The sequence below is a fragment of the Callorhinus ursinus genome, unplaced genomic scaffold (assembly GCF_003265705.2).
Source record: "Callorhinus ursinus isolate GAN/ISIS: 27379988/994484 unplaced genomic scaffold, GSC_fseal_2.0 scaffold31, whole genome shotgun sequence".
Classification (NCBI taxonomy): domain Eukaryota; kingdom Metazoa; phylum Chordata; class Mammalia; order Carnivora; family Otariidae; genus Callorhinus; species Callorhinus ursinus.
Genome location: NW_027397093.1, coordinates 2,603,299 through 2,856,815, shown reverse-complemented (window position 1 = coordinate 2,856,815; position 253,517 = coordinate 2,603,299). Strand labels below are relative to the sequence as shown.

Here is a 253,517-nt window from a genome sequence, read left to right as displayed (position 1 = left end):
TGGAGATGAGATATGTACATGACTCAAGACAGGGGAGGTAACTTAACAGGGTCACAGCAGATAAGATGGAAAAAATCCTGGTCTCCCCGTCAGAACATCAACCTTGGAGCTTTGCTGCTTCCTTCCTGTCTGATCTTGGGTGACTCATTGAATTTTTCTGATCTTCATTTTCATCTATCGAATAAGGGGCTTGGGGTAGGTTAGTTATTTTCAGAGTTTAAAAAAAGAAACCTTTTTTTCCCCCCAAGAAAAGCCATACTAGGAAGTGTAAATAAATTAGAGAGATCCTAGCACAACTTGTCTCCCACCCTCTTCTCCCAAGACCATCATCCTGGAAGGTCTGAGGACCCCTCTGTTTTCCTTTTCAGGAGTCTGTAGGGTTGCTTCCCTTTCTACGTAAGTCCTGGGGTTGCCTACCTTCCCCAGCTTTAAAGCCTCCAGTCCTCCAGGAAAGCTGCCTCACAGTCCCTGTCTTCATATCTGGCCAGTGCCACAGGGCAGCAAGTGTTTTCTGTTCATAGCTTTGTTAGTGCATGAGCCTCGTGGATGGAGCACCTTGGTTGTTTTCCCTGCATGGGTTTCAAGGAAGGCCTTTGTGGAAGCTCAGGTATGAGGGAGTTAAAGACAGCATTGTTCATCAGTTGCTGTTAGCAAGTGCATTTGCTAAACCCTTGCTCAAATTAAACAGGAAATGATTAAAGTTTCCTGGAGTTAGGAAAGGCAAGAATAATAAACACTCATAATTATGAGCAGCATTGTCGTACACTGTGTTATGGGCTTTATGTGTGTCATCTCATCTAATCCTCTGAACCATACTAGGATCACATTATTATGATCTTAAATATTATTATCCACATTGCATATATGGAAAACTGAGGTTCTAAATGATTATGAAAACTGCCTTAGGACACTCTATTAAAAAGTGATACAATTGGGATAGAAATTCTCAGAACTGTCTAGATACAAATGCAAGAACAGTTTTTCCAGAATTCTCTAGGATTAAGAAATAAGGCCATAGCATCCCAAGTCAACATAAATTTTTTCTCAATGGTTACCTTCTTTAGGGGTTCAATCACTCATTGCTTCAACAACAGCCTGCTATTTGCCAAGCATCTGGTTTTGCTCTGGAAGGGAAAAATAAGGACATGAGTAAGACACAATCCTTTCCCTCTAGGAGCTCACAGCCTAGCTGGGGAATAAAGTAGGTCATACATACCATTTGTTATGAGTGCTATAATAGAGGTTAATTCAAAATGCTACTGGATGTCAGCAGAAATGATAGAATTAAGGGCCTCTGAAAATCTCCACAAAAGCAATGAAAACACTGGTGAAAAATTAGAAAATCAGTGTTATCATAACCCGGGACATTAACAAAATCTTCCAACAATCTAAGAAGTGTTTATTAAGGAAATTTTCCTAAATATTTTCAACAGAAAATTATAACGCATGCAAAGAAACAAGAAAGTATGTCCTATATCTAGGAAAGTAAGTGATCAATAGAAACCAAGAAAGCAAACATATTGGATTTACTAGACAAAGACTTTAAATCGGATATTTTAAACATGTTCAAAGAACTAACAGAAACTATGAGATCAATGTCTTACCATGTATGGAATATCAGTAAAGAAAAATTATAAAAAGAGTTAAATAAAAATTCTAGAGTTGTGGGGTACCTGGGTGGCTCAGTCGGTTAAGTGTCCAACTCTTGATTTCGGCTCAGGTCATGATCTCAGGGTTGTGAAATAGAGCTCCATGTCAGGCTCGGCACTGGGCATGGAGCCAGCTTAAGATTCTCTCTCTCCCTCTCCCTCTATCCTTCCCCCCACCTCTAAAACAATAAATAAAAATCCTAGAGTTGAAAAATACAGTAACTCATATGAAAAATTTGCTAGAGGGGCTCAACAATAAATTTGAGCAGGCAGAAAAAAAGGATTAGTGAACTTGAAGATAGACCACTGGAGATGTTCTAGTGGAAACAAACAGAGAAAAAAGAGTTAAGAAAAATGAACAGAGCCTCAGAGACCTGTGGCATACAATGAAGAATATCAACATGCATATAATGGGAGTCCCAGAAAGAGAGACAAAAGAGAAGGGGGCAAAAACAATACTTGAAGAAATAATGGCCAAAATTTTTACAACTTCAATGAAAAACATTAATCTATTATCTAATAGACATAGGACAAGAATTTAACAACAACAAAAAATCACAACACTTTCTTATGATAGAAACACTCAACAAACTAGGAATAGAAGGGAACTTCCTCAAACTGACAGAGTGTATCAATGAAAAACCCACAGTTAACATTATACTTAGTAGTGAAAGGATGAAATCTTTCTGCCTAGGATCAGGCAAGGGTGTTCACTCTCACAACTTCTCTTCAACATTGTACTGGAGGGCAAATAGGCAAGAAATAGAATGCATCCAGATCAGAAAGGAAAAAGTAAAACTTTTCTATTCACAGATGACCTGATCTCATATATAAAAAATTCTAAGGATCACACACACACACACACACACACACACACACTATCAGAGATAATAAACAAATACAGAAAGTTTGCAGAATACAAAATCAGAAAAAAATTAACAATTGATTTCCTATACACTAGTAGAGAATAATCTGGAAAATTCAGTTAGGAAAACAACTCTGTTTATAATAGCATCAGAAATTTCTAAAAAATACGAATAAATTCATCAAAAGAAGTGCAAAATTTGCACACTGAAAACCATAAAAAATGTTGAGAGACATTAAAGAAGACCCAAATAGATGGAAAGACAGGCAGTAATCGTGGATTAGAAAACTTAATATTGGTAAAGTGGCAATAATTTCCAAATTAGTCAACAGATTTACTGCAATCCCTATCAAAACCCTGGCTGACTTTTTTTGCAGAAACTGACAATCTGATCCTAAAATTCACATGGAAATGCAAAGGACCCAGAACAACCAAAATGATCTTTAAAAAGAACAACATTGGAGGACTCACACTACCTGACTTCAAAACTTACTCTGGGGTGCCTGGGTGGTTCAGTTATTAAGCATCTGCCTTCTGCTCAGGTCATGATCCCAGGGTCCTAGGATCAAGCCCAGCATCAGGCTCCCTGCTCAGTGGAAAGCCTGCTCCTCCCTCTCCCTCTCCCTGCCTCTCTGCCTACTTATGCTCTCTCTCTATCTCCCTGTCAAATAAATAAATGAAATCTTAAAAAAAAAAAAACTTACTCTATAGGTGCCTGGGTAGCTCAGTTGGTTAAGCAACTGCCTTTGGCTCAGGTCATGATCCTGGTGTCCCAGGATAGAGTCCCGCATCAGGATCCTTGCTCAGCAGGGAATCTGTTTCTCCCTCTGACCCTCCCCACTCTCATGCTTGCTCTCTCGCTCTCTCTCTCTCAAAAATAAATAAATAAACTCTTTAAAAAAAAAACTTACTCTAAAATGACAGCAATCTAAACAGTGTGCTACTGTCACAAGGAAAGACATAGAGGTCAATAAATAGAATGAACTCCAGAAATAAATCCTTACATTTATGATCAACTAGTTTTCAACAATGATGTCAAGATAAATCAAAAGGGAAAGAACAGTCAACAAATGTGCTGGGACAACAGGGTTTCTAGATGCAAAAGAATGAAGTTGGACTCCTACCATACTCCATATACAAAAATTAACTCAAAATGGACCATTGACCCAGATGTGAGAGCTAAAACTATTAAACTATTAGAAGAAAACATAGACATAAATCTTTGCGACCTTGGATTAGGGACTGGTTTCTTAGATAGGATACCAAAAACACAAGCAACAGCAGCAAAACAATGGACAAATTGGACTTCATAGTTAAGAACTTTTGTGCTTCGAAAGATACTCAAGAAAGCAAAGGCAACCTGCAGACTGGGATAAACATCTGCAAACCATATATCTTATTAGAGAGTGGTATCCAGAATATATAAAGAGTTCTTACAATTCAACAATAGAAGGGCATATAACCCAATCTTTTAAAACAGGCAAGATATTTTTATAGACATTTTCCCAAAGAAGATATGCAAATGGAAAATTATTCCATGAAAAAATGCTCAACACTATCAGTTATTAGTTAATAATACCAAACCATAATGAAATATCATTTCTCACCTACTAGGATGCCTATAGTAAAAAAGATTGACTATAACAAGTGTTGACAGAGGTGTGCAGACATTGAAACCCTCATACATTGTTGGTGAGGATGCTAAATGGTGCAGCATTTTGGAAAACAATTGATAAGTTCCTTAAAAAAAAGTTAAATGTATAGTTATCATATGACCCAGCAATTCTACTCCTAAGTATATACCCAAGAGAGTTGAAAACATACTTCTACACAAAATCTTGTATGCTGAGGTTTGTGGCAACATTATTCGTAATAGCCAAAATGTGCAAATAATCCAAATGTCAGCTGATGAATGGATAATATAGTATAGTCATATAATGAAATAGGATTCAACCATAAAAAGGAATGAAGTACTGATGTATGCTACAACATGGATGAATCTTAAAAATATTATGCTAAGTGGAAAAAGCGAGACACAAAAGACCACATTATATATTATTTCATTTATAGGAACTATCCAGAATTGGCAAACACGTTGAGACAGAAAATAGATCACTGGTTGCCTGACGGGGGGAAACGTGGAATGGTGAGTGACTGTTAATGGATACAGGGCTCTTCTGGGGATATTGAAACTGTTCTGGAATTAGATAGCAGTATTGATTGCACAACTGTGCGAATATGCTAAAAACCACTGAATCGTACACTTCAGATGGGTGAATTTTATGGTGCGTGAATTATATCTCAATTTATATCTTACCCTATGTCTTAGTTTTATGGTCTGTGAATTGAAAGTGCTACAGGAGCTCAGAGGAAAGTTAAAAGTTAACAGGAGGATCCAGGAAGGTGTCCCCAAGGAAGTGATGCAAGTTGTCCTTTTCCTAGCTCTCAAGTCTCTGAATATCGCTGGCTTACAATCATGTCCCGAAGCAGTGTCTCTTCAGAGCAGTAAGGTCCTCTGATACTCCTTCCTAGCGCCTTCCTTTCCTCTATGCGGGCTTTACATAACATTCTCACAATCCAAGCCCCATTTGTCCACCCACGTTTCAGTGGATGTTTCTTCTACAACTGAATACATTATTTTTCATAGTCATTTTTATTTCTTTGACATTTCATTGTCTTTTTTTAAAAAAAAAGAAGTATAGTTGACATACTATATTTTATTGGTTTCAGGTATACGACATAGTGATTTGACATTTACATGCCTCGTGAAATGATCACTGTTATAAGTCTAATCACCAGAGTTATTACAATATTCTCTAGACAAATTAATAACAAAGACACAGCCTAGCAAAACAGAGAACTCTTAGACAATGACTGTCCCCCTTCAATCAAACACCATGGAAGAAATTATGGTCTCCTTCCCCACCCACACCAGGAAAAACTGAGTGAGGAGGCTAGGTGTCCACTTTTGTGAGGGTGTAACCATACTACCCCTGCCAAGATGGCATCAGGGAAGGTCAGGAAGGGAGCAGGACTTTCCTCGTCAACTAAATCAATCCCCCAGTTATCAGTGGAGAACATGGTGGGAGCCTGAACATTCACCTCTCCCCAGCAGCAATGGAGAGCCTTCTCCTCACTTGGAACATCAATAGAGGCCAGATAGAAAACCTGAATTCCTTCCTCCACCTATAAATAACAAGGAGGTGTCACCGTCCTCTGCCAGAAAAAGCCAGATAAAACAGACTCAAGTAAGATCCAGAGACTCACAACATAAGAAGAAAATGTCCAGCTTTCAGTTGAAAATCACTCATCATACAAAAAACCAGGAAGATCTCAAACTGAATTTAAAAAGATAATCAACAGATACCAGCACCAAGATGAGACAGAAGTTAGGATTATTAGATGAAGATGTCAAAGCAGCCAGGATAAAAATGTTTCAACAAGCAATTACACACCTGCTTGAAACAGTAAAAATAATTAGAAAACCTCATCAAACAAACAGAAGATATAAAGGGAAAACAAATGGAAATTTTATTTTATTTTATTTTAAAATTTTTATTTATTTATTTGACAGAGAGAGACACAGTGAGAGAGGGAACACAAGAAGGGCGAGTGGGAGAGGGAGAAGCAGGCTTCCTGCAGAGTGGAGAGCCCAATGTGGGACTCGATCCCAGGACCCTGGGACCATGACCGGAGCTGAAGGCAGACGCATAACGACTGGGCCACCCAGGCGCCCACAAATGGAAATTTTAGAACTGAAAAATATAGTGACTGAAATGAAAAGTTCTGTGGATGGGCACCACAGCAGAATGGAGGGGATGGAGGAAAATTTTATCAAAGGAATTCAGGAGTGGCTACATTCATCTCAGATAAAGGAGATTTCGGAGCAAAGAAAATTACCAGAGTCAAAAGAATTTTATATCAGAAGAAAAGTATAAATTCCTCCAAGAAGACACAGCGATCCTAAATGTGTGCACCAAACAACAGAGTTATAAAATATGTGAAGAGACACTGATAGAACTGACAAGAGAACTAGAAAAATACACAATTACAGTGGGAAACTTCAATGCCTCCCTGTCAATAATTGAGAGAACAACTAAATAGAACATCAGCTGGGATGTAGAGGAACTCAACACTCAGGTATGTTCTTTAACATACCTGATCAACACATACAGAACACCCCTCCTACCAACAGCAGAATACACATTCTTTTCAAGGGGTCACCGAACATTCACCAAAGTAGACCATATCTTGGGCCATAAAATAAGCCTTAACAAATTTAAAGTAATGAAAAGCATATACAGTATGTTCTCTGATCACAATGGAATCAAATTAGCAATCAGTAACAGAAAGCTAACAGGAAAACCTCCAAACACTGGGAAACTAAACAAAACACTTCTAAATGATCCATGAATCAGAGAGGAAGTCTCGAGGGACAATTTTAAAGGGCATTTAGCCCAGTACAACATAGGAAAATGTGTGAGACACAATAAAACAGTGCTGAGAAGGAAACTGATAACATTAAATGCATTTATTAGAAAAGAAGAAAGGTGGAAATCAGTATGGATCTCAAAAAATTAAAAATGGAACTAGCATATGACCCAGCAATTCTTCTGAGTATTTACCCAAAGTAAACAAAAACACTAACTCAAAAACATACCTGCACCCCTATGTTCATTGCAACATTATTTATGATAGCCAAGCCCTGGAAACAACCTAAGTGTCCACTGATGGTTGAATGGATGAAGAAAATGTGGTATAGATATATAATGGAATATTATTCAACCACAAAAAAAAGGAAATCTTGCTGTTTGCTACAACATGGATGGGATTTGAAGGCATTATGCTAAGTAAAACAAGTCATAGAGAAAGACAAATACCATATGATCTCACTTATATGTGGAATCTTAAAAAACAAGTTCTAAGAAATTAAACCAAGCACACAGATGCAGAGAACAGATTGGTGTGTGCCAGAAGCAGAGGATAGGGGGTGGGCAAGATGAGTGAAGGTGGTCAAAAGTTACAAACTCTCAGTTATAAAATAAGTCATAAGGAGGTAATGTACACCATGGTGACTATAGTTAACAATAGTGTATTGTATATTTGAAAGTTGCTAAGAGAATAGATTTTAAAAAGCTCTAAACACAAGAAAAAATCTGTAACTGTGTGTTAATGGATATTAACTAAGCTTATCATGATGATCATTTCACAATATATACATATGTCAGATCATTATGTTGTATATCTGAAATGAGTGTAATGTTACATGTCAATTACATCTCAATTAAAAAAGAGAAAAGGTCTTAACTCACTTATCTAAGCTCTCACCTCAAGAATATGAATAGAAGAGCAAAATAATGAGCAGAAGGAAGGAAGGAATAAAGAGAAGAACATCATTGAAATTTAAAACAAAAAAATAATATAGAAAATCAATAAAACAGATTTTTTAAGTCAATAAAATTGACAAAACTCTAATAAGAGTGATAAGAGTAAAAGAAAGAAGACACAAATTATCAATATCAGGAATGAAACAAGGATATTGCTACAGACTCGGCAGATAGCTGAAGGATTAATATGGGAATACCACACACAACTCTATACACATAAATTTCACAACATAGATGAAATGCACCATTTCCTTAAAAAGCACAAAAGACCACAACTCACCCAATATGAAACAGATAATTTAATAGCCCTACAACTATTAAGGGAATTGAATTTATAATTTAAAATCTTCCAGAAACAACATCTTCAGACCCAGAGAATTCTATCAAATGTTTAAAGAAAAATTAATACCAATTCTATGCAATCTCCTCTAGGCAGTAGAAGAGTAAGGAAGTCTTCTCAGTTCATTTTAAGAAGCTATCGTTACCCTAATACCAAAACCAAAGACAAAACAAGAATGCTATAAACCAGTATATCTCACTAATATAGATGCAAAAGCCCTTAGACTATCAGTAAATAGAACTCAGCAATACATAAAAACAGTTTTATATCATGATCCAAGAGGGTTTAATACCCAGAGATACAAGACTGGTTCAATATGGGAGAATCCATCAATGTAATCCACCATATTAGATTATTAAAGGATAAAAAGCACACAATCATATCAACAGATGTAGAAAAAAAATTGATAACAGCACCCATTCGTAATAAAAAGTCTCAGAAAAATAGGAATAAAGCAGAACTTCCTTACCTTGATAAAGAGCATCTAAAAATCTTAGAGCTAACATCATACTTAAAGAAGAAAAAATAAATGCTTTATCCCAAGACCATGAGCTAAGTAAGGATGCCCACTTTGATAACTCTTATTCAATATAGTGCTATAAGTTCTAGCCAGTGTAATAAGGGCAAGAGAAGGAAGTAAATACCATACAGATTGGAAAGGAAGACATAAACTGCCTCTATTTTGCAGATGACAAATGACCTACATAGAAAATTCCAGCAAATGTACAAATATACTCTTAGAACTAACAAATATCCTACAAGCAAGATTGTAGGATAAAAGAAAAATGTACAGGGGTGCCTGGGAAGCTCAGTTGGGTAAGTGTCCAACTCTTGATCTCAGCTCAGGTCTTGATCTCAGGGTCATGAGTTCAGGCTCCGTGTTGGGCTCCCTGCTGAGCATGGAGCCTACTTTTTAAAAAAATGAAAAAGAAAAAGAAAAACATACAAAAATCAATTGTATTTCTATATATTAGCAACTAGCATGTGAAATTAAGATACAATGCCATTTACAATTGCTGAAAGACAATGGAATACTTAGGTGTAAATCTAACAAAATATATATAGGACTTACATGCTGAAAATCATGCAATGGTGATGAAAGAAATAAAAAAAGACCTAAGTAAATGGAGAAACACATCTTGTTCATGAATTGGAAGACTCAACACAGTAAAGGTGTTCATTCTCCCTAAATTGATATACAGGTATAATGCAATTCCTACCAAAATCCTAGCAAAATTTTTTATAGATATAGGTTTTAAAAATTGTATATGGAAAGGCAAAGGAACTTAAATACCTTAAAATTTTTGAAAAGGAAGAATAAACTGGAAGGAATCCATTTACCCAATTTCAAGGCTTATTATAGAACTACAGGAATCAAGACTGTGTAGTATTGGCAGAAGTTCAGTCACGTAGATCAGTGGAACAGAACAGGGAACTCAGAAAAAGACCCACACCGATACGCCTACCTGATTTTTTTTTAGAGATTTTATTTATTTATTTGAGAGGGCGAGCACAAGCAAGGGGAAGGGGTAGAGGGAGAGGGAGAAACAGACTCCCCACTGAGCAGGGAGCCCAATGCAGCACTTGATCCCAGGACCCCGGGATCATGACCTGAGCTGAAGGCAGTTCACTTAACCGACTGAGCCATCCAGGTGCCCTGCCCACCTGATTTTTGATGAGGGTGCAGAAGCATACATAAATGGTGCAATTGGACATCTGTAGACATAAACAAACAAATAAACAAATTAAAATGAAACTTGACCTAAGTGTCACATTTCATATAAAAATCAACTTAAAATGGGTCATGAACATAAATATAAAGTATAAAACTATAAAACTTTTAGGAAAAAATCTACAGGCTGTAGAACCAGCCAAAGCGTTCTTAGACTAGACACCAAAAGGATGATTCACAGGAGGAAAATCTGATAAATCTGACTTTATCAAAATTAAAAACATTTTCACTGCAAAAGACCCTGTTACGAGGGATTTTTGATAACAACACATTTAATAGTGTCTAGGAAGGGACAGGGAACCTCACTTCAGGTCAATAGAGATTATCATTTGGGACCCTTTGCAAACAACCAATTACTACTATCCCTATGATACTGTCATCCAGCCCCCATTCCTCACTTCTGTCTTTGTGGTAATTAGGAGGTACTCACCTCATGCCTTGCTGAAGTCCAGACACCACTGTGTAAAGCAGTTCTTTAATCTGCCTGTCTAGTGATCCCATCACAAATGGCTCAGTGGAGTCTGGCACATTTTGGGCATGGTGTGATTTTCTACACAGTACACTCATTATAGGTGGATGGGACAAATGATCTAATTAATAAAAAAGCTACTTTCAAAGCCTTCTGTCCCAGACCCAGCTATATGTCTGTTAGGAGGAAAACACATTGCATTTTCTATTTGAGAACCTGTGGAGTTAAGTCTTCAATTTGGGCATTGGAGGGAATATGGAGAAGATGTGACATCTGTTTTATCCAGATATTTTTACAAGGTGAAGATTTATTAACCACTTATTGTTTTGAACTCTTCATATTAAAGTTTTGAGTGAAAAACAGTCTGTGATGTGAAAGGTCCAGTATCTTCTTACCTTGGAACTCATTTGTGCCATTTATGCTATCAAGGAATCAAATGTTTATAATCATAAAAACTTTGTTATAAAAACTGCTTTCAACTCTCCTGCCTTCACTATACACTGCTCTGAAAATGTTTCAAATACTTCCAAAGACAACTGCCTAGGGAGCAGTCCTAGAGCATTTTCCTTCCACCTGGATATTAACCTGGCAAGCAGCAGCTTCAGAATTATGCACTTGTGAATCAAGCCAAATGTGGTAGAAGCATTTACCCTTGTCTCTTCAGAGGCAAAGACACTCTATTTTGCACGTCAGCCTTATTTTTTTTTCTTTGCTCTCTGCTCAGAGATCCAGCCCCACCCCATGAAAAGGCTGTCTATTCAATCAGAGAGACACAAAGTTGGCTTGTGCAAACCAAGCATAAAAGACACAAGAGCAATTTATTCTGGTTAATAAGCTGGGGGGAAACATGTAGAGGCCAATTGTACAGTGAGCACAAGAAGGGTTTCTTGTCTGGAGAGTGTATAATGTGGCAGACACTGTCATTTGTTTGCCCGTCCAATGACCATCCCCCTTTTTTATTGCTTAGGAAAAAAAAAAACTATTTGCTACAGAATCAGGCAGGTGGCAATGGGATTTAGGAGAAAATGATTTGCTGCCAGTCCTTGTGGATGAGCAAATTACAATCTCTCTATACAAATTTTGGTAGGCAGCCTTCAAGATCTTCAAATAATTCTTGCCTCCTGGTATTTACACCCTCCTGTAGTCCTCTTCTATATAAAATAGGGCTGATGTGTGACCAACGGGATATTGTAGAAATGCAGAATTTAAATCCGACTTTCAAAGCTAAATCATCAAACACATTGCAGGCTTTACCTTGCTTTCTTGGATTATTCATTCAGGAGGAACACAAGTCTCACAGGGTGAAAACCTTCAAGCAATCTGATGATAAAGTTCATGGGACCAGGAACTGACACCTCCTGCCAACAGCCAGTATGAAGTTGCTGGTCATAGGGGTGAATAAACTTTGCTCAGATCCTCCAGGTCTGGCTTCAGACAACTGGAAATCCAGATGACATCTTGCCTGCACTTTTACAAGTGACCCCAAGCCAGAACCACACAGCCAAGTCTCTCCCAAATTCCTGGTACTCTACAAGTGATAAGACATACTATTGCTTTAAGCCAATAAATTTCAGGGCAATTTGTTACACAGCAATATATAACAAATATTCCAATCATGTTAATTCCCACTTCCCCTGTGTGGTATAGAGGTAGTCAGAAAACCACCAACTAAAAACCAGAGGCATAAATGAGAGACCTTGACATTGCCTATATCTTGTTCTGACAGCCTGCGCAAGTGGTGTGCTCATAAGCCTTACTTCAAGAACAATTTAGAAAGCCCTGAGTCTTAGTATTTACCTAGTTCTGTGGTATAAATATTCCCACCATGGTTAAGCTCCTGCTATCACCACAGTTGGGAAAAGTTGCACACAGTTAGCTCTCTTGAGCCCCTATGAGTCAGCTCTAGCATTGGAGAAAAAATTTAATTCCAGGTCTCTTTCAAGTCAAAGCTCCAGCTCTTTATACTCTGGATGCTGCTATTTCCAAAAAGTTGATAGCACTGAAGACCCTTGACCTAGCTAAGAAGAACTAAAGAGCATTTGGATTAAGTAATAAATGCTTTTGATTACTTATTATTGTAGTGGTCTGATTGAAGCCAGGGGATACTGCTTCTTCCATACCCACTTCTTCAGCCTTAAGGGGAGCTCCGCTTGGTGCTAGAGAGAGCCAGCAAGTAGCTACATTCCTACTCAGTCGGAGAAAGTAAGGTCATCCCTGAAGACGTGGACTGGCAATGTCCTAAGACAGTGACTTAAGAGTGCCAGTGCTTGACAGCAACCTAGGGATTTCCTGATGTGTGGTTAGGTACCCAGTGATTAGAATGGGCTTCACAAACTAAGACCAGGAGCCTCCTTTGAAGCCTAAGATATAGTTGGTTCAGGATTAAACAGACTTAGGGAAGGAACTTTTTATGGTAAGATAATAGCACGGTGGTTAAGTGTCAGCTCAGATTGTCTGCATTCACACTGTTTCCACTAGCTGTGTGACTTAGGGGCATTTACTTAATTTTATAAGCCAGAGCTTTCCCATCTTTAAAATGGGGATAATAGAGTTGATTGTATACAATTGTGTATGTTATATGCTTGGCCTATGGAAAGTATTCAACACAATTTAGCTATTAGTAGTGTTATTATTATTATCATTACCGTGCCGTGATGCAGGTCACTGAAGGAAAAAAATGCAAATTTTTGACAATAAAAGGGAGATACTCCTTAGCATGTCTCCATATTCGCAGCGATGGAACTGGAAAGACAAGATGGATAGGGCCTCAGTGCCCCAGGCCCTCCCCGTGGACGTGTGAGTGATATTCCGCCGCAGAGGCAGCCCCACCCATGTCCTGAAGTATTTCCAACCAGGACAGGAGGACATCACAGCCTCACCCACCAGCTGTGCCACAGCTGGCCCTCCTGTCGGGTGCCCACCGAATCCCTGGTTACCCCTCCTCTTGTCCTTGTCTATCTGACCTGGTTTCCAACTCATTCGCTCTGCTGGACACTTGTCTGGGGCTGGAGCCCTACCGGGATCTTGTGGGCTTTGTCAAGAGGTTGGGGAAAGAGGCTCTCATGCCCTGAGATGACAGCTGAGGTCCCTCCTGTGTGGGTACCAATGGCCGGAAGAAGGGGGGCATCATCTGTTCAATGTGCACCTGTCCCTATGAATCCCTCACCCAGATCGGGGCTTGCCACCCCACTGTGGATCCGCAGCTGCTTTCTAGAGAGGTTCTCCAGTCCCATGAGACCTAACCTGGCATCCTAATCTTCGCCACAATTTGATATTCCTGAAGTTTCTGTGGGTCTTGTAGATGTCCTCACAAAGGACATCTCTACACAAAAGAAGTTTGTTGTAATTAAACAGTCCTGTTCTTCAGTTCCTGGGCCCTACCTCACACCAGCCTGCAGCCAGCTGTCTGAGTTACCCACATGAACCGAGGGGATTCAGAAGTGTCCCCGTCCACACTGAAGTGCGGTACAGGATGGAAGGTGGTAACTCTAATGGGTGGGAAAACTTCTGGGAGGAAATGCACCCCTGTGTTGGCAGTTGTTATCTCTGGGTATGGACATAGAAGTGATTGATTTTCTTTTCTATACTTTTCTGCATTTTCTTATTTTAAAAAAGACATCTACCATGAGATGCTATTTAACAAATGTTTTTAAATATTAAAAAAAATCTATCTACCTACCTATCTGTCTATAAAGTAGCAGGAGTAAAAGGAACCATCTTGAGTTTGAATCACAGTCTATTCTGTTTAGGTCTGTTTAGACACATCTGACCACTGTGGTGTTAGGAGCAGAGGTCACTTTGCAAGAGGGGGCACCCCAGGATGGCAGAGACTGGTCACTGTTGAATGCCCAGCGCCTAGAGCAGGGCCTGGTACATAATGGGCACCCAAAGTATGTTTTTAAAATGCACTGGTGAGTGAACGGGAAGGGAGGAATTCCTGCAGGTGGAGCCTGATCCAGTCAGGAACTTGGTCATCAGGGAGGAGGCCAGACCTGGCACCTCTCAGCTTTGTCTCTCAGCCCCATGTTTAATATCAAGTACCAGGAGAACAGGATGTTGTAAGTAAAACTTCTGGAGACAAACACCCTGCTTTATAGCTACACCAAGAAAAGGCATTACAGGAGGTGGGGAAAATGTATTCATTCCCCTGCTTTGTCAAAGACCACACAGAATCTCTGGCAAGAGGGACTTCCCTGTGAAACCCAGGCAAAGCCCATCCCCGTGGAGCTGAGGCGCCTGGGGAGCAGCCAGCAGGGTGAATGGTTCTGAGGGGCTTCTCTTTCCCGGCATGGGTAGTGGCAGTTTCTATCTCCTGATTCCATTTTTAGAGAAGACAATTCAGAGGAGTCCTTCTCACTACAACACTTTTCTTTATAACGTAGAGATAAAAGTGAGGTAGAAAGCATTTGCTCCTTGACCTCAAGCGGACATCTTATATCCGGGGACCCATTGGTCCAGGGACACCTGCCTCCGTCACACTCACTATTGAGCAATAATGTTTGGCAAAAAAATGATAAGAATACCTATACAGTCATCACAAAGCTATTTGGAAGTAAGAACAAGGACAAATTAGGCCACAGACGTAACAATCAGGGATGATAGAAGTGGAAAGTTCCACTTTGCATTATGGTTTTGTCTCCTGGCCCTCAAGAATGAGCTATTAGACTTGGCCAGTTGGGAGAAAAACAATGCTAGAAACTGCCACTATCCTCCCACAAATAGCAAATTTTAAGAGAGCATCTTGCTGTCCTGCTGAATTCTAATGACAGTACCCCATGCCGGGAAAGAGAAGCCCCTCAGAACCATTCACCCTGCTGGCTGCTCCCCAGGCGCCTCAGCTCCACGGGGATGGGCTTTGCCTGGGTTTCACAGGGAAGTCCCTCTTGCCAGAGATTCTGTGTGGTCTTTGACAAAGCAGGGGAATGAATACATTTTCCCCACCTCCTGTAATGCCTTTTCTTGGTGTAGCTATAAAGCAGGGTGTTTGTCTCTAGAAGTTTTACTTACAACATCCTGTTCTCCTGGTACTTGATATTAAACATGGGGCTGAGAGACAAAGCTGAGAGGTGCCAGGTCTGGCCTCCTCCCTGATGACCAAGTTCCTGACTGGATCAGGCTCCACCTGCAGGAATTCCTCCCTTCCCGTTCACTCACCAGTGCATTTTAAAAACATACTTTGGGTGCCCATTATGTACCAGGCCCTGCTCTAGGCGCTGGGCATTCAACAGTGACCAGTCTCTGCCATCCTGGGGTGCCCCCTCTTGCAAAGTGACCTCTGCTCCTAACACCACAGTGGTCAGATGTGTCTAAACAGACCTAAACAGAATAGACTGTGATTCAAACTCAAGATGGTTCCTTTTACTCCTGCTACTTTATAGACAGATAGGTAGGTAGGTAGATAGATAGAAAGATAGATAGATAGATTTTTTTAATATTTGAAAATATTTGTTAGATAGCATCTCATGGTAGATATCTTTTTGAAAATTAGAAAATACAGAAAAGTATAGAAAAGAAAATCAATCACTTCTATGTCCATACCCAGAGATAACAACTGTTAACACACAGGTGCATTTCCTTCCAGTTTTTTTTTCCCCCCAATATATGTAAAATTGGGAACATACCACACATCCTTGTATGGGAAGAATTGGCCATTATCTCCCTTTCCTTCAGAAGGACATGGGGGCCAAAGGCTCTTGGCTGAGAATGAAATGAAGACACTGTTGGAAGGGTCATTTCACAGCCCCTCTTGGGGTAACCCAGGGGGCTCCCTCCAAAGCATAATATGGCTTCTTTATTTTTCAGGCCAGCCCCAAGGAAATCAACCAAACAGGACATCCCATAACAATGCAGCGTACTGACTCCCAGGAAAAAGAGAGGTGTGTTACTAATTACAAGACCGGTCAGGGAAGAGCTCTTTCCTCATTGTAGGTTTGGGCACTGTCCCTGACAATTAGCATTGGTATTCGTCCATGGGACATGTGGGTGTTGGCACTGGATTTAATGGGTTCATCATTTGAGGAAGCAGAAGGGCCCAAGGTCATGCCAGTAGAAATGCGACAAAGGAAAGCTGACCAATGGCAGGCAGCACGCACCTCCATCACTGGCCTCTGAAGACCAAAGCCCCTCTTGGCCCCAGGATTCACAGGGCACTAGGTTATGGGGTAGGAGTTCCCCAGAGGGCTGCTTGGGATGGAAAAACCCAGATCTGGGGAAAGGTGCTGGAGCCATATAAAAGGATAGGTGTGGGGAATGAGGTCTTATTCCTCAGATGGGGGAGGGGGTGTTGCTCAAATGGTGAGTTTAAAGAGAGAGACATCACCACAGTGAGGCAGGTGCAAGCAGACGGCCCACAGCAGGATTAGGATGTGGGTCGTGCCCTGGGGGGTCTCCTCCCCTCAGGGAGGGTTGTACCCTGAGGGGCTCACCTCATCAGTGTTCTTTGGATTCTAGGGAGAAGTGCTAATTGCCACCTTCTGTGAGACAAAACTTCTTCCTCCACTGCCCTAATCAAAGCCTCTGAATGACATCCCGGGCAGCAGGCAGAGTAGACAGACATATGCACTGGGAGGGGTCTCTATCTCCTGAAAAAAAAAGGAGGTAACTCCATACCTCATACCACGAGGCCTTGTCTTTGTGGTTATCATTTAATGAAAGAAAGGAAAGCATGTTAGGACTCCAGGAGAGGAAGACACAAAGCTATACAAGAAAGGATCTGTAGTCATAACACACTCCCTAGCTCTACCAAGAACACTGTCAACGTAGACATAATAAGGTAGCCTCTGTTTATTGATTTAACCAACAATAGTAAATAGAGCTCTACTGGGAGAATGGAGGGAAGAGAAGGTGACGTAAGAGAGCTAAAATCTATAGCAGGCAGAGAGAATGTCTAAGACTAATGTTGGGATTAAAAGTGGTTGTCCAGGGAGAGCTGGGTGTGGTCAGAGGTGCAGCAAGGTTTTGCTTTATCACTACCATCATCATCCTCTTACACTGGTCCCATGCTTGTGAGGGACTTTTATAGCAACTGTTACCTCTATGAAGTTATTTAGAAAACGGGAGTGTGCCTGCTCTGTATGGCAAGGGTCTCTGGAGAGGAGGCCCTGGGGACTCTACGGGTGTGGGAGAGGAGAGGGGCCTCCGACACGACCCCACCATCTCAGTGCTGTCCCGGATGACAAGGAGCAGCCAGGGCCCAGGTGAGCTGGCAGTAAGTTAGACCTGACATTTCAACGTTTAGCTCTCTCTTCTGTGTTTCTTATTAGAGATAAATCATCCATCGATATTCAGTCTTCTACTTCTGAATGAGGGATCTGGATGGATGGGAGCATAGCTTGCACTGGGGACATGGAGGGGCACATCCTCGGGCAGGTCTCCCAGCTGTGTACTTTGCCACATCTGGCTATGGGGTCCAGCAGGCACCCGAAGTCTTTGCAAGCCCCTCTCTGCCACTGAGACTCCCACTCCCAACTCCTCTGAGTCTCGACACTTTCTCCATCCACCTGCTGGCCAGGCTATCTTCACCAGTGTTTTTCCAATTGCAGCATGCAGAAGAATCCCCTGGAGAGCTTGTCAGAACAAAATCCTGGGCACCACACCCAGAGATTCTGATTCTGGGTTCTAGGGTGAAGCTGAAGAGTTTGCAATTCTAACAGACTAACCGGTGAGGTGGATCCAAACCCATACTTTGTGGAGCCCTAGACCACTTCTCCACCATGGCTTCTACTTGGGGGTCACTTTGCTCTCACGGTGGTATTCCTACGGCTGGCTCATGTGGTTCTCAACTCAGCTGCCTACCCCACATGTTCCTGGGAGCTCAAGAGAATTTCTGGAGTCCTTGTATCCCACAGGAGAAATAGTTCTTGTATCCCACAAGGGGATGAGGGAACACTTCCTCTAGCTGTCCCTCTGATGAGCATTCCATGCCACCTCCTGTCCCCTAAAAGGATGTGGGAGCTCCCTGTGAAAGGCATCCTTCTAGAGTACCAAAGGGGAAGAGAAATACAAGCTCCCTTTGTTTTAGGCTTTCTACCGGAATGGGTAATTTTTCCCTGCCATCTTCCCCCTTTTTAACATTAGAATCCAAATGTGGAGACGGGTAAACACAAGGACACTGGCGCCTGACATTAAATTTATCTGTCTCTCGTCTCTTTCCCCCCAGAAAACCAGAAAGGCTTTCTTTGATTTCCCCTCTGGTCTGGAAATTGCTTCTCCATTGTTAGTTCCTCCTTCTTCCTGTGGTGGACATTTGGCCACGTTCCATGGAACCGTAATGGCAGGGCGGCTGCTGGGGAACATGAGTTAGAGAATATTCAGAAATACTTTGTCCAATATTTTCAAAATATTGTCCTCGATACATGTAGAAAGTATGTTATCCTTTTTCTTTATTACATTTGCTGGGCATTCTTTTATTTGTTTATGCTTCTTGATTTGGGTTTATTCATTAATCCTACTTTTTTCCTATTTTCAGATTGAATAATTTTATTACCTTTATGATGTTTTTCATTTTTAGCTTTCTTTGTTATTTTTTCTAACATCTCAAATGGAAAGCTTTGTTGGTGTTCATCGACAACGTTAAAGGTATATTTCACAATCACATAGAAATCTGTAATTTTACATAAATGGGATCGTGTCATATGTGATGTTTTTATTGCAGACACCTTTGCAAGCCCTCGGCAGTATCCCCTTCCATTAGTACCACACCTTGCATAATCTTTCCTCTTATATAATAAAACATTTGAGGCCAGAAGTTTATCTTTTTATATGATTTGGCCGGATTCCACTGGTTCAACATGTAACATTGTCACTGTCTTTAATTTCTACAGATATTAAAATGCTGCCATAGATAATGTGAATTTGGACATAATCCCAATTTAGATCTATGGAGATTGGTGCTTCCTTTCTTCCCTCTCTCAGCCCTCCTCTTCCTTTACAAAGGAGGCAAGCTAAAATTCTTTTCTTCCTCAGGGGATGGGGGAAATATCAGATTGGGCTGTGAAGTGAAGAGAATATCGCCTCCAACTTCCTGGGATTCCCCTGGCCCTTTCACTCCAGGTCAGTTGGATACCAACCAGCTAAGAGATCCTGGGCTTGTCCCTCCTTTCTTGGATGTCTGAATCAGCCACAGAACCTAGAATCACCCCTGTGAGTATTTAGGTTGAGACAGCCATCTGCTAGCAGGTGGCACTGAATGCAGCCAGGACCTGGATAGATACGTGGTAAAGCTCCAGCTAAAGAGACTCATCCTGTCCTCTCATTAAACTTGCAGTAACATAACCCTGCGTATTTTACAAAACTGAGTATTTGGGGGTCTTCTAAGTGAATTGTGGTGGGGTTTTCCTGGGGGAGGAAATACACCAGAGTCTGCTCCTACCCTCCCCCCTTTCATTGTGAACGCGCAGTCCAGAAAATGGCTCCCTGTCTGTGGTATTCTGCTGCTCTTGCTCTCCTTTGGGCTTGCTTCCATCACGCTGTCCTGGCTCCTGGCTTTTCTGCACTTCATAGCCTTGGCTCCTAATCCTATCTGCCATTTCCTCCCTCAATCTTTCTTGCTTCAAACAATGATTCTGGTCATTTCTTTTTTGGTTGTGTATTACTATTATATAATTTTTATTTATTTCCTATTTTGAGTGGTATTTTTTTAAGATTTGTTTATTTATTTTCGAGAGAGAGAGAGCACCCAAGCTGGGGGAGGAGCAGAGGGAGAGGGAGAGAGATAGACTCTCAAGCAGACTCCCTGCTGAGTGGGGAAACAGATGTGGGGCTCAATCCCCCAACCCTGAGATCATGACCTGAGCCAAATCAAGAATCAGACACCTAACCGACTGAGCCACCCAGTGGTATTTTTTTTTTGAGTGCCCCTTGAGTGGTATTTTTTTTTTTTTTGAACATGATATAACATTGAAAAACTACACAAGGTTTGGGGCGGGGGGTCCCTGGGTGGCTCAGTCAGTTAAGTGTCTGACTCCTGATCTCAACTTGGGTCTTGACCTCAGGGTTGTGAGTGGAGCCTACAAAAAAAAAAAAAAAAAGAGAAAGGAAAGAAAGAAAGAAAGAAAGAAAGAAAGAAAGAAAGAAAGAAAGAAAGAAAGAAAGAAAGAAAGAGAAAGAAAGAAAGACTACACAAAGGTATAGAATGAAATAAAGTCTTTCATTCCACATCTCTTAGTAACAGAATCCCCTTTAGGGATGTTAACCACAGTTAACATTTTCTTGAGTATCTTCTGAGAAATGGCCTTTGAATTTAAAAATATTTATGGATATGCATATATTTATTTTTCCCTATGCAAATTGTAGCATACTATACATACTACTCTGTACCTGGTTTTTCCCTCTTTCCATCATGAATTGGAGAGAGCTCCATTTCAGTACATAGAGCACTGCTCATTTCTGTTAATGCCATTACATTTCTTTGACTTTTGGAAAAGTGTCTTAGGTCATTCTGAGGACCACCCCCCGCAACCTGCCCTCTGTTCCCCATATTGTATCTTCCAGTAAGAGGTACCCCCTGAGTCCTCCCATCCCCCAAATATCCCCCACCCCCCTACATCCCCCACTCAGCCACTGGCACCTTCCCTGAAATTCTCCCTGCTTTCCTGCCAGTGGTGGACGGGAATGAAGCAATTCTAACCACAGCACTTTAATTTCTCCCAGAACAGCTGAGCTGAAAAGGGAAATGGCTGTTTCTGGAAGGGAGTCTGTGGACCTTCAACAATGACATGCTGACATCTGGCAAGGAGCCCAGAGTCACAAAACCTCCCCAGCCATAGCAGACAAATAGCATTTATACAGCGAGGGCAAGGCTCAGCAATATCAAATCAGCAATCCTTTCTGCTTTATCAGAGTGTTTATCGTGTAAGATAAACAAGGGGTCACTCTCCACAAGGAACAGTCAGCATCTTTCTCGGGGCCCAGGGCTGTAAGATATCTCAATTTCATTACCCCCTTGATCATGCAGGTTATTGCATTATCACTCCCTAAAAAGTTAGCCTTTTCCTCCCCAATTCAGGTAATAGTTTTGAGTGCTTACTACATTACAGGTTGTATTTTAGGCACCAAGAATATAATTGTAGGAAGGCATGGTCCTTGTTCTCAACCTAGTTTATGGTTTTTTCTTCTCTAATCTTTCCTCTTATATGCTCTAAAACCTGCCTGGTGTCTGCTTCTTGCATAATGTTTCCATTGGAGAGCAACTTGATGGGAAGGATGGAAAAGTACTCAATCTTTCTGCTTGCTTTCCCTTCCTGTTCCTTCCCCCAGTGATTTCCATGGCTCAGGGGGAAAGAGAGTCTCCTGCCTCCCCTGGCTTCATGCCCTGGTGCTCAAGATAATGCAAAGGAGTGAAAGGAAGGGAGAAGGGACCAAACACTGCACTGAAGTCATCTGTGGTCAGAGACTGTCCCTAATACACACTCTTCTTTTCTTCAGTAGTTGTAGATTTTGTATCTGAGCGCAGAACTGCAGAGAAGAAAGAACACATTTGCCAGCCTCCCCATAACTAGTTGCGATCATGAACTAAAGTTTGGCTGAGGAAATGTAAGAGGAAGTGTCCTATGCCCACCTTCAGGAACCCACCTTAAGAGACTGCTGGACTATGCCTTTTGCCCTGTCTTCCTTCCTTTCTCTGCCCTGCTGTCTAGAACACAATTGCTGACTTAGATCTTGAAGATGAGGGCCACACCCTAGGGATGGAAGAGGGACTTTCAGAGACTTGATGGAGCCACACCCACCTACCAAATTGGAACTACGTACACCCTGACTTTTCCATGAGGGAGGAATATGTTTTGGTCTAGTTGTAACCTCTATCAGGATGAATTTTGCTGACATTTTTCTTTTTTTCATCTCGACTTTATCCTAATAAACTATCATCCTCTCAGAATTCTCAAGAAATAGATTTTAATGTTCATTTTTAATTTTTTGCTGCTAGTAATGGCAATGGTTAATCTGTAGATGTTGGTTTTAAAAGCTATCAACTGTTCTCAGCCCTTGCCTTTCCCACCTACATAGTAAATCCAGCTTGAAACCTCAGCCCTAGTCAATGGGTGAGCCGAACAGCAGGAGTATAGTGTGCATCTGGGGCAGGGCAGAGGGTTGCAGAGCAGTTTGAAATTCTTCTTTTGGGAGGTTGGATTCCAATATGCCCGTTTTTACTGAGGTGACACCCTGGACACCTATGTATTCATAGACCCTCAGCCTAACTCCTGCCTGACCCACAGAGTCGGAAACAGACTTCTTGCCTCTCTGTCATGAGCAGATCACTTGCTTCTCAAGGGCACACATCTTCTTCTTATGTCTGTTAGAAGAACCGGCTACTGGTCAGTGGTCTGGGATGGATATCCTCTCCATAACTGATCCCAAGAACCAAGGAAACTGGAAGCAGATTTGACATAGGAGCCAGTTGGGATGAAGTGAGAAAGGCAGCCCATGGGTCACTAAGCAGATGGTTTCTTTCTATCACTGGCACCACTGTTGGCTGGTGATGCGTGGGCATATTCACCCAGCTTAAAGATCCAGGGCAATTTGCATAGTTTCTGAGAGAAGCCTTTCTGGGTTGCTGATGCTTGGCCACCTGCACTCTGCTCAGCTCTAAATCGGAGGGATCATTTGGAAGTGCTCAGCTGCTGTCAACTGACTTAGAGTGTCCCTATTGCTTAGAAAAGCTGCTTAGAGAAGTGGCTCCATCAACTGTACCAGACTGAGGTGCATGCCGGCTCATCATGTAACTCATATTTGCTAAGTACCCTGCATGTTAATTTAGAATCCTTGCCCCTTCTATTAGAAGTCCTCTTTACAATGTCTTCAGTGACATGAACCTTGGAACTACCTATCATCCTTTTTCTCCCTGGCCCATTGTTTAACCACCTACCCAGGATCACAGACACACTTCAGAGGGTCTTTTGTGTTTGCAGGAGCTAAAGTGAGGCTATGTCATCCAGGGAGAACCAGGGAGGCCTGTGTAAGTCAAGAGAACTATATCACCTGTTACTTCCCCTGCAATCATCTGTCTGGAAGAATAGACAAGGGGCAGAGGAGGCAGGAGACATCATGTTTGAGGACCAAAACTCTTCCCTACCACCGTGCAGTCTTGAAAGCTATAGCCCTCCTCCTACCCCCATACCTTCGAAGATACCTTCTTAGAAAGAGAGGCAGGGAACGGAGAAAGCCATGGAGGTATTAGATAGACCCTTTTACACAGACATGATCAGACTTCTTCAAGGGTATTGTTTAAAAGATCAACTATGTCCAAGTTTTAAACAGGTAGATATTTAATAATTTTTCTCCCCCCAAAAATCAGGTAAGGACTCAGGAAATAAAGGCAGCTTAGTTACAGTCAAACAAAAGAATTTAAATTTCTCTGCTGTTACTGGCTGAACTGGGTCCCCTTAAAATTCATATGTTGAAGTTCTAACCCGCAGTACCTCAGAATGTGACTGTATTTGGAGAGAGCGTATTTCAAGTGGTGATGAAGTTAACATGAAATCATTGAGGTGAGCCCTAATTAAATATAATGTGTGTGCTTATAAAAAAGAGGAAATTAGGACACAGACCCAGAAGAAGACCATGTAAAGGGCACAGAGAGAAGATGACCACATACAGGCCAAGGAGAGAGGCCTCAGAAGAAACCAACCCTGCTGACACCTCGATCTTGGATTTCCAGCCCCCAGAACTGTGAGAAAACACATTTCTGTTGTATAAGCCCCCCAGTCTGTGGTACTTTGTTACGGTAGTCATAGCAAACTAATACATCTGTGGGGGTGGAGCAAGATGGCAGAGGAGTAAGAGACCTGGATTTCCTCTGGTCTCAGGAATTCAGCTGGATAGGGATCAAACCATTCTGAACACCTACGAACTCAACAGGAGATCGAAGAAAAGAATAGCAACAGCTCTCTGAACAGAAAAGTGACCACTTACTGGAAGGTAGGACGTGCGGAGAAGTGAATCCGAGGCGATATTCGGGAGGGTAGACGGCGGGGGTGGGGGCCTCCGTCGGCCGCTTCTGGCAAGTGATAGAGCTGCGGAGAATAAAATCGGAACTTTTAGACGTCGGGTCCACTGAGGGACGCCGCTCCAGTGGCTAAGCAGGGGGTGGAACCCTCGCGGGACAGTGGGGTCTCAGGACCCTCGGGGTCACAGAAAGACCGGGGGTGCCTGAGTGCAGCAGAGCTCCCAGGGATTGGAGTGGGGAAGCCGGCTGCAGAGACGGAGCCGAGGCGCAGGTTCTCAGCTCAGGGTTGCCATAAACTGTGATCAGTGACAGTCGGGCCCCTGCTCCTCCAGCAGGAACCCAACAAGCAGCAGAGCCGGGGAGACTCCCCTTCCTCTCCCGGGAGGAGTGGCGCGGGAACGCACCGCAGGGATCTACTGGGTTTGAAGACTCCACACAGGGTCGGGTGCCAGAGATAGAAACGCTAGGTCACAGGCCGGGTGAGCACGGAGTGCGTGCGGCCGGAGACCAGGGACACGGGAGTGACTGCTTTTCTCTGGGGGCGCACTGAGGAGCGGGGTCCCGAGTTCTCAGCTCCACCGGGTGGAGATTGGGAGGCCACCATTTTCACTGTCGTCCTACAAAGCTGTACGAAGAGCTTGCAGGGAACAAAAGCTCCCGAGAGCAAACCCGAGCAGATTACTTAGCCCGGACTGACAAGGGCGGGGCAATTCCGCCTCCGGCAAAGACATTTGGGAACCACGGCAACAGGCCCCTCCCCCAGATCAGCACGAACAGCCAGCAAGCCAAGACCAAGTTTACTGATCAATGAGAACGGGAGAACTCCAGCGCTAGGGGAATACTGCACATAGAATTCATGGCTTTTTTACTATGATTCATTAGTCTTTCAAAGTTAATTTTTTAACTGTTTTTTTTAATTTTTCCTTTTCCCTTTTGCAACCAACATCTTATCAAACCCTTTCTTAAAAAACATTTTTATTTTTCATTTATAGAGTCATATTCTATCCCTTCATAGTAGTTACCCTTACTTTTGGTATATATATATATATATATATATATATATATATATATATATATATGTTGTTCTCTCTTTAAAATTTTGAGATACAGTTTCTTCTAACAGATCAAAATATACCCTAAATCACTAGAGTATGGCTTTGTTCTAGTCTCCTGCCTGATCACATTCTCTCCCTTTATTTCTTTTTTTTTAATCTTCTTCCTTCTTTTTTCAAACAACTTCTTATCAATTCCTTTTACAAAATCTTTTATAATTTTCATCTTTACAGTCATATTCCATCCCTTCATTGTATCAACCCTCATTTTGTACATATATAAGTCTTTCTTTCTTTAAAATTTCAGGAGGTACTTTCTTCTAACAGACCAAATACACCCAAATTCTAGTGTATGGCACCGATCAATGCACTAGCCTGATCATACTTGATCATATTCTGTTTTTTTATTTTGTTCTGTTTTTGTTTGTTTTTATCTTTATCTTTTTCTTTTTTCTTCTCTTTCATTTTTCTTTCTTTCCCTTTCTTTTCCCCTAATTTCAGGTCTTTTCTGATTTGTTTAGAGTATATTTTCTAGGGACGTTGTTAACCTGTTAGCATTTTGTTTTCTCATTCATCTATCCTCCTCTGGACAAAATGACAAGACGAAAAAAATCACCTCAGCAAAATGAACAGAGGTAGTACCGTCTGCCAAGGAACTACTCAATATGGACATTAGTACGATGTCAGACCTAGAGTTCAGAATCATGATTTTAAAGATACTAGCTGGTCTTGAAAAAAGCATGGAAGTTATTAGAGAAACCCTTCCTGGAGAAACAAAAGAACTAAAATCTAACCAAGTCGAAATCAAAAAGGCTATTAATGAGGTGCAATCAAAAATGGGGGCACTAACTTCTAGGATAAATGAGGCAGAAGAGAGAATTAGCGATATAGAAGACCAAATGATGGAAAATAAAGAAGCTGAGAAAAAGAGAGAAAAACAACTACTGGATCATGAGGGCAGAATTCGAGAGATAAGTGATACAAGACGAAACAACATTGGAATAATTAGGATCCCAGAAGAAGAAGAAAGAGAGAGAGGGGCAGAAGGTATATTGGAGCAAATTATAGCAGAGAACTTCCCTAATGTGGGAAAGGAAACAGGCATCAAAATCCAGGAGGCACACAGAACCCACTCCCAAAATCAATAAAAATAGGTCAACACCCCGACATCTAATAGTAAAACTTATGAGTCTCAGAGACAAAGAGAAAATCTTGAAAGCACCTCGGGAGAAGAGCTATGTAACCTATAATGGTAGAAAAATTGGCAACAGACCTATCCACAGAGACCTGGCAGGCCAGAAAGGACTGCAATGATATCTTCAGAGCACTAAACGAGAAAAATATGCAGCCAAGAATACTATATCCAGCTAGGTTGTCACTGAAAATAGGAGAGATAAAAAGCTTCCAGGACAAGCAAAAACGAAAGGAATTTGCGAAAACACGAAACCAGCCCTCCAAGAAATATTGAAAGGGGTCCTCTAAGCAAAGAGAGAGCCTAAAAGCAACATAGACCAGAAAGGAACACAGAGAATATACAGTAACAGTCACCTTACAGGCAATACAATGGCATTAAATTCATATCTTTCAATAGTCACCCTGAATGTAAATGGGCTAAATGCCCCAATCAAAGACACAGGCTATCAGAATGGATTTAAAAACAAGACCCATCAATATGGTGTCTGCAAGAGACTCATTTTAGACCCAAAGACACCACCACATTGAAAGTGAGGGGGTGGAAAACCATTTACCATGCTAATGGACACCAAAAGAAAGCTGGGGTGGCAATCCTTATATCAGACAAATTAGATTTTAAACCAAAGACTGTAATACGAGATGAGGAAGGACACTATATCCTACTTAAAAGGTCTATCCAACAAGAAGATCTAACAGTTGTAAATATCTGTGCCCCGAACATGGGAGCAGCCAATTATATAAGGCAATTAATAACAAAAGCAAAGAAACACATTGACAACAATACAATAATAGTGGGGGACTTTACCACCCCCCTGACTGAAATGGACAGATCATCTAAGCAAAAGATCAACAAGGAAATCAAGACTTTAAATGACACACTGGACCAAATGGACTTCACAGACATATTCAGAACATTCTATCCCAAAGCAAAGGAATACACATTCTTCTCTAGTGCCCATAGAACATTCTCCAGGATTGATCACATCCTAGGTCACAAATCAGGTCTCAACCAGTACCAAAAGATTGGGATTATTCCCTGCATATTTTCAGACCACAATGCTCTGAAACTAGAACTCAATCACAAGAGGAAAGTCAGAAAGAACACAAATACATGGAGGCTAAAGAGCATCCTACTAAAGAATGAATGGGTCAACCAGGAAATTAAAGAAGAATTAAAAAATTCATGGAAACCAATGAAAATGAAAACACAACTGTTCAAAATCTTTGGGATACAGCAAAGGCAGTCCTACGAGGAAAGTATATAGCAATACAAGCCTTTCTCAAGAAACAAGAAAGGTCTCAAATACACAACCTAACCCTACACCTAAAGGAGCTGGAGAAGGAACAGCAAATAAAGCCTAAACCCAGCAGGAGAAGAGAAATAATAAAGATCAGAGCAGAAATCAATAAAATAGAAACCAAAAAAGAACAGTAGAACAGATCAATGAAACTAGGAGCTGGTTTAATTGATAAACCCCTGGCCAGACTTATCAAGAAGAAAAGACAAATGACCCAAATCAACAAAATCATGAATGAAAGAGGAGAGATCACAACCAACACCAAAGAAATACAAACAATTATAAGAACATATTATGAGCAACTCTATGCCAGCAAATTAGATAATCTGGAAGAAATGGATGCATTCCTAAAGATGTATCACCTACCAAAACTGAACCAGGAAGAAATAGAAAACCTGAACAGACCTAGGAAATTGAAGCAGTCATCAAAAATCTCCCAACAAACAAAAGCCCAGGGCCAGATGGCTTCCCAGGGGAATTCCACCAAACATTTCAAGAAGAATTAATACCTATTCTCCTGAAACTGTTCCAAAAAATAGAAATGGAAGGAAAACTTCTAAACTCATTTTATGAGGCCACCATTACCTTGATCCCAAACCCAGACAAAGACCCCATCAAAAAGGAGAATTACAGACCAATATCCTTGATGAACATGGATGCAAAAATTCTCACCAAAATACTAGCCAATAGGACCGAACAGTACATTGAAAGGATTATTCACCATGAACAAGTGGGATTTATCCCTGGGATGCAAGTTTGGTTCAACATCTCCAAATCAATCAACGTGATACAATACATTAACAAAAGAACAAGAATCATATGAACCTCTCAATAGATGCAGAAAAAGCATTTGACAAAGTACAGCATCCTTTCTTGATCAAAACTCTACAGAGTATAGGGATAGAGGGTACATACCTCAATATCATAAAAGCCATCTATGAAAAACCTACAGCGAATACCATTCTCAATGGGGAAAAGCTGAGAGCTTTCCCCTAAGGTCAGGAACACAGCAGGGATGTCCACTCTCACCACTGCTATTCAACATAGTATTAGAAGTCCTAGCCACAGCAATCAGACAACAAAAAGAAATCAAAGGCATCCAAATCGGCAAAGAGGAAGTCAAACTCTCACTCTTTGCAGATGATATGATACTTTATGTGGAAAACGCAAAAGACCCCACCCCAAATCTGCTAGAACTCATACAGGAATTCAGTAAAGTGGCAGGATATAAAATCAATGCACAGAAATCAGTGGCATTCCTATACACCAACAACAAGACAGAAGAGTGAGAAATTAAGAAGTCGATCCCATTTACAATTGCACCCAAAACCATAAGATACTTAGGAATAAATCTAACCAAAGAGGCAAAGGATCTGTACTCAGAAAACTATAAAATACTCATGAAAAAAATTAAGGATGACACAAAGAAATGGAAAAACATTCCATGCTCATGGATTGGGAGAACAAACATTGCGAAGATGTCAATGCTACCTAGAGCAATCTACACATTCAATGCAATCCCCATCAAAATACCATCCACTTTTTTCAAAGAAATGGAACAAATAAATCTAAAATTTATATGGAACCAGAAGAGACCCCGAATAGCCAGAGGAATCTTGAAAAAGAAAGGCAAAGCTGGCGGCATCACAATTCCGGACTTCCAGCTCTATTACAGAGCAGTCATCATCAAGACAGCATGGTACTGGCACAAAAACAGACACATAGATCAATGGAACAGAATCGAGAGCCCAGAAATGGACCCTCAACTCTACGGTCAACTAATATTCGACAAAGCAGGAAAGAACGTCCAATGGAGCATAGACAGTCTCTTCAACAAATGGTGTTGGGAAAATTGGACAGCCACATGCAGAAGAATGAAACTGGACCATTTCCTTTCACCACACACAAAAATAGACTCTAAATGGTTGAAAGACCTAAATGTGAGACAGGAGTCCATCAACATCCTAAAGGAGAACACAGGCAGCAACCTCTTCGACCTCAGCCGCAGCAACTTCTTCCTAGAAACATCTCCAAAGGCAAGGGAAGCAAGGGCAAAAGTGAAGTATTGGGATTTCATCAAGATAAAACCTTTTGCACAGCAAAAGAAACAGTCCATAAAACCAAAAGATGACCGACAGAATGGGAGAAAATATTTGCAAATGACATATCAGATAAAGGGTAGTATCCAAAATCTATAAAGAACTTATCAAACTCAACACCCAAAGAACAAATAATCCAATCAAGAAATGGACAGAAGACATGAACAGACATTTTTCCAAAGAAGACATCCAAATGGGCAACAGACACATGAAAAAGTGCTCCACATCGCTTGGCATCAGGGAAATCCAAATCAAAACCTCAATGAGGTACCACCTCACACCCGTCAGAATGGCTAAAATTAACAAGTCAGGAAACGACAGATGTTGGCAGGGATGAGGAGAAAGGGGAACCCTCCTACACTGTTGGTGGGAATGCAAGCTGGTGCAACCACTCTGGAAAACAGTATGGAGGTTCCTCAAACAGTTGAAAATAGAGCTACCCTATGATCCAGCAATTGCACTACAGGGTATTTACTGTAAAGATACAAATATAGGGACCAAAGGGATACATGCACCCCGATGTTTATAGCAGCAATGTCCACAATAGCCAAATTGTGGAAAGAGTCAAGATGTCCATCGACAGATGAATGGATAAAGAAGAAGTGGTATATATACACAATGGAATATTATGCAGCCATCAAAAGGAATGAGATCTTGCCATTTGCAATGACGTGGATGGAACTGGAGGGTGTTATGCTGAGTGAAATAAGTCAATCAGAGAAAGACATGTATCATATGACTTCACTTATATGAGGAATTCTTAATCTCAGGAAACAAACTGAGGGTTGCTGGAGTGGTGGGGGAGTGGGATGCATGGGGTGGCTGGGTGATAGACATTGGGGAGGGTATGTGCTATGGTGAGCGCTGTGAATTGTGCAAGACTGTTGAATCACAGATCTGTACCTCTGAAACAAATAATGCAATATATGTTAAGAAAAAAAAAAGAAGATAGCAAGAGGGGAAGAATGAAGGGGAGTAAATCGGAGGGGGAGATGAACCATGAGAGACGATGGACTCTGAGAAAGAAACTGAGGGTTCTAGAGGGGAGGTGTTGGGGGGATGGGTTAGCCTGGTGATGGGTACTAAAGAGGGCAAGTTCTGCGTGGAGCACTGGGTGTTATGCACAAAACAGTGAATCATGGAACGCTACATCAAAAACTAATGATGTAATGTATGGTGATTAACATAACAATAAAAAAATTTAAAGAAAAAAACTAATACATCTGCATGTCTGAATAATAATTTAAATAAATTTACAACCCTATTACATCTTCATTATATTGTTTTTTTTTTTTTTACAAATATTGGTGCATTTTATAATAATATCTAGTTATTTTGCCATTCCTATGGGCCAGGCATCGTTCTATGGGCTTACCTATATCAACTCATTATGTTTTTATTACCACCTCATTTAATCCCCATTTACAGGTATAAACACTGAAGGACAGAGGAAAGCCTCACAGAGCAAAGTGTCAAGTGGCAGACAGGATTCAGGGCCAGGCATTTCCATTAACACAGGGAAACTTGGTTTTTCACTTAAACTTACTTCCTGGTGGTTTTCCATATCAGTCCACATATAGTGACTGCTTTTGTTTGAAGAGCCATATGGAATTCTTTGTTTTATTCCAGGGTATAAAACTTAAACCTGCATTAGTGTCTTTGCTGCTTTAGCAAGTGGCCTTGTGCCCATAGTCAGAAACAGTGATTCATCTAGAAAGAATTAAGGCTTTTCTTCTCACCCCTGCAGGAGCAGAGTGGTCATTGTGTTTCTAAGGATTGGTAGGCTCTCCTTAACTTAGCAGACACTTTTGCATTGCTAACAGAACTCCTTTTTGAGAAGCTTTGGCTGAAAGGATTTTAAGCCACATTACCACCGAAAAGAAGCAAAATGAGGGTTTTTTTTTTTTTTTTTTTTTTTTTTAGGAGTGCTACTAGATGGATTTGGAGCCAGCATCCCAAGAAATGGCTGAGGGTAGAAGACAGGAAGGCCTTTCAGTCCTGAGGTCCAGTGCCTGGGCCATCTGTGAGTGGTCCCATCTGTGGTGTGTAGACTGGAAAGGGTCAGATTTAGTATGAACAGGGCCAGAGGGGTTTTTTTTGAAGTGCCCAGGAAGGATATCAGACGAGAGAAGAAATAGCCAGGTCAGGCTGCCCAGAGGAGAAAGGAATGTACAGGTCCGCACTTGCCCTGCCTGCCCAGCCTCATGGAAGAGCCTACTAAGCCCTTATCCCACAGTGATTCATCTGCAGTGAGGGGCTTCTTCTTAGTATCTGAGTACTTTGGCCAACTTTCAGGAGACCTAACTAGATCATTTCATCCTGTATTCTCAATCTCTTTTTCTGTTTGTTATTAGTGTCTGTGAGATATTTTTCAACATTATTTTTGATTCCCTCTGTTGAGTTTTCATTGTTGCTGTATCTTTTTCATTTTCAAGGGCTCTTTTGTGTTTTCAGAACATTTCTTTTTAATAACACCTATTCTTGTTTCATGGATGCAATATTCTTTCTTCTCTGCACATATTACTGATAGTTTTTTGGGGAGGGGAGTGTATGGAGGGGAGTTTTCTTCTTCCTGCAGAGTTTCTGGTTCCTTTCAGGTCTAATAGAACTAAAAGATCCTATAAAACTATACTGAATTCTGTACCTATAAAAAGAGACTATACCTTTCTTTGCAAGTGAATATGGAACATTCATAAAAATTGAGCAAATATTAGGCCACCAAGAAAATCTCAAGAAATTCCAAAGAATAGAAATATACAAATAACATTCTCTGGTCATAATGTAATAAAACTTTTAGAAATTAATGACAGACTTCCTTAAAATGTTTTAATTTTCTTTTTCCTGGTAAGTTAAAAACACTGTTAAACAGCTAATGGGATAAAGAGAAAACAAAAAAAAATAGTAGAATTTCTTGAAGATAATAATGAAAACAACGCAGAATCTCTGTCATACTGCTAAAGCACATATCACAGGGAAACTTAAAGCTGGAAATACCTGGTACAATTAAAATGAAAACATAAATATAAATTAATTTAACATCCAAATGGAAACCTAGAAAAAAATTAAGTCAAAAGAAAGAAGAAAGGAATTAATAAAGATACACTTATAAATAATAATTTGGAAAACAGAAAAGAGTAGAACTAATAAATCCAAAAGTTGGTTATTTGAAAAACACAAATACAGAAACCATTAGCTAATTTTAGCTTTGAAAGGGAGAGAGCACAGAGGTTCCTGGGTGACTCAGGGTTAAGCGGCTAGCTTCCACTCACATCATGTTATCAGGTTCCTGGGATTGAGCTCCACAACAGGCTCCATGCTCAGCCAAGAGTCTGCTTCTCCCTCTCTCTGTGCTCCTCCCCCTCACTCATTCTCTCTCTCTCAAATAAATAAATAAATAAAATCTTTAAAAAGGGAGAGAGAACGAGTATACAAAAATAGAAATGATAAGGAAGAAATAGCATAAAAACAGAGAAAACAGTTTTTAAGAAGAAAATACTTTTTATAACTCTATGCAAATAAATGTAAAAACATAGAAGATTCAATAGGTATATTTTTAGGCAAACACACCTCACCAAAACGGATCCTAATAGAGAGTCTAAAAAACTAGTTAATGTAAAAGAAATGAAAAGGCTCTAGGTTATTCCACAAAAAGAAATACACAAAGAATCACAAAGAATATACAAAGAAGACAAATGGTTTCACAAGGAAATTCTACATAATCTTTAAGGATCAGATAATTCCATTGTTACTTAAATTATCTTAGAGCATTTTATTTTAGGAAGCACATATAATATTAATCCCAAACCTGATAAGGATTGCCAGGTTTTTATTCCAATAAACTTCAAATTTACTTGGAATAAGTTCCAAAGATTTTTATTCCAGTAAAAGGAAACCACAAACCATTTTCACTTAACAATGTCAATGCAAAAAACTTAATATAGAATCTAACAGCAAATTTAAAAGATACATTGTGATCCAGTGGAGTTTATTTCAAGAATGAAAAAGAAGGCAATATTAGAAAATCCATTAATATGTAAGCATTTCCACAGATGTAGGAAAGGCACTTGATAGGATTCAACATCTATTTGTGTGTTTTTTTAAGTCAAAGCGCTTGGTAAACTAGAAATTGATATATATCCTTAACATGATAAATAAATAAATACATACATATATATATATATATATAGAGAGAGAGAGAGAGAGAGAGAGAGCGCTATGGTAGATATATATATATGTACCATAGCTCAAAAGTTAGCTCCTTACTAGCTTTTCTACTAAAGTAATGAACAAAATAATGTCATTATGTCTTCTATTATATAATATAGAGTTGGAGGCATTAACCAGGAATATTTACAGAGAACAAATTGCATATGTGGAAAACCCCAAAGAGTTAATGAGAAAAGTAGTACAAACAAGATAATTTAGTAAGGTACCCAAAAAAGGCATCAAATTAACATATAAAACCCAATGACCTTCATCCATGCAAACAAGAAACAGAAGACATAATGGAAAATAAGTCCCCATATATTACAGTATATAAAATACTAAGGCGTAAGTATAATACATGCTATCCAAAGAAGGAAAGCTGAAATAACCAAGAAATCACAAATTTGAATGTGAAAAAATGGAAAGACATCAAGTTGCTGGATAGGAAGATACAACCTCATAGATATGTCAATTCTCCCTAATTTATAAATGCAGACCCGTTCCAATAAAAATATGTCTTTTTATTTTTCCAAAACCATGTAAGTTGATTGTAAAACTTGAGGAACAGAGGAGCAAAATTAACCAGCAAACCACTGGGGGGAAAAAAAGAGCAATGGAGAGGCTTGGAGTTAACCTTATACAGCTTTTATATTTAAAACATTTTGATAATGGTCCATTAATGTGCAGAAAGATCAATAAAATAGAATTTAAAAATCCAGAAATAGACTCAATTCCATTCATAAAGTTAATATATGACAAAGGCAGCATCTCAAATTGATGAGATAACAAAAGGCAAGCTGAGGGCAAAAGGCAAACTGACACTTCACATACCCTCTGCCCGCAAGACAACAGTGCGATATATGTGACATTCCCCAGGCAGTCATGACTGCCCAAGAACAAAAAAAGGAAAAACAAATGCTGAACTGATAAAGATCACAGTCATGTGGAACACGAAACTGTCAGTTTGTCACTGTCTTAATGATTTACAAGAAAAACACAATCTTAATCATAGCCAGACCTCCAGAAACCAATAGATTCAATTTCCTGGAGCCCTAACATCATCTTCCCCCCTCCATAGGATAAGAAACCCTATGTAATTAGTCATTTCTCAGACTTATAATACAGATTTTTCTGCCCAGGGGTCTTGTCCCATGCTTTAATAAAACCACCTTTTTGCGCCAAAAACGTCTCAAGAATTCTTTCCTGCCATTTGCTCTTGGACCCAAACATCAAACCTTCATTATTTTGGTGCTCATTCTGGGGCTCAAGTCTTCTCATCTGGACTCTGAGCCTAGGGGCAAACTTGGTGAGTACTTCCTCTTCTCTTCCCTTACTTTGATTTCAGGGGCTTTTCAGGGAGTACAGTCTTACTGGAACACTTTCATGTTGATTGCTCAGGCCGCAATCCTCTAGCCCATGGCTACTCTATAGGGAGGAAAAAAGCCTGCCTTTTGGCTGGAAGTTACTACCAAGGCTGGAATGGTAATAAGACCCAGAAACTTGATGCCCTCTCATATTTCTGTCCTTATACAAAGTTGTCTTTTCTTGGGCAGAAGACAACCACTTAAGTCACTAGGACAGGTGCCAATCTTAAGACTCCCATGTGAGATTTCCTCCTCATTGGTCTAATGTGGTCCCCTTCACATCTCTGGTCTAACCACCTTTTGCCTCTGGCTGGAGCCAGCTGAAACCACCCAAGTGAATTAAAGCCCAACCAGGGTCCATTTCCTAGGGAAGTCGGCTGTAAGGACTACATGTGTTGAAATGTTGCTTATATCATGGTGGATTTCTGTCTTTACTGTTTTTCATCAATGTCCCCTACTAACTACTTAAATTACAAAATTAGGTAACTTGTAAAACTTTTTTTGTGTGTTTTCCCTGAGTTAAAAATGGCAGGTTCTTCCTGGCACAGCATGGCATTTTGGTCCACTCACTGGCACCATTTGTAGCCTAAGATGCAATGGGGGACACCCACATCCCTCCCACAAAGCAGGGGCGGTGATCACAGCAATTTTGTTCGAGGGTCGTCTCCAGGCTTTTTGACACCAGGAATCTCTGACATAAACTGCATGGGATGCCACCTGGGAGTCAGGGGTGGATTTTTTTTTTTTTTTTTTTTTTTTTTTTTGGTAATGGACTTTCTCTACTTTTCTAGGAAGGTGGGATCTTCTTTAGTTCCCAAGAATTCTCCCTTGGGATGCCTTTAAACCCCCTGGAATCAATTCAGATTGCAAGATTTAAGAAAGAAAAAGCTGATCTTCCATAACACTGCATGGCCTCAGTACTCCTTAAGAGACAAGGAAAAATGGCCCATTAATGGCTATCAGTTAGATCTCTTCTGTAAAAAAACAGGGCAAATGGACTAAGGTACCCTATGTCCAGGTCCTCATGTCCCTGAATCAGGACCCTGACCTAAGGGCCTCTTGCAGAATGTGTTTAACTACGAACCAGGTTAATAAACCCCCCTCAACATATTAGATGATGATTGTCTAAATAGGCCCATTCCTCCTAATATACCTGGGCTACTGGAGGAAACACCAGCCAGTCCAAACAAAGAGGACACCAGCTCTGTTGCTATCCTTTTTCCTTATAAACCCCAAGACCCCTCTGCTCCCAGCCCAGCTGGACATACCAAGAGTAGAACCCCCTATCATCTGGCAGCTCCATCTAAATCTCGACTGCATCCTCTTAGGGAGGTTGCTAATGGAAAAATGGGCACAATTATGTCCATGTCCCATTCTCCAAGGCAGACCTGACTCAGGTAAAACAAGAATTAGAATGATATTCCTAAAACCCTTCTCAATTTATGGAAGGCTTTCAACAATTATCTATTATGTTTGATTTGACCTGGCAAGATCTATACATCATATTAACTCATTGTTGCACCCCTGAGGAAAAGAACTGTATCTGGGCAGGGCCTCAAGAATTTGCTGATGATCTGGCAGCCAGAGATAGAAATCGTTATCGGGTAGGGGGCACTGCTGTTCCCAATATTGAAACCTCTCAGGAATTATCAAAAAAAAAGACAGGAAAAGGAAAGATGAGACCATAATCACCTGTTTAATAGAAGGAATGAAAAAAGATTCTCTAAACCTGTAAACTTTGATAAAATTCAGGAAGTTACTCAAGGAGCTTGCAAGAATCCAGCTCTATTTCAGGGTCATTTGATAGAAGCCATCCATAAACATACAAATCTGGATCCAATCCCATCTGAGGGAACAACTATACTAAACATGCATTTCATGAGCTGGCACCTGACATTTGCCAAAAAATGACTAACATGACTTTAGGTCCTCGAACACCCCCCCACCCCCAGCGCCTACTAGAGGTAGCTACTGGAATCTTTAATAATAGAGTTATGGCCTTACAGCAGGAAAAGGACTGGAGAGCTAAATTGCAGGATAAAATACAGGCTCAAATATGGGCTGCTGCTATTGCAGATTCCCCACAACACCAGACCAACCAGGGGCCAAAGAAAATGCCAGTATCAGACAAAAGACCAGGTCAGACCCAATGCCATGAGTGTGGCCAAATCAGACACTGGAGTAAAGAATGTCCGAACAAATGCTTTCCACCAGGGCCATGTCCTGTGTATAAGGAAAAAGGACATTGGAAGAGAGACTGTCCTCAACTCCAGAGAAAGAGGAAGACAGGAACTCACTTCCCCACCTGAGAGCAGGCACCGGAGGATGGGGCCCTCAGGCTGGTCTGGCTCCCTTTGACATCAAGATGACTGAGCCCTGGGTTATCCTGGATGTGGGAGGTAAGTTTATAAATTTTCTTATTGATACAGGAGCCACTTAATCCATTCTTATTCAGCACTCTGGCCCTACTTGTCTTTCTAACCATACAATTGTTGGCATAGAACGATAAACTAAAATGTGCCACCAGACAATGCCTTTACCTTGTAAATATAGAAGTCAGTTGGCCACTCATGTTTTTCTAGTCTTTCCATCTTGTTCCACTCCATTACTTGGACGAGACTTGATGTATAAACTAAGGAGCAGGTTTGCTATTACTAAAGAAGAGGATGGATGGCGTGTTCTCTTTAACACCCAGAGAATTAAAAACTTACCCCAGTATCCTTTCTAATATCTGGAAGGAAGTAAATCCACAGGTCTGGGATTTCGATGTCCCAGGATGGGCTCTTAAAGCCCAACCAGTTAAAATGACCTCAAAGGACTCAACCACTATACCTCATAAAAACAATACCCCTTAAAACCTGAGGCAAAAGCTGGGTTACAATCACTTATTGATAAGTTTCTCAAACGTGGTATTTTAAAACCTTGTCAATCTCCTTATAACACTCCAATCTTACCAGCAAAAAAGTCAAATGGGGACTATCAAATGGTACAAGATATAAGAGCTATAAATGAAGCTGTTGTGCCTACTCATCCAATAGTGCCAAATCTATATACAACCTCACGCAGGGCCCCGGTGATGGCAACTGGTTTATAGTACTAATCCAATAGCGCCAAATCTATATACAACCTCATGCAGGGCCCCGGTGATGCCAACTGGTTTATAGTACTTGATTTAAAAGACACCTTCTTGAAAAAATGAAGGGGGGGGAGTTGGAGGGGGAGACGAACCATGAGTGATGATGGACTCTGAGAAACAAACTGAGGGTTCTAGAGGGGAGGGGGGTGGGGGGATGGGTTAGCCTGGTGATGGGTATTAAAGAGGGCACGTTCTGCATGGAGCACTGGGTGTTATATGCAAACAATGAATCATGGAACACTACATCAAAAACTAATGATGTAATGTAGGGTGATTAACATAACAAAATAAAAATTAAAAAATTTAAAAAAATGGGGCGCCTGGGTGGCTCAGTCGGTTAAGCATCTTGCCTTCAGCTCAGGTCATGATCCCAGGGTCCTGGGATCGAGCCCCACATCAGGCTCTCTGCTCTGTGGGAAGTCTGCTTTTCTCTCTCCCACTCCCCCTGCTTGTGCTCTCTCTCTCTCTGCCAAATAAATAAATAAAATCTTAAAAAAGAAAATAAAAGGCACCTTCTTTTGCATTCCTCTAAGTGAAGAAACACAGCTACTTGCTTTTGAATGGACCTCACTTTTAAGCTCACAGTCTCCTCAATTAACTTGGACAGTCTTGCTGCAGAGATTTAGAGATAGTCCTCACCTATTCAGGGATGCCCTTAGTAAAGACCCCCATGCTATCTCCCTTTCTCAAGGGACTATCGGTTAATATGTGGATGATATTTTAATCTGTAGTCCCACAAAAGAAACATCTGATAGTAATTCTGTAACTCTACTTAATTTCTTGGCAGACAGAGGGTGTCACTTCTCCCCTAAGAAGGCGCAAATGTCTAAATAGAAAGTACAATATTTGGAATATGAACTAACACCAGGTCATTGGACCTTGTCTACTGACAGAAAAAAGGCTCTATTAGATCTTGGACCCCCAGTTATGAAAAAACAACTCCGTACTTTCCTAAGCATGCAGGTTTTTGCTGCCTTGGATTTGGGCTCTTAGCCAGACTATTGTATGATTCAATTAAAGACCCTGATGAAGAAACTTTACTCTGGACTAAAGCCCAGCAGACAGCCTTTCAAACATTCAGAGCTAAGCTTTCATCAGCCCCAGCTTTGGCTTTACCAAATTTAGAAAAACCTTTCATTTTACGTGTAACAGAAAAACAGACAAGCTCTGGGAGCTCTTACCCAGAAATTAGGAAGTGAAACAAGACTGGTGGGCTATTTTTCATAGTCGCTTGACAATGTAGCAGAAGAGTGGCAAGCTTGTCTTTGAGCAGTGGCTGCAACAGCTCTCCTGGTAGAAGCAGCTTCAAAACTTACTATGGGGCAATCCTTAACATTGATGACTCCACATCAGGTCTAAAGTGTCTTAGAGACCAAAGGCCACCAATGGATAATGGGAGGCTGACTTACTAAATACCAGGTGACGCTTTTAGACACACCTAAAATAATATTTAAAACCTGTCAAACTTTAACCCAGCTATCCTTATGCCTGTACCTGACCATCATACTTTTATGACTAGAACATGACTGCTTAGAGATTATTGATCTTGTTTCTTCCAGCAGACCAGATTTGAAAGATTTCCTACTGAAAATGTATATGACAACTGGTTTACAACCCACAGGTGCAGATGCCAGTAGCTTCATGAATAGGGAGAAAGAAAAGCTGAATATGCTATAGTTAGTTTAACTAAGACCATTGAGGCACAACGCCTCCAATAAACACTTCTTCTGAAAAGGCTGAATTAATAGCACTTACCTGTGCTCTTCAGTTGGCAAAAGTTCTAAAAATTAATATTTATACTGACTCCAAATATACTTCCTGGTGCTACATCCCCATGGGGCAATTTGGAAGGAAGGGGAATTATTATCAAGCCATAACTCTCCAAATATGTGCCTGAAATAATTACGCTTCTTAAATCTGTACACCTACCTAAGGAGGTAGCCATGATTCACCTCTGAGGATATCAAAAGGATATGACCTTAGAATCTAAAGGCAACAATTTGGCAGATGATGCAGCCAAGCAGGCAGCTCAAAATAAATATTAAGTCATACCAGTCTTGATTCCAATAAAGTCCCTAACTTCAGTCTATTCAGACCAAGAAATTCACATAGCCCAGGAACAAGGATATTAAAAAAATGCATAGGACTGGGTTATTAATCATGAGGGAAAAATCTTTATACCCCAAAATAACACCCGACATTCAGGATGACTATCATTGGAAACATGTTCTCTGATCATTGCGCTCCAGACTACTGACTGGTTTGCTACTGATTGGATAAGGCGACCTGGAATTGGATGGCTAGCTCCAAATGGAACCCAATGGTTATGTGGAACTAACCTATGGCCCTGGCTTCCTCCAGGGTGGATAGGCCATTGCACCTTAGGTTTTACCTGGATTCATGTGCACATTATCAAAACCATCACTACCCCAGCTAATCTTCCCAATTTATTTATTTATTTTTAAGATTTTATTTATTTATTTATTTGACAGAGAGAGAGAGAGAGTGCAAGCAGGGGGAGTGGCAGACAGAAGGAGAGGGAAAAGCAGGCTCCCCGCTGAGCAAGGAGCCCGATGGGGTCTTGATCCAGAACCCTGGGATCATAACCAGAGCCAAAGGCACTTAATTGACTGAGTCACCCAGGCACCCCTAATCTTCCTAATTTTCTTTTTTTTAAAGATTTTATTTATTTGACACGGAGAGAGAGACATAGCGAGAGAGGGAACACAAGCAGGGGGAGTGGGAGAGGGAGAAGCAGGCTTCCCGCGGAGCAGGGAGCCCGGTGCGGGGCTCGATCCCAGGACCCTGGGATCCTGACCTGAGCTGAAGTCAGATGCTTAATGACTGTGCCACCCAGGTGCCCCATAATCTTCCCAATTTAAAACACAGATGAACATGATCTGTTTTTCAATGGTATGACCATTTAGTATCCATTGTTGTTCCATCTGTAGGATTAGAAAGCACAATTTGGCATATCTAAGCCCTCAATAAGTACACCATGAAGGCACTCAGTGATTCATAAGACAGCATCTCCTTACTTGTTACTAAAGTCACACAAATGCACAAAGTGGTTCTACAAAATAGAATGGCTTTAGATGTCCTAACCGTGGCATAAGGAGGTACATGTGTCATTATTAAAACAGAGTGCTTTGTATACATCCCAGATCATCACAAAAATGTCACAGGACTACTAAAAGATATGAATACCCAACTTAAGGCTCTACAAAATCCTTCCCTCTCTTTCAATAATTGGTTAAGTTCCTGGTTTGGGGAAGGACTGTGGTTGACTATTAAGGGTCTCTTTGTTGGACTTCTCATCCTTATAGCCATTTTAATTTTAATATATTGCCTTTTTCAAAGTTTCTCTGTTTGGTGCTGAGACTCCGTCGCTATAATAACTTCACATAGAGAGATGGCCTTACCACCCACAGAGATACTTCTTTGCTGTCCACATTGGACTCAGCCGCCTCCACCTTTCATAACTCCCCTATACATGCCCTGACTGATGTTGACCCATAGGTAGGGACATCTCTTTGCCCCTGTTCAGCAGAAAGAAGCTACAGAAGATGAGACCTTCCACCTTCAACAGTCTTAAAGATTTAAGGGTCAAAATTGTTCAGGGGGGAAAATAAGATAACAAAAGGCAAGATAATGGCAATAGGCAAACTGACACTCTACATACATCCCCCCACCCCCAAGGTGGCAGTGGGATATGTGTGACATTCCTCAGGCACTTATGACTGCCCAAGAACAAAGAAAGGAAAAACAAATGGTGAAATGATAAAGATCACAGTCATGTAGGACATGAAATTCTATCAGTTCATCACTGTCTTAATGATTTACAAGAAAAACACAATCTTAATCATAGCCAGACCTCCAGGAACCTATAGATTCAATTTCCTGGAGCCCTAACATCATCTTCCCCCTCCATAGAATAAGAAATCCTATATAATCAGTCATTCCTCAGACTTATAATGCAGCTTTTTCTGCCCAGGGGTCTTGTCCTGTGCTTTAATAAAAACCACCTTTTTGCACCAAAAACATCTCAAGAATTCTTTCTTCACCATTTGCTCTTGGACCCAAACATTAAATTACAACAGAATCTGTGAGGAAAGGATGGACTTTAAAAAAATACTCTCTTGGGGCACCTGGGTGGCTCAGTCAGTTAAGCGTCTACCTTCAGCTCCAGTCATGAACTCAGGGTCCTGGGATCTAGCCCTGCGTCAGGCTACTTGTTCAGTGGGGAGTCTGCCTCTCCCTCTGCCCCTCCCCCTGCTCATGCTAGTGCTCATGCCCTCTCTCAAATAAATAAAATCTTTAAAAATGAATAAATAAATAAGTAAATCTCTCTTTTTACCCAGAAATGATGATAGACTTCAATTTATAGTTTCAGGAAGCACAATAAACACTGCACAATATAAATAAGATGAAATCCATTGAAAACCACATAATAATAAAACTACAGAATGTTAAAATCAAAGCTATCTTAAAACATCCAGAGTGTATAGACAGTTTACCCCCAGATAATAAGAAATCAATAAAATATTATCAACAGTGAAAGTTAGAATACAGTAGAATAATATCACCAAAGGTTTAAGAGAGAAGATTCTCACACTAAACTTTACCCCCAGCTTAATGTTAAATTCAAGAATGAAATAAACTAAAATATTTCATACTAAAAAAATAACAGAATTTACTATTAATGACCTTCACCTAAAATAACTTTTAAAGGATATACCTCAAGAAAATGGAGTATGATCCCTGAACAAATATGAAATGCGATAAATAGTAAGGAAAAGTGGTAAACATATAATTATAAGAAAACTTATACTGTATAAGACCAATTATAATGTCAAAGTCTGGAGGAAAAAATCCAAAGCTATTTAAAATATTGGACAGTCCTAACCTGAGAAAAAGCAGAGAGGAAAGGAGTTACAGAGCTTTAAGATACTTAAGAGATATATATTTATGGTTTTCCCCTAAATATGTATACTATACTTTTAAGAACAATCAATAAACAATAGAATTCTCCTTAAATGTTATTTATTGCAGTTGAGCTGTTGATAAGTGTGGCCCACAAGGATTTCAGTGAGCAGCTAGTCTATTTGCCACATGCAGCTTGCAGGCTTTAACACTCAGCCAGACCTCGGAGACCTCCAGGGTAAGAGCACTAGAAAGGAATGGAAGAAGGCTTGTGGGTGATGGAAGTTCCAACGGGAAGTAGGAACAGATTCCTGGCAATGGGAACTCAGATTGATGGTGCCATGGAAGATGCTGCAAATCTCAGCACTTGGGGGTGCCTCTTCCTTCCCCTCAGCCTCAGCAAGACCCCGTGTTTTGGTGTGGTGGGTTGGGTGTATGGTTCAGGCATGGCCCAGAGCAAGGGAGGGCAGGGAACAGGGATGGACACAAATACTGGAGATGCTCACAACACTGAAAAGGTGGGAGAGGAGCCCACGTCAGTCCTGAAGCTCAGACTATCAACTTCTCGGGGTCAGGAGGTGGAGTTGACAAGTTTGACCGCGGTCAAGCAGCAAATGTTATTAGTTCAAGGTGCCGGCTAAAGCTGAGGTCCGACGCGGTGCGGGCGTCACGGGTCCAGCCTAGCAGACACCTGAGTCAGGGGGCAGAGAGGCAAGGTCGGGGAGGGGAGGGGGGGCGGGTCCCTAGGTAGGGGCGGAGCCTGGGAAAGGCCGGCGCGGGTGGGGGCGGGGCCAGAGGTGGGCTGAGGCTAGAGTCAGGCGGTGGGGGCGGGTCTGAAGGCGGAGCCTGGCCCCGTGGGGTTTGCGCCTGCGCACGGGGGTCCCGGGGGCGGGGTTGCGCGCGCGCGGTGCGCGGGCCCTGGAGGGCGGAGTCCAGGGCGGGCGCAGGCCCAGGGAGGGGGCGCGGTGTCTCTGGAGTCAGGCGCTCCCTCAGGCCGCGGGCGCGATGCTGGCTGCTGCGGATTCCGCGGCGATGCCGGCGGGGATGTGACGGGCAGTCCCTCGCCTCACCTGCAGTCCTTGGACCCGTGGGTCACTGGGCGGCCCGCAGTCGGGCCGCAGCGGAGGAGGCAGCGTGACCTCCTCACGGTGAGAGTCGGGGTCGGGAGAGGGCCGGGGCCGGAGTCGGGGCGGGGCGGGCGTTCGCGACTGTCCAGGGCTGGGGGCGCGGCAGGTCCCGGGCCCAGGCACCTGGGGTGAGGCAGTGACGCTCTCCGGCCTCCCGCCCTCCCGGCACCTTCTTGAGCTCCCCGCGAGCCGCCTAAGGAGGGGCGAGCGTGGAGCCTGGAGGCCGGACGCCCCCCGCCCCCGGGCTGTGACAGGCGCGCCGGGGGCCTCGGGCGCTGGGGCTGTGCCTTTCTCTCAGGAGGAATCAGGGCGAGGCCAAGTTACCAGGGATTTCAGGGCCAGGATGCTTGTGAGGGTTGACAGGGGAAAGTACCCTGGTGCCCCAGTGACGGTTTTTGTTTTTTTTTTTTTTTAATTACTGGGCCAAAACAAAGACACACCCTAAAACACATCCTGAGATCAAACTTTGGTGGACCACACCGTTGTCACAGGTTCAGATGGTGCTTCTCTCTCCTTTTGACATCTGCTGTTTTTATACATGTATTTGTTTTTTATGCTCCTAGGTTTTTTTTTTTTATCATAGTAAAAGGAAGAATGATTCCTTTGAGGTAGTCGTCGGTGGCTAAGCTTGAATTTGAATTTCAATAATTGCAAATTCATCTTTGTAGGCTACCCAGCCAGTTAGGCTTGCAGTTCCAAGACTAGGCCTTAGCAGTGTGGAAATTACTGATTCAGGGACTCTTCGTGGTCCCAGATTGAAATGTGGATGTTTTGCTCCCATTGGTGAGATAAAAATTGAATTTTAGTCTTTTCAGAGTAGTCATTTGAGAAGGCATTCCTTTTCTCCTTTTTTTCTGAGCATTAATTTTGCCAGTTAAAAAAAAACCATCATCTTTTAGGCTAAAGATTTTAGTGGTGGCAGCTCTTCTTTAACCAAAAGGAATTTAAGATACCCTTCTGCACAAAACATGTCTTATCTGCAATCAATATATGACAAGTATTTAAACATTCCTGAATGTTTACCTGAAGTCAGTCTTCTCAGACATTATTACTGTTTGCCTCTTGTGATTTTTTAAGCTAAGTATTATTTCATTGTTTTCTTTAGTGTTCTCAACAACATTGACTTCAAAGAATCTTTAGGTAAAAATACACACTTTCTTGAATCCTTTAGCCATAATTCATACTCTTTCACTTCAGTGTGGTATTAATATGCTGTAGTAAGAAACTGCTAGAAGCCATCCTAAGGGCAGGAACTCTCCATTTGAAAAACAGCAACAACCAACCATTTATTCTCTATTTCCATATTGAGACCTGCATTTTTTTTTGTTTGTTGCTTTGACTCAACTCCTTTGACTGTATGCTAGAAGAAGGGGACTTTGCTTCCATCCATGACTCAGTATAGTTATTGAGTCCGTTAGTGACTCCATAATCTGTGTTTGATAAAAGTCGAAGTCCTTCACAATTTCTGATAACTTGTGTTTCTGATTTCATTTCTACCATTTTGCCTGCCTTTCCATACAAAGACTACATAAGAGTTCTCTGAAGATGACATCTTCCTTTGTGGTTTTACATTGTTCCCTCTGTTGAGAATTCTTCTCTACCTAATAAACAATTTGCTCTTCAAGACCTACTGAAAATATCAACTGTGAAAATGGTCCAGACATCTTATCCCCCTTGTCTTGACTGATCCAATATAGCACATCATATATTCTGCATTTAGCATTTGTCAGTTAGTAATGATTTGTTTATATGTCTGTCTCCATTAGACTTTTGGGTTTCTTCAGGGAAGGACCTTTGCAACTCTAGCATATACTGTTATGTAGTCAGGTACTCAACTGTTTATTGAATACGTTTTTGAGAAATGCTCTTAATCCTGAATATAGATTGAAGATAGGCAAACTTTGTTAACTATCTCTTTCAATATCAGAAAACATGGAAAATATGGATGTGCAAGGTACTTTTAAATTTCCAAGAACACAGTCAAAATTGTTGTTGGTTGGGAATGAAATCCCAGTTATGACAGTGAAAAACCAATACATTTTATGATGCAAGATTAAAAAAAGCATGGCCAGTAAGGATTGCAGCTTCGTTGATTTTAGGACTTCATTTTGAGGCAAAGTAAATTGCCCAAGGTCATGCAGGTAGAAAGGGACAGACCTGGGATACAATTTTGACTATCTGTATTTTATGTTTGCTCCCATTTTCCTAATTCTAAGTCTTAATAATCGTTCTGAAATCTGAGTGGAAGGTTTTGAAAGTCATAGACATGTATTAGTAAAGGGGGTCTATAAATAGAATGTTGCATTTGAAGGAATTAGTACATTATTTGGTTCAGCTGTAAAAATTTTACCCATTAAACAACTAAAGCTCGAAAGGTAAGTGCCTTGTTTGAGGTTGCTTAGAGTCAGTCGTACCCCACATCTCCTGACCTCATGCTTGTGTATTTTTCACTACTTCATGGTGCTTGTGGGGAAAATGAGGAAGCTGCCAATTTTCAGAGGGAGAACAAATCAGCTTGTATTTTCTCCCTCTATGAATGCTTAGCTGCCATTCTTAGGAACTTAGAGCCCTTGAGTGATGAGAAACATGATTATTCATTTGGGGATAGAGGAGAAACCTGACCTTCACTACTCCATTGGCTGGATAGTTTTTAACCTCAGTGCTTGGGGCCGTCTTTCCAGATGCCCCATAACAAGTGGCTTCTGCTCACCATATGGAGATTCCATATACAGTTACGTTTTGATGGTAAAATGAGATTTTAATATAATAAGGTTACAGATGGTTAGTAGCATGGCTAAAATTACATGTATGGCTAGTCTGTATGTGAGAAGAGCCTATCTGATTACTCCTCTGTGATAGGTTTTTTTGGGGAAAAAAATGGACAGTTGTGGCTTTATGCCTCCGAAAAGCCAGTTTTGAAATGTGTACTTACTGTAGTGGGCCTGATCAATAGCACATAAGAAAAAAAAATAAACGTTTAGTTTTTCTTCTCATTTAATTCTTACCGTATATATGTGATTTTATACTATACTATTTTATACTATAATCAAAGCATAAATATAATGTTTAATATTTGTTTTCATATTTAATGTTTTTGCTATAATTTTTGTACACTTAAATTATACATGTTACAGTGAACTGAGTTACTTATTTTTAATAGTTGGACATCTGAGTTGTTTCTTGTTTTGCAAGTAATGCAGTTATCATATAGCTGTGATGTTTTGCTTCTTTACTTTAGGCTAAAGACCCAGGAGGGGGAATTTCAAGGTCAAAGGGTATGAAGGTTTTTGTCACTTTTGAAAAATATTGCCGAATTTATTTCTGAAATTTTTTTTTTATTGATTTACGCTGCCTCCTGCAGTTTGGTTGACCAGTTTCATCATAATTTTTTTTTTAAGATTTTATTTATTTATTTGACAGAGAGAGACATAGTGAGAGAGGGAACACAAGCAGGGAGAGTGGGAGAGGGAGAAGCAGGCTTCCCGCTGAGCAGGGACCCAGATGCAGCTTGATCCCAGGGCCCTGGGATCATGACCTGAGCCGAAGGCAGATGCTTACTTTCATAGGTTTTTGTTTTTAAAATTTGTTTTTTAGGGGTGGCTGGGTGGCTCAGTCAGTTAAGCATTTGCCTTTGGCTCAGGTCATGATCCCAGGGTTTGGGGATTGAGCCCCACATTGGGCTCGTTGCTCAGTGGTGAGCCTGCTTCTCCCTCTCCCTCCTGCTCATGCTCTCTCTATCTCTTTCTCTCTCAAATATAAATAAAAATTTTTAAAAAAAGTTTGTTTTTTAAAAATAGGTGTAAGGGCATCTACTGTCTAACATCACTATCCACAATAGAAAAGCAAATGCAGTATTTTTCTAGTTTTACCTTCTCCTTTGTATGAATTGTCTTTTGCCCATAAATTTATTGGAACCTTTTTACCAATTTTCATTAACACTTAACATTATAAATATATGAACCTCTTAAAATATGTATCTGATCTGTTGTTATTATTGTGGACTTGGCAGTTCTTAAAATTATTTAAATCACTGACTTACAAAAAATTTTTGTGATTTCATCTTTTTGATTGTGAGGTCTAAGAATGAATGTCACTCCACCATCTGTCTGATATACACTTTTATTTTCTTAAGCTTCTAGAGTTTGTTTTGTTATATGTATATATCTTTAGAAAATTATATATGCAATTGAGATTGAATTTAGTTTATGTGGATTTTATACTATAGAGAATCACATTCTTAGAGATATCTGAGTTTCTATTGGTAAGCAGCTGTTTTTTTCCTTCCTGAACTTGAATAGAAAACAAAACATAAGTAATCTAGTTATTTTTTTTAATAAATGGATACTTGTTTTTAAATAAATTATAGTAAATTTTGACAAACGAAAATTTCAGGAAAGCATATTTTGGTTAATTGAAGTTTTTGTTGGTTCGTTGTTAACGAGAAGGTCATTTCTGATTTAACTCTTATTGTTAATCATTCTAAAGTATATGAGAGTAAAACTTTGGTTATCTGCTTCCTTTGATGAGTGAGACATTCTAGACAGATGAGATATCCCAGGGTAGTAGTTAACATTAGCTGAATGCTGGATACTGTGCGGGTACTTGGCATGGAGTTGCTTACTTAATTCTCCTAACAACCATGAGTAGGTTGTTTTTATACCCTCACTTTGTAAATGAGGAAACTTAGAGAGGTAAAGTGACCTGGCAAAGGTAACACAGCTAATGAACAGTGGAACTGGAACTCCATCTGCCTACTTTTAAAAGGCTCTGTTTGAGAACTGTATTATCTTATTTTCTGTGCTAAGGATTTGAACTTTATCTTGTAGGCATTGGAAAGATATTAGATGTTTCAAAGCAAGGGGATGATAGGGTATGTCATTTAGGGAGTTGGCTGATGTGGCAGTGTGGAAGTATATTGAATTGTGTTTCTGATAGGAAGTAGTTGAATAGGTCATATGAGAAATGAAGCCTGAAATGCAAAGTGAATTTGGAGATCAGGGGATATTATGGAAAGATACAGGACTGAGTAACTGATTTACAAGAGAGTGGGAAGCTGGAGTGTTGATTTGAAAGATATGGAGTAGGGTAATGACAGATAAATATCTGCTTCTAGCACTTGGTTATATTTCTTTCATGGCACTGACTGTGATGTATTGTACCTAATCTAGTGACGCATCTACCTGCCCCACTGGATTATGTGCTTTTCAAAGACAGGGACTGAGTAGAAGGCATGATCTAATACAGGATGAGCTAATACAGGAAGAGGGCAGAAGACTGAATTGGGGGTGGGAAACACCAAATCACCTAAATCAAGTAGTGCCTGGAGGGGAGGAGATCTAAAAAGTGGCAGCTGTGAGGGGGAGCGGGGAGAGCCATCAGTGCCAGACTGGGGAGGAGTGTTAAGGAGAGGGAAGTATTAGCACAAACGCAAATACAGAATGCCACTTTAGGCTACAAACAATTCTAGTTGTTGTGTCCTAGCAGTGATATGCTGCTGACCAGCAGTTATGTACGGCTAAGTTGTCTTTACTTTGTTACTGACTTTTTCCTCCCATACCTTTCTCAGAGCATCCTGTGGTTTCCTGCTTCTTTTAGCTTCTGACACACTTGCTACTGTGCTGATGCTGGGATGTGACTCAGCCTATGGAGAGCAACCACTCAGAACTCTCCTTCCTTTTTAAGTGAGTTGACAAATCAGAGTATGTTAGGTGTAATCTGTGAGTTTTCAGCTCTTCTCTGCTGAGTTGATTGCTTTTGAATGTTCCCCCAGTTACTTCTCTGACTTTCAAGACTTCTGATTGGTTGTTTTGAGATTTAGAACCTTGAGGAGCCAGAGGATTCTTAAAGACTGGATCCATGAAAGCTGAAGTTTTTTCACCTGTTTACTTTTCCATGTTGATCAGTTTGAATATAATTGGGTCATCTTTGAGGATTGTTGATCTTAAAAATGCCCCAGGACCATCATTCCAAATAGTTAAGAATCTCTGTTCTCTTTGTACAGTTCTGTAGTTATCTAAGGTGTGGGGGCTTGTTTTAAATTTCCTTGGTCAGTTCCTAACTTACTTCATATGACTGGTTTTCAAAGAGCCACTTAGAAAAGGAATTTGTGCTTGATTTCTTCTGCTGTTATTTGCTTCAGAGCATCCTCATTCTTCACTCTATGCCTTCTTCCCGGTTTTCATCTATCTGGTTTCTGTACTTGGTAAGTACAATAGGAAGGGGAAAAAGAGAAAAAAAAATGGGTATTACTTTTCTCTTTCCTTCTTTTCTGTAGTTGTTACCACACTCTTCACCCCAGTCACTGCTCCCAACTGTCCAATTTGTCATGGCCCCCTACCCCATATCTTCAGTTCTGTGTGTGGGAATGGGAGATGCAAGACAGCTTTTTAGCTGAGGAATGTGAATGTCTCAGGGTTTTGGTCCTTCTGTAATGTGATGTCTTATAGCTTAGTAGATGCTTTTCATTCCCTGGCAATCTACTTAAATAAATTTAGGCCCTATTTCTTTGAATTAATTCCCATTTATTCTCTCTCTCTCTCTCTCTCTCTCCCCCCTCCACTTCTCTCTCCTTCCCCTCCCTCCCTCCCCCTCTCCCTCTTCTCTGCCTTTCTCACTGTCCTCCCCCTAGCTTCCTCAAATGCACCCCTCCCCCCATACCAAGATACCATAATCTTGATGACAGAGCCCCTAGAGAATACACTAGGCACAGCTAACTTAGGCAGACACCAGAAGGTACTTTGAATTTTGTTGTCATCATATTAATGATATTTGGTTGCAGCCTGAGTGCTTTGGGGAAATTTGAGAGCTTTCTCTGACCATTATGTCTTGGCAGGCAGTGTTGGGGTTGGCAATTACAGTTTTCTCTGACAATCATACTTTAGAAAGGCAGGAACTATTTGTAACAGCTATTTAAGTGTAGAATGGGTCTGGTGATGTTTTGGTCTGAGTTTGTAGGCCAGGTTATAGGAAACATATCCAGGGAGTGGGGAGGCAGAGATGGCCATTTTTTTCTTCTTCTTTTTCCTTTTATTTTTATTTTTAAAAATTTTCTCAGGTTTATTTTCTTCATTTCATGGTTGCTTTTGGCAGTCAGCATTTTCCCAGGCCTTGAGAAGTTCTGCTGTATAAATTCCCTCAACCCAGGCTTTGAGACCAGATCCTGAGTCTAGATTTTCCTGATTCATGCCATCCATCCATTCAAGAAATACCCACTAAGCCCTTGCTAAGAATAGAGCAGTGAAGAAAACATATTTTTTGCCCTGTGGAACTTTAATTCCAATGACAAGATACAGAAAATAGAGAAGTATATATGTAATATGTCAATTAATACAGTGCTGTGGAGAAAAAGCAATAAGGCAGAGAGGATGCAAGGAGGATGCTGCTGTGTTATATAAGACGGTAGAGAAGGCTGCAATGATGAATGATATTTGAGCAGTTATATGGAAGAAGTGAGATTGTGATTTAATCTGTGCAGGTATTAAGGGAGAGTGTTTGAGGAAGATGAAAGGCGTGCAAATATCTTGTAGCTGAAGCATGCTTGTTTTGTTTGAGGAGTCTCAAGTAGGTCAGTGGAGGCATTGAGGGGAATGATTAGTGGAAGATGAGGTGGGGGCGCATAGGCAGTACTGGAAGAGGGGTATATGATAGATCATATATGGCCTTGTAGGCCAGTGGGACATTAGCTTTTACTCTGAAGGTGGGAAGCACTGAAAGGTTTTGACTTGTTTTAAATAGACCTCTCAACAGTTTTGTAGAGAATATCTGAGGCTAGGTATAATGAGATCATTCAGGAGGCTCCAGCAGCAATTCATGGTGGGAGATGAAAGTGATTTTAGGCAGGGATTGGGAGAAGTGCTCATAATCTATATACATTTTGAAAGCAAAGCCAACAGAATCTGATGGTGGATTGGATGTGGCCATTTGTCAGTTTTGTCCTGAACAAGTGGAAGAATGGAATGGCCATTTATCAAGATGAGGAAGACTTCAGGAGAAGCAGGTGGGAAATAATGAGTTTAATTTTGGACATGATAAATTAGCAGTTCAAGTGGAGATACTTTCCAGACAACAGGTATACATGAGTCTGCAGTTCAGGCCAGAGGTCTGGGCTGGAGATACTTATTTCCAGTCATTGACATAGAGATAGTGTTTAATACCCTGGGAACTGATTAGGATAATCTAGAAAGGAAGTGTGGCTGAATAAGCCCAAAGATTTTGCCTTAGGGTCCTGTAATGTTGACAGGGAAAGAGAGAGGGAAAGGAAGAGCTAGAGCTGAGAGAGTAAGAGTAAGAAGCACTCCATGAAGGAGGAGAATTAAGAGTGAATGGTACAAATAATGCAATATATGTTAAGAAAAAAAAAAGAAGAAGAAGATAGCAGGAGGGGAAGAATGAAGGGGAGTAAGTCGGAGGGGGAGACGAACCATGAGATACGATGGACTCTGAAAAACAAACTGAGGGTTCTAGAGGGGAGGAGGGTGGTGGGATGGGTTAGCCTGGTGATGGGTATTAAAGAGGGCACGTTCTGCGTGGAGCAGTGGGTGTTATGCACAAACTGAATCATGGAACACTACATCAAAAACTAATGATGTAATGTATGGTGACTAACATAACAATAAAAAATTATTAAAAAAAAAAAAAAAGAGTGAATGGTATCCCTGAAGCCAAGTAAATGTTTTAAGAAGGAGGGAGTGAGTGAATAGCTGTGTCAGATGTTATTAGATCCAAGACTAGGATATGACCAGATTGCTAGATTTAGCAATATGAAAATCATTAGTGACTGTAACAAGTTCCTGGTGGATTAGTGGTGATGAAAACTTTATTGGAGGGGGTTTAAGAGAGAACTGTAGGAGAGGATGGAGACAACTAATTCTTTCAAGGAGTTTGCTATAAACTGAAGATGAGAAAAACGGCGATAGCTAGAGGGGATGTGGAGTCAAGGAATTGTTATTTTTTTAAAGATGGGTGCTTTTCTAGTATATTTGAATAAATAGAAAAATATTTATAGCTGATGTAATGATCCAGTAGAGAGAGAAGAAAATTGAAGGAGCTGTTTCTTTGAAAAATAAATGAAATTAATTTAATCCTAGTCTGAGAACCCAGGGTCCATCATTGTCATATATATGTCCTTATGTATTGACTTATTTCTTTCAAATTAAGACAGTGGCTAGTGGGGAGAGGTGTTAAAGAATACCTTCTACCCCCAATTTGGCAAATTTTTATCAGTTCAAAACTAGTTTTTATATGTGAGTAACAAAGATTGTGTTTTTTTGTTTGTTTTGTTTTGCTAACCTATTTTTGTCTGGTAACTTCTCCCTGTTTATCGTTCTCAGCAGTTTTGCAGAGTGCTTGGCCTGTGGTTCTAAATTCTGTTTTGGTAATCTCTGTCTGATATGGTAGTTTCACTGTGAAGTATCTTTTTAAAAAAGGAAAAAAAATATTTAATTAAAAAAAACTTCATAAAGTGTAAGTGAAGTATTTTTAAGAGAAAGATTTGATGGCCATTCTTTTTCCTTTTTTTTTTTCTAATGTACCTGACCACACTTTTTCTGTAATTGCTTCTGATTCCTGAATTGATGTTTGAGATGAGTTCAGAAACTTATGTTGAAAGCCCATATTACAGTTACGTTACTTTATATGCCTCCTTCTGTGGTTCATTTATGTTTGAGTAAGTAGTTGTCAATATTTAGTGCTGAAGCATTACTGCAATTGCTTTTTAATCTTCTTCATTGGTTTGATTTTCATCCCTTAGCCACTTATCCATACTACTGACTTTTGAATTTCTGAAACACAGATCTGATAAGGTCTTATTGTTGCTTAAAAATCTTTTGTGGCTTTCTGTTGTCTTCGGAAGTCAGACACCTTTTTTTTTGCTTCTTGCCCACCTCTTGCCTACACCTGCAATCTGCTTTAGGGGATTTGCAGTGCTCCTTACTGGGTTCTAATGCATATCTGATGTTTCTTATCACAGGATAATGGTCAGATTTGCTGTCTGTGTACAGAAAAGTCCTCCATTTGATGTGGCCCTTATCTTCTGTCATGGTTCCATGAAGATGAGAAACTCTTTGACATCTCTATGCTTTTGCACATAATATTCCTTTTTCCAGAATGCTATCCAACTTTTTAGCTACTTTGCTAATAAATCAGTTCATCTTTTTAAAAACCCAAATAAAAGTCTCCTCTTCTAGGAAAGCTTCTAGGCATATTTTTACCACGCCTCCTCTACCCATCCTCCATGGTACTCTTTGTTACCTGTATTTCTGTAACATTTTGCAGTTATTTTGTTATAGTATTTGCTGTATTTTACTCTGTTTGCTGTCATGGCTGGTCTCCCTTGCCTCAACACCAAATTTACAGTCACTCAGTAAATTTTTGTTGAATGAATGATTGAGTAAAGCAGATGGTTATTCAACACTGACCCAGTTTTGATTGACCCATTTGGTTGTGCTTTTTACATCAATTTAATTTGTAAAGATTATACAAATGAGCAATTCTTTTTTTTTAAGATTTTATTTATTTATTTATTTATTTGAGAGAGAGAGCGCACAAGCTGGGGGAGAGGCAGAGGAAGAGAGCGAAGCGGGCTCCCTGGAGGGAGCCCAATGTGAGGCTCAATCCCAGGACCCTGGGATCATGACCTGAGCTGAAGGCAGACGCTTAACCAACTGAGCCACCCAGATAGCATTCTTAAAGAGAGCCCCATACAAAATGTATTAGGAAGTTAATATTTTATTAAATATTTGTTCTTCTGAGCAAATAATGAGATTTGTTGATTCCATTGTGTATCACAAATCTTTTTTTTTTTTGTCTGAATATCTGAATAGTTTTCCTTTGTGGTTTCAGTTTTTTCTCTTTGATTATCTTTACTCACCCTCTCTACCCTAAACATAAACTGTTTCTAAACTTGATCTTGACTTTTACATTAGTATTTTCTGTAGCACCATCTTGTAAGTTACTTAAGTTTCTGTCTAGCATTTTTAAGTCTCACTTCTGTATCTTACCGTTATTGAGTTCTATTCTAATTCAACACACATTTTTTGGCCACTTCTCTTGTTCCTGATTTGTTAGCACTTGTGATGAAAGGCTGAATAAGAGAAGGTCTCAGTCCACAAATTGTCATACATGATGAGTATAGTAATATAGTAAGAGTGGAATATTTAGGGCACCTCGAGAGTAGAGAATAGCTCTCTTTTATGTACTCCTTAATTCTTACTTTGGCTGCTACCAACCTCTGTCAGGCCCTAGATAATTTTAAGACTGCTTAATAGTTTGTCTTGCCTTAACTCTCCTGTCATTCCAGTTCATCATGAATGCTGTCATCAGATCAATTCATTGTCTTTGAAAGGAAAAAGAGAAGCTACCAGTCTTTCTTCTTCCTGCTCGTGGAATAAAATCCAAAATAGAATACAATCTGGAATGCAAAGGCTTTGGCCCAGACTTCCTTTCTTTTCTTCTGCTGCATGAACTCTCCATTCCAGCAAAACTCTTCTACATTCTGTTCCAAACACACTTCATACTTTTCCTTTTTTGCCTTGTTTGAGCCATTCTGCCATCCCAACAGTGTTGTTACTCATGATTCTTGTATTTACTGAAATTATGTCTGTACTTGGATTTAGTTCCTGTTGTTAAATCTAGTGTGAGCCTTTTAGATGATCATGCCAATGTTCGTAACACCCTCTCTGCCTTCATGACATCATTCCTGTTTCTCCTTCTTACTTATTCTTTCTCAGCTGTCTTTACCGACCCCATCCCTAAATGCTCGTGTTTCCCAGGGTTTTCAGTCTGACCTATTTATCTTCATTCTGTCATGCTTTCTTGGAACACGTGTCGTTTTTCATTATCTCCTTTGTATTCATTTCTTCAGCCCTGTTTTCCTCTTGAGCACTCCAGTCCTTAGGTGAGCTACTTAGAATACCCACCTGATTGTCTAGCAGAAAACCTGAAACTTAAAAACATCAAAAATGAAGTACGTGTTTTCCTACAGACTCGTGTATTCACCTCATTTTCCTATCTTGGTTAATGTTGCTGCCAATCACTCAGTTACTCAAATTATAAACCTGGGAATCATCCTGATTTCTGGTCTCCTATCCCTCATTTTCCATTAGCTGCAATGTCCTATTGTTGGAGTTGTTCCCTCTCCATTCCCTTTACTGTTTCCTTGGGCCAAGCTCTATTATCCTGAGTAGACCATTGTAAAAAGTCCCTTTAAAGTAAGTTTTCTGCCTGATCCTGGATATTGTGTAAGAAATGCATGTTGATTGTATTCTGGAGGAATGCCAAAGGCAAAATAATTTTGGATCTGCTACCCTAGAATAGCACCTGAACCATGGATTAATCTTTGTGTATCCATTAAAGGTCAATTTCGTAATATCTCTATAAAATGGTATTGTTAAGAAATAATTTATGCTTTGTACAAGAAATTTGCTTAAGGATTAAGAATATTTTTTCTAAGGATTAAAGGGAAAAAGCAAGGAAAGATATAGGGAGACAGAGGTATGGCTGGGACAAGTGCCAGAAATGATCTTATAGGGCATTTTCTTAATGAACTAGAAAAGAAATTGTAAGTTTGAAAATAACACTTGGTGCCTCGTGTCCAAATGCCAGTTAAAGAGCAGTTAACTACAGAAGGATCTTGAGACTGTGAATAGACAAAACTGAGAGCTTTAGGGTGGGGAATTATAAGCTAATATATTTGAGTAGTACTTTGAAGAGATGTTGTTTAACCATCAGTTAATACCCAGGAGAGACTCCTGATACCATTCTTGCATGTTCCTGGAAGATACTGGCCTAATGTGCTGATGCTACAGATATGGTACCATACTAACTACCTATATGTCATCTAATATATTTCATAAGCACAAGCCCTTTAGTATTGAATCATTATTTTCTGAATTCAGATATAGTCAAAGAAGAGCTCTTTAGTTTTTTGAATTTTTTCTTGGTTTGCTAATAGATTTTAGATAGAATTTGTCTTGCTTGTAACATTTTAAAAAGTCAGATTTGCAGAAGAAAGTACTTTAAAACCTGAGTCCTTTATGTTCTTTTTTTAATTTAAATTTTAGATAACATACTTGAGTCCCTTATATTCTGAATTGAGTTAGCATATATTTCAAAATAATTGAATTTTATATATTGTGAATATTTTGCCAAGCTATTAAGTGTATTTTTATTAGCTTTTGGTGTTGCTATATTGTTGATCTTTATTAATTTTCCAGTGAATTTCGGGTTTATGAGGCTGGCACTAGATCCTCACTTGGAAGTTATCTTGGAAAATCTATTTGAGCATTCTGTATTGTAGCATTTTGAAGTTGTGAATGGGGTGTGTGTATCATTTTGGCTTATGCTGTTCTGCCTCGGAGTTCCTCTGCAGAGGAAAGAAAGGAAAAAGGCTTCAGAGAGAGTTCTCAGGGTAGACCAGAGTGGCATTTTGAGCAAGGGAGTAGTGTGTACTCTGGTAAGGAGTCCTGAAAGATCATAGTCATAGTGTGAGACTGGGTCTTGGGTAGTTTGGCATGAAGTGGAAGGCAGGGTTTGTTGGGTAGTGGTCAGAGAGAACAGCTGCAAAGGAATACCAAAGCCATGTTTGGAGTCTTAGCTGTTCTTGCTTACTATCTGTGTGTCTGGGGACAGATTTTGTGATTTCTCCATGTTGCAATTTCCTTAAATCTACAAAGTCAGAATAATAAAATTACCCATGTTGTAGGATTGTTGTGAGATTTAAATGAGGTAATAGGTACCTCGTACACAAGTGCTCGGTAGGTACCAGCTGCTGTTGTTTGTACTGTTGAAAGGCATTTTTTTTTGAGAGCCATTGAAGGATTTTAAATTGAAGAGTGACATGATCAGGTTTATAATTTTGAATATTAAGTCTGGGAAAAGTATAAAGGGTGGATTAAGGGGAGGAAGCCAAAGGTAGGGAATTAAGGAAACTTATGCTAGAATACTGGCTAGAGATGATAAGAGTCTAGATTAAGTGGTGTTGGAGAACACAGGATGGATTTGAGAATTATTAAAAATTGACGTGTGGGACATGTGACACATGTTAAGTGTTTAACTCTTGATCTCGGCTCAGGTCATGGTCTTGGGGTTGTGAGGTTGAGCCCTGCTTTGGGCTCTGTGCTGGGTGTGGAGCTTGCTTGGGATTCTCTCTCTCCCTCTCCTGCTCCCTCTGTCCACCCTCCTCCCCCCCCCAAAAAAAACTGACATGTGCATTATAGTCTATGAGTTGGGAAAATCTAGAGGGAACTAGAAAAGTAGACAGCAAGGATGTAGACAAAGTACCCAGCTGGGTAGGAGACATTGTATTCTTTCTTTCATTAATAGGAGAAGGTGGAAGAGGATGGTTAGAGGTACATGCTCACCATTGCCAGGGATCTAATGGCTGAGCTGGGCTGCCTACTGTTCTCCAGATGGGGCTGGAGTATTTGGGCAACTCAAGATGAGTCCAGAGCAGTAACTCGGGCAGCACACAGGGATAATGTACCAAATAGCAGGAAGCTCTCATGAGTGCAGGAGAGACATGATAATAAACCACACATAGAGCTAAAAGCAGTACTAGGCTTGAAACAGAGGAAGAGCTAAGGTCCAAGGGACTGGAAGGAGATTTGAATTATGTTTGGATTTGAATCTCTGGGTTCTGTCCTTTCTAAGTGCTAAAAGAAGGTCAGGCCCTACTAGGGACTTAACTAAGTTTTGTTAATTTTACAAGTTCAGAAGTATCTTTTAAGCATTTGGTATTGTAGCATTTGATAGTTGGGACATTTTGAAAATGTTAACATATAGTCATTTTGCTTAAGGATGCATATCTGCTTTATAATTTTGTTTTTGGAGTACTTAATGTATATTCTCATTTAATCATATATTCTTTGGCAAGATTAATTGTAGCATTTAAAAAATGCTGCCTTTCACAGTAAAATGATTAGTTTTTAATTTGTTTTACTAAAGTTGAATATTCTTACCTTACATAATTTTACTTAAAGACTCTTTGATAATAAAGAACAAAGTTCTGCCTAGAATATTATGACATGTATTTTCTTGTCACTGAAGTGTTCCTTGCATTGATTGACCAGTAGCAAGTATAGGTTAAATATAAATGTACTTTGATTTTAAGATGTGGTTGATACTTAGGCATCAGCCTACAATACCCTTTTACTTTTTATTAATCGTATTTTATAAAATTATAATTATCTGTGTTGTTGAAGTGAACAATACTTGGGGATTGTGCATAGTGTTACTGGCATTTTGAGTTCTTTATCAGCAACACTTAGATATTATGTCTCCGTTGCTATGGAATTAGAGTAAGACTCTTTCTATATACTGCTACGTCCAAGGGGAAGAAATGGAATACCTTCTAGTAAAGCTGCAGTCATACATATTTAGATTTTTCAGTAACTTTCATTTCTTCACTCATTAGCTTTCATTGAATTTTTTTTTCTACATATTATGATACTCTTTAGGAATTGAAAAAAAACCCAAATATATTATGGTCCTTGTTCTCAAGGAGCTCCCAGTCTAGTAGAGAAAGTAGAACACATGTAGATATGATTTTAAAAATAAAATAGGATGACAATTGCTATACCCAGAGATGTATGGGAGCATACAGGAGGAGCACTTAATCTAGGCAGGAGTCACATGAACATGCTGATTCTATAGTGAGCCTTATTGCTATTTATTACATGAGAAGTGAAAATACAAAACCTAAGAGCTGTCATCTAGCAGCCTGATATAGATCAGGCCATAGGACTTAGTACATTCCAGAGAGCAGAGGTATAGATATTGTATGTCATGGGAAATTGCAAATTGCAAGAAGCCTGTTATAGCCCTCACTTCTTGTCGTGCTCTCTTTGTGGAGCTATTGTGTATGCTTCTTATCTCCCTGATGGAGACACCACTCTTGGTAATGGAAAAGACAAGATGGCTGGTTGGGGGGAAATACATATGAGATGGATTGAAAAGAATTAGAATTAGTTAGCATGAATAAGGTAAGTGTAGTATTGACTGCCTAACTTTTTTTTAAATTTGGAAATAATTTCATACTCAGAGGAAAGTTGCAAGAATGAAAATAGTACAAAGAATATTCACATAGTCTTAATCCACATTCACCTATTGTCAAAATTTTATGCTGTTTATCATTTCCTCTCTTCCGTATACACGCATGTACATATGCATGTACATATATGTGTGTATACATACATATGGTCTTTTGTACACACATCCATGCATACACACACACACCACGAGCATTTGAGAGTAAGTTGCATATATTATGACACTTTACTCCTAAATACATCCACATGTATTTCCTAAGAATAGGGATTAAAAAAAAAGTCTAACCACTATGCAGTTATGGGTTTGCTAAATTTAACACCAATACAATAATCTACCATTTGTATTCCAATTTTTTTTTTTAATTTTCACTGACCAAGTCTCCTTTATAGCATTTCTCCCCTTAAACAGACTGGCTTTTATTTTATTTTTATTTTTTATTTATTTTTTAAAAGATTTTATTTATTTGACAGAGAGAGGGAACACAAGCAGGGGGAGTGGAAGAGGGAGAAGCAGGCTTCCTGCCGAGCAGGGAGCCTGACATGGGGCTCTATCCCAGAACCGTGGGATCATGACCGGAGCCGAAGGCAGACGCTTAACGACTGAGCCACCCAGGCACCCCCAGACTGGATTTTAAAGAGCAGAAAATGAAGAATGAGATTTTTTTGATAGATAGTTTTTATTAAGGGTCTAAAGAAACTCATAGAAACTTGAAGTTGGATTCCCCTTTTACTCCAAATCTGTCTCTCCCCCATTCTTTCCATTTCAGAAAATGGCAGCACCATTTGATTATTCAGGCACTCAGAAACCTGAGTGTCATCCTTGATTTCTCTCTTTCCCTTTTTCCTCATCCCATGCATTTAATCTGTCAACCAAATGCTATAGCTTCTGTTTACCCCTGCCTGCATCTTCAGCTCTTTCACTCCTTTCCATCCGTCCACTTCAACCTGCCCAGACCATCATCATTTCTCATCTGGGCTCCTTCCTACCTAGCTTTTTTTTTTTTTTTTAAAGATTTTATTTATTTAAGAGAGACAGAGGCAGAGATAGTGAGAGAGAGCACAGGTGGGGAGGAGAGGGAGAAGCAGGCTCCCGGCAGAGCAGGGAGCCCGACATAGGGCTTGATCCCAGGACCCTGGGATCATACCCTGAGCCGAAGGCAGACACTTAACTGACTGAGCCACCGAGGCGCCCCCCCTTCCTAGCTTTTTAACTACTTTCCCTGCTTCTGTGTTTTCTCCCTTCCAATTCATTTGCCACAAAGCAGCCAGAATGATTTTTTAGAAATGAAAATCAGATCATGTCACTCTCCTCATAACCTTCAATGGCTTTCCACTGGGCTAGAGCACTAGAGTCTAGCTAGCTCTTCTTTCTCTAGGTTATAACTTCAATCTTTTTCCTCTGAGATGCTTCCTTGATGCCCATTTTTCTCCTATAGCATTTTGTTGTTTTCCTTCAACAGGACTTATGATTTGTAGTTATTTTTTGCCTGTTTTTTTTTTGTTGTTGTTCTTTTTCTTTCTCTTTTTCTCTGTCTCCTACACTAGACCGTAATTGCAAAAACCGTAGAGGCCATGTCTATTTTGTCTTCTTTTGTATATTTAGCAGCTAGCACATTGCTGGGATCATGGCAGGAGATTAAATATTTGAATATGCTTAGTGAAAGGAAACATGAGAGATTATCTGGTCCTACTGCCCATCCAGTGTAAGAGTCTGCACTTTCTCTGGCAGGTGATTATTCAGCTTGTTTTTGAACGTTTTCAGATGTCCAGCTTAGTGTTTTATGTGGTAGTGCATAACCTTGTTGAATAATTCTGATAGTTTAAAAGGTTTTCTTTACTTTGAGCTGAAAACTGCCTTTCTGTTATTTTTATCCATTGATCCTAGTTCTGTCCCTCTCTGACATCTTAAACTATTTGATAGTAACAATCATATATTCTATTGGTTAGGCTAAAACATTTGTAAATGCTTTACATTATGTAACATGGTTCTTCACTTTTACCCCCTCTGAACATAACCATTTTGTCAGGGTGACTCTAAAAGTGTGGTATATTGAAGAATAAAGATGTTCTTAATCTTTGGTCTAGTAATTTGTGGTTAAATGATTTAAGCATATTATCTTAATGTAATATAGCGATTGAAATAATAAGTGTAACTATAGTAATATGGGAAATACTTTAAAATAATTTAAAAAGTAAAATGTTAAATCGTATCTAGTTATTATAGCCAACTGACTAGTTTATAGTTAGTTTAATAAGGGGAAAATGTAATGCTAAGAACTATTAGTGTCATTCCAGCTAGAGGTAAGTGAGCCTTCAATAGTTGGCATTAACTCCTCTCGGCATTAACTCTTCTGATTTAGATAGTGTGTTTCTTTTAGTGTAGTCTAAGATTGCTTGTTTTGTGGCCTTATCACACTGTTAACCCCTTTGACCTTAGCAGCTAAAATTACTAAAGTTAAACTAAGGAGCAAAATTTGTTTCCTTGAGATTAAAAAACATTTGAATTTTTCATGGTGACTTCAAATTGGGTTAGAGACTTGAGGTACACTGAATGACCAGGGGATTATTTAGGGCATTTTTTTGCTGTCTAAATTATTTGTTGAAGGTACTGCTCGTATATTATTTGAATATTCTGTACCAATACTGTAATTCCTATTGTCCTGAAATAGGGTAATATTTTAATATTATTTTTAATCAAAACTAATAAGTAGTAATTATAACTAGAGTTTAGACAGTTATTTTTGAGAAAAGGTTACTTAATATGCTAAAAGTAGCATATTTAAGAGCAAACTTAAAAATAAATCCATACCTTGATTTTACAGAAAAATGTCTTTAGAATTGAATTATTTAATATTGTCCAAACTTGGAAAGCTTTTTTTCTCATAAAGACATTATTTTATATTTGCCAACCAAAAATAATAGAAAATGATACCACTGTATATTAGTAATTAAATGTAGAAAATAAAATTGAAATTATTCTTTTAATTGATATGTGAAGAAAATCAAGCTTTATTAGAGGAGCATTAAGGAGATAGGTGGACACGTGGAAAGAATGGGAGCAGGGTTTCTTATTATTCTTTGGATCTAGTAATTTGCTTAAGTGGTTGTTGAGTGAATTCAGAAAGAATTGCTGGGCCCATCCAGTGTCAGAAAGGTTGGCTTTGTGGTCAGCAAACTCTGAATGGCAAATCTCTTAACTTTTCTGGACTCAATTTCCTGTACAAGCTGTAATTTCCCAGTTCTAAAATTCTGGTTTATTGAAGTACACTGTATGACAGGGTGGCATTTTCAAAGGTATAGAGGTTAATAGCACTTTTATTTATTACATCTAATTTCACTTCAAAATATTTTTCTTGCTAAGAAGTTATTTTTATCTGGTTTATCTATTTTTTTAATGTCCATTTTATATTTTTCATATGGAGAGAGTAATAAGTTTGTGTGTGTGGAAAGTTTTCAGTTTTCTAAAAGGTTTAAGAGGAGACTCCATTTCTGGTTCTCATGAGCTAGGACATTCCAGCCAACCTTCCTTCTAATAATAAATAAGCATGCTGGACAAAATATTTTATTTATTTATTCATTATTTTATTTTTTTAAGTTTTTATTTGAATTCCAGTTAGTTAATATACAGTGTGATACTATTTTCAGGTGTACAATATATGATTCAGCAATTCCATGCATCATTCAGTGCTCATCAGGACAAGTGCCCTCCTTATTCCTCATCACCTATTTAACCCATCCCCCCACGCCCCTCCTCTCTAGTAACCATCAGTTTGTTTTCTATAATTCAGAGTCTGTTGATTTGCTCTCTCTTTCTTATTTTTTCCCCTTTGCTTGTTTGTTTTGTTTCTTGAGTTCTATATATGAGTGGAAATAATATTGTATTTGTCTTCTCTGACTTATTTCACTTAGCATTATACTCTCGCTCCATCCATGTCAATGCAAATGGCAAGATTTCATTTTTTATGGCTGAATAATACTCCATTGTAGGTATATGTTACATCTTCTGTTTTTTTACTTTTTAAGATTTTATTTATTTATTTTAGAGAGAGAGAGCAAGTGCAAGTGGGGGGAGGGAGAGGGACAAGCAGACTCCATGCTTAGCATAGAGCCCGACGTGGGGCTTGATCCCAGGACCCTGAGACCATGACCTCAGCTGAAACCAAGAGTTGGGACATTCAACCTACTGAGCCACCCAGTGCCTGTATGTGCTACATCTTCTTTATCCATTCATCTATTGATGGACACGGGCTGCTTTCATATCTTGGCTATTATAAATAATGCTGCTATAAACATGGGGATGCATGTATCCCTTTGAATTAGTGTTCTTGTATTCTTTGGGTAAATACCCCATAGTGTGATTGTTGGATTATAAGGTGGTTCTATTTTTAACTTTCTGAGAAACCTCCATACTGTTTTCCACAGTGACTGCCCCAGTTTGCATTCCCACCAACAGTCCATGAGTGTTCCCTTTTCTTCACATCCTCACCAACACCTGTTGTTCCTTGTGTTGTTGATTTTAGCCATTCTGACAGGTGTGATTTATCTATTTTTCAAGCTGTATCTATCTTCCACAGGCACATTTTGTGATTCATAACCAGAACGAAAATAAATAAGAGGTTTTTTTCCTCTGAATAATAACTGGTCAAGAATTTGAAAAGACAGAGGAGAGAAGGATAAATATTTAGCTTTTATGTTTGTGTATAAGACTGTGCTTTCCATTATAGTAGCCACTAGCTGTGTACGTAGAGCTATTTAAATTTAAATGAGTTAAAATTAAATAAAAGTAAAAGTTCAGCTCCTTCGTCACCCTAGCCACATTCTTAAATGTTCGATAGCCTCGTATGGCTAGTGTCTACAGTTTTGGATAGGGCAGATACAGAACATTTCCATTATCACAGGAAGTTCTATAGATAGTGCCATAATAAGAAATTCTATGGGATAGGATTACTCATGTGAGTGAAGACAGACAAAATGGTGACTTGTGTGCACACTCCTTTTAAGGCAAAAGAGACTCAATCTTGAAGGTAGAATGAGGGAGAGTTTTATGAGCAGGGCCCCAAGACATACATACATTTCTTTGTACTGGCCATAAGGTGGCAGTGTCCACTCAGATCAGCTGGTTATGGGACAGTCACTGGGGAAAGAGGAAGTATGAGGGGAGCAGTCCTCTGGATGAGTGGTGGCCAATGAAGATTTCTGTATATGCAAAAGTTTGTTGATAAGGTCTTTACATTTTAAGGAATACCTATGCAGAAAAAAGTTTCTTAAACATTACATAAAAATGTTTTATCCTTGTGTATTTTAAATCTTAGGATGTTCAGAACATATTACATGCTGCGCATGTATATACACACATAACTAAAGTGTCGTGAAATGCTGTGTATGCATGATGCCTTCTGATATTTTTTATTCTGTTCTGTTCTTGTATGTGTAGCAAGGATTTTATTACTAAATAGGACAAGTCTGCCTTAGGATATTACTACAATAAATCTAATTTCCAAAATATAAAATGACTGAAATGTTGCAAAATTAATTTTGAAAATCCATCTGAACATTATAGAAACTGCTGAAGCTATAACCATCTTAGGTTCTGTATTGGTTTTCCTTATGTGAGATACTTACAAAAGCAAAAATGTTTACATGAAATAATTTTATTGTACTGTTTCAGGTTTTAAGAAACATTGCAGGCAAGTTTCTGACTCTGAGTCCACTGAATGTGACATGCCTTGGTTTTTTGATCTGATAATAAGACCAGTACCAGGGGCACCTAGGTGGCTCAGTCGGTTAAGTCTGTTCCTTCAGCTCAGGTCATGACCTCCAGGTCCTGGGATTGAGCCCAGCTTTGTGGGCCCCCTGCTCAGCAGGGAGTCTGCATCTCCCTCTCCCATTGTCCCTCCCCCAACTCATGCTGGTGTACTCTCTCTCTCTCCCTCTCAAATTAAAAAAAAAAAAAGACCAATACCACACACAAATGGAATCACTCCACATGAAGAAACTGAGTCTGTCACCACTTTATAATCCTTAATCTACTTTAATCTTTCATTGACAGCTTGATTTATAGAATTATTGTGTAATTCACCCCAAATAAGATAATTCTTTTTCACCTTCAGAAAGTTTTGATTTTGATTTCTCACTTACATCAGAGTTTCTATTTGATGTTTTTTCTCTTTCAAACAATAAATACCTACATGTATGTGTATACTTGTCTAACATCTTTTTGCCTTCTATTTGTTCTTTAATGAGAAGTTTTAGATTTCCCTGAATTTCACCTGTTTCCTCTTTGCAAAAATATCAGTCTTCCTTCATCTGTCTTGTCTCACTGAAAATTTTCCAGTTGTCATTTTATGGCTACTGTTTTCCTTATTTGTTCCTTAACTTCCTTAAAATGATGGAGCTGACTAGTTTCCAGTTCAGTGTCTCTCCTTTTGCTTAAGATTTCTTTCTCAAGGGGCGCCTGGGTGGCTCAGTTGGTTAAGTGACTTGCCTTCGGCTCAGGTCATGATCCTGGAGTCCCAGGATCTAGTCCCACATTGAGCTCCCTGCTCAGCAGGGAGTCTGCTTCTCCCTCTGACCCTACCCCCTCCCATGTGTGCGCGCTCTCTCTCTCTCTCTCTGTCATTCTCTCTCTCAAATAAATAAATAAAATCTTAAAAAAAAAAAAGATTTCTTTCTCAAACTGCTTTTCAGAGCTTTTCTCTGCATCATCTGGATCAGCCACGTCTGCTTCTAGTGCTCTCTTGTCATCTTCCTGTTTATGTATTATTATTTTTAATTATTTTTATTTTAATAACAGTATAGGTAACACACAGAGTGTTATATTTGTTTCAGGTGTACAATATAGTGATTCAGCAATTCTATATATTATTCAGTGCTCACCAAGATGAGCGTGCTCTTAATCTCCTTCACCTATTTCACCTGTTCCTCCTCCTCCGATCTCTCTGCTGGTAACCACGTTTGTTCTCTATAGTTGAAAGTCTGTTTTTTGGTTTGTCTCTCCCTTTTTTTCCTTTGTTCATTTGTTTTCTTAAATTCCACATATGAGTGAAGTCATATGGTATTTGTCTTTCTCTGACTTATTTTGCTTAGCATTATACTCTCTAGCTCCTTCTGTGTTGTGGCAAATGGCAAGATTTTATTCTTTTTTATGGTTGAATAATGTTTTTGTGTGTGTGTGTGTGTGTGTGTGTGTGATGTATACACACAGCATATCTTCTTTATCCATTCTTCTATTGATGGCATTTGGGCTGCTTCCATAATTTGGCTATTGTAAATATTGCTGCAATAAACATAGAGGTGCATATATCCTTTTGAATTAGTGTTTTTGTATTCTTTGGGGTCATCTTCCTACTTAGAGCATTGCTTTTCATTTTCCTCTGCTGATTTCTTAGCCACCTCTAATTTCTTTATGGTGAGAAGTGTCTTCTTTGGCTTAATGTAGAAGAGACTTTAATTCTTTTTTTGTTTGTAGTATTCTTATTTATATTTCATATTTCATTTTCTTAGCTTAGCTATGTTTGCATAAAGAATTTTTTTAAGATACGTGGGGTGCCTGGCTGGCTCATTTGGAAGAGCATGTGACTCTTGATCTCGAGGTCGTGAGTTCAAGCCCCATGTTGGGTGTAGAGATTACTAAAAATAAATAAACTTTTAAAAAAAGTTATTTTAAGATACAGTTCCTGCCCATGTTACAATTCACCGTTAAAAAGTGAATTTTTTTATACTATGATATTCTTGAGAAAAATTGCAGTTTGTATATTGTTTGTTTTCAGTTCTTTAAAGACTCTGGTAACTGGTTCTCTTTTTCATTCTTTTAATTTTGCATACTTGTGTTCAGTGGCTTTGTTTTTTTTTTCTTATTAGAGTTAAATTGAACGTCTTCAGCTTTCTGTTCTCAACTCCCCACCCTTTTCCTCATATTCTTCTAGAAGTTTCCCTGAAGTGTTGATTTCTTTAAAAAAAGTTATTTTTTGTTTCTTTACAGTTACTTTACAGTTACTTTGAATAACCCTAAACATTTTCTCTTATCTATTCCACAAAATTTTTATACTTATAAAAGAAGAGAGAGATTTTCTGATTTGTGCTCCATGAATAAGTTCTTGAATACTTCTCCACTGTTAAATTTGCTTCCTTCCCTACCCAATACAGAACTAAACACATTCATTACTTAATGCTTTTCCTGCAGTTTGCCACCTCCAGGATCTCAGCCATTTTGTCCAGCACTAGAGAAGGTACTGGGAAAAAAACTGGAGGGGGGGGTTCCATTTTATTTTAGTCTTTTCATTTACAACAAAACTTGCTTGTCGTAAACTAATAAATTTATGTCATGATCAGCAGTTTGTAAAACACAGGTATATTGAGTGTTAGCTTAAGAAAATGAATTGGAGAGAGGCTGTATAAGGTAATGGTTAAATTTGAATGCTAGCCCCACTACTACTAACTGAACACCTTGGGAAAGCTACTTAACCCTTCTCTGTTTAGTTTCTTTGTTTGTAAAATAAAGATCGTATTTACTTCTTAAAGTTGTTGTGAAGATTAAATAGGTTAATATATGTGAAATCCTTAGAACATTGCCTAACACACAGTAAGAGCTATGAAAGTATTAGATGCTGCTGCTCTTGCTCCCACTCCCACCACTACCACTACCACTCCACTCCACGCCGAGTCCCACTGACGAGTTTAGTGGTCTTGGTCCTGAATAGCCGTATGAACTTGGACAAGTTACATGATGTCTGCAAACCTCAGTTTCTTCAACTTTGAAATGAGAATATATGTACTTCTAATGTGTTGTCATGAGGTTAAGATATGATAATTCTTGTAAACTGCTTAACACAGTACCAAGCACATACCGTTCTTGATAAAAATTAGCTGTTATCATTAAGGCCCCTCACAATCATGTTCTCTCTTGTCTTCAGCAGGGACAATTAGGTCTTTCCACCCTCCTGGTCCCATAGGAAGAAGAGTTTCTTGTTCAAGTCATGGGGACACTGCAGAGCCTATCTTCCACTGATTTTTCTGTCTCTTGGGATTTTGGCCTGAGCTAGCCCTAGAACATCATTCATTTGTATGCACTGTTGTCTTTTATGTCAGACTCTATGCTAGATGCTGAGAATTTTAAAAATGAGTCTTTTAATTAAACTACTGATTATAGGTTATAGGCATTTTCATTATACTTACATTTTTTAAATTATTTGTATTGAGCACTTTTCCTATGTGCTCATAACATTTAGTAAGACCCTACTTTCTCTACCACCATTCAGCTGCAAGCACAATTCCCATACCCTACAGGTTCAGCCAGTCCTCACTAAGGTGGGCTGATGGGACCTACAATCAATGTGGTTACTGTACTTGTAGTGTTCAGTGTTTCTGGGGCTAGAGCCCTGAACAGTATGCGTTTTAAGCTGCCACCTTCTTTGCAGCTCAGCTATAAATCAGGACCTCTGCCTTGTCTTCTTGTCTAACATTCCAAGTCTTATAGTGGGACTGATGTCCACCTAGATCTTGTATCCTATGTGAGTTTGCTTTACCTATTGTTCCCACCATTTTTAAAAAAATTTTTAGCTTCCTCTTTTAGCTCTTTCCCTGCATCTTAGAAACAGAAACGAGAGCACAAAATTAGAAAAAAAACAAAACTATTGTCTTTTTCTTTGTCTTTAAAAGAATGGGTTATGTTTCCTGACTTTTTTTTTACTCTTGTGCTCATTGTAGTCATTTGTCTGTGCCTCATCTTGCATCCTGAAACTGCTCTGGCAAAAGTGACCAAATATGTAAACTACTGAGTCAAATCATTCTTTTTAGATTTTAGATTTTCTTTCCTTATCAGTGGAATTTGACACTACTGTTACTACCATTTAAAAATTCTCTTCCAGGGGCTCCTGGTGGCTCAGTGGTTAAGCATCTGCCTTCGGCTCAGGTCATGATCCCAGGGTCATGGGATCGAGTCCTGCGTTGGGCTCCCTGCTCTGCCGGAAGCCTGCTTCTCCCTCTTCCTCTCCCCCTGCTTGTGTTTCCTCTCTCGCTGTGTCTCTCTCTGTCAAATAAATAAAATCTTAAAAAAAAAAATTCTCTTCCAGTTCTTTGCTTTCCTTTTGGATTATACATTCTCAGCCTTCTCTGTTGCTTTTTTTTTTTTCCTTCTGTTCATTCCTTAAATGTTGGTGATCCTCTGGACAGTGCCCTTAGCCTTTTTCTCCTTGTTCTTTTTTTTTTTTTTTTTTAAGATTTATTTATTTTGAGAGAGTGAGAATGAGAGAGAGCGAGAGAGTGTGTACATGAGAGCGGGGAGGATTAGAGGGAGAAGCAGGCCCCTCGCCGAGCAGGAAGCCTGATGCGGGACCCGATCCTGGGACTCCAGGATCATGACCTGAGCTGAAGACAGTTGCTTAACCAACTGAGCCACCCAGGCGCCCTTTTTTCTCCTTGTTCTACATCTTCCGTAGGTGGCCTCAACTGTTTCCGGTGGAACATTTGACCATTATCTCTGTGCTGACAATTCCCAAATCATCATCTCCATTGAGACGTTGTCCTTGGATTTTAGACTCCTTTACATGACTAGTAAACATCCCCACCTGTACCCTCTGTAGGTACCTCAAAGTCAGGTTGACATGCTAAGTTCATGATCTCTTTTTCCAGACATAATGTTTGCCCACTGTCAGATCAGACAGCCTGAAATGTTGAACCCTATTTTCTCTTTCATCTTCTACATTTAATCACTTACTCAGTTACTCATCCATTTATTCCAATTAAATATTGTGCTCTCATTTTATGCCCACTATTGTGATAAAATTCTTAAGATTCAATATTAATATCTTTTGTGTTTGTACCTTTTCTCTAACCTTTTTGTTACAGTCCTTGCCATCTTTCTCATGTTATAACCTGACCTATCTCCCTTTCTTCCTCTAGTCCATCCTCCATACTGAAATCATTTCACAGTTTCAGACATTTCAAAATTGAGGTCAGATCACTGTTTTTCTGACTTAAAACCCTCGATTTCCTAACTCCCGTAGTAAAGTCCACATTTCTTAGTATGGCACATAAGGCTTTCCGTGGGCTTGTTTTCTCTCCAATGTTCTCTTTTCCTGCTGCATTTCTTTGAACCCTGTTCTCTACTCTTGTTTAATAATAGTTAATGACTGTTTCTTGAATGTGCCATGATGGTTCTGTGCTTTTGTTTATGCTCTTAGGCTGTATTACTTTTCACATTCATTGTCTTTATTATTATTTGCTATTTATCATTTGAGACAGCTTAAACATTGCCTCCTCTATGAAGCTTTTTATGATATCCCCTTCTCCCAGTTAAGGAATTTTTTTGTGTTTTGTGTGTACCCCCATGTACTACTACTCTGTACACTCTCCTATAGCCATTATAGAGCTTCATTGCCCTTTTCTTGTCTATATGTCTTTTTCTCTGTGTGGAATGTCTTGTATTTGCACCCTCAAACACAGAACCTGACTTGTAAATGGCTTTCAATAAAAGTTTGATGACTGAATGAATATAAGTTATTACCATAATGAGACATTCTTTCCTTAGATAGGAATTCCTTTACTAGATCTTAAGCTTCTCTGAGCAGGTACTTTATCTTACTTTGTCTATTTTTCAGGATCTTGTCTCGTAGCTGCTTAATAAAAAAGTATTGTAGTAGTCAGAGGTGTAGGTATGCAGTGGCTTAAGCAGGATTTTCCTGCAGAGGAGGAAGTTGAATTGTGTTGGTCTTAAGCACAGTAGGATTGTTCTTATATTTAATGGTCCTTATGTTTTATCCATACATCTTGATCAATTTATAGATGGAAACATTGCTTTGATATTTGCCAAATCAAGAAGATTCTCAGGGCAAATACTCTAGGGATTCATTAAATGCTGTTAACTAGGTGAGGATTTTTACTTTTTAAAACTGTTAAAGTGTGGGTATCCTAGTTGCTGTTAAAAGTTGTGGGGTAATTATCTAAAATACTTTGTAACTAGGGGAACCTGAGTGGCTCAGTTGGTTAAGCATCCAAGTCTTGGTTTCAGCTCAGGGTTGTGAGATCAAGCCCCACATAAGGCTCAGTGCAGAGTCTGCTTTGGATTCTGTTTCCCTCTCCCTATGCCCCTCTCGCTCATGCTCTCTCTCAAATAAATTAATCTTTAAAAAATAAAATAAAAAATAAAACACTTTGTAACTAAATCACACAAGGAGTTAACAGGTAAAAAGCACAATCAGACTGAGACTGATTGTGTCATGTCCAATTTCTTTTGTAATTTAGTTTTTTAAGTGATGTTTTATACGAAAAATTGTAGGTTTCTTCTTGAAAAAGACTAAAGAGTTAGGCATCATGGATATGGGTAGGGATTGAGATTCCAAATTGGAATCAATTATTAAGCCAGAAAGAAGCTATCAGGAAAGAGATTGGTTTGTTAATTGGGTTTCATAACCCAGGGTGGTTTGTGGAGGGGTGAGAAAAAAAACAATATCATGAATTTGGGTACCTTTTTTGCCTAGGAAAAAAGGAACTTATAAACAGAAGCTATAAGCCAGTTCTGTAGGACCTCAGATATTAGTTGAAATATACTGCCTATTTTCTGTCAAGCTGTCTTATGCTTTTTATACAAAAATGTTAATATTATAGGTTTGAAGTAAAACTAACAATTCTCAGCAAGACACTGTTAAGGGATATGCTGTTCATTTATAAACAGCCTACATTTATAAAACACCGCTTTTGTGCCAGGCTGTGTCCTAGGGCTGGAGTGAAGAAACAGATGAGTGAAAGGCATAGTCTGGTTTCTAAAAGAACTTGGCCTCCAGTGGAGGGAGCATAAACCTGAAGTGGTATGAGGAGCATCTTGGTTTGTTGACAAAACGGAAGCCTACAACTTTAGCCTGCTGGACTGTGCCCTGCAAAGGTTGCTTGATACTATGAAGAATGTGTGAAGGGTGAGGGGTTGTGCATTCCAGGCGGAAGAAACTCTATGTTTAAACATATGTTAGTGGGAGACCTTGCTATGTTGTGGGAGCTTTGGGTCCCAAAACTCAACAAATCATCCATGAGCCTTTATAAGCAATTAGTGGAATAATCCTGGCCTGATGACTACCTACACTATCCATAGAAACCTTGAAAATGCCCTCATCCCCCCTTACCCTCCCATTGGACTTGGTTCCCATTGTATGTCCTGATACCATCTTTTATAACACTAATTATATTTTTATGCATGTTTTACTGTCTTCACATGCATGTTCAGTCTTTGCTGTGTGAATGCAAGGTTTATGTCTGTTTTAGTCACAACTGTTTCCCCAGAACCTTGTCCAGTGATTGGGTTGTAATGCGTGCTCAGTAAATACTAGGTCAACAAATAAATGATATTAAAGATAACATTGTAATAGTGTTATGGAAAGCATATCGTAATAGTTTTGTTGGAGAAGGGAGTGTGATTTAATGCATATTTTTAGCTGTGGGTTCTTTTCCTTTTAATTTCAGGCCAGATTTCTTCCCTTACCTGCTGGCTGTAGTTTAGCCATTTAGACTTCATAGAGAACACCCGTGTATCTTCAGTTGTTTATCTTGATTTCCTCTACCTCTAGTGATTCAGAAGACACGTGTAACGACAAAAGATATCTTGTTTGAAGTTAGGTTCTAGTTAGCGTGGAGGTTAAAAATCTTGTAATGTCACAATTGCCTTTGAAAAGTCAGATGGTGACCTAGGGTCAACCTAGTTCTTTTCTGAAGCTTTGCCTGAGCATTAGTTCAAGTAGTTGGCTTATGCAAGAAAACTCTACCTTCAGATAGTATCGCATTCCTGGTAATGTGCTCATGCCAACGGACATGTGCAAACGGAGACTTACTGAAGGAAAGAGACTCGTCTCTTCCCTCCTATGTCCGCTTTGCTTCCTTCACATGTATAAAAGCTTGTGAGTTGAAAGCGGGTAGAGGAGCCTCTGTAGGTAGGTCTGTGAACCTATTTATTCTCTTCCCTGTGGCCCCAGGACCCCGACTGGCTTTGTGAAGTTTGCTCCTCAAAAGAATTCCTGTAACCTCTCTCCACTATTACCGATTCAAATGATGGGAACGTCTAACTCCCAGCTATAGGTAGACCTTTTTTTTAGAGCTTTATTTCTAAAGGATTAGTTAATTCAGTCATTACTAATACTAATGTATATAATTCAAGAATTAACCAGAAACTTGATTTATCTGCTTTATGGTCACTTGCAACTCTGAAGGAACTAGAAAACATGAATGACCATTCTTTTAAAATTCTGTAAGAGTGGAGGGCTGCAATCCAGCTATTCTTTTAGCTAGAAATCTCTATCAGTGGAATCTCTGTTTCAGTTTTTCAATGAAGTAACTGAATTTTGATAACTCTGAGAGAGATCCTGTGGTCTTGAGGTGCTTCCTGAATCATCAGAGAAAGCTTACATTAGGTGTTACTATAGCTCTTGCACCAAGTGTATACTATTCAATTCTGTATATTAGTATTTGGTTATCAGAACAATTTGTTACCTAATTTACCAGGTTGGTTTATTATTTCAATATTTGTTGTTCAGTTATATTTGAGATTAATATTAAAATATGAGCTTTATGGTATAATATACTGTTTTATATTAAATACTTTTTAAAATACTATTCTTAAAGCTTAAATATAGGAAAGAAGCTGGGACTGTTATAGGAAGTTCTGTACCATGCTGATAATGAAACTGAATATGGATATACTGCATTGTGACCTAGACATTTTGGTGAAAACATTTTGTTTTACTTAAAAAATAATGAACCATGAGAGACTATGGACTCTGAGAAACAAACTGAGGGTTCTAGAGGGGAGGGGGGTGGGGGGGATGGGTTAGCCTGGTGATGGGTATTAAAGAGGGCACGTATTGAATGGAGCACTGGGTGTTATACACAAACAATGAATCGTGGAACACTACATCAAAAACTAATGATGTAATGTATGGTGATTAACATAACATAATAAAAGAAAATGACAAAAAATAAATTATTAAGTATCTCACTTTTGTGAACCACAAAGTAATGTGTGACACAGCCACTTCTGCATCATTTCTGAGCTTTGGAGTGGGGTAGCACTTTGGTGTGGTAAGGGTCAAGGATGCCTGTTGTTCTTTCTACTTGGTAGTGTTTTCAGGAAATATCTCTTTGCAAATGTTAAAACAGCAGGTCCAGGCTGGCTTCATCAGATTAGATTGTTATGTTAATCTAAAACAGCACAGCCTAGAAGAAAAGCTCTGATTAGGTACTATTATTTATCCATCATTTACATATTAAAAAATGAAATTTAATGAGAGACCACACTCCTAGGAAGTGATCTGAGTGTAAGATTCTAATCTGGGCAACTCCACAGCCCTCTTAACCATTACCCTTTACCACTTTACAAGATAGTTTTTCTCTTGATGGAACCTCTCAAGCCTTTAGGCTTATGGTACTGCTAAATCAAGAGGCCTTTGTGGGAGAAGTTAAACGTAGAGATCCAGACATTGAGAGTTCTCTGAATGGAAGTACAAACTGAGACTTATTGAGGGGAAAAAGAGAAGTACTCCTGAGTTGGTTGAGAGGAGGGGAAGAAAGAAAGGGAGAGGTGGGAGGGGGTTGGAGAGAGAATGAATCCTAAGAGGAGGAGGGGGAACATGTAGAATGTATTGTATTTTATTACACCTCTTTTCCTCTTATGGAAACATCCTTATTTGAGGTTTACTTTTTTAAAATTTTACTTTTTATTTATTTTTTAAAGATTTTATTTATTTGAGAGAGAGCACACGGGGATGGGAGGAACATCTGGGAAGGAGAAGGAGGGAGGAAAGAATTTCAAGCAGAGTCTGCTGAGTGCAGAGCTGGACCTGGTGCTCAATCTCAGGACCCTGAGGTCATGACCTGAGCCAAAACCCAGAGTCGGAGGCTTAACCAACTGAGCCACCCAGGCGCACTTCACTTTTTTAAAGAAAGAATTATATAGAGTATCAAACATACTTCTCCACAGTATGGTGAATCCCCCACCCCTCCAGTGTCATCACTCAGCTTTTAGCAGTTGTCAGTATTGTTTTATGTATAACACTTTTTTTTATAAGGTATGAGCATTTATACTCTTTAACACTCCCAACAACAAAAATAATAAAATCCATAATATGATCCAGTGCCCATTTCATGCTCAATTTCCCTGAATTGTCTCAAAAACAATTATTACTGGGGGTTGGATCTGTTATGATCCACACAAAGTCCACACATTGCATTTGGTTAATATATCTCTTAAACTTGTAACATTTTCTTCCTATTTATTTGCTGAGGAAAGAAACTTAATCCGTCCTCTTGTCGCATTTTCACATTCTAGATTTGGGTGATGATGTCCTAATGTTGTTTAACATATTTTTCTATCCCTTGTCCTTGCTGTAAACTGGTAGATCTAGAGGCTTGAATAGATTCAAGTTGAGTTTGTTTTGGCAAGAATATTTCATAGATGGTACTGTGTAGATCCTCTTGTCTTATGACAGGACATTAAGATTGATTCAGAATCGGGTTCTTTTCACTTAATGGATTTAACAGTCATTAGTGATTGCTACCTGGATATATTAATTCATTAGAGATTGCTTGCTAACCAAACAAGTATATCTGGTTGTCTTTATTTTGTGATTCCATCATTTTTTCTGCATTTGTATGGTTCTTCTGTAGGGAAAACTTTCATCATCAATTATTTGATTGCTTTGAAATATAAGAAATACTAGTGTAAAGACTTTTAATTCTTTAGAGCAGCTTTTTTTTTAAATTGAGTTATAACTTACATACAATAAAGTGCATAAATCTTAAATGTTGTACCTCTTAGTGAATTTTTACATAAGTGTTCACCTGAGAAACATCATCCAGATTAAGTTACAGACTGTTAGCAACACCTCAGCCAACCTTCTCATAGAGGTAATCTCTATTCCAACATGCTAACCTCAGATCAGTAACTTCAGTATCACCTAGGAACTTGTTAGAAATACATGTTTTAAGACCCCATTTAGACATATTGGCTTGGAAAGTGGAGTGGGGGTGGCGCAACAATCTTGTCTTAATAAACCCGCCCAGGTGATTCTGATGCACACCAGCATTGGTGAACCACTGCTCTGTCCTAATCCTTATTATCATCATTAGTCTTTTCTTGACCTTCCCTTTATATGAATGGATCAACTGAACATTTTTTGTTCCATTCTACTTCCCCAGGTGCAGTGGATTTTTCCCTGTGTCCCAGGGGTAAGAGGGTTTGCTGCCCCTTCCTTGGGAGTTTAAGGCTTTGCTGCATAAAATAGAAGGATGCATAGAAGCTAGTGGGGCTTTGTCCTTGTTCCAGCTTAGCGTCTTATCTCCTGCATGCTTGTGCCCTTGAGAGGAGGCTCTCTGGTGTAATTTTCCTTGAATAATAGGTTGAGGCCCATGGAAAAAAGCTTGCTATTCCAAGCTGACATTTTACTCCACATTTGGCTTTTAAGCATCCATGAAAATGTGAGGGTATTACTTACTCCTTATGATGGTCACTTCTTTCTTTTATGCTCTGCCAAAAGTGAAACTGTTAAAAAATGTCTTGTCTCTTCTTGGAGGTTCTTGGCCCCCTTTGGAATTTGGCTTATTTGGTTGTCTTCTGATGTTGGCTCTCCGATGGGCTCAAGAAAAGTTAGGATTTTGAAGACTATCTAGCTGTTCCAGGTTGTTAGGTAGTAGTGACATTCATTGCAACTTTCTGCATCCTAAGTGGAAGTGACATTCTGATCTTTCTATAAATGGAACCACACTATATGTACTCTTAAATATCTGGATTGTTTTGTTTAAAGGATCTTCTTAGATTCATCGATATTGTTGCATGTAACCAGTAGCTCCTTTTTTAAATTACAATGTTGTATTCTATTAAGTCAAAATTACTAGTAAATTTATTTTTCTATGATATTCTTTCAGTACATCTAAATCTTAACAAAATGTTTCATTTTGGGCTATTTATTGAGTGTCTGCTATATACTGAACGAGCTTAGGGTTGGGTAATGTATACTGGTGTATCAAACTCAACCTGTGCCATTCTCGAACTTTTATAGCCTAGCAATGATCCATCTGTGTTAATGTTACCCCTGTCACTTTTCTCCGTGACACTTGATTCTCTATAGCCCTGCTCTCGTTGCCTATTTAATTTAAGAACTTTGCTTGAGCAAGTCCTAAATAGACCAAAGTGCTAAAGGATTGCATACCGTGATTTTTCAATACCCAGTGTCTTATAAAATGTCTGGTTAATTGTTGTGCATGTATACTATTTTAAAAGGCAGTGCAACTACTCAGGTGTTAGGGTTGGTCATTATTCAAGCAGCTTGGCACCTGTCATCTTTACTTAGCCCTTAGCACCTTCATGTCATTTGCATGCCCCACACAGTTATTTAAGTTTATCGGAACTAAATGGTAAAATTTGGAGAGAATTTTTGTGGTTTGGCCAGGGGAGCTTCTGGTTCCTCTTTATCTGCTAGTGTTCTCCTGTTCCTTAAATTAAAACTTCAGAAAGTAATATGCCTTGAATCTACATTTAATAACATTATTTAATGTTCCTAAGCCACAAATTAATTTAAAGCCTCACTTTCATGAGTTGCTTTGATTCCCATCTGCCGAGTAGTAAGTTGTAGCTGGAGGACAAAAAGTCAGCTTGATACAATAATGGGGCTTTCTATTGAGCTTGGTGTGCTCTTTTTAAAACCACAAACAATCTGCAAGGAATGAAGTACTGTTTTAAACCTTTACTTTTGGCTGAAGGTGTGATTTTTGTTTATTTGATTATTGTAATCAAGACTTTGAATCAGTTTATGCCACAGATGAAAGCTAGGAGAAACAGGGCAGAAGGGGATTTGGGGGAAGTGGTTGAGTAACACAAGGTTAAAAAAAAAAAATTAAATTAAGGTATATTTATCTGAATGTGAAAGCACATATTAAGAAGTGACTGGTTATGGATATGCAGTCATCACCATTGCTGTTCAGTTAATTGTGCTGGGTCTCAGTAGTGAATTTATGCCTATGTAAATCCCCAAAATGCAGGTAGTTCATACCTTCTAAAAAGCTATTTGAAAAACTAAAAAAAGAATGTGAGTGGGTGGTTCCTCAGATGATAAGGTAATGGATATGAAAGGAGTTTGAAAAGGTGAAAGCTTCTACTGTTGCTCTGCAAAACTTCTCATTTAATTATACCTAGGTTCCTTGCAGTCTTTATGCTTCCCTAACCTTAATTATCCAGTCCCTTCCTTCACTTTTGTACCTCTCAATAACGCTTTCAGAATATTTCATTCCTGAGGTGCCTGGGTGGCTCAGTCAGTTAAGTTTCAGTCTCTTGATTTCGGCTAGGGTCATGATCTCTGGGTCCTGGGATCCTGCAGAGCCCCATGTCTGGCTCTGTGCTCAGGGGGGAGTCTGCTGGAGATTCTCTCCCTCTGTCTCTGCCCCTCTCCTGCACCCACATGCACTCTCTTTCTCTCTTTCTCTGTCTCACTCAAATAAATAAATAAATCTAAAAAAAAAAAAAAAAAAAAAGACACTCATTCCTTTGTCAGGAAGGCAGTCTGCATGGATCCTGGAATCAGGTAGACTTGAAACTGAATCCTTTTCAGTAGTTCATGATTTTTTTGACAAGTATTTTAGCTTTTCCAAATCTTGGTTTATCTATTTAAAATGGTAGGACATCTACAACTTTATAATGTTATGATGATTAAACAAGGATAGAGTGGTAAGCATGATACCCATTATGTAAATGCTCAATAAAGTTTGCTTTTTCTTTTCCCTTCCCATCCAATTGTGGATTCCTTTTAAAAGCATGAAACAAACAAACCAAAACCAAAAAAAACCCCAAAAAACTTTTATTTACTAGATTTATTTATTTATGGGGGGGAGGGGCAGAGGGAACCAGAGAGTGAGAATCTCAAGCAAGCCGACTCCCTGCTGAGCACAAAGCCCAACATGGGCTGGATCCCAAGACACTGAGATCATGACCTGAGCCGAAATCAAGAGTTGGAAGCCTAACTGACTGAGCCACCCAGGTGTCCCTGATTTACTAGTTTTTTAAAAAGGAATTTATATGTAGTTTTGAAATGTGAAATACCAATACTGTAAATGTGCTCTACTTCAAAAATCATTTTACAGAAATTAAATCAGAAAATCTCAGATATTTCCAAGCCCTGTGCTAGGTGTTATTCTTAGTTCAGCATTAAATTAAAGCTCACAGACAATATTGAAGTGTTTCAGAGATGATATCATTAGATTTTGTAGCCAGCATGTACTTTTTCAAATTGTTACAACTGCATTCTTTAATCACTTAACAGACTGCATATCAGGGAAAGTTCATCAGAGGTAGCATAGCTACTAAAATGAGGCAGACTCACAATGTTTGTTTTATTTCATTTCATAGTTACATAAGCAAATATAGGAGAAAGTTTCATGAATATTTAAAGATAATAGGTAGTCAATCAACTAATGAAGTGACAGTATTCATAATATAAGCAGATGTGCAGGCTTTACAGTTGAGCCATCTGATTAGTTTATACTTAAGACCACAGCCCAAATGATTGATTTCATTTATTATAATCATTCGTGCATTTAGAAATAAATAAATACTCTTGATGGGAAATAGTGTATTCAGGTTCTAATAAATTTTTCTTGTTTTTGTTCTGAGTGGTGGCACCCCAAACACTTTGTAGCAATAGTGTGTCTTTCTTGTGGGCTTATTCTTGTGCCTCTAAATTATTAATACTTAAGATATTCTTGGGAGATAATATATATTACTCTCATTTACACAGTAAAATAGAGGAATAGAGAAGTGAGTCTACTTGTGATAGGCAGGGAAATGTTAAAGCCTTTCTGACTCATAGACTGACTCACCAGAGGACAGAATCTTTAATGTGTGTTATTCAGTGATTTGCAAAATGACCCTTATATCTAATATCGTTACCAGTTTCCTTACGGTTATCCTGAAAGTGTTTGTAGGTGTGGACGTATGTTTTGTGGTACAGACTATTATAAAAAAAATGGGATGGCCGTCATCTGGCATGGATACTCCTTCTGTCCTTTTTTTCTGGTCATGGCATATATTGCTGTTTGATCATGATAATTTATCAAAGAGTCTAGATTTTACTTTAGAATCTTTTTCAACATAATCCTCAGGGCAGCTGCTACCAGTTAATCACAGGCTTACAAAACAAAGTTATTTTTCAGTCTTGATTTAGTATTTATTAAATTAACTTGCACTAAGAGATTATGAATTTACTTAAAAGTTGAGGATCTTTCAAATTTGTGGTCCTGTGGCAGGCCCCAAAGTATATAACACTTAGTTTATGCTCTTAACAGGTTTACTTTCTAATAGGTCAAATAGACATGCCCACAGTTATAAGACAGACTCAGCTATATTATTGATGCGAAGGGAATAGAGAAAGATGAGAATCAGTTTTAACTGGAAAGGTTTGTGGATGTAGGGATTTTGAACTTTGAGCATGGGGCCTTTGAGGTGGTCTTTCCAATAGCAAAGGCGTAGAAAGTAGAAAATACAGGATAGATTTTGGGGAATGACCAACAATCATCTCGGCTTGAATGTATAGTACTGCAAAGATAGTGTAGAACCAAATAGAGAAGTTTAATCTCTGTAGTGGATTTTGGGTTTTATTTTGTTGTTCCTGGCCATGCATAGTTTTTAATTGGTAGAAGGATATGATCAGATCTGTGCTATAAGAGTGTAACTGTTGACAGTTTGAATCAAAGTGAGATGGGAGTCTTAATAATATAGGAAGCCTCTGTAGTAATACAGAAAGACATGATGAGGGTAAGAGCCAGAGTTATGGAATGGAAATAATGAATTTAGAATAGATTTTTAAAGATAAAATAGATAAGTAAAACATATTAAATTGAGGTTTAGGTCTGGAGAAACTGAAATGGTAATTTATGAAGATGTTCTATCTATTGAATAAAAAAATCTTTTGTTTTTTTTCAGACATCTTCTATTTTTGTGCCTTTTAAGTATGTTTTATGAAATATTAAACTTAGTTTTGAATAATTGTTTTGGTTAGATTAAATTGTTGTTAAGTCTTGTTTTCATATTGAGGGGTGCCTGGCTGCCTCAGTTAGAAGAGCATGCTACTCTTGATCTTGGGGTTATGAGTTTGAGCACCCCATTGAGTGTAGAGATTACCTAAATAAATAAATAAATCTTAAAAAAGAGAGTCTTGTTTTCATATTGAATAAATGGTTTTTATTTTTAAGACAGTTTTTTAGTTAAAACTTTTTAAATTGCAAAAATATGGGCATGTTTAAAATATTTAAATAGTAAAAATTTAAAGGTAAAAAGAAGTCTTCCCTTCACCTAATTCTCACTTCCCTAATGGTAACCACTATTAACAGTTTGTTGTATTCAAATGTATGTGTGCACTCGTGTCTTTATGTGATTTCTATCATGCTACCTTTATAAAAGTGGGATCCAGTGTAGTTTCTCAAAGTAGCAAAAATAGTTGTGTTCATTTACATGTCCCAAATCTAGTCTTTCTCTATAGTAACAAGAAGCTTCTGTAATAACAAGAAGTGAAAGCATATAAACTTGAAATTATGCTTTGTAATCAGTGTTTTAGCATTCTGTTTTACTTAGAAATGATCTAGTAAGTCAGTGATTATTCATTAGTTAATTCACTTTTTTTTAAGTTACCTTTAAAGTTCTTGAAAATTATGAGTAAGCTGACACTATAAAACATAATTACTGTTGAAATAAAAAGCTTGTCAGAATAATCATTCAAATTATTTTTTTAAAGATTTTATTTATTTATTTGCCAGAGAGAGAGAGAGAGAGAGAGAGAGAGAGCGCGCGCGCACGCACAATCAGGAGGAGTGGCAGGCTGAGGGAGAAGCAGGCTCCCCGCTGAGCAGGAAGCTGGATGCTGGGCTCATCCCAGGACCCTGGGATCATGACCTGAGCTGAAGGCACACGTTTAACCTACTGAGCCACCCAGGCGTCCCAAAATAATCATTCAATTTAAACACAGATTTACATTTTCATAATCTTAAACATTGTTGTATGAGTAAGAATGGTTTATTTGATCATCAAACGTATATGTGTTTCATTAAAGTTACTCTACTGGAATAAAAACAGATGCTTATGTTATATTTAACACTGATAAAAAATCAGAAGACAGACTTGTTTCATTAAACTAGTTTTGTTTGCCAGATACTTAACCTTAATTATGTGAACTTGGTTCTTAAAACCTTTCTGAGTTAGTTTCTGTAAGAATAATTTTTAAAAGTATAACACATTTAAAATATTAGAAGATCAATTTTCTTATTATCTGGGAATTTTGATAATCTGTATAAATGCATATTTATCTCTATAGGCTAATCAGAACAGAGCTGCTTTAAGAGACTTTATAATCTAATTTATTAATAACCTCCAGGGGTAGGAAAGTAATATGTACTTGGGATGAGAAATAAAAGACCTTTCTGAATTATAGATACATAGCCTTACAGACACTCAGAGAGTTTATCGTTTCCAATTCTACAATTTTAACTGTGGCTACAGAATTAACACAGAAATACAAAACCTGACCTGTCTAGATACCAAAGGGCTATTCTTCTTTCTGGTCCGTGTGAGATTCTTAATTGATTTGAATTCAGAATAGGTAAACAGAAGAGATAAATGAACAAATCACCAATGGATCAAATTCTCCTTTTTGTCTCACCCAACACAGAATAGGTCTCTATAAACCATCAGGGATTAGTAAATGGCAGTCCATGAAATCAAACTCTCAATCATTGTTACAAAGTAATTTTTTTTCTGCCTGCATTCCTGGAGAATGACTTCTTTATCCATCCTTGATATTTTATTAACCTAGATATGTACTTAGATCTGTGGTTTAATTTTCCTTCTGTTCTGTAGATTTTTTTTTTCTCCTTTATTTTTGGGACAGTTTCTCTTATGTCTACCTGCTTTTTCTCTTCTATTTGTTTAGTTATTCTGTGTCAGGGATACTAATGATCTTTACATTCAATCTCTGTCCTACATCTTCTATCTCAGTGCTCTGATATCTTTTTTTCTCCTCAATACTCAGGTTATTTTAAGACTTTTCTCCTTGCCAATTAGTTTGATTTTTAGTCTTTGTTTCTTTACTTCCTAATTGATTTCCTTAGCTGATTTTAATTTACCTGTTTTGTTTTTTTATCTTTGAATTCTTGTTGTATTAAATGTTTGTTGTTATTAGGTTGTTCTTTGTTAGAAAGAACTCACTGGGAATTTCCTTATTTCCTTTTGTGTTTTCTTTCACTCTCGGTTCTTCCTTTGTTCTGCTTGCTATAGTCATTATTTGTTTCTCTCCTTCCTTCTACTCCCTTGTTTATACAGTTGTGTGGCCATTTCTTTTTATCTTTCTAGGTAGAGACTTAACTAGCTAGATCAAGACTTGTATTTGCCCTGATAGAACATGGGTGAATTCCCATTGATTCCTTTTTCATCTTAGCTATGATTTTGTCTCCTCCTTTTACTGCACCCCCTCAATAGACCTTTTGAGCAGTTGTATGCTGTTCTCTGTCTGCTTCTCTGTGATCGAGGGGTATAAGGTGATGTTGTGGGAAGAACTCTTCTGATGCTCCAAGCTCTCCTGTCTCCTTAGGTTTTGTTAAATGTCTACTAGCCTCACTCCATCCTGCTGAGGGTATAGTATAATTTTAGGGGCTTCAGACCCTTCCCTCAAGTCAGAATAGTGCCTTGGTAGTTGATAGGTTCTGGTCCCACTGTGCCTCAGCTGAGATTTCAGAGCTTCTATGCTGAAGGTGTTTTCCTGGACTTTTCTAAGGCATGCCAAACCAGTTTCTATCCAAACTGGAGGATGCTTATTAAAACCTTGAAGTTTTATCAACTCACCTATTTTCCCCATTACTGCTTTCAGGCAGTGTCATCAGGCTAGGAACCAGACCACATTGTACAGAATCTTTTTCTGTCCACTAGTTTTTAAAGTTTAGAGGTTAAAGTTCAACAATTTTTGTTTGAAGCTGGTGACGTTTTGGCTAAAAATTGTATACACACACATGAATATATAATCTTTCTCTTTTATTAGTTACTGGGGATAGGAAGTTCTGAAATTCTGCTTCACCCCACCGTCTTTACTTGAATGTCTGTATGATTTCCTAAATATTTACTTTTGACATAATAGCATATACATACTCTAGAAACTCTCAATTTTTAAAGTATAGGGATGGCTTACTAAAAAAACGAAACCAACAAATTACAGTGTTGTAAGAAAATGATTTTAAAAACCATCGGTGCCCCTAAGGCATATATTTTTCTTTTATTCACATTTTGTACTTGTGTATGCTTTTGTAGAATTTTTATGTAATCGCAGCAAGCATATAGTGAGCAGTAAGCATATAGCATATTATATTTCTGTTAATGTTAGGATAAACATTTTAATATTTCTGTCTCATCTTTGTAATCTCATCATGTGACCATGACATATGTCCTACCTTATTAAACAGTTAAATAAAGAACACTAGCTGTTTCTAGTTTTATGTTCTTATCTGTGCATTGAACCCTTTTGTGTTTGTTGTTTTGTGTTACCTTTAAAATAAATTTGGAAGGTTGAGATTAGTGGACTAATCAACTTTATTAAAACCATTATACCTTTCACCATGACACCTACTGTAGTATCTATTTATTTTACCAGTTGGAAATTTTTTTGAGATAGTTGCTTAAAATGATACCTGATATCTCCACTGTTAATGTCAGAGAATTTTTTTGGCATTACTGTATTTTTTTTCCTACATCCTACCATGATTTTAGTAATGAATTTTAAAAATGTATTCCAGTTTTTATAAGATCACATATGCTTTAAAAAATAACAAATCACATTTTCTTTTTTAAAGGAGATAATACTATCCAAAGTGAAAAAAATAATTCGGATTGGAAATTGAAAGATGTGTTTTTTATAGAAGTGTTTCTTTTTTTTTAAGATTTTATTTGTTTATTTGACAGAGAGAGACATAGCGAGAGAGGGAACACAAGCAGAGGGAGTGGGAGAGGGAGAAGCAAACTTCCCGCAGAGCAGGGAGCCCGACGCGGAGCTCCATCCCAGGACCCCGGGATCATGACCTGAGTCGAAGGCAGACACTTAACGACTGAGCCACCCAGGCGCCCCCGAAGTGTTTCTTTTTTTAAAAATACAGTCAACATAGAACACTACATCAAAAACTAATGATGTACTGTATGGTGACTAACATAATAAAAAAAATACTGTCAAAATTGGCAGTCTAGTTTCATTAATTCTGGATTTTGCTATCATGCATAGCTTAAGTTTATAAAAGTATTTATAAAAATGTTCTTTAGTTTCTCCTAACATTAATTTATTAATTACTGCATTCAATATTTATTAAGAGTTTTGTAGGAATCATAAGTAGGTTTTGGGCTTTGCTGCATTTCATTGTCTATGAATATACTTATTATGTAATAACCCATGTAATTTTGCTTATTTAGGAACATTTAATCTACTTTTTTGTCTCCTCAGATTCTGTCAAATTTTAAGAACAAATGCATCTTATAGCTCATGGAAGAAAAAACACAAATCAAGACATTTTTGGGTTCCAAATTGCCAAAGTATGGAGCAAAATCTGTGAGAAGTACACTGCAGCCAATGCCAAATGGGACACCTGTTAATTTATTGGGAACTTCCAAGAGTAGCAACGTCAAAAGTTACATCAAAAATAATGGCTCTGATTGTCCATCATCCCATTCATTTAATTGGAGAACAGCAACTAAATACCAGCTCAGTGCACAGAGTGTTGAAGAGCGTAACAGTACTCAAACTTCACACGATAAAGTAATTGATCCTGAAAAGCATGCACCTACTCAAGGAATGTTTGATAAAAATGGGATAAAGGGAGGCTTGAAAAGTATTTCTTTACTCACATCAAAGTTAGCAAAGCCATCCACTATGTTTGTGTCATCTACAGAGGAGTTAAACCAAAAGTCTTTGTCTGGACCATCTAGTTTGGGTAAATTCACCAAAGGCACATTATTAGGAAGGACTTCATATTCTTCAGTCAGTGCTCCAAAATCACAGTTGAATGGATTGTATGGGAACCGTTCAGCTGGTAGCATACAAAGGCCTAGAGCAAACTCCTGTGCCACCAGAAGCAGTTCTGGAGAAGGCTTAGCACAGTCCCTAGACAATATTAAATCTCTTACTTGTGAAAAAATGGTAAGGTCACAAAGTTTTTCACATTCCATTCAGAATTCATTCCTTCCACCTTCATCTATAACCAGATCACATTCCTTCAATAGAGCTGCAGATCTTACAAAGCCTTATCAGAACCAACAGCTACCCATTAGAGTGCCTCTGAGGTCAAGTATGCTAGCAAGAAATTCCCGACAGTCAGAAGTACTCAATGGAAATGATCACTTAGGGTTTGGATTTAATAGGCCTTATGCTGCTGGTGGAAAAAAGTTGGCTTTACCAAATGGCCCAGGTGTAACTTCCACTTTGGGTTATAGGATGGTTCATCCCTCTCTACTGAAATCTAGCCGACCTCCATTTTCTGGCACTATCACAGTTGATGGTAATAAAAATTCACCTGCTGATTCATGTGTAGAAGAAGATGCTGAACTTACGGCTGAGGACAGAGCTACTAATAAGGACCAAGAACTAATTGAAAATGATAGTTATAGAACAGAAAATGACCAGACCATGAAGCATAATGCTAAAATTAGATACCTGAGTGATGATGTGGATGATATTTCCTTGTCGTCTTTGTCATCTTCTGATAAGAATGATTTAAGTGAAGACTTTAGTGATGATTTTATAGATATAGAAGACTCCAACAGAACTAGAATAACTCCAGAGGAAATTTGTCTCAAAGAAGAAAAGCATGAAAATGCACCATCGAAGGATGTATTTGATTCCCCCAAGGAAAATGAAAAAAGTAAAACTGACGAGTGGTTAGATATAAGTGTCTCTGGTAAATATTAATATTCTTAAGTTTGTTTGCTTTTTCTTAGATAATATAATTGAACTTATATTTAGGATTACCTTTTGATTAATTCCAAGATACTGTCAATTTTGTGGAGGGATGGATCTAGATAAAATTGGGGTAGGGCAACTTTTATCTTCCTGTGACTTTTGCTCCCGGTCTTATTTTTCACTATTTAAAACAACAATAAAAATATTCTTCCCTAATGTATCTTAACTTTGTTCTTCTTTGACTCTCATGTACAGGCCTATTCCTACTGCTTCAGAATTTTTTCTTTTCCCCCACTTCCCTAAATAGTGGCATGCCATTTTAGACCGTCTCTTCCCTTATGGTAATAGATGCTGTTTGTTTAGAGTAAAGCTGTGCCAAAGGGTGAATTAGCTAATAATAACATAGGTTATGTCCAATCTAATGAATGTTTTTATCCTAGGAAATTTTCATTTTTTTTAAAGGAGAACTTAGATTTCTTATAGTTATACCTTCAGAGGAACTTTATTTTTTTAACTGAGGAAAGTGAGATTAGTACCTATTAAACATTTCCTCTTATACTTGGTCATCCTGGTACTAAAAGTCTGGAGAAAATATATCTTTGTGCCCATATAGCCTGAAAAAGAGCAAACTGAAGGGATTGGGTGTAGGCATGTGATCTGGTCAAGGGTCTAGGCCATGAGATGTGGATAAACCCTTGACTATCTGAGGGTCTTCTAGTTAGAAGTAAATACCAGAACAAGTGTTTCTTTTATAAGGAGGCAACTGCAAGGTTAAATGATATATACAGAGTAAGGAGTTTCATGGCCAGTGTATAAAAGTAAATATCTTAGGAAATATTAAAAGACTATGAAGCTTTATTTATAATTTTAGAAGTGTTGCAGAAGTGAAAGATGGCTCCATGAATTTTCTTTCACATAATGTATTGGGACATTTCAGTAGGTTATTTAAGATTTTATCTCTGGATCTTTTTTATTATTTAGGATTTAGAAAATGCTATAGTTACTAATACTTTTTTGCCATTTTTTTTGCTATAATATGTTAAATTATTAGAGTTTATAATTTATTTTTGAGAAATGTATTTTTGTGAATTAATAACCTTTTTTTTCTTTTTCTTCTTAAAAAATCAATTGAAGACAGGAGTGAATGTACAAAACATACTTCTGGAAATAACTTGATTTCACCAGATACAGATTACAGAGCTGGTTCTTCATTTGAGCTCTCTCCATCTGATAGCTCTGATGGAACATACATGTGGGATGAAGAGGGTTTGGAGCCCATTGGAAATGTCCATCCAGTTGGGAGCTATGAGTCTTCAGAAATGAATAGCATAGTACGTATGAATTTATATATTCTTTTGCAACATTTTGTTTACCTTACTATGGAAAGACTTGTGATACTGCTTGGATTTTAAGTTTATAAATAGCTCTCCTAGTTTAAGAAAAGGAAATTCATATCTGTTAAGAGCCTACAAAACATCTGACCTTAATACATAATAAAGCATATATTTGTGTCACATGACACGAGTTAAATACACTGTCATACATTATATACACACATGTATATATAAATAGATATACTGTATTCAGGTTAAGCTAAGCTAGTGGTTCTCAAATTTGGGGAGGAAGGCCACGTCTGGATCTAATTTTGGTTGTCATATTGAGGGGCGCTACTGACAGCGGGAAGATGCCAGGGATGCTGCTTAATGCCCTACAGTGGTATCCACAGCAAAGGATTATCCAGCCCAAGATGGCAGTAGTGCCACTATTGAGAAATCCTGGGCTAGGCTATGCTGAGGTGACATTTAAGTGTTAACTCAGTGGCTTAACACAATGAAAGCTTATTTTTTACTCTTCCAAAGTCTACTGTAGGTCTGGAAAACTATATAGGGCAACTTCAGTGTTCTCAGCTGCTTTCATCTTCACCATCTTCACCATCACCAAAACTAGGTGGCTTCACCATTGCCTTTTGAGGCCCCATCAAAAGGTCACTGTTGTAGAGGAAGAATGCTGCTAGGTCTCACATGTTGCAATTACTTGCCGTGGCCTGCAGATGGCACGTGGTACTTTTACTCACAACCTATTGACCCTATTAAGTACTAACTGGGCAAGAAGTGTAAATTTTCCTGTGTGCCTGGAAGGCAAGGGAACCAGATATGGGTCAGCACTAGAAGACCTACCATACATTATTATGTGCATATTTTAAGAGACATTGCAAGTAATGTGGTTAATATGCCACATGAGTAAAGTGTAGTTGGGGTGTTTAAAGTGACTCATTGTAATTACTCAGTATATAAAATACGATTTTCCAGTAGTTGTATGGGAAAACTGGTAGTCTTCGTGGATATACTAAATTCCAAGTGGATTTTTGGCAATGTAATTTTCTGTGCTCTCATAAACCTGTGCCTTGGAAAAAATAAACATTACCAGGGAATTGTTAAATTGCACAGACATAGAGAGGACACATATTTAATTTAGAGAGAGTATCTCTATCTCATTAGATAAAGGAAGTTTAAAAAAGTTGGTAGTTTTAGGGCCTTATGTGCTTGCTTACCAGGACTTTTTAAACCAAGTATGATCAAAGTGGGAGTGAATATTGTGTCCAGCAGATGGTAGCAATAATCCACTTAGTACCTGACATCTTTCAGAGGTTCCCACTATTTTCAGTTCACTGTTCCTATAACTTAATGATGCCTCTAAAAGAGTTCAGAATGCACCTCGAGGGGCGCCTGGGTGGTTCAGTCGTTAAGCGTCTGCCTTTGGCTCAGGTCATGATCCCAGGGCCCTGGGATCGAGCCCGCGTCGGGCTCCCTGCTGGGCAGGAAGCCTGCTTCTCCCTCTCCCACTCCCCCTGCTTGTGTTCCTGCTCTCTCTCTCTCTCTCTCTCTCTGTCAAATAAATAAATAAAATCTTTAAAAAAAAAAAAGAATGTACCTCGATTGACCATTAGTCTTTAAGATTTCAGAGCTTCTGATTTAAGAGGAAAACAGTCTGAGAAAGGATGGAGAATTGATGGTAGATGTTCAAAAAAGTGTTAAGATCTCCTACTGGGATGGTGGACTTAACATTTTTGTTCTGAAATTCTATCAGTTTTTGCTTTTTATATTTTGAGTGTATTTTGTTAGGTGTGTACCTGTTTAGAATTGTTTTCTTGGTGAAATTGGACTTAAAGTCATAATTTAGTGATCTCTATTCCTCATGCTTTCTGTCTTAAGGCCCTTTTTTCAGGTATTAGTATATTTTATCATTTTTATTTATATATGTTCCATGCTTTTATCATGAACCTTTTGATACATAGCAAAAAGGTTATAATTTTTTTAAATTACAATTTCTCTTTTTCTTTTAACCTGTGAATTTAGTCCTTTGATGTTTGCATTTATTGATATACTTGGACTTCATTCTGCCATCTTACTATTTTTAATTGTCTCACTTTTTCTCCTTTTTTTTTTTGCCTAGAATAGTTTAAATGAATATTTAAAACTTAATCCAAAAAGAACTTTAACATATTCTCATTTTTCTTGGTCTCCCTGTCCCTCTCACCAAAGCCCATGTCCCCACCCCCTTCACCCCTAGTTCCCCAGCCACCATCATGGTTGTTCTCTACAACAGTGCTCCTTCCGGTCCAGGTCAAGATAAGGAGCTTTCATTAGAATGTGAGTCAACTGTGTCACTACTAACACAGTTTAGTTCAACCCACTATTTAGTTTAGTTGATATTGTTTTCATAGTAAAACTTTCTCTTTGAAAAAAGCAATGCGTTGATATGCATTTTGGTGGAAGCTCCTCCTTATCTTTGTCATGGACCCTAACAAACAGTTTGTAGACCACTTTGCATAGTGCTTATCTAGAATCTAGGTGATTTTTTTTTAAATATGAAGAGTGTTTTGTTGAGGTGTAATTTACATTAAATAAAACGCACAAATATTTTTCATACAGCACAATTTTGAATATTTTTATATAATTGTTTAAGTTATCCACATTGTGATAGAGGATATTTCTATCACCCCAGAATGTTTCCTGTGCTTTTCAGTCATTCAACCCCTCCCCCAAAGGCACACCCTGTTTTGATTTATATCACTGTAGATTAGTTTTGCCTATATTTCATATAAGTAGAATTATAAACATGCCTATTTTATATCTGGCTTCTTTGAGTCAATATTTTGTACTTTTTATAGTTTGTTTCTTATTATATGATACTCCTTTGTGTGAAGGTAGTACAACTTACTTTATCCTGCTTATTGATAGACATTCAGGTTGTTTCCAGTTTTTGGCAACTGCTACTGTTGGGAAGATTTTACTACATGTTTTTGGGTAAACATTTATGCATTTCTGTTGGTAAAATGTGTAGGAGGCGCACCACTGGATTATTGGGTATTTATGTATATAGCTTCAGATGCTATTAGTTTTCCAAAGTGGTTGTACCAGTGTACAGTACCACTGGTAGTAAATGAGCATTCTAGAAATTCCACTTTCTTTTGGTGTTGTCTGTCTTTTTTCATTTTTGCTATTCTGGTGGGGGTATAGTATTGCACTGAGATTTTTGTCTTGTGTTTTGTGATAACTGCTTGTTGAGCACCTTCACCTATGTTTATTCACCCTAAGATATCCTCTTTTGTGACATGTCTTATATTGAGCTGTATTTTTTTTTTTTTGGTTTGTAAAAACCCCTTCGTATATTTTGGATATAAATTTTTTTATATACATATATACAAACACATTTATATACATGTATGTGTATATATTTCATACATATGGGTTGCTTTTAAAATCTCTTAATAGTGTCTTTTGTTGAGTAGAAATTAACAATTTCAATATAGTGTAGTTTACATTTTTTCCTTTGTTTTTAGCTCTGTTTTGAACTGCAAAATTTTCGTTTACCCCAAAGTCTTAAAGATATGTTCCAGTGTTTTCTTCTAAAAGGTTTGTTTTTTAGCCTTTTACATTTAGATCTATGAGACATCTGGAAATTATTTTTGTGCATGTTATAAGGTAGAGGTCAAGATTAATTTTTTTTCTTTTTTTGAAAAGTTTTTGTTCCCTACTCTACTGCAGATTTATCTTTGTTATAAATCAGTGATTGTATCAATATATTTCTTGACTCTCTTTTAGTTCATTGGTCTCTTCTTTTATCCTTGGGTCAGTGCTATACTGTTTTTATTTCTGTAGCTTTAAGTATTGACATCTGGTAATATAAGTCTTACAGCTTTTTCTTTTCCAAGGTTTCCCTAGCTCACCTTTTGCAATCTCTTTAATTATTAGAATGAACACGTCAATTTCTACAAAGAACTTTCAGGGATTTTGAATGGGATTACATTAACTTTGTAAATCAGCTTGGGGAGAATTGACACGTTTACTATAGTGAATCTTCCATTCATGAATATGGTGTGTTCTTCCATTTACTTGGGACTTCAGAAATATTTCTTGCTAATGTTTTCTATAAAAATTTATACATATTTGCTTTATTTTTAGGTATTTGATTTCATCAGTATAAATGGTACCACTTTAAATTTTTATTTTCTTCTTTTTTGTTGTACGTACAAATATATTTGATTTTTGTATTTTGAGCTGTTTTTCCAGTGACCTTGGGGAATTCACTTATTAGTTTTAATAATTGCCTGGAATTTCTACATATATTGTGACATCATACTGTTTGCAAAGTCTCCATCTTCCCATCCTCCCTTTTATTGGATGTGTTAGGACCTCCAACATAATGTTGAATTGAAATGGTGATAGAATTTCAGCAAGGTTTTAATAGTCCACCATTAAAATTTCTGTGTGTGTGTGTGTGGTGGGGGTGGTTATAGATATCTTTCATCAGATTAAGCAAGTTCCCTTTTGTTTCATTTGATTTTTTTTTTTGTGAGTAGATGTTAATTTTTCTCTACATTTATTAAAATCATCAAAATTTTTTTTCCCGTTATATGTTATCTGTTAGTGTGGTAGATTACATTTCTTAATTTTCAAATGTTAAACCACCTTCTATTCCTTCTATTCCTGGAATAAATTCACTTGGTTGTGATGTATTATTCTTTTAAATGTTGTTGGGCTTGATATCCTAATAGTTTATTTAGATTTGTTGCATTTATGTTCATGAGCAGGATGGCTCTATCTTTTCTTTTCACATTTGGTATCAGGGTTGTGCTGGCTTCATAAATGAGTTGAGAAGTATTCCCTGTTTTTTTGCCCTTTCAAGGAATTTATGGACGGTTGATATTCCCCTTTCTTAAATGTCTACAAATTCACCAAATAAAACTTTAGAACCTGGAGTTTCCTTTGTGAGAGGTTTTTAATAACATATAATGTTTTAAGTAGATATGCCCATTAAGATATATAGGTATAGTTTTTTGTGTGTTGCTTTTTGAGAATTTGTCAATTTCATCTAAGTTGTCATTTCTTGGTGAAAGTTATTCAGGGAGCTCCTGGATGGCTCAGTGGGTTAAGTGTCTGACTCTTGATTTCAGCTCAGGTTATGATTTCAAGGTCGTAAGATCCAGCCCAGTGTTGGGTGTTGCACTGGGTGTGGAGTATGCTTAAGATTCTCTCTCTCCCTCTCCCTCTGCCTCCCCCAACCCTACCCCACTCATGTGCATGCTTTCTCTCTAAAAAAAAAAAAAAAGTTACTCAGGATTACCTTATCTTTTTTTTTAAGATTTTATTTATTTGAGAGAGACAGAGGTAGTGATAGAGAGCATGCGCAGGGAGGAGAGGGAGAAGCAGGCTCTCTGCTGAGCAGGGAGCCTAATGTGGGGCTTGATCCCAGAATCCCAGGATCATGACCTGAGCTGAAGGCAGATGCCTAACCAACTGAGCCACCCAGGCACCCCCAGATTCTCTTATCTTTTAACATCTTTATGGTATTGTAGTGATGTCTACTGAGCTCTTGCTATAGTCCTGGCATTAAGTATCTTATGTGTATGACCTTATTTAATCTTTATAGCAACCCCATGAGATAGAGATGATACTCAAAATACTCAACACCAGTATCACCATGGCTCTTACACTATTCAGGCATGTACTTCCTAATACCAGCCCAAGAGGTAGGTGCTGTTATTATCTCCATCTTATTAAAAAATGGAATAAACATAGAATCCAAGGATACATAGCTAGTACATGATAGAATGGGATTTTTTAATTTAGCTTATTCCAGAGCCCTGGTTCTTAGTCACTGTGCTATATTGCCTCTCAATATACAATGACTTGAGCCAAAGGTAGCATTTAACCGGCTGAACCACCCACGTGCCCTTGATGTCATTAAATTTAGTAATTTTTTTCTTTATGGTTTTTAGTCATGATCTCACGGTCCTGGGATTGAGTCCCACATCAGGCTCCCTGCTCAGCGGGGATCCTACTTCTCCCTCTCCTTCTGCCCCTTCCCCTGCTCATGATCTCTCTCTCTCTCAAAGAAATAAATAAAATCTTAAAAAAGTTAATTATATCAAAATTTAAAACTAGACATAGATAATAAAAAACGAAGTTAAAAGCTACTGGCTAAGAAATTATTTGTGACACATTTAATAAGAATTAGAAGTCAGACCACATAATAAATTTTCCTTATCAATAAGAAAAAGGCAAAATAATACAACAGATAGAAGATAATAAAATAGTAAATAATGTGTACTGAGACATACAATTTCATACTCACCAGACTGGCTAAAATTTTAGTCAGATAATAGCAAGTGCAGTGAATATGACAAACAATAGAAATCTTTCTTCACTGCTGGGAAGGATAAATTGCTAAATCATTTTTGGAAGACATTTGGCAAAATCTAGTATAGTTGAAGATCCAAATATGCACTGATCCAGTAATGTTACTCTTAGGTTTATATCCTAAAGAAACCCTAAAATATATGATCAGAGACATGAATAAGAATCTTTGTTTGCTGTACTGTCTTCTTCTTCTTAGGGATAACTTAAATGTCCATTAGCAGGGAAACAAATTAACATATTTAAGTGGTATTATAACAGTATATTATATATATTATACAGCAGTAAAAATGAATGAACTTACACTTATAGTACACATGTACCACAAAAATGTAAAGAAGTTGCAAAACATTATGTATCACTTATATAAGCTGTAAAAACACATATAAAACAATATTATTTACTGTTCACAAGTACATAAATGTATTAAAGGGAAAGAAAGCCATTCCTCCAAGAGCCCTGGTTCCTTTTAATGGAAAATGCTGTTTTTGAAGCCGAATTCTGGGAACTAGAATTCGGCTTCTGTTGTTGAAAAGTTGCTGCTCCCAGGCATCTTCAGTGGACAGAACTAGGGAATATAAGTGTGTGTGTTTATTTATATACATACACATTTACATCAATATTTGTTTCTGCATTAGCTGTATATATTGAAAACCATGAGTTCATACTAATACCTCCAGTTCCAATCCAATGCCACAGGATTCATTCAAGTTTTCTTTCTATATTTGTAACCTCCCTTCTCTGATGGTGATAAACCTGGCTTCTGTTATCCTTAAAATACTTACTTATTTGATCTATTTCCCTCTTATGTAACTGATTTCTGTTCTTTGCCACCACTTCCTCTTTCCCATTTATGTCTTTCTCATCCTGCTTGGGCTCTGAAACCCCTACAGTGGGTCACACACCATGCATGGATAATGTTTCTACCCTGTTTGGGCTCTGATATACCATATCAAGCCATCCCCCACATATATTCTGCTTAAGTTCTCATATCTCATACCAGGCCAACCTCCTGCCTCAGATGTTCCCTCTTCACTCTCATCATTACCCTAATGTGCCTTAAGCCCTGATGTGCTAGGCCCACCTGGGCATGGATGCTCTTTTCACATTACTTGGATTCTAATTTCCCATGTTCACTGTCCCTCTGTATGTATGCCTTCCTTAGCTTGCTCAGTCTCTGACTACTCATGCCTCACTCCTCCACTCCCAATCCTACCTGCCAATTTGAAAGAATATTTATGAAGATGCTCTTGGACATGTCCATCTTAATAATATAGGTACAAGATAAACGTTCCCAGACCTGTACATGTATCTGTTTTATTATCAAAGCAAATGATAAAAAATTCATAAAAATCATGAAAAATGGTTCTATATGTAGTAAATTTTATAGAATCTGTATTATTTTATGTGACTAATATGAAAATTTGGGTCTGGAAGTATCCAGACAGCTAAAAGTTTCATTTTTTCAAATAGTTAAATTCTAAGTTTGACGTGAACTGCTCTGATTTTTAGAAAATGTGAATTCGATTATTATAATGGTCAGTGAAATTAATTATAACCAATGAGGAAAGTGAACGGTGTCTTGTGTTGGAAGGATTCATGAGAATCTGGGATTGGCTCAACCATAAAGATTTAAGAGGCATCTATTGCAAAACTGCTTTTCAAAGGGGAAAAAGTAGTATTTATTTGGAAAAAATATAGCACATATAATACTATCTTTGTTGTGTGTTTGTAGCAATAAAGAACTACATAATTGTTGTTCTTAGAAAAATCTCATTAAGGTTCCTGGGCATTCTGATTTTTATTGTTTTTGTAATCAGATTCAGACTTTAATTAAAAACACATTTATAAATCTATAGGTATATTAGTTTTTTCTTATTGCTGTGACAAATTACCAAAAATCTTAGTAGCTTGAAACAACACAAACTTATCTTACTGTTTTAGGACCCAGGCCCTCACTGGACTAAAAAAAAAAAGGTGGGCAAGGCTTTCCTTTTGAAAGCTCTAGAGGGTAATCTCTTTCCTTGTGTTTCTAGCTTCGAGGCTGCCACGTTGCTTTGCTCATAGCCCCTTCCATCTGCAGAGCCAGCAATGGCAGGTTGAGTCTCACCTCATGTTACTATGACCTTGTCTCCCTCTTCTATTTAAGGACCCTTGTGATTACATTGGGCCCAACTGGATAATCCAGTATACTGTCCTATTTTGAGGTCTCCTCATTAGCAATCTTAATTCATTTGTAACCTTAATTCTTCTTTGCCATGTAGCCTAACATATTCACAGGTTCCAGGGATTAAAATATGGACATCTTTGAGGTGGCCGTTATTCTTCTGCCTAGCCTTAGAGTTTTTTTTAAATAATACGATTATTAATTTAAAGAAATTATTCTTTTGAAGTTGGCAAATTCAGCTCTAGAACTAAAAATAAAATAGTAAATTTTAAGAACAGTTTAGCCAAACTCATTTTTTTCAATTTAAGTTATTCTAAACTGATGACATAGTTATTGAAGTGGTCTTCACTAAGGTTTGTCATCACTGTAGCTAATCATAGGTTTTATTATTTGGAGATATTTGAATATTTTTATTTGTAATATTTGATATCTTCCAATAACTGGAAATAACTTACAGCAGTTTGTGTGTGTGTGTGTTTGTATTTTCTGAAAATTGGTATGGAATTTAAAGATGACTGATTTCTAAGAAAGGCAACTAAGGGGATGATGGAATCATTGGTCTGTTAAAATTTAGGTATTTTTGATTCAATTTGTAGGAAAAATTATTTATAAACACTGACTTGAAAACGGTGTCCAGTACTGTACAGAATGTGTAACACTAATTAACAGTGTTGATTACAAAGTATAATATACTTTATTTGCTAACAGTGCACATGATAAATGTATCTGTTTGATATTATTGATTGCCTTACATCAACAGCTGCCTAAAATAACTACAGATATAGATTCCTTCTGACAGAGGTAAAAGCATTTTTTGTTGTTTATTTGTTCATTTTTGTCTTGTTCCTATGGACTATTTTCACTCCTTTGATTATTTTAATTGTCCTATGTTTCTGTTGTGTTTCTGTTGAGATGTGTCTGTTCAGCATGCTAGGTGTGCTGCACTATGAACTATGATTTTAAATAAAAGGAGGATGGGATTACTTTATAACTCCCAGCTTTTGTTTTCTTGGACATTGGACCAATATATACTCTGGCAATTTATACATTTACTCTGAATTTTCATTTTAGATCTGTTGGTCATACCTATCACAATGGAGATTGTATCCTACCCTTTCCCACCCTTTGTTATTCAGTTTTATGAGATTTTGCATTTGTTTCCATTCATCCACTTGGCAGTGCTATGTTGAGTCTTTTGTATACAGAAAAATTAGATGCTATAGAATTGAGGACATAGAGATCATTTACTCTTATCCACTAATTTTATAGAGAAGGATACTGAAGCCTAGAAAAGTTAAGTCACACAATCACTTAAGAGACACAGAGGAATTAGAAGTTGGAATAAACCAGCTCCCAGTTTATTGTCTCTACTGTATGATGTGGCACCATAAATTTATACTGGGTTTCTTCTTTAAGGTAAAGAAGGTGCTATTCACTGTTGTATTCTGTTTTCTCTTTGTTATTAAATGTCTGTCTGCCTTTTGGAAAATTGTTCCTTTTCAGTCTTACTGGAGAGTATCTTTTTTTTTTTTTTTTTAATTTTCTTTACTTATTTGACAGAGAGAGAGCATGCACAAGCAGGGGGAGTGGCAGGCAGAGGGAGAAGCAGGCTCCCTGCTAAGCAAGGAGCCTGATGCAGGACTCAATCCCAGGACCCTGGGATCATGACCTGAGCCGAAGGCAGATGCTTAACCAACTGAGCCACCGAGGTGTCCCTATCTTTTTTGAAAATCGAAACATACAGATTAATTGCTTCTCCTCTTGTCTCTGCACCAAACTATAGTAGACTAGAAGAATGAAAAGGGGAAAGGCTAATCTATGGTTGGGTCATTCATTTGTTCAGCATGTGTTTTAAATTTCCACTGTGTGCTCTGTACTCTAGTTACTGAGAAATACATATGAATAAAAAGACAGTTGCTGCCTCAACAGAAATTTATGATTCACATTAAGAGAGGAGATATACTTAATTCTGACCATTAAAGGAAGATTCCATGTGTGCTTTTAATTAATACATGTTAACCCATTTTGAGTTCAAAGTTTGGGGAAAAGTTTGTATGGCATCTCAAGAAAAGCTTCTTTATGAGTTTAAAATGAAAGAACAGTTTTATTTTTTTTATTTGTTTAATTTCTTCCTCCTCTTTCTTTGGGATGTATTAATAGGGGCCAGCAAAGCCGTAGCCTCAGGCTGCCAACCTGTTTTTGTAAATAAAGTTTTATTACAGTGCAACCATGCCTTTAATTTATATATAGTCTGTGGCTGCTTTCATGCTGCTATGGCAGGATTGAATAGCTGCATCAGAGACTGTATTGCCCACACACCTAAAATACTTACTATTTGGTTTTTTTTTTTTTAAGATTTTATTTGTTTTTTATTTATTTGGGGGTGGGTGGGGGACAAGCAGACTCCGCAATGAGCGCGGTGGAGCCCGATGTAGGACTCGATCCTAGGACTCTGAGATCATGGCCTGAGTTGAAATCATGAGTCAGACGCTTACCTGACTGAGCCACCCAGGTGCCCCTACTATTTGGTCTTTTAAAAAAGTTTGCTGACTCTTGCGTTAGAACATTACAGATAATTTTAAAGATTCAGAAATTAATTTTTCAAACTCAGTATAAATCTATGTAAGCTCTTTAGGCTTTCACTTTTCTTTTTGTTATTTCTAGCACCATTCTTTCTCTGGCCTCCAGTGGAAGGCATCCATCAATCCATTCGACATATTTGAATGACTGTTATGCACAAGATGTTGAGGATACATCGATCAGGCAGTTATAGCTTTTATTTTAGTGGTGCTTGTGTCCTAATGAGGCCGATGTGGTTGAAATATTTAGCTAACTTAGAAACTATCTTCAGTTAGTAAGTGGGGAAAGTTCTACAGAGGAGAATTACAAAGTAGCATGTTATTGGAAAAGCATGGTCTAGTGTGGGTGTTAGGTAAGGCATTTTTGGAAATGATATTTAGGCTAAGTTGCCCTAGGGTTAAAAGGGTATATGTAGTTGCAAAGATGTTACCTCTTTTAGTAAACAGCACATGAGAAGGCCTTGAGGCAGGAAGAGATTATGGAATATTTGAGGAACTATGAGAAGGCTACTAGCACTGACATGAAAGGGAGGAGTGGCAGGAGAGGAGGCTATAAGTACAGGCTCTTATGGAGCTCAAAGGATTTGTATCTTTGTCCTAAAAATTGAAGGGGAACTGATGGAGGATTTTAAGCTCGAAAGGGACACAATTTGATTTACATTTAAAAAATGCTCTGTATGAAGATTGAATTAGAAGGGAACTAGACAAGATGCTGGAAGCTACTGTTCCTGAAGACGAATGGTAGTGGCTTGAGCTAAAGTGGTGGCAAAATGGAGATCTAGAGGGGTGGGTGATTTTGAAAACAGGTTTAGTGGGTACAATTGGTGAAATTGGATTATTTGTTAACTGTAGGGGAGAAAAGTGTTACCTCCTCACTTTTAGAAGTTCTGACTAATATTGTTGGTTCTATTCATTCTGCCAAAATCATCCTAAATTGTTGGTTTGACTTGTTATTTTTCTGTTGGTTTTCCCATTACTTCTAATGTCAGATCTAAACTCCTTTGACTGGTTCTTATGCTTGTCTGTCTGGTTGCTTTTAATCTCCTATTATTAGGAGAATATACTGGAATATACTTGATATTTCATTATCTCTCTCATCACTCTTAGGTTTCTCGCACTAACTGCTCAATATATACTTGTTGAAATGGGTGCTGTGATGACATGCCATTTAATTTGAGATAAATAGAAAAACTTAAAGGTACTGTTTAATGCTATTCAGTATTTTTCCATTCATATTGTGACATAACCTATTTACAAAGTAAGTTTCTAAGGTACCACGTGTCATAATAGCAAGGTACAAGTAACTAAGAATGTGACATTAGCATGGATGTCATAGTGGAGGGACAGCTTACAGAAAGTTGAGACCGTCTTAATATAGGTAAATGAAAATTTCAAACTGATACTGATACTTTCAGCTGTGCTGTGATATAGAATACAGAACTTGAACACATAGAAGGATTTAATGCAACTCAGCTTTTGTTTTTTGTTTTTTTCTTAAGATAAGGGGATAAAATGAGATAAGGAAACTAAATTTTTTTTAATTTATATTTTTTTGCCGAACTAGTAAATCTTCCATTTGCATTTAATTATTAATGTAGGGGTTTTTTTGACCTGTTAATGTAACTTTTATATATGAAAAAAGTTTAAATTTGTCAAATATTGTTGTGATGACCCTTTAAACACAATATTTTTCTTCACTTTATTTCTTATAGATTGTTTATTACAATCTGAAGTTTAATTTAGTAATTATGTATTGAGCTTCTACTATGTTCCAGACATATTGTTAACTGCTGAAGTTACTGATACAGATAAGGTTATCTTTGTCCTTAATGAATACAAAGTCTAATATGATTGGCAGATATAAATAAATTATCATACTGTAATTTTGTAAGTGATGTGCATGCTATGATTAGTATGCATGTGGTCTCAAAATAATGCAGATGGGAGGTTAACTCCATGTTTGTGTGTTTGGAAGGTTTCAAAGAGGAAGTTATGTCTGAGTTGAGTTTCAATGAATGAATACAAAGTTGACCGGTTGGCCAAGGAAAAGAGAGGGTGAACATTCATTTTAGGCATTGAAAACAGCATATTAAAGTCCATTTGATGTAATGTGCAATAAGTCTGATGCTCAGCTAAAATGGGCACTCAGTGATGCACTGTAACTTGACTGGTTTTAAGGACAGAAAATTGAATCTCAAAGAAGGAAATTCAGACTACTGAAGGAGTTGGGGCCATTAAATACATTCATTTTTCCATCATCCAACAAGAGTACTACACTAAATCACCAATGCATTTGGCATTTCAATTTATTAAACATTGTTATGATTTTTTTAAATCAACATTTTTAAGTAGAGCCCCCAGGATGCTGGATGGTGAGCCAAAAGACCACAAGAGAAGCAAAGAGAAGTTTACTACTCACAGGCCGTGGAGGAAGTATACCCCTTGTCTTGAGGGACCACCCAAGAAGGTCAAGTCAGGGTACAGGCAGAAAGAGTGAGGAACTGGGGCACATGCCTTTATTAGGGTCTATGGGTGGAGTGCTTTGGGGTTCCTGGGGTAAGGTGGATTGTCCAGTCAGACCATAAAGAGCAAGGGTTTTGGTAAGCTTCACAGGAGTTTTACCTAAGGGCCACACAAGGGGAAGGTGTTGGGAGGCAGGGAACTTAACATTTGCTTGTGACTGTGGGCTGTTATCTAGGGCTTGTACTTGTACAAGGGATTAGTGTCAGTTTAAGGCCCTTGCAGGCAGCTTGGCCAAAAATGTATGCCGAGGCAGCAAATGATGGAATAGCTCAGCTAAGCTCTCAACAAACATACATGTTAACTGAAATCTGCCACCCACCCTTATAATCAGTGTGGCTAAAATTATTCATCTGAAACCTGTAAAGGCTAAAGTAAATTTTAAAAAGATCTAAGTCAAGTCAAGCAGAATTTGACTTGGATTTTTTGCCAAAGTCTACAACGTATTACAAGACTGGCAGGGCAGACAGTTTACCCACCTCCAGGAGAAGTCCCACACAAGATCACACACTCATCTCTCCTTCCTTTTCATCAGGTGATGTGCTTATGTGTTGGTCTTTGTCTCTTTCAGCCCACTGGGAAGTACCACAGAAAGGAGGGAACAGATACTTAAACTATAAAGTTCTCAGGCAGTAGGAATAGGATTGGATTTAAAACAGAAGAAACATGGGGCACCTGGGTGGCTCAGTTGTTAAGCGTCTGCCTTTGGCTCAGGTCATGATCCCAGGGTCCTGGGATCGAGCCCCACATCGGGATCCCTGCTCAGTGGGAAGCCTGCTTCTCCCTCTCCCACTCCCTGCTTGTGTTCCCTCTCTCACTGTGTCCCTGTCAAATAAATAAATAAAATCTTAAAAAAAAAAACCCAGAGGAAACAGAAATAAGTCTTATTATAGAATTTAAAGAAACAGAATATATTTGATTTCTCTTGCTGTTTTCACAAATTACCACAAACCTAGTGTCTTAAAACAACACACGTTTATTATCTTACAGTTCTGTAGGTGAGAAGTCAGATACAGGTCTCAGTGGGCTAAAATCAAGGTGTCCGCAGGGCTGTGTTCTTTTGGGAGGCTCTAGGGGAGAATCCTTTTTTTTTTTTTTTTTAACTTTTTCCAGTTTCAAGTGGCTGCCCTTGAATTATGACCCTCCCCACTTCCTCCATCTTTAAAGCCAGCAACACTGCATCTCTTTAACCACTCTTCCTCTGCCTCCCTCTTGCACTCTAAAGATAATTACAGTGGACCCACCTAGATAATCCAGGATAAAATCCCTATTTTAAGGTCAGCTGACTGTCAGCCATAATTCCACCTGCAAACTTAATTCCTCTTTTGCTGTGTAACTTAACATATTCACAGGTATTATTCCAGGGATTATTCTTTTTATCAAGAAAATTATTTCATTTCTCCAGAATTCCTATTTTTATTGCAGTAGAATTCTTAAAATATTTTGTGAGAAATCATAATTTCAGCATGGAGATCCCAAAATGAACCAGTGAGTAGTCATTTCTTCCTCCGGAGCTCTTAGATTTGTGACCCTGTATGCTGTGTTTATTTTTGTAAGGCGTTTCTGGCTATTAAGGTAGGTTTGTTCCTGGAAAGAATGGAGGAAAATCTAAGATGAGCATTTTTTGAGGGCAAAAGAGAAATTTATAAAGCATTGAGCTATAGCTGAAGTCTTCTCTTTCTAGTTGCATAATTCACAGGAAATACAGTGATGAATGGTCATTTAATTTAAAAAAAATTTTTTTTAAGAGTTTTGTGTCATAGGGTATTCTTTGTAAAGAATTTGTGTAGAAATGTCAATAGAGCCCTGTTCTGTTCTCTTGGTCTGGGAACAGGCTCTATTTTAAGGAAATTTCTTCTGTAAAATGTTTGTATTGTAGTGATATTTTATAAGCTTATTTAAATTTGGTCACTGTCATCACATCTGGCCATTGGAGTTTTGTTTACGGTTAGACTAGCTGCCTCAGCCTTTATTTCAGGTAGTCTTGTAGCAGTACTACATCTGAAATTTCTCTGAGCAGGGATTTTTTAATATTGTGGTGGGAGAGACAAGGAAGAACTCTGGATTAGAAGTTACTGAGGCTGAGTGTTAGTCTGGATTCATTTTCACTCACTATGTTTTGGGTATCTATGAGATGATAATCACAAACAAGAATTTTTGAAGCTTTCTTAAATGAGTTTGATCCATTATCCTTTTCAAATCTGGAAATTTTTCTTTTCTTTTTTTATTATTTTGTCCCCTCCATTGTTTCTGTGCCCTTTTCCTAGAACTTCTAATAGTTGGTTATTATATCTCACATGAGCTTATGAGCTTCCATTCTTTCCTGTTTTTCTATTTCTGTTCATTCTTCTATTATTATTATTATTATTATTTTGTCCTTTGTCTTTCTGAGAGATTTCTTAGAGTCTGTCTTCTGGCCCTTTCTGTTAAATTTTTAAATCAGGCAGTTACTTAATTTTTTATAGAAAATTTCACACCTATTCCAACCTAGAGAGAAGAGTCAAGGGGGTTCACTATACCAGTTATTCAACTTAAAGGATGATCAAAATCATGGCCTTTTTTCATTTATATCCCTATTCACCCACTCCTCTCCCTGAACAGGATTAATTTGAGTGAGTCTTACACATCATCATGATTTATGTGATATAATAATGTAATATAAAATATTTATTTATTTAAATTTATTTATTTATTTGAGAGATAGAGCATGAAGGGGGGCGGACACAGAGTGAGAGGGAGAAGCAGACTCCCCGCTGAGCAGGGAGCCTGACACAGGGCTCGATTCCAGGACCCTGCGGTCATGACATGAGCCAAAGGCAGACACTTAACTGACTGAGCCACTCATAAAATTTTTATATGTAAATGTACACTTGTACATTTATATATAGATATTTCACTATGCCTTAATAATTAGTTATTTCTCAATGTTTTACTAATAGATGAGGACTCTTGTTCAGACATAGCTAAATTTCATTACTGTACCTCTAAAAAATTAAGTCATTTCTTAATATCATTAAGATCCTAGTAAATATTCAATTTTTAGTAAACTTTTTAGTTTTAGGGTTTTTTTTATTTGAATTCAATCAGCCAACATATAGTACATCATTAGTTTCAGATGTAGAGTTCAATGATTCATCAATTTTGAGTTTTAGATTTACAGAATTATTGCAAAGATAGTATAAAGAGTACTGTTATATCCCACATCCAGTTTCCCCTATTATTATATTAATATGGCATATTTGCTACATTAATGAACCAATATTGATATTTTATTACTTAGAGTCCATATTATTTGGATATTCTCAGTTTTCCCCTTCTTTTTCTGTTCTAGGATTCCATACAGGATATGTATTATAATTAGTAGTCATGCCTTAGCCTCCTCTTGGTTGTGACAGTGTCTTGGACTTTCCTTGATTTCGATGGCCTTGGCAGTTTTGAAGAGTACTACTAGTTAGATATTTTCTAGAATGTTGCCCAACTGGGATTTGTTTCATGCTTTCCTTATGATTAGACTGGGGAAATACGTTTTTGGGCAGAAGACCACAGCTTTTAACTTGTTTGTTTTAACTCTGGATCGTTAGCATGATAAGTCACTGGAGTTTGTGTCATAAAAAGTGAAATTTGCTTTATCAACCCTGACTCACTGAAACATAATTTGAGAAGAGAAAGGATGAAGGGGCAAAGGAGTGCAGAATTTTTTATTTTTAGATGGCTATATATTCACTCATGATATGAAACTGTAGCTGTGCTGTGATCCATTACTAAAGGCAAAAGTTATGGGATGGAATTTAGAAATGATGATAAATTCAACTCCCAATGAGATGGCTCACTGGATACATACATAAGAAACAAACTAAATATATAATTTCTTGATTATTGTTATGTGTAATAGTTAAAATGAAAGTAATGTAGAGTTCTGGAACTGATTCTGATGCTGAGGCAAGCTTAGATTTCGGTCAGTTTGAACTGCAACCAGTAGTCTTGAAGCCACCTGCAATGGGAAAAATTATTCTAGGACAACACAGTATTGCTATGACCTCTGGTTAGCAGAAAAGTAGTCCAGTTGGAGGGAGGGCAAAACCAAGAAACTTCTGAAACCAGTGGTTATAGTGCCAAGGAGTTGTCTCATTTTGTGGATCTGTTCATCATCAGCTTCTTGAAGAATTTTTACTGAAATGGATTGTGAGAGTGACTAATTTAGGGATAGTATCTTTGGTTTTGAATGTTATAAAGAGGAAGAGAATGGTTGATATAAGACCCACAGCTTACTATATAACAGTCACAAATGGCTATATCCAGTGGGTTATTCCCAAGGGAGCAGGTAGCCTGGTGGACTGGATAAAAACTGCTGTGAAGTTTGTTTACCTGAAAAGAGAGACTGTCTTTCCTCTGTAAATGCCTAGTGGAAAACCCAAGATGACGTGGCTGTACACCTTATAGCAAGCCATCCTGGACTGGCTTTATGGTGATTGGGATAGTCATCTACTGAATATGTTCCTTACCCAGATGATGGTAAGTGCTATGATTAAGGGGGCCCCTTTTACATGGCCATCCTATGTAACCATGCTGTAAAACCAAGCAACTGTTCAAGAAACTTTGTCATATTTGCTGTCTCTGTTTCCCTTATAGGTACTAAAGATAAAAAAAAAAAAAAGCATTAACAAGAAAGGAGGGAAAGACAGAAGGGGAGAGAGCCTAGGGACTTGTTCTTTCAGGGCTGGATGTTTATTAGAAATGGGATGAATATATCAAACATTGATGAGGTTGAAGCAGAGGTGTTAATGCAGCACTATAGAAGATTAAGTGTACCAATGGAAGCCAGTGCTGGTCCCATAACCTTAAAGGGCCCTAAATAAGTACCCCCTATTTATCTTAGTTTGGGAGAATTTAAAAGGTGAAAGGCAGAGATGCAAATGAGAAACCTGACCTGGAATTACCTGGGACAGTGGTCTGGTAGGTTAGTCAAAGTGAAGATTGAAGAAGGGTCTGGGTCCCTTGGCTCTTAATTCTTCCCCTCTGGGGACCTAAGGCCTTATGTATACAAATGGGTAAAATGGTGATTGGGTGTAAACGAGACCTTTCTGGGACTCTTTAACATAGGAGCCCCATGTGCTTTGGTATCAAAACCTGTTGATGGGGCACCTGGGTGGCTCAGTCATTAAGCATCTGCCTTCAGGTCAGGTCATTATTGAGCCCTACATCGGGCTCCCTGCTCAGTGGGAAGCCTGCTTCTCCCTCTCCCACTCCCCCTGTTTGTGTTCCCTCTCTCGCTGTGTCTCTCTCTGTCAAATAAATAAATAAATAATCAATCAGTCAGTCAATCTGTTGATGATGTTCTAACTGTGGCTACTTTTAGACTGAGAGAATATAGTAATGTATGGATTGATGGGATTAAGGTAAAAGTTCAGATGAAAACTGGAATGTTTAAACAGGTTTTATGTGAAATGATTGGTTTTCTTTACCTGAATGTTTTATGCAAAATAATATGCCTTACCTAGTATTGTAAAACAAGAACTGCTTGGTGAAGTCTTAATGATAGAGGCTACCATTGGGGATGCAACAGTTGATGGGATTGTCTTGTTCTATGAAGGTTTCAGAATAATAATTCTACCACTGATGATATAATTACTGAAAACAGTTTGAGGATTTTTTTTTCTTTTTTTCCTACTTGAAATAGTTTCTCCCTGAATCGTTATTCCATTAACTTGATATATAGTTGGGTTTGTGTATATCATTTTACTTTAGATTTTTAGGGATTCATTCAAGCATTGTTTGTATTAGTAAGAAGATTGGAAACAACCCAAATATCCAAATAATATCTCTATTACATAAGAATATATATTATGGAGGCTAAGTAGTGGAAGGGATATGAATATACCTATTTTTGTTTAAAATTTTTACCTTTTTTTGTTACTCCAGTGGTTTTAGAAAAAGTAAGCCAATATGTATATATTTACTTCCCCTCAACTTCTATGCATATGTAATATGCTTTTGCTATTACAAGTAAATATTTGATAAATAACTTTATCTTTCTCTATTTTGGGGATAGATACTTCGAATTATGGTGTTGAATCAGAGGTTAAACGCACAAGTAATTTTGTAAGATGTTTGAGCAATAATTTTTAATTTCCAAAAGCTTTTCTTCCCTTTAGGTGAAATTCACATAACATAAAATTGACCATATTAAAACAAACATCTCAGTGGCAGTACACTTTGCAATATTGTACAATCACCACTCTGTCTAGTTCTAAAATGTTTTCATCACACCAAAGTAAACCTTGTATCTAGGTATTAAGTAGTTACTTCCCACCTGCCCCTCCCCGCCTCTGGAAACGTCCACTCTGCTTTCTGCATGTATGGATTTACCTATTTTGGATATTTCTTATAAATCATACCTACAATATGTGACCTTTTCTGTCTGGCTTCCTTTACTTGCATGATGTTTTTTTAGGATCATCCACATTATAGCATGTATTGGTAGTCCATTCCTTTTTAAAGCTGAATAATATGCATCATATGTACATCCCATTATTGATGGACTATGGGTTGTTTCTATCTTTTGGCTATTGTGAATTGTGCTGTTATGAACATGCATGTATGCTGATATGAACATGCATGTACATGTTTTTGTTTTGAGTACCTGCTTTACATTTTTGAGGGGCATGTACTTTGTAGTAATTCTGTCTAAGTTTTTGAGGAACTACCAAACTTTTTAAAGCAGCTGAATCATCTTATAAACCACCAGCAATGTATAGGGCTTCCAATTTTTCTATATCCTTGACAGTAGTTGTTTTCTACTTTTTTCCTTTAATTTTTTTACCTTAAAATTTTTTTTTAATTAAAGCCATCCTACTAGATGTTAAATGGTATTTTATTGTGGTTTTGATTTACATTTCCCAAATGAATAGTGATGTTAAGCGTCTTTTCATGTGCTTGACGACTATTTATATATCTTTTTTCAGAGAAATGTCTATTTAAGTTCTTTGCCCATTTTTTAAAAAATTAGTTGCTTGTGTTTTTACATATTCTGGATACTAGACACTTATCAGATACATGATTTGCAAATATGTTCTTCCATTCTGTAGGTTGTCTTTCTACTTTATTGATAATATCCTAAGATGCACAGTTTTGATGAAGTCCAGTTTATATTTTCTCTCATTGCTTTTGCTCTTGATGCCATATCTTAAGAATTCACTACAAAATCCAAAGTTACAAAGATTTACCTCTGTGTTTTCTTCTAAACATTTATGGTTTTAGTTATTATATTTAGGTTGTTGATCCATTTAGTTAGTTTTTGTGCAGGTTTATTATGGTGTGAAGTAATGGTCCAACTTCCATCTTTTGCATGTGGATATTTACCTCTCAGCGCCATTTGTTGAGATGACTCTTTCCTTATTGAGTGATATTGGCACCCTTGTCAAAAATCAGTTGGCCATAGATGTATACATTTATTTCTGTTCTCTCAGTTCTGTTCTGTTGATCTGTATGTCTATCATTGTGTCAGTAGCACACTTTTGAATACTGTAGTAATCTGTAATCACATGTTTTTGATTACTTCATCACAAAGATAAGTTTTGAAACCAAGAAGTATGAATCTTCCAAATTTGTTGTACTTTTTCCATACTGTTTTGATATTTGAGGCGCCTCACACTTTCATTTGAATTTTAGAATCAGTTTTTTCATTTGTACAATAAAGGCCATTCGAATTTTGAAAGATTTCATTGAAAATATAGATTACTTTGATTAGTAGCCATTTTAACAACACTAATTCTTACAGTTTATGAACACAAAATATCTTTTTATTTATCTAGGTCTTTTTTAGTTTCTTTCAGCAATATTTTGTACTTTTCAGCATGTAAGTCTTTTACCTCCTTGGTTGAATTTTTTCTAGGCTTTTGTTTTGTTTTTTTGGATGCCATTGTTAATGGAATTGTTTTCTTAATTTTTTTTTGATTGTTCCTTTTGGTATATAGAAAAAAAATTAACTGATTTTTCAGTGTTGATATTGTACCCTTCAACTTTGTTGAGTTTTTTACTAGCTCTAGTAGTTCTTTTGTGAATTCTTTATATCATCGTATATATGTGTATATATATATATATATATATATATGTGTGTATATATATATATATATGGTGCCCCAAATATCAAAACAGTATTGAAAAAGGAAAATGATGTCATCTGTGAAAAAAGATAACTTTACTTCTTCTTTTCCAATTCAAATGCCTTTTTATTTAATTTTCTTGTGTGATTTTTCTGGCTAGAACCTCCAGTACATTGTTGAATAGCAATGGTGAAAGCATACATCCTTGTTTTGCTTCTGATTTTAGGGAAATAAACTTTTAGTCCTTCTCTATCGCGTGTGTTAGGTGTGGGTTTTTTATAAAAGGTCCTTTATCATGTTGAGAATGTTCCATTATATTTCTGCTTTTCTGGATATTTTTGTTATGAAAGGATGATCATTTTGTCTAATGTTATTTCTGCATTAATTGAGGTGATGTGGTTATTTTCTTTCCTTCTATAAACGTGGTGTATTATATTGATTGATTTTCATATGTGGAACTATCTTTGTATTCCTGGGGTAAATCCCAGGCATATAATCTTTTTGATATGCTGATTGGTTGAATTTATTAGGATATATTTATATTTTTATATCCATATCAAGGATATTGGTTTGTAGTTTTCTTTTTTTATAATTTTTTTTATTACGTTATGTCACTATACAGTACATCATTAGCTTTTGATGTAGTGTTCCATGATTCATTGTTTGCGTGTAACACCCAGTGCTTCATGCAATACATGCCCTCCTTAATACCCATCACCAGGCTCACCCCCCCCACCCCCTCCCCTCTAAAACCCTCAGTTTGATTCTCAGAGTCCATAGTCTCTCGTGGTTCGTCTCCTCCTCTGATTTCCCCCTTCATTTTTCCCTTCCTTCTCCTAATGTCCTCCATGCTGTTCCTTATGTTCCACAAATAAGTGAAACCGTATGATAATTGACTTTCTCTGCTTGACTTATTTCACTTAGCATAACATCCTCCAGTCCCATCCATGTTGATGCAAATGTTGGGTATTCATCCTTTCTGATGGCTGAGTAATATTCCATTGTATATATGGACCACATCTTCTTTATCCATTCATCTGTTGTAGTTTTCTTTTCTTGTAGTATTTTTGTCTGGCAATTGTATCAGGGTAATTCTGGACTCATAGAATGAGTTAGGAAGTGTTATTTTTTTTTTTTTTGAAGAGTTTGAAAAGGAGTGGTGTTAATTCTTTAAATTTTTGGTAGAATTCACTAGTTAATCCATCTGATTTGGTAGTTTTTTTTTTATTGGGAGGTTTGTGATTACTTATTGTGTCTCTTGTTTTAAGTTTGTTCAGATTTTCTGTTTTTTTTCTGGAGTCATTTTGGTAATTTCTATGCATCTACAGATTTGTCCAATTATTTTAATTGTCTAATTTTTGTACTGTTGTTCATAGTGTTCATAATACTCTCTTAAAATCCTTTTTATTTTAGTAAGTTTGGTAGTAATGTCCCCATTTTTGCTTCTGATTTTAGTTATTTTGTATAGTTTTGTCTTTTTTTTCTTTGTCAGTATCGCTAATGGTTTGTCATATTTGTGCTTTTCAAATAACCAACTTTTGGTTTCATTGAGTTTTCTGTTTTCTATTTTATTTTTTTCTGCACTAATCTTTATGTTTTCTCCTCTGCTAACTTTGGGGTTTAGTTTTCTATTATTTTTCTAGCTCCATAAGCTGTAGTTAAATTATTGAATTTTAGATTTTTCTTCTCTTTTTAAGGTAGGCATTTGCTACAAAAAAATTCACTCTGAGCACTGTTTTTGCTCCATTCCATAGTTTTGGTATGTTGTATTTTCACACTAATTTTTCTCTTAAGTATTTTCTATTTCTTCTGTGATTTTTCTTTGATCAATTGATTAAGAATATGTTGTTCAGTGCTCGCTTCAGCAGCACATATACAACAATTTGGAGAAGATTAGCATGGCCCCTAGGCAAGGATGATATGCAAATTTGTGAAGCATTCCATATTTTTAATAAAAACATATTGCAAAGTTCTTTAAAAAATGCATTGTTCAATTTCCATTTTTTGTGAGTTTTCCAGGTTTTTTCTGTTATGATTTGTAATTTCATTACATTTGCACCAAGAAGATTTTCTTGTGATTTCAGTTTTTAAAAAAGTTATTGAGGATTATTTTGTGAATAACATGTTATATCCTGGAGAATATGCCCCATGCACATAAGAAGAATGTGTATTCTGCTTTTGTTGGGTAAATTTTTTTATTTTGTGTGTATACAAATATATGTATGTCTATATAATTGAATTTTTATTTTATATATAATTTGTAACATGTAATATAAATATTATATGTTTAAAATTATATAAATAAATCTGTATCATGTGTTATACATATTTAAATATTACATATCTGTATCTGTATATATCTTTCAGGTCAAGTTGGTTTATAGTATTGTTCAAGTTCTCTATTTCCATAACAATCTTTTATCCAGATATTCTATTCATTATTGCAAGTGTAGTATTGACATTTCCAGGTATTATTGTAGAACACTCTATTTCTCCCTTCAAATTTGTCAGTCTTTGCTTCATATATTTTGCTCTGTTGATTGGTATATACATGTCTGTAATTGTTATATGTTCTTGATTAATTCATCTATTATAAATATATAATATCCTTAAAGTATTTTGTCTGATATTAGTGTGGCCACCCAGCTGTCTTCTGGTTCCTGTTTGCATATTTACTTTTAACCTTTATGTGTCTTTAGATACAGTGTGAGTCTAAGGTGACTATATGTATATTTACATATGGATTTTTTTTTTTTAAACCACTCTGCCATTTGGAGTATTTAATCCATTTACAGTAGTCACAGATAAGGAATTCCTTACCTGTATCTAATTTTGCTGGGTTTTTTTTCTGCATGTCTTATACTTTTGCTTCTTATTTCTTCAGTTGCTACTTTTTTGAGTTTAATTGATTTTTTTGCAATATACCATTTTGATTCTCTTCTAATTTTTCAAATGTGTATATCTAAAATATTTCTTTGGTTACCTAGGAATTACAATGAAAATCCTAAATTTATGACAACCTAGTTTGAATTGATACAAACTTAGCTTCAGTAGTATAAAAAAACTCTATTCCTATATAATTTTGTTCCCCTTTTTTTCATCTTATTGTCACAAATTATATCTTAATACATTGTGTACACATTAGCATATAATTCTTATTTTATGTTTTTGTGCCTGAATGACTCCCCTTAGCATTTTTTGTAAGGCAAGCCTACTAGTTACAAACTCAGTTTTTTGGTTTTTGTTTTTATTTTGTAATCTCTTAATTTCTCCTTTATTTTTGAAGGATAGTTTTCCGGGATAGAGATTTCTTGGTTGAGTGTTCTTTAAGCACTTTAAACATGCTATCCCATAGGCTTCTGGCCTCCATGCTTTGTGATGAGAACTTGGCTCTTAATCTTACTGTGAATTCCTTGCATACGGTGCATTGCTTTTCTCTTGGTGCTTTATCTTTGGCTTTTGACAATTTGAATATAATGTGTCTTGGTGTGCTGTCTGCATTTATACTTTTTGTAATTCAGTTTGTTTCTTCAATGTGTAAATCCCTGTTTTCAAATTTGAGAAGTTTTTGGCCATTATTTTTTCAAATATTCTTTCTGCCTGTTTTTCATTCTCCTTCTGAAGTTCTTATCATGCATATGTTGGATGCCTTGACAGAAATCTATCAGGCTTTTTAAAAATTTTTTTATTTAAATTCAATTTAGTTAACATATAGGGTATTATTAGTTTCAGGGGTGGAATTTAGTGATTATCAGTTGCATATAACACCCAGTGCTCATTACATCAACTGCCCTCCTCAATGCCCATCATCCAATTACTGCATCCTCCTTACCTACCTCCCCTCCAGCAACCCTCAGTTTGTTTCCTATAGTTAAGAGTCTCTTGTGATTTGCCTCCCTCTCTGTTTTCATCTCATTTTATTTTTCCTTCCCTTCCCCTATGTTCATCTGTTTTGTTTCTTAAGTTCCGCATATAAGTGAAATCATACAGCATTTGTCTTTCTCTGACTTATTTTGCTTAGCATAATAACCTCTAGTTCCATTCCCATCGTTGCAAATGGCAAGATTTCATTCCTTTTGATGGCTAATATTTCATTTTTTACACACACACACACCACATCTTCTTTATCCATTCATCTGTTGATGAACATCTGGGCTCTTTCCATATTTTGGCTATTATGGACATCGTTGCTATAAACATTGGGGTATATGTGCCCCTTTGATTGACTATGTTTGTATCCTTTGGATAAATACCTAGTAGTGCAGTTGCTGGGTCATAGGGTCATTCTGTTTTTAACTTTTTGAGGAACCTCCATACTGTTTTCCAGAGTGGCTGTACCAGTTTGCATTCCCACTACCAGTGTAAAAAAAGTTCCCCTTTCTCTGCATCCTTGCCAACATCTGTTGTTTCCTGACTTGTTAATTTTAGCCATTCTGACTGGTGTGAAGTGGTATCTCATCGTGGTTCTGATCAATCTTTTTATTTTTATTGTTTTTCTTTGTTCTGCATAGCCTGAATAATTACAATGGACAAATCTTCATATTTGTTGATTCTTTCTTCTCCCTGTTCAGATCTGCTATTGAAATTCTTGTGATTTTTTTTTTCACGAGGACCAAATCAAGGTAATTTATTTGAAATGTTTATCACAATACCTGGCATCAAGTAGGTATGCAAAAATATAGGTTTACAACTGTATAATCTCTTAATTCTCAAGAGTTAACAGTTAATTGTTCTTTCTTAATTTTTAATTGTGGTAAAAAATTACATAAAATTTACAATTGCAGTTTTAAAGTATAGTTCAATAACATTAACGATATTCATGTTGCTGTACAACACCTTTGGAACTTTTTTTATCTTGCATAACTGAAACTCTGTATCCATTGAACAACAAGCTCTTCTTTTCCCTCTCACCTCCAGTCCCTGGTAACCACCATTTTACTTTCTGTGTCTATGAGTTTGACTATTCTAGATATTTCATATATGTGGAATCATGCAGTATTATCTATCATTTTGTGACTGGCCTATTTCACTTAGCATAGTGTCCTCAAGGTTCATCCATGTTACTGCATTTAATAAGCTTTCCTTCTTTTTAAAGGCGAATAATATTCCATTAAATGTATATACACATTTACCCATTCATCTTTTGATGGACATTTGGATTGTTTCCACCTCTTGTCTATTGTGAATAATACTGCAGTGAATGTGGGTGTGTACATAGCTCTTTGAGATCCTACTTTCAGTTATTGTGGATATATACCCAGGAGTTTCAGCGAATTTTTCATTTGTTATACTTTAACTCCAGAATTTCTTTTTGTTTTTTATATTCCTTCTTTACCCATGTTCTGTCCTTGGTTAGATATTCGTTGCCTGTGGTTTTCTTGAGTTCTTTGAACATATTTTTGTTCAAAGGTATGTTCAAAGATAAAACAAAGACTGTTTTAAATAAGTCTTTGTCAATAGACAAAATTCAGTGCTTGAGCTTCTTCAGGGATCATTTCTGTTATTTTTTCTGTGAATGGATGATACTTTCTTTGCGTGACTTAAAGTTTTTGTTGAAAACTGGACATTTTGAATATTTTAATGTGGTAGAACTGGAAATCATATTCTTTACTCACCTTAGGATTTGTTTTGTTACTTGCTGTAGGCTATCGGTGTTTGCTTTTTAAGTAGTTTTTTAAAAACTATTTTTGTATCCTGCTCTCGCTGTGTCTCTCTCTGTCAAATAAATAAATAAAATCTTTAAAAAAAAAAAAAAAGGGCGCCTGGGTGGCTCAATTGTTAAAACTATTTTTGTAAAGTCTTCTTGCTTGTCATGTTTGGTCTAAGTTTGTGTTACTTTAGCATGTGTTTCTTTAGTGTTTTATGCAGGGATTTCCTTGAATGCCAAAAACAAACAAAAGAGACAAAGGAGGAGAGAAAGAGAGTGAGAGTAAGAGAGAAGGGAAGGAGGGAAAGATGAAAGGAGGTTGACAGAGAAAGAACAAAGAATTCAAAGCAGGAGAATAAAAAATTCTCAAAGTCAAAATTAAAAAACCTTGTTATCTTTATCTTTGCATTTTGGCTCTTTGTTCGGGTACTCCTTCAGTGCTTAGCCTGATGATTTACAACCCTGCCTTAACCTTCACTTACTACTTTTTCTGAGCCTAGAGATTAGCTAGAATTGAAAGCTTTGGGTCCTCTTAGGTCTTTACTGAGAATGCATCCTGCCCTGGGCTTTTTTGTGGCTTTCTAAATTCCTCACTGTAGGGGTGTCTGGGTTGCCCAGTCGGTTGAGTATCTGACTCTTGATTTGAGCTCAGGTCTTGATGTCAGGGTTGTGAGATCAAGCCCCGTTGCTAGGTGTGGAGCCTGCTTAAGATGAGAATCCTTCTGCCCCTCCCCCGCCATGTGCACATGCACGCTCCCTCTCAAAAAAAATAAATGATAAATTCCCCACTATACATGGCACCTCTGAATTATCTAATTTCCCAAGGGAACACTCTCTCTAGCCTTTTCCTCAGTCTTTCAGTATTCAATTATATGTGTCAACTATAATATTTTGCTCCAGGGTGATTGTGGATTGTTTGCTTCACAGTGGTTTTGAGCAATGTCCATTACTTTTCTACTGTGTGTGAATTCCAAGTTAGGCAAAACAAAGACATGCACTTTGTGTCAGTCATTCAGGTAACACCAGACAGGTTGGAACAGAGAAACACAATTTTTTGGAATAAGGTCTCCACTGAGCTCTTTGGAAACAGGGACCAAGGTCCCCTAAACTGGGAACAAGATCTGCTGTCTTCAGATTTGCAGTCAAGCTGTAGAGGGGCATATAGGAAAGGCCAGTTTCAGTGATAACTAGAATGCAGACCCTTAGAGCTACTCTGAGAAATGGTTTAGAAGTTTCTTAAGAAGTTAAACATATACTTACTATGTCACCCAGCAATCCCACCACTTCTGGAAATGAAAGTTTATATTCACATAAAAACCTGTACATGAATGTTCATAATAGTTTTATTTATAACAGCTAAAAACTGGAAAAACCAAAATATCCTTCACTGAGTACATGGATACACAAACTGGTACATCCATGTAATGGAATACCACTCAGCAATAAAAAGTAATGCATTATTGATCTATTCAATGACTTAAGTGAATCTTTTTTTTTTAAGATTTTATTTATTTATTTGTCAGAGAGAGATAGAGAGAGAGAGGGAAAGCACAACCAGGGGGAGCGGGAGGCAGAGGGAGAAGCAGGCTCCCCACTGAGGCAAGGAGCCTGATGTGGGCAGAACTCGATCCCAGGACCCTGGGATCATGACCTGAGCTGAAGGCAGATGCTTAACCAACTGAGCCACCCAGGTGCCCCGACTTAGGTGAATCTTAAAGGCATTCTGTTGAGTCTAAGAAGCCAGTCTGAAAGGGTTAAAAACTGTATGATTCCATTTATATGACATTCTTGAAAGATAAAACTGTAGTGATGGAGAACAGATCATTGTTGGGTTTATGGATGGGCAGCGGGTGTAACTATAACTGGATAGTACAAGGGAGATTTTTCAGGTGAAGAGACTATTCTGTGTCCTAATTGCATTGGTGTTTACACAAATTAATATGTATTTTAAAATTCATAAACTGCATACCATAAAAAATTTTACTGCATGATAATTACAGCAGATAGTGATAGTGCTATTCATTTGTCAAAAACTTGGAGGCTTTTGGGAAGCCTGGGTGGCTCAGTTGTTAAGCATCTGCCTTCAGCTCAGGTCATGATCCCAGGCTCCTGGGATTGAGCCCTGCATCGGGCTCTCTGCTCAGCGGGGAGCCTGCTTCTCCCTCTCCCACTGCCCCTGCTTGTGCTCCTTCTCTCGCTGTGTCTCTCTCTGTCAAATAAATAAATAAAATATATAAAAAAAAAACAAACTTGGAGAGGCTTTCTCCAGTTTATTAGTGAAGGAGGGATGCATGGGAGGAGGAACTGGCACACCATCTCATAGCTCGCTCTATTTTTTTTTAAGATTTTATTTATTTATTTGACAGAGACACAGCGAGAGAGAGGGAACACAAGCAGGGGGAGTGGGAGAGGGAGAAGCAGACTTCCCGCTGAGCAGGGAGCCCGATGCCTGGCTTGATTCAGGACCCTAGGATGGATCTTGACCTGAGCTGAAGGCACATGCTTAATGACTGAGCCCAGGTGCCCCAGCTTGCTCTATTTGAATGGAAAAGTATTCTCTTCTCAGAGGTCAAGGAAATTCTGTGATGATTCTGCTAATATGTATTCAGAGTTTTAATTCCAGTGAGGCTTGTGGGAAGCCTCTGGGAGCCAGAATATACAGATTTAGGTTTTCTTTGTCATGCTCCCAGCTAATGGTCTTATTAGATGGTCTCCCAACTAAAACAGGTAGAAGTGGATATTGGCTCTCAATAAGTGCAGGCTTGCCAGTGAGAGGAGCCTGGTATAACAAACATGGGAACAGAAACTCTTTCTCACATTAACCAATCTCCATGCTACATGGTTTTCTTTCTTTCTATAATAATGATACAGCTCCTAACCTGTGCAGACGACGGATTTCTAAGTTGGTGAAGAGAAATTACAGTAGATCAATTTTTTTTCTTTCTCTCTTTGCCTGGTTCCTTACTGAAAAGTCTCAAATAATATCTCTGATATAACTCAGAGAAACATAGACCTCCTATAAAGATGAATAGGGGGAAATTGTCTAAAACAGATGTTAGAATTCAGTCTTCAACTCTGTACTGTCCCTCTTGTGAAACTCCTTATTCAGCTTTCTATGTCATCAGTGTGGTGCTGACTCCCACACCTCAAATCTCTTTGCCCAACTCCACACTCATATATTGTCATCTGCTGAACATGTCTTCTCAGAGATGCAGTAAGCATGTCAAAATTACCAGGTTCTAAAATTATATATTAATTCTTTTATCTCCTACTAGATTTGGTTTTCCTTTTTTTATACTTTATTTCAGTGAATAGGAATTATCCATTTGTTTCTTAAGCCAGGAACCAAGGAGCTATTTGTGGCTCCTTCCTTACCTCTCAGTGAGCTTTGGTTCTATAGATCCTAACTCCTCAGTATGTTTCCTAACTGCTTATTTTTCATTCTCACTGACACTGATTAATGTCAGACCACCATCATATGTCACATGCATTCTGCAATAGCCACAAAACTGCTTTTTCTTTCCTACTTAAATTCATTTTGTACACAGCAGCCAGAATAATATTTCTTTAATGTAAATCTCAATTTACCACTTGTGAAAACTCATCAGTCATACCGCCTTCATTGACATAAAGTCCAAACTCCTTAATGTGGCCTAAATAGTTTTTCACGATATAGATCTACTTCTCTGTTTGAGTGTTGTCTTAGTCATCTAGGGCTACTATAACAAAATACTGTAGACTGAGAGTGGTTTAAACAACAGACATTTATTTCAGTTTTGGAGGCTGGAAGTCCAAGATCAAGGTGTTGGCAAATTCATTTCCTGGTGAAGACCCTCTTCTTGGCTTTCAGACAGCCACCTTCTTACTATATACTCACATGGTGCGGGGAGAGAAAGTGTGTGCTCTGGTTTCTTTCTCTTCTCTTCTAATCCCATCATGGGGTTCCCACCATCATGACCCTGTCTAAAACTAATTACCTCCTGAAGACCCTACCTCCACATACACTCATATTGTGGGTTAGGGCTTCAGTATAAGAACTTTGGGAAAATACAGATACTCGGTCCATAACAATTATTAACGAACTACTTGCAATTATTTGCATTGAGCAGGTCAGCAAACTGTGTCATATAAGCCACATCTGGCCAACCACCTTGTTTTTTACAGCTTGGGGAAAATGTTTTTTATATTTTAGGTGGTTATATTTTAAATGGTTATATAAGTACCTATATAATATACTGAGTTTGTCTGTGGGCCTGTAAAATCTAAGTATTTACTTTTGTCTTTTAAAAACAAATTTGCTAACACTTAGAATAGGTTATGCTTTTTGATTCCTTGCCTTTAGCATACTGTTTATGCATAAGGTATTCTCCTCTTTCATGTTCTAGAGGCCATATTTGCTTGTTCTTTAGATTTTCTCTGATTTGACTTTGTTTTAGGCTTTTTCTGACAAGCTAAGACTTAGATATCCATCCATTGGGCTTTCATGGTAGTTGAGCCACTATCATACTGTAAAGGAACTGTTTGAGGGAAGACAAGTAGCCTTGGAGGGTTGTTCAAATTTGTTAAATTAACATTTGTGAAGTAGAGCCCTGGAGTGTTGGATGGTGAACCCCAGTTCAATAAAAGACCACAAAGGAAATTGAAATAGAGAAGTGTTTATTACTAACAGATTCTGAAGGAAGTGTTTGGCATGCCTGAAGGGGCCATAAAAGTGCAGATAGGGAGTCACAGGATCTGGGATATGTGACTTTATTAGGGTTGATGACTAGAGTGCTTTGGGATTCCTGAACTAAGTCTGAATTGGTCAAGTCAAACCAAAAAGAGCAGGGTTTTTATAAGTCCCATGGGGGCTTATTTAAGGGGTACACAAGGGGAAGGCCCTGGGAAGCAGGGTGATTATTGCTCACAAGGGCTGTTGGAGAAGTCATATCAGGAATTTACATTTGCTTTTGATGCTGAGGCTGTTACGTAGGGCATGAACTCATGGGAGGGGCTAGTTTCAGTTCAAGACCCCTGTAGGTCCTTTGACCACACTAAATGGATGCCAAGGCAGCAATATCATAGAGTAGTTTAGCTAAACTCTTGACAAAGACGTGCCTTCCATATATTGGTTTTTTTAATGTGTTGAGTTATTGAGAGTGTGTCTTTCAGTTACCACATGGAGGGACAGGGTCTACTTCCCTCCCCCCAAATTTGTTTAGATGTCAAGACTGTATACTGAGAAGGTATGAAACAATTTATTACTCACATAATGATGCTTTATGGGGAGAGCAGTGCAGGTACCCAACGTGGTCCAGAATAGTTTGAGTGAAGTTAGGAGGGGCAGATATCTCTGGTTTTTATTGTTGTTAAGGGATGTGCCAGGTTGATGGGTTCCCACACTCAGGCTAGATTTGTGTGGTTTGAACTTCTCTGCTGATCCCAAGAAAGGTACGCTTTTTCCAACATGAAGTTTTGCATATTATAAAAGCTTACTACAGAAAAAAAAGAATATAAAGAACATAAGTACATATTATCTCACATAATGGAAAATTATAATAATCCTTTGGCTTTTTCAGTATTAAAGATGAAGTTATATTGTACATATGCAATCTTCTTTCCCCTATCCCCATGTGACAGACCATCTTCCCACGTGACTAAATTTATGAAACATCATATGCAGTGATTTATTGTGAGTGTTAAGTTGAGGCATAAATGTGGATGGTTTTCCCTCTCTTCTTTTCTCCCTGTAACTACAGATAACTGTGTTCCCCTTCCTTTTCCACTGGGTTTTCTTAGTACTTTCTCAGTGTGATATCAAAATTATTCTATTACTTTTACGTTCATTGAAACAGGCTCATTCTCATTCTTTAAGATTAATTTTTAAACCTTTCATTATAAAATAAAACCTACAGAAAACAACACAAAACAAATGTAGGATTTAGTTAGTTATTAAAAGTTGAACATCTTTTTGGCAGTGGTGACAGGGCTGCTTTTGCTGATTGGTGTGTCTCAGCAAGGCAAGTAAGTCCTGCTCTGGACTTAGAAAATGAGGTTCTCTATTGCCTTTGATTCTTTGCTGCATCCTTATTTATCAGAGATGGCTTGGGGCACCCACCATTATTTTGTTTCACACATACTTATATATACACAGACAACCAAATGTTTTTATAGGAGATAGGATTTTTTTAGTAAAACTACATGTCAGTGCTTAATGCAGAAAATGAGAAAATGCAAGTACTCTAACAAAAACAAAAGAAAACAAAGAAAAAGAAAAACTCCATAACCCATGTTTTGGCTTCCTTTCAACTTTTTTCTTTGAATTTATATAGTGTGGTTTTTTTTCCCATAAAATGTATAATTCTGTACATACTGTTTTACAGACCTAGTTTTTTAAGTTAATATCTAGGCCTTTTCAGTGGAAAAAATGTATTTTCTCATTTAAGATTAAAAACATTTTGTGTTCATACCAATACTTTGCACTTATATTCAGGAACATAGGGTTTTAATTTAATTTCATTCTTTTTTTGCATCCTTTTTTCTTTTTCCTAATATGAGAATCCACTTTTCAACAAACACCAATATAACCGTTTTCATTTATACCCATATATACACAACTAGAATAATGACACCATACTACCATCCATAATATAATTACTGAAAATAGTTTGGAAATTTTTCCTCACTTGAAACAGTTTGAGTATAATGCCATAAACTTAATATACAGTTAGACTTATGTATTTTAATTTACTTTTGACTTATAGGGGTTCATCAAAACATCTATAAGAGCAAAAGATTAGAAACAACCTAGTCTGTTTTCTCCCCAGTTGATATTTTTCCGTGTCTATAAATATATTTTCATTATTATTTTTTAATAAAACATAATATTCTGTTGTATGACTGTGTCATACTTTGTGTTTAGTCATTTTTCTGTTCTTGGGCATTTCTACTTTTTTGCCATTCTAAATAATGCTGCAATAACCATATTTACACATACATTTTTGTTTATTTCTGAGGGCTAAAAAGACAAAGGAAGAACTTGTCTTTTTAAAAAGGTTTTAGTTAGGGGCGCCTGGGTGGCTCAGTCAGTTAAGCTTCTGCCTTCAGCTCAGGTCCTGGGATCGAGTCCTGCTTCGGGCTCCCTGCTTCTCCCTCTCATTCTGCCCCTCCACCCAACTCATGCTCTCTGTCACTCACTCTCTCTCAAATAAATAAATAAAATCTTTAAAAAGAATAATTAAAAAAAAATAAAAAGGTTTTAGTTAAATTTTGACCAATTGTCTTCCAGGAAGTTTATGAATCTAATCCTATCTGCAATATTAATGAGTACTAGATTCTTTTCAATTGTGTTGTCACCATGGGTGTTAGCATTTTTTCCTACATCATATTTATTGGCTGTTTATTTTATATTTTGTGAATTGTCTATTATGGCCTTGCCAGTTTTTTTCCATGTCCATCTTTTTTTTTTTTTTCTTGGCTTTTAGGAAGACATATATTAGGGACAGCAGGTATTTCATGATGGAAAGAGGTTCTGTGAAATAATCCCTTTTTGTGTCAAGATTAAATAATTATCCAGAGGTGTTTTTTGTTTCTGCTTTTTCAGAAACAATTATTCCATTTGCTTTAGTCATTAGTGCATCCTGGAAGGAAGGCCAACAACACAAAACTGGAAAGTTTTGGATGGAATACCCAACATAGGAAACAAATTCTAATTTTATTCATATCATCTGTAATAAAGTAGATATCCCCCTTCTATAATGGTTTTTCAAGCCCATAATCTCTAAATTGTTTAAAAATTTGTGGATTTTTTTTATCTTTTTTTTTTTATATATACTAATGAAAGGTCTTGCAGTATTGAATCAGTTCTTGGATTGGAAGGATCTGCTGGTGGGCTACAGGTCGAACTAAGTCCTGACTTTAAACTTAGTTTTTATTTTGCTAATTTGACTTCAGAATAAGAGTCTTTGAAAGCAAAACATTACTTTTCTCAGGATAGGTGAGAGCTGGCGAGGTTGCAAATAGAGCCCAGGAGTGGCTGCTTATACCAGTTTGACTAGTCCAGTACTATTTGTCTTTTATAGAAAAACAAATTAAGGCAAACCAAGCCAAGGTAATAGTGGTGCTGAAGTTAAGAGTAGGTGGGTTTGGCATAAGAAAGGAAATGGAATAATCATGTAGTTAAATGCTTTTGTTATTTACATGAGTGGTCCAATCTCTATATATAATCAAACACAACCTCACACCAAATATGAGTAAATTTTGGGAGATTCTTTACCATCTTTGATTATTCAAGGAGATTGGTAAAAGCACGGACTCAGGAGGTAGACTTTTTGTGTTTGCATCCTATTTTGGCTCTCTGTACATTAATTTCTAGTAATCTTACTAGTCATTAAATCATAGAGTTATTTTGAAGATTAAATAAATGAGTTAATATTTGTAAAGTACTAAGAACAATATCTTGTGGACAGTGAGCATTGTGTAAGTTTTTAAAAATGAATTAAAAATTTCTTGGTGGGAGGAAGAGTAGGAGAAGAATGTTACAAATAGTTTAATAAGTAAACCAATTGAATCTTTTTTATTAAAAAATTTTTATCTTAAAAATTTATTTTTACAACACAAACATTGAGTAAATTCGGACTATCATGAGTGATGTTTTCAAAAGTAACGATTACATACGTTTCTTGAGGGAGGTTATAGCATTTTTTACTGCTTTTGTTCACAGGATATTCTGAATAATCTTGAATCATGTGACCTTGAGGATGATGACCTTATGCTTGATGTGGATCTGCCTGAGGATGCACCTCTTGAAAATGGTAAGTGAGGACAATATTGAAATTCCAGAGGCGTATATAGTTGAGCTGCTTGTCTAGGGCCAATTTACTATTATTTACAAACTTCTTAATCTCAGTGAAGGAAGTCTTTCAGACTGAGAATCAGTCTTAAGTGATATTAAATAAATTCATTTGCAAACTTATTTAAATGTTTAAAACCTCGATTTCGTAGGTCTTAGATATAATTCTGTATGATCCAATAAAATTGTATATCTGTATTATAAAGTAAGTAGTAGATAGGATGTGTCCTTTTTGCCCCGTGTACATATCCAGCTTTTCTTCCCTTTCATTTTGATTCTAAGAAATACATTTAGAGAAACAGATTTCATTTGACTTGTGATACAGCAGTAAAACTCATTAAGTTTTACTTATGATAAATAAGTTTTACCAAGAATAAATATTTTTAAAAGATCAATTCTGAGAAAATTTTAAAAAGATTAATTCTGGGAAAATGGTGACCTTCTGAATGAATCATTCCACTTTTTTTTTTACTCCCAAATCCAATCTCTCATCCTCTCTGGATCCCAGTAATGCTGGAGTAGGGATTTAGACAATCCATATGCAAGAGAGGCCTAGGTACTCTTGCCCCCACTGACTTAATATTTGTAGGATTTCCTATCTTAAGGACTGATCTAGAATCAGATAGCAGCCTAAAAAAGCCCCTGGGGCAAGGGTTGAAATGGGAATTCTCTGGAAAGAGGAATGGCTCCAGAAGATCTGTGGATTCCCTGTCAGTCAACATTTGCCTGGTCTCTCAGGCCTCCCAGGGGCAAGAGATGAACCACAGAAGGTGGTGAAGTCCTTTTTATACATAATGCTAGAAAAATGCAGGGATATTTTGAAGAGGGCAGGTGTTTGTTCTGGTGCTATTGAAGGTACTAGGAGCTCATGTTTGTCACTCCTCCCTCCCCCGCCCCATGCTGCCAGGATGCTCTGTTAACAATCTCAAAATCTCAGTGGCTTTCAAAATAAACATTTATTTTCCGTATTCATGAATCTATAGATTAGCTGGGACAGCTCAGGCTGTAGGATTGAGTTCAGGTCTACTCCTTGTTTCTTCATTTTGAGACCAAGATTACCTGGAGCAGGTTGCTCTCATGGCAGATGGCAAAAGGACAACAGGTTGAACAGAAACGAAAATATATTATCTCTTAGGGTCTTGACTTAGAACCAACACACTGTTACTTCTGCCCACATCTGTTGGCCAAAGCAAGTTATTTACCAGTGGGACTGGGAAGTGGATTCTGTTTGCAGTTAGAAACTCTGTGGCGGAGGACACTGAATATATAATTCTACTAAAGGAGAGAGTGAAGAGCTGAGAACAATATCTACTCTACCACAGGGGTAGAGACTCTAGCACCTTCTCATGGTTCTGCTGTCACCTGGGATACTCTGGCAACCAGAGTTGAGTTCCAGTCAACTGAGAAAGAAAAGTCGCAGCCAACATCCAGGAAGAAGAATAGGGAAAACAACAGAACTCCCAGGATTAGAGTGGCCCAAGGAAATAATAATGAAAGCACTTAAGGAAATAACAATTGCAGTACAGTGCTTTCTGGAGCTATAAAAGATTTCCTAATAGAACAGTTCAGTAGATGACAGAAAGCATAGCTGCTGTTGAAATCCAAATTAGTGTCCTGGGAGATCAAGTGGAAAAATACTGGAGAACAGGGGGAAAACATAAACCATTGACAATTATGGGGGGAAAATGAGATGATGATCTAGGAGAATTCATGTGAAGTTTTAAGGGCTGACAGTGAGGAGTGAGGGATATACTTCCTTGGAATAAATCACATCCTAGATAATGCATTTTACTTTGACAGATTTTAACTTCTCTTTGGAAACTTTATACCCTTTCTGAGCTATAGGAATTGGTATTAGAACCTGCCTCATCTTTAGAGGACAACATAAAGTTATCCTCATGATAGATAAAATTGGAATCATAGGGAAATTTAAAATCTTCGAGGTCTTGGTTGGGGACTTATGAAAAGTAGTAGGGAACCCCTGAGGTATAACATCTCACATATATTGTAGATTTTCCTCAGAGAAGGCAAACAGATTTTGACTGTTTTGAGCTAACTGAACACTGAAGAAAGCAGAACATAAGTCTAAAATATGTAGCCTTCTGAGGCACCAAACATAAAATAGTATTCAGGTTTGGTACTACTGGGGAGTAAGGAGTGACTGTTCTCTTTATAGCTCTGAGGTCCTGGATGACTATACCCCCCCCTGAGTTTTTTGATTGGGAGGATAGGAATGTTACAAGGACTGGTACTAGGTTTAAAGGAGTTTTCTAATATACTTTTGACTATTGATTTTCATTCCCTTTAGCTTCTGGTTTTGGTGGCTATTATTCAAATTTGGGTAGAGTTTTGAATGGGTCACTCTGAAGCTTGGTGTGTTCAGCATCACTAATTCTGCCAATATCAGTGAAATTTTTACCAACAAGAAGTCTGAGACTTTGTTGAGATCTTTAGTTTGGGTTTGACTTTGGACACAAGCTTGTTATGACTTCATTGTGAATAAGGGATCTTCTGGGATTTCAAGGAAGAGGCCATGAGAATATTCATCTGGCAATTATATTTGTGTAGTAAGTCATGACCTATTAGGTAGCATATGTGATAATACAGAGGAGGAAAGAATGTTTGTTGGTCAGGTGTTTCTTGGATTGTTATGGGCTAGGATTTGGGAAGTGAGAGTTTTCAGAAATATCCATAACTGAGTTGTTTGGTGACACTGAGGGGGGCGATTTTACAACTATAGTAGGATTTAAGGTTGATATCCTAGTGCCTGTAGCAATAAAACATTTGCAAGATTTTCTTTTAATATTTAGAGAAAATTTGGGGCACCTGGGTGGCTCAGTTGTTAAGTGTCTGCCTTCGGCTCAGGTCATGATCCCAGGGTCCTGGGATCGAACCCCGCATTGGGCTTCCTTCTCAGCGGAAAGCCTGTTTCTCCCTCTCTCAATCCCCCTTGCTTTGTATTCCCTCTCTCACCGTGTCTCTCTCTGTCAAATAAATAAATAAAATCTTTAAAAAAATATTTAGAGAAAATTATCTTTTGAGTGCAAGGATAAAATTGGAAATTGAGTACTTGATCTCCCCTTCAGAACACTTTGATTAATCACCTACTTTATTTTTTTCTTTTATTTCATAGGTGATGCAGGACACTTGTTTTTCCAGTGCCCTGCTGTTGTAAGTGTACTAAGAGACTTCTTCCTCTAGTGTTTAATTGGCTGTGGTGGAAGCATCTAGTTGTGATATATGAAGGATATCATTTTATTCTGAGTTGTATTCTACTTTTTTCTAAGGCTCTTTCCAAATATTAGAAGTCTGGCAATGAGGCTATATTTATCCTATTTCTGCCTTAAAATCCTTTACAGAATGTGAGAAGAGAGACTGGTCACATCTCTTTCAGAATCTACCCCTGAATGCTATCTAAAGGTGTTAGTCTACTCTTGAAGTCTGCAGTGGATTTATCCTTTCTTTCCTTACAGAACTGAATCAGAGCCCAATCTACATTTATAGAGAAGACTTTGTTGACAGCCTCTGAAAGTCCTTTTCTAACCTCTTCTAGTTTCTTATAAAATTGATGGAGTTCAGTATGGTACTACCCCAAAATATGGCACCTGGCATATTGAATAGTTTAAGCTCAAGGAGTTTGAGAAAATGGCAGAAGCAAGAAAGTCACTTTGACCTCCTCCCCACCTCACCGTCCTTCCCTGAAACAGATCATAAAACCCTCATGTGAGAGGTACCCTCCCTATACCCAGAGGAAAGGCGCATTCTTTTTTTTTTAAATTTTTTATTGTTATGTTAATCACCATACATTACATCATTAGTTCTTGATGTAGTGTTCCATGATTCATTGTTTGTGCATAACACCCAGTGCTCCACGCAGAATGTGCCCTCTTTAATACCCATCACCAGACTAACCCATCCCTCCACCCTTCTCCCCTCTAGAACCCTCAGTTTGTTTTTCAGAGTCCATCGTCTCTCATGGTTCATCTCCCCCTCTGACTTACTCCCCTTCATTCTTCCCCTCCTGCTATCTTCTTCTTTTTCTTTTTTCTTAACATATGTTGCATTATTTGTTTCAGAAGTACAGATCTGTGATTCAACAGTCTTGCACAGTTCACAGCGCTCACCATAGCACATACCCTCCCCACTATCACCCAGCCACCCCATCCCTCCCACCCCCCCACCACTCCAGCAACACTCAGTTTGTTTCCTGAGATTAAGAATTCCTCATATCAGTGAGGTCATATGATACATGTCTTTCTCTGATTGACTTATTTCACTCAGCATAACACCCTCCAGTTCCATCCACGTCGTTGCAAATGGCAAGATCTCATTCCTTTTGATGGCTGCATAATATTCCATTGTGTATATATACCACATCTTCTTTATCCATTCATCTGTTGATGGACATCTTGGCTCTTTCCACAGTTTGGCTATTGTGGACATTGCTGCTATAAACATTGGGGTGCACGTACCCCTTCGGATCCCTACATTTGTATCTTTGTGGTAAATACCCAGTATTTGCAATTGCTGGATCGTATGGTAGCTCTATTTTCAACTGTTTGAGGAACCTCTATACTGTTTTCCAGAGTGGCTGCACCAGCTTGCATTCCCACCAACAGTGTAGGAGGGTTCCCCTTTCTCCGCATCCCCGCCAACATCTGTCGGGAAAGGCGCATTCTTAATTCCAAGACAAAGAGACTCCCAAGAAGAATCCTAAAAAATAGGGCTTGCTAAGTTTCCCTCAGTTTACTACAGTTACCTCGTACTCCTTAACCTGTCATATTCCTCCATGACTGACCACTTTTTATCAAACCTAGCATAAAAATACACAGGTCTGGGGTGCCTGGATCGCTGAGTCGTTAAGCGTCTGCCTTCGGCTCAGGTTATGATCCCAGGGTCCTGGGATTGAGCCCTGAATCAGGCTCCCTGCTCAGCAGGAAGCCTGCTTCTCCCTCTCCCACTCCCCCTGCTTGTGTTCCTGCTCTCGCTATCTCTCTCTTTCAAATAAATAAAATCTTTAAAAAAAAAGTACACAGTTCTAACTCTTTCTTTGGGTCTTTATTTCCTTGTGAAGGCTCCCCTGTTACATATAATAAATAAGTTTGTATGCTTTCCTTCAGTTTAATTTTCTGACCCTACAAGATCAAGAAAAACTCTTTCCTCTTCTACACAATCAATCATGGTTCTTAAGTTACATGACCTTCAGATTCTTCACACTGTGCCTTTTCCATTTTATTTTTTGCACCTGGGTTTCCCTCAGTATATGAACTAATAATGTGTAATAGGGATCCTGGATTATCAATTCCTGAAACTATTCTAAATTCCTCTGCAAATTTCTCCCAATCTTATTTAGATCTTAGAAAACATGCAGCCATGACTCTCAGCTTAGAATGAGTCCAGGTCTTAAAAATCAATCTTATGGGGTTTTCCCTCTTCTGAAAGAGGTTTAACTTTAAGAGATAATGAGACTTTGAGGTTTCTGGCCAGCTTCAGGGTAGGGAAACAGGTCAAGGGAGAGATGGGGCAGAACAAAATTGAGGAGCGTAGAATGAGGGAAAAAGAATAAAACGAGAAAGGACTTTAGGTTTCAGTTGTGATTAGGAAGGATCTGAAAGACAAAATTGTTTTAATTCTTTTAAATTTTTTCTTTTACCTTTGTCAAGGAATCTCTTAAGGAAACAGTTTTGGTTCTGAATTTCTTTTGGCAGACTGTTAAGTATTTGATATTTTCACCTTTTTTGTTCTACAGTGTCTCACAAATGAACTGTTCAGGTTGTATCAAAAACACAATTGTATGGCTTTATTCTCTTGCTGTGGAACATCTAATAGTCACTCATTGCCGACAGATTAAAGCCTAGCATTTGGCATATTTATAGTTTAATCTTCAGGTTTATGATGTTTCCATAGTATATACCTTGTTACATGTGCTATTTCATCTACTCCTTCTGTTTTTAAACTTTTCTCTGGAAAAAGATGTCTTCTGGGGCGCCTGGGTGGCACAGTTGGTTAAGTGTCTACCTTTGGTTCAGGTCATGATCCCCAGGTCCTTGGATCAAGCCCTGCATCAGGCTCCCTGCTCAGCAGGGAGTCTGCTTCTCCCTCTCCCTCTGCCTCTCCCCCCCACCTCGTGCTCAAATAAATAAATAAATAAATAAAATCTTAAAAAAAAGAGAGATATCTTTCTAATTACTTCCTGAATCCCACACCACAGCAAGTTATGGTTCCTATTAAATTGTACTTATTCTGTGTTATATTTCCTAAGGCCACATTTTTGCTTTTATTGAATTATATGAGTTCTATAGTATTATCCTTGATCACTTTCCAGTTACTGTGTTTTCTTCTGGAAATTTCTCTTTCTTTTTCAGTGCTAATTGTGTTTAGTAATAACAAGGCTCGTGATTATTATTATTATTTTTTTTTTAGATGAGCTTTTCTTCTTTTGAACCAAATTTTAGTTCAGAGCTTTTCTGATCAGACTGTAAAACCTCCTGCAAAGCACATTCTTTCTAGGCTTTGTAATGTGTAATTTCTTCCTGCCATCTTCATAGCCAATTGTTATTCACAGGTGGAAATAATACCTATGTCATCCATTACCTTCCTATGACTTTAAATAATCAGAGAAATAATCTAGGTTACTTTTGGTGTTATATTTTTTCCTTTATCAAATCAGAAGAAATGAGTGTGATGAGTGGTAGATCTAGGCATCCCAAGTCCCATACCTTTCAGTTAGCTATCTATATTAGATCCTCTTTCCCTACTCCTACTCACAGTAAAAGAACTAAAATCTGCTGCCTCTTACTTTTGGGCCTGGAAACCTCCTTCACAGGCCCTTTCTTTTCTTTAAAGATTTTATTTATTTATTCATGAGAGACAGAGAGAGAGAGGCAGAGGGAGAAGCAGGCTTCCCGCAGAGCAGGGAGCCCGATGTGGGACCCGATCCCAGGACCTGGGATCATGACCTGAGCCGAAGGCAGATGCCTAACCATCTGAGCCACCCAGGCGCCCCAGGGCCTTTATTTTCTAGTCCTAAATGCATAGTTAGGGCAAAATCTGGTGTGTAGAGAGCTGTGATCAACATACTGGGTTAAAATTTTTCAAACCAGGATATGTTTTGGTTTGCCTCATCATGCCTTATGGTATTTCATGTTCAGAGGGATTTATTTCCTTTCTTAGTCTTCTTTGTCCTGTTCCATCATTGGCTGTGGAAATGGTTTTGATTTATCTCCATCGTGTAATTTTGCTTGCTTTCCATTTTCTTCTCTATGTTATTTCTTTCATTCTGTCAGAGAACCCCCTAATCTTATCTAAGAAACCACCACTAATATTATTTCACATTATCTTCTTAGTAACATTTTAAAGTACATAAATATATGTTTGATGGATGCCTCAGATAGGAATATAGTTAACCCTTGAACAACACAGGTTTGGAATGTGTGGGTTCATTTATATGTGGGTTTTTTCAGTTAATAAAGGACAGTACTGTAAATGTGTTTATTTTCCTTATGATTTTCTTAATAACATTTTCTTTTTTTGATACAGTGCAGTACTGTAAATGTATTTTTTCTTAAGATTTTCTTATTTACATTTTATTTTCTCTAGCTTATTGTAATACAGTATATAGTACATATAATGTACAAAACATGTCTTAAATGACTATGTTATTGGTAAGGTTTCCGGTCAACATAAGCTATTAGTAGTTAAGTTTTGGGGGAGTCAAAAATTATACACGGATTTTTGACTATGCAGGGGGTCCCATACTCTAACACCCACATTGTTCAAAGGTCAACTATATAAGCAGAAACCTTAAAAAGTCTTGGAGCAGTCTTTTATCTGAGAATTTAGGCCTGTCTATCTCAGTGTTTACCAGTAGTCTTTTGTGGTCATGGCAAATGTTTGTTTCCACCGTTTATTTGCCATTGTGTCTGTGGTTCAGTTCTTGTTTCAATAAAGGGGCTTTAATTTGTAGCCTGTGTGTAGTATCAACAACCTCTTTAGCAAAAACAAAAGTGGCACATCAATTTTATGCACTTTAATTTCCCACAGTATTTAACCCCATCTCCTGGCCTATTTGCCTGGTTCATTTGCTTCTTGCTACTCTGTATGCACTGTGTTGATGATATCCTAATTACATATCAGATTTTTATTATGACAGAATTTCTTGTTTGGGGAGTGAGTGGAATTTTACTTGCCTGAATTAAATATGAATTCAGATAAAAGTAGATACAGATTATCTCTAGCTTTATAGAATTGCTTAAACTAAAGTAACATTTTAATGACATGTAGAAATACTTGATGAGCTTAACTGAGTCTTTGAGTGTAATAGAAATGTGAACTAAAATCAGTTTTAAGCCTTTCTGGGATATTTTTAAATTTATTTTTTTTTTCCGATCTCATCTTCTACTCCTTATTTTTTTCATTATAATGGTCACCATGTCTTTATCTAACAGTTAGGTTTTCTATAATGAACTTTAAAAAAAATAGATTGTAATTTATCTCAATAAAATGACAAGAAATTGAAATAATTTCAAATGTAAGGCTTCTTTAGAAAATGTTTTCTTTAAATTTGTTTGAACTATAAAATGTATAGTTTTCCCCCAAAATTGATTTCTTTAATGGTTATAAACAAAATTTCAAAGTGTTTTAAAAAGTTATACGAAATTATTATGCATTTAGAAGAAACTATGTTACAGTGAGTTTAGTGTATATGAGAATTGAACATCTGCACTTTAACTACTTTTTTGGAGTGGGGTAGTTTGTTTTTATCTGGTGTACTGTAATGAAACACTTCCCTATTTCAAATTCAAGTTTTAGGTTAAGTGAAAATAATCACTTAAATAATGAATTTTTTTTAAAATTGGGGATCACATTGATTTCTGTAGCTTCTTTATTCTAAGCATTTCGGATTTGAACTTTCTCATGTAATAATTCTAAGACTAGAGAAACCTTTTCTGTTCCTGGCTGAGTTAGTGTTTAGTTGTATTTTTAGTAACAGTCCTAACTCAGTAGCTATGTAACCACTGAGCGAAGATGGAGTCACAGGGTAAACTGGGCTTGCTTCCCACAGGGAGGGCTGGGAGTTGAGCAGGAAGGAAGGCCTGTTTGTCAGTGCCCTGTATGCAACTATGTCTGAGTAGGCAGCCGGCGACACAATGTCTCCCTTGTACAAAGTAACTCTCTTAGTGAGTGCTCAGATATGTGAGGAAAAAGTGTTTGGGTAAGTGAAGGAGAAGCTTGGGGTGTTTGAAGGAGGTTCTTCTCGTGTTTTTGTGGCATTTGGATTTCAGGGAGTGTACTATTTGTTGCGGCAAAGTACTGGCTTTGTTTTCAGTGACATTTTAGACTTTTTGAACAAGCTCTACAGTAGGCATATTGAAGCTTCTTACTTTCTAAACTGTGAGTTTAATTTAAAAAAAATACGATTTGTTTGTGATGAAAACTTAATCTGTGCTTCTTGAAATCAGTGAAAGCTAATTGTGGCATTTATTTTTGGGAACAAGTTCTCTGCTAGACTTAAAATCTTATACTTTTTCTGATCATTTTCATTCTGAAGTCAGAACCAGCTAGTGATAATGATGAAAACCACTAAAAACTAATTAGTGGTGTTTAAAATGTATACTGTTGATAACAAGGGTAATTTGCTTGTTTTAAAACACTGGGATAGTTGTTACTTAAGTGCCTATGATATGAAAGTTTTATAATTTTCAGTTTGAATACTATAAAGTTCAGTTTTCACCAAAAGAACTGGTTACTTTTCTTCTGGATATTTTGATTTTGTGATTAGCTAATATAAATGGCTGGTGTTTTTAGCATATCATTTTTATATTCTGAGCAGCATTTAATTATCAAGCTATAAGTAGTTAACTTTAAGAGTGTGTGCATGTTTATAGTGTTTTGCTTTTGAATCTGTCTAGTGGAGTGTGACAATATGAACCGCTTTGACCGGTCAGACAGAAATGTTCGGCAGTCTCAGGAAGGATTTTGGAAAAGGCCACCCCAGAGGTGGAGTGGACAGGAGCATTACCACCTCAGCCATCCTGACCACTATCATCACCATGGAAAAAGTGACTTGAGCAGGTGAGTCTAATTTAGATTATATTCCCTATCTTTTGATTAATTTTGAATCCTAATATTCCCCTGCCCCCTCAAAACTATTTTTTAATTTGGTTTTTAGAGGCACCAAAAAATATTTCAAATTATATATGGTACTAATTGGAATAATTTGTCCAATTCTTTCCTTTTGGCCCAAATCTTTTTTCATTAGCTTTATCATAAATAAAAGTATTTTATTTATGTCTGCTATTTGTACTTCATATTTTGGTGTGATTTTCTAGTTCTCCTTTGGGAATGATTATATGTTGAATTTGTTAAAGTTAATTATTTTTAAAATAATATATGAAATTAGTGCCAAGTGATTTGTCTTCTTTTGCTTATATAATAAATTAAAACTTAAAAGTTCCTCAAGTACTGTTAGAAACGAAGATACTGTACAATGCCAGGATTCTTTTCCTTTTTGAAGCATAGCATAGTTTTTAATTTGATAAGATATGTAATATGGCTCTGTAGTCAGTCAAACCTGAGGTCAAACCATGGCCTGACACAGATTAGCTTTGTGAGCTTAAATAATTTATTTAAACCCTCTTTATTTCAGTTTATCATCTGTAAAACATAGTTAATAGTACCTTTCTCTCACTGTTCAAGGATGAGAGACAGAAGTGCTTGAGCAGTATATGGCTTAGAGTAGGTACCCAGTGATGGTAGTTATTATTAATTTTTTTCCTTTTCACTTCCTCATCTCATTTCACTAGGGATTTGAGATCATTTGGGGGCACAGTTACCAAGCAGATAATAAAATTGGATAAAGAATCAATGGAAGGGAAATGTGTGGGCCCATATAGTTCTTGAAGTAAGAAAAAAAAATTGGCTCTAAGAATCCTTGCAGCAAAAACAAAGAACAAACCTCGATGCATTACAAGATTTATTCTATACATAAGAAAGAATGTGTTTCTCCTGAACTGATTTGCTTTCATGAGACAGAAACCTGAAAGAAGTTGCTTTGCATGAGTTCTTAGAGAAGGGGAATACTTTGTGATACAGTGAACAGGTCTCAGCTTCCCAAAGTGGAAATGATAAATTCCTTAAGTCAGTTTTTTACTTATGTTCTCCAGTGCAAGCTACAAAGAACTCCAGACTAGTGAGAAAAGGCAGTTCTGCAATGGGCACAAAATAATGAGGTTTAACTAAGGATCCCTCTGTTGGTATAATTGGATAAAATGATAAAATGTAGAAGATCTAGAATACACGGAGTATATATTTTTCCAGGCATTATTTTGGCTGTTGGTTTTTTATAGCAGCTTTTGATAAGGAATGGACATCAGAGTTGTTGTCAGGCAAGAATATGAAGTAAAGATAGTCATGATTGTAAATAATGAAGATTATGCTTCCCTTATTTTTGATGGTTGGTTTATAAGAAGGTAAATTTGAGGCCAACTTATGAAAATTTAGAAGCCTAACTAAAATATGAATTGCTTATACTTCTGATAATATTTATTCATCCATTTAACAAATATTCATTGAGAACCTATATGTTGAACTCTGTGCTAAATTCTCAAGCTGGGTTGAATTTGGAAATAGTGTGAGAGGTGATAGCTGTGGATTGGTAATGGCTTCTTAGAGCATTGTTCTGAGGATTCTAAAAACAATTATGTAATGCATGAGCTCAGTTGGAGTCATTACAGTTATTGGTTATGTAGAAGATTCATGTTCCTCTTCCATACGAAGTTGAGTAGTAAATATTTCTTGGATGTTGAGTCTGTGGGAGAGGCAGGTATATTACAATATTAGTGCAGTACAATGATGATGGGTGCCTTAATTAAAGTGATTTATATAGGACTCCAGAAGCATGCAGCATCTGTTTTTTGTCTAAGGTAGTGGTGTGTAAAGGAGGTTACTATTGAATGGGTAAGTGTGACTGTAGAGATTGCAGAGGAGTGGTTTCTATAGGAGAAGGATGAGTATTCAGATGGAAAAAAATAGCATGTACAAAACCATATATCAGTACTGTGGCATTTTTAGAGAACTAAGTTCATAGCTGGATTGCTAGGTCATTTGGAGGAGTGAATAGATGTGCTCTCTAACTCTAACAGCAAAACTCTCTATTTTAAGATAACAAGTGACAAATTGCAGCTTAAAATGGGATTATAAATCAGACTGTCCCAAATGGAAGGAGTTACCTGGATGGAGGTAGTAATCTCTGTCCCTGGGAATGATCAAGCTGAGACTGATTAGTCATCTTTCAGAAAAGTTAAAGAACATTTTCCAAAAACCATATTCCTAGATGTTAATAGGTGTAGAAGAGCAATTATCTGATCAAATAAGTACAGGAATAAACAAATTAATATTAAATGAGTTTTTTGTAAAGTGGACTTTGCATTGCCTTTAATATATATAGTACTATGATTTTGCAAAATGTGGTAAAAGATACAATATGTAGCCATTTTGTAAAACATATGACTGCAGATTCCTTTTACACAGTGTATTTTGAGGGACTAGTAATTTGTGGATCACACTGTTGAGTCTCAGGGAGGAGAGAGAAATGCACCATATTCTTGGGGGTTGCTCATTTGACTCAATGCAGAACTTCCCAACAAGTGGGCACACTGGTTTGTCATGAATAGTTATAGGTTAACCGTTTTATTGATCCCTTCAGGCTTTCGGGTGGCCAGCTGGGTGTGGGTTATCTAGATCCCCTAGAACTAGTTATGAAGTTGGGTGGTACAGAGGGAAACCCCATTTAAGACAAGGCTTACTCTCCAGTTTACCTTAAAACTATTCTTTTCTCTCCATGCCTTGATTTTTAAAAGCTTGGATACACTAATCCCAGGGCCTTTTTGACATTACATGTGTAAAAGTATCTCTTCCCATTCTATGACTTCTTGAGTGTAAGTTCCCTTTCCTTTCTGTCCTTTAATTCCCATCATTGTCTTTTTTTTTTTTTTAATTATAGGAATCTGTCTTATCCATAATTTAGGGGACTGGTAGTTCAGTTTCCTTTATATTTTTATCATAATACTATGCTCTCTTTTCATCTGGCCTAAGCTTTCACTCCTCTTTCTCCTGCAACCTCCTTCTTTCCCTATACTTTTCATTATGCTGTATGGAATTCTCTCACATCCTAACAAACTCACATTTTTTACCCCTTTGCCTACATTCTCCTGATTGCAACTGAAATCTCACTCTTTCCTAAATGTACTAGTTCCATAGTAGTATTTTTATATGAAGGATTCTTATTTTCCAATCACTCTAGTACTTTACTGTTTAGAGGTGGGGTCTTTGTCTTCACTCCTTATTTGCTTCTAATCAAAATATTCTTCAGTCTCTTTCCTCGAGACTTAGGGCATTTGGCTGTATCAAATCCTCCTTATTGGTCCCTACCCCTCGCTCACAAAAATCTTGACCCTTGGCTTATTTTCCCTCTTCATTGTAAGCTTTGCTGCAATCCTGAATGCCTCCAGCATTCATGTACATGATTCTTTAACCTCCTGGCTCCTTAGTTTCTTAGAATTCTCTGTATATGAGATCATGTCATCAGAGAATGGAGATAGTTTTACTTTTTTCATTCCCATCTGGGTACTTCTCTTTTTTTACTCCTGCATAATTCCTATGGCTAGAACCTCCAATATAGTGTTGAGCAGGAGTGGTGAGAGCAAACATTTGTGCCTTTCTAATATTACGGGTAAAGCATTCAGTCTTTCACTGTTAAGTATGATGTTAGCACTGCTTTTTCATAGGTAGTCTTTATCAGTTGAGGAAGTTCCCTTCTATTCATATTTTGTTGAGTGTTTTTGTCATGAAAGACAGTTGGAGTTTGTCAGATGATATTTCTGTGACTATTGAGATAATCATTTTTTGGTGTTCATTCTCTTAATGTGGTATATGACATTGACTGATTTACAGATGTTGAACCAGCCTTGCATTTCTTGGATAAATTCTACTTGGTCATGGTATATAATCCTTTTTATGTATTGCTAGATTCAATTTGCTAGTATTGTGTTGAGGATTTTTGTGTATATATTCATAATAAGTATTGGCCTATAATTTTATTTTTTTGAGATGTTTTTGTGTGGTTTTGGTATTATGATCATATAGATTGAATAGGGAAGTGTTTCTTTCATTTCTGTTTTTGGAAGATCTTATAGAATTCACGAATGCAGTTATTTGGGTTTAGGCTTTTCTTTGTGGAAATTTTTTTGATTACTAGTTTAATCTCTGTAGATGTTCTGTAGGTATCTATTGGGTTTTGTTAGTTTGTGGTATTGTTCACATCTTCTATTTCCTTGCTGACCTTTTTTCTAGTTCTGTCCATTAATGAGGAAGTATTAAAGTCTCCAACTGTAGTTTATCTTGTAGGGAAGGTCTGATAGCAACACATTCTCTCAGTTTTTGTTTATATGATGATGTTTTAATTTCTCTTTAATTTTGAAGACTAATTTTGCTGGATATAGAATTCTTGGTTTACAATCTTCCCTTTAACATTTTGACCCCCATGCTTTCTTATGAAAAATCAGCATGTCTTCTCATGAGTCATATTTTTCTTGCATTGTTCAGGATTCTCACTTTTTCTTTAGCTTTTGATAGTTTATGATGTGTTTCTCTTAATATATTTTGGAGTTTGTTGAGCTAATGACTAAACAATTTTTTTTTAAATGTTTTGAACCTGTAAGTATCCCAGCCTTTGCCAAGGGGCTCTATATGTGTATGTGTTTAGGGATACTTTGAACAACCTGGTATTGTAGCTCTGCCTTAGCCTTCGTTTCCTCCTTGCTCAGAGACTCAGGGTCAGTCAAATGTGAGAGGTGAAGGTCTTTCCATGTATTTCCTTGGCATGCATAGCCCTACATAGGTGTATGGCCTTCTCTATGTCCACGAATATGTTGGGGCATTTCAAAGCCTCCTGTAGGCATCTCCTTCCTCAGGTTTTTCTTTAAGTTTTTTGATCACCATCTCTGGCAGCTTGAAATTTTAAACAATTGCACTGATTTTTTCCAACAAATGTGCTAGAGATAAGGCTGTTCCCACTGAGAAACCTTGGAATTGGGTCAAATAAAACAACTGAGAATGGGCCTTTTCTTAGGGAGGTGCTAGTTAGGTCAAATAGTAACTATTTTCTGGAAATGGTGCTTTTCCAAGAATTCCAAACTCAGTTTACCATTCACCCCTCCCCCTAGTGATTGCTGAATTTCACTGCTATTATGCTTGTAAGGCTCTTGTTTTTCAAGCTACCACGGAGCTGGGGAGATAGGCATGGCAATAGAGTAAATTAAAATCCACAGAGCTTGTTCTCACCAAGATTCAGCTTTTTTTTTTTTTTTTGGTAAGTGCTCCTTGGTTGTGGCAGGCATTTGGTTGATTTCCATAGTACTGAATAAGTTGATTTTGACAAATTCGCCAGTGTTCTCAATGCTTTTATGGAGGAGTGGACTTTTTGGAGATCTTTATTCTGCCATTCTAGAAATACTTCCTTCTGTCTTTTTTTTAATTAATGGACTTCATTTCTTAGAGCAGTTTTAGTCTTAGCAATATTGAGCAGAAAGCACAGAGAATTCTCATATACTCCCTCACCTTCTTTTATACAATTTTTCCTATTATTAACATCTTGCATTAGCTGTTGCAATTGATCAGTCAGTATTGATACACTTTTTTTTAAAGATTTTATTATTCATTTGGGACACAGAGAAACAGAGAGAGAGAGAGAGAGAGCATGAGCAGGGGGAGAGGGAGAAGCAGGCTCCCCACCGAGCCAGGAGCCCGACGTGGGGCTCGATCCCAGGACCCTGGGATCATGACCTGAGCCGAAGGCAGACGCCCAACCATCTGAGCCACCCAGGCACCCCAATATTGATACACTGTTATTAACTAAAATCCATAGTTTACATTAGGGTTCACTCTTTTGTACATTCTGTAGCCTTTGACAAATGCATAATGATCTGTATCTACCATTACCTATCATACAGAATAATTTCACTCCCTTAGACTACCACATCCTCCTTGTATTATCCCTTCCTTCTCCCTCAACCCCCACCAATACTAATGGCAACCACTGATCTTTACTGCCTTCATAGCTTTGCCTTTTCCAGAATGCCATATAAGTTGTAGTCTTTTCAGATTGGCGTTTTTCACTCAGCAATATGCATTTAAGTTTCCTCCATGCCTTTTCATGGCTTGATAGCGCATTTGTTTTTATCACTAAATAATAGTCTATTGTGTACGTGTACTATATAGTTCATTTATCCATTCACCTCCTGAAACACATCTTGATTGCTTCCAAAATTTGGCAATTATGGATAAAGCTACTCTAAACCTTTACGTGTGTAAGTTTTGAACTCATTTTGATAAATATCAAGAAGCACAGTTGCTGGCTCATATAGTAAGATGTTTAGTTTGGTACAAAACTGCCAAATTGGCTGTACATTTTGCATTTTCTCCAGCAATGAATGAAAGCTCCCGATGTTACACATCCTCACCAGCATTTGGTGGTGTGTTTTGAATTTTAACCATTCTAATAGGTAGGTAGTGATATCTCATTGTTGTTTTAATTTGTAGTTCCCTAAGGATATATAATATTGAGCATTTTTTCATATGCTTATTTGCCATTTGTACATTTTCTTTAGTGAGATGTCTGCTTAGAACTTTTGCTCGTTTTTAAATTTGGTTTGTTTTCTTGTTGAATTTTAAGAGTTCTTTATATATTTTAGATACCAGTCCTTTATCAGATATTTTACAAATATTTTTTTCCCAGTCTGTGACTTCCTTTTCAAATCTCCTAATGGTGTTTTTTCAAAGAGCAGATGTTTTAAATTTTATGCAGTCAGGTTTATAAATTTTTTCTTTCATGCGTTGTACTTTTGTGTTGTCTCTAAAAAGTTATTGCCCAACCCAATGTCACCTGGATTTTCTTCTTTGTTACCTTGTAGTTTTATGTTTTACATTTAGGTCTTTGATACATGTTGAGTTAATTTTTGTGAGCAGTGTGAAGGATCATTTTTTTCTGTATGGATTCTAGTTTTTGGAGTATCACTTGTTGAAAAAACTATCCAGTCTCTTTTGTTTTTTTGTTTTTTTTTCTTTTTGTAGGTTTTCTTTACTTTTTAATTGAAGTATAATTAACATACAGTGTTATTAGTTTCAGGTGTACAACATTTTGATTCAACAGTTCTGTACATTACTCAGTACTCACCATAAATATAGTCACCGTCTGTCACCAAAACAGCATTATTGTAATATTACTGACTAAATTCTCTGTGCTGTACTTCTCATCTCTGTGACTTATTTATTTTATAACTGGAAATTTGTACCCACGAATACCCTTTACTCATTTCACTCATCCCCCGACTTAGATTCCCATTGGCAACCATCAGTTTGTTCTCTGTATTTAAGAGTCTGTTTCTTTGTTTGTTTCTTTGTTTGTTTTTTAGATTCCACATATAAGTGAAATTATGGCATTTGTCTTTTTGTCTGACTTATTTCATCTAGCATAATACCTTGTAGGTCCACTCATGTTGTTGCAAATGGCAAGATCTTTTCTTTTTCTTTTTTAAATAGCTGAGTAATATTCCATTGTGTGCATACACACACTTACACACACCACATCTTTATCCATTCATCTATCAGTGGACACTTGGGTTGCTTCCATATCTCAGCTATTATAAATAATGCTGCAGTAAACATAGGGTGCATGTATCTTTTCAAATTAGTATTTTTGTTTTCTTGGGTAAATACCCAGTAGTGGAATTACTAGATCATATGGTATTTCTGTCATCCTGTCTCCTTTGAATTGCCTTTACTCTTTTGTCAAAGATCATTTGACTATATGTGTGGATATATTTTGGATTCTCTCTTTTGTTCCACTGATCTATTTGTCTATTTTTTCATCCATACCACAGTCTCGATTACTGTCACTTTATGTAGTAAGACTGGAAATCAGATAGTGTCAGTATTCTGACTTTCTTTTTCTTTGTATTGGTTATTCCAGCTCTTCTTCCTGTTCATATAAACTTTAGAATCACTTTGTTGATATTCACAAAATAATTTGGTGGGATTTTGATTGAGATTGTGTTGAATCTAACATTGAAAAAATATAATAACCATGAATATAAAATACATATATTTAACTTTTAATATACAATTTTTATTAAAGATGAAAAAAGAAACACTAAGGGTTTTGTGAAGTTGAAGTGCGACTCGGATTAGGAAATAAATGAAGAAGAAAAATTCTCTTTCTCCCTGTCTCTTACACACACATTTCCACTTGCTATTCTAATGTGTGAATCACAAGCCTTCAGATTAGCACAGAATCATACATCTTAGTAATTGAGAAGCTTGGGTAGAAGTGAAGGATATAAGTATATGGGTACAGCCACGTAATTTGGAGAGATTCCTTTAAAACTGCAATAATGATTATGCAGTGATGTGATTATTAGGTGTGTGGATTGAATATCAGGTGCTGCTATTGTATGGATTCAGTTTAAATGGGTTTTAAAAAAGCTTATCTCTTTGAGATTCCTTTTTAGTTATTCTGATCCCATTTCTGGGGGATGATTTTATTGGCTGTACTTCTAGAACAATGTTAAATAATATTGGTGATGGTGGACAATTCTTTCTCACGCTTCTATAACTACTGGACTCATTTTTGCTGTAACCCATACCTGTATTGGTTCACTTCTTCATATTCAACAGCCTGCTTGGCCTGTGGTCAGCTACATAGAGTCTGCCTGTGCCAACACACTACTAACTGTCCAGGGTATTCCCGCAAACAGCATGCAGTCTTCTGTTGCTTTCACTGTCTGAGTTCTCTACCAGAAATCCACGATTGTTAAAATCTGTATACAAATACAGATTTATGCCTGTCAACTTATTATGAGGTGTTGGGTCCAATAATTCCTCTGTTGTGTCATATTTATTTTTCTTTACATTCTTTATGTCTTCAACCCTCGGTTTGTGCTTGTACTCTTGGAAAGTGATTTTGCCTCTCATTCTGTTTTAAAGGTTCAGATTTCCATGTGTGAACTGCATCATTCTCTCAGAATGTGGAATCTCAAAATCCTCATTATCTTTCTGTCCTATTTTTTTCCTCTCCTGTCTTTAATAGTGTCCTTTTATTTTCTGAAAATAACCCCTGTTTTATATTTGCTTTCTGTTCCATCTTTGTTTTCTTTTGCCTCTTGACCTTTTCAGTTATCTTCATTTTTTTCCAGCAAAGTTCAGTAAGGTGTTAATGTTATTTCCAATGTATTGTCAGATGGTTTCACACCAAATACACAAGTATAAACAAATTGTGTTAAAATTTACCAATTGGGGAATATAGGTGAAGGTTGTATGGCTTTATAGTATTCTTTTGACATTTATGTTAGAAAATTTTTTCAATATAAAGAAGTTGGAAATTATCGTAACAACAATAATACAATAGCAATTAGTTTTTATTTAACATTTACTATACGTCAGGCACTGTTCCAAACACTTTAACATATACTACCTCATTTGAGACTTATACCAACCTAATGAGGTAAGTACTCTTATTATCCTCATTTTATAGATCAAGAAAATGAAGGATTGCTAAAGTAACTTGTCCTGTTACTAGCTAATTGACAAAGCTGAGATTTGAACTCAGGTAATCTGTGCAGATAATATAAAAATAGGACATGGTCCTGCTTTCAAAGGGCATGTAATCTAATTAGAGGTAACAGCTATATAGATTTCTTTAATTGTACTAAATAAATTAAGGATCCTAAAGTGCTAGTTTTATCTAGTTGAGGGGATCAGGAAGGGCTTTAGGAGGAAGTAGCATTTTAGTATGAGGAGAATATGTAAGTTTCATTTTGGATCTCATAGTGGAAGTATTTGAAATGCAACCTAAGGTATATCAACTTTATTTCGCACTGGAATTTCGCACAAGAACATTGAGAGTTAAAGAAATTATGGCCCAAAGATATTAAGTATTTTCAGTAGGTAGTTACTGTCAGTCAGGATTTAAACCTTAATCCTAGGCAAGAGGTGGCTCTTTTATACCACTGTGGTTTTCTAGATACCAAATCTTTGACCCTATATTATTAGTGATAAAGACTTCTGGCTCTTCCTTTGAACGTTTTTAATTCATTAGTTCCTTGCATGTGGTTAATATTTAGTAAACCTAAAATAAGCCTTGCTCTGTACCTGTTTCTTATAGATTGCAGACCAGTCTCCTTCAGTCTCTTCCCTCTCTAATCTTTGTTTTATTCACTTGGTAACATAGCAGGTAAAGTTTAATTTGATTATTAACTGGGATTTTTTAATGTAACTGCTTCCAGATTATAATTTTAAAGTAGTAGCTAAAGAACTTTAGAATTTCAGCGATGGAAGCTTGAAAAGAAACAACCTAGGGGTTAAAATCTATGATCCTTAATATTCAGTGAAAGCAACAGCAACAAAAATAAATAAAAAGCTAACTGGTCTCTGACATAGAGGAAAAGCATATATAGTCTGTGTCTTCATGGAGTTTATAATTTGGCACAGATTGCAAATGAACACAATATACTATGTCAGGTAATATGGTGGGGCATACTAGAAGGGCTCTATAAGGACACCTGTGGAAGTACCAAGCCCTGCTTTGGGGGATTAAGGAAGCTTTCCCTAGGAAATGCCAACTAATTTAAGATGAAGAAGAGTTACCATTCTCCAGATCCAGTGTGCAGTGGAGGGCAGGGTGGGTAGCCTGGCCAGGAGTACAGAAAGATTGACATAGGTTTGGAGATGGAGGAGATTGTAGCATGCTTCAGGCAATCTCAGGTAATTGACTGTGGATTAAGAAGTCAGTCTGTGGGAGGCAGATGTGTTAAGGGATGAAGTTAAAGAATAAATTGGATTCAGGCTATCTTTGGGCTCTTAAGCCATATTTAAGAGTATCCCTGTCCCTGAAAAACATGCCTTGCACTTTGTGCCATTGCTTTTCATTTTCATTCTCCAGAAAGCCTTCACTTTTCATTCCAGTCAAATTCAAACCTCATACTTTATAGTTCACCCAGGTTCTTTTCTGTCCAAGAAAATCTTCCAAAGTATGTCAGCTTTTTTCTTGGAAAACATCGCTTATCTCACTCTTCATAGGCCAGATGATTCTATATTTTTGTTTTACTGCTTTGCTACCTTATTATTACTATATATTTTTTATCATTTCATGTATAGATTGTCCATTTATTCAGTAATGAATGGTTAAATCATATTAATTGATCAGTATTTGAAATTTAATAATTCAACTATAATTTGAACCAATAAAAATAAAGCAGAATTATATATAAATACATTAGGTCTTAACTATGGATCAAAATTTAAAAGTTCTTAAATTTTTTTTCCTTGGTTAAAACAAAAATCAGACTTGAAATCAAATATGAAAAATAGTTTCAGAGAAATATAATCTTGTAAAAATCAAACTTATATTGAATATTTAAGAGTTTGGGGATTTGGGAATATTTGTTTAAAAACTAGAGAATTTAGTGAAAACCATGTTTCTACTTTTTCAGTCTGGTTAAAAATTAATGTGTGTGGCTTTTGCAAATTTAATGCATCATGAATTTAACTTTAATCCTGATATGTTAACATAGCCATTATATTGGAGAGAATACTCTTTCAGTGTGTTATTTTATATATTTTATATGTTTTTTATTTTTATATTTAAATATACATATATATGCATATATATTGACATATATAAAAAGTTCATGCCTTAAGAACCAACTGGAATTATGTATTATGTGAATGAAGTAATTTCAAAATTGCTGTAGCTTAATGACTTCTAATTAAAACATTGTGTTTTTCACATCTTTGAAACACATCAGCCCTAGTTGTTTATTTTTTTTCAGCATGTATATTGTATGAAACTAAAGGGAAGTTTAAATTTTCTTAGAGTCAATTTTTTTTTTAAAGATTTTATTTATTTACTTGACAGAGAGAGACACAGCGAGAGAGGGAACACAAGCAGGGAGAGTGGGAGAGGGAGAAGCAGGCTTCCTACCGAGCAGGGACCCTGGACCCTGGGATCAAGACCTGAGCCGAAGGCAGCCACTTAACGACTGAGGCACCTAGGCACCCCTTAGAGTCGATTTTTTTTAAATATAGTTTAAGATTAGAAATACGTGGTGTATATAAGACTTTTTTAAAACCAAGTTTAACTTTTATTGGAAAAGAAGATTTATCAATAATGTAAAAACAAAATAAGAAGTAACAGTTCGTCTGTCTTAACTGTTTTCTGGGACTTACAAGAGACCGGAATCTAGGGGTATGTGACCAAACTGGGAATTAACATAGGCAGCATAGTTATGGGGCTAAAAAAAGATGTGAAGTTTAAGAGGCCAATTAAAGTCAAAAGCTAAAGCGCAGACAATCTGTTCAGGCAAGGAAAATAAGTATAGTTTTTTTCAGGCAAGGCCTTTCCCTAGAGTTTTTTGTTTCTCTCCATTTCCTAAGGAATAAGGTTTATTCACCAATGTGTAAAATGCACAAAAAGGGGGAGGAGTGAGAAGATAATTATATTAATGAGAACTAGAACTGATATCATATCAAACCATGTCATTATGGTTTATATGATTGGAAATTTTGGTGGAAATAAATTCAGTGTCTGAGGAAAGCAAAAGTCAAAGGCTATGTGATAATGATAAATGATTTGTAATAATCACTGCAATAATTTCATTACCCTATTTCTTTCTGAAATTATATTGTATATCTTTTCCTCCAACTTCTTCCCCTGCCCTTCCAGAGGCTCTCCCTATAGAGAATCTCCTTTGGGTCATTTTGAAAGCTATGGCGGGACCCCCTTTTTCCAGGCTCAGAAGATGTTTGTAGATGTACCCGAAAATACAGTGATACTGGATGAGATGACGCTCCGGCACATGGTCCAAGATTGTACTGCTGTAAAAACTCAGTTACTCAAACTGAAACGTCTGTTGCATCAGGTGAGTATATGTGAACATTTTTAGCTCTGAAATTTTGAATTGCAAAATGGATTAACTTTACTTTTTTTTTCAGTTAATTGGGTTTCTAACATCTATTCAGATTTCTGTAGAAATAACGCTTGTAAATAATACATAACAAACTTTCGTTGGAGAAAACATGAGATTTTGTGTGATATTTCAGTACAGTCCCCAACATTTATGAGCTGTGTGGTATTTGGTAAGCCAATTTTTCTCCTGTTTGTTTATTTTCGTAGTACCCACATTTAAGATTATTGACAGAATTAGAAATAGTAGTTGTAAATTTAGAGATCTAATACCTGAAGTATGGTATTCAGGCATTCAGTCATCAGTGGCTGCTACTATAATTTCAGCTAAGTAGGAAATAAACAGCAGTTTTTACTTACATAATCATAGTCATATAATTTAATTTTTGTTTGAAAGCTTCAAGTTTAGTCTTCCTCAGTCCTTTCATTTTTTTAATTTTTTTATTGTTATGTTAATCACCATACATTACATCATTAGTTTTTGATGTAGTGTTCCATGATTCATAGTTTGTGCATAACACCCAGTGCTCCATGCAGAACGTGCCCTCTTTAATACCCATCACCAGGCTAACCCATCCCCCCACCCCCCTCCCCTCTAGAACCCTCAGTTTGTTTTTCAGAGTCCATCGTCTCTCATGGTTTGTCTCCCCCTCCGGCTTACTCCCCTTCATTCTTCCCCTCCTGCTATCTTCTTCTTCTTCTTTTTTTTTTTTTTTCTTAACATATATTGCATTATTTGTTTCAGAGGACAGATCTGTGATTCAACAGTCTTGCACAATTCACAGCGCTCACCATAGCACATACCCTCCCCAATGTCTATCACCCAGCCACCCCATTCCTCCCACCCCCTGCCACTCCAGCAACCCTCAGTTTGTTTCTTGAGGTTAAAAATTCCTCATATCAGTGAGGTCATATGATACATGTCTTTCTCTGATTGACTTATTTCACTCAGCATAACACCCTCCAGTTCCATCCATGTCGTTGCAAATGGCAAGATCTCATTCCTTTTTATGGCTGCATAATATTCCATTGTGTATATATACCACATCTTCTTTATCCATTTATCTTTTGATAGTCCTTTCATTTTTTTGAGAAAATCTAGACTCATAGCAGTGATGTGACTTGTCCAAAGTCCAAAGACACAAGGTGAGCTGATGTTAGAACCTGACTTCTCATTCAATAGTACTTTTTTTTTGTTCAAACTTACAGACAAGGTCAGATAAATAGCAGGAAACTAAGGAATAAAATACTAATTTTAAATCATGGATATCTTTTGGTTAGTTTTAAAGCTGTGTTTATTTTTTGTAGACTAGCCACGTTTTTGCTTAAAATTATGGTTGAGAATGAACAGTCTAGCTTCTCTGCTGAATTTATTTTCTAGATTACCTTTCTCAGGATTGTATGTTATAGCTTCTTATGAACAGGGACCAATTCTTAGAATTCCTCGTGTCAATCAAAACCAAACTCTTGATATATGCTCAGTAAAGGCTAGTTGAAGTGAAGGCTCCTGTGTTAGTAATAGTAATGACGATTTGTGTAAATATCCTGTTGAATTCATGAAAATTGTTATGTAAGTACTTGATGGTGGATTCTTTGGACTACTCTTCTCCATTCTTGTGGATGTTGGATTACTTTTTGAAAATAAACTCTGTGCTATGGCTGGGAGCAAGAAAGTGGAAGATCTTTTTCAGATCTGAGATCCTGAGACTTCTTTAGAGGGAGAAAGAGATTTCATGATTGAAATATCCAAACATAGAGCTTAGGGTTTTAACTGTAACTAGGAGATATACTCTGGTTTATAGTATTTTTCTGCTCACTAGTCTGGGGAGATTTTCTTATCAGAAGCTTCAGAGTCAAAGGAAAGAGAAGGTAGAAGTGGTGGGGAGTAGCTTAAATATGTTCGATATATACTTTGAATCAGTCCTTGTACTACCTATACCACATACCCTCTTTTTTGTCTGGGTTTATTGCTCTGAAACATGAAGCACGATAAATACCAGCTAACCAGACCAGGCCTAATCTCTAATAATGGGAGAAATAGTATAATTCAGGAGAGAATACGTGAAATGATAACCAATGATAAAATACCATAAAAACAGAAAACTTTTTTTAGACACATTAAGAAAAATTGTGACTCTCTTAATGGTTCTTTTTTGTCATTATGACCTCTGAAATGTTATAGTAAACACTGGTTAAGTTAACTTTACTTTTTGTTTATGCAGTGAAAACAAAATTATGAGAAGAAAAATTGCAGAATCTTTTTAGGGCATCTTTGAAATTTCCCAAAATGCTAATAGAAGTTAAAAGCTGAGTGAGTTTAAGATTTCATATAACTATCTCTATTTTTTCCAGTTTAATATTACTAAATTTAAAGAAGTTCAGTATGATACATATACATAGTTTTAAAACATTCACATAGTATTTAGAGACTTAATGAAAATGCACTATTTCTGTCCTTTTCTCCACCTCAATTAACCTTTTTAGTCTGAACAGATTACCATCTGAAGATTTCTCTAGAGCTATCATGCAGGGCTTTCCTTTTGTCATATTCTGGGATTGGGTATACTATTTCTTGTGTATCTTTTTTTGTTTGTTTGTTTATTCCCTCATTTTGCTAGAGTATATATTTACTTTCTAAGAGAGGGCAAATGGATGGTAAATTTTAGTTACTGCATTACTGAAAATTTCTTTTATCTACTCTAATATTTGATATTAATGATTTGGCAGGGATGGAAGAAATGAGTTTTCCTTTAGAAGTCTGAATGCATTGCTTTTCTAGGATTCAGGTTAGCCACTGAGAAGAGTCTACATTCTGATCCATTTTACATTTTATATTGCCCGTTTTTATTTTTCTGAGAGATTTGTAATTTTTTTTCTGGCACTTTAATCTTTTATTTCTGGCATTATGTAGTTTCGCAGAGATGTCCTGGGATTTGAGTTTTGCTGTAGTTGTTTATATGTTTCCCACTTAATGTATGGATAATTTAGTAGACTCTTTGGAGATTCATATTGTGTGAAATTTTCTTTTTTTTTTTAACTTCACTTTCTCTGCATCTTTCTGGAATTCTTGGTAATTACAAACTGGAACTTCTGAGTTGATTTTCAATCTTTCATCTTTTTCTTTCATATTTTCCTTTGGATTTGATTATCTTTTCTGGTATATTTGCTCAACATCATATTCCAGCTCTTCATTTCTGTGAATTACTTATCTTAGCAATTGTATCCTCATTTCCAAGAACTCTTTATTATATACCACTCCTTATTTATATCATTCAATTTTTGTTTCATCACTAACTATATTAAGTAGAGTGTTCCTGTTAGGTTTTGTTAAGATTTCTTAGGTTCATTGTATTATCTCTCTCTTTCCAAATAGTCATTTTGTTCTTTGTGTTTATTTTGGTTTCTTTCTTTTGGAATCTTTTTTCAAATATCTAATGATTATTTGTTGTTTATTAATATTTAAGAGTGAGGAATTAAAAAGTTGATTCAGGACTCTTTGTACATGGGCTGGGCTGGTCAACTGGCTGGCTTGATTTTATAGTACTAGATGGATAGTGGAGGACCCTGAGTATCTCTTGAGTGGAGGATTTTTCTTTCTTAGGTTGTTCTATTTTCTCCAGAGAAGCAACCTCTGATTTTTTTTGCTTGGAATAGAGGTAGAAGACTGGAAGTCTGTTCTTGCCTTATGCAGACTTCCAGTTAATTCCCATCATCTTTAACTCTGATCGGTCATATTCTTACTTTTTTCAGTATCTAGCATTTTGACCCTGTTTGGGGTTGTGGGGAGCAAATTGGTTCTCTTTTTATCCATGTTCCTCATCTATACATACTTCAGGTCTTTTTCCAGTCCTGCTAAATCACTTATTAAAGTTTCTGTCCCCTTTGTAATGCTCTTTATCATTATGGTTTATATGTTTTTAAAAATTTCTTCTCTGTTGGGAAGCCTGGGTGGCAAAGTGGTTAAGCGTCTGCCTTCAGCTCAGGTCATGATCCCAGAGTCCTGGGATCAAGCCCCACATTGGGCTCCCCGCTTGGTGGGAAGTCTGCTTCTCCCTCTCCCGCTCCCCCTGCTTGTGTTCCTTCTCTCACTGTCTGTCAAATAAATAAATAAAATATTTTTAAAAAAATTTCTTCTCTATCATTTTAATATAGGTTTAAAAGAAAAGATAAAAGTATCTCTAATCAGGGACACCTGGGTGGCTCAGTTATTAAACATCTGCCTTCGGCTCAGGTCATGATCCCAGGATCCTGGGATCGAGTCCCTCATCGGGCTCCCTGCTCAGCAGGGAGCCTGTTTCTCCTTCTCCCACTCCCCCTGCTTGTGTTCCCTCTCTTGCTGTCTCTCTCTCTGTCAAATAAATAAATAAAATCTTAAAAAAAAAAAAGTGTCTCTAATCAAAAGTCCTCTTCTTTTGGGGCACGTGGGTGGCTCAATTGGTTAAGCATCCGCTCTTGATTTTGGCTCAAGTCATGATCTCAGGATGGTGAGATCGATCCCTGCCTTGGGCTCTGCACTAGGTGTGGAACCTGCTTAAGATTCTCCCTCCCCTTCTCCTCCTCCTCCCTTTCCCCCTGCGCCCCCCCTTTTAAAAAAAAGTTCTCTTCTTTTTAAAAATATAGAGAAAATATTTTTAAAATTACTTTAGCTGTGTGAATGCTTCCTTTTGAAATTTCATTGTGTCACAGCTCAAAATTTGATTATTCTTTGTACGTTCTTGTTGTTTGCTGGATTTGCTATTAGAGAGGTGGGGTTTTGCACTCATTTGCAAACATAAGAACTTAAATAAGCACTGGTAACCAGTATCTGCTTGGGCCTACTCATAAGAGATTGATTATTATAGGGAGGAGTCACCCTGATTTCAGTAAAATATGAAGCCCTGAAAGATTTTGACTGAGTACTAGCTCAGAAAGAAGAATGTCCACAAAGAAAGAGGTAGTTGCATTATCTCTTATGTTCTTTTACTTTGCTGTTCTCTTTTCCAGATGGTTTACCTCAAGGCAATGTTCCTTAAATTTAGACAGAAATCTTTTCCTTGATTATTTTTAGCAGTTTAGTTAGGCTATTTCCCTTATAAGATTGAATTAAATTGGGCACCTGGTTGGCTTAGTTGGTCAAGCGTCTGCCTTCAGCTCAGGTCATGATTCCAGGGTCCTGGGATTGAGCCCCATGTCAGGCTGCTTGCTCACTGGGGAGTCTGCTTCTCCCTCTTCTTCTACCCCATGGAGGTTGTTTTGGTAGAAGTATTGTGAGCAAAGAAGCAAAACCATATCCAGAGTAAGTGTCTATTCCAGTAAGAACAAAACATTGTCCTTTCCATGATGGAAGTGGTCTAGTATAATCAGCCTGCCACCACGTAGCTGGCTGATCGTCCAAGGAGTGGTGCCATATCAGGGGCTCAGTTTTGATCTCTGCTGCTGGCAGGTTAGGCACAAAGCAATAACCATAGCCAAGGTGGCCATGTTGCTAAGTCTATGCGTAACCTTCATCTCTGCCATCATTGCCATTTTGTTCATGAACCTGTTGGGGGATGACAGAGGTGGCTGGGGAAAGAGGCTGACTGGTATCCAGGAATGGATCAGACTATCCACTTAATTTTTTAAATTCTTTTTTGCTGAGGTCACCCTTTGGTGAGCATTCACGTGAGACACACATCTTCATGTTTTTTGCCCATTCACAGAGGTCTATCCACATACCTCTTCCCCAGATTTACTTGTCACCAGTTTTTCAATCATGTTTCTTCTAAGTCCCTGACCATTGGCCCATGTAGTGCTATATAATTGCATGTCTGGACATTTTTCCTTCTAAGTAAAGTGAACAACCCATGCAGTGCTTGAAGTTCTGTCCCCTGGAAGGATTTCACTTCCCTGCTATCCTTCCAGGATGTACCAGAAAGGAGCTGTAATGCTGCAGCTGTCCACTTTCAGATGTTGTCTGCGTATCATATGGAACCATCTGTAAACTACACCTGAGTCTTCTCTTCCTCTGTCAGCTGATTCTAGGGAACTCCCCATGAGGCCATAGTGTAGTTTGGGAGAGAGAAGACAGTGTAGGAGGAGTGGGGACCACGGGCATTTGAGCCACTTCTTCATGTGACCTATTTGTATCCTTAGGGCCCATTTAGGCCCAATCACATTTATACCACTTCCATTTGATAATGGAATGTTTCTGTGCACCTCCAACTTTATGACTTTGTGTGTCAGATAACACCCTGTTCACGATGGGCAGCTCAGGTAGCATGGTAACTTGGTGGCCCAAGATTAAGCATTCAGTCACTACTAATACACAGTAGCAGGCCAAAAGCTGTATTTCAAAAGGACAGTAGTTGTCTACAAAGAATGGCAGGATTTTGCTCCAAAATCTTAAGGGCCTGCACTGAGATTCACCTACAAAGGCCCGCTCTAGTCTCAAACAGTATCCCTATCTGTCATTGACACTTCCACATCATGGGACCTGCCGGGTCATATGACCCACAGAGCAGAGCAGCTTGCACAGCAGCCTGGACCTGTTGCAGAACCTTCTGGGCCCTACTGAAAACTAGCAGCTATTTGGGTCACGTGGTAAGTGGGCCAGAATAACACATCCAAATGAGGAGTGTGTTGCCTCCAGAGATGCCCACTACGTACTGTACATCTTTTTTCGTTATAGCGGGCTCCAGGTGCAATGACCTGTCCTTTACCTTAGAAGGGATATTTTGATACACCCATGGTCCTTACTCCTGCACACTGCCTTCTTTCTCTACAAACAATTTTTTATATTCCTTTTGTGTTCCTGGCAGTTAAGGGTAAATTGATGATTGGACAGTGCTATTCAAAGTAGCTTATACAAGTATTTGTTGTTAGTCCATGGAGAGTTAAAGGAGCTCTTGCCAGAATCAAAATAAATGCATTTCATCCTTCTTCCAGAAATTCTTGCTATCAAATAAAAAAACTGAGCCAAAACTAAACTGTGTTTAGTAACTAGTTGATTTATAGTCTGGTGCAAGCTTTTTATTGTGTCACAGACAGAAAATAGTTTGTGCCACAAGTGATCTGCAAATCAAACTGTAAGTAACACTGGTGAAAGATACTATCCTTACTTCTGAAAGAGAAGTCCAGGAAATGAAAAAGGTATGCGACCAAATATTACACTAGAGGTATCTTTTTTTTAAATTTTTTTATTGCTATGTTAATCACCATACATTACATCATTAGTTTTTGATGTAGGGTTCCATGATTCATTGTTTGTGCATAACACCCAGTGCTCCACGCAGAATGTGCCCTCTTTAATACCCATCACCAGGCTAACCCATCCCCCCACCTTCCTCCCCTCTAGAACCCTCAGTTTGTTTTTCAGAGTCCATCGTCTTTCATGGTTTGTCTCCCCCTCCGGCTTACTCCCCTTCATTCTTCCCCTCCTGCTATCTTCTTTTTCTTTTTTCATAACATATGTTGCATTATTTGTTTCAGAAATACAGATCTGTGATTCAACAGTCTTGCACAATTCACAGTGCTCACCATAGCACATACCCTCCCCAATGTCTATCACCCAGCCACCCCATCCCTCCCACCCCCCACCACTCCGGCAACACTCAGTTTGTTTCCTGAGATTAAGAATTCCTCATATCAGTGAGGTCATATGATACATGTCTTTCTCTGATTGACTTATTTCACTCAGCATAACACCCTCCAGTTCCATCCACATCATTGCAAATGGCAAGATCTCATTCCTTTTGATGGCTGCATAATATCCATTGTGTATATATACCACATCTTCTTTATCCATTCATCTGTCAGTGGACATCTTGGCTCTTTCCACAGTTTGGCTATTGTGGACATTGCTGCTATAAACATCGGGGTGCACGTACCGCTTCGGATCCCTACATTTGTATCTTTTACACTAGAGGTATCTTTATGTAGTATACGAAATAGAAAAATTGCTCTGCGATTGGAAATGAAGAAATTCATTCTATGGCATTATGGAGAAGATGTGAAACTGTAAGTTGAGTTTATCAGGTGAAGAATTTGAGGGAGATCAATGGAATCAGTATGAACATAGTTAGAGGTTCTTGAGAGCACGAGCTGCATTTGTCATAATGACTTTGGGAAAACCCATGAGTACATAAGATAATCAGTAAAGAGAAAGCCAGAAAAAGCAGTGCTCACTTGATACATTTTGAGATAACTTTTTTTTATTCTTATGTTAATCACCATACATTACATCATTAGTTTTTGATGTAGTTGAGATAACTTTTAATACAACTTCTTACTTTAAAAATGTTTATTAATAAGAATTAAGCATTTATATTGCATTTGTAGTGGTGTCTATATTTCAGTAACTAAATCCTTAATGAAATAGGATTGAATTTTGCTGAATGCCAGCAAATAAATGTAGAAAGTCTGATAAAATTAGAAAAACATTATTTTACAAAGCCTAAAGAAATTTCTGCTTTATGCCAGGATTATTAATTGTTGCTATAGCTGTTAGGTGAATGGGCAGTGGGTTCCTGGTCAGTTCTTATTGTGCCAAAGTAACACCATATAAATTATTTATGATTGCAAGAGAAAAACATTCTTGTTCACTGGGGAGATCAAACTGGTTTTTTGTTTGTTTGGTTTGTTTTTAAAGATTTTTATTTATTTGAGAGGGAGAGAGAGAGAGTGAGCGAGTGAATGAGAGCGTACGAGCAGGGGGAGGGAGAAACAGACTTCCTACTGAACAGGGCGCCCCATGTGGGGACTCGATCCCAGGACCCCAGGATCATGACCTGAGCTGAAGGCAGATGCTTAGCTGAGCCACCCAGGCGCCAGGAGAGATCAAACTGTTATCATCCTAATCCAGAGATGGTTTTCCCATTACTAATGCATTGAATTATCCAGATAATATGTATTTGCTCATATGATACATGTAATTGTGCATAATATATTCTAGCAAAACCATTTAATTTTAATTCCTCAAGCCATTGCTTACAACTTTCTTTTTATAGGATAAACAGGTGATAGAAGAAAAAGAGAGGAAAGAACCAGACAAATTCGTATGGTTGAAAACTCTAGGAAAAACAGTAATATCCCTTTAGCTTGTTATTGTCCTAAAAAGTTGATGCAGGGAGGTGAAAGTGCTACATTAAAAGAAATTTAATGGACAACTGGATGTAATGTGAGATTCTGAATTGGATGTTGGTTGACAGATCAACTGTAGAAGCCATTTTTGGCCAATTGGGGGATATTTGAATATGGCCTATGTTTAGATGAGGTAGAAATTTACTGAAATGGAAAGGTAAAGATTGTTGACTGAAGATAGGTTATAAAACAGTATGGGCATTATAGTCATATATCTATATATGTGTATCTCCAAAAGGAAATGCACTAAGGTGTTAATAGTGATGATACCCAGATGGTGAGAATGTTATGCCTTTTTTTAATCTACATTTTCTAATTTCTAATTTTCTGTAATATGTATTTATTTGGGGGGGAAAAAGGTATTGAAAAAGTACATGTCCGTATTTTTCGTATGGGATATGGTTAAAACGTAGGATGCTGGAGAAGAGGCAGTAGTGATCATTAGGTTTAGGGCAGATTATAAAGGGCCTATGTGCCACAGAAGGACCTTGAGCATTACTCTTTAGGCAGTAGTAAGCCAGATGAGTGACATGACCAAATTGTTATTTTAAAAATATTATTTGAAGGAATTTGTGGAAAATGAATAGCAGAGGGAATGACTTAAATCTTAATATTTAAGAGGCTGTTGCAGACATCGAAATTTTAGCCTAAATTTGTTAAATTTAATTGCTTTGAAAATAGTTAAAATTGTGTTCTCTTTCATGCATATGTCCTACAGAGTTGTGTATGTAAAACTTTTATATAGTTGTCTATATTGCGTACTGGGCATTTTTCTAGGTTTTCTAATGTTCATTATCTCTCGTCCTTGAAAAGTAGGTGATCATTGCTTCAACTCACAGCTGAAGAAGTTGAGGCTCAGAAAGCTAATTAGTGGGGCAGCTGGGTGGCTCAGTTGGTTAAGTATCGGACTCTTGATTTCAGCTCAGGTCATGATCTCAGGGTCATGAGATTGAGCTGAATAGGGCTCCGAGCTCAGCGAGGAGTCTGCTTCTCTAATCTTAAAAAGAAAAGAAAAAAAAAAGATAGCTAATTAGTGATAAAACCAGGATTTTTTTTTCTCCCTCAGTCTTCATGACCCCAAGGCCTGTCGCACACAGTGGCATTCTTAGGAGATTCACGGAGGACAACAGGGAGAGGAGAATGTGAAGGCAGCTCCCCACCCCTCACCGTCACCCTGCATCCCCTCAGCCAAACCCACAGCTATGGAGTCTTTATTAAACAGGCCTCTATATTTAAGCATTCACTTGAACAGAGTTCTCATTGCACACAGATAAAATTTAAAATTGTGAACCATTTGGCCTTTGATCTATTTTTTGTTTTATATGTAGTTCAAGGTTATTTCATAGTTTAAACAGCACTTTCATGTACACTGTTTTCTTTATTACAGCGACACTGTGGGGCAGAGAGGATTTCAGTAATCTTATTTTAATGGCAGAGAATTGAGAGTCCCAGATTTAATTGTTTTTCTCAAGCCCACACAGTTGCATTCTAATGCAGAATGCATTTTAAACTCAGGGCTTTTGAAATTTTTTAGTTTAGTACTTCTCGTATTGTGTTGGCTAATTTAGAGATATTTAAATAAGAATTTTGATCCTGCTCTGGAACAAGGGGACATACAAAAAAAACTAATCTTTCAGTGGTGTCTTGTCTCCTTACTTTAATTCCGTATACCCTATTTCAAACACTTGAGAAGTTACAGTTAATAAATGTCTATCTCTGTCTTCACAAACTGAAAATACACATGTAGACAGCACCCAGTAAGAAACAGAACTTTACCAGAACCCCCAAACAGAAGCATCACTACCCCTCATTTCTTTTTTTTTTTTTTTTAAGATTTTATTTATTTATTTGACAGAGAGAGACAGCAAGAGAGGGAACACAAGCAGGGGGAGTGGGAGAGGGAGAAGCAGGCTTCCCGCTGAGCAGGGAGCCCGACACGGGGCTCGATCCCAGGACCCTGGGATCATGACCTGAGCCAAAGGCAGACGCTTAATGACTGAGCCACCCAGGCGCCCCACTACCCGTCATTTCTAATGGTGACTACTAGTTTTTGAAAACATAGATTTGTTTGCCTGTGTTTTAACTTTATATAAGTGAAATTGTATATACTCTTTTTGTATCTGGCTTCTTTTGGTCAACATTTTGTTTGTAAGTCATCCATTTTCTGCATTCATTCACGTTGCTGTAGATAAGAGTATTACATAATGTGAATATACACAGTTTATTTGTTCTACAGTTGATAAGCATTTAGCAGTTTTCCAGTTTGGGATTACTATGAATAATGCTGCTATAATATTCTAATATGTGTCTTTTGGTGAACATATGTGTACATTTTTGTTGGGTCTATATGACTGGAATAGCTGAATCATAAAGTATGTAGATATTCAGCTTTCATATATAATGCAAAAGCAGTTTTCCAAAGTAGTTATGCCCATCCATTTTCTTGCCTCCCATCTTTTTTCATTATTTTCCCTGTTTGCTTTTATCATATTATCATTGTCAGCATCTGTTTTAACCCTAGGGTAGGAAATGAAAACTCTAAGATGGAATAACGAGAAGAGCATGATGATACCTCTTTCTGACATTTTCTTTGGGATTGTAAAATATTTGATCCTGATGATTCATACCCTATCTACCTGTTTAGGGGATAAAAATAAGTGTATAACAGTGTTTTATGAACTGTCAAGTGTAATATACAAATGTTTTATTTCATTATTTCCTCTCACCTCCAATGTTGAGAATAAAACCATTAATTTTTCCCTCTTTTTTTTTTTTAAAGATTTTATTTTGTTTTGACAGAGAGAGACACAGCGAGAGAGGGAACACAAGCAAGGGGAGTGGGAGAGGGAGAAGCAGGCATCCGTGGAGCAGGGAGCCCAAAGTGGGGCTCGATCCCAGGACCCTGGGATCATGACCCGAGCCGAAGGCAGACGCTTAATGACTGAGCCACCCAGGCGCCCCTAATTTTTCCCTCTTCTAATGCTTCTTTCTGCCCCTACCTTGGCTCTTGCTCTCTGTGTAAGTGAGTGAGGGAGAGTGTGTGTGTGTGTGTGTGTGTGTGTCTCTAATGGATGGAATATTTAAAGCAGCAGCATCCTGGGTGAGTGTACTAAGAATTAAGGAGCTGCTGAAATAATGCCTCTTGGTGGCAGAGAACCACAGAAAAGCCAGGGACATCATGCTTCTTTATCTCCGGACTTCTTTCATCATTCTAGGGGGAAAAAGTTTATGAAATATACATGGAAAGCATATACACAACATAAGGGTACAATTAAATGAATAATGTGAAACAGTTTTGTACTCACCACCCAGGCTAAGCTTAAAGGAGGCATTAAGAAGCTCCTCTGTACTCCTTCCTGATTACAGTGACTTCTCTTCCAGAGTCTAGCATTTCCCTTGTTTTTCTGTTAAATTTTAGCCATCTGTGTTTGTAATCCTGTGATACTGGTTTTGACTCTTTTAGAAGTTTATATAGATGAAATTATACTCTTAAGTGTTTCTCTGTGATCTTAAGGCATTTTAAGCATTTTAAGGTTCATTCACATTTATGTTCTGTTTCATAAATTTTCCATTTCTGTATTTTATGAACAAACAATAATTTCTTTGCCCATTTTACTCTTGATGTACACTTTGTTTCTTTCCAGTTTGGGGTTTTTTCCTGCTATGACAAATAATATGAACATTTTCCTGGTACACATGTACGAAAATTCTTCTGGATTCATTAGGAGTGGAATTTCTGAATCATGGGGCATAGAATTATTGTACTCTAGAAATATCATATTTTCCAAAATTGTTCAATCTGTTTCACTCCCCTTAAGTAGTTTATGCTGTTTTCCATTGTTCTACATCTGTGCAACACTTGCTGTTATCCAACTTCTTAATTTTTGTCATGTGATGGGAATATAATGATACTTAATTGTGGCTTTATTCTGCATTTCTTTGACTAATAATAAAATTGAGCTTCTTTCTGTGTTTATGGAATGTTTGTTGCCTGGTCATGTCTTTTGTCTGTGTGTGTGTTTTAGAGTTTTTTTGTATATTCTAGATATAAGTATTTTGTTATGTGTTGCAGATACCTTCTTCTCTTCTGTAGCCTCCTTTTTCATTCTGTGGTATCTTTTCATGAAGAAATATTCTCAACTCTAATGTAGTTGAATTTATCAGACCTTTTCTTGTGTGTGTGGGTTTTTTTTCCTTTCAGAAATCTTTGTTTAAGAAATCTCTCCTTGCCCTGAGGTTATAGACATAATCTCCCTTTCTTTTCTAAAAAATTAAGAGTTTTGACCTTCACAATTAAATTACAAATACCTTGGAATTGATGTCAGTGTGTGTAAGTGTGAGATAGAGATCCACTTTCATTTTTTTCTATATGAATAATCAGTGGGTTCGGTACTAAAAGTATTAAGAATCCACTCTTTTTCCTCGGATATGCGGTACTTGTCCATATATGTGACATTATCCCAATGTCAAGTCACACAGTCTAACATTTATAATACGGCTTGATAATACATCATCATGGTTCCCTATCTTGCTCTTCTGCTAAAATATCTTAACTATTCTTAGTCTTTTGCTTTTTCATAAAATGTTAGAATCATTTTGTTGAGTCCTATGAAAAATTCTTTTGGGATTTTAATGGGAATAACAATGAACTAATAGATCAATTTCAGAAAGAATTAACATCTTATAATATTTATTTACTTATTTAAAAAAGATTTTATGTATTTGACACAGAGAGAGAGAGAAAGAGAGAGGGAGCATGAGCACAAGCAGGGGGAGTGGCAGAGGGAGAAGCAGGCTCCCCACTGAGCAAGGAGCCTGACATGGGGCTTGATCCCAGGAATAAAGTTTTATACTTTTTTATTTAGAAGACTTGTATAATTTTTTTTAGATTTATTTCTAGTACTTAAAGTTTTTGTTGCTATTTTAAGTGCTATCATTTTCTAACAGATTGTTGCTGGTTTACAGAAGTGCAATAGACTCTTGATATATTGAGTTTGTATCCAGCAACCTAGATACAGTTATTAGTTATTTAATAATTTATCCATAGATTTATTTGGAATTTTTTATTTAGATTATTATATAATTTGCAATAATGACAGTTCTTTTTCCTTTTCAGTGTTTGTATTTTTCCTTGCCTTATGGACTGGCTAGCAATTCCAGGTTAATATTGATTTGTTCCTGTCTTGCTCCTGAACTTAACAGGAGTATTTTCAGTGTTTGCCTGTTAAACATGATATCTACTATATCTTTTTTGTGGATACCCTTTATGAGATGAAGGAAATTTGTTTTTTATTTTATTTTTTAATATGAAAGTTTAAAAAAAAACATTCTAATTCTTACAAAAACATTTTAAGGGTCTCCTGGGTGGCTCAGTCGCTAAGCGTCTGCCTTCGGCTCAGGTCATGATCCCAGGGTCCTGGGATCGAGCCCCGCACCGGGCTCCCTGCTCCACGGGAAGCCTGCTTCTCCCTCTCCCACTCCCCCTGCCTGTGTTCCCTCTCTCGCTGTGTCTCTCTCTGTCAAATAAATAAAATCTTTTAAAAAAAAGATACGTTATAAAGGGCAAAAGATAAGATACAAACTGAGTGTGTGATTGGAACGTATAGTTCTTCCCAGTATTATTTTTATAGATGTAATACCATTTCAGTCTAAATCAAAACACCTTTGTGGTGTTCATGAAAGTGACTCCAAAGCTGTTAACACCAAAAGAGCTTGTTCTTTGTGTTCTTTGAGAAAGACTGAAAGAGAAAGGGGGGTGGGAAGGAACTCTTTAGAGCAGGATTATAATACTGACACAAATAGAAACATAAAGCAGTGGAAAAGAATAGAAATGCAGACATATGCACCCAGTTATCTACTAAAAAACAATTGGACACAGAAAGATTTTAAAGGAAATGTTGAGGAAAAACTCAGTAGTATAGAAGCAGTTATTTAGTTCATACTATAGTAAACAGGTGGTTTGAAGAGTTTTTTTTAATTAAAAAAATTAGAAGAAATTTACAACTAATATTTTCAAGTAACAGAAGAAACCTGTAGAAAAGGATATCCTGTCTCAGATATATATAATTAGGGCTCAATATAAAAGCTGAAACAGAGGAAATTTGTAAATACTATTTGCTTAGAATATTACAGACCTGTCCATATATAACAATGTTCTAGTCAATTGAAATGCCAGATTTTTCTGTTTTAAAAATGTCTTTACCCCAACCATTTGTTAGGATCACCTCATCTCTGCAGCTGTTATTGAAAATCAGACTTTATAAGTTTGCGTTCTAGAAATCCTCTCAAGTATAGCTTCAATGATTAGATGTTAAATCCCATAAGTGAATTACAGCATTACTCAAAAATTATTCTCAGTGCACATTGTAGAGTCTATGTGATTGTTCATCCATATACTTTTGTTTTTAAAGAAACGACTTTTCAAAAAGAAAATGAAAAAAATCAATCTCTCCTCTTCCTCTACTCCCTTTCCTAGGATGCCTCTTGTGATTGTGTTGTAGCATATCTGAAAAACAAGGCAGCTTTGTTGACATCACTGATGATGCTTGTCAGCAGAGATTGGTCAACGCTGCCAAAACTTTTTTGTTAGTCATTTCAAGTATCCATGTCCATTGCAGCTGCTCTGGAACTCATAGGAAGATCCCAGTTTTTGCAAACTCATGGAAGAACCACTTGGGTAAGATGGAGTTTGTTATAGGGTTTTCCAGTAAGTTAATATGTGGAAGAGTTAAAATGTTAGAACGAAAGTTTACCTTGATGCTATGTCAAAAGAGAAAAGTGAAAGATGGCTTGCTGACAGTAGTCTCCTAATGCTCTTAGAATAAAGGAAAGTTTATCTATCTTTTTGAATCTTAAATAAAATGTGAATGGCACAAGAGTTAATTAAGGTTAATTATATTTAGAGTTTAAAAATCCTAACTAGAACCCATAGAAACTTCTGAGACACTTCACTTAGTAAAGCGGCCCAGCATACTTGAACAATCAGTTAACTATGAATTGCTTATTTTTCGTGCATTGGTGTGTTGTAGTTATTATGTATTTTTGCATCTGTGCATTTGTTAAATATGTTTATGCAAAATGCTTAGAACAGTGCCAGCATTGTCCAATAAATGTTAGCTTCTTAGTATATGTAATATGAAGCATGAACATTGCATGCATGATTGTTATTCAGTGTTTTTTTAAAAAGAGAAGGTTTTCTGTCCATTTTATATTTTTCTTCCCCCTCTAATGCTTAAAGAAGCTTTTCCTAATTTAGGCTTAGGCACTTTTCATTTGAATCAAGGTTTAATAGGGAGTACTACCATTGGTTAGTCTCAGAGTTATTTGGAGGGGAGATGGTTTAGTTGGAGATTTTATTCATGATCTTTAGGCTCTTGTACTCTGATGGAAATAAATTTTTCCCTGTTTGATTGCCTAAGTCTAGACTGCTGGACATTAATAAAAAGTGGAATTTTTTTTCTTTGAGGCATAGCAAATAACTTAAACATTAATAACTCTTCATTGTCTTGGCCTATACTATAAACATTTTATTTAGAATAATATTTTTTCAGTTTTCAAAAATACTGGTTTATGTATGGGCTTTCATTTTTTATTGATTTCTAGTCTTAGTACATTAACAGTAAAGAACATCTATATGATATAAGTCCTTTGGAATGTGTCAATATTTGCTTTTGTGTCCTAAAGCAGGGGTTGGAAGACTTTTCCTTAGAAGGCCACATAGTAAATATTCTCGCTTTTTGGAGCAAGAAACAAAATTGCAGCTCTTATGTTGATATTTATAAAATCATTTAAAGTGGAATCATTTAAAAATGTAAAAGCCATTCTTAGCTCATGGACTGTAATAAAAATAGACATCTGGCTGGATTTGTCCCATGGACCATAATTAATTATTCCCTGGCTTAGAGTATGTTCAATTTTTGTGACCATTCTGTGTTTGTTTGAAAAGAACATATATTCTCTATATTTTAGGTAGCAGTATATCTATTATATTAAGCTTTTTAATTGTATTATTTATATCTTATTCATTCTTACTAAATTTTTATCTTTGATCTGTGAGTTTCTGAGAGTAGTGTTAATTTCCTGCTATAATTATAGATTTTTCAGCTTTTAATGCTGTCAGTTTTTGTTTTAGTATCTTCAGGCAATTTTATTAGGTATATAAATGTTTGTGATTGGCATATCATCTTGGTGGAGTGTTTCTTTGATCACTAAAGTCCTTTTTTTATCATTAATACTTTTTATCTTTAATTCTTCCTTGCCTCTTGTGTTATAGTAATATTGGTATGTCAATTTTCTTTTTCTTGTGATTGTGAGATTTATCTGGTGTTACACTCTCCCTTTGTTTGCTTTAAAATTTTTTTTAGTCAGGTCTTTTACTAATTTTATAGGGCTGCCATAATAAAGTACAAGCTAGGTGGCATATAACACAGAAATTTGTTCTCTCAAAGTTCTGAAGGCTAGAAATCTGAAGTCAAGGTGTTGTCAGGGCCATGTGCTCTCTGGAGGATCTAGGAGAGGAATCTTCCTTGCTTCTTTAGCTTCTGGTGGTTGCTGGCAATCTCGGGCATTCTTTGCCTTGTAGGTACATCACCACTGTCTCTGCCTCCCATCTTCACATAACCTTCACATGACCTCTGTGTGTGTGTGTGTGTGTGTGTCCAAATTTTTCTCTTCTTATAAAGACACCAGTCATATTGGATTTAAACTTGATACTAATCCATTATGACCTCAACTTGATTACGTTTGCAAAAACCCTATTTCCAAATGAAGTCACATTCCCAAGTTTTGGATTGGCATGAATTTCTAGGAGGACACTATTCAATCTAGTACAGCTCTTTTGAGGTATAATTTACAAGCACTAAAATTCAGCCTTTTTTGTTGTATAGTCTGTGAGCTTGACAAATCTGTACAATTGCACAGGTATTACAATCATCCCCAAAATTCCACCCCCCCCTTTTTTTAACTTTTACAGTCAATCCTTATACCCACTGCTAGCTCCTGGCAACCACTGATCTTTTTTTATGTCTCTGTAGTTTTGCCTTTTCAAGACTGTCATATAAATGGAATCGTATATAGTCCTTTGAGTCTGGCTTTTTTCACTTACCATAAGTAATTTCAAATTCATTCATGCTGTCCTCGTATCACTAATTTATTCCTGCTTATTGGTGAGTAGTATTCCATTGTATGCATGTATCATAGTTTGTTTATCCATTCACGAGTCGAAGGATATTTGTGTCACTTTCCAGTTTTGGGCATTTATGAATAAAGCTTCTATAAACATTTATGCATACATTTTCATGTGTACATGTTTTCATTTCTCTGGGGTAAGTGCCTTGGTATAAGATTTCTGGGTTTTATGGTAAGTATATATTTAACTTAAGAAATTGCTGAACTGTTTTCCAAAGTGACTGTCTGATTTTGTATTCCTACCAGTGATTAATGGAAGTCACAGCTGTTTTGCATCCTTGCCTGTGCCTGGTATTGTGTTTTTCCAAAAGCCCTTCACAGAGATATGTAATGGTATCTCACTGTGGTTTTAATTTGCATTTGCCTAATGACTAATGATTTTGAGCATATTTGCATGTACTTATTTACTATTTGTGTATCTTCTTTGTTGTCTCTTATTTTGCCCATAAACAAAATATCCGTTTTATTATTGATTTTTGATAGTTCTTTATGTATTTATGTATATAAGTACTTAAGCAGGCATGTGAATGATGAAACAAATGAATATTGAAAAAGTGGAATTTGCTTTTTAGGCAGCTATGTACAATTCTGAGTTAATGAAGTCTGTACAAAACCTCACATTATCATTATTTTTACTGTCGCTATTGTTTAAAAAGTAGCTAACAATTTATAAATGCTCTCTATGAGTTACACACTATGCTCAGTATTTTACCTGAATTATTGCAAATATTTTCTCCCAGTTCATAGCTTCTCTTTTCATTCTGTTAATCGTTTTGTAAAGAACAGAAGTTCTCTTGAAGTCAAAGTTGTCAGTTTTTTTATGGTCATTTCTGCAGTATCATATTTAAGAAATCTTTGCCCAACCCAAGGTTACAAAGATTTTCTGTTTATTTGGAGAATGTTTTAAGTTTAACATTTAGGTCTATAGACTGTTTTGAGAATTTTTGTGTATGGTGTGCGGTATGAGTGAAGTTAATTTTATTGTATATGGATGGGTGTTCTAGTACCATTTGTTGAAAAAACTTTCTTTGTTGAATTGCTTTGGCACTTTGGTCAAAAATGCCTTTGAACATATATGTGGGTCTATTTCTGGACTCTTTTGTTTCTTTGATCAATGTTTGTCCTTTTGCCAATATCACATTCTCTTGATTACTATAGCTTTATACTAAGCCTTGAAGTAGTATGGTATCTCCCAGCTTTATTTTTAAAAGTGTTTGGCTGTTTTAGTTCTATTACCTTATGGTATAAATTTTAGAAGCAGCTTTTCTATTTCTGCAAAAAATTCTGCTGGGAATTGGGGGAGGGCACTGATCTGTAGTTGAATTTGGAAGAGAATTGACATTTCAAAAATACTGAGTCTTTAAATTCATTAACAGAATATGCCTCTCAATTTATGTAAGTCACCTCTGATTTCTTTCATCAATTTTTTTTTGTTTTTAATATAGTTTATCTGTTTTGTTAGATCTGTACCCAAATATGTCTTTTTTTTTTTTTAGAATTTTTGATTTTGATTTTTTTTTTTTAGTTTTGATTGTTTTTTATTTCTTGGATTTTGGTTTAATGTAAATAGAAGTAATTTTTTTATTTCAATTTTCAGTTCTTTACCACAGAAATGGTAGATTTTTGTATATTGACCTTGTATTTTGTGACTTTCCTAAATTCATGTATTAGTTCTAGTAGTAGTATTATAGATAACTTGGGAATTGCTATGGCTAAAATTATATTACTGAATGGAGATGGTTTTATTTCTTCTTTTCCTACTTGTGTTTTTTATTTCTATTTTTCTTGCTTTATTGCACTGGTTCCTGGTTTTAGGGGTAAAACATTCAGTCTTTCACTTAATATGATATTAATTTCAAGGTTTTTTAAGATTTTATCAGGTTGAGCAAGTTCTCTTCTATTCCTAGTTTGCTGAGGCTTTGTCATGAATGATGTTGAATTTTGGCAGAAATGTTTTCTGTGTCTGTTGGTGTAATAATGTAGATATCTCTTGATATGTGGAATCACATTGCTTTTTAACTGTTGAATAAGCTTTACATTCCAAGGATCAACTCCACTTGTGTACGATCTTTTTTTCCTTTTTACATATTGTTGAATTTGATTTAAAGATGTTTTGTTAAGGACTTTTGTGTCCTTAGGACTTTTCATGAAGGTTATTGATCTATCAGTCTTCTTTTTTCTTTCTTTCTTTCTTTTTTTTTTTCTTTAGAGAGGGAGAAAGGAGTGGGGAGGGGCAGAGGGAGAGGAAGAGAGAATCTTAAGCAGGCCCCACGCCCAGCATGAGCCTGACATGGGGCTCCATCTCACAACCCTGAGATTATGACTTTGAGCCGAAATCAGGAGTCAGATGCTTAACTGACTTGAGCCACCCCAGTGCCCTGATCTAGAAGTCTTCTTACACTGTCTTTGTTTGGTATCAGGAAAGTACTAGCCTCATTTTTTTTTTCTTTTTTTTTACCAGGATAGGGGAGAGGCAGAGGGAGAGGGAGAATCTTAAGCAGGCTCCATGCCCAGCACAGAGCCTGAAGCAGGGCTCAGTCTCATAACCCTGAGATCATGTCCCCAGCCGAAATCAAGAGTTGGATGCTCAATCAGCTGAGCCATACAGGCACCCCAAGGCTCATTAACTTGATTAATTTTCTAATTTAATTTGATTTATGTTTTTGGTAAGAGATTATATAGAACTGATATTATTCCTTTAAACTTTGGAAGAATTTGCTAGGAAAACATCTGGCCTTCAATATTTCTTTTACAGAAGGTTTAAATTATGAATTAAATTTATTAATAATCACAGATTCCTCAGGCTGTCCGTTTCATTTGGAGTGAGTTTTGATAGTCTGGTTTTTGAGTAATTCTCCATTACATGTAAGCTGTCAAATTTGTGTGCATAGAGTCACTCATAGTATTATTGCCTTATTTACTTTTAATGCCTGAGACATCTGTAGTGATATCCCTGCTTTCATTCCTGATGTATGTTTTCTGTGTCCTGGTATGTGTCTGATTTGTGCCTTCTATTTTGTTCTTTGGCAGTTTTGCAATTATCAGATAACCAGTTTTTGGTTTCATTGCTTTCTTTCTATTTCTTGATTTTCAATTTCATTAATTTCTGCTCTTTATTATTTTTTTCTTTCTGCTTGTTCTGGGTTTATTTTGCTCCAGTTGTGGATTTGACACCTTTGTATTAATATAAGCATCTCCTACAGTAATTTTTCCTCTAAGCATTGCCTTATTTGAATTCCACAAATTTTGATAATGTGGTATCTTCATTTTCCTTCAAATCAAAATAATTCCTTATTTGCCTTCAGGTTTCTTTTTTGACCTACGGATGATTTAGAAGATTGTTGTTTACTTTCCAAGAGTTTGAAGATTTCTAATTAAATTCCCTTATATTCAGAGAGCATGCTTCATGTGTTCTAGTCTTTTAAATTGAGATACTCAAATATGTAGATTTATGTCTTTAACCATATTTGAGGTGTATATATCCATTATTTCTTCAAACATTTTTTTTTCTGCCCTCCACCCTTCCTTCTGTGACTTTAATGGTATGAGTTTTAGATCTTTCGTTTTTGTCCCATAGCCCCCTCAGCAGGCTGTGTTTTTTGTTTTTTGTTTCCACCAGTCTTTTTTCTTTTCATGGCTCAGATTGCATGATTTCTGTTGATCTGTCTTCAAGTTCAGTCTGTCATCTCAAATGCTGGTATTCAGCCCTGCTAGTGCATTTTAAAATTTGGCTATTGAATTTTTTCAGTTTTAAAGTTTGCATATGTTTCCACTTTATATATTCTGTTTCTTTGCTGAGACTTTCTCTTTCTATTCCCTTCAAGAGTTCTCTTTTACTTTTAGAGAATTTTTATAATAGCCCTTTTAAAATCTCTTTCAATTAATTCCAACCTCTGTCTTGTTGTGGCATTGGTGTTTGTTGATTGTCTTTTCCTGTGTGAGTTGAGATTTTCCTTGTTGTTTGTAGGTTGAGTAGTTCTGGATTGTATCTTAGATCTTTGCATGTTTTGTTATGAGACACTTAATTTTGTTTAAATGAACAGAGAATACTGTGGGATTTCTTGGGGTTTTTGTTTTTGGTTTTTGTTTTAATTTTAAAGCAGGTAAACACTCTGGTTGGATTCAGGCTATAATTTACAACTAGCCAGCTACCTTTTGTAATGTCAGTTCTATTTCAAAGCCTTTGCTGTGCTTGTCAGATCTGTTCTTAGTATACATCTTTCAGAGGCTAGATTAGGTCTGGGCAATGGTCTTAGTTTATTTCTCCAAGTCTTTGATATACTGTTTAGATTGAAGCCAAAGTGCTGCTGAGGGGTGAACCTAGAAAGTTACATACAGCTTTCTGGAGTCACTTTCCTGAGCTGGTACTTCGTGGTCTCCCTGATATTTTCTCTTTACCTGGGGATCCCCTTTTTGTTCCTTCACCCTGAAAGCTGATGTTTTATTTTTCCTGTTCTGCTACTTACTTTCCACAGCTATGAACATGTGCAAGACAAAAGTGGTGTATACTTGTGTTGTGTCCCATTCTTTGGGGTTCCTGCTTTGTAGTGGGCAGGAAGATGATAACTGACATGTTTGAAAATAAGTGAGATTTTACAGCTCCTCTTTTCTCAAATATATAGTTATATGTAGGACTGTTTTTATATGTCAAGGTATTTACAGCAGAGATGAACTTTTACTGAGATGAATCTTGTAAAATTTCTTTCTTTTTTATTTTAAACATTTAACATTCTAAAGACATTTAGTTATTCATTAGGACATTGCCTTCACTCTCAGGTCAAATTCTTAATCTCCAAAAAATATAATTTATTTATTGTAGAAATTTGACAAATGCTTATTTTTTGCTGTCAGTCAATATTACCTATTGAACTTTACTAAATACACATTTGTAGACCCCATACCTAGAGATTCTGATTCAGTGGGTATATAGTATAGTATATAAAGAAGAAAATGACCTACATGCTATGTCTTCTACTTTAACATTCTTCTTTTAATACAGGACATTTCTATGGCCTAGACTTCCTCAGAACAGATATGTCTGAGGAGGATTATGATAATAGCACTCTTGAAGGTTGTTGATTCAATGGGTGTCCCAAAGCAGCTAGGTACCATCTGAACAAACCAGGTGTCCAGCCACACTTGTGCTGCCTTCTTGGTCAGGGGCTCAGTCCCTCACCATCATCCCAGGCATATTCTTTACTGGTTCATCTTTCTCAAAGTTGTCTGTGAATTATTTAACATGCCATTTCTTAGTTGGTTATTCCTAACCAGTTCAGCAAGGGGTAGGCCTTAATTCTTATCTTGTCATTTTCGTTATTGCATTTAAGGATGAGAGTTTAAGGTGCTTAAGGTATACCAATTGTAAGTGTATAACGAACTTTTCGTATATACTTACCCACATAACCACCATACAGTCAAGACATTTCCAGCATCCTAGTAGATTTGCTAATGCTCTTTCCCAGTCAATAGCCCCTTTCCCCTGAGTCAATCCCTGTTCTTATTTCTAGCACAATAAATTAGTTTTTCCTACTCTCAGGCTTCGTATAAATAGAGTCATGGAATGTGTATGCCCCTATCTAGTATTTTTAATTAAATGATTTTTGTGACCACGCCTTGTTGGGTTATTGTTTCTGACTAAAAAGAAAAAATACTCAAAAAACTATATTTAAACTAAAGCAGATTTAGTTTGACTTTCATTTTGTATTTTTTGTAGGTGAGTTAATCTTCAAATTTTCTAGGAAATTTTCCATATTCCTTTTCCCACTCTAAAACTTTCAGTGGCTTTTTGCTTCTTGCTTCATCCACTCATGTAGTATCTTATTTATTTCCACAAATTATTCTTGCCCTAGCTCTCTTTTTCCCTCTTCCACATTTTCTTCTACCTGTGCATAGGGATAAAAAGGAGATTTCTGGAATCTTATTTCCTGTTTGTTCTTTGCCATTGCTAGCATTTGGTTGGGGTGAATTCAGGTTGAAATGAGTGTCTGCAGATACTGTATTAATTTCATGTTTTCCTTCTCTTCTGACAGCATGATGGAAGTGGTTCATTGCACGATATTCAACTCTCTTTGCCATCCAGTCCAGAACCAGAAGATGGTGATCAAATATATAAGGTATAATTAGGAGTCATGGTAAATTTTTCAAAATTCTTTTTTATTACTAAAATTATAAAGTAGTAACAATTAAAACATTTAATAATAAATATGTTAAAACCTGAAGCTTTGCTGTGTTGAGTTTTAATCAGGTCTGTTTTTAACTTTTGCTACCTTACTAAGTTAAAATGATATCACTGTGGTACTTTAATTTGAATTTATTTTATCATTTGGGTAATTATTTGTCTATTACTGGTGCAGGATTCTTTTTCTTAAATCAAGAAATTATTAAATTTTTAAATTCTTTTCGATAATTATGAATAGCAGTTTTTAAAATATAACTACCAATTAAATGATTAACAGGTACTCCTCATATATAATCACATTGAAGAAATATACAGAAAATGAAATTAATTTATCTTTTTTCAGGTTTAAAAGTATAATTATAGAAACCGGATGCATTTTAGTTTTTGAAAATATATTTTTTATAATTTTCATTTTTAGTTGAAAAAATTTTTTTCTGGGTACCTGGGTGGCTCAGTCAGTTAAGTGTCTGCCTTCAGCTCAGGTCATGATCCCAGGGTCCTGGGATCAAGTCCTGCGTTTGGCTCCCTGCTCTGCAGGGAGTCTGCTTTTCCCTCTGCCCCTCCCCCCACTCCGCTCAGTCTCTCCCCCTCTCAAATAAATAAATAAAATCTTAAAAAAAAAAAAAAGAAAGCTCTTTTCTTTTGCAGTTATTTCTGAACTACTATTTCTTAAGCACACTAAAGCATTCTTGGTTTAATGTTTCCAAGTAAAATTATTTTTTTCTTTTACATTCTATTTTCAGGGTTTGCTAGTCAACAAATAATCTTGAAATACTGGTGGCTTACAATGACAAGAATGTATTTCTCACTTGTTATTTTTCTGTATGTTACATATTGACTAGATATCAGCTGGGACTCTATGCTTCTCCTTCATTCTGGGACCCAAGCTGAAGGATCAGCCCCTATCCTGGGACATGTCTTTGTACCTGAGGGAAAAGAGCACTGGCAGAACCACGTGTGGATTCTGCTCGCATGTTGCGTATTTCACTTCCAAATCAAGTCAAGTAGCCAACAGCTGGTATTAGAGGTCAGAAAAGCATAATTTTCTCGTAGGATATAGGGTGACTTATTGGGAACAAGACTGTATATAAAACAACCAAAATCAAAAGAATATAGGATTAATAGTCACATCTGGTTATCTAGTCTTGGTTTTTCAACATGTTATCTTACCTGTTTTTGCACAGATTTCTTCCCATCTCTGTGCTTCCATCCTATTGTGGGTATGTGTAGTATTCTAAATCAGCAGGTCTGCAGTAGGACATCTCTTTTTTTAAAAAAGCTTTACATATACACCAGTTGAGAACCATTGACTTAGATGGTCTCTGATCATCTCTCAATTTTGTTTTGTGACTGACATTTTTAAAGTAAAGTTGACTTTTCCTGCATTCTTTTTTGTGAAAAACTTTTAGAAATAAAATAATTTTTAAAGAAAAAATTTAATTCCAACTTTTTTACACAACTAGTGTCTGTTTTTTTTCTGTGTTCCTTTCCAGTTTGTCTATATATTTAGTGTTACATGATAAATATATTGTTACACGGCATTTATTTCTTGTCCCTATTCCATTTCCTTCCAAGCAGGTAGTTCCTAGTCTTCCTTCTTTTCCAAGGTGAGATGCTATAGCTGATACTGTTTCCAGTACACTGGACTCTCTTGCACTTTGATCATCAAATTCCCAGTTATGTCCCCTGTTCATCCAAGATGGTTTAGCATACAAATATGGCGACTTGTGTCATTGCAAATTTAGGGTCTAAAATCTCCACTGGACCTGCCATATCTCTAATCTGTCTTTTATCTCAGGACAGCTCCCACTTCCATTCCCCTGATGAGCTAGTCTCAACATTGACCACTCTCTTCAAGCCTCATTCTTAGCTGCTCTTCTGTTTCTGCAGGTGGCCTTGTGTTCATCAAGCAAGATCTGCTACCTTCCTTTCTGCCTTCTGACTTACCTGTGTCTGTTATCATTCTCATTCACTTTGTTCCAGTTATAGGACAAAAATGGCCACTATGCTGTGGAAGACCATCCTTTGTTAGGTTCTTGACTATCTTCTGCTGCTGTTAAGGACCTAACTAGCTCCTCCTCTCTCATCTCTCTTCTCAATGCTTTCTCTACTTTCTCTTCATTCTCAGTTTATAAATTTCTGTATCATAAATTTGTCATAAATTCAGTAAACCAAATAAACTTTTCCTTGACTCTCCTTAAACCTTTTTCCAGTTAACATGGAAGCCTGGAAAGATGAAAGCAGCTACTTATTTTAATGCTATAAACATTTGTGTGACTGTTGTTTTAAAAGCTTTATCCTTTATTTTTATGTCACTTCTCTCTAAAATTCCTTACACTCCTCAACATTTTTCCATTTTCCCATTTCCTTCGTAGGTTCCTTCTCTTCTGTAGAATAGAGATTTATATATTTTGTCCATTTCTTTCTGAACTTTTTACTGTCGTGATTTCATATATGATATATGTGTTGATAACATATACAATTTCCCTTTCGTACTTGGTGATCCACTTGCCTACTGGACATTTCCACTGTGTCCCTTCCACAGGTATCTCTAATAGTATATCTAAAACTCACAAATATTCCTCCTCTTTTATTTATGTATTTCTCCTCTTTTATTCTCCATATCTTTTGGTGGCACAACTAATCACCATATCACCCAAGCTAGAAATACAGGTAATCACTCTTGACTGCCCCTTGTGCTCTTTCACATGGAGACAGTCACCAATATCTCCTAATTTTCATTCCTGCTCTTCCTTTTTCTCCCTGTTATCACTCTCTTGGGTCAGATTCCTACTGTCATCTGAAGTATTACGACATCTTGGTAACAAGTTCCCTAGTCTAATTTTGTTGTTGTTGTTGTTATCAAGTGTGTTCTCTAAACAGTTGTCAAAGACATCTCAAATGCACTGTCACTCCCCTGGCTTATTAGGCCATGCTTGATGTTCATGGCCCTCTATGATTTAGCCCTTGCCTAGTTTACTAACCACATTGGTACCCACTCTTCGCTATAGCCTTTGTGTGACAACATCACTGCTTGTAATTCTCCAAATATGCTATGCTTGCCTTCATCTCTGTATTGTATGATACTGAGACTCTCTTACTCTAAAATCCAAAGCCTGACATACTTCGGTGTCTTCAGAACTTTTTACTTCTCCTTTAAAACTTCACTGGAGTTACCCATTTCCTGATATGTTTTTGCCCATCTTTATGTGTAAAATTCTTAGAGCAGTGCCTGTCATAAAGTTAAGTACTATGTACATGGTCATTAATACATTATCGCATCGTATTTGGATTTCATTTTCAGGTCCGTTTCTTCCAACACTGGCAGGACCTAGCAGTGACTGAAAGATGGCTACATAGTATTTCATCAAATTGCTACATTTTATTTCAGTTGCCCCCTTTTTGAACAATTATAAATTTATCTCTTTCATACTTGGTGATCCACTGGCCTACTGGACATTTCCACTGTGTCCCTCCCACAGGTACCTCTAATAGTATATCTAAAACTCAACATTGTTTCTTTTTTTCTTTTTTAAAGATTTTATTTATTTATTTGAGAGAGAGAGAATGAGAGAGAGAGAGAGAGCATGAGAGGGAAGTCACATTGTTTCTTTGGCATAGTTTCCAGGAGTGGGACAGCTGAAGCAGAGTGCAAGCATTTTTATGACTCTTCTATGTACAGCCATGTGTTTGTCCAGAAAGGCCAGTTTTGATGTCTGATAATGTATCATTTTTTCCTGCAATTTTGTTAATCACATTGACTATTTCTCCCCCCAACTTAATACCTATAAAATAATACCTTAATACTTGAATTTATATTTCTTCAATGAGTCATATAGAACATTTTACCAGTTATCTGTATTTGTGAGAACTGGTTTATTTGTCTTGGGGCCTAAAAAATGATCTGTATGTTTGAACAGGCTCTTAATATACTTGAGTATAAATCCTTTGTCATAATTGGATAGGTTTTCACCAGCTTTTAACTTCAATGATAACTGTATAGATGCTTTAAAATTTTATATAGTCAAATATACTTATCATTTCTTAATAGCTTCATTTGCCACATAGCTTAAAAGTATATCCTTCACGATCTGCAATCCGATTCTCTCTTTGGTTGGTCTTGATTTGTGATTAAAAAAATTAAATTCTTTAAATTCAACTGGAAATCATTTTTTATATATAATAAACAGTCTTGTCCAATTGCAGTATACATAACAGCATTACAAAAATCTTTTCTTCCCCAAGATAACAGGAGAGGAAGAAAAGGGGAGTATGTCAGAGGGGGAGACGAACCATGAGAGATGATGGACTCTGAAAAACAAACTGAGGGTTCTAGAGGGTAGGGGGGTGGGGGGATGGGTTAGCCTGGTGATGGGTATTGAGGAGGGCACGTTTTGCATGGTGCACTGGGTGTTATGAACAAACAATGAATCATGGAACACTGCATCAAAAACTAATGATGTAATATATGGTGATTAACATAACAATAAAAAAATTAAAAAAAAAATCTTTTCTTCCCCATTTTTGTGATGCTTATATGTATTGTTAAAGCCTTTGTAAAATGTCTGTTACTGATCTCTTGTTAAAGCGACTGCAGTATTTTGTGTTTGTTCCCAATGTATCTGCAAGAGATGCCATACTTTGCTCAGTAACAACATATTATAATTATTTGCTTACATATTTTTCTCTCTAGAAAGATATATCATTCACATATATATATTCTTATTTCCTTGCTTGTACTGTTTCCTCAGTATATATTTCTGGATAATTGAATAGTAGTAAACACGGTGGACTAACTATAAGGTAATGATACTTTACACTTCGAAATGTAACTGGATTCCTGCTTAAGAAGCTTGACAGTAGGTTTCCATTTAATACTATTAGGAATTTCTTATAGACTAAATTGACAGGCAGTTCTCAGGAAAGTGGCTCATGGAAAAAAGAATCTCCCTGTTACCCTGCCATGCATATTTATCTTTCTGCTGATTTCTGAACCAGCTGTGAAATGACTCTGTGCCTTTAATTATGCTGTTCTTCTGTTAGTTGTGCACAGCATTGTTCTTGGTAGGCAACTCTCATACATCTCTTTAAATCTACCTGAAGTTTCTGTTTTATATGTAATTTATTTTACTATGGGCCTCTGTCCCTGTTTCCTTATCTGCAAAGGGGGATAATAGTATCTACCTCAGGTTCTCAGGGTCATACTCAGGATCAAATGCTTAGATATCTAAAAGTACTTCGTTCTTAGCACCTAAAAAGTACTTAATGTTAGCTGTGTTGCTATTATTGTTCATTTTTCACATGTTGGTCTCCATTACAAGATGAATTCTTTTTTTCAAAGATTTTATTTATGGGGCACCTGGGTGGCTCAGTCATTAAGCATCTACCTTAGGCTCAGGTCATGATCCCAGGGTCCTGGGATCAAGCCCTGCGTCGGGCTCCCTGCTTCTCCCTCTTCCCCTACCCCTCCTTGTGTTCCCTCTCTCACTGTGTCTTTCTCTGTCAAATAAATAAATAAAATCTTTAAAAAGTAAATATTTATTTATTTGAGATAGAAACAGAGAGCATGAACGGGGTGAGGGGCAGAGGAGGAGGGACAAGCAGACTTCTCACTGAGCATGGAGCCCCATGTGGGGCTCAATTCCAGGATCCTAAGATGACCTGAGCTGAAGTCAGTCGCTTAACCAACTGAGCCACCCAGGCACCCCTACACTATGAATTCTTAGAAGACCAAAATGGGTTTTTGCTTGTTTTGTTTGTGTATAGGTTAATAGCTGGCATATTTAAGAAGAGTTCTCCCTTTAATTTCCCCTTAACAAAAACCATTCATTCTTCAGTCTTTATCATTGATTTAATGATTGATAATTTTTTAAATATTTCAGAATGAAGATTTATTAAATGAGATAAAACAGCTTAAAGAGGAAATAAAGAAAAAAGATGAAAAAATTCAACTATTAGAACATCAGCTTGTAAGTATTATAGTATAGTACATAAAGTAGAGGCTTTTCAAACTACACAATATACGTGTTTGTTTGTTTTTTATAAAAGTCTGGCCAGAATTGAAATTTGACTTTATTTTTGGCTCTCAAAGTTGCACTCTTGTATTATATTTAGATTATATGCACTCTAAAAGTATGTGATCTACTTCAGTCTAAATATTAAGAAAGTTTTGTCTAAATATTAAGTATTCAAAGTGTAAAGAAAATCTTCATCAATCCATTTTCAGTGGCCTTTATTTGGAGGTTCTGAAATTCACCAACTTATCGTTCATGTTATTTGATGAAGGGTAAATGTCTTTCTTCATATATGTTAAAGAAATGAACTGGTGAGTTGAGAGCAGTATTTTTTTCTCTCTGAGAGCAGAAATTAAACTGGATTTTAGGGTTAAGTTTCTGTCAGTAAGACTGTCAGAGTGAACAGTAGTCCAAGAAAATGTTTCTTCCCATGGATGATATTGAGTGATCCCTCAGAGTCATGTTTGGATCTTTGTAATTTTATAATTGTTACAATTTCAAGTGTTAGTCTCATATAAAAACAATTTGTACACTCTTGAGTGTAATTATAAGTTAGTTCATAAAATCTAAAAGGCAAGGATAACAACATAATGGCATAAAAATGACAGCAGGCCAAGGAAAATCTTTGTTGGAAGTCAAAGGCATATTTTGGTATAGCAAAGCTTTTAGTAATATAAAATATTAATAGCACTTAGAATATAAAGGATATAATATACTGAACTCTGAGCCACTGAGGTCAGATCACAGAGATCCAATTCATGAATAAATAATAAGGCCAGTCAGATGTTATGTTTTAAGAGTATGAAGAAAACTTAAAAATCTGAAAAATGAATGAATGAATATTGCAAATTGAGGGCCTACCAAATATAAAATTAAAAAGGAAAATAATAAGACCTAATGTTTGTATTTCAAAACTAAAGATAAAAACCTAGCTAGTTTGCAGGGAGAAGAAAAACAGCATTAGGATATTACAGAGCACAAGAATTGTGTCTAGTGCACTTCAGAAAAAGGTTATGCCCTCATATTTTATATCTAAACAAATTTTTATTCATATACCAAGGTAAGTTTTCAGACCTTCCATCCAGTTATCTTTGTAAAATTGCATTTTTTTTAAATAATGCATTCCAAATACTTGAGGGAGAGATTTAAAAATAACTCAAGAATTAGGAGGTAAAGGGGGCGCCTGGGTGGCTCAGTCAGTTAAGCATCTGCCTTCAGCTCAGATCATCATCTCAGGGTCCTGGGATCAAGCCCCGCATTGGGCTCCCTGCTCAGGAGGGAGTCTACTTCTCCCTCTCCCTCTGCCCTTCCCCCTGGCTCATGCTTCTCTCTCTCTCTCTCAAATAAATAAAATGTTTAGAAAAAAAAATTAGGAGGTAAAGATTAAAATGAATGAAGAATGAAATGAAAACCATTTTGGGGGCATCTGGGTGGCTCAGTCAGTTAAGCGTCTGTTTTTGGCTCAGGTCATGATCCCAGGACCCTGCTTGGTGAGGAGCCTGCTTCTCCTTCTGCTTGCTGCTTCCCCTGCTTGTGTGCATGCTCTCTCTCTCTCTTCTTCTCTGTCAAATAAATAAATAAAATCTTTAAAAAAAAAAAAAAAAGGAAAGACCATTTTTAGGTAGGCTAGATGAGATAAACTTAGTAATGGGAGAAAATTTATTGCATCTTACGTAATTATATATCATTTGAATGTTGGACTTTTTGAATTTATACATTCTTATTTTCTTGAAATTGAAAGTTTTTAGTTTTTAAAATTTTAAATTACTATTAAATTCTTGAAAATGTTTACATTCAGTAAAATACAGGTTTGAGGAAGGAAATGAGTATCCTGAAGAAGTCGTATTGAAGTTTTAATCTTCTGCAAATGGATATTAAAATTATTTTTAAAATTATTTTGATATACTTACATAAATTATAAAATGTTTATGAAATGCTTTAAGATAACTATTAAGTTAGAATAATGTATCTTGCAAAAGATAAAATTTAAAAAAGACATAAGAAATAGAAAAATACCAAGGATATCTAAAAACAACAGAACTAAGGTGACAGAAATTAGATCAAATGTAATAAATATAGCAGTAAATGAAAATGGTCTTATCTCCCTTAGTTTCATTGAGGATTTAATGCAAAATCCATTAATTTTCTTTGTATATAAAAGAAATTTAGATCAAGTAAAATGGTACAATAATGCTGAACATAAAAGGTTGGGTGAGGCAGAATGAAATTATTCTCATCAAAAAAGCTGGGGTTGCAATAGAAAAATAAGTTTAAGACAAAAAATTATGAAAAGAAGTCACTTTATATTGATATATGATTAATAAGGAATGAAAAGGTAAAGCTTTTTATGCTGGGAAGTTTTAATAGTGTTCTGTTAGTCTTAATATGTTTCTTTAAAAAATAAGAACTGCTTACAGCTGAAATATTAATCTTAACCAACTAATATTAAATCCTTAATGTCTTCTAATATGTAGTCCATCTTCTGATTTCCCTAGTTTCAAAAATATCCTGTGCCTTTGTACATTACATCTAGTTGCATCTCTTAAGTCTCTTTTCATGTAACCATTCTTTTTTGTTGCTGCTATACTGACTTATTGAAGAGACTGGCCCAATTGTCCTGAAAAATATCTTACCTTGCAAATAACTTTTAGAAAGATCTTAGAAATATCTAAGAGAATCCTAAAGAAAGAAAACAGAAGAAAAGTGAAAACATTACTTTTCAGCAAAAGATGCTTTGGACTTCTCTATATTTGCTATGTTAATTTTTTTTGTTTTTTTTTTTTTAAATTATGTTCAGTTAGCCACTGTATAGTACATCATTAGTTTTTGATGTAGTGTTCAGTGATTCATCAGTTACGTATAACACCCAGTGCTCATCACAGCACATGCCCTCCTTAATACCCATCACCCTCTTACCCCTGTCCCCGCCCATCTTCCCTCTGAAACCTTCAGTTTGTTTCTGGAGTCCAGAGTCTCTCATGGGTCATCTCCCTCTCTGATTTCTCCCCTTTCGGATTTCCTTCCCTTCCCCTGTGGTCTTCCGTGCTATTGCTTATGTTCCACATATAAATGAAACCATATGATAATTGTCTTTCTCTGCTTGACTTACTTCACTTAGCAAAACCTCCTCCAGTTCCATCCATGTCTATGGAAATGGTGGGTAGTCATCGTTTCTGATGGCTGAATAGTATTCCATTGTATATATGTACCACATCTTTTTTATCCATTCATCTGTTGAAGGGCATCTCAGCTCCTTCCACAGTTTGGCTGTTGTGGACATTGCTCCTATGTTATGTTGCCATATTAAACCTAGGAATCATATTTATTTTGGAAGAGCTCATCACCTATCTTTAGTTTAGTAATGGAACTCTAGGAAGTCACTTGTTCAAATCAAGATAACTTAAAAAGATATGGATAGGGGACTTTGTTTGCCTTCAGTATTAATTAGCTGAATGACATTGGCAGGTCCACCACTCTCCAGTGCTTTTCTTATCAAAAATGTGAAGGTTTTGGAAGCTGGGAAGGTGGCGGAGCAAGAGGACCCTAAACTCAGCTCCTCCTACAGATACAACTAGAAAATACTCCCATCAGTGTAAATAACCCAGAAAATGACCTGAAGATAGGCAGAACAAACTCCATAACTAAAGGTAGAGAGGAAGCCACATTGAAGAGGGTAGGAAGGGTGGAGATGTGGCTGGGAACGAAACAGACTGCAGCCATCTGTGGAGGGGAGGGAGCCCCAGGAACAGAGAAGGAGAGAAACAGACTATCATACTGGGACACCTGCGTGGGGAAGGTGAATCCCCATAACATTTGGCTTTGAAAGCAAGAGGGGCTGAATTTCATGAGTTCTTACAACAGGGGGACTTAAAGCCTAGAATTTTAAAAGTCAGTGAGCTTGGATTTGGGAGAGTCTGAAGGATGAGAGGAAGTTGAATCCCTGCCCTTAAAGAGACAGCATGACAACCCACGGAGATACAGTAAAGAAGCAGCAGTTTGAAAAACAGCTGGGACATATGTAAGGGAGAGCAGTTTACTTATTTTGGAGCATGTCCAGAGGGGCAGGGACTGCTGAGGGATTTCTACAGGAACAAAGGAGATGGCAGGCACCATCTGCCTCCTCCACCCCCAGCATAAACACATGACCACCTGTGTGAACTAGCCAAGTACTGACATTCACTGCTTAACTTGGTAACACCAAGCCCTGCTCAACCCCTCGTGCTTTGGGGGATCTGCCCTTCTGAGTCACATTTGCCTCAGTCCCCAATACTGCAGATCCCCTCCCCCAGAAGACCTGTACAAACCTTACCAACACTGTCACCTGACCCAGGCATTTTGCAAGGCTGGGTTGGCAGCAGACCCATTGGCAGCAGGCCCTGTGGAAGCCCAAGGTGTTAAAATTGTGCACCCCAGCCAGGGACCAAACACTGCCCACAGCAGGCAAAGAGAACCTCTGCAAACAACTGGACTAAAAGAAAAAGTGACCAGGAGACAATAGCAGGGCACACACAACACACATAGGAGAACCCTCACCCCTGAAATGCTTGGAGAGCAGGGGACACTGCACTGCAGGGTACTGTAGGACCTCTGATTCATACGGGCTTTACTTTTCAAGAGCAGAAGACATAGCTGACTTTCCTGACATGAAGAAACAGACGCAGAAAGTTAGACAAAATGTCCCAAATGAAAGAACAGGACAGAATCACAGTAGGAGATTTCTAAGGGAAACAGAAGTAATATGCCTGATAAAGAATTTAAAGTAATGATGATAAAGACATGCACTGGATTTGAGTAAAGAGTGGAAGACATCAGTGAGATCCTTAACGAAGAGATGAAAAAGAACCAGTCAGAGAAAAAGAACACAACAAATGAAATTAAAAATACAACTAGATGGAATAAATAGCAGGCTAGAGGAAGTAGAAGAATAAATTAGTGGCCTGGAAGACAGAGTAATGGAAGGTAATCACGCTGAGCAGGTGAGAGAAAAAAATTTAGGCAGAATGAGAATGAACTTAGGGAACTCAGAGACTCCTATCAAGCATAATATTATAGGGATCCTAAAAGAAGAAGAGAGAGTAAAGGAGGCAGAAAATTTGCTTGAAGAAGTAATAGCTGAAAATTTCCCTAATCTGGGGAAGGAAACAAGACATCCAGATCCAGGAAATATGGAGATCCTTGAACAAAATTAACCCAAGGAGGTCCACATCAAGACACAGTAATAAAATGGGAAAAAGTAGTAAAAAAAGAGAAAATTTTAAAAGCAGCAAGAGAAAAAAAGAGACCCCCTAAGGCTATCAGCAGATTTTTCATCAGAAACTTCAGGCCAGAAGGGAGTGGCATGATATATTCAAAGTTCTGATAGGAAAAATCTGCAGCCAAGAATAGTCTATCTAGCAAGACTGTTGTTAATAGAAAGTAAGATGATGAATTTTTCAGAAAAGCAAAAGCTAAAAGACTTATTGACCATTAAACCATCCCTACAAGAAATGTTATAGGGGACTCTTTGAGTGGAAAGGACAGACTATAAGTAAGAGTAAGAAAAGTAGGACACATAAAAGCAGTAAAAATAAGTATATCTGTAAAAATCAGTCAAGGGATTCACAAAATTAAAGGATGTAAAATATGACACCATGTACCTAAACTGTGGAGAGGAGAAGAGTAAAGAAAGGGTTAAAACTTAACTGACCATTAACTTAATATAGACTGCTACATGCAGATGTTACATACAAACATAATGGTAGCCACAAATCGAAACCCAGTAATAGATACACAAAAAATAAAGAGAAAGGAATCTAAGTATATCACTAAAGAAAGCCAGCAAACTGTGAAAGAAAGCAAGAAAAGAAAAGATCAGAGAATATAAAACAGCCACAAAACAAGTAACAAAATGGCAATAAATTCATATCTATCAGTACTTACTTTGAATGTAAATGGACTAAAGGCTCCAATCAAAAGACTTAGGGTGACAGAATGGATAACAAAAACAAGACCCATTTATATGCAGCTATGAGACACATTTCTGACCAAAAGAAACCTGCAGATTGAAAGTGAGGGGATGGAGAAACATTTATCATGCAAATGGATGTGAAAAGAAAGTCGGGGTAGCAGTACTTATATCAGACAAAATAGACTTTAAAACAAAGACTGTAACAAGAGATAAGGGTGCTATATTCATTGAAGGGACAATCCAACAAGAAGATATAACAATAGTAAATATTTATGCACCCAACATGGGAGCACCCAAATACACAAAACAGTCGATAGCAAACATAAAGGAACTAATTGATAGTAATACAGTAATAGCAGGGGGCTTGAATGACACACTGGGCAGATGGACTTAACAGATATAATCAGAACAATTTGGGAGGAGGGGAGCAAGTTTGTCGCAGGATAGGGGACCTTGTTTCATCTGGTCCCTTGAATTTAGCTTGATATCTATCAAACCATTCCGAACACATGCGAATTCAACCTGCGATGTAAGAAGATTTATCTAGATCTCTACAGGCAAAAAAACGACTACTTTTTGCAAGGGAGGAGGTACAGAACCTTGAATCTTCGGGGAAAATACCAGAAGATAAATGGAGGTGGGGGAGAACCTCCATAAGCCGGCCACCGGAAAGTGATATAACACTGTGCAAAAAATCGGGACCTTGGAAATCTGCTCTAGTGAAAGACACCCCTTTCTGAAAAGGGCACAAGGGATGAATAGGGCAGAATTCTAGGTGGATGATTGTGGTCTCAGGATTCCGGGAGACTCAGAAAGAACAGGGGAGACTGGTTATGGTCAGTGAGTCCAGAAGGGACTCTCAGCTCCAGTCAGCATAAACTGAGAGTCGAGGTAGGGAGACCGCTCTCTGCCTGACCACCCTGAAAAGGATTAGAAGGTGTGGACTGTTTAACATCCTAGCGGAGATATAAAACAATTTGCACCCACAACAGCGTAACAGCTCTCAGGGTGGTGTGACCCCCGAAGGGACACTAGGGCAGCACCCAGCGTGACCTGGGAGCTGTGAAAGAGGGTGCATATGAAAGCACACAGCCGCCAGCAATGCAAAGTCACAAAGTGCAGAGACACTCGCAGGTCCCCATAACTCCCCACGGGAGAGCTGCAGTGGGCATGAATAGTATGAGCTGGATATCTATCAAATCACTCTGAACACATGCAAATTTAACCTGAGATGTAAGAAGATTTATTTGGATCTCTACAAGCAGAAAAACGACTACTTTTTGCTCTGGGCCACAGATTCCCACATGGCCATATATGCTCTGACCCTCTAAAGAGAAGTGGAAAGACACCAGGGAACAAAAGCCACACAGCGGACCAGCTCACATTAAGCCCATCCCCCTGAGAAGGGATGGGGCATCTCCACCCAGGCAAAGATGCCTAAGAAGCCGAGCAGCAGACCCTTCCCCCAGAAGACAGACTGGAAGAACAGGTGAATGATAAGCTTAATTTCCCACAGGACTGTAAAACTCCAGCAACAGGGGAAAATAATATAGGAAGCTCCAGGTGTTCCCTCATGACTCATTTATACTTCAGGCTAAAATTTTACATTTCTTTTTTTTCTTCTTTTCTTTTCTTTTCTTTTCTTTCTTTCTTTTCTTTTTTTTTTTTCCTTTCCTTTTCCTTTTCCTTTTCCTTTTCCTTTTCCTTTCCCTTTCCCTTTCCCTTTCCCTTTCCCTTTCCCTTTCCTCTTCCTCTTCCTCTTCCTCTTCCTTTTCCTTTTCCTTCCCCTGTTCCTGTTTCAAATAGATTGTTCCCAACTTATGTTTTTAAGTTGTTTTTTAACTTTTAGGTTTTTCACATCTATGTTTTATAGATTTATGCCCCATACTAGCCCGTTTTTCACTCTATTCAATTTTATCTTGATATATATATATATACATACATATCAAGAATATATATATATAATATTCTGATTTCTTTGCAATTTGGGGATATAGTGGACTTTAACACAGAGACCAAAAATCAGTCAGGAACAGGCAGATCACCCTGCTTTGTCCACCCTGAGAGATTATAATCTCTCTCCCCTCCCCCCCTTTTTTGTTTTGTTTTGGATCATCTTGGCTTTGGTTGTGTATCTCTGGTAGCTTTTGACCATTTTGGATTTTTTCTGAGGTGCATTTTGCTTGAGATATTTTGGACTCTGTTCATTCACTCAACCATCCCTCGACAGAATGACTAGGAGGAGGAACTCCCAACAAAGAAAAGAACCAGAGACAGTTGTCCTCTGCCAGAGAACTAATGGATATGGATATAAACAAGAGGTCAGAGATAGAATTCAGGATAGCAATCATGAAGTCAATCGCTAGGCTGGAAAAAGGCATTAGTGACAGTATAGAATCTCTAAAGGTAAAAATGAGATCCAATCAGGCTGAACTTAAAAATGATATGAATGAGATGCAGTCTAAACTGGTACTCTAACAGCCTGGGTAAATGAGGCAGAAGATCGAATCAAGTGATCTAGGAGATAAGCTGATAGAAAGGAAGGAAGCTGAGGGAAATAGGGATAGGCAGCTATCCCTAGCCCATGAAATAGACTTAGAGAGATCAGTGATGCCATGAAATGTTCCAGTGTCAGAATTATTGGGATCCCTGAGCGGGTAGAGAGAGAGGACTAGGAGGTATATTTGAGCAAGTCATAGCTGAGAACTGCCCTAATCTAGAGAAGGAAACAAGCATTCCTGTCCAAGAGGCAGAGAGGACCCCTCCCCAAATCAATAAAAATAGATCAACACCCCAACATATAATAGTGAAGCTTGCAAATCTTAGAGCCAAGGAAGCTAACCTAAGAGCAGCTAGGAGGAAGAGATTTCTTACGTACGGAGGGAGGAACATCAGAATAACATCAGACCTATCCACAGAGACCTGGCAAGCAGAAAGGGCTGGCAAGACATATTCATGCAGGCAAGAACACTTTATCCAGCAATGCTGTCATTCAGAATGGACAGAGATTTAAAGAGCTTTCAGGACAGGCAGAAACTGAAAGAATATGTGACCACCAAGCCAGCCCTGCAAGAAATATTAAGGGAGGTTCTATAAAAGAAGAAAGATGCCAAAAGTAATATAGACCAGAAATTAAGAGAGACAATCTATAGAAACAGGGACTTTACAGGCAATACAATGGCACTAAATTCATATCTTTCAATAGTTACTCTCAATGTGAACAGGCTGAATGTTCCCATCAAAAGAAACAGGGTTTCAGGTTGGATAAAAAAGCAGGACCCATCCATATGCTGTCTACAAGAGACTTGTTTTGAACCTAAAGACCCCTCCAGACTGAAAGTGAGGGGATGGAGAACCATTTATCACACCAGCAGACCTCAAAAGAAACCTGGGGTAGCAATCCTCATATCAACAAATTAGATTTTAAACCAAAGACTGTAGTAAGAGATGTAGAGGGACACTATATCATACTTAAAGGGTCTATCCAACAAGAAAATCTAACAATTGTAAATATCTATGCCCCCAACATGGGAGCAGCCAATTACATAAACCAACCAGTAACCAAAATAAAAAATCATATTGATAATAATACATTGATAGCAGGAGACTTCAATACTCCACTCACAGCAATGGGCAGATCATCTAAGCAGAAGATCAACAAAGAAACAAGAGCTTTGAATGACACATTGGATCAGATGGACTTCGTAGATATATACAGAACATTCCATCTTAAAACAACAGAATACTCATTCTTCTTGAGTGCACAGGGAACTTTCTCCACAATAGATCACATGCTGGTAACAAATCAAGTCTCAACTGATACCAAAAGATTTGAGATTATTCCCTGCATATTTTCAGACCACAATGCTTTGAAACTGGAACTCAACCACAATCAAAAATTTGGAAGGAATGCAAACACTTGGAGGTTAAACAGCATCGTGCTAAAGAATGAATGGGTCAACCAGGAAATTAAAGAGGAACTTAAACAATTCATGCAAACCAATGAAAATGAAAACACATTGGTTCAAAACCTATGGGATACTGCAAAGATGGTCCTTCGAGGGAAGTAGATAGCCATCCAAGCCTCTCTCAGAATATTAGAAAAATCCCAAATGCACAAGCTAACCTTACACCTAAAGGACCTGGAGAAAGAACAGCAAATAAAGCCTAAACCAAGCAGGAGAAGAGAAATAATGAAGATTAGAGCAGAAATCAATGAAATAGAAACCAGAAGAACAGTAGAACAGATCAACGAAACTAGAAGCTGGTTCTTTGAAAGAATAAGATCGATAAACCTCTGGCCAGACTTATCAAAAAAAAAAAGAGAGAGAAAAGACCCCAATAAAATCATGAATGAAAGGGGAGAAATCATGACTAATACCAAGGAAATAGAGACAATTATTAGAACTTATTACCAGCAGCTGTACGCCAACAAACTAGGCAATCTGGAAGAAATGGATGCATTCCTGGATACTTCTAAACTACCAAGAATGAAACAGGGAGAAAATAGACAATCTGAACAGACCAATAACCAGCAAGGAGATTGAAAGAGTAATCAAAAACCTCCCCAAAAACAAGAGTTCAGGGCCAGATGGCTTCCCAGGGCAATTCTACCAAACATTTAAAGAAGAAGAAGTCATACCTATTCTATTGAAGTTGTTCCAAAAAATAGAAAAGGAAGGAAAACTTCCAAACTCATTCTATGAGGCCAGCATTACCCTGATCCCAAAGACCCCATCAAAAAGGAGAATTACAGACCAATATCCCTCATGAACAAGCATGCCAAAATACTCAACAAGATCCTAGCCAGTAGACTCCAACAGTACATTAAAAGGATTATTCACTACAACCAGGTGGGATTTATTCCTGGGATGCAAGACTGGTTCAACATTCGCAAGTCAATCAACGTGATAGATCACATTAACAAAAGAAGAGACAAGAACTATATCCTCTCAATTGATGCAGAAAAAGCATTTGACAAAATACAGCATCCTTTCCTGATTAAAACTCTCAGAATATAGGGATAGAGGGAACATACCTCAATATCATAAAAGCCACCTATGAAAAGCCCACAGCAAATACCATTCTCAATGGGGAAAAACTGAGAGCTTTTCCCTTAGGTCAGGAACACAACAGGGATGCCCACTTTCACCACTTTAGTTCAACATAGTACTAGAAGTCTTAGTCTCAGCAATCAGACAACAAAAAGAAATAAAAAGCATCCAGATTGGCAAAGAAGAAGTCAAACTCTCTTCACAGATGACATGATACTTTATGTGGAAAACCCAAAAGACTCCACCCCCAGATTACTAGAACTCATACAGCAATTGAGCAATGTGACAGGACACAAAATCAATGCACAGAAATCAATCGCATTTCTGTATATGAAAAATGTGACTGAATATTCAAAGAGAAATTAAGGAATCCATTTATAATAACACCAAAAACCATAAGAAACCTGGGAATAAACCTAACCAAAGAGATAAAGGATCTATACTTTAGAAACTACAGAACACTTGTGAAAGAAATTGAGGAAGACACAGAGATGGAAAAACATTCCATGCTCGTGGATTGAAAGAATAAACATTGTGAAAATGTCTATGCTGCCCAGAGCAATCTACACTTTCAGTGCAGTCCCTCTGAAAATACCATCGACATTTTTTCACAGAACTGGAACAAACAATCCTAAAATTTTTATGGAATCAGAAGAAGTTCCGGATAGCCAGGGGATTGTTGAAAAAGAAAACCAAAGCTGTAGTCATCACAATGCCTGACTTCAAGCTATATTATAAAGCTGTGATCATCAAGACAGCATGGTATTGGCACAAAAACAGACACATAGATCAGTGGAACAGAATAGAGACCCCAGAAATGGACCCTCAACTCTGTGGTCAACTAATCTTCAACAAATAAGGAAAAAATATCCAATGGAAAAAAGACAGTCTCTTCAACAAATATTGTTGGGAAAATTGGACAGCCACATGCAGAAGAATGAAACTGGACCATTATCTTACACCATATACAAAGATAAACTCAAAATGGATGAAAGACCTCAGTGTGAGACAGGAATCCATCAAAATCCTAGAGGAGTACATAGGCAGTAACCTCTTTGACATTGGCCAAAGCGACTTCTTTCAAGACACATCTCTAAAGGCAAGGGAAACAAAAGGAAAAATGAACTATTGGGACTTCATCAAGATAAAAAGCTTTTGCACAGCAAAGGAAACAATCAACAAAACTAAAAGGCAACCTACGGAATGGGAGAATATATTTGCAAATGACATTACAGATAAAGGGCTGGTATCCAAGATCTATTAAGAACTTTTCATACTCAACACCCAAAAAACAACAATCCAGTCAAAAAATGGGCAGAAGACATGAACAGACACTTCTCTAAAGAAGACATACAAATGGCTAACAGACACATGAAAAAATGTTCAACATCACTAGCCATCAGGGAAATACAAATCAAAACCACAGTGAGATACCACCTTACACCAGTTAGAACGGCAAAGATTAACAAGACAGGAAACAACAAGTGTTAGTGAGGATGTGGAGAAAGGGGTTACACTGTTTTTGGGAATGCAACCTGGTATAGCCACTCTGGAAAACAGTATGGAAGTTCCCCAAGATGTTAAAAATAGAGCTACCCTATGACCCAGCAATTGCACTACTAAGTATTTACCCCAAAATACAGATGTAGTGAAAAGAAGGGGCACATGCACCCCAATGTTCATAGCAGCAATGTACACAATAGCCAAACTGTGGAAGGAGCTGAGATGTCCTTCAACAGATGAATGGATAAAGATGTGGTCCGTATATACAATGTAATATTACTCAGCCATCAGAAAGGCTGAATACCCACCATTTGCATCAATATGGATGGAACTGGAGGGGATTATACTAAGTGAAATAAGTCAATCAGAGTAAGGCAGTTATCATATGGTTTCACTCATATGTGGAACATAAGGAATAGCACAGAGGACCACAGGGAAAGGGAGGGAAAATGAATGGAAGAAATCAGATAGGGAGATCAACCATGAAAGACTCTGGACTCTGGGAAACAAAAAGGGTTACAGGGGGCGGGGGGAATGGGGTAACCAGGTGGCAGGTATTAAGGAGGGCACGTGTGGTGTTGAGCATTGGGTGTTATACGCAACTAGTGAATCATTGAACACTACATCAAAAATTAATGATGTATGTTGGCTAATTGAACATAATAATAAAAAAAATACTCGGAACGTTTCATCCTAAAGCAGCAGAATACGCTTTCTTTTCAAGTGCACATGGTACATCCTCCAGAATATAACACATATTAAACCACAAAACAAGTCTCAACAAATTCAAAAGGATCAAAGTCATACCATACATCTTTTCTGACTACAGCACTATGAAACTAGAAATAAACCACAAGAAAAAAATCTAGAAAGAGCACAGATTCCTAGAGGTCAACTAACATACTATTAAACAATGAGTGAGTCAACCAAGTAGTCAAAGAAGAAATAAAAAATTATATGGAGAGAAATGAAAATTGCTACCTTAAGCAAGAAACATCTCAAATAAACAACCTAACCTTACACCCAAAGGAGCTAGAAAAAGAAGAAACAAAACCCTAACCAGCATAATGAAGGAAATAATAAAGACTAGAGCAGAAATAAATGATACAGAAACTTAAACAATAGAACAGATCAATGGAATCAGGAGCTGGCTCTCTGAAAAGATCAGCAAAATTGATAAACATCTAATCCAGACTCAGAAAAAAAAAAAAAGAGGACTCAAAATCAGAAATGAAAGGAGAAATAACACCCAACAGCACAGAAATACAAATGATTGTAAGAGAATATTTGAAAAATTATATGCCAACAAACTGGACAACCTAGAGGAAATGGATAAATTCCTAGAAATGTCACCTTGCAAAACTGAAGCAGGAAGAAATAGAAAATTTGAAAAGAGCAGTTACTCGGAATGGAATTAAATCAGTAATCAAAAAACTAACAAACAAAATCAGGTAAAGACATCACAAAAAGAACTTTAGGGCAGTATCTCTGATGAACAAATTTGCAGAATTCCTCAACAAAATATTAGCAAACTGAATCCAGCAATACATTAAAACAATCATTTGCCATGATCAAGTGGGATTTATTGCTGGGATGCAAGGATGGTTCAAGATTTGCCAGTCAGTCAATGTTGATACATCACCTCAATAAGAGAAAAGATATGATCATTTCAAGAGATGGCAGAAAAAGCATTTGATAAATTATAACATCATTCAAGATAAAAATCCTCAACGAAGTAGGTTAGACAGAACATATCTCAACATAATAAGGGTCACATATGAAAAACCCATGGCTAACATCATACTCAATGGGGAAGGACTGAGAGCTTTTCCTCTAAGGGCAGGAACAAGAAAGGATGTCCACTCTCACCACTTTTATTCAACATAGTACTGGAAGTCCTAGCCACAGCAGTTAGGTAACAAAAAGAAATAAAAGTCCTCCATATTGGTAAGGAAGAAGAAAAATGTTCACTTTTTGCAGTTAACATGATACTGCATATAGAAAACACAAAGTCTCCATCAGAAAACTTACTAGAATTAATAAATGAATTCAGTAAACTTGTAGGATACAGAATCAACATACAGAAATCTGTTGTATTTCTACGTACTAATAACAAAGCAGCAGAAAGAAATTAATAAAACAATCCCATTTGCCATTGCACCAAAAATAATAAAATACCTAGGAATAAATTTAACCAAAGAGGTGAAAGACCTGTACTCTGAAAAGTATAAAATATTGATGAAAGAAATTGAATATGACAGAAAGAAATTGAAAAACATTCCATACTCATGGATTGGAAGAACAAATATTGTTAAATTGTACTACCCAAAGCAATCTACAGATTTAATACTGTTGCTATCAAAATACCAACAGCATTTTTCACAGAACTAGAAGAAGGAATCCTAAAATTTGTATGGAATCACAAAAGACCCCAAATAGCCAAAACAATCTTGAAAAACAAAACTGGAGGTATTTTAGATGTCAGGTTATATTACAAAGCTGTAGTAATCAAAACAGGTTGCCTCTGGAATAAAAGTAGACACATAGGTCAGTGGAACAGAATAGAAAGCCCAGAAATAAAACCACAATTATATGGTCAGTTAATCTACAAAGGAAGCAGGAATATGCAGTGGGAAAGATCGTCTCTTCATCAAATCGTGTTGGGAGAACTGAACAAATACATGCAAAAGAAGGAAACTGGACAATTTTCTTACACTATACACAAAAATAAACTCAAAATGGAATAAAGACCAGGGTGCGTGGGTGGCTCAGTCAGTTAAGTGTCTGCCTTCAGCTCAGGTCATGATCTCAGCATCCTGGGTTGAGCCCCACTTCAGGCTCCCTGCTCAGTGGGGGCTCTGCTTCTCCCTCTCCCTCTGCCCTCCCCCCACTCATTTTTTTCCTCTCTCTGTCTCTCAAATAAATAAACGAAATCTTTTAAAAATGGATTAAAGACCTAAATATGAGATCTAAAACCATAAAAATCCTAGGAGATTGCAAAAAAAAATCCTAGAAGAAAGCAAAGGCAGTAATTTCATTGACATTGGTCATAGCAACATTCTTCTGAGGCAAGGGAAACAAAAGCAACAATAAACTATTGGGACTTAATCAAAATAAAAAGCTTCTGCACAGCAAAGGAAACAACCAACAAAACTAAATGACAACCTACTGAATGGGAGAAGATATTTGCTCATGACCTATTCTAAGAAAGGGTCAGTATCCAAAATATATAAAGAACTTAAACAATTCAATACCAAAAAGACAATCCAGTTTAAAAATGTGCAGAAGACATGAACAGGCATTCCTCCAAAGAAGACCTACAGATGGCCAGCAGACACATGAAATGATATCATTTATCATCAGGGATAATCAAAACCACAGTGAGATATCACCTCCCACCTGTCAAAATGGTTAAAGTAACTCAAGAAACAACAAGTGTTGGTGAGGATGTAGAGAAAAAGGAACCCTTGTACACTGTTTTTGGGAATGCAAACGTGCAGCCACTGTGAAAGACAATATGGAAGTTCCTAAAAAAGTTACAAATAGAATTACTCTACGATCCAGTAATCGCACTACTGAGTATTTACCCAAAGAATACAAAAACACTATTTGAAGGGATATATGCACCCCTGTGTTTATTTTAGCATTATTTACAATAGCCAAACTATAGAAGCAACCCAAGTGTCCATCAATAGATGAATGGATAAAGAAGATGTGGTATATATATATAGATATATATAGATATAGATATGAGAGAGTGTGTGTGGATGGTATGTAATACATATATGTGTAATATATATGTATATGTATATACACATATATATATATTTCATTACACACATGCTTATATGTATGTATATGTATTGGAATATTATTCAGCCATAAAAAGAGAATGAAATCTTGCCATTTGCAACAACATGGATAGAGGCAGAGTATAATACTAAATGAAATAAGCCAGTTAGAATAAGACAAATGCCATAGGATTTCATTCATGTGTGGAATTTAAGAAACAAAGCAACCAAATAATGGTGGGGGGGGTGAGAAACAAACTCTTAACTATAGAGAACTAACAGATTGTTACTAAAGGGGAAGTGGGTGGGGGGGTGAAATACGTGAAGGGGATTAGGAGTGTGCTTGTCTTGATGAACACAGTAATGTATGGAATTGGTGGATCACTATGTTATACATCTCAAACTAATCTGTCACTGTATGTTAACTACACTGGCATTTAAGGAAAAAATGTGAAGGATTTTCTAGGTGATTTCAAAGTCCCTTTCTCGTTCTAGCTTTCTATGCATTTTATCTTTTTTTTTTAAATATGCACTCACCCCTAACCTGGGTTTGCATGCAGACTTTCAGAAAAGTGACAATATAAAGTGTTGAATTCATATTTTATGTGAAATGCATATATAAAAGCAGATTGCAGTGCTCCAAGTATTTAACTGGATCATGTAGAAGCTCAGCCATTTAAACCTTATTTAAGATGCTGAGAATGCCCTTTTATTTTCCCCTCAGTATACTAGTTAAGTAATAGTTAATTTAGATACATTTACTCATTGAACCCTCAGAATAATCAGTGAAATTAATAGTGTAGAATTTTCTTTATAGAGCCATAGAAAGTAGAACTCTGCTTAAGCAGTTAGCACTGTCATATATTTGAAAAACTATGACCAGCTATGAAAAGCTGCATATATCTGGGTTCAAATCCTGCCCTGAAACTTAATAACCATGTTGTCCTAGGGAAGTTACTTAATTTCTCCTAAACCTCTTCTGTATGTGGGGGTAATAAAAATAATACCATATAGGATTATGATAGTCTTATAAACTATGTGTGCAAACTACCTAATGCTATACCTGGACCATGGGTGCATAATAAATATTAACTCTTATTTGATGACTTACCCCAGATCACCCAGCTTAGTAAATCAATGCATATCTTAAGATGTTGTAAGTTCCAAGTAAAAGTCCCTAACTAAAAGTGACTTAAAAATTAGAACATTTGTAAACTCAAATAGCAAAATTGTATAGATCTCATGGTTACTTAAATGGTCATTTGGGTAATCATGAAGTTCTAGGTTGGCTTTTCTGGAATCTTTTTGTATGTCCTGTGATGGTTACAAGATGTCTTCTTTGGTTCTATGTGTCACATACTTCTGTATTAGTCCCCAAATGTAGGAAAAGGACCTGTTTTCTCTAGCATGCCTATTTTTTTTAAAGATACTTATTTATTTCAGAGAGAGAGAAAGAGAAAGTTAGGGAGAGGAAGAGAATCTCAAGCAGACTCCATGCCGAGCACAGAGCTGATGCAGGGCTCAATTCCATGACTCTAAGATCATGACCTGAGCCAAAACCAGGAGTTGGATGCTTAACTGACTGAACCACCCAGGCACCCCTCTAGCATGCCTATTTTTAAAATCAAGAGCACTTTCTCAGAAATTACCCAGACTTTTCACATGTTTTATTGTCTAGGTTTAGATTCTTTGTCCCTTCCTAAGCATGGGATTAATCTGATTGGTTCAGACTAATCAAAATGTATCATTGGGTCAAAAGGTAGGATACGCAAAAAAAAAAAAAAAAAAAAAAAAAAAGGTAGGATACGCTTCCCTGAATAGGGACTACATAGAATGTGATCATCCAAACAAGCTATTAGCAAAAAGAAAAGCATGTGGACAGGGAATGATTTGGGTAGTCGTTTTACATCTATTGAAGTGTCACTAAAAACTAGGTTTTTCAAATTATGAAAAATTCAAACATTTGCCAAATAGTGTTCTTCATATGTTAGCAGATAGATTACAAAAAGGAAAGGAAATTACTTCTGGAATTTCAGTAGTCAGGATAGAATACATAATGTGCTTGCATTAAGATAAATATTCTATCTTTTTTATATACCTTCCATATATATTAAAAGTTACATCCTATTATAGTGAATTCTATGACTTTTTTTTAAAGATTTTTTTTTAATTTTATTTTTGAGAGAGAGTGTGTGAGCAGGGGGAGGGGTGGAGGGAGAGGGAGAGAGAGAATCTCAAGCAGACTCTGCACCACCCCAGACGCGGGGCTCTATCTCAGGATTCTGAGATAATGACCTGAGCCGAAACCAAGAGTCGGACGCTAAACCAACTGAGCCACTCGGGTGCCCCCATGAGACTCTTAATTTGCCTACTTATATAGTGAATTTTTTTCAGTCACTATCCCATTTCTTAGGAATGGGGAATATTTCACCTGTACTATAAGGAATGGAAAAATGTCTATACTACAGAGATTTTTGTTTTTAATTAGATCTTATTTTATATATGGAAAATAGAATGATCTGATTAAAATTAAGAAAAATGCTGAATTTTGGTAAATTTTTAAAAATAAAACACCTAATTTTAATTTGATGCAGTAGTTAAGAATTTGTTATGTGGGTTTTCCTACAAGAAAGTATGTTTACCTCTGGTGAGGTTGTTTAATAAATAATATGGTATATTCCAACTTCACACTAAGGAGAAATTCTCATTATCAATCTTTTCATTCTTTTTTTAAATTTGATCATTATTTATTTGAGAGACCAGAGTTTCCACGATAGGTACATTGTTTTGTGTTGTATAAATGACTAAATGAGTATGCTTTAAGTGGAATCATATATAGAGAATTCATTTGTGAACTGAAATGGTCAGATATGTCTTGTCAAAAGGCAAGGGTCCTTCAAATTCTTTAGTTCAATAAGGTCAACACATCATTAAGGAGGCTTAAAAGCACTACACATATGAATAGACAACCTTATCTGTAGACTGTGGTATTTAATATCCATAGAGTGCCATCGAAAATGAATTTAAGAAACTGGTGTAGTGACTGTAGTACCATTGTAGTTTAGATAAATACATTATATTTTGCAATTGTATGCTTTATAATCTGTATGTTGTATATATATTCTACATTTATATACAATAGTATTGTATATATTTATGTACATAAGATCATAGTGTATTTATGGACAATGTAAGAAATTCCCAAGGTTAATTTTTACTATTCAAAATTTTAGCTTTACTGACTGACTCTAGAATCCAGTCTCTAAATGAGATGGGAGACTACTGAATAGACCTGGATGTTTGCCCTTTTTTTGTGATGGTGGTCTTTTACCCCATAAGAAAGCCTCTAATTATTTTTGTATGTATATGTGTGTTTATAGAATTATACCAGTGTAAAAATTTGTGGTTTTATTCAGGCAACTCGGTGTAACTGTCACCAAAAATCTAAAGAGGAAAAATGCACATATGCTGATAAATATACTCAAACACCCTGGAGAAGAATTCCTGTAAGTAACATGTGCCCTTAACCTCTTCTCATGTCATTTACTCTTTTGATGTTTGTTCCACTCTTTTTACTCTAATCTAATAATTTTGAATCTGCCATGGCTGTAATTTTTTTTTTTTAGGTAAGTTGATTTTTCTTGTCTCTTAGGTGTTCATGTACTTTCTAAAGCTTCTCTTGTGTGTCTTATATAAATGAATGTGCATTTAGTAGCTTTTCCATTCTGCACACTATATAGCCCATTTTATTTGAGTGTTTAGTCTCCTCTCATTGCATGTATTTATGAGAGTAGTATCTCCCTATGCCCTAAAAGAAATAGAAATCCAAAAAAGCAGTCTTCCCTCTTTAACAGCATGACTCTTTGGAAATATGTGATGTAGCTTATTCTTTTGTTGTTGTTGAAATTTTTCAAATATATTCTATTATAATTACTCAAATGTTGAGGCTGTTAAGAAGTATAAATGCATTAAGATATAGATAGTAAAGGTTATGTTTTAGGCATGGTTAGGGAATGGTTTCTTCTAACCATGCTTTCTTGTTTTTCAAAACATATTTAGGCTAACATACACTGAGGTCTGAAACTAAGTTCAGGATGTGCCTGAGCCAGAGAATCATCACAAGGCCATCCAGTCATCATAATCCTGTTGTTGGGTGCCAACTAATAGACATTTTTTGTTAAGAGAATGCCTAATAAGCCACCTTTGACTCTTCTTTTGCCTTATTTTAGCAGTGGAATCCTAGTAACAGAAATGAACAGGGACCTACAATGGTTAATATCAACAATCCAATATTTAAAACTTAGCTACGGGCTTTAAAGTTTGTAAAATACTTCTTTTCATTTTCATCTAATAAGTAATTATTTTTTGTGTGCTCTACATAAGGTATAATGCTAATAATTAATTTATTCAACAAAAGTTTGTGAGCTTCTCCCATCTCAGTTATTAGGTTCTTGAAGTAGAAATAAGAATTGGGAAAGAAAATACAGAGACCAATAAGGATTCCTTCCTCCATTAGCAAGTGTTTATTAAAGGAACTGGTGATGTGATACAATTAAAGTGTAGTGAGTTCTGTTAGGTTCAAAGGATTGAGAAAGTCTAGTTGGAAGAATCAAGGAGCTTGGTTAAAAAGGTGAAGGTTGTGGTTGAATTCTAGAAAGTAAAAGATGCCCGTAGACAGAGATGATATATTTCTTTAAAGGATGTGGAAACTTATCTATTTGAAGGAAATTGCAAAATAAGACTATGCCTCTTGCTTCTAGATGAGGGTTTAGGCTTTCCCTGTTTCTCCAGATGTTTGTGATTTCAGACACTTACTAAGTAGACTGGTGATTTCTTTAAATGTGAGAAGTTCCATTTTCCCATCCTCATGGGAGTTTTTATATACCATCTCTGGGTTCCTCGATCTTTCTGTTCTGAAAACTGGCTGTTAATCAGACAAAAGTAAATGGTACAAAACAACCCCAACACATTCCTCAGTTAGTTTTACTATAATTTTGGGTGAAATGAAGGTCAGTTTTCCAGCCTAGCACTGCTAACAAACCCAGACCTTAGGCTTCCTTGTCATCTACTACTATAGGAATCACCTGGCTTAGCACTTTTGTTTTACAGTTATCTAAGTTAATAAAAAGCAGGGAGATCAAATGGCATATTAAAGTTTCCATAATTAACAAGTGGCTGAGATAGTACTCTAACTTCAGGCCGCCGACCGCTAGTTCAAGGTTCCTTTCCCCAAAGGCACACTGAGGAGCCTTGCAGGATTGAGAGAGGTTTGGCAGTTTGAAATGGGAGAAATATCCTTTACAAAAGGAACAGTACAAGTAAAGGTGATGAAGTAGGAAGATGCATTTGGGCAATAGTAAGTGTATGATTTTGGTTGCAACACAGTTGTATGTTTAGGGAAATAGTTGAAGTTGGTGTAAAGTCCACATGAAAATAGAATTTAAAATTTTACCCAGGAATTACTGGAAAAGTAGTTTTACTGAGTTGGATGTAGTTAAAGAGGTCGTTACATATATTTATTTACTTAGTTAAATGATGATTATTAGCTATTAACATTAAATATTGAGTTTATTCTCTGATTTTTATGTTTTTTGGACTTAGCATTCATTTGAAATAAAATTATTTTAGAAACCATTTACTATAATAAAGATTTTCTTTTCTCTTCTAAAAAGTTATACTTGACTTTACATGTTCGTTTTTTAGCAGGAACCCAACATCTTTAAACAAAATGTTGATGATGGGGAGGTGCAGTGGGATTCTTCTTGTCCACAGTGAGTTTGTTAGGTAGCAATTTGGGGAATCAAAATGTGTTATGTTTCAAAATCCCCAGGTTGAGTATAGGTAACATTTTTTGATCTGGCTAATAAGACTTTGGGAAGATTAAAAGTTATAGTCTGAGTCCTTGTTCTTTACCATTCCCTGAATATCTTGGAAAATTTAAATGCCCTTCTTGACACTCGTAGTTGAGGATCTGAAGTAGAATTACTTCAGAGGTTTGTGAGACATATGTAAGCATGTCCTCGGAACATTACCTGGCATCCGAGGAAGAAATCTGGTTGTAGTAGAAAGCAGAGAAGGATGGTGGACAAGAGAGAGATACCGTCCATAATACTTGTTGGCAGCCACTTAGGATATGGAAAGAAGCATGAAAAAGAAATGGACATTTTTGGAAGAAATGAAGGAAAATAAAGGAGATGGATTTCAAATTTAGGGAGGGAAAGAAAGAGGGAAGAGAGATAAGAATGAGCTATAGGAGAAGATGCTACTTTCAGAGGAGAGTGGATAAGTCTGCTTCTGGTGAAATATTCTCATCTGAAGGACAGAATACCAATAAAGTGGTGAAATGGGTAACATGGAAAAGAACAACAACAATGTGGAAGATATCTAATCATTCACGCAGAAACAGTTTAAGTAAGCTAGGAATCGTAGGAAGATGGTGATTATGTGAAAAAAGATAGTGATTATGTGAGAAGGTTCATGTTAAAATGTATAAACTTATAAAAGTTTATTTTTAAAGATAGTATGACATTGATTTGTGTACAAGCATGTTCTTATAAATAGCATTATCTTGGACTGAAGTAAATATTTTTAATGTATTTCCAGTATTGTTTCAAAGCATTTAACATCAGTGTTTGAAGATTTGTACATTAAGTAAATTCTAAATTTTCACAGTATATACATTTTACAGAGCCTTTGTTTAAATATCTTAAATGAACTAGAGAAGCCAAAATATCAAAAAAGAAAACATTTCTAGACTCAAACCATCAACTCTCTTATTATTTATCCCTTTGAATCTCAAAGAAGGGATTGTAAGATGAACCCAAAGGATCTACCTGGCCTGTCACATAATGGCCCACCTGTATTACTATTAAAATTGAGTGTAGAAATAAATGCTGTTGTATCAGTATCAGTGGGAAAGTTGCCTACCAGTTGAAATTCAGAATATACACAATTAGATCTGTTACTAGTTTTCTCTCATATTCTAAGAACTCACTTTATTATATGGCAAAGAGGTAAGAAAAGATGATTTTATATGCATTTTAAAATGTTCTCTTAGAATTAGTTTCTAGTAGTGAATCAAAGATTTAATCAATTTTATGGTGTATTTAATAGATATGTATGTAACATATAAATTCAACAATTAGAATATGATCAGCATTATCAGCAATTCTTTGTGCTTACAATTAGGTTCTCATGTCTGAGATTTACTGGATTATGCATATAGTTCAAAATATCATAGTCATGTATGTTCCTATCATAACTATTTATAAAATAGAAAAGATAAAATTAGAGAACTTTATCACAGACATATAACAGAATTCATGTCAACTGTTCATAATTTCCAAAGGAGAAGGAGTTTGCCTACTTCCTAGCAGCATGCTATTATGTACTATTAAAGAACTCTGCTCCCTCCCTTTTTTTGCTTGCCTGGGCGATAAGATAAAATATTAAATGAAAGGAACATCACAACCTAAAGATTTGTCTTAAGAGGACTCTCTCCTAAGTCCTTTTTCTTTTACTCTGTACGTCTTCCTGATTTGGGAGTGGGCAGCATTATTAATTTTTACGTGAGATTAATGTCCTGATTTTATACTTTGGTATTTCATTTTATCCCAATTGGAGAGGTGTTACATTACTACTCATATATATTTCAGAGGGAATTAAAGATTTTATTTCTTTGTGGAGGTCTTTATTTATATTCACTATTGTTTATATATAGCATATGCCACTAGAAGCATTTTTTAAGTGAAATATACATATACTTTGGTGTTTAAACAAATAATTATAATGTGGGCATGTAATTATTTTTAAGTTATTGATGTCTAGTCATTTTTATTGAATATGGCCCATGTTTCAATGTGCTAAATGCTGACAGGAGCCATCTGTGTGACTGAGACATCATGCTAGCCGCATGTATTTATGACAATACAACAAGAATCCTATTATGTGTATCTTTACACTGATTTTTAAACCATTGTACTGTTACTTTTGTGGATGCCTCTGAAACCACTAACTGAAAAATAGAATTGTTTTTCAAGGCTAAGAACAAATTAAATGACTATTTTCGCAATTTAGTGACTTACCTGGTCATAAATTTTAAGGGTATCTAAATCGGTGCCCTCTAATACCAAATGCCAGAGCTATAGAAAGCATTTTTAGAACTTTGTTTAAAGTATCCATTGAAGAAGCAAAGTTTATCTACACTGTAGTTAGAAAACAGAGGATAGCACCAAAGTTTTCTACTACTGGGATCCATTTCATTTGTGTAATACAGAGTTTAATTTACTGACTTGTACACCAAGGGTATAGGCAGGACATAGATTTTACTCTTAGAAATTTAATGATAGCAATCACTAAGAAATGGATAATCCTGTTATCTTTCAAGAAGCAACTTGATCAAATCAGTCTTTCAGGAGAAGTTAGGTGGAGATGTAGATTCAGAGTGTGGAGGGGACTTGAGTGTATGGAAGGCAGAAATCTTTAATGATAGAGCGTCATCTACTAGGAAACCTCAGTGTTGTAGTGCCAAATGCCACAGACCCTTTGGGAGCAAGTAAGACCATTCCAGGAAGCTTCCTAAACTCTCCCAGAAAAGGGAGAAATAGGCAAACTAATCATGAATCAGGAAGAATTTTATCTCTTCGGTGTTAAGATAAAAATCCCTCACACTCTAACTTCAGGTGAAAACTCTCATCTGTTCTCACCTTTGCGTTTAGAAAAAGCAGCTGTTTAAGGGAAGAGCTACAAGTGTTCTGGAGGAATTGGCTCACAGTTCCTTGTCTTATCCCACACAGAGCTCACACAGTGTTTTATGTGAAGACTTGGTAGGCTTTATCTTGAGAGAAATGAAGTTACCTCTAAAACCCTGAGTTCAGACACTTCTGTTTTTCATGTTTTCTTCTTCCTTTATTTTTTTTTATGTCCCACCAATTTTCAAGTATAATTAGAATATTATGCACATTGTTAAACTATATGTCAGATATCCCAGGTATGTTTTTCTACAACTAGATTTTATTTTTCCCCTTGGGTGGAATATATTCATATGCATACCTACTTCTCTTTGTTTGTAAAACAAAGTGTTTTAGAAAAACCACCGTGGTTTCTGTAGCAGAAAGCATCTCATATCTGCCATTTCATCTTGAAAGTCATCAGAAGCTTAAAGTAGGCTCAGATGAGCAAAAGGTACTTTCTTGGCTAGAGCTTAGAGAACTTGAGTTCATGGCATCAACTAAGAAAGACTTACGCACTCTCTGCCCTCTAGATTAGTGCTCCAGTAGAAATATGTGAGCTGCATATGTAATTAAATGCCCTAGCATCCAAATTAAAAAGAAACACGTATTGCAATGAGCACTGGGTGTTATATGCAAATAATGAATCATGGAACACTACATCAAAAACTAATGAAGTACTGTATGGTGACTAACATAACATAATAATAAAAAAAAGCACACAGAATTAATTTTAATAAAATATTTTATTAACCCAGTAGTACTATTCAAAAATGGAATCAATATAAAGAAGATATTGAGATATTTTACATTCTGAGTTTTGGCTTTTGTTTGTACTAAGTCTTTGACATTTGGGGGTATTTTACATTTATACAGCATTTCATTTCAGACTATCCATAATTCAGCTGTGTGGTCGTCATTGGATTAGGCTTTAAACCTGAACTAAGTAGCAGGAATTAATGACCATCCCCCCCCCCAAAAGGTACATTCCTTCAGCTTTTAAACCATAGGTTCATTCATTCATTCATTCAGTGAATCTTGACTAGTTTATTCTATATTTCAATCCCAGTGTCCTAAGGGTTTGGATACTAAAAAGACATTGCCTGATTCTTAGTTTATGATCCTCATGAGCAGACAGCAAAGGGTAAATCTGAGATGATAGGAGGGTGAGGCTCTGTTTCTAGACCAGAGGAAGGTGGGCGTGTGTTCCAGACTTGGGGACTAGACCTTCTGGCTCTCAGATCCATCTTAAAACTGCCATCACTTAATGGTACACTTCAGTTCAGGAGTGTAGCATGTTCAGCACTCACTGATGGAACAGATCCGTGGATCTGGGAATTTGTGTTGCTTCTGCTCTCTTTTTGCTGAAGATCAGGTCTCCCACCCTTTCCTTATATCTTAAAAATCCTAAGTCTTCTAAGTTTCTAAGTTAAGTTCTTCTTCACAAGTTCTGTTTTATTTTAGAAACACTTCCAATGGATAGGGAATCATGGGGAGGCAATACCTGCTCTTAGTGCTGCTGCTTAGTGTTGTTCAGATGTCTAGTATTTCTGAACTGGCCTGGTCTTGGGGTTTGGTCATGTATTTTACAGCTATTTCAGTTGTTTACTGTTGAAAGGAGTAAATAATCTTTCTTCTTTTCATACTCAGGGAAATTACCTTTAGTTTATAGAGATGAGAATATCCTTAGACATGTTTTCCATCTCTCCCCAAGAAAATATGACTTTACCAATATAATCAGCATTTTAAATAATCTTCCTCGGTATTATTCTAATGTGCATTATGGTTTTATTCCTCTATTTTTTATTTTTATTTTAAATACTTAAGATTCATAAAAAGTTATAAAAATAGTACAGAAAGATCCTTTGTATGGTTCACCCAATATCCCACAATGATTACATTTTATATAAGTATAGTACAATTTCAAAACCAGGAAATTGACAGTAGTATATATGTAGTTCTATGCCATTTTATTACTATGTAGATTACGGCAACAACACCGTATTTAAGATGCAGAATTATTGCACCACTACAAAGTACTGCCTTGTGTGCTGTCTTTTTTTTTTTTTAAGATTTTATTTATTTATTTGTCAGAGAGAGAGCAAGCACGAGCAGGAGGAGGGGAAGAGGGAGAAGCAGGCTACCTGCTGAGCAAGGAGCCCAATGTGGGACTCGATCCCAGGACCCTGGGACCCTGACCTCAGCCGGAGGGAGAGCTTCACCAACTGAGCCACCCAGGCGCCCCTGTGTGCTGCCTTTTAATAGTCACAATAATTCCCTTCTTCCTCTACCATTCCTAATGGCAACCACTAATCTGGTTTTCCACACCTATAATTCAGTCATTTCAAGAATGTTATGTAAGTGGGGCGCCTGAGTGGCTCAGTTGTTAAGCATCTGCCTTTGGCTCAGGTCATGATCCCAGGGTCCTGGGATCAAGCCCCGCATCGGGCTCCCTGCTCAGTGGGAAGCCTGCTTCTCCCTTTCACACTCCCCCTGCTTGTGTTCCCTCTCTCGGTGTGTCTATCTCTGTCAAATAAATAAAATCTTAAAAAAAAAAAAGAAGAATGTTATGTAAGTGATATTATATAGTGTGTGAGCTTTTGAGGTTACTTTTTTCACTCAGAATAATACCTTGGAAATTCATCCAAGAAGTTGTGTCTATCAATAATTTGTTCCTTTTTAATGCCAAGTAGTATTCCATTGATATGGGTGATCCATAGTTTAACCACTTCATCTGTTGAGAGACATTTTGATCACTTCTAGTTTTTAGCTATTACAAATAAAGCTGCTGTGAGTATTTGTGTAGAGGATCTTGTGTAGATGTACATTTTCATTTCTCTGGGATAAATGCCCCGTAATGTGATTTCTGGGTCATATGACAATTCTCTGTTTAGTACTCAAAAAAATTCTCAAACTATTTATCACAACTGCCAGAACAGATTCTCATCAACATTGTATGAGTAATAGTTTCTTTGCATCTTTATCAGCATTTAGTAGTGTTATTATTTTTTAATTTTAAGCCATTCTGGTAAGTGTATATTGATATATCAGTGTAGTTTTAATTTCTATTTCCCTAATGGCTAATAGTGTTAACTTCTTTTTGTGTGCTTATTTGCCATCTTCCTTGAAATATATCTTCATGTCTTCCTATTTTCTAACTTGATTTTTAATTTTTGTACTGTTGAATTTAGAGTTCTTTATATACTCCCCAAGTTCTGACATAAGAGTAAAGTATGTGGTTTGTGAGTATTTTCTCCCAATAGTTTGTCTTTCCATCTTCTTCACAGAGTCATTCAAGAGTAAAAGATTTTAATTTTGAAGTCCAATCTATCAATATTTTTTTCTTTTATGGATTGTGCTTTTTACATTGTGTCTAAACTCTTTACCAAGGCCAAGACACTGAAAATTTTGTTTTCTTCTGAGATGTTTATAGTTTTACATTCTACGTTTAAATCTGTGGTCCACAGGGTGCCTGGGTGGCCCAGTCATTTAAGCATCTACCTTTGGCTCAGGTCATGATCCCAGGGTCCTGGGATCCAGCCCCTCATTGGTCTCCCTGCTCAGTGGGGAGCCTGCTTCTCCCTGTCCCTCTACTACTCCCCCTGCTTGTTCTCTCTCTCTCTCTCTCTCTGTCAAATAAATAAATAAATAAATAAATAAATAAATAAATAAATAAATAAATAAATAAAAATTTTTTAAAGATTTTACTTATTTATTTGACAGAGAGAGACACAGAGAGAGAGGGAACACAAGCAGGGGGAGTGGGAGAAGCGGGCTTCCTGCTGAGCAGAGACCCTGATGTGGGGCTCGATTCCAGGACCCTGGGATCATGACCTGAGCCAAAGAGACGCTTAATGACTGAGCCACCCAGGCACCCCATAAATAACATTTTTAACATAAATAAATCTGTGATCCATTTTGAGTTAATTTTTAGGTAAGATATGAGGTTTGGATCAAGGTTCATTATTTTCCTACAGTTACCCAGTTGCTTTGCACCATTTTTTAAAAATATCCTTTCTCTATTGAATTACTTTTACGGTTTTGTCAAAAGTCAGTTGACTATATACTTGTATGGATCTATTTCTGGATTTTCTATTCCACTGGTCTGTGTCTACCCCTCCACCAATACAGCACTGTCTTGATTGCAATAACTATAAGAAGTCTTAAGTTGAGTGATTCCTCCTACTTTTTCTTTTTCATAATTGTTTATATATTCTAATTTATTTGCTTTTCTGCATAATTTTAGAATTAGCTTGTGTTTATCTAAAAAAAATCTTGCCAGGATTTTGACAGAAATTGTGTCATACCTAAATATCATTTTGGAGTTAACATCTTTAGTATGTTGAATATTCCAATCCATGAATAAGGTATATCTCTCCATTAATTTAAATCATTTTTTAAATTTCTTTAATCAACATTTTCTCATTTTCTGAATACAAGTTCTACATATGCTTTCTTAGATTTATTAAGTATTTCATCATAATGAGTGGGATTATAAATGGTATTGTCTTTTAAATTTCAGTTCCATGTGTTCATTGCTGGTATTTAGAAATACAAATGAGTTTTGTATATGGATCTTGTATCCTTTGAATTTATTAAACTCACTTTCTGGTTCTGAGTTTTTCCTGTAGATCTAGATATTCTATGTGGATTGTCGTCATCTGCAAATAGGAACAGTTTTCTCAATTTTTTTATCTATATGTCTTTTATTTCCTTTTCTTACATTATGCCACTGGCTAGGACTTTCAATAGTATGTTGAATAAGAATGATGAAAGTTGATGTTCTTGCCATGTTCCTGATTTATGGGGGAAAGCATTCAGTCTTCCCATTAAATAAATGTTAGCTATAGATATTTGAAAGATGCTTTTTATCAAGTTGAGAAATTTCCTTTCCATTCCTAGTTTGCAGAGAATTTTCATCATGAATGTGTGTTGGATTTTGTTCAGTCCTTTCGCTATACTAATATATGAACGTGTCATTTTTTTCACTTTAGCCTGTTGATTGCATTGATCATTTTTGGAATCAGTCTTATTGACCTAAACCCTCCTTGATCATGGTGTATAATTCTTTTATGTATTTCTGAATTCTAATCAATAATATTTTGATAAAGCTTGTTTATGTTTATATTCATGAGGAGTAATAATCTGTTGATTTCTGTTTTTTGTTTTGTTTTGTTTTGTACTATCTTTGTTGGTTTTCTCTTAGGGTAATTCTAGCCTCATAAATGAGTGGGGAAGTATTCTTTCCTCTAGATCTGTTTTCTGGAAGAGATTATGTAGAATTGGTGTTAATTCTTTAAACATTGGTAGAATTCTCCAGTGGGACCATCTAGGTCTGGAGATTTCTTTTTTGGGGAGTTTTTTAATTGTTATAGACCTATTCAGATGATCTCTTTCATCTCAGATGAGTTTTCATATTTTGTGGTTTTGAGGAATTTGTCCATTTCTTCTCATTTGCCAAATTTATGACTGCAAAGTTGTTCATAGTATTCCCTTTTAATGGTTGGAGGATCTGTATTGTGACTCTGTTTCATTCACGATTTTGGTAATTTGAATTGTCTCTCTGATCTTTATCATTTGTAGTGGTTTGTCAATTTTATCAAACTTTTCAAAGAACCAACTTTTTGTTTCCTTGATTACCTCTGTTTTTCTGTGTTCAATTTCTGTAGTTTCTGCTCTTTATTGTATTCTTTTTTCTACTTACTTTTATTTTGGTATTTTTTCCCAAGTTTCTTAAGGTGGCAGTTCAGCTTATTGATTTGAGGGTTTTTTTCTCTTTTCTGTTACTGTTGTAGCTGTGTTCTACAACTTTCAATATATATTTCTTTTGTATTCGGTGTGTGTGTGCATGTGTGTGTGTTTAATTTCCCTTGAAACTTCTTTGATCCATGAATTATGTTGTTTAGAATCCAAGGGTTTGGAAATTTTTCTGTCATTTTTCTGTTACTGATTTCATTTTTTTTTTTTAAGATTTTATTTATTTGACAGACAGTGAGAGAGGGAACACAAGCAAGGGGAGTGTGAGAGGGAGAAGCAGGCTTCCCGCCGAGCTGGAAACCCATGACCCTGGGATCATGACCTGAGTTGAAGGCAGATGCTTAATGACTGAGCCACCCAGGTGCCCCTCAGTTACTGATTTCTAATCTGATTCCATAGTGGTCAAAAAACACATTATGTGCAATTTTTATTCTTTTAGTTTGCTGTGGCCTACACTGTGGTCTGTTTTGTTAAGTGTTCTATGGACTCTCGAATGTTTATTTGGCTTTTGCTGGATGGAGTAGTCTATGCATGTTGAATAGATCCTGATTGTTGATGGTATCCTTGAGTCCTTCTGTATCACTGCTGATTTTATTGTCTAGTTGTTTTATCAATTATTAAGAGAGGAGTGTTAAACTTTCCATCTGTAATTATGGGATTTGTCTGTTCTCCTTTCAGTTCTATCAGTTTTTCTTTCATGTGTTGCACAGTCCTATAGTTTGGTGCATACACATTTAAGATCACTATGTCTTTTTGGTAGATTGACCCTTTTATCATTTTATAAGGTCACTTTTTGTACCTGGTAATTTGCTCTGAATCCTCCTTTATTTGATATTAATATAACAACTCTTACTATCTTTTGATTTTTTGCATGGTATAACTTTTTCCTGTTTTACTTTATTTTTTTTTCTTCTTTCACATCTTTAATATTCAACAATTATGTCTCTCCTTAATATCCTTTGGCATTAAATTTAATTGACCCTGGTTGTGTCAATTAGAAGCACTTGTATTATTTATGGATTTTTTATGAATTGTCTTTATCAGGTCTGTAGAGCTTTAGGCCACTTGCTTATTCATCACCTTGTTCGTCAAATCCCCATCTTAAAATATGGGGATTTCTGAAATAGTTTTTAATACAATAAAACATCCACTCTTACTACTATATCCTGATGTAGGTGGCAAACATTTTCTGTAAAGGACCAGATAGTAAGTATTTTAGGATTTGTAGGTAACATACTGTCTGTCACCTCTTCTTCTTCTTAGCAACCTTTTATTTTTTTTATTATTATGTTACGTTAATCACCATACATTACATCATTAGTTTTTGATGTAGTGTTCCATGATTCCATGATGTAGTGTTCCATGAAACAAGTGTTCATTGTTTGTGCATAACACCCAGTACTCCACGCAGAACGTGCCCTCTTTAATACCCTTCACCAGACTAACCCATCCCCCACCCCCCTCCCCTCTAGAACTGTATTGTTAAATATAAAGTGAATTTCTTGTGTCCGGCATATGCTTGGATCATGATTCTTTATCCACTCTGCCAGTCTGTCTAATTGGTGTCTATACACCTTTATATTTCATGTAATTACTGATAGGTTAAGTCTGCCATTTTATTTTTTGTTTCCTCTCTGATTTCTGGTTTCTTTTTCTTGCCTTTCTGTATGTTACTTATACCTCTTAGAATTCCATTTTGTTTTATACATAAGTGTTTTGAGTATATCTGTATGGGACTGTTATGGTTGTTGTAAGTATTATACATACATATGTAGTCTACTACCCTTTAAGTCCCTTTCTCTCCCCCATTTATAATATAAGTGTCTTAAATATTTCCTATACATATATTAAGAATGACATAAGAAAATATTAGAGCCAGGGAAGGATGGAAGCCTAGGCTCCCTCGTTGGGCTTTTCTGTTGGGAATAGGGATGGAGCTGCAGTTTTTCCTGTGGCATTTAGCAGGTTCTTGTGTACAGGTTTTGTGAACTGCTAGGCTACCTCTTTCCTGGTTCTTTGGCATGGTTCAGGATTTTCTTGACACTATTTCTATTTTCGTTTTTGTCTGTGTCCAGTGGTGTTTCTGTGTGCTGGCTTTTCCATCACCTAGTCTAGGATACATTAGGCAAAAAGATACCTCAGGAATTTTCTACTATGTCCTCAGATTTCAAGGTCCCTAGCTGATCTATCTTCTTAGCTCCACCTTTCAGAGTTTTATGTTTGTTTTATATATAATGTCGAGAGTTTTGGCCTCTACTTTGCAGAAGGAAAAGGGGGAAGTGTTATCTATTCCATCTTGTGCTAGAACTGGAAGTACCGCTTCAATTAAATTTTAATCAAAGTATATTTCTGCTCTGTGAAAGTCACTTACTGAAGCTATAGTTGACACCAAGAAAAGTAAGAAAGCTGTTATTCTTAGGATGGTTATATTTCGTAGAAGAATAAGAGAAACATTCAAAACAATATAATGAAAAGCAGAAGAAAAATTCCCTGAGACAAGTGCCCACCAAATGATGTAGATATTTATAAACAAGAATGATCATAATCAGTTCAGGTAGGATCCAGAGAAGCTTCGGAAGGCTGGATAGGAATTAGGTAGATGGGGGTGGAGAGGTGGAAGGAGACATTTGAAGTGAAGTAAATAAAATGAGTAATATTTTTTGCCTTTCTAGGCATAAACTGAAATGACAGCTGTTCAACTGGTAATAAATGGGTGCCCCTTGGCAGGAGCAGGCAAAGCTATTTATGTATTTATTTCACAAGGTTGTCTCTCTTTCTCTCTCATGCTCAAGCCCATCCCAGAGATCAGGGTTTGTTGATCTTGGGTGAGGGAAGATGGGTATCATTGTTTTTGTTTCTAGAATTCTTAGGTGCTTGCAATGTGTATCCAGTCCTGATGTTACAGCTTTATCTCTAGTTAAATACAAAAACTGCATTTGTTTTTTAATAGCTTCATTTAATTCAGTTTAAATCCATAAACAGTTATTTAGAGTCTGCTGTGTGTTAGGGACTGTTAGGCAAAGAAGGTAGGACATTTAACATCCTTTAAAACTCCTGCCAGGTTCTAGGTATTGTGACAGATACTTTCACTTAAATTATTTCAGAGAACTAATGAATTATCATGAGACACCATTTAATACAAAGTTGGTTGTTTTAACTGCCATATAAATAGTTATAAAATTAAAAAATAGGGGCACCTGGGTGGCTCAGTTGTTAAGCGTCTGCCTTCGGCTCAGGGCATGATCCCAGGGTCCTGGGATCGAGCCCCACATCGGGCTCCCTGCTCCGCGGGAAGCCTGCTTCTCCCTCTCCCACTCCCCCTGCTTGTGTGCCCTCTATTGCTGTCTCTCTCTGTCAAAAAATAAATTAAAAATCTTTAAAAAATATTAAAGGATAACAATGATTGGAGTGGGGATAAGGACAGGTAAAGTGAGTAACTGAATTCTAAGAACTGAAAGTGAGAATCTTCTTAGAGATGAACCATTCTGTCTTAGTCTGTTTGGGCAGCTATAATAGAACACCACAGACTTATAAACAATAGTTTATAAGTTATAAATAGTTAAACTCTTTCCCACAGTTTTGGAGGTTGGGAGGTCCAAGAGTAAAGACACCGGCAGATTCAGAGTCTGGCAAGGGCCTGCCATAGACAACTATCTTCTCCTTGTGTCCTCCTGTGGTGGATGGGGCAAGAGAGCTTTCTGGGGTTTCTTTTATAAGGGCACAAATCCCATTCATGAGGGCTCCACTCTCATGACCTACTCACCTCCCAAAGTCCCCACCTCCAAATACCATCACACTGGGGGAATAGGTCTCAACATATGAAATTTGGGGGGAACACAAATAATTCATTCTCTAGCACATTCTAATCCTGCAAATGAGGAAACTGAGGCTCAGAGAAGATCAGTGACTTTTTTAAGGTTATAGGACTTATGGAAGATCCAAAGAAAAACACAATTCCCCTGGCTCCCAGTCAGTACTATTTTCAGAAACCTCCAGAGAGAATTTATTTCTTTGAAAAGGAATCTCTAACTGCTGGTTTAGCTTATATACAAAATCCCCATCTGAAAGTGTCTTTACCCAGTACAATGGATAGAACCTTGGCCCCGGTGAAACTCATAGGAAAAGTGCAAGCCCCTTCTTGGTTGAGGATTTGTTTTGTGTAAAGCTTTTGAACCAAAACATATCTGAAACAGCAAAATAGAATTGTATCAGGCACTCTCTTTGGAGAACACTTGGGATTATCACCCTATTAAATATTTTCTAAGCTACTTTCACAAACACCTGTGGCTAAATTAGTGGAGAAAAGATAATAATTTCAAAAAATAGGATCTTAACTTACTAGGATATTCTAAAAATCATTAATTCCACATGGTTTCTGGGAGCTGTTTTTCCCCTTCATTAACATAGAAAGTGAATCATTCTGTTTTTGTTTTATAGTGAGCAGTGTAGATACAATTACTCTTAAATTTAAATTAAGTATCTGATTATACTGAACTGAGCCAAGAAATATTGATACAGAAGTGGAAAAAAATTTATTTGGACCAGTGTGTTTATGAAATCTGTAAACACCAATAAAAACTACATTAGTAATTTTCTAATTATTTCTATGTCAGATTAATTTGTCTGAAAATTATGCATACTTTTGCAAATTGAACTGGGTATGATGATTATATTATTTACAGCTCATTTTCCTTAATGATTTTGTTAGTGTTTTAATAGTTTTATTTGTGGCTATATTTCAGTTGGTGAGGGTGCTAGGAACAGACCTGAGACCCAATCTGGTTCTATTTGTGAGACATTGAACAAATCTTTTTCTTGATAACCCAGTTTTATCTGGAAAGTGAGGAAATTGAAGTAAATGCCATTGCAGATGTATTCCAATTCTGATAACCTGTTATTAAGTAAATCTAAGAAACCATAAGTTACTCATATTAAAAAGCATGCATGTTTAACCTGTGGCCTGTATGTCACATTCTTGATAGTACTCACTCTTAGAACTTCCTAAGTCTTTTTAATGCTGTGTTGGTTCTGCTATCTTCAGCCAATGTTCTTTATTTTACCTGCTAATCTTCTGAAAACCTATGATTTAAAAATTTTTTATATGATAGTTTTTTTGTTGCCTGATTTATAATTGATGCAATTTCTGTGTTTAACACTTAAAAGTCTATCTCCCTTTTTAAATGCTTTCACATTTTAAAAAGACTGGAATCTGCTATTTAAAAAAGAACTATATGATGATAAATGTAATGTATATGAGAAAGAATATATATTTCATTTCTTATGTATTAACTATGTTAGGGGAAAATAATTTTTTTCTTAAAATATATGGTAATACCTAGGTTTGGATTATGATGTATTTTTAATCATTTGAACTACCTATATTAAAAAAATGAAATCTGTCTTATTAACACTATTGTTGTTATTTTTTTTTTTAAAGTATGACTTTGGTTTCTCTATTTTTCGGTTCCCTTTTTTATTATACCTCCCTACCCCATCTCTCTCTGCACAGGGTGGGTATTCTGCTCCCTCCTTCTCTCCTTGGCAGGGCTCCTTCCAGGGGATCCCACGGACTGTTCCGCCGCACCGCAGACAGAGTGAGTCTGTGTCTCTCACTCCTATCCTGCTCTGGCTTCCCGTTCATGGTATTTCCCTTCTGCATGACCTGTACCTCCCCCAGCACCCCATCTCCTGTCCAGAGTGACTTGCAGGCATGTGCTAAACCAGCACTCCCTGGGCTCTCTTCTCTTAATTAACCCTTCCTTTGACTGCATGTGAATAGACTTCTCCTTAGAGCCTTAGGAGAACTATCCGAAGTTAATCTCATTTTAATGCTGTTTAAACCTATTGCCAATGACCCTAGATCTACTGACATGCATCTGCCTTTAATGTATTTTCTCTTTTTGTGACCTTGAGATCTATGAATAACAAAATTTTTTTATCTAGTTACGTCAAAAACGTACACACTATTTGCAGCGATATGGACAGATGCATACTGTTTGAGGGAGCAGGCTTACTAGACCATTGCACATTTCTTTAAATATTTCCTAATCAAGAAGCATTGATTGCATTTCACTGTCATCTAAAAGCAGTCTTTTTATCTTTTTAATTTAATCATTTCAAGGGTTCTTTTTTTTAACAACTAATGTTTTTTAACAACATTTTTGTAATTCATCAGCTGCTTTACAGTACAGAAAAAATGGCTTTTGAATATGCATGGTTTACTAACATTTCTAATGATTTAGTAATTGTTTGACTTAAAAAATTTTTTGTTTACATTGAATCTGCTTTCCAAAACAGTGTTTATTATTTTATATTATGTGCTTAAATACACCTGGTAAGTTGGTTATATTTTATCTTTTTTGAAAAGTCACCCAAAAAAGCTAATATTAATGAAAAAGAGATATTAATATTGTCAATCAGTCACTTCTGTGCCTCCTGCATGAATTTACTCTGATTTTTGATTCAGACCAATTTTTTCATAAATTATCTTTATCCATGTGAAGTATCAAAGGTCCCAAAGTTTTAAGCAGTTAAAAATAAGAAATGTGATTTATTCAAATAATTCATTTTTTGAATTAGGCAAAATTATGAGGTATTGGTATGAATTTGAGACAAGGTTTGAGGTTTATTTTTTGGCTATTATGCCTCTGCTTCCCTTTTGTGTTTTTTGTTTCAAAGAAAACAGAATAATAGAAAGTCTGTATAGGCTTTTATGTCAGATTATTTCGTAGCAAGTTAATTTGTTTAGTGGGAGCAATGAGAAGAGGGATTCTTCCTCCTCCTCTTCCTTTCCCATCCCCTGCCACCTCTGTACGCCTCCTTTTTACTTCTCTTGTCTTCAAGTACTTCCTGTTCCTTTCTCCTAGCACATAAAAAATTACTTTAAAATGCTAGTGAACTAATCTGACTTTCAAAGGGCAGCTATAACATGATAATATATTTTTAGGCTTATAGCTAGTAAATGGCATGGTTTGACAGATTTACCCCAGATTAACATCCCTGCCTTGAATTTACTGTAGCTCCCTTTTAGTTCCTGCCCTCTTTCCCTACCATTCTTCTCCCTCATTCTCCTTCCCTTCAGCTAGCTGTAATGTGGAATTGAAGTTTAAGGTTAATTATTCCATATTGCAAACAAAGATTTATGTTTATTTTTAAAACATGTTTCTCAGAAACACTCATTTCACTAGTTTCCTATTTGTATAGCTTTAGAACTTTCTTGTCTCTCCCTTGAGTCATTGGCCCTCCATTTTTAAATGTTTCTTCCTTCTTTCCTCTTGGGTTAGAGCTGCCTTGTTCATTTCCCAACTATGAAGGAGCACTGTCCTGCAACACTATCAAGATCTGTCTTTCTGGCTTTTGTAGATCAAACCTTCCTTATCCTCATCTTCACAGTAGTAAGGAGAAAGTTTTGGTTCTGTAGAGTTTGGATGTGTTAGCCACCTATCAGAAGGTAATACATATTGGAGTCTTTTCTTGAGTAAGTTCTCACGGCTTATGTAGCTAAGAGAACTGGCCCTGGAATTTGATCTTGGAGACTTGTAGGACCCTGTTTGTGGAAAGTGATAATCAGATGACTTGTTCATGGCTTTTTGATACCTCTTACTGAGTGGGGAAAGTTCCTTTAGAGGAAAAATATGTTCTAAACTACACTATTTTGGATTTACCCAGAGAACAGCTAAAGCAGCTTACTAATAAAATTATTATTATTTTAATTTTTAAAGAATATTTTAAATTTCTCTAAAATATAGAATTTTTATAGAATATAAAATATAGAATTATATATATTATATATAAATTATCTAAAATACAGAATTTTAATTTTTTTAAAGAATATTTTGAATTTTTCTAAAATATAGAAAAGGGGCGCCTGGGTGGCTCAGTCGGTTTAACATCTGCCTTTGGCTCAGGTCATGATCCCAGGGTTCTGGGATCGAGTCCCACATCTGGCTCCCTGCTCAGTGGGGAGTCTGCTTCTTCCTCTCCCTCTGGCCCTCCCCCTGCTTGTGTGCGCACGCACTTGCGCTTTCTCTTTCTCTCAAATAAATAAATACAATCTTTTAAAAATATAGAGAGAAGAAAGGTATGGAGTCCAGTGGTTTTCATAGGGTTTTGGAATAGATCTCCCCCTACCTACACTAAACTTATATTTAGTGAAATAATATTTGTCTCCGTGTTTAGTTAGTATATGATTCCTAGGGCTGAGTTTTGGAGAGGTTAATTCTGTAAGTGATAGTAGATAGTTGAGAGAGTTCTCCCTTATTATAATCTGTTTCATTAATAAGTTCTTTTTGAGGCCCTCTTGAACATCAACATAAGTGAACTGACTTTTCTTCTAAATGCAGAAGTCAAGCAGGCTTTAGTAAGGGCAGTCTGGTTTTGTTTTTGTTTTTAATTTATAGGAATAGTAGACCTTCCAGCCTAATGAGAGCCTGTTCTGGTTATGTGGAGAGTGAAATAATTAACGTTTACAGGGAATGCTTAGCTCTCGTCACTCAGGAAAGCTGCATTGGCCAAGGATGTTCTTGCTGAATTTAAGAATAACTCTAGAAAAATGGAGAAAAAAGGAAAATCCTGGTCTTTATATATTTTTCTCTTTCTCAGGGAATTTTGACTTCCATTTCTTTTCTTGAATATATTACTAGTCTCAACTTGATAATGCTTGTCCTTCCAATTTCAAATTAAATTTTTCTCTAGGTTAGTAGAAAATAATCTACCTTTGGACGTAGAAGGGGTCTTCTTGTTGTTGACTTAACTAACATTAGTTTAGTCTTTTTGATTTCCAACTGTATAAAATTAGAAATGATAAATAACCTACTTCGTAGTTGGAAAATTTAATAAAAATAATTGCTTTTGGCAAGTAAAAAGCCCTAATGGTAATCTGAAGTAGCACTTCTTGCCAGAGCATATACTTTTAGGAATACTTGACTTTTCAAAAAGTATGTTTTGAAGTAATAGTTTTATTTTGAAGTAATTTTTTGTCATGCCTAAAAAGACTATTAAATTTGCTCTTTAACACCTTGATTGGAAGAATTTAGAAATCTTATCAATCTTTACCTTTATCTTTAATGTGCAGTAACTTCAGTGAGACAAAAATTGTTTTTAAACAACAAAAATAAGACAAGTGCATCTACCTATGTCTTAATAGCTCAGCAGTTTCTTGTAGCATTAGTATTGCCTGATTTCTAAATTTATATTATAATAACTGTTCCACCCAGAATTACATTAAGAATGATGATTACATTGTCTTATGTCCTCCTCCACCTCTTATAACCCTCAGAGGATATTTTACAAACATTTTTGACAAATGACACTTAAAATTCATTTTATATCACAACCCAGTATGTATTTACTAAACGAAACTATGTACTTAACAGCCCAGCACACATATGAGTGTATTTAAAATTCAGATAAAAGTTGAATGAAATAGTACTTTCTCTTAGAACATATAATACTCTCATATTTTCTTCTTAATTTTTTGTTTTGCTTTTTTTCACATAGTATCATTATATGAACATTTTTGATATAGTACATATTTCTTGAAAGCATCATTTTAGTGGGTACATGATAATACATTATTATGTGGCTGTACTATAATTAATCTTTTCCTATTGTTGGGCATTGATGTTGTTTACATTTTTCCCTGTTAAATAGAGGTACGCTTGCAATGACGTTTATCCTTGTGTACAGATCAGTATCACCATCTCTCTTAGGTAGATTACTAGAAGGATGTTGCTTAATCAAAGGGTGTGTGCACTTTCTAAAAACACTTGATGTGTATTGTTGAAATGCCAAACATCTTCATAAGGTATACGTTAATGTAGCTCAATCTGATTGGTTCCACCATGTGACTGTAATCAATTTTATATGTAAGGGTAGCATTAGCTTCAGTGCTTTACTGAGAAATTAGCTCTGGGAGTGACTTTTCATAAAAATAAAATATTTTCGGTGAAATGGAAACTAGGGTAACTCAGTAAAAACAACAAATAATACAGAATATGACACTCTGTCCATTTTTGTAGCTAATTTCAAGGCTGTTTACTTTAGTCATTGGTTAATTGACTAGAAATGTGCATTAAACTCATGGTCCAGGAGGCTGTCCCATAAACTAGTTTCTCTGGGCACTTTGTAATTATGAGAAACACAGCAATTGCTGTTTTCTGCATAAGACTTTTATGACAACCGGCTCTGTAGATTGCGGAACTGTTTTGTTAGCCATATTTGTTGTACCATAACGCCTGCAGTATCGTATTCGGGATAAATATACCATGCATATTGGTCACCGCAATGGAATGGTACTATTATGATGTTTAGTTTGTTTTCTGAACTACTCTGAATCCCAGAGGTTAAATGCTAATGGGTTCTGTGTCTTAGAGATAAAGACCTATGAAAATTAAGTATTCACACTGTGCTTGGGTCGTAAGTGCTTATTATTTAAGTCAATATTAATCAGTTTGATAGTTTTTAAAGAAGTTAACTGATCAACTTAGAAAGCCATTGAACTCCTTATTTCAGAATTTGTTTATATATAATTTCTGTTTATCAATCAGTTATCGTCTCTAAATTCTCTGAGATCTAGAGGCATCATTCTGAGATCTAGAGGAATAAGAGCATTCCTGGTTCCCAGAAAACTTTGGAAGTTGTGATTGGTTTCATGTGAATTACAGAGCAAAATTCTTTGAATCTAGTTATACTAGGGATCTAGTCATATCTTCTATCTTATAGTGATGTGTGGAGCCTCGCTTATAATTTAGAACATCATATTTAAGACAGACACATACATGAAGATCAGATAATACTTTAATTGGTCTTTAATGCAGCAGTAGTAATAAAGGTAAACTAATATTGAATTGTATTTAGTTTATAATGTACAAGGCTTTCTGAAATTATTAGAGAAATAATTTCTACTTGCTTTATAAGGGATTACATGTGGCTAAACCTTTTTTAGATCTTTGGAGTATGACTACTGTGTAAAAACCCTTTCAATATTTTATTTGGTAAGATTCTTCAAATGATTCCTTTTAAGTGTGAGAAGTTTTACATATACTATTCTGTGGTTATGAATATTTATATTAACTTGCAAACCTCTTTAGCAAGAAAGTATAAATTTATTAAAAATGTTTTCATTTTACATAAATATACTAAATAAAATAATACTGCCTAGAAAAACACAACAAAAGCTAAGCAAATACTGTTGGCTGCTATACCCAGTCATGGCAATTCCTTGGTGTTGTGTGTGGTCTCTGACACCATTGTCCTGTCTTTTTCTTGTCTCTGCTCTCCCATTATGCCATTGGCAAGGAGTTGAGAAGTTAGTCCATTACTTCTCTGACAAAGCGTGGTACAGTACAATTTCAGATTTTTTCCTACCACCTTCCTCATAGTCACTTTCTGTTTTTGTTTTTTTTCCAGTTTGCATGATGCATGTCAGAGCCTGCATGAAAATACAGGCATGTTACAGATGGCTCCATTTCCATCTTCCTTTTAGCCTTTAAAATGTATTTAATAATAATAAACTTATATGTACCAAGAAAATAATTTTAAGTAATTCCTGTGACTGCTATGCAGTAGCATTATTATGCTTTAGAACATTTCCTGCTTTCTACCTTACACACCTAGACATATTTTTCTCAGTCATGATTTGATGTTTCTAGCTGGCATCTTCTCGTTGGTAACTCTAGAACAAAATGTTTACAGAAACTGCTATGAGTTTTTTCTTATGCTAATTCTAGAAATCTTTGAAATGGCAGGAAACAGTGAAGGTGAAGTTTTTCTCAGTGATGAGTGCTATTTTGCCTTTCCTTGTGTTCGGTGTATTTCCTCCAGTAGGTCACTTGGAACCATTTTTTTTCTCCCAAAATACTGCTGCATAGTGTGGCTTGAGTTTGGTGTCTGAGACTTAGCTTGTGTAGGATAGATCAGCTGAGAAAGACATAGGATATTATCCAGGAAAGTTAGTACCTGAATGTTGGTATTGAATTTGCCTATTAACTTTTTAAAATAATCATCCTGCTATACTGCATATTCTGAAAGTCTGTGAACTCATTGGAATTACCCAAATAACACAGAATAATAAAATTTTAGTGCTGCATTTTAAATTCTCTGTCAGTTCAAATTCTGGCTTTACCATTTGCTAAAGTATGTGAATTTCAATATATTACTTAATTTCTTTTAACCTCTGTTTACTCATCTACAAAAATAAGACAGTACTTTCCACTGAGGCTCTTATGATAATTAGAGATCATGCATGCAAGCTTAGTGTTTGGCTATTTACTCTTGGGAGAAGAGAAATGCTGTTCTCTCAGAGCCCAGAATATCATTTCTCAAGTATTTATAATGTGTCAGGCACTATATTAAGCACTTTGGTCTGCATGTTATCATTTATTATTTACAACAATTCAGTGAGGTGTAAATACTGTTATTATCATCATTTTATAAATTATGAAATTCCTTTTTTTAAGATTTTATATTATTTATCTATTTGAGAGAGAGAGATAGCGAGAGGGGGCACCAGCAGGCTCCCTGCGGATGTGAGGCTTGATCCCAGGACCCTTCCATCTCAGAGTAGTAAGATGATTTACCCAGTATCTCACCAATAATAAGTGATGGAGTCAAAACTAAACCCAGATCAGTCTGATTCCAAAAGCTGAGTGATTCAATATTGTATTGTACTAGCTCCTCCATATAGCCATATATAAATTCTTTCTATACTTTAAAGTGCCTTGCATGTCCTAGCTCTGTTTTATTTTCAGGAAGGTACTTAAGGAACCTTGACTTCTATATCATATCAGATATGCCTGCTATGGATTTAAAACACTTAGATATAACTGACATTACTGAAATACTTACTTGAAGCCTAGAAAGCTCTTATTCTATAGCAACTAGTTTATTATACTGCTATAAAACTTGCCCCCTTTTTTCAAAACCCAGTTACAAAAGGACCATGGGTTGAATTCATCATTCTCACACCTTTTAATAATCATAGGTGACATTTATTGAGCACTTTTGATGACTAGGAGGTCCTATGCTACATGTTTTACATGTATAATCATATTTAATTATTAGGATTAGAAATAGAAAATAGTTTAATGTTTGTTAAGACAGTTTTCCAACTTATTTCATCCAGAAATGTCAATCTCCAGGTAAAAAATATTTGTAGCTTAGGTAGTAGGTCATGGGAGGTGCTGTGTTCTAGTTAACGTATAATTCTTCCTGCTGCCCTTCTAAGCATTAATCATTATGCTAACCCCAAATTTATTTAGAGAAGACTTTTTTTTTCCTAAGATTTCTTTTTCATCAGTGTTTTTTTTGTAAACTTGTTTTTATTTGGTTATTAGTGCTGTATCACTGACCTAATAGGGAAGTATCATTTTGATTATTTATTACCAAAGAAGCAATTTTGGAATATACCACTTACTAATTTCATTTATTTATTAATTTATCTAGAAAATATATATTTAATCCTGACTGTGTGCCAAATACTAGGCATACCAACTACAACAACAAATAAAGCATGGTACACTCCTGTAAGGAGCCCATGTCTCTGGTTATCTTTGTAAGCAGCCCAAAATAGACATTTAAGATTATCTTTTTTTTTTTTTTTTTAGATTTTATTTATTTATTTGAGAGAGAGAGAATGAGAGATAGAGAGCACGAGAGGGAGGAGGGTGAGAAGGAGAAGCAGACTCTCTGCCAAGCAGGGAGCCCGATGTGGGACTCGATCCCGGAACTCCAGGATCATGACCTGAGCCGAAGGCAGTCGCTTAACCAACTGAGCCACCCAGGCGCCCTCAGATTATCTTTGAAGATCCTACCAATCCCCTGCACAGTTACCCAGTGTGCCTCTGGCTCTCTTGACCTTGATACCTGTAACTATTTTTCTGAGAATTCTCAGAATGGTGTGCTGAGGTATTTTTATCTAACTAAAGTAAGACATGAAATCACTGAGTCTAGTTAGAAGTACTTAGTTCTTCAAATCTGGGGATGTGTCCACATTTTGAAGCTTCAGTAACCAACCATTCTGTAAGTTGCAAGGATGGAGTACTAAAGCTCTACTTATTTGTGACTACAGGATATTTCCAGAAGTCTGCCCCACCCCCCAGTAGGTGGTGGGATTCCTTTTGCCCTCTGAGTCTTTTGGGCTGCTGAGGCTATGAAATGAATGGCCTGGTGGGCAACTTTTTTGGATATAGATTAGTACTTCATCATCCATCTCCAAAGCAAGAAACCTGTAACTAACTCATCTTGAATTCCTTCCAAACAGCTGCTTACCTAATCACCGTTAAAAAAAATCTCTTTCAGTCCTTTCCAGTTTTTCTTTCAGTATATTAATTTTAGACCGTTATAATTTATCACCTGGGTTATTAGCAATAGCATACTGCCTGGCTGTTCTGCTCATAATCACCCTTCCTGTACGTTCCTCACTAATTCCACCAAAATAACATTGTAAAATACACATTGGATCTTAGGATTCCTCTGTTTAAAATTTATCTGCCATCATCTGTTGCATAAAGTCGAACCACTTAGCCTGATATGAGTTTATTTATGAGCTGGCCCTTTGCCTATGCTTTCCCACCAACACTGTGATCTCCAAATTCAGTCTAACAGTTTGAAGTTACTAGAACATACCATATTCTTTTTTTTGCCTTTGTGCTTAGCATGTACTGGTGCTCTACCCCGAATGTTCTTCCCTTCTTGTCTACTTGGCAAACTCTTAACTCATCTTAAAACTCAGTTCAGATGTTTGTGATTCTTGGATGCCTTCTATGACCTCTACAATCAGGCATATTTTTTCTTTTTGTTCTCATATGTTGTTATGCTTGAGACATGGTTCGTCATTTATTTACGTATCTCCCTCACTAGGTCTCTAGGTTCCATAGGAACAGCATTGTAAATCAGCTCCATATTTTTCTATACCTAGTACAATGCATGATATCTTGAAGACCTTTAAAAAAAAATGAATGGTCTTTGATGTTCCTTCCTATTAGTCTTATTATTGGTGAGAATATGGAGTCTTTTTTATTTATTTCTTTAGAATTCATTCTAAAGGTGTCTGAGGGCATAGAAGCAGTAATAAATGTGGGCAGGAAGAATTGTTAATATCTTGCCTTTTGTTAATAAAGTTGAGTGCTTAGAATTTGGAGGAAATAGTGCTGCAAGCAACAAGCTATCCAAACCCATCTTTGCTTTGTTTACTAGAGGTTAAGAGGCAGCTTGTTGTTTAACTCGCCAGCAGGTAACTAATGACAAGTCAGTCCTTCATGGGCAACCAATTCTACACAGTCATCCACCTTTAGGAGAGATCATTTTCTTGGTCCTCACTACTGTAGTCATTTCTTCATCTTCTTTGAGAGACTTTTTTCTTATGGTAATGGAATTGATTTCAAAACTAGTTTCCAAATAAATAATAAAACAGGACATTTATTTGGGCATAGGGAAATTAGCTCACACCACTAAAATTAACTTTTAATAAAAATGCAAAATCTGCATTATTTATAAAGCACTTAGAAACCACTAATTTATTCACTGTAGTTAAGTGATTGGCATCTTTTATATAATTGTTCAACCTAACTCCTCTCAGAAGACTCAAAATTTTACTATTTTTAAAAACCTGATTATGGGGTGCCTGGGTGGCTCAGGCGGCGGTTGAGTGTCTGCCTTCGGCTCAGGTCATCATCCCAGGATCCTGGGATCAAGCCCCGTCAGGCTCTCTGCTCAGTGGGGAGTCTGCTTACCCCTCTGCCTCTGCCTACCACTCCCCCTGAGTGTGCTCTCTCCCCTTCTCAAATAAATAAAATCTTTAAAAAATAAAAAAATTAAAACCTGATTATTTCCTAATTCTTTAATATTTGATACGGAACTTTATTGCATTTAATACATGCAGCACATCTTCCTGCTGTCCTTCCATTTAGTTCTCAGATAAGCAGGAGTCAGTTGGGTAATAAAAGGACAGTAGTCACCCCAGCCTTATCCACAGTTTTGCTTTCTGTGGTTTCAGTTACCTGCTGTTGACTGCCACGTGGAAGCAGATGATTGTCTTTCTGACATGTTGTCAGAGGATCAATAGTAGTCTTAATGCTGTGTCACAACTCCTACATCATTCACCTCATTATGTAGATCTTTTATCATCTCACATCACAAGAAGAAGGGTGAACACAGTACAATAAGATATTTTGAGAGAGACCACATTCACATAACTTTTATTACAGTTATTGTTATAATTGTTCTCTTTTATTATTAGTAATTGTTGTTAATCTCTTATTGTGCCCAATTTATAAATTAAACTTTATCATGGGTATGTACATATAGGGAAAAACAGTAAATATAGGGTTCATTACTGTCTGCGGTTTCAGGCATCCACTGGAGATTTTGGAACATAATCCTGCAGATAAGGGGGGCTACTATAATCAATGCAAATGGATAATTTATCTACAGTTCACAGTGCCCCTTTTCTGGAGGTTTGGTTATCTTGATGATAAGTTTATTAATTAGGAAATCATACCTTTTTATGCTTTGATAGCACGTGTTGATAACTTTTTTTCTTACTAGCAATAGGAATATTACAATAAAGTCATTTTAAATTGTTATATTTTCAAAGGTCTTAAGTTGTTTTATGATTTTTTTTATTCAAGATTAGAGTCTCTTTTGATATTTTTGAAGGTTTTGAAAAGATAGGAAAGGGGAAAGTAAATCCCCATTTCAATCAGCCATTTGGTGCTGCACCTTTCCCTTTGGTTGCTTTTTTTCCTTTTGGTAGTTTTTGGTTTGCTTAATATGATCCTGCTCTATATTTTATTAATCTTTTTAAAATGTATGATCACTTTGGCACTGTCATTTTATTCTAGGGAATCCCAACTGATTGTCATTACCTGGTGATTTTAGTACCTGCCTTCTTGAAGGACAGTTTTATTCATCTCTGTGGTGATTCATTGTGAAAATGCCAACTGGACTTTAAAGTTTAGAACATTTAGCTTGAAGCAGAAACTGAGATGGCTTATTTGTTTTAAATATTCTAAAATAAGACTTAATGTAACATATTCTGTATGAATTTTGAGTAGTCATTGTCTTGATTTTACTATTTTTTTGAATGGCCAGTTGGCCATCTACCGTCCTGGCCAGCCATCCCTCTACAAGTCATTAAACTTTGCTGTCAGTCATCCTAACCCTGCCATAATTTGCCTGACTCCTGGCCTCAGCAGCCATAATTAGTACTGGTCAAGGAGGTGAAAAAGTGACAAAACATGAATGCTGCAGTATAAATAGATTTGCCCCTTTTGTTGGAGAAATTAGAGATACTGTGTAGATTTATTTGTGGATTAGTGTAGCAAAAAAAAAAAAAGTTATTTTATTAGTAAAAGCTGTCCCTTTAAAGTCTGTGTTTCAAAGCCCTTTGGCAAACATTTTTATATTTTCGGTCTACGTTATTTAATAGAAAATTATGTGTATTTGTGTTTATACATTGATAACAACCTCTCCTGTATTAGGACATGACCAGTAGGCTCTGCCCCATATACTCTGTCCAGGCCATTGAAAGATAACTTTAAGATTCACATTTCTTTACTGACCACCCAAGAGTAATAGAAGGCGCATGTTTCCTCTGATTTATATAGAATATAATCACACAGTGAGCTCCAGGGAAGTGTGTGTGAGCACATTGGCCTAAAGAATTTTGTTATTATAGGCTTCTCAGCTTTAGTTCAAGTTACAGGTAATTTCACATTCGTTTTACTCTCAGTTGTTATTCAGAAAAGCTGATTATTTTAAATCTTAAATGAATGTTCACTCATAGGCAGGGTAACTGTTTTCCATTTACCAAAACCTTAGTTGATCCCTCATATGGCAGTGAGACAGAACAAATAAGCTGTGGAAACATTTTATTCTGAAACTTTTCAACAAAAATGTTAAAGGTAGGTTAGTATTAGCTAAATGTATTGACCTATTTTTGAATAATTAGAATTTCACATCAAGGGAGAATATAATCAATCTAAGCCTTGTTTATCTGCTGGTAACTTTAACTCTTGATAGAAGTACAGCACCTTGACACTTTTAAATTAATACTTTCTCTAGCCAAGTGTGATAAAGTGTTATACCTCTTTCCTTTTAAAAAAAAAAAAGTTTAAAATGGGTAATATTCTGAATGATCACAGTTTTTATCTGTGCTTTTTGAAGATTAAATCCAAGTGCTATACAAATCATTCTATCAAGCTATCTTACATATAAAGTTTTAAAAAATGAATCAAGGCAGGAAATCTTTTTTCTACAATAAATAAATACTTTAAGATTTTTCTTTTTCCCTGTTTGATTTCAAATCTTGTTCAGTGTTTACTGCCTGTATCATTTTTTGTTTGCATTATCACTCTTGTATGTGTCTCATGAATTCACTTGAATATTGCAGTTTATTTTTCTATTAAAAAAAAACCCACATACTTTTCATATTAAAACATAAGTACCAACACAGCCTAATTGGAACTTACATAAATCTGGGTGGCATTTGTAAAATGAATTGTTGCTTAATGTTTTTTTTTTATTTTAATAGCCTCAAGTACTACAGCCTTCCAGCAGCCTTCCCAGACCCACAGACCACGCCCAGGGAAAACTAATAAAGCCGCAACATATCGAGGCCCACAGTGAATGCACAATCCAGGACATACAGCGGGGTGTTGCACATCTGGATGAAAGCTTTACACATGGCTTACAACAAGAAAGCAGCTATGGTCTGGAAGACCAGCCTTTTTCTTCAAGCCCACAATTCGCTGAGGATGTGGCTAAGAATACATCTTCTGAAGCAAACTTGAACATGACCACGAATGCTCAAGAGCCTTATCATTCGGCAAATAATCAAATTAGTGACATGCAATTTGTACCTACTTCCCTTCAGACACTTCCCCAGTCAAGTACAGTAGATCATACTAAGAGAGTTGGAAGAAATCAGTCTTCACTGGAGGGCTGCACATCCCAGCCCAAGTCCTTACCGCTTTTTAAGCCATCCATCTCAAATTCTTTGGTACCTCCTCCAGTTTCTGAATCATCTCCAAGTAGGACTCCCACTTGTAAAAAGTCACCAATAATCACACCATGGAATTCATCAAAACTTCAGCCAACATCTAGTCAAACAAATCTTGCAAGCAATCCAAATCCAAAAGCATCTAAGCTCCGTCCCCCTTCTGGCTCTTTCAGACAAAAACAAATAAGCAGCTCCCAACTAGAGCCTCAAAACTTCCAGGCCAAGACAAGCATCCCAAGGCCTCTAACAAGAAGAAAAGAAATCATGCAGAATCTGAACAGCAATTTGAATTCTGGGGATTGTTTGGCTTCTAATCGATACTCCCGTCTTCCTAAACCAAAGATACATTAAGTGCACAGCCATCACCTGCCAATTTGTTTTTTAAAAAAACAATCTGTTCTGTAATAGCTTTATGTGCAGTTTGCTACCATGATGGAGGTTTCATTGAAAGCTTGCAAATCTTAAAATTAAAATGTGGAAGCTTCTAATAGTTTGGCTCTTCCATTTTATATCCTGGTTGAAGTACACAGCATTTGAGTATATTTGTCTCAGGTAAACACAAAAGTTTGCTTGCCCATTTCAGAGACCTACAGAAGGCTCTAATCATGTTATCCATCCCTCTGCACATCAGAAAGTTCATAATATTCCACTTAGCAGGCAAGAAAAGTGCTTTGTTCATTTAGTCCTTTTAAGGTCTGTATTAAATGTGGTTCTTAGAGCCTCACCCTTTTTCACTTGTCCCTCCTGTGAATATGGTTACTGTTTTAACTGAAGATATGGTGATAATTGAAGATGGTAGACTGTAAGTAAAATTCTGGCCAGTGCTTTGTGTATTCAAAAGGTCTATGCAAAAGCTTTGTGATGAATAAAAGAGATCAGGCTTTTAATGGGAAGTCTATGTAAGTTTTATTTTTCCTTGCTAGGATCAGCCAGTTAGTCTCAGTATTTATTTATTTACCACATAAAGAAACAAAGATGTTTCATGTGATATAAAAACCAATTCTATGTTGCTTTAGCATCTTGTTTTGCATGTGTGTGAGTACACACACACACACGCACACACACACACGCACACACACCCACCCACCCCATTTGTATTTGTTTTTGCTACTCCATAAATTTTGGAAAGCTTGGGTTACATTTTGAAGCCTGTACCTAAAGATGTATTCATTTTGTAACATGTGTTGTTGGTGCTAGAGTTTTGCTGGTAATTGTTTTGAACCCTGTAGGCTTATGGATCCATGATAACTGTTTTAAGGTTCCACAGCTTATATTTTAAATTAAGTCTTTATTATAATATTTATATTTATTGACTTTCTGCTAATATCTGAAGACTGGAATAATGGACTTGAAATGTTTGCACAAACCTTTGATGAGCTATAAATACCCCACGGAATAGGGATTGAAACTATTTTCTATAGCAAAACAGTTAAAATATTTTGAGAATAATTATAAACTTAAGTAAGACTATCTTGAGAAAGCTGGAATTCTTAATAGTTTTTGTTTTTCTGAGTTTTCCAGGTTTCCCTTTTATGTTAGTGTGTTTGGCAGTTTCTTGAAAAGTAGATTTGGGATGAAAAATAGAATTGGAGAGGGACATTGTGTTTTATTAAAAGGTATTAAAAGCTATCTTAATGTTTTAGGAAGGTAGCTGGGGAACCGCCAAGGGACCATATACACCAACCCAATCATGGTGCGGGCCACTCATCAGATGGTTCAATAAATTTACCCTCTGTTCTCCCAAATCATGTCATCTTTAGGCAGTTCACCTGTTGCTGCTTTAATTAGAATTAATGTTTTTCAGATAGCCTTTTACAAAGTCAATTTTTGTTGTGATCAGCTGACCAAAACTGTATCATAAGGGATTATGACCAAAAAGTTAGTCACTCAAAGTTCCAGGGATTTCATTTTAAAAATGGACACTGGTGAAATTGCCCCTTTTAAGAAAAACAACAGCAAGTGCTTTTGTGGAAATTTCGAAAGAGCTGTTTCCTGTCATTTTGATGTAGTCTTCCCTTGCCTACCAGAGGACCATTTGAGTGAATTTGCCATTCACTGGATACAAAAACCATTCTTGGATTTGGTAAGAGGTGAGCGACACAAATCTAGTACCATAGTCTCATTCAACAGAGAAGCGCTAAAGTTCAGAAAGATTTTCACATAGTCCAGATATTGTTAGTGTAAAGTACTCAGACATATCAGCAAAGCTCTTCTTTGTTCATAGAGACAAGAAGTGATGGCTGGCAGCTGTAAGTGGGTACATGTGGTGTATCATCTTGAAGAGGAACAAAAACTGATCTCATATATTGCAAATGGAATGTTATCACACTATATTTTCCTAAAGTAAACATTGATGAATTGGTTTTGGTTTATTTAGAAGTTGGTGTAGACTCTTGTGAAATATTATTTACAAGTAGTCCTTTAATGGAAAAGTTCAAAGCTTTTACTTATTTTTGACCCCCTAGTCTGAGGGAAATATCTTTGTCATATAAAAATGTTGACTCCTGCAATTTGTTTATTCCAGTCTTTTTCCTGCTCTATTTTTTCTCCCTGATGAATTTACAGAAATATTAACCCATGAGTTTATCAACTTCTCTGTGCTTTTGTTGAGCCTCAGTCTTGGCTCAGCAATATAATTATGAAGCATAATATATTTAAGAGAAAAAATCTAGTATGCTTGTACAAAACAAGTTTTGCCTGCAGTTTGCTTTTAAAAACTGCATGAATATTTCTTTAAAAACTGCTCCATAGTAATTAAGTCAGAAATGAGGTGAGGATGTAACTCACCTGAATAATCAGGGATCACTCTCAGATTTGGCTTGATCTCTGTTTAGTGCTTCTATAAGTCAACTCTGTGCCAAATCCTCCTCTACGGGAACTCAGATCACTTTTTTTCTGAGTTCTTGTGATTTCGGTGAAGATGGCTGCAGTATATGAATTGTAAATCCTGAAGAAAAAGTTTTGTGGGGGTTGGTTAAGTTTCACATTTGTGAATGAGAAAAGTAATAGAGCATGTAGAATTTGACATTCGGCTGTTGATGGAATGGATGTATATCAAATTCTTTAGAGAAGGCTTGGCCTAAGGAGTTAATCAATACAGGTGCAGATGATTTTAAGGCATTAAACAAAGGATTATATAGTTATATCATTTAGAATGTTTCTAATAACTGAGACCCTCTAGCATTTTTCTTTTGGAGTCTCATTTTAATTTGTGCAATATTTTCAGGCATATAGACTACTGTTCATTGTATTTATATAGACGTTAGGGAACTTAGTAAGTATTTTAACAAGTAAAAATCTGAATAATGAGAGAAAGTATCAGATTTGCACTTTAAAATAAGCTTAATTGCTTGGAGTTGTGCCTGAAATATCGAAATGCCTCTTGGGCGTGGCTTTGTTGTTGAAATGAATTTCTCTATAACTGTTGCTGTTTGAAGTACAGCCTTTCACAGAATTATATCCTCAGCATGTCACTTTACTCATTAAAGCACTAAGTTCTTTGAATGTTTCATGGTACCCTTAAGTATTTTACTCAGTGTGTCAAAGAGAACATGATCCACCCCCTCCCGTAGCTACTGTCACTTCTGGTCTTCCTGTAGATGGTTGTTACAGACACAGAAGTGCACTTCTCATTTCTGGGCAGAGTTGTCATGATGGTTTCCTGGTCTCTGGGACACTGACGATGTAATTTGGAGTCACCAACTAGGCTTGCAATGAAGTTCAGTAAGACTGCAGCATAGTTTCAGTTTACTCTTCTCCTACACAGTAGTTTTCGTGTTTATAAATTAGTTCAGGTGGTTATGTTTGCATGCCTATGCATACATTTGAAAATTAATTATAGCTGTAATACAAATACCTGATGTTTTTCCTTGAGGATGATGGCCTTGCTGTTTTTCTTAATTCTGATGCTTGAATTATATTTTCTAATTTTCTTTCCACACCTCCCTTCAATTTTTCTGCTGCAGCAATTTGAAAGAATACACTTGGATAAATGATTATGATGGTGGGTGCCAATCTACAACTATGCTATTAATTAAAGATACATCATATATTTTAACTGTGTTGGGGAAAAGCTACCCACTTTCTCCTCATTAGAGTGTCACCATAACAAAATAATACTGACCCTACAAATTTAAAGTCTCTAAGTCATTACTAACTAAAAAACACCACAGTCTTTAATACCTGCAGTATTGTTTTCCCCATTGATTTTAAAAACCAGAGTAAATACTGTATATTAGAATTTGCTTGTAAAATGAGTTATAAAAACTGGATGTAAAGTCTCTTTCCTGAAAATGTTGGCATAGTAAATAAAAATAAAGTTCATAATTATAAAAGTTTTCTTGTCCTCAACACTGCCTTCCATAGTGTACTTTTTCTCGGATATATTTTTCTCCACAAAGATCCAAAATGCTCTTCATTTGGTTGATTTTCAAACTGTCATTTTACATGCTCCCTTCTACACACGTATCACACTCCAAGCCCTGATTAAGTAGGAGGTGAACAATAATTTAGTGTTTCCACCGACTCTGTAAGTGATCTAATGCATCCGTTTCCATTTTAATCAAATGCCTGCTTTATCTCAGAAAAATAATTGGGATAACAGATAATTTTTACTTAAAAAAATATTAGCACCTTGAGTGAGAATACTGCATACAAGAGGAAAACTTTGTAATTTTAATTATTTTTTTAGACATATACAAAAAAAGCTTGAAGCAACAAGAGTGCTTAATGAAATTTTACATAGTTTTTAGGAACAAAAGGAACAAGGCATTTATAATTTTCCAATTCAACTATATGTGGTAATATATAATGAGATATAATGAGATATAAAAAGTTGATGCAGTGATATTAATTATTAATTCAAAATGGTTTTATAAATGTTGGAAAAAGAATGAAGGAAATTTCATTACTAATAAATTTAATAATGGCATTTACCACCTCTTAAGTCATCTCTATCAGTTTTAAGGCCCTCTGAGTTATTAGCAAGTACTTTCTTAGTTGGATTAACTCTAAATTTTTCTTTTTTAGGCTGTTATCAAGTGTAATTTCATTTGTTCCTCATGTTCATTCCACATTTTCCATTCTGAAAATCTTTTTTTTCCCCCACAGAAAGACAAGTAGAAGTTGAATCTGACTTATCCTTCTATTAATGGGGTTTAAGTAATTTTTGTGGATGTCTTATGGGTGTCAGTCCCTATGCTAACTGCTGGGTGTACTGAGGTTGAAGACCACGTGGTCCCTGCCTCATGGAGCTTAAGGAGCTGCAGGTGGTTTTAACATCATGCCATCCTATTCAGGAATGCCCTGTTTATCATCTCATTTAGAACATAACAAGAAAACTCCTTTCCCCCTCATTTCATTTTATTCTGGGCTTTAACTGCCTTTTACTATTCACATCTTTGCTTCTGTATTAATTATTGGTTACATGCTTTCATTTCCCTTTGATAATCTGATTTGATTCGAGAACTTCTTTAGCCATATCAAATATTCTTAAATTCTCTGCCCTTTCTTTCTTATGTCATCAGCCAGGATTTAATTTTGAGGCTTCTAACTCTCTTAAACCACCTTCCCTTTTAGGCCTTGGCCCATAGGATCTCATATTCTGAAGTCTACCTTTAACATTCAATTCATACAGTTTACATCCAGGCTTCATTTTCCTTCTGTCCCATTCTCGTATACATATAAAATCTAGTATGGCCTAGTTGATACTTTTGGTTACCTGCCATTTTTTGCTATGTGATCTGTGAGGAGAAATTTAGGTCATCTGGAAGAGCCTTTTCCTCATTCATGAGTTCTTCCCCAAAAATCCTCAAATTAGCATCCATGTCTTATAAAAAAAAAAAAGAAACAATTCCTCACAGACCTTTCTCTGATTTTCCAACCATAGAAACGGTATTGCTGTTTTCCAGATTTGGGAGTATGACCTGTTATCTGATCTAATCCACACATAAATTTATTCAGGCATACATTTTGAATATGAATAATGCTTCTTTGGTGATATTTTAGGTGATTATAGTTTTCTGCAAAAGCACATCTCAAATGTTCATCTGTTAAAGTGAAAGATACCAGCTTTTCTTTGATTCCTCCCAGTAAATATTGTTAAAATGCTTGTTGTGTGCCAAACCCCGGATTTGATCTTGTAGGGGATCAATGAGACACATCCCTGCCGTGGAAGAGACCACATTACAGCAGAATAGGTCCCCAACTGATGGAGGGCTACCTCCAAAATCATTCTCCCTTAACAAATGTGCATTTGCCTTAGAATTTTTTACTGAATTACAAGTAAAACTTAGATCATTATCACATATGTCATAGGTAATGATACATTCAACCAACTTGAGACCTTTTTAAGCACATGACTAGTTCAAAATACTTTTGAGTTCTAAGGAATTTTCACGACAAATCTTAGATGAAATGTTATATTTATGTACTGTAAATTAAAAGTAGTTTTCATGAGTTGCAGTGAAAAGAAAAAATAGGATCTTTGATGAATTATTTGTTCATGGTTTTTCGTAAGTTGTATCCCAGACTAACGCTGAGATGCAAACACATGTACTCTAAGCACCTTGCTACCTCGGTCCTGTTCAAAGAGCCAGGGTTAGAGCTTAGAGGAGATGTTTGGGATTGGGTTTATGCCTGACCTGGGCAGCTCATCTCAGGACTCCCTGAGAACCCTAGACCTTGGTCTGACTGTTCTTCTAAAGGGAGCTTGGGCTGAGGGCAAGGGAATAAAGAACAGTGAACTCCTGCCTTTCAGAACTCCCCAAGAATCTGAGAAGCAGAGGAGACCGTGGATTTATAATCATTTGTGAATGTTGCAAAAAGCATTACTTAAGTTGCAGAATGGACCAACCACAGACAAAAGTACAATGAAACATAAAAACTTGACCTTTGCTAGTAGAGTGAGGCAAAATAGAATGGCAGGCCATTTATACACCTTTGTACGCAAAGATCTATTTAAATTAAGAATGGAAAATAAGAAATTTCTGATGGGGTGATTAAATTATTCACATATGAAGGGTTCTTGAGGGGAGGGGGGTGGGGGGATGGGTTAGCCTGGTGATGGGTATTAAAGAGGGCATGTTCTTCGTGGAGCACTGGGTGTTATGCACAAACAATGAATCATGGAACACTACATCAAAAACTAATGATGTATGGTGATTAACATCATAATAAAAAAGTAAAATAAATCCTACTTCATCATAGTAAAAAAAAATCCATTATGAAAGTAATTATATGGTCTCTTAATGTCTTAAAGAATATTTACTCAGAGTGTTCACATTATAACATTTACTCAAAGTATTTTGTCCCATAACTGGGACAAAAGCAAAATAACAAAGCTGTGAATGCAGTACACTCCCAGTATGTATGTGCCTATAAATACCTAGACAAAAGAACAGTAGTTAAGAATAGGGATAGAATTATGGGTGGTTTGGGCGCCTGGGTGGCTAAGTCGTTAAGCGTCTGCCTTCGACTCAGGTCATGGTCCCAGGGTCCTGGGATAGGGTCCTGGGATCGAGCCCGGCATCAGGCTTCCTGCTCAATGGGAAGCCTGCTTCTCCCTCTCCCACTCCCCCTGCTTGTGTTCCCTCTCTTTGCTCTGTCTCTCTGTCAAATAAATAAATCTTAAAAAAAAATTATGGGTGGTTTTATTTTTTAATCTTCATCTTTATATTTTCTATGTTTTTAAATTAAGAGACCATGCTCTTATAATCAGAAAAGGGTTTTTTTGTTTCTTTTAACTAGCCAGGTCATTTCTATTGCCTAGGCAGCATTTGTAAAGCACCTGGCACAAAGGCACTCACTAATTGATCCTCCTTACTCCACACCCCCACTTCCCCTAAAACACACACACTACTTTGAGCCTAGAAAATAAAGTTTTATGGAAAGGGAGAGTTGGGTCACCTTGTCCTTAGGAATTTCTGACTTTACTCATGGCTATCACCACAATCCTATAGTCCTCATTTAAGTTTTGAACCCAGAAGTAAACCTAGAGCCTTTCCTGAGCCCAGCTGACTTGGGCTATGACTTAGTGAAATTAAGGAGCACAGGAATCCTCAGTGCAGCCAGGCTTCCTCCAAGCTCCTGGTGCTGCCTGGTCTGCCTTTAAACTCTTACTCATCCTTCAGCGTTGCATCTTCTTGTCCAGCCTTTTCTGGTTCCACTGGATTTGCACACACCTGAAAGCCATCTCCTCAGCGGGAGCCCTCAACACCCTGGAGGGAGCTGGTCCTCTCCACCACTCATGCCTCTCTATCTGGTTACTGATACATTGTTACATGAGTAGACAAATGGAAGGTCAGGATAGGACCTGCAGAAAGAGTGACCATGAATTTGAAAACCCCCAACCAATTGAGCTGAAGTTGGGAAAGGGTGAGGGATGGAGTGGGGCATTTCAAATTCTTTAAAATTTCTCTTGTTAACTAGCAACAGCAAGTTAAAACATTTGAAATGGAAGATACTTAAGTTTTCTAGGAACAGGATATAATAGGATGTGAAATGTCACTAGTATGTCAACACATGGTCAAATTGGCCTCAGCTAAATTTTATTCCTGTGCCCCACCAGACTTATCTGGAGCAAGGACATGTTTGGGGCTATTGGACAGGAACTAGAAATGTTACTAAAATCCATGGGTACAAAATTGTTGCATTTTCTTTAATGGTTACCTTTATTAACTATGTTGCCCCACTCAACAAAATGTGTAAAACACTAAAGAGGAAGGCACTCAAAAAAGATGTGGCAGGTAGTGATGATCCTTACATGTAGAGAGTCAGAGCCAGAAGAAAATGGCAGGAGCTTTGGAAGCCTCCCTTTCCCAGCCTCTGGGCCCATTGCCCTGGCATAACCCTCAGTATCCCATCAGTATATTGGTCAGTATCCATTAGAGCCAATTCCTTCTCACCTACCTGTTTAAGTCTACCTGCACCTGTCCCCTTCCTATGGTTGCTTGTTCCCTGTCTCCTGTGCTCCTGTACACTTCCCTGGAGCAAGAAAAGATGTGTCCTGGGCTTCCTTCATCTCCCTGCAGGGTCCGCAGGCCCAGCAGTCTCTGGTTACAGGGGTACAGCCATGGAGGAGTGAGCCATCTTTGTTCACAACGTCCTGTTACAGGATGATGTGTCAGCAAATTTTAAGTCACTTATGCAAAGACACAGCTAGTGGCAGATCTATTTGACACCAAATGTAGTACTACTGCATCATTGTTTTACTCCATTTTGCATTCAGGTAATTGGGATTTGCATCAGAGATAGGGCCTCTATCAGTGACAAAATACATTTCTCCTGAACTTGAATAGATTACACACTTAGCATATACTAACTGGGCCTGGAGATATTCATCTTATATCTACACCAACCCTTCTCCATGTAGTATTTTCTTATTAGTCATGGGTTTTATTTACAACCTCTCAAATGTGAGTGCCATGAGTGAAATTCTGTAGAGGTTGATTAATCCTTACCTGGATCCTACGGCATCATTAGGGCTGTTTGCTGTGGGATGTTAACTTCTTATATAACCAGAACTTCAGGGCTGGTATCATGCAATTGTATAGATTTTTAAAGTATGGTTCGGTGATGCTGGAAACCAGAACACACAAGTCTCAAGGCTTTGCCTGGCCATGCTTTGGTTACAGACCCAAAGACTCATCTGATCAGTTCAGCTCTGGCTCTGCTGCCTCCTGTCTTGGCCAAACTTGGGCAAGCTCAAGAACAGTCCACCCAACTCTGCTTGTTCTGAGCCAAGGAGGAAGACCTCAGCCTTTTAGTATACCATTTATTTATGGTTTCCTTAACATTAAGTTTTTACTGCAGTTTGGGGTGAGTAGGAAAATCTGCCTGAGTCCAGGTGCCCAGTGTTGAACAGCCCAGGTTCAGCTCACAGTTTCTTGCCCTAAGGAACACCACACACAACTGCACACTGTTGAGAAGTAGAACAGGAAAAGGAATCCCTAACAAGCAACCGGGTGAAAATCCAAGCATGTATTCATTCAGTGTGCAGAGAAACAGAATTCTTCCCATGACAACTGTGTCTCTTGTTATCAATACTTGCCTTTCTGTAGCTGGTGGCCCAACCTCACCCCCACTTCCCCAATAGCTTCTAACTGCAAATGAAGTTACTAGACCAAAGATTGTGTTTCTCTGCCTTAGGGAATGGTAATTTTTCCTTTTATCTGAATAAGCCCCCCATGCTTAACTATTTTGTCCTTATGCCACTCAGCCCTTGTAAATCATATGTGACAAGTTCAGCACTTCAAAGACAGGTGCCTTTGTGCCACGTGCATCCAACGTCTGATTCTCTGCAGAGCCTGAGAAGAGGGAAGAGACGAGTGTTCAGAGTAGTGAGCTGTGCAGATTAGGGTGTGGTGGCTCTGTGGGGAATGGGGCAAAGAACTGTTCCTCCTCTTCTGCATGATGTGGGCAAGAAGACACAATGCTCTTTCTAGCCCCTTTGAATTCCTGCTGACTATATTTTCTCTCTCCAGCTTCTGAGTGTTCCCAATATGCAAGAGAATTTTGCCCCAGCTTCCCTGAGTTCTTTGTATTTTACACTGATTAAGCATCTTTAAATAAGATATCATTCCCCTGCCTGTCACACCTCCCCCTCCCAGAGTTGATACTCACTGGTAGGGAGATAAAGTAGGTTGTTTTTTCCCAAGCTGCGTGGCCTCACTTTACTTTATTTAAATGCTACTTGATCAAGGCATACTTTGCATATCATATAATTCACCCATTCCAAGCATACAAGTCAATGCTTTTTTAAAAATTTACCAGATCGTGCAACCCTCAGCATACATCAGTTTTAGAACGTTTTCCTCACCCCGGTGAGATCCCATATGCTCATTTAATATATTCCCTGCGCCTGTCTTAAGCATCACTATCCTACTTTCTATCTCCATAATTTGCCTTTTCTGGACTTTTTATATAAATGAAATCAAATAAGATATAGTCTCTTGGGTATAGTTTCTTCTACTTAGCATAATGTGTCGAGGTTCATCCAAGTCATAACATGAATCAGTTCATTCCTTTTCATTGCTAAATAACTTTTCATTTCATGGAAACACCACATTCAGCAGTTGACAGATACTGACATCGTTTCCAGTTTGGGGTTACTGTGATTTGTGTTGCTAACAACAGTCATGTGTAAGTCGTTGCGTGGACATACGTTTTCATCTTGCTTTGGTAGATACATACCTTAAACAGTGGAATTGCTGGGCCATAGGACAAATTTTTGTTTAAACTACCAAACTGTTTTCTAAAGTTGCTGTACTATTTTATGTCCCTACCAGCAACGTACAAGGTTCTTATTTCTCCACATCCTTGACAACATTTGTTATTGTTTGGCTTTTATTATAACCACCCTACCAGGTGTGAAATGGTATCTCATTGTGGTTTTGCTTTGTGGTTTCCTAACGACTGCCGTGCTGAGCATCTTTTTGTGGGCTTTTTCACCATTCATAGATCTTCCTTGGTAAAATGTCTATTTAAATTATTTAAATCTTTTGTCCTTTTTTTTTTTTTTTGTAGGCTTGCTTGTCTTATTATTGAGGTATGGGGATTCTATTTATATTCTAGGTAAAAGTCATTTACCAGATATGTGTTTTGCAGGTATTTTCTCCCAATCTGCTGCTTGTCTTCATTTCAGAGAAATAATGTTTTTTGAAGTCCAAAAGCTTGCAATTTTAAATAGATCAATTTTGTCAATTTTTAAAAATATATTGTACTCTGGGTATCATATCTAAGAAATCTTGGCTTAATCTAAGGACTTGAAGATTTTCCCCTATGTCATCTTTTAAAAAGTTTTATTATTTTAGCTCTTACATTTAAGTCTGTGATTCATTTTGCGTTAATTTTTGTGTAGGGTGTGAGTTAAGATTTTAAGGTTTATCTTTTCATGTGTGGATATCCAATTGTCCCAGCTCCATTTGTTAAAAAGGCTATCCTTTACTCAGTGGATTGTCTTGGCACCTTTGTTGAAAATAAATTAACCATAAATACAAGTAATTTTTTTTGGACAGTCAACTCTCCTCTATAGTCTACAGATTCGTATGTCTGTCTTTTTACAAGGGCCTTGCTTTTACCCTAACTATAACTTTATAATAAGTTTTGAAATTAGGAAGTTAAAGTTCTCCAAATTTGTTCTTTTTTTTAAGGATTATTTTGACCTTTCATGTCCTCTTATAATTCCATATATATTTTAGGATCATTTCATCAAGTTCTGCAAAACAGCATGCTGAAATTTTGATAAGAATTGCATGCAATGTATTCAATTTGGGGAGAATAGTCTTCTTAACACCATCGAGTCTTCTAATCCATGAACATGAAATATCTCTTGAGTTGTTTAGATCTTTTTTTTTAAGATTGTATTTATTTTTTTCTTTAAATTTTTTATTGTTATGTTAATCACCATACATTACATCATACACTACATAGTTTTTGATGTAGTGTTCCATGATTCATTGTTTGTGTATAACACCCAGTGCTCCATGCAGAACATGCCCTCTTTAATACCCATCACCAGGCTAACCCATGCCCCCACTCCCCTCCCCTCTAGAACCCTCAGTTTGTTTTTCAGAGTCCATCATCTCTCATGGTTCGTCTCCCCCTCCGATTTCCCCCCCTTCATTCTTCCCCTCCTGCTATCTTCTTCTTCTCTTTTTCTTAACATATATTTCATTATTTGTTTCAGAGGTACAGATCTGTGATTCAACAATCTTGCACAGTTCATAGCGCTAACCATAGCACATACCCTCCCCAATGTCTATCACCCAGCCACCCCATCCCTCCCACCCCACTCCCACTCCAGCAACCCTCAGTTTGTTTCCTGAGATTAAGAATTCCTCATATCAGTGAGGTCATATGATACATGTCTTTCTCTGATTGACTTATTTCACTCAGCATAACACCCTCCAGTTCCATCCACGTCATTGCAAATGGCGAGATCTCATTCCTTTTGATGGCCGCATAATATTCCATTGTGTGTGTGTGTGTGTGTGTGTGTGTGTGTGTGTGTGTGTGTGTGTATATATATATGTATACCACATCTTTATCCATTCATTTGTTGATGGACATCCTGGCTCTTTCCACAGTTTGGCTATTGTGGACATTGCTGCTATAAACATTGGGGTGCATGTACCCCTTCGGATCCCTACATTTGTATCTTTGGGGTAAATACCCAGTAGTGCAAATGCTGGATCATATGGGAGCTCTATTTTCAACTTTTTGAGGAACCTCCATGCTGTTTTCCAGAGTGGTTGCACCAGCTTGCATTCCCACCAACAGTGTAGGAGGGTTCCCCTTTCTCCACATCCCCGCCAACATCTGTCGTTTTCTGACTTGTTAATTTTAGCCATTCTGATGGGTGTGAGGTGGTATCTCATTGAGGTTTTGATTTGGATTTCCCTGATGCCGAGTGATGTTGAGCACTTTTTCATGTGTCTGTTGGCCATTTGGATGTCTTCTTTGGAAAAATGTCTGTTCATGTCTTCTGCCCATTTCTTGATTGGATCATTTGTTCTTTGGGTGTTGAGTTTGATAAGTTCTTTATAGATTTTGGATACTAGCCCTTTATCTGCTATTTCATTTGCAAATATCTTCTCCCATTCTGTCGGTTGTCTTTTGGTTTTTTGGACTGTTTCTTTTGCTGGTCAAAAGGTTTTATCTTGATGAAATCCCAATACTTCATTTTTGCCCTTGCTTCCCTTGCCTTTGGCGATGTTTCTAGGAAGAAGCTCCTGAGGCTGAGGTCGAAGAGGTTGCTGCCTGTGTTCTCCTTTAGGATGTTGATGGACTCCTGTCTCACGTTTAGGTCTTTCAACCATTTGGAGTCTATTTTTGTGTGTGGTGTAAGGAAATGGTCCAGTTTCATTCTTCTGCATGTGTCTGTTCAATTTTCCCAACACCATTTGTTGAAGAGACTAAGATTGTATTTATTTAAGAGAGAGAGAGAGAGTGAGAGTATGAGTAGGGGGAGGGGCAGAGGGAGAGGGAGAAGCAGACTCCCTGCTGAGCAGGGAGCTCGATGCAGGGCTAGATCCCAGGACCCCGAGATCATGACCTGAGCCAAAAGCAGACACTTAACCGACTGAGCCACCCAGGCGCTCCTTAGATTTTTTTAAAATTTCCCTTAGCAGTGTTTTATAATTTCCAGTGTCTAAGTCTTATACTTCTTTTGTTAAACTGATTCCTGTTTTTTATTCTTTTTAATACTATTGTGAAAAGAATTGCATTCTCAATTTCTTTTCAGATTATTCATTGTTCATATATAGAAATATAATTGATTTTTGTATCTCGATCTAGTATCCTACAACTTACTGTACTTATGTATTAGTTCTAATAGCACTTTTGTGGGTTCTATGGGATTTTCTACATACAGGGTCATGTTATCTGCAAAAAAAAAAAAAAGAGAGAGAGAGAGAGAGACAGTTTTACTTATTTCTTTCCAATGTGGATGTCTTTTTCCTTCTCCTTGACTGATTGCATGGCCCTCTTGAGGCTGATGCTGCTGATGTGGGACACACTTGAGAGACTCCCTGTGGCCATGAACTCCTTCTGTGGTCTTTAGTGACCTCGAGGACAGCAGCAGTGAGTCAAGACAACCTTCAACCTTTGGGGGGCAAGGATGGTAAAGCCCGTGCTGTCTTTGTCAGAGGCCTGTCACACTGGCCCATGGAGCCAGGAAGCACATAAAGTGTGCAGGGCCCCTGGACGGACCCTCTTAGTTTGGCATCTCCTGGCTCTGAGAGCCCCACTGAAGGCTTTAAGTATTTTATTCCTACTTCATTCCTCCGAACACACATTGCCACAGGTGCTGACTGCTTAGGCCCCAAATGGTGGCCCTACATTGTAATAAAATTCATCTTGTATTTTCCCTTATTGAAATATCCAGGATCTTAGAAATAAAGTATAGAGGCATTTGGGAAGCCGAGCGTGCCAGACTGTAGGGCTTATGGTTTTAGATATATGCTCCCCAAACAGAATATAGAGCCTCATGCCTGATACATATATTTTTTTCAGCACAGTAAGAGGTATAGAGATGAGGAGTAGGGGTGAGAGGAAGAGATTACTTTTCATGGGAACCAAGAAGCTTCAAGGAAGGTTAAGCTGCCTTCAGTGGGGCAGATTACAATGTCTGATGGGTACACTTTAAAGAAGGAATATTCAATTCTACAATTTGAATTTTGTTTTCCAAATCAACTCCTTTTGCTGTGATATAAACAAAAAAATCAAATTTAGCAAAGTCCTCTTTGTTACTGAAAATTGCAGAAGATACAGCGAGTCTCAAAGGAAACATGGAATTGTAGGGGTTGCTGTAGTTCTCGTAGAGACTACACTGGGGAAATACCATTACTGTGGCCCCCAGGCTTGTGCCCAATGAGGAAGTTTGGCACATAGTAAGACTTAATGTTTGTTGAGGGCTTTCTATTTGCAAGAATAGAGTTAAATGCTTTATAAATGCAACTGTTATAAATGAAGGACCCATTTTGTTCAGTGTTAATCCTAGGTGAAATGGAAAATACAAAACACAGTCTGGCTACCAAAAATAATTTCACACTAGTGTAAATTCTTTACTTGCCTTGGGAAAGACTACGATGGAATCCAAATACAAGTTCTTCACACAGCAACATTATTAAAGAGGTCTCTCCACCTGTCCAGCCCACCTCCTGCAAGCCTTCCCCACATTTGAGTCACTCTGAGGTATCTTTCTGCCCTCTTCACCCACTGCGTCCCTCCACATCCGTCCTTACCCCAGGGCAACATGGCCAGGAGCCAGTCCCACAGCCTCACACACAGAAGAGCCTACAGGCCAGATGGAGGCCCCATTTCAAACATCTTAGATATTCACAGGCACAGTAGTATAAACCTTGGTGTCTAAGTAGGCACCGTGCCAAGCACTTTGATGGGTGCTTTATGTGTTAATTATAATGATAAAAGGCAATAACCCTGAATTCTGTGTGTGCCATTGTTCTAAGCACCTTATATACTGCCATGTAATTCTCAGAACAATCCTGAGGCAGGTGCTAGTACCTCTGTTTTTCAGAGGAAGCTGAGGCTCAGAGAAGTTAAATAACTTACCTGAGACCTCACAGTTATTAAATGACAGAATAGAATTTGAAAGCAGGCCATCTGGTTCAGAGTCCTTGCAACTAATCCCAAGGCTATCCCCACTTCTCAAGCTGTATTTCATCTCAGTTCATTTTCACAATAGCCCTTCCTTCCTCACATGATAAACTGAGACTTAGGGTATTAGAGGTCGCTCACCCAAAGTCACACCATTAGTAAATAGAATAGTCCCGACGCGGCTGAAACCAATATAGTCTATTACACAATGCTGCCATCTAGTGGTAAATATGGAAACTTCCTTACACATTTCACACCCTGCCCATTTCCGAAAGACTTCAAGGTTTCTTAAAATTTCAGAAGACAGAAACCCTGCAAAATCTCCAAAGTATTAAAATAAGAGTGAAAGCATAACTAGTTAATAATGAAGGTATTACTGAGGTGGTATCTTTGCACTGAGAACAGACCCGACTCTGAGTTTCCTAGTAGCTAAGGCAAAGAAGGAAATTTAAGTGTTCCATTGCACTCACCGCCCCAAAATAATAGATCAGTTGCAAGAGTTTGCCTGATCTTGGACCTCATCAGTCCTTCAACAACAACAGTACTGAGAAAAGCTGTCCATGTAGACATTCATTAACTTGGAAAAGCCAACCTAGAGTTTCAGTGTAACAGGTGTGCCTGTTTATATAGCAGCCCTACCCAGCCTCCTCCTCGTCTCGCTGAGCCATCGCTCCCAGGATGGAGATGCCCTGTGAAGGCTTTGGCAAACTCTATCCACTTGGTCTTTCAGCCCCAGTCTCCCACATTTCAATACTTTCGGCTCAGTTATGTTTTGAAAGCAGCACTGAGGACCTGACCCCCAGGGTTAGGACTTTGGAGAACAGCAGTAATGTTGCTCAGTTGTGCCCTGGGCTCCCAGAGTTGGACTCCTGACCTGCACAGTCCAGTGGGGTAGCCATGAGTCACATAGAAAGGCTGAGTGTTTGAAATGTGGCTAGACTGAACTGAGATGTCCTGTAAGTATAGAATCCACACCAGATTTTGTATTTAAAGAGGTAAAATATTTCATTAATAATTTTTATACCCATTACATTTTGAAATAAATTATTTCATATTAGGTTAAATAAAATATGTTATGAAACTTAATTTCACTTCTTTTTAAATTTTTAAATGTGTCCTCTAAAAAGTTTTAAATTACCTACGTGGCTGGCATTGTATTTCTGTGAAACAGAGCAGGTCCAGACCATCTCCCCTCCCCTCCCTGGCTCCTACCAGAGGCCAGATGGACAAGGCACCGTGGTGGTCATGTGCAATGCCCAGGACCCCAGAAAATCTTCTGTGCCATCAAGGGGAGGAACTTTGTCCTTGTCCTCTAAACACAAGCTGGTTCCAGAAGGGATTTTCAAGACCTTGATAGGCGCCACACCAAAGCTGGGTTAGATTTGGAGAACTCGGCTAAAATGTTCAGTACGCCCAAACAGCTTTGCTTTGCCAGTTGGGACATCTGGTTTGCTGTATGCGTATGCACAGTGCTGGGGAAGGGGAGTGTTGCCAGCCGTGGGAAAAGAGGAAGGGGAAAGCAGGTTTGTTTTTCTGGAGTCCAGAATGAACAACCTTGTGTACCTGAAGGGGGTCTCTCTTTTGTAAAGGGTTCCCTAGTCTCCAGGTATATATTGCTCAGTTCTCTGCAGGGTGTAGGCCTGGGGGCTAGGGTTTGCACTATACCAGCTAAGGCAAGCTCTGATTTGCTACTACATCAGTTACAACGTTTTTTTTTTTTTTTAATCATCAAGGTAGAATGTATTTCTCTTAATGGCATAGTCATACAACAGAACATTATATAGCAATGGATGATCTACAACCACATACAGCAATATGGATAAACTTCACATATATAATGCTAACTGAAAGAAACAGACACAAAAGAGTACAAACTACATGCTTTCATTTATATAAAGTACAAATATGGGTAAAAATAAATTATGCTATCAGGAGTGGTTAGTCTTGCAGGAGCAGTGACTGCAAAAGGATATGTGTTCTTTTTTTGTTTTGTTTTGTTTTTATTTATCTCATTACTTTTTTAAAAATTTTATTTTATTATGTTATATAGTTACAACTTTCAGAAGCAAATCTCTGCAAATTTCCATTGGATTTTGAAAAGGCTGGAGGTGGGGATGGGCGCGCCTGGGTGGCTCAGTCGTTAAGTGTCTGCCTTCGGCTCAGGTCATGATCCCAGGGTCCTGGGATCGAGCCCCACATTGGGCTCCCTGCTCAGTAGGAAGCCTGCTTCTCCCTTTCCCACTCCCCCTGCTTGTGTTCCCTTTCTTGCTGTGTATCTCTCTGTCAAATAAATAACTAAACTTTTAAAAATAAATAAATAAATAAATAAATAAATAAATAAATAAATAAATAAAAGAAAAGGCTGGAGATGGGGAGATTCTAGCACACAACTTTCACAAGCTATCCAAGTCCCAAGTGCATACATTTTCAACCATGCAGGAACCACAAGTCTCCAATCACGAGCTCATCGAGCTCATCATTGCTGTGATTCTATTTCTTCTGCATCATATGCTACAATATTAAGAGTCAGTTTCCCAGGAGTTTTAACAGCTTTTCTCTGTCTGTATCAATTATATGAATAACAAACTCTCAGAGTCACATCAAGTGAATGTCAGGAGATCCCAGGGCACCATGTTTGCATAATTACCAAAAGAAACAAAACTCCTTTAGAGACTTGTTGGAACACGACAGATCACAGATTTGGGAATCTTGCACAAAAATCTCAAAAATGGCATCAGGCTCTACTGTGTATCCTGGCACAGTGAAGGCAACTTGTCTGCATGAGCTTCCTCAAACTTTCTGGTTTACTCCTAGTGCATCTGAGGTGACACACCAACTCTTAGGTAAGATATGGGTAGGAATGGCACCGCCCAGATCACTGGAGGGCTGTGTGTGCCTCCCACATGATGACTCTTTCTTAAATATGAGTCACCGTATCAGAGGTGCATGGGGCCTTCTCCTGGGGCACAAACCTCAGAAGGGAGCGATGAGAAGCCCCGTGCCGAGGTACACAGGATTCACAGTGGGGCTTTGGTCCTTTGCTAAGTCTGAAATTCAGTGGGTAGATTTGACAGCCTGTCATAGTAGGTAGCGTGCTGAGTAGGTAGGTAGGGGCTCAGTAAGTACTGCTGGATGGATGAAGGAAGCCGAGTGAGCTGTGCTCTGTCTTGTTGCCTGTTACTCTGGGCCATTGCTTTTGAGCTGCCCTTAAATCTCCAGGGAAACCCTGGTGGGGCCTTGTACCCAGACCAGGGTAAAGGTGTCATGGGTGGGCAAAGTCCTTGGAGAACAAGAACCCTGGGATACAGGAGTGGGAGCTGTGCCACCCGACAGCCCTCTCCTCAGGGGAATGCTCCTCAGGGGGTGGCTGTCCTAGGAGATCCAGTGTTGGCAAGTGCTTTCCAATTTGAGAGGGGCTCCCGGCGGCCTGAGCCTGGGGTGGCCGGTTTCTGGGACCTGCGTTCCCAGGCACGGCCACAAGGGGGCCCGCGGCTCCCTCTCCTGAGCAGCTTCATCTTCGGTCTGGAGGGGGAGGGGAGGGAGAAAGGCCAGGCGGGATGGGGCGCGGGGCGGGGGGGGGGGGGGGGGGGGGGGGGGGGTGTGGTCAACGGTGTAGAGGAGGACTTCTCTTAGGGTCGCAGGAGCCCTGTCTGAGGGCGGGATCTTCCTTGAGCATCTGAGTGGCCAGGCCCCTGTGCCTGAGTTCTCTTCTGACTTTGCATCCAAGGATGCCAAGGACAACCCGGAGGGGACTGCTCACTGTTGGAGGTGGGATAATTCTTTACCCTTCAAGGTCTAAAAGCGGGATTAAGAATTAAATTTACATGAAACAGATTAACTGAAGGAAAAAAAACAGTTTTATTATGTGCTCACAGAGGCCTAATAATGAAAATGAGACCCAAAGAAATGACCAAGGCAGGCAATTTTTATATTTTTTAGACAGAGACAATAAATTTAGGAAGAATTGACAGGATAAAGAAAATAGATGTTTGAGAGCTTCTAAGTAGATTATTAAAAAGTGACAAGGTTTGTTTCTACAGCTTTCTTGGATTTAAAGTTCCTATCTGGGGGTGACTGCCTGGCTTAGTCAATGGAACATGGACTCTTGATCTCGGGGTTGGGAGTTCGAGCCCCACATTGGGTGTAGAGATTGCTTAAAACTAAAGCTTTAAACAAATAATAAAATAAATTGGGGCGCCTCAGTGGCTCAGTTGGTTAAGGGCCCGACTCTTGATTTCAGCTCAGGTCATGATCTCGGAGTTGTGAGATTGAGCCTGTGTCAAGCTCTGCACTGAGCATGAAGCCTGCTTAAGATTCTCCCTTTCCCTCTCTATCTGCTTCTCCCACCACTCATGCACGTGCTCACTCTCTCTCTCTGTCTCTCAAAAAATAAATTAAAAATTTTAAAATAATAAAATCTTAAAAAATATTTTTAAGTTCCTGTCTGGTGATAAGGATGTCTTTTTACTTCTTAGCACCTGGAGGGTACCCTACATGTAGGAGATCTGTTTGCTGCTTTCAGGGGGCAGAGGAGGGTCTGAGTGTCCTTGCACCTGCCGTTTCCCAAGTAGCTTCAATTCAAAATAATCAGTACGCCATTGGGGTACGTTTTGGGTGGCCTGCCCTTGGCCTCTATAGCCGCCTGACCTGCAGTGCAGCCTGGCTTCTATCTGGTTATCCAGGAGCTATGATGACAGTGCCCTCCTTGCAGGGTTGTGGAGAGATGAAAGATTTCACTAGTTTACAGGGCATGCTTCGTCCTTCTCAAGTGCAGGGAAGATGCAAGGGGGTCTGTTCCAGAACGGAAGTTGCCGGCAGGGAGGAGGGCAGTCCTGCAGATGGCAGGGTGGGCAGGGTACCGATGAGGACTGGGAACCTCAGTCAAGCAGAGGGCTCCATCAGGGACCCTCTGCAGTCTTGGCTGTACTGGCCAAATCCCCCAGGGCGGGGGTCTGTCTGTCTGAAGTCAGTAGGACCCAAGCCTGTGCCATGAGCTGGGGAGCTTCCACGGTTAGACAAAGGCACTAGCTGCAATTTGACAACCGAAGCAGAGGTTTCTGAGCCTCAGTCCTGCCTTGAGTGATACTGGGAGTCACAGGAGAGGCTGGGGCCCACACAATGACAGCTCCAGCACCCAGCACTTCCCCTAGGCCGGCCCTCCATGCCTGGAGTCCTCACTTAATCCCACCACTGCCCCGGGACGTTGGTGCTCCTGATCCCTGGTTTATAGTTGAGGAAGTAGAAGCACAGTGGCTTAAGGAGCTTACCCATAGCTGCCCAGATGTAAGAGGTACCACTGCAGGACCGAGACTCTCCAGGACCCAGACTCACCCCAGGGTTGAATCCCCACTCTCCCTGTAGCCAGGCGCTTCTCAGCTTTCCTACCTGAGCTCAGCATTCTTGTCTAACAACACCTAAGCCTTCCCTCACTGCCCGGGCGACATGAGTTTCTTGAAAGCCCGTGAGGGCAGGTCCAGGCCCAGAGTGGGGGTTTACGAAATAGTTTTTCTAGTGAGCCAGCAGGCAGCTGCCGAGAGCTCATGGACTCAGGGCACGGAGATCTAATTGCAAAGGGTCAGGGAGGTGTCTCTTAACTCCTAGAGGGTTTTTCTGTGTCTTATAAACGAAAGTCTGAAGTTCATTTATTCAATAAATATTTATAAGGTGTTTGTTCTATGTTAGATCCAGTTCTGGGTGTTAGGGATGCAACAGTGTGTGTGGGGGGTGGGGGGGAGGCACAAATCCCTACCTTCATGAAACTTGCATCCTGGTCGGAAGGAGAGAAAATGTGTAAGATAAATAGAACTTTAAATGGTGCTGTGCGCTAAGAAAGAAAAGCAGGAGAGGAGAGGAGCGTGTGTATGAACGTGTGAGTGTGGGATTCCTGTTTTGACTGGGAGGCCAGGGCCGGCTTCCCTGAGATGGTACTGTTTCATTAGATCCCTGAGGGATGTGCAGAGGTGAGCCAGGTGATCCCATCCTCTGACCTGAGGCTGCAAGGGCTGGAGAAGCACAGTTTCTAAGCCCTGGTACAGATGGGTGCGTAACGAGGCCCCTGGAATTCTCAGCGCTGCATCTGTAGAAAAACAGTGGGTCATGACCTCCAAGGCTCCAGCGACAACAGTTCTTGCAAAAACAAGGCCAGGGACGCGGAGACAAGAAACTCTACAAAAAAGTGAACATCTCTGAGACCCGTGGCTGGTTACAGTTGTTATATTTGACCATTTGATCCTCAGAATTTAAACATTTGGATAGCAGGCAGAAATGCTTGAATCTGACCTTAAAAACTGTTTTATTTAAAAGCATTAGAAGTTTTGTCAGCTAATGTGCTGAGGAGGCGTTTGCAAGGCCCTCAGCCTGGTGTATGTGCCCCCGGGGTCCTACTTCAAGAACTCATTAGGCCTCCTGTGGATGGGCCTGCAAGAGGTCACCCTCTTCGAGGTTGCCCTAGAAGTCAGGGCTCTCTGCCAGCACGATTCTCGCCATCTCCTTGAAAGGTGGATGCTCCAGCCCTAGTGTAACTACAGTCCAGGAGTCCAGTTCTCTGTTGACCACCCAGAGTTTGGTCATCTTGTCCTGATTTGGCCCAGCTCTGGGCCATCTGACCACCAGGGAGGTCCCCTCAGTCCCAGGAAAACGTGGATGGTTGGTCACCCTGCTGCCCAGGAACCTTGGGAGACCAGCCATCCTCCTGGGCCCCTGCCTGCCTCCCCATCTGTGGCCTCTGGACAACCTCTGAGGGCCTGCGAAACACAGTTGCATTCCTGCAAGGGCTGTGGACTTGGCTGACAGCCTAACCCAGGCCCCAGGCTCTGAGGGTCCCCCAAGGCTCACTCTAGACTAGAACCGTAGGGACATGATTTTGAGTTTTGTGGTCTGACCAATGTCAGTGCAAACCTATTGTGTGACCTCGAGCAAGTTCCTTACCCTCTCTGAGCCTCAATGTTCCTGTGATAGTAACAAGAATAAGGTGAACAGAAAGGAGGGCTCAGGAAATGTCCTGGGCCCCATCGGCCTCCCTTTCCCCTCCTATCTGAGAATGCGTCCCGGGCCTGGTACCACTGTCTCTATGGCACTCTATGCCTGGAGTCCTCCAGAACCCCCTCCTCTGAGTTCTCATTCCTGGGGTCTGCTTGGGGAAGTGTACCTTGCGCCCCCCTCTCTGATGGGTGCCCAGCGCCTGTGCCTGCCCCTGGCCTTCCCCTCGGCCTCACTCTCCCATATGGCAGACGTGCTGTCGGGCTGTAGTCCTGCCTGTCATGGTGGACTCTCCAGTGCCAATATTGTGAAGTTTCTGTGGTGTTTTCCTCCAATCCTGTAAGCTCTGGAAATTTCCTGGGTTTTCCTCTCCTGGGCGGATATCAAAGGCACCCACCTCACCGCCTGCAGCCCTGCAATCAATTTATAGGGAGGAGCCATCTTCTCCAGGTAACACCAGCCCTGGTGGCCTCCATGCTGCCCAAAAGGCCCTTCCTCCATCCTGACTGCCCGGTTCAGCCCCCTGGGGGCTCACGTGTGCTGCAGGGTCCAGGCACACTGTTAGATGTGAGCAGACCAAGGCTTCTGGATTGTGGACATTAGTAGATGGAGCCTAGGGGTGTTTGTGGGAGTGTGTTGTGTGTGCGTGTTTCTCTGTATGTGTTTCCATGTGTTTCTGTATGCGTATTTATGTGTGTGTTCTGTGTTTGTGTGCGCTACGTGTTTCTGTGTACAGGTGTGTATGCATGTGTATGTGTCATTCTGTGTGTATGTATATGGTTCTGTGTGTGTGTGTGCGTTTATGTGTGACTGTGTATGCATGTGTTTTTGTGTGAGTGTGA

The 253,517-nt window shown here is 37.4% G+C and overlaps 1 protein-coding gene and 1 pseudogene across 8 annotated transcripts; both read left to right on the top strand.

The window, feature by feature from the left end:
- The first annotated feature begins 44,582 nt into the window (after window positions 1-44,582).
- On the top strand, window positions 44,583-230,468 carry CCSER2 (coiled-coil serine rich protein 2). 8 transcript variants are annotated; one of them, XM_073878723.1, is made up of 12 exons: window positions 44,583-44,804; window positions 87,313-88,762; window positions 89,899-90,095; window positions 126,181-126,271; window positions 136,221-136,383; window positions 149,087-149,282; window positions 173,638-173,721; window positions 179,669-179,755; window positions 199,512-199,601; window positions 216,091-216,175; window positions 221,880-221,919; window positions 229,114-229,318. In XM_073878723.1, the coding sequence occupies exons 2-12, from the start codon at window positions 87,352-87,354 to the stop codon at window positions 229,175-229,177; spliced, it is 2,508 nt and encodes an 835-aa protein (XP_073734824.1). In that variant the 5' UTR covers window positions 44,583-44,804; window positions 87,313-87,351; the 3' UTR covers window positions 229,178-229,318. The 8 variants fall into 8 exon arrangements, with proteins under 8 accessions (XP_073734824.1, XP_025736405.1, XP_073734825.1 ...); XM_025880620.2 differs by lacking the exon at window positions 221,880-221,919 and having other exon boundaries at window positions 229,114-229,359; XM_073878724.1 differs by lacking the exon at window positions 179,669-179,755.
- Window positions 113,685-113,782, top strand: LOC112831000 (U6 spliceosomal RNA; annotated as a pseudogene).
- Window positions 230,469-253,517: the final 23,049 nt, after the last annotated feature.

What these genes read in the sequence shown, in the direction of transcription:
- CCSER2 (XM_025880619.2), top strand. Translation starts at nt 87,352, where the DNA reads ATGGAAGAAAAAACACAAATCAAGACATTTTTGGGTTCCAAATTGCCA. An exon ending in GTTAGATATAAGTGTCTCTG is followed by an intron (nt 88,763 to 89,898) that starts GTAAATATTAAT and finishes AATCAATTGAAG; the next exon opens with ACAGGAGTGAATGTACAAAA. An exon ending in AACTATTAGAACATCAGCTT is followed by an intron (nt 179,756 to 199,511) that starts GTAAGTATTATA and finishes GGTTTTATTCAG; the next exon opens with GCAACTCGGTGTAACTGTCA.